Raw genomic sequence first — 229,242 nt, forward strand, 5'->3', positions numbered from 1 at the left:
TGCTCCAGATACTATGACAAAATTTCCATATTGCTTAAACATCTTGGATGAATGCCGACAGAAAAAAAAACGAGTTCGTCTTGGTTTTCTATCTGAGATCTCAACTTAATCAAATTTCAATTAGTAGTAGAATTGTTCTTTCTAAATCCGGTCAATACTAGCCAAAGCTTCGATTATATTATATTCTATATAAATTAATAACATATATTATAAAAACAATATTAAGATAAATAAGTATAGTATTAACGAAAAGATAAGAAGACACTTCGTATAAGATGATAACCTTGATGTTTTCCCACTCTCCGATAAGAGCTTCTCGGGCACTACAACGAACAGTTACACTTAAGAAGAACATTATTGCGATGTTGCGATGGTCTTACACGACACAGATCGTCTTTAGTGCACGGGACAGTTGTGAACAACACTGCATACAGTAATAACCCTACACATTCACATCTCAGACACTCGTTTATTTTGTTACGATTTGTAAATTTTGTTGTGAATCGTATTTTTGACACGATTTTATATTTATTATTGAATCAGCGAGTGTTTTGGGAAAATGCTTCATTTTTCTAGATATTTAAAACAAATGGTTGCGTTTTTTACCTTTAGCATTAATAGCAAACGATAGTGATATTGATAGAAATTCTTTTTAAAAGCGAAAAAACCAACTTATATGTTTTTGTTTGGTAAGAAAAGAAAGAATATTTCATTAGGTATTTTAATATTAAAATAATTCCAGCATGTGTGTCACAAACGTGACTTGGCACACAATTGAGTTTATTACGCTAATTGAGGAAAACAAAGGTTATTGTGCGGTCACTTATTTATTATTTTGTATAGACACTGCTGCATAACCATTTGATAAGGATTGAACTTGAACTTATAAACTAATAATAGTCTCTTGAATGCCATATTTATATATATATTTTAAAAAACAGAAACATTTTTAGAATGACACATTCAAGCTACTTCAAACTAAAAATATTTTTAGTCTCCAAGACAAAAAACCCTCACCACTCATTTCGATAATTTGTATAAAATATGCCTTGAAATATTAAATAGATTCATAGACCATTTTAAATATCGTGTAATTCTGCAAATAGTATTTATTATTATGTTTTCTAATGATTAATAATTATTTAAATATTTATAATGATCTCAATACATTTATTTTATTTATTCAAATCTATAATAAAAATCCACCACCATTACTTATAATATTTCTTAGAGTTAAACAAAATTCTTACACTTATTCTTATATTATATAAACCTAACGCGTGTTGCAATTGCATTCGATTTAAAACTAAAGAAATCTTATTATTTCCGATTGTTTGATTAAATAAACTAATTCAGTGTGAATAAAATTTACTAGCAGAGTTATTTTTATCTAGGATAAAATACGAGCTGTATAGTTTACTCAACTTAATCCAGCAATCGTTTATTGTTCGGATTATGCATATTTGACAGCGAACAGTCTAGAGCTGGATCGCTAGTCAGTTATTCGCCTTTTGTTTTATTTTATTGTACCATTATTCTGTGCCGGCTATAAAGGCTAGCTAGACAGTTTGTCTGCTTGTTCCCGGTTTCCTCGGCCTTGTTTATCTGGCTGGGGTAGTTAGCGCGGAGTGGCGGCTCGCACCCCGCGGCAGTGCTTCCGCAGGCCGCCTAGCGATGGCACGCGCGTTTTGCTCCGTAGTCGATCTTTCACGCGTTCGCGAACTACATAGGTGAACTTACGACTACTCTCATATTTTCACGAAGTCGATTTTTTCTATGTCTAAAAATGACTCTTTTTATACATTTATATTGTGTGGTATGGATAATGTTATTGACAGTCTACTGCAGTACGACAGGTGAGTGGAGAATGCAATTAGCATTTTTATTGAGTTGATGGCAACTTGTGAAAAAGTTTTTATTGATTGGAAAATTTGTATCATTAGCTTATTTCATTGTTTAATTTATTATTTGTTTTGGATACTTTAAAATGAAATGAGTATAAAATTTATTTTTCTTTTATCGAATTATTGTAATTTTTAGTAGGATATATAAAGGACCTGTTTTTATAGTATTAACATTTATCAATGGATTTTTTTTAAATAAGTTCTTGAGAGTAATCAATAGATATATAATATAAAAAGAAAATAAACGCCCAAATATCAACAGAAACATCAGAAATATTGTTTTCAGTTATTTTATTCTGTGTTTAGTTAACTCGATTATTTTTATAATACTGTTAAATTTACTCTCAATCATATTGGTCTAAATAATAACCAAAAGATGACGATTCCACTCTGAATCGGAAAAATCCTCAAAAGTAAGATTTATTCAGAGGGTTCGAGATAAGAAGCTCTTGTATTTCTTAAACATAATTCAGTTAACAAGGGAAAGAATCACAAACAAAACGGACGGGGGTCGATCTGTGAGTCATCCGCGGATATCCGCTGGCTTCTCGGTAGAGACAGTTATGGATGTATTCCATTACTGCAATAAATAAAATAAAGCTTAGTAATACCATGTTGCGCGTTGTTATGACGTAAGCCAGAAATGTGTATTGTTGATTTATATGTTAATATATTTTTTGAGTGTAATATAAAATAAGGTAAATGATACAATTTATGTTTCCTTCTTCTAATCTGAAATTAAATACACTCAAGTTTAAGTATATAATTTTTGTAATTGATTAAATCTTCTTTTATTTAAATACATTTCTAAGTCTACAAGTTGCATTCTTATTTTTATTTCATATCAATAATGAGACGTTCACTTTAAATGGTAGGTTGAAATAATCGTTAATCGATAGCATCACATTGGTCTTGCGATTTCTTCGTAGAATACGTCTATCAAAAGAAATAGATCACTAACCATTAACCGAGCCATTTAGACGTTTACTAATCTTCTATCTTTTATCTAATCAAATCTTTATCTTCTATCTTCTTCGGGCTAAAAGATAATATTCTAGTAAAGCATATTATATACATATGTTTTGCGATTATAATTGATTTAAAACTAGAAGTCGCGTCAATGTTTCATACCTATTCAGACGCAAAAAAAACCACCAAAGGCAACAAAAATCTTTCGATATATTTATTTTCTAAAAGTAGAAAGAACAACAGTTCTGTACAAACAAGTGATATACTTCTTCTGGATTTAATTAAACTGATAAATCAATTTAGTTCCGAGTCATTTAAGAGAAAATTAATCACTCTCTGAGCTTATACTTATAGCCATAAAAAGATAGATTTGCTTAAATTAGTTTAATATCTTTATAGATTACGGGTGAAGCAAAATTATTTTCACATGCAGAAATGGTTAGAATTCATCTTAGTTGTAAAAACACACTTTGGTTTGGCCGGTATGTGTGATATAATTACATTAATTAAGGCTCATACGTATTTATCGATTTGGATTGGCGAAGCATGGTGGCGTGAGCTCCAAACCTTTTGCTTGAAAGGAGAGGAGACCTTTGCCAAGCAATGAAACTGTGACAAACTGTTAAGCATATTAACAGAGAATTCTTTAATTGTATAAAATAAATTGCTTTATATAGTTTTTCAAATTATAAAACTATCTTGTAATTTATAATTTCCCTGTACTTAAACTATCCTGCAGTATACTTTATCAATAAACGATACTCAATCAACGAGACCTTTGACTTGGCTTTCGCGTGGAGTATTCATTGATAAAGCAACATGAGTTCCCAATTTTTTATATTTATCAAAGTTAAAAAAATACTGTTTTTCGAATTAACTTTTAAAAGCGATACAACTATTAAGTTTACTCCGGACTCTTACGTCAATAACTGTATAAATGCGCATTAAAATTTTCCTAGAATTCAGCGCCAAGTTTTTCGCACCACACTTGCAATTGTTCGTTTAATTTACGCGATCAAATAGCATGAGCACGAATTATTAGCTACTTCCTTAACAGTGACATACAATATACATAAACTCCAACATTTGTAACTTATAACTATGCCAATATAAACAGAACGCTACTGATTTCGTGGACCGTAGTACGAGTATTGATGCGTTTGTGTTGACGCTAGAATCTCGTCCTACAAACCCTTGACACGGGCACAAACACGTACTCGCGCAGAGCCGGCGTGAGAAGATGCATGAAACGTGAAAACGACGGCATTCGTGTTTCCGCGTGTTAAAGGCACGAGTATGGAGCCAGTATTACGTCATTATTAATGAAACTGATTTGATCGACGATCATTATAACCAAAATAGTTAAAATTTAATTATTTTGACCTTATACATCTTTTGAGGTTTACTTTTTGTACAAGTACAGAACCGGTTTTCATTTTTTGATAAAATATCTTTATAATTTTTATATAAAATTAATTAGTAACTTTTTAATTAAACAAAAAGTATTATTTACATAAAAATACATACAAAAAAAACATAACTAAATCAAATCTAAACTTACAATAATTTTGTAAGTTAACAGGTATTTTAACGTTTAAATTAATTTACGTACAAAATCCACGTAACTTTATTAATTAAGATGTCATTAAATAAATATTTACTTTCATAGGCTTCGATTAAAATTAATTAACCATTCAGACTATTATAAAATCATACGGAGCTTCGAATGATCTGATAGGTAAATATTTTTTTTGCATATTGTTAGATTAAATTCGCCACATGAAAGAAATTTATAGCATTAAACACGATTAAAAGATTCTTGCCTAATCCTAAAATCCAATAATATTGTTACATATCTAAGATTTAAATTTTATTCATATAATATGGATATACTGTATAAAGAGGTCATTTTTACTTATATTAATTATTGAACCTGTGATATATTAGATATCTTGTATCCAGAAGTCACGAAGATGTTAAAATTAATGTACTTACATCGTGTCTAGTGTACACCATAGTTTACACCAGCAACTTATAACTGGCATATGGATAAAAACGTAAACTTAACGTAAAAATTGTTGTTGAAAGATTTAATACTATATTTTTTTTTATTAAACAGTTACATTTTGGTCAATAGTTTAGGTGATTAATTGAATTAATTGTTAGTGTCTACGCAATGCGTCACTGACAATTTATATGCATCAATATGCACAAATATTCTTTCGCCATTGAACATATTAAACCAGATAGAACGGATAACAGTTGAAAATACCTATTTAATATGTCCAGTGACACATATAATCTCCTGATTCACTTATGTATGTAATTTAAAGTGTAAAACTTTAACGACACAGAGAATACAATAGTATCCATAGTTTAACGCGAATGAATCGTGTCTGTTTCGTTGCTATACAAATCCGTGTGAATAAGCACTTCATCATCGCTACTTTATGAAAGCAAAATACTCTCAAAGAGACCATAACTCGCGCTCTCGTGCCAGATATCTATTTATTGAATGATTCATTATTTAAATGTACAACTTAAATAGGTCGTTTATTACATTAGCTATTCATAAAATTTCATTGTAAATTCGATTTGATTTGATATACTTTTCAATTTGATAAACTTATATTCATATTTCACTTTAAAAACTTTGAAATAAATATGCCTAATTTGGATTGCAAATTTACATTGTAAGGAATAGTTTAAATCTTACAGTGCCCATCTAGTGGTCCATTAGCGAATCCACATTTCTATTTGAAATAAAAAAATAAAAGCCATAGATTTACTAGAGAATTTAATAGGTATACTTGTTGATGTTTTTCGAATTATATTTCTCCTAAAAAAGCAACGATCATTTCTAAGAAATATAAAGTAAGCAATATTATTATAAGCATTCGATAACATTGGTTGATTAAATTATATAGTTGTTCTTCGATCTAACCGTGACTCCTTGGAATAAAAAAAAATTATAGCTTAAGTTCAATGAGTTAAATATTTAAAAAATCTATATAGATTTTTTGTTCCATTTTACAACTACGTCTCATTATAATGTATTTGTAAATGGCGTTAATTGTTTGTTGTAAATGGCGTTAATCTCTAAGTATAAAAGTTGCCTCCCGCCGTCTGTACGCTTAGATCTTTTAAACTACGAAACGGATTTTAATGCGATTTTAATCAATAAACAGAATGATTCAAAAGTAAGGTTTTAGGTTTTTTAGGTATAAAAGATACCTGTTAATACTTATTCTGTACTTTAGTGTGCAATAGCTCTTCATTAAACTATTCCATTAGTTCTGAAATATTAGGAATATAGCAATTGTTTCCAACCGTTTTTTTAGTTAAAAGTTTGCTAGGTGCTAATAAAACAAAAATATCTACTAAATATATTTTAACTTCATCGAGCCGATAAACAAACAGAATTCGAATTTTTGTGTTTAATTTTTTGCAGAAATTGTAATTTCATCTATTTCTATGAAGTTTTAAAAGAAGTTGTAACTTTCAAACAAGTAAAAAATTGTAATCAAAATGTTAAACTTCGTAATATATATTATTTCCTACATTGTAATAAGCCAATTTAATATGAGTATTAATTTTTTTTTGAGACTAATCCCAAATGTACGTTTCACGCTTACGTTCAGCATATTCATAGACGAGCTACAGAGTGTAAAATTTGGAATTCGGCACAGCTTTTGGCCTATAACCGACCGGAAAAGTGAGAAAATTTGAAGTCGCTCATCTTAATGGAGTCTTTGCATCGCTCGACCGAGGAGTTCGCCTAATCGACCCGTTTAAGGTGCCAGTTCAACAAGACGAATAAATGTATACTTTATACATACTAACATTTCAGAGATAAGACAAGAAAGCAAGGAATCGTTATGTGTCACTATACCTTTGGTTAAACTTTACGTTGCTCCTAAAAAAATATATTCAGTGGTTTCTGATTTAAAATTTCTATTTTCAATTCAACGTTCAATCGAATAGAAGCTACAATAATATCTAACTTCTATGGAGTTATTGTAAGAGGAATACTAACTGATTATGAATTTCAGTTCAGAAGTATGCAATATTACTCGTCAAAGTTGGTTCAATCGTACGCAAGTATTGAATACTTCGTTAATGTACAATGTTACTCTAATTACTGTTTGGGGTGCCACTGGCAATTATAAGATACAGTAAAGGTACAATTGTAAGATACAGTAGAGGTATTCTGTAACAAGAAACTTGATACTCACCGCAGAAAACGAGCGTGAAATGTCAGAATATGATATGTTACATTTACTACAATAATTATAAAATGAATAAGATACACGTATCAAAATGGCGTATCAGCGTAAGTCGGTTGCCGACATTTTACGAGTGAGATTCGAAATGATCTTTTACAGAATCGCATATCAGGTTTACCTAAAATGCGATGGTAAATAAAATAAAAAGTTTATTTCTTAACCTTCCATCTATACTATGGATATATTCAGCTGGAGAACCCATTTACAATTATCCTAATTCCCTTGCCACATACAAAATATATATCCCTTACTACAAATTAACTTGTCGATAAAATAACAATAAAAAAATAAAAACGCTAATGTCATTACACATAATATAACTAAAGAGTTATTTAATTCTGATCAGGTCTTACTGCGATTTATTCTACCCACACTACTAACTCCTATTTAACGAACATTGAGTCATGTCATCTTCTTTTTAGGCAGTTTTTTTATATTAAAAGAAAACACAATTGTTTTTCATCCAATTCTACTCGGATGGGTTGAATCATGTGCTTATTATACTATTACGCGTCGAATGAAATTAGTTTGCAGTCGATATCGTCTTTTGTTCTCAAGATATGCGAGGCAAAAGAAACATGAACATACATACATAATTAAGTATAGGAGCACAGTGAGACTAGCAAAGACAAGTGACTTTTATGTGGCATTATAATGAATAGCGTGTATCACCTTTATTATTATACGAATGAAAAAAAAAAAACTCTTATCTTGAATACATACCTATTTATTAAGACACTTTAATAGGATTGAATTATTATTATATTTATTTAATGTGATTTTAAAGTAGAAATGAGAAAAAGCTAATATATGGACAGATCTGTGCAATCTTACAAGAAGAGATCATATGCGCTTAAATGGTAAAAAGAACACATACTATATATTGTTAGACATTCATTAAATTAAAGAGAACTTATACGAGAACGCGATTCAAATATCACAATACAAATGATTAAATATAATCTCTAATTAATGTCTGATAAGTGTTCAAGTAACAATCTTATCTGACAGATGTCAAGGTATAGAGTTCGAATAATGGTTCGGGATAAAATAGACATTGTTTTTTTTTTTAAATCTCAGTAGTAGCTCGAAGTTCGTATATCCAGTGTTAAAATTTAGTTTATGGGCAGTACGAAAGGCAGTTGCTTTTGCGTAATATCTTTCTGGTCGTATCAGTATATGAGAGTGAATAGATATTATACTGAGTTTATGCACACACCCCGAGTGTGTGTGTTATTGATAAAGACTCCCCTTTCATTAAGAAGATATTAAATACTATACACTGATCAAAAATAAAAAGCAACACTTAAGAAAATAGCTATCTTTATACAGGAATTAGGCAATTTTCCTTAATACAATACAAATAAACCGCCTATTATATATATATAATTTTTTTACTTTCGTTAAACATACACATATAAAAATATATTATAATTCAAAATTTTATAAGATACTATAATAATAAAATCTTTAACGTTATAAGTTATATGAAATAAGTAATAGAGGCAATTCACTTGCCGTGGTGAAGACTGACGACGGCTGTTCACTTAGGAATATTATTTTCCAAATGTGTGGTCAAAGAAAATGCAAATGTTTCAAACCCGCAATTCACATATGAACTAAACCGCAAATAACCAAGATACGTCATAATATTTGCTTATTCACAAAACAATGAACGTAAGAGCGGTCCAATGCTACGTAGGAACCAAGTGTGGACAGTTGACGCAAATATTTGCCATACTTAACTCCTTTGATCTGTAGCGCTATTATGTAAGTACAAACTGAAAACTTAACATGAAGCACTATTGCGTTATGTCAAAAAGTACTATGCGACTATAACTATTAAAACATTTAAAAAATACACGTATCAAAAAAGTGTATCATTGTGAGTTCGTTGTCAACATTTCATGAACGAATGCTTACGAATTTTACAGAATAGCACTACTTTAATTATAACCAATAGATATTAACCATATATGTACAATTGTAACAAAGATAACCAAGAAACTTTTCTGTTTTGTTATGTTCAAACCAATACTGCAAATAGGCGAATATTTGGGATAATATTTTAGAAGCCGCTAGATATAAGGTCACAGAACTCGAGTTTCTTTAGACGAGGTAATTTAAACCAGGGGTCGGTTTGTCATCCATTATGGGAGTGAGTGTATAGAGAGTACACCTGTGTTTGCGCTTAGATTTGTGCATATTAATACGTCCTTCGTAGGTGGTTGTTCACCCGTGAGATGAGCAGCCGTGACAGAAATCGGTCAGTACGACATGATTATTATATTTAAAATAAAAATGAAATATAATCAAATATTTATACCACATATCATCTGGAATTTATTTTCCTTTATGTTGTCTTTGTTACATATGTAAATTATATTTTGCATTTATCTTGATTTCCCGTAAATTGTTTATTACTTTTTGAATACTTAATATATAATAATAATATAAAAGTATCTTAAACAGAATAAATGTTTAAATCATCTCCAAAAGATAAACAATACGGACTTTCCTGAAACGATTAACATTTCGCTGAAAGTTGTGAAAAGTTTCGTTATAATAGTTTTGGTAGCGTTTTAATTATTTTTCGTCTTAAGGTCTCGGTGCTGAGTTTTAACAAGGTTTTGGATGAAGTCTCTGCTAATGCTATTATGAGATCTATGAATTAGAGTTTCATTTAAAACGAGTAGATTTTATTGTAAATATATATATATATATATATATATCGGAGCGTGGTTACTTTAGTTGTTGATTTGGATAATTAATGAATCGAGTAGTTGGCAATAATGTTTGATGGCTGATTTACTTTTAAGAGCGGGTCACCCCGAATGGAGTTGTAAGTGCCATGGCAACGCGAGTCGTTATGTTTTGACAAGCTTCTCGAATGCGATGGTTGCTTGCAAACCCATTTGCTCTTAATCGAGATGAATTATTGTAATCCTTTGATATTATTGTGGTGTACGATTATTGAATCAATGAATACAGTGATTAGACGATATTAAATACCTTTTATTTTATGAATATCTCCATTGCACGCCCACATAGTCTTACAAATGTCGGATCAATGCCCGAACCCAACTGTTCGGCATCCTGCTTCTCCGACATATATTAATTCGTATTATTGTGTAGTTTAAGAAATTTAAAGACCGCACTATACAGAAAGTAGATCCTATAAAAGAAAGAGAATACAATTATGATCTCAATTAGAAATACAAATCTTTACGTCTAAAATTTATATGTTATTCAAGTAAACTTTACAATTAAGCAATTTCGAACCGTCAACATTTTAACTCTACCGAAACGGCAAAAAACTCGCATTGTTGGTCTTTTAACAAATCAGATTTACAATGAGATTAGTATCAACAATTACTGTTACTCGGTCAGTCCTTCGATATGGCTTGATGGGTATCATCAAAACATGCAGATTTCCTCGAATTCTTTCACCGTCGAATACGAGATGAAAACACGAGATAATAAACATAAATGAAGCCCATAAAAAATCGATTATACTGCCCGGGGTTGATCTCGCATCTTTAGTTGGGATTCGCGTGCCCTAATCACGAGTGATTTCGGTGCTAGATTTTTATATATTCAAAAAAACTAAATGGGATTTGACTTCACTTATATCTTATATCTTGCACTTTGATGAATGAATTTTAAGTATAAAATAGTAGGGTTACTTCTTGACACTAATTTAAGAACCTGTTGACTAACAGCAATAAATCTAGCAAAGTAAATAACAACCCATAATTTTCCTATTATTAAACAAAGGCCGCCTTTGTTAAGGTGATGGATTTTGGAGCTTAATCTGACCCGTCGCTTCATCACGTGTCAGCAATGAATAATTAATGTATAACTTTAAAATTTGGGTAAAATAATTCATTAAATATATAAAATACTACACGTGGATAGCGTTAAAGTACTTGTCGGTACTTGAAAGGTAATCTATCCTAAGGTGGAACCAAGTTCTAAGTATTCGTAGATAAATCAACAGCGTTAATTTTACTCTTCTTGAAATCCTATTAATTACGAGGAAATTCTTTAGAAGAATTCAAGAGATATAAAGAGAAATTATATTGTACTAAGTAACTACTTAATAAATATGCTCATAATCTAATAAATATTCGTATTATTGAAAGATCTTTAAGACTAGTTTTAATATCAATAATTGATTTGACATCTGAACTTCAGACTATTCATCGGCTTTATATTATAATTTAATTTGACCTCTAAACATTACCACAAAAGACAACAAATCAGTTTCATAGTTATACTTAATAAACATATTTTTATCCGTCTTTACTATAGGAATTTTATTAGACGCCTAAAATAGTTAACAATTCTAAGAAAATATATACAATTATTTCGTTATAATTAACATCGGTGAAATATATGTGAATAATACGATTTAAAAAAATGTATGGTTATATATATAACTTAGTAATTACATATATGTACATGCAAATGTATTCATTTCAAAACATGATTATACATATAATCAATTAAGAATATACGCTTTTACAACAAATGTCAGTGTGAACATTGTCATTAAATCTAATTATTATTATTATAAATATAACGGTTATTTTCAAACAGATTATGCATTAACATTAAAAATTTACAACACGTAATAAATCATTCACAAGCAATAAAACAAAAAGTAAGAGCATCTATGCCATAACATCTGAGATGTGTTTAAATATAAAATGTAAAGTTGTACTGCATCTAGGGATCATAGCGAGTGTCAATTATTCATCTGTGCCGATAATGGAACAACCCTGTCATCAGAAGTGTGGCTGTCAACGCTATACGTAATGGTACCTATATGTGTGCTCCTCAACAAAAACCAATCCTAGCTAATGTGCCAATGAGATCGAAAGGCCAATTACGGATTAATTTAAAACCGGCGTAATGGTCGTCAATTAACTTGTCCGCTTATAGTTTGCGTTGTAATAAAGTATTAATTACCAGAACAATTTTGTAAATTAATGTATTGTAATTTGTTACTCTCGTTTCAATATTTGTGCCTAGGTGCCTACAAACTTATGGGAGTTTATGTATTATTAATTTAATAATTCGTTTCAAGAATGAAATATTAATAACGGAATATCGAACACATAATTGGTAGTTAATATCTAGTATGCTTCTATGTCATTATATATAATGATGATAAAGAAATAGGTATGGCCAAAATGTGGAATATAAATTAAAAGATTTTAAGTGTTAATTTAGGATAAATCGATAGAAATTCCAAAACAGTTGTGTACAACTACCTTTATTAATACTACTAGCTGTACCTGCGGCTTTAATATTAGTATAGATTTTACATGAATAAATCTTAAACGTAAGTAAGCTTACTCGGGTCCACTAAATCATCGGAGTAGTAATAGTTATTGTACTATATTTATACGAATACTTTATATTGCTGTATTTCTTTTTTAAAGCACCACATAACATCTAAATTCTTAGATTCTATATTTGGCATCCGACGCACTGATATATGTTTCGTCGGATGTGAACATATGCCTTTTTAAATACAGTAAATCTACTAAAATTAGTACGATGTATAAGTAATACATAACGGCATTGCGGTTTGAAATCCATGCAGTTAATATTTACTTTTAAATATATTTCGATATTATTTTATATTCCATTAGGAAAAGTAAAAACTGTCACATATGTATAATAAATACGAAATACCACGAACAAATAAGGCTAACTCTATTCAATTTTTTTTTTATTCAACTCGAAATTTTTATATCATGTTATTAAAGACATAATCGTTTACTTTTGAAAAAAAATCGAAAAACCTTAATAAATAAATAAAATCTTTATAAAAGAAACCATATTAAAATGGACTCCTATACTCGCTCTTCTCTTGAATCATCTCTATAAAGGAATTGGTATCGTTATATTTTCTTAACAAATAACTCTTATTTTATACAAACTCTTTCAGTGGGGTCAGGTGAGGTCGCTATTAAACGATCCGTATATACTTACAACTATAAAACATTGATCAATAAATATTTTAATAGATTAAACTTAAAAACAACTTAATATATAATAAGTAATACAACATTTAAGTACTATCTTATTCCCGTCCTTTGCCCGGTGGATTGTCGTCATATTCTTAAAAATTGTTACCAATATATCATCACTATAGCGAACAGACAAATGGATCGAAGGATATAAAGATAACATGTTCAACCAATTTTACAATCTTAATGTAATATTCCTTGTGTTATTTCTTAACCATATATTCGAAACGTTCTATGTTCTGTAATACAAACATATAAAAACATTAAATCGTTAACACTCGTTGCAATTATACGACATAACGTATACAACGCTCGTATTCCCCTGAGTCGCTAGACTGACGTTTTAATATCTTCACTATCCATCATATCCATAAATTTAATGGTGTCGATAACAAAGTTACTTAACGACTGATTTTTAATTCTATTTTTATGATACTTCATACAATACTGCCATATAGGAGACTAGTTAATCTGATACATCGGTTAATCTAGAATTTATTAATGTTTAATACTTTTGACTGGCGTTTAAAGCGTCAATTGAATTAAAAAATATATATTAATAAAATTAGCTAAGCATCAGTCTGTGGTAAAAATACCTCGATAACTATCTATCTTTTATACATGTATAAATAAGATTTCGAGTAATAAATGGTAAATGATGCTTGAAAATATCGTGGAGTTAATATTCATTGATTCAATACATGCTATATACTAAATAAAATTATATTTAATTAAAACATCATTATGAATTGAAGGAAAAAAAAACTACTTACCAATTGTTCTTGATAGAATCTAAATACCTTTAGTATATCATAATATTATAACATGACGACGATTCGATTAGTGGCTTCGAGGAAAATATACTTGAACTTTAATTTGAAAAAAGTATTTAATTTGAACAATGCATAGCGTGATTTCTTTTAATGACATTAATAAATGAATTTATTAAAGTATATGTAAGATAACCGCATGCACTATTATAAAAAAGAAAAATAACAAGTATGAATTTCCTGTACTGCGGTCGGTAGCCGTAATTAAACAGTGAAAACTTTTAACGACGCAGTAAACTTTTACGTGTGTTATTGTACTCGAATAACAGTTGATACCGCTAAGTGGATGATATTTTAATATGATAATGATCCATTTATTCTTTGAAGAAGTAGACGTTTATCAAAGTGGAGTTATTATATCGTTTCGAAACTTCGTTTTCATAATTATTATCTTATTACAAAAAGTTTAAATACACTTTATGTAACTTTAATTTTATATTTCTATTCAAATTAAATAATTTTAGCAATCAATGACGTTTATTTACTGTTTCAAACTCCTTTATTTAATATAGAAGCAATACACTCACTTATTGATAGTCTAATTAAACACTACCACCGGTTCGGAAAATGAGACAACCTGACTGAGAAGAACCGGCGAAAGAAATTCAGCGGGTCTTTTTTTTGTCAAACTATTTAAATACATATATTGAATATGAATAGAAATAACCAGGAAGCTATCGTTTCATTCCCAAATTTGTCTTTGTTCCTTGTACCAATGCTATAAGAATCACATTTTCTCATAAAATCATTAATATTTTTCCGTACATACAAAACATTACAGAATATATATTGAGAAGCAACAGTTAATATCTTGATATCTTTAAATGTATACCGTATCATTAAGATACTGTATATGACACAACTAAGTCACATTAAGTAGCTTTTAGCAAATTTCTTTTGAGTTTATCGCTTTTTATCTATGAACAAAGGTAGACTTTCCATCACATTCCAATTAAGGATGATAGTTACATTTTTGGTGTAAGTGAATTGATGGAAAGGAAATATTTATTTATAAGAAACTATTATGAAACTATGTTTAATAAAACAAAAAAAAACATCAAAATCGCTTAGCAATCCTCGATATGCACTAAAAAATATAAGACCGATTTGATAAACTCGTTATTTTCGAGTCGGCAAATCGGGTATGCTTTTTTTTATCGTTTTTTAATTATAAGAGAAAATCTATGAACGATAAATTAAATGTAACATCAGAGAACTCACAAGTACGGTTTTAATTTGAATTTATGAATTCAAATCGTACACAAGCAACAAGTACGCTCTTTAATATTATTTATTATACCGCAAAAAAACTTTGAATTTAAATATATTTTTATGCGAAAAAATAGGTTTTTATTTTTAATTCTTTTACAGGTCAGGGATTGCCCAACGGACTGAATGTAGTGTCCGTTGCTCCTATAGAGGTTCCTAATGGTAAGTGATCTTCGCGATACTTTTTGGCTCTCGTAATTTATTTAGCTTAAGAATATTAAAAACAAAAACATGTCACATTATAGAACGTCGCAATATTCCTAGGTTGACTAGTAAAAGTACTATATGATTGTTTTCAATCAATTTCATGACGGATAAAGATTATATCAATATCAGTATCGTTCGTCTATTGACTATTGTTATAAGTGGCAGACCCCAAGATATCATCCTAATAGTATGCAACCCTGCCTAGGAAAAGGTGGCTTTCAAAGCCACAGTCACGTCAGATATGCGGAATTTAGAAAATGAAGGAATAGAAGAGCACTTGTGTTTACGCACATACTTGTGCACTAAATAATATGACCGCGCAAATGGCTAGTCTCCCTTGAGAATTACTACTTAGGCTGAAATCGGTATGGAGGACATTATCGTAGTTTTAATAAAAAATTTGCACAATATGACCAAATAAATATTTAAGCAACAGAAAATCCAATTCCTAACTCCCTAACGTGTATTGTGGATACTTATTACCAAACCTTTGACCTTAGTACATTCGTTATTGAACAAATGTTTTTTCCCACATTAATTATTTCAATGAGTACTTATTGCGATAATACAGCTGGTCGCCGCCTCAGCCAATTTATTATTTAACTAGCAAATGCCCACGACCTACTTCCTTTTTAATCTTTTTACGAAGAACTATAAACGTATTTGTGCTCCCTTTTGAGATAAACTGCACGTTTGTGAAAAAAGCGCTTAAAATCCTTTCGGCAGTTTTGCGTGACGTCGTTAAAATTGCACTAGAAATGTTCTAAAAATAATTGTTCTCGCCTTCGTAAGCAGAAGTAGAAAAGCAAAAAAAAAAAAATTACGTATAAAGACACAAAAAATGCTTTTCCTTTCTTTACAAGTTGTTTAAGATTTGTTACGTCAGATTTTTAAAATGTATTTAAAAATTTAATATTACATTGAGTCATGTTAATAACGCTAATTAAAAATTCTTCTTTTTAAGGAAAATAGGCACTGCGTTTATATTTATATATTTTTTTATGTTTATATTTTTATATTTATATATTAAATACATTAATGTAACATTAAATAATATCGTGAATAAATGTGAAATTAGTAAATAATTTAAATATAAAATTATTCTGTAGTGCAGCTTCGCGCGGTTTCATCCCCATTAAACGGTACTGCATCGCCCCGTGGATGCATTATGTTATTTTTATTTAGTCTATAACAATTTCCAGTGAATGGTTTGTACTTGATAGGATATCAACTCAATACTAGTAAATCCTTATATTAACAAACTTTTCTTAAAAACAAACAAATATTCGTTTATAGAGTTTTGATAATATATTATCTGTATAAAAGAGATTTAAACAACTCAGTTCTTGGTTCAGGTCGTGCTTTCCACGAAATTTATTAAGCAAAAATCAAAATCCAAGCTTCTTATAGGATTTAATTGAATGAAAGCTAACGCACGTTCGAAATCACATATTTAGTAGAATGAAGTCAGGATAACATACACACTTAAAAATGCTATATCCTGTATGGAAATTAACGATACTGAAGTCCACACTTTTATCATCGATATATTCATATTATATCGTGTAATAAACGTAACATACGGATGGTTTAATGTTAAAAAATATCTGCGGAGTTTTATTCCAGAAAGAAATATCATGCCAGGAAGAATGGATTGTTTTTGGTGGTGGTGTTATCATTACAATGATTTTCGCTGTTTCTATTAAAATGATCTGTGTTATGAATAAACATAATATTGTTTTAAAAATAATGTTACGCTACTTTTATTAACCTTACATCGTCTTAAATATACCGAATGAGTCTAGAGTTCCAATATAAAACATTTATTCATATTATATTATATTCGTTGTAAAAAGTTCAAGCAAATCGCCCCGGCTTCGCAAGGGGGCAATGCTAATACTCAATAATTATATTATGTACTACAGAATGTCTTATAACATTCACAGATTTTTTGTTATTAGACAATACAAACAGCTATGTGTCTCTGCATTTGAAATCTGTTTTTTTGGCCAATTTTTCTGGCCAATGTCAAATATCTTTCGCCAAAACCTCCAGACAACAAATATGCATGATGTATTTTATTATATAGTAGAGCAACATTTCCGAAATAATTAGTAAGGTCCTGCCTATTTTTGCCTTATTAACATAAAAATGAAAATAATATTTAGTCAAGTGGATTTGAATCGTCATTTTAAAGAAATATAGTAAACGTATCACCGGTATCGCCGGTTTCGAACGTAGATTCAACCGAGAAGAACAGGCAATAAATTGTAACCTTTACCCTGTTTGATGAAGTTGAAAAAGTTTTCTTTAATTCGATATCATGTCATGGTGGGTCAAGATTTTCAGCTGTAATTAATATTAAAATTAAGTGCGTACGTTTGGTCGTACCAAACTCATACAATATTTGTCTTCGACAACCTTCGGTAAGATTAGAGAGATAAACAGAAACAACCGTTTACGGTGCGCCAACCTTGTGTAGTTTGTTATAATTTACGGGATCGATTGCGAGGTATATTCCGAAATTCCTAACAAGCCGAATACGTGTAATCAATTTAATCAACTATGTACCGATAATCATATGGTACTACAGCTGCGAATGGGTTACTCGTATATGTTGAAGCTAAATCAATACCAGATTATGTAGTCAAATAAACGAAGGGAAGTGAAGCAAAGGCTATGCTTAGTGAGTAGTTCTGACCATTAATAAATAGTAACATGAAAAGCAAGCGGCCTAATATGTCAATTCATATACATACTAATAAATAAGGATACGTTTTTCATGTAATTCCTAGCCGAAAAAAACTATAAGCCCAATATATACAAATTATATCAGAGGATTCAGCGTATTTCGGAGAATGTTTTAGAAGTACTATTGTATAAATAGCTGCGCTCTGTATTATTATTCGCTATAATATTGACGTGACAAGAGTCAAAAGTCAATTTTATGTTTTTTTATTCTTTAATTATTATAATTGTGGAATTGTGAAACTGTATATATTAAAGATAGGCAAGAAAAAAACATACCAAACTGACCAATTACATTATATATGTTCTAGCATTTCGTTACAATTTTTTGTGTATGTGTCTATCTGACTAAAAAATTTCGAGAAGAATCTAACATAACTTTTTTTTTTGTTGAGATGCACACATAGAAATGTTAACAAATATTTTAAGGTTATTTTATAATAATTATTATATAATAATATACCTCAATAGACTTACACACTAACGGGAGTCATTACATTCAAGTGTCTATTAGTACAAGTACGACATGTAACATAATAGACGCACGGACTTAGAGTGACTGCGATGAACTATAGTGCACTGTACTGCACTCATACACATACACTCTAAAGTATAATATTTTATAATTTAAATTAAAACAAAACATCGAACACTTTTTCTAGTAACTCGAGACTTTCTTCTTGTTGAGTTTAGCTTAAGAGATACACCTCGAATTCTACGTGGTTGCTCTTAACTTAAATAAGGGTTACTATCCCTTTACATAGCTAACATTATACTTTAGTTTAATATTGAATGTCACGAAAAAATCTAAATGTTGGACCTCTTTATACCATCATTTTTTAGATATTCAAAGCACGTACCAATGTTTTACCTATAGGCCCTCTCTAATGGTGCTCTCTTATCAGCTGCAAAAGTGTCTACCGAAAAGCGTGGGATAATAGTTCAATAAATACTAAAAGATATCAACTTGGAATATGAATATGTGGAATATGTGCAACGGAAATAGCGGAATATATTTCTATTGTTATGGATTAGAAATTCAGTGAACAGTAAGTAAGTAAGTAAAAAGTATATTGTAGCATTTCTGTGCAAAGGCTTCTTCTCTTGAGGAGAATATTTAATACAGAAGAATATATTGTTCTATTGGGAATTGGTGTATAGATGGATTACTTTTTATATATTGAGAATCTTACTAGTACTTAATGTTTTTGGTCTTAATTTTTCTGTTCTGACGGTGTAAGGAAATAGTACTTAGCACTTTTTTATGATTGCTAAAACAAATAAAAAATAATATTTTACTGTATATGCATCAAAATAGCGTGTCACCGTAATTCGGTTTTCAACATATCACAAGTGAGCGCGAAACGAGCGCTAACATGCTATGCTATTATAACATAGCTTATATGTACGTATATAGTTATAGAAATATTAATTTTAGACTTGGTTTCAACTTTTGAAATGACTATTTGAAAATACTTGCCAGTGCTTGCTAGAATAAAGTTTTTTTTAAAAAAAAGCGTTTCGAAAATAATCTATCCGAAATTCTCTAATAACAGTTTTGGCATATGAAATAATTTAAAAAACAATGCAACGTCACAATTCTTTCACTTGTAAAACATGTTCTAGAACAAATAAAACTTAAAAGTCTACATTATTGTCACTGCTGATAATTATTTTCTCTGTCGAACTGTTCTATCATTATTTTTTCTCTCTTCAGTCTTCTTCTTTCATTTGTTTTTACATTTTTACCCTGTGTTCTGACTCTGAAGCATTTTTTATTTATCCAACAATATTGTTTTCTTAATGTTTCATTTGTATACAGTGTATTGTCAGTATTTGATTGCTATGTTTAAAGCTTTTAATTTTTTACTTTACTTTAAGTAGCGATCCTAACCCGTGGTTTATCACATATTATAGCTTCATACCGCTACTACCATTATTGCTTTAGCCTGCAATTTATCCGAGTAATTTTTAAGAATGGCCTCCAGACCTATTTATAAATTATTCTATGAAAGGTATATTTTTTATTTGTCTTTATTTTTTATCACTGCAAAATCATGAAGAATACAATATGTTTGATTTGTTGTGTTGAAAATTATTTGTAAAATAGAATTATAGAAGATATTTGCGATAATGTAATCACAAACAAAAATCTTACACCGAATAAGAACATAATGAGCAATGCCTGAGTGATTTTTTGCCTGACTTTTTGGATATATAACTTTTTTATTTATTTAAAATGAAAACGGAGATAAGCAAAGGGCCACCTGATACTTAAAGATAACCTTTTTATATTAATAAAATACTTAAATCTAATAAAAATATGAAAAATTGCAGAGAAACAAAATTAATATTTTTACTTAAAAATATCAAAACCTACTCAGGCTTTTTTCTCTGTATTTTGTCTGTTTATAGAATAGTAAAAAAAATAATACGTGAACTAAAGCGGCTGATATATAATTTTTTCTTACCACAATATCAATATTTATATAAGACTAGACGACCTTGTCAGTGTTATTGATCAAACTAAGGTGCGTTAGAAAGTAGGACAATTTGGTTGAAATAAGAAGCTACTTTCTAAAGGAATTGCGTTGAGATTATTATTTCAGTTGATCTACTTGAAATTTAATAAAATCAAGTGTTACAAAATGGAATAAAACTTCGTTCTTTATATGAAATAAAACGAAAAGTTGAATAAAATAAAAATGTTCTAATCTCGTTATAAGACGTTTTCATATTGATATTATTACCTAATACGCCAAAATACAGATAAATAAACGTAATGCGTATTCATTTTGTAATTTTCACTCTTCGTGTTTTATTATGACTATTTACATCATTTTTGATCCAGTATATTTTTTTAAAGGATCGTGCTGAATTTATTTTCTTTATTTTATGTTAAGGTTCGCTTATGAATCATTGTTTGAAGTTGCATATGTAAAACTTTGATATTATAACTTTTTTATTATTATTTTTTTTAAATCCGTCCCAACAAAATCAACAGTTACAAACACAATTTAAAAAACGATCTTGAAAAACGAAATAAAATAAAACAAACTACAGAACATCCCAAGCCGAGAACATCTTTGTGTTCGTCCGTTAAACCGACAGCAGTCGTTTCAAGCATTCACAGGAACTAAAGAACAGAATAATGAGAACTAACGGCACGTAAACGATTCATTGCAAATATATTCGTACTTTTTACATAAGCACGGAAAATTTTATACCTTTACTGCTTTCTGGAATCCATAATCAAATAAGTTACGATTCGTTAAGCACGTAGATGAAAAACTACAGATATATACTCATCCCAAATTATATAAATGTATAGTACAGTAATACAGGATATTAAAGCATATAAAACTTACAGACTCATTTAAACTCCTATACAAATGAGAGGAATTAAATTATTCAAAGTGATTCTATAAAATTAATTAAGGACATTTTTCCGCATCTTAGCCATTAATTTATATTACTGATTGATAATTTTCTGTGATACTTTGTTATAATATAAAACTCAGCTCTTAAAGAAATGTCGGAGCAATATGCATGTATATCACATAATATATAAATTAAGATTATATATAATATTAAACTTCCTCAGTAGATTAATAGATTTTACATGTTACAACATACGATATTAACAGCCTGTAAATTACCCACTACTGGGCTAAGGCCTCGTCTCCTTTTTAGGAGAAGGTTTAAAGCACCACCACGCAGCTCCAATGCGGGTTGGTGGAAACACATGTCGCAGAATTTCGTTGAAATTAGACACAATCAGATTTTGTCAAGATTCAGTGGTGCTTGCCTGGGTATGAACCCGTAATCATCGGTTAAGATGCACGCGTTCTAACCACTGGGCCATCTCGGTTTACATTTTAGACAAAAATATTTTTCGAAATAATTCCTATCCTAATATGTAATTTAAATTTTGAATACAACCTTCTTCTATTTATATAATAAAAGGGCCTTTGGAAATAGAGATTTGGTTACGGATAATATACCATTTACCCATAAATAAGAAAAAAATACTCGAGACTTATTTATATAAAAGAAAAACAACCGTATTTATGTTTCGAAAACCTATATCAAAATTTTATTTATAATATTAAATATTAAAAAGTAATCCCGAAGTATGTTTTTTTGTGTTTGTTCTATTCTAGAACTAAGTTTCACGAACGTTAATTACCTGAATCAGTAAATTCAATCGTATCGGTTTCGAAGCTTCACATAGTTTTCAGTTATGTTATGCTGTTGCAATTTTAAAATATTTTATGCCTAGTTTCTGTGGTAAAGACTACAATTATAAATTTGTCTACGTTTTTAATACTCGCTCGATGACGTAATGTGCCTGAAATCTGTACATTTCCCTTTTTTATAATAGTTGTTTACCGCAAATTCAATAAAATAAATTTAATTATACGAAATTCTGATTTATTTTTTACAACTTAACTTATACTATTTATTATGTTTCCTAACGTTTTACTAGAATAAAAGTGTTGCGGTCGTTGCCACTATCTGAGTACTTAGTATGCTGTGATCGAAATAAAAACCTATATGTATATAATCTGTCTAAGTTTAACCAAAATAAAATATGCTTATAGAATTAAAAATTGAGACACTAACAAAAAATTAAAAAATAATAATATTTAAATGATTAAATGGTATGAATTAATTTTATCTATATTCATAAAAAAGTATTTATAAAAGCTTAAGATATGATTAGGCTTATGTTCTTCATCCCAACTTCAAAGAAGTGAAATACAGCGTATTCTAGGAGGTATATTTAGTGCTGCCAAAAACCGATATGATGTTGTGTTTCAGTATAATAAATCAAAAGTGCCAGCTTAATTATAGGAAATAACGTAAAAATGTTTCGCTTTGAAATGAAACGAAACTTATATATATGAGCAAATTATAAATATTATATTTACAATCAGACTTGATTTGAAAACAAAACACGACTATGAAAAACGCAAGCACATAATATGCTTGTTTAATTAAGATGAAGTACATCATTATTTAAAGTACTTAGTAAAGATATTTTTAAAGAAATATTCGCAGCTGACCAAAAAAGCTGTAGCTAGATTGGCCAAATGCAAATGTAAAGTTTTTCCAATCGTGTTCTATCAGTGTTGACGTCACTCGATAAAATGAACAATATTCCAATTTTGTTGTAGGTACTCTATTATATCTATATATGTTATCTTTGGAGTATGCTTACTACGACGAAATATAAGGATTTAGCGTACAATTTAACCTTTTTCTATACGTAGAAAAGAATGATATAACAACGAAACGCTATTTGTCCTAGCGCGCTGGGCATAAATCACGCGCCCCTCGGTAGCGACAGACACGGCGGCACCCATCGTCATGTTCCTAAACCTGTGAACACGACTAGAGCGGACGCGACTCCAATTCTAAATCGAAGTCTCCTTTCCCTTTTTTATTGAAATCATTCGTCATACTCCTGAAATTGTTCTATTTATATTGTTTTTATTCTTGCTTAAGACCTGTTTTGATTCACAAAAAATAAAGTAAAATCTCCGTCTTCCATATTGCCGGTTTTAATGGTTAGTGTAAGTCTTGAGGATACCTAAGATACCATGCGTCCTATGATTCATAATGATTCAATGTTTTAAGGAAAAAAAAATACAATGCAGTATTGTGTAAAATTGACCGTAAAATAATACAAAAAAAAATAAGCAAAAATATAAGAGTGCCTTTCAACTTCTATTTCTAACTTGAGTTTGAAGCCCTCAATTTTTTCCCCGTTCGAAAACTCCTCTTGACTCGAACGCCACTAAGCTATCATTTGTTTCTACATTTTTTTTATCGTATTCATTAATTTCACGTTCAAATCTTTGCTGAAAATAATGTGTTTTAAATTTTAATTACATATATTATCGTTCAATTTAAATGAAAATTACGATTACGAATAAATACATTTCATGGAAATATAAACCGTTGGAAGCAAAATGTAGCGATAGATTTTATTTTTCTTTATATCTAGTTAAATTTATATCCATAATCATTTGCTATAAAATTTCCAAAGTGGCGCTACATTCGCGCCCCTTCGATTAGCATAAATAACAGCTGATACTGAAAAGCTGTAGCTATTTTATTCTGCAAGCTATTTTACGAGTATGCATGTTATATTGATCTTTAGACTCCTTATACACAATATTATAATAAATAATTCATTTCAGAATCTATGTACCCGAGATTCGCTGAGCCAATCCCCAACGTCACAGTAACAGTTGGCAGGGATGCTTTACTGGCCTGCGTCGTCGATAACTTAAGAGGATTTAAGGTATTTTAATATTTAAAATATGATTAAAGTTTGTTCTTGTGTTATTGTTGATAGCTATTGTTTTTAAATCAGTTTATTTTCGTTGATGGATAGTGATTAATAAACTTAGCTCTAGAACCACGAACAACAATTTCAATATATCTATTTAGAGCTTCAAATGAATGTGAAAGCAATTAATATACGAGCTTTCTGTAGTAAGATAACGTATCGCATCAATACCTTTATTTGAAAATTTCCTATCATAGTAACATATCAAATATGTTAAAAGAAAAACGATACATACAAACATGATTACACGGATCCCGGAAACAAGCTCGGGGTTGGTCATTAAAAAAATACTGGGGTTTTCGTCGGGACAAATTGGTAGTGCTTACACTCCCAAGAAGTTAGGCCTGAATTATTTTCGGTCGTGAAGGATTAGCTGTCCCGACGGATTATGAGATTAGGGGAATAGATAGTGCACCTGTGCTTGCACACATACTTGTGAACTGTATGTCCAGTCCAGGCTAATCTCTGGTAGATTAGCTTGGACTGAACATCATCATCGTCATTGTATAAAAGTTGCTGCCTTTGCACGTTTGTTCAAAGGGATAAGCGTTCATTTAATTTTACATATTTCTATATCTAACGTTTGGTAAATGGTTGAATGATGGAATCGTCGCACGATACTTCGCCCGTTGTATTTTAAGAATCTACGAATCCCATGTTCATTAGACTTCACGAGATCAATTCATTTGATATTAAATTATTTTATACTTAATATTTGTATTTGGTTTATACACATTATAATTTGTGGTCTTAAACATTGCCTCTATACTCTCCAAATAAGCGTGTTGATGTGTAATGACGATGCAAAATTGCTTGTAAAATCCTACTTGAATATAATATATTTTGATTTTGTGTTATATTTGGATGTGAGGGTAACTTAATCAGCGTCTTTCTTGTCGCTATACCACGACTTCATACCGTACTGCGGCTGCATAAATATTATGTACCAGCTTCACACAGATGCAATAAGGGTCTACGTACAACTTTAAGATTGAAGAACAAAAAAAAAAATTTTTTTTTTTCGGCTACGGAAGTTAAAATTCGTAGCTTTTATCTACTATAATATGAATGTATATACATTTACACTTTCGTGTTTAAAAGGTAGGTTTAAAAGATCTAAGCGAACAGACGACGGGAAGCGATTATGTTTTTTACTATGTAGAGATTATCTAAAATATTTTTATAAGTTATTTTTTTTTAAATTATTGTTTTTTTATTCCTATTTACTTATTTTTGAATTATTCTATACCTACCTTAGGAAAAAGCTAATAATTTTAAAATATTTTATTGTTATTAGGTGGCATGGGTTCGAATGGATACTCAAACAATTCTGAGCATCCATCACAATATAATAACCCAGAATCCACGCATAAGTCTGTCGTACAACGACCATCGCTCGTGGTATCTACACATCAAGAATGTACAAGAAGTAGATCGCGGCTGGTACATGTGTCAAGTCAACACCGATCCAATGCGCTCAAGGAAAGGCTACCTACAAGTCGTCGGTATGTAGACTATTGTGTTTTTATACGAAAACATGGCTGTTATTTATTAATTTTAATATTTTCATAAATTTATACATATATAGCTATTTTCATTGAGGACTTATAAATATTTTCATAAATCAAATAAATTGTAGTTTATACACATATTAAACCTTATAAAGTAATACGACAAGTATTTTTTTATAAATAATATCAAACATTAATATATTTAAATATATTTTGATGCAGATTTAATTTATTACCAAATACTGAATATTTTTTCAATAAAAAAGCAAAAACCGAGACTTTTTCTATTCCAATTAAGTAAGATTCATTTTAATGTCAAAAGAACAATGAACCTCGTAAGAAATGAAACCTAGACTCGGTCTTTCTTACAAACTTGAATATAATCGCTGAAATTGCCGTCGCAGTATATATTATGTACTCGTATTACTTAAAAAGTGATTACCAAAAATGTTTCTGACGCTCAATTTTATTTTCTTAACGATACATCGTAAGTATGTGTGCTGAGTAATTAAGAAAGAACCGAATACTATGAGTATAACGCAATAAATAAACATAACTATCACGTAACAAGTAATTCAATATGAAAGTTATATTATGAAATATTAGTGGTAGCGACCCAGAAATATGGGCGAGTAATTACTTATCGACGTCTACAGTGCCGCCATCGATCATCGACAATATGACATCCACGGACATGGTTGTGAGGGAAGGTACGGACGTAACCTTGGTGTGTCAAGCTTCGGGCTACCCCGAACCATATGTTATGTGGAGGCGAGAGGACGGACAGGATTTTAACTATAATGGTGATTCTGGTAAGGCCCTTACCTTGTATTAGTATATATTTTTGATCATATCTATTACTAGAAACCTGCCTTTGCACGGATGCAATTTATTAAAAAAAAACATAAGCAGTTTTTATTAGTTTATATCTGAATCTAATATCAATTGTATTGAGTTGTAAATATATTAAGAAATATAAATTAAAATATGTCTACGGCTTATAGATCAAATATTGGGTAATTTTAACTGCCCAGGTCAAACGTTTATTATTATTCGATCCGTTTCGTTTATTAGTTTTTACTAAAGTGTAATAAATAAAAATATATGAAAACAGCTTTTTTGGACAAAATACCGTTACAGTTCAGTCATTATGTACAAATTATATACAAACCTGTTTCGTATATCGCTCGTTCTATTCATCAAAATGTAAAATGCAGCAAAAATATCAATTCACTAAGAATTTTCAAAAATTAAAATAATACCAGTAAAAATCGAAATCTTTCAAATAAAACAATCTCAAAAAGATAAATAGTATGTGAATGATAAGTTGAAAAGTTTCATAATATAATTTATATTATATTTTAGTGGGTGTAGTTGATGGCGAAACTTTAACCATAACAAAGGTGTCACGTCTCCACATGGGCGCCTACCTGTGTATAGCGTCCAACGGCGTACCTCCATCGATTAGCAAACGCATCATGCTTATGGTTCAATGTGAGTATTATAGATAAGCCGTTCTGATCCACCAAAGTCCGGGCAACTATAATCTTGATGGATATCATCATCATAAATAGATTTGTTAATTATTATATTAAATATAATAGTTATAAAAACAAAACATTTCCGCTATTTTTAAATATTGTTTTATACACAAACGATAGTATATTTGAAAGTTATTTGTAACAATTTATTCAGTAGATATATATATTTTAAAATAACTGTCAGACTGGCATATTAAGGGCCTGATGGTAATTGGTCAACCCCACCCATATACATTATCACTGTAATAAATTTTTTCATCGCCCATGATCAACCAACCTTGGGCACTAAGATTTATGTCTAAGTTTGTGTCTGTCGTTACACTGGCTGACTAGCCCTCCAAACCTTACTTTAACACTACTAAATATTACTGTAGGGCTTTTCAGAGTTTTCAATTGATTTACTAGAATAATATAATTTTATCTGAAGACATATATGTATATTACTCGAAAATATTTGATGTGCTAATATAAATTATTTGGTTCCCCCCTACGACAGTTCCTCCGATGCTTTCAATTCCAAATCAGTTGGAAGGGGCATACATTGGCCAGGATGTGACGTTAGAATGTCACACTGAGGCGTTTCCCTCCTCAATCAACTATTGGACCACAGACCGCGGAGATATGATCATTTCCGGTGAGATTTGTTTGCATACCGTATGATATTGTTGCTTTACAGAATAATATTACCTAGATTATATGTACCTAATATCACTCATATAATAATAACCAACGATAATGATTTGGAATCATGAAAAATGAAAACTCTCAAATACTAAAATAGTGCGGTGATATGATTTCTTAATATTAAAAAAAAAACAGTTGTCTATTAAAAGTATTTTACTAAAAACTAACCGGTAACATGTATTTCAACTTCAGTAATACTTATGAAGTCACTTTATTCTAACGTATTACGATATATTATCAACACATCTACAGTTATATAAGTACATTTAAATCTAAACTTCAGTAGTTCTAATCGGTGAAAGTTGGAACACAATAGAACTGCCACAGCAATACATTCATCATGTCAGCTTAAATAACATGTGTCTCTGTCAAATATAATACCACACAATTCATCATTGATTTATGAGCTGATAATGAAAATAGTTTATGTCGAAGCGGAGGAAGTATATTATGGCACGATCGGTACGAGCTTTGGCAAAGAAAGCATATAAAATGGAAATTCAGTCAGATTTTACTCTTTCGAGAGAAATACGCGTAATAAAGAACTGTAATATCTTCTTGCTTAGCTTAAATTTGTTATTACTAAATCCGATACATATTTATTATATTATATTGTTCGTAATAATATTTTAATAAGAAGGTAATTTTTTTTCTCTAAGTAAGGTAAGTCTCTTTTCTGTGATTATTTCGAAATGACACTAAAGCAGTTTTCACAAAGAGTGATTGCTATCTGACCTTTGTAACCCATTAAGAGTAAACTAGTAAAGTTGGGTTGGATTAATCAACTCCCTAAGGTGCTAGCGATTGCGATCTTTGTTTTGTTGTTTCGCGTAATTGAGACGAAAGTCTTAACAAGATACCTTACGATAGGGAAACTAAAGACAGCCACGGTCAGTCTTCAATGAATAATGCACAAAAAAAAAATTAGCAATGTTGTTGAGAATTTTAACAAAAAACTACTATTTTTAAAAGAAAACGTTCTCAATTTGAATTTTTTTATTTATAAAGTGTTCGATTAATTAAACGTTTAATCCACTCATACATTTGTTACCCAAACTTTCCGAATTTATATAAGGCTATAGTTTTGGGCGCATGTCTGCCGGCAAACTTTTCACTTTACACCGGCGACGGTATTCTGCGTTTGCAAGGGAAATTAACTTCTCTAAACTCGGCTTGTTTTTTTAAACATACCTGGTGTACACTTTAATTCCCTCGTATAACTACCTACCTACACGTTAAATGTGTACTTAATAAATATTTCTCAATCATTATTTGATATATTGCAATTAATTAAATTCTCAGTATATAAATTACATAAAGTTCATGTTATTCTCGGCACAGTCAAAGACAATAGTCTTAACAATGTCAGACGGCGTGAATTTCAAGCCAACCAGCCTGGCGCCATTTCGGTTTAAATGTTCCCCAGTATAATAAATCTAAGGACAGTAAATTTTGAATGCACCTTTTAAGACCACAGACGACCCCTTTACGAGATTCGTACCCCAGCTCCTATTACATGATCACACGCCATTTATTCCTTAACAATCCATTTATCTCATAACTATTAAACACGCTCACTGCACTAGTATCTAGGAGTAAGTACACAGGTTTTATATTTAAGTAGAAATGGAAATTGTAGGTGGCAAATACGAGGCGTTTCCCGTGGATAGCGGCTACAACAAGTTTATGATGCTCAAGATTCGCAATATTACCAAAGAAGATTTCGGCAGTTATAAATGTATTGCGAAGAACTCGTTGGGCGAAACGGACGGCATCATCAAACTCGATGGTACTCAACCCTCCTTTTTAACTCGAAATTCATTTTAAATTGACTGCGTACTTAACTTTATGTTTATTTTTAGAAATACCAGCACCCCCGTCTGCTTTCACAACTACGCAAAAATCTATACTGGATAATCAAACGATCAGAAAAAAAGGTTGGTTTTCCAACGTCAATTATAAAGCAAAATGTAAAACGAAATACGACTAACTTTGTTTTTTACAGGTCAACCTCAAATTGTACAAACGAATGACGCAGTCAGTTCTACATTCCAAGGTGTAGCTTTCGGTGAACAAATAAGAGATTTTGGTAACGTACTATTCATTTCCAGTTAAAAAAAACTATTATATATCAGTTTACGTGTTCAATTTTTCTTTTTTAAATTTATGACATTATTTTTAAAATTGGCTAAATTTTAAAATTATTTCATTAATTTATTTTTTAAATACGTTCTTGATATTTCCGAAGTGGAATGGAAACAAGGGGTTAAAAATCGATAGGAATAAACCGCAGGTTTGGTCACCGCAGCGACTCACCAGAATACTTCATTTTAAGGCTTCTTTGATCAAATGTTTTCTTTGAGCGATTATAATGTACTCAAAATTGACTTAATCATATAATTTTAATAAAGGTACAACAAATATAACGCCAAAAAATAAAAATAAAATAAAGTTTAATGGTGGCTTCGTGTGATTGTTACGATTTTCGTAAAAATCTTTTTAATTTTAAATTAATAGTCCTAAACCGAAAGTGCTAATATTTTCATCTCAGACTCAACCCCTATATCTCATTACGATGACTAATTAGCGCATGAAGCGGATTTAAAATTTACGGCGAGTTTGCATTAATGCTCTGTAATCAAAAATTCACAATCCTCAATTTCTAGAAACATCCAAATATTTTTATCTGTTTCAGATTTCTACGAAGAGGAAAATATAGCAACAGAACCGAAATTAGGGAAATTATTATATGCGTTACTGCTTTATCATCTTATAAATGTTACGTTACAATTACGTTCTTGATAACATTATAGCGAATGTAAATAATATATCATAAGATGTAATACTTTTATGGATTTCTCGAACAGTGAATTTCATTTCTTGCTGAACTGACAATAAATAATTATTCCAGATCAACATTCCATACTGTAATACTTTACGCATTTTTGCAAAGAAATATTAATTTTATAATGAGATAGTAGACTTATATCACACAAGATTTTGTTTGTAGGAACAATTTGATACGCTTGTTTAAATAATTACGTTACTTAAAAGTGAATGTTGATCGTATAGAAATGATAATATAAACATCAATATTAGTCAGTGCAACTTCTTATTTAATACAAAATATTTGCATAATTATGACTATTACTTAAAGCTAAAGTACAGCTAATTTTTAATTTGTGATAAAAAATCAAATTATATAAATACTAATTTTATGTTACCAAAGAAAACTGTAAATAGCATAAAAATTAGTAATAATAATTTATTATTTCGCCTGCTAAGTAATTGAAAATTTTATTTACGATTATATTCTTGTAACAGCTGCTTTTCTTGAATGTTATACAAACAATTGAACCTAGGATTTTAATATATTTTGTACGTTTTATAATACAAGCGTAGATGTATGTTTAATATCTATCTATTATATAATATAACAATACTTGTATTTTATAATATATTCATTTGTTTTGAAAATAAGTTTTCTACACATAGCGTTATTAACGTGTAAAAGTGCAATTTTTATATTTTGAAGTAGCAATACAAATATAAATTTAAATATTTGTGAATTTCTTTACCTAATATGGTACAATAAACATTTTTATGAGTTCAATAAAAACTAATTCATGATGGCATTCTATGTAGAAGACTTAAGAATTAAGCAAAAAGACGAAAGCACAAATTCAAGATATAAGACTCTGAGTATTTCATCTACAAAATTTTTGTTTACTTATCTCGTGCTCAGATGTGTTCTCAAAGGTGTGTGACTTATGTAAATTCATAAACAACACGCAGTATTGCGACATTTACGGCACTGTTTGTGCGTTCCTTACAACTTTACTAGGCTAATAAAACATTCATTATTATAGAATACTGTTCATACATTAACATGAAACAATCTTTTAAAAAAAACAATCACATATTATTTTGCAGCTTAAAATATTTTCCTGGGCTAACTAAACCACCTGACAAAATCGCAGCGTAATAATTATAATATCCTCACCGACCCCCATATTTTATTACGCGTTCTCTAGGGATTCGCGACCCACAGTTTAAGAAGCCCCGGTATAAAACGGATCTTGTCCTTATTATGCAATGACAAATTGCATGATTTATGTAATATAATGTATTTACATTGGTTTATTTAACGTATAAATTCTTTAAAACGAATAAACCAGTAAGCTATTTAAAAATGATATTTTTCTTTTCTACCTACAAAACAAATGCTTCACAAAGAAAAACTTATTATATTTCCATAGTAATACATCGCTTACTAGTAGTTCCAATTCGAACTAAAAATGTCCGGTCCGTCAAGAGTAAATATTACAACGAAACTATGTACTGTTTTTGTATATATAAATGAATAATTAAGTAATGATATATTACTTTAACCAGTGAGCGCCGTTATTCTTTCAACTGCTCATGTTTTTAATTAAATATATATTTTAGTGTATAATTTATGTATAAGCAATTGTATCACGAAACATTAAATAGTTGCGTAAATTTAAGTTTATATAAAATCATCCTAATTATTATTCATCAAATTTTAAATAATTATATGTAAATGTTAGCTTAGAGATTACCGACCTTATAGATAATAAAAATGTTTTGTAATTGCTGCAAAATGGAACTGCCAAATACATGTGTATAAAATAAAGCCATGCTTAATATAAAGTTGTTTTACTTTATAATATAGTTTTCATTATTATTGAATTACTTTTGTAAGAAATATAAAGAAAATCTTTGTGAAAATCAAAGGATATTTTTTGCTTATGCTTTGACCAAGAACTTAATAAGATAAAGTATATACATTTGAACAATCTCCTTCGTGTTTACACTCTAATCCAGTTTATTCTGCGAAGTATTACACGCGGCATTGTTACCAACGAAAGGAATAAGTCAAGATTGAACGAATAAAGTATATTTTATTTCATTTGAAAATAATGTTTTTTTATCAGAACATAGTAGTATATATGTGAGACTTAGTCGACTAATAACTTATTTAATATTCTTCAGTTCTTTGACACATTCAAGGCAAGGTCAACTTTCCCACATCACGAACTTCACATCATTACGTTTTCCGGCCTGAAAAGATTACTGATCCAATGACCCGATTGTTTGCGCATGTACTAAGACGGACCAAGGCTAGGTTTTATCTATAATAAGGCAAAAATATCCAAGGGATAACAAAATTAAGTCTTTAACAGCATCTAATGGGTGAAGCTAGTACTGTTTTAATCGCTTACACGTCGTGATTCTATCAATGTCGTTCCTTTTTTTACCGACTCAAAACATATTACATACTACATATTAGTGAATAGTTTATACAACAAAAAAATACTTTTTAAGACGAATTTTGTCTTCGTATTTATCAATAATTAGTGTTACAAAGTTGTGTCTTGGTATCTTTTTTTTACGTTTCTCGTTATTTAAATTACTATCGATTAGTCTCGCGCCTGACTTCTCAGGGGTATACGGAATAAGTTTCACGCTTTGTGACCTCTCCGCCTATTCTCAAACAGACTATTGATGTATGTATCATATGACCCATATGTTTTCCAAATGACATAATATCTTATCGTGTGGCATATGTATATTTTATCTTGTAAAATATATTTTTTGAGAGAGTCCTTTGATATACATATGTATATTTTTAAATAGTTTAAAATTGCAATACTGCTGCTAAAAGATAAAACCATTTCATTTTAGCAAAACATTTTAAATTACTAGCTGGCTTCAGTTTGGATTTTAATAACATATAAACTGGAGTGTATTATAATTTGATGGTTCTTGTCACGTACTAGCCGTGTTTGTTATTTATGTATTCTAAATAAAATATTTATAAGCTTGCATATGATATTATAAATATATCTAAACAATTATATAAAAAAAACAATGATTTGGTGTTTTTTATAAAGTTATTTTATATTTTACGGTGCTACCGAACCATTATTTTTTATTTATAAGACCTTGGCTCACTCACACGCAAACCGCAACAAAACAATACTAAGTAGTGCTGTTTAGGGGTAGAATAAGTAAAAAGAATAAGTAACACTACCCAGACGCTCTCATAAAGTCCTACAATCAAGACATTATATTCGGGTTTTGTGTATGTGTGGGTGTGTCAATAAAGACGTTAATACAAGTAACTTTATTAAATATATTACATAGTATATATTGATTGATTTATCAATATTCTGTTAATTTTTTTTTTCTAATTAAGGTAAAATTTTCAGCCGTAGATTACTGTATATGATTTTCATAATGACTATTTGGCATACCCATAAAATAGGAAAGGGTAGTTTACGTATTTTATTTCAAATACTAAAAAAACACTATTAATCAGATTAAAAACAAATAAAAAACAAAACGCGTATTTTCATGAAAACTCACAACTTATCACATTTTTCCGAATACAATAAAGTAACTTTCGTAACCATAGCTTCAGCGCTAAATCAATTTACTAAAAGTCAAGAATGAAAGCAGCTTAAAGCGCTCTTTTCACGTGTACAAGCAAAATCATGAAAAAGAAAATGTAAATTATACTGTATTTATATAAAAAAAGCTTATTTTAGAGTGTTAGTATCGGATAAATGGGTTGTCTTTTTTTTTAACCTTATACGAGGATAATAAAAAAGGAAACCAATAACAATGACTATGGACAAAATAAAACAATGTGATCACGCATTGGTTTCTGTATGTAATCTGCTTAAAAATTGCAGGAAATTCTGAATTGGTAATAAAAACGAAAATTTCACGAACAAAAAGCTTATAATAGCATAGCTCAAAAATTGAAAATGTTTTTGGTAATAAATAAATTCTCAGAATTTACCTTTAATACATTTTTTTTTTTTAAATATATAAAGCCGTGATTTGGAACGCTGAAATCTATTTTTCATGACGGTATATGATGATGATACCTACTGATCTTAAGCCAACTTGCGAAATCAACGTCCTTTTAACGAAATCATAGTAACACATTTTATATATGTTTGTTTAATAAACCTTTCATTTTTTTTAACAAAACGTTTATAATTTACAAATAACATTATTTTTAGTACAATTGAATTCCTTACTTTAAGCATCGATCTACATGCATCATTGGCAAAAAAATATTACATAGGCTGCTTGCTTATAGGTTTAATAAGTAAATATATCTAGAAAATATAGGAGATTTATGTATTTACATACATTAATTTAAATTCAAACCACCGCCCTAGACATTAATACTGTAAGAAATAATAACCATACCATACATCGCTAATGCCACCAACCTTGGGAACTAAGATTACGTTTTTTTTTGTGTTGTGTACACGTCTAAATCCTGCAGCCTTTAGACTGAATAACAACAATACAGATTATTACTGGCTGGCGGTAGAATATATCGTGAGTAATATTAAGACTTGTGCAAAGCCAGTAAAAATTACAAATATTATTAAAATATGAATCATTATTATAATTAACATGTATTACTGTAGTTTTATTACCCACACATTTACAATATATAATCTTACATATTTTCACTCGTGAATTTATATATAAAACATATTACATATTGTAATTAAATCTATATTTTCATGCATCTTGATATGTAGCTTATGTTGAATCATACCTATCACTTACATATTATAGACATTTGATTACAGATTAGGTAAATTAAGTCATATTCAGTATAATATATGTTTGAAATAGGGCTGCATGACCACCTTAATCGGTCTAGCTAAATGAAGACGATCGTAATATTACCAATAAATTTTCAAGATGTTTTCTTTAACATTCATTAATTTTTAAAATATGGTACGGTCACTGAATCTATACGGTCAACAAGAAAAATATCAATTTCTGCCTTTTAAATATTTATGCTATTCTATACTGTTTTTAATGAGGATCAAGTCTCTCGAGGCGAAGAGGTTGGTGTACTAAAAATACTTGTAAACGAAAAAACAACATTTACCATATACCTATTTTAGTTATTTCATAAATATTCTACGTAGGAAGCGCTCAAATTGTCAAAGTATTGTTTTCTAAAAAAAATTACTACGGTTTTTTCATCAAAAATTGAAGTGGGTGTTATTGTACTCGAACTGATTCATTCCTCGACTAATTACTATATATACAGGCGTATTAAATAGAAATGTTTACATAACTGGCTTTAATTAATTAACATAATTACTAAGAAACTATGTTATAAAAATTAATTTGTATTATAAATATAATCTATTTACTATCTAAATTTTATGTAAAATATTAAGGAGAGAATATGGCCCCGTGCTAGAGAAGCGAAATTTAACCGTCGATTCCCGGTTCAAGCACGTAAACACATCAGACTTAACAATCATGTGCTTAATTTTATGGTATTACGAAGGATAGCACCGTGAGGAAAGCTGCATGTGAATTGTCACCCGAGTATTCATAACCAATCATTGTAGCAGCGTGATGGAATACGCTCCAAGCCCTCTACTTTTGATTTCTCATACAATTATATTACATTTATGTCACTACCAAACTTAAAACGTAACAACAACGTTACATAAAAGAATATTATATACTAAGCCCCGTTAATATCCGTCTTCTAGGCAAAAGTTCTTATTAAAGATAAAGGCTTGGAGCTTACTCCACGACATTGTCTTTCTATTGATTGGCGGAATAGAAATTATATCAAAAATCAGTATGACAGGCTGAAATAAATTATTTATCCTTAATATCATAATACCCTATCAGCAAAAAGAAAAAGAAAATCTTCTTTAAATTTATGGGTATAAAAATAAAGTATGCTTTAATAACTCCTTACGTCTTCAGTATTAGCACAAAGGAATGTATACGGATACAAAATTTGCATTGTCAATTTTTTAAATGAAACTTCTTTAACATTTAAATTGACTGGCTCCACCTCGGAGCAATTTAGCTCGTTGCTCTTCTCGAAATGGTCCCTGCGGCCTGTAATAGGTTTCTTAAAAGGAAATCGAGTTAAACAGGCGTGATTGACTTAATTGTACTAAGGTTTATTTCCCAAGATTAAAAGAATTTCATTCGGGGTTGGAATAACTGGATTTCTGCTTACATAAAAACCTAAAGTAATTCCAATTTAATTCAACCAATATTTCCGATTACATTTCGTATTTTTCTCTAATCGATTTCTTAAATCTTTGTAAGTGAAAATTTGGGTGGTTATTTTTTTATTTAATGGCAAACATTGCTAAATTGAATCCCGTAATTGCTGTAATCTGCTTGCCCACACAAGCCTAGAAATGTTGGCAGCCCTAGCACTCGTAATTATGTGGAAGCACCTTTGATGCGTGAAACTCTCTTGAGATTGAACGATTTGCATCGATAAATCTCCCCCTTTGTTTATCTTACTTAATATAACTGAACTTTATTTATTAAGAAAATTTGTAATAAATTTGAAACATTAATTATTTATCCCGCTTAAAGAATTTTTTTAACTCTGCTTTAGTATACATAATTATTTTATATTGTATCCATTCTATCAGCTAATATGATGATGACATGATCCTGACAACTTTCAGCCACGTTTCAGCCATATTTCAGTGATTCTCAAGGAACTAAACAACTCCGCGGAACATATTATAATTATCAACCTTCACGCTCCTAATCCTGGCCTTACTTGATCGTAGCGTCCCTGGGTCCAGGCCAACCGGCTTTACGTGTTTTAAGAAGCATTGGAATGTACATTCTTTCATCTTTCAGACTTCGGGATACTAATTAAAATATAGCGACGGAAAAACTCAATATTTTACTGACCCGACCCGGGATAAAAACCCAGGACCTCTGAATCTGCAACATCATAAGCTAACCACTACACCTAGGATTCGTTCAGCTAATTCACAAACACATACATACCCTTAGGTATAATTAATAACGAATAAATTTATACATTGAACAATTTCGAAATAAAGTTATAATGAAAGCCAACATATGGCCCGATATTGCACCTTTTGTAAGGATCAGTTCTCCCAAGTACCGTGAGCTTGAACACGAACAAGAACCGCTATTTCCATTAATATGTAACGAAGACCAATCTCAGTGCAGTGGCCTTTATTGTCTCGACTAAATCGATACCACACTAAGCTATTTATCACTACAATTTTAAACCCATTTTACCCGTTTTCATTACTATTCGATTTCGATACACAACACTAGTATTATTTCATTACTTACGTTTATATAATGACAATGAATCTACAAGAATTTTATGATTTTATAATTAAATGAAAATTATGATCGTGAATAAAAAAAATATATTCTAGTTAAATATAAATGTTTTCATCATTAACCCACGAAACACTTATAACGAGCGTTCTTCGATAAACCAGATGATAAAACTCTTTCGTTACGCGACACAGCTTCCAGCATAACTGAAGAGGGTTACTGTTTCACCATGTTGATTTTAACGAGTATTATATAATAGGCGATTGCATGACAAATTTGAATGTTGGTAGATCTAAATAACAATAGAATTAAAATAATTATTTTATAAAATTAGACATTGTATTCTTAATAAAATATGACCTTTCCATTATACAATAACAAACTATGTACGTATTTATCACTTTACTTTCATTAACTTTATAATATATCCTCATTAATTTATATTAATAATTTATTTAAATATTACAGTTTATAAAAAAAAAATCATTAATGTCGTTTGAAATTAACGTGATAAATTTACATATTTTTACTAGAATTTACTTCCTTATTATTATTAATATTTTAGAAAATAGCTATTAAATTGGATAAATGGCTGAAATAATGAGACTGCTATAAAGCGTTCGCTTTTTATTCTCCGCATTCAAACACTGGCACTTCGAAATCGCTTAATTGCACCAACACGAAGCCAGCAAGAAATCATTGCCAAGTCTAAATCCTATTATGTTGATGGAACTTAAATACATAAAAAAATGAGATTTTTTTAAAAACGTTTTCGTCTTTACAAATCCCTGACCACTTAGGTTAAATGGCCCGTGAAAAGAAAACAATAAAAAATAGAATACCAATTCAACAATAATAAATCAACTGAGGCAATATTCCGTTTTAACAATATACATAAAAAAATAAATATATATATTAAATATTTTAGAATAAATACAATTTATTATTGTAATTATAAAATATGGCATGATATGACTGACCGAGAAAACTAATAATTAAGGAAATTAAACGCAATAAAATTGAACACAAATAAATGCAATGATCGGTAGTAATCATATACAGGAATATTCATAAAATAAAGCTTCACTTCAATATTTAATCAACAGTATATTTTTTACTGTTTCAGTAATTATTATGTTTTTTTTTTCTTATTGGTGTATGATTTCAATTCGTAAAATATAATATTATAAAATAATTAAACGAAAGCAACTAAAGCTTTTATGATTTCGGGGAATAAAAAATCAATGTATACATGTGCAAAACCAGGAGAAACAAATACTATTAACAATAGCATATCCAAGTTGTTTATTTCTACAAAATTAAATTGTTAAAAAAACGACGAAGCAAGACCGCATGCAAGGTGATATAAGAGGATGGATACGGAGGGTGCGCCTAGGGCGGTCTGAAGTCAAAATGCATAGCCACGCAAACCGGAACGCGATGAGCCTACAACGCTATCGATATTTTTTCTACTTGTCGGGAATTTTTATTATCAATGAGCCTTAGTAAAAAAAAAAAACAAATTGAAATTAAAACAACCTCAAAGTAAAAATTATGTCTCGCCTAAAGTTCAATACACAAAACACAAAAATATTACAATTAAAGAAAAATATTGAATTAAGAAAAAAAGGTTTGAGATTTGAAAAATGTTCGGCCCTATCGGCCGGTGACCGACGTCCGACATTATTGTAAGCAATCGTTTATTTTCGGTTAGCATATTTTTTTGCTTATTTTGTTTACTGTTCTTTCTAAAAAGACAAATATTTTGTTGAATTAGATTGCGTAAATGAACGGATAGTCATTGGTGATAAGAATGCAATGAATGTGTGGCCCTAATAAAAAAAACATTGTCTCTCAACGTATGAGTATGGAGACAGACTGAAAATGTGGAAGATTATCGTAAAAACGTATACATTAAAACAATAATTTATTAAGATCACCTTCAGATAGGCTTTGGTGAAAAAAGGTTGATAAAGGGTTAGGTATACATACAACTATAAACTATACTTATATCTACACGTAAATAATACTTTATAATTATATATTCACGAATAAAAATATTTATTAATTATGTAACAACTATTACGATAGAAACGCATATCGTAAGTACGTTTCATATAATAATGTTGACAGATTCCTAAATTTGAAACAATACCACCAGATTTTATCAAAATTACGAAACCGTCGTATAAGACATTTATAGAAACATATCTCTATACAACATATCAAGTCAAAAGTTTGTGAAAAAGATATTTAAATATCATTTTCTATGTTTTTCATAGATATGAGTCAAATTCAGATTCAAAATTTTCAAGGCAAGGATTTATTAAAAGATTTTTATTCATGCAGACACTTGGTAGTAATGTTTACTCAGGATTTTAAAGTAAATAGCATATTTTTTAAATCCTCTCCATGGATCAAATAAATACTTGACATTTTAGGACGTGGTTCGTCTAAATACAGCTTCGGTGGCCAGTAGATAAATGGTTTTAAAAAGAAAGTCAGTTACGCGGTCTTAATTGGCTTAATTGCACACTGCTAACTCGCAACAAAATGTTCAAATAAAATATTTTCAGTGTATTATTTCGGACTTCATATTTTCAAATATCAATTCAGTTTTTTTCCTTTATTCAATGCTCCATTTCACTTCTGTGCAACGGAAAATAGATTCCAAAGGCTTTATTTAACGGCTGGCACTTCGCAAATTGAATCGTTTAATCGCACCAGCCCTGAGTAAGTGTGAAATCATTGGCAGCCCTAACCCGTAATTATGTTGGAACACCTTTGACGGGTACTTCTAACTTTCATGAGGTTAAATATTATTCGATTAATTTCTTTTTTATTTAATTACGGCTCTCTAAGCGCTTTAGATGAAAAACGAATACTAAAACGTATTTTTGGTTAATTAATAGTAGTAGGCTTTTTACATATATAATTTTTTTATACAGCTGTCTATCAAGATTTATCTTTATTTACAGTTCTTATATTATATTCCTGAGCCGAGATGGTCTAGTGGTTAGAACGCGTGCATCTTAACCGATGATTTCGGGTTCAAACCCAGGCAGGCACCACTGAATTTTCATGTGCTTAATTTGTGTTTATAATTCATCTCGTGCTCGGCGGTGAAGGAAAACATCGTGAGGAAACCTGCATGTGTCTAATTTCAACGAAAGTTTTTAATCAGCTGCTGCTCTTCTAGGTACCGTAGAGGCTAGAACAGTTAACCAAAGACTCTATTATCTTGATAAAGAAGGAGGTGATGGCCATATTTCGAATCTGAGCGGTTTCCTTTCTTAGAAAGTGGGTGTACCTAAGCAGTCTTCCAAGAGTTTCGGATTTTTTTCGACTTTAACACAGACGAGAAAACATCGTGTTGCCGCAATTTATTTGACTTGTAAAAACCTTTCTCTAAAAGCTATTATTCATATTTCAAAATAGCTTTATTTTCTTACCACAAAATATATTTGGATATTGTGGTCCGACATGAATGATTTATTCATACATGAATGGGCCGAGAAAATTGAAATTTTCATTAACCGGTGAACGTTGAAAAGGCTAATGTATAGCGTACGAGGTAGTGCCATTCGCGACTATAGGATTGAAAACTGCTGCAACTTCCATTGCTGGTGCGCACTCTATTACGCTATGCAAAGAATATCATTTTTGTTATAATACAGTGTCATCCTTAATAGTACTGCAATGCTCGTAAATCAATCACTTATTTTATTTAACAGTATCCTACTTATACGTCGTCTAGAAAAGGCGTTGTAGTCACTTGTTTCTAAAGCTTAATTCTGTTTGAAAAATTATATTAATTTAAATGTAATTTTTTAATGTACTACAACTTTATATTAGGCCAGGCATAAATTACAACCGTTTTGGTTTACATATATTAAAAATCATGGAACTGAATGCGTTTTAGTACCTGGTCATTGAAGAATTCAAGTATTAAAATTTTGAACATTTTATTTGTATTAGAAGTAATTGAATAAAAATCAAATCAAATATTTACATGTGTGCAGTGTATAACATTATTGGTAAGACGCTTCCTATAAACTTAATTTATAACTTTCTATTAATCATTATAATCATAGTATAAATAAGAAATAACTTTTTTCCACTTGGTACAACAACTGTTGTACTTATAAAATAAGATCGACATTAATTAATTTGCCTGACATACATGATTGAGTTTCTTATAATATTCATATAACAAAGACCTACCAAACGTTTCATCAATTAAAAGCCGTTCAAAAGATTTGTTCATGTTTCACGTTGGTAGGGATAAAAATGCGAATCAATATAATATCAAAAAAGGCAACATATATTTAGGCTATTTTAAAAGGCTAATCTACCAAAACAATAATCTGAGTATTTATAAAGAAGAAATGAAAAAAAAAAAAATTATAACAAAAGCCAGAGAAACTTGAACAGTTGATTTTCATAATTTTTATTTTTAGAACGAGACTAAACATCAACCTGTACGATCTGAGTAAATAAAATAGAAAACCTTTTTTAATAAATTCAAAGCACTGTCAAGTGAGCATCGCAGTGCCAACATGGTAGCAAACTCAAAACGGTTTCGTATTAATATTGTCTAACACGAGAATATGGTATAGAAATACTAGCCAGCTATACAAAGTACAATTTGCAAATAATATATATATATATATATATATATATATATATATATATATATATATATATATATATTTTCATGAATATAATAAATACGGATAATGACCGCTTCGTTGAAAAATCAGCTTCGCATTAATTTTTCAGCTGCGTTCTAGTAATTAATTTTATTTGAATGAATAATTTTTGGCTGCGCTATTTAAACAATAACATGAAAACATTTTTCATAATAATAACTCACTATAAATTTCGTATTAAATAATTTGATGTAATTCGAAGAAAATGTATACTGCAATAGAATATATAACGTTATACGTTATTTATTGATGCATTCATAAAATCCCATATTATATTATAGGCTAAGGTATGCGACTTTACTGGCAAACAATTTAATCACATCTATATCTTGTTTAGTGCGGATTTAATTGGAATAAACAGAAGCTATTTCTAAAACATTTAATTAACTAAGTGGAATATATAAGTGGTTGCTCACCCCAGTCGGTCATCGTAATGTCGCTTTAAATTCAGAATAAGTTAATGTAATAAAATATATCCACTAAGCCTTTGTAATGCCTCGGATATAACGTAGCTTACTGACGCTTATAACGGCTGCAAAATGCCTCCCATATGCTTACAATCACTGTTTCCCTTCTCGTATATTCAACACGATTTCTGACATTCATTACGAACGAAAACGGAAAGCGTGATATGAGAAAAATATTAATCATATTAAATTTTGCAAGCTGACTGTGACAGTTTTGTTTCACTCGCATTTCTTAAGAGAGACGAAATGGCCCCGTGGTGAGATTACGTGAATCTGAACCGAAAATTATAGGTTCAAACCACGTTAAATTTAGCACTAAAAGAAAATATTCATGATATGATGAAAATCTGCGACAAGTGTATTCACTGACCAACATTAAAGTAACGTTGTGAACTCCAAACTTTCTCTTCAAAAACCTAGCGTTAGGACATTTACTGACTCATACATTGATTCGTCTGTTTTTAACGTTAAATTTCCAAAAATAATAATTTTATCTGTTTTATATTTAAATTTAAAGTTTAAATAGATGGATGTTTGTTACTCAATCACGCCAGAACGGCTGAACGAATTAGTCACTAATAACACAAATGTTACTTTTTACCCACCATTTCTTCCGTCCCCCTCCCCATTGCAAGAAAAACCGCTGACAGAAACAAGTGATGTATAAAATACAATCTAAAAAAACGATTTGTTGAAATCATTTTTACAAGTTCTAACCCTTACTAGTAGTCTGAATTGAACAATATTACGTAAAATATCAATATTAATGAGTTGTGAGAAGCAAGAAGCTGTGTGCACTCGCCGTGGGTTTGCCGCCCTCGCGTTGATAGCTAATGAACCGTGAACGATGCAGCTACTGGATATATGAGTATAGTTTAACGTAAAATTCTCCTCACAATACTGCATGGAAGTATTTACATATATATTATGCGAACAACGCTTTGGAGATATTTTGCGCATTATCTTTAAGCTATATTATCTTTACATTATGTACGTGTCTAATTTATGAGGTTCATAACATTAAATATCAAGAGATCAAATCGATAGCTTAATTAGATCTCAAAGATCGTTAACCAGAATTGATCGATTAACACTTAAGAACCTTCAGTACAAAGTTTGTCCGCCTAGTTAGAAGCGTTAAGTAAAACTCCGAAGAAAAGTCTCTAGACCACGGGAAGTCATCGATCAAATAGTTCATCTACTTAAAATAACAAGACCATATTGTGCACGATTTTTCTGTTATAGACGTTGACTGTAAACACGTATATAAGTTAATTTACTATAAACACTTTATCAAAAAAAAAAAGGTTTGGTAACAAGTGATACACATATTTAAATTTGATCTGAATCAATTTACAATAAGATAATTAATTGATTTATATATAAAAGGGTCAATACAATTTAAATTTTCAAAACCTTATTCACCAACCCGTATTGGATCAGCCTAATGGAATAACCCCCAAACCATAGAGAACACCAGCATTTACGTGCTGTTGATTTTGCTTTAATTAAGCATACCTATAAAACTTCAAGTGCTTATGAAACTATTACAACGATAAACTTTAAAGCAAAACTTATTAATTACCTACTTTTAGATCAGCAACATAAACAAAATGTAACTAGTATTGTAAACATTCCCATTGAACCCGTAGTTAGCTTGGTAGCCCAGCTTGAAGGCTGACGTTTTGACTCCATGTCCATTGTGTATAGGACGAGGGTCTGTGATTTATAGCTGGACATCGACAACAAACAAACGGACGCGGTCTGTATGCCCAAAGATACCCATGTTTAGCGCAGATTACGTGTTATTAATGATGGGCAAATTTGATTCGAATTACAAGATATTCAAGTAGAACATGATATCACAATAATAGGCTTAAAATATTTATATTTTAAACAAATACATTTAAAAATGTGTATATGTATATACATACATATATACTTCCATCTTATTGCCCATTTGCACGGTTTTCTCAACAAAAGAGATAAAAAAAATTAGTTTGTATCTTATTACGTTATTCTATTCAATTCCATAAGCTAACGTTATTATTTTTAACTTTACTTTGAATATTATTTAAATTTGCGTTTGTTGCAAAATATTTAAAGAAATATGCCTGAAAGAATAAACTGAAGAAGAAAACAAAATCAACTACTTTATTTGAAACACAAACGCCGTAAGTTCTATATGTCGGTCTACCAAATCCAGGCTGTTTTGTGACGGGTAGAGGAAAACCAGGCATGAGTGTGGTGAAACGAAATAAGCCGACGTGTTTGGCAATATATTAGTGTGATTGTATTTATTATACGAACAAATCGGAATGCTATTTGTATAAAATATTTTTCTACCAACATAATTACTTGGTGGTTCCGCCGCCAAACAACAGTACTCAGTATTGTTATGTTCCGGTTTGAAGGGTGAGTGAGCCAGTGTAACTCCAGGCACAAGGGACATAACATCTTAGTTCCCGAGGCTGGTGGCGCATTAGCGATGTAAGAAATGGTTAATATTTCCTACAGCGCCATTGTCTATGGGCGATAGTGAACACTTACCATCAGGTTGCCCATATGCTCGTCCGCAAACTTATGCCATAAAATATATATATCTAAAAGTCAGCATATATTCCATGATATACCCTCAGAAGCCATCTTATCAGAACTTTACTGTTAAATACAGCTTCTATCCCTAAATTTAAACAAATTATTTTTGAACAACTGCGACTTTTACACAATACAATTATTTAAAAATTTCATTCAAAGCCTACTTAACAAAAATAATTTGGTATATTTTAATTAATAATTGATGAAATAGAATAGAATTAATAGTTTATAATACGCTTATAGAATTTTGCTTTAAGAATAATGTTATATAATGATGCTAACTTAAAACTTTATTTTATAGAAATATATTTTTGTAATAAACTGAATGCAAGAATAATTACTCACCCTCGGGTTTCGAAAAGTAAATATTTTATTTTCTAGATAGTGTCCAGCATTTCCGTGACACTTTCTCAGTTCTGATGGATGTACATGTTTATTTGTTTTTATAAAAATAATCTATTTTTAAAAGATTTATTATTAGCACCTAAAATTGCTTAAAAATAAAATTGTCTATTGTTCAAATCAATTCATAATAATCATTTACATCTTTTTTTTAAACAAGTGAAGTCATGTTAAATTTTCCAAATAAAAATCAATTAACATTTAGAACACCTCATTGTAAGGTCAATGTAAAACCAACAGCATTAAAAGTGTGCGAAATTTCAAATTAATCGTTTACGGTGAAACTGGTTTAAATCAATTTAAACTTTTGCGTTTGTTGTAAAATATGACGTTCAATACTCATAGGTGTATTTAAACAAAAGTTTTAGTAAGAAGTAACAAAAACAGTCTGTAATTAATGTACAAAAAATCCCCAAAACCAATTCATAAAGCAATTCCTATAAACATAATAATATTGGAACCTATTTCGTAGAAATATGATATTTATAAAAATATTAATATATTCGAATGGGCGTATTTTTAAAAATAAAACAGTCACGTTTCGTTTCAGTGATTTTTTTCGTTTTACGCTTCTCCGGATCAGACGTCTCCTTAATTTTCTGCTACAATTAATGTTTTACAAAAAGTTTTACAAGATACTTCTTCTAACTCAATTTTTACTTCAAAGACTTAATGTTGTTTCGTGTTCTCTTTTAAGTGAAATATTGCTAAGATAACCGCTTGGGATATTCACCACTAGAAAGGCGATATTGTGCGAGTAGTATGTAGTTTCATCTCGGTGTTAATTAATTGCATTAGATAGCCTTACCTATTATTTGAGATAGGGCGAATATATAAAGAGAACATAATGAAGATATATTTTTTGAATATAGGCAGAAATATATACAAATAATTTCAACTATAACTCTACATAAATGAGCTTAAATATATATAAACTATGAATTAGTTATAATGTTTATAAAGCTATTGTAAATTGTTTTAAAATATCAACAGCAGATACAGAGTTCACAATATAACACAAACAACTCAAATTTATATATTAATAAAAATGAATGAAAGAAAGCTTTACCTCGATATGATTATAGTAAAGTAGAGCTTTTAAAATATAGGACAATATTGTGAGTGAAAAATATGAAAATTTTGATTGATCAACTTTGAATGATACAAACATTTTCCCTTAGATGAGGTCTCATCATAACTCCATAATATTCTCTAGACAACGAGGAGACCTTCCAAATGAGTCCATTATTTCATTCAGTGAAATGGAGTGGCAGTGAAATAGGGCAAAGGGCGAATAAACGGGCTACTGGAAATGAAGACGCCGTTTGTTCATAACCAGCCCGTTAATTCTATTATTACAAGTCGGAGGAGCGACGCGAACCGGTAACAGATGTGCCACTTGACTCGTGAATCTAACGCCTTGAAAAACTCACGAATTTTAGAGACGTAATTTCAATGATTAAAATATATATTATATATGTTAAAAAATACATAAGAATACAATGTTAATGTTTATACTATAATTCATGGCCTTTTCAAGAATTTGTGATATTTTTTATAAATATAATATGCAGGGAAAATATAAAATATTTTTAAAAAAATGCTACATAAACAAAATCATTTACATCAAGCGACAAAAACTTGATTCAATTTGTGTGTACATTTTATAACAAAACCCAATTATACTGTAAAATTTTATTCTTTAAGTAGGTACTAAATTAAAAATGCTGTGGGTTTCCCGTGCAAATCCTTTCATTTCGCATGCCAGACATGCAATGCAGGCAAGTAAACGCAGTCAGAATTTGTTATGGGCCATATTAATAGTGGCGTCTATGAGACATAGTAACTGACTGTCATGTAAGCATGGACGTTACTAAGACTTAAGACTGTATGAAGCAAGCGTTCCATTATCGAACATTATTCGGCCAAGCCTCATTTGTGTCATCTTTAATATATTAGGTTAAATGATATTTATTATCATTTATTTACATATCATACAATATTAGTGGACATATTATATTGTATTAGTGGAATTGTGTATCTATTAAGTTTCTTACCCGCACTTGTCGGTACAATCCGAACCTGTGGTAGATTTACATTAAATTCTATACTATGACATGAATTTGAATCGTAAATGACAATTCGAAAGTGTTTTTATAAGTCTACTCGAATAAAGAATATTATTTTGATTTCATATATTTATTTGGGAAGCCAACGTGATACACAAAGTATATAATTCTATATATACATTAAGTCTTAGCAATTTCCTTAATTTATTTTTAAAATTCAATTCAGGGTTGCCAAATATATCAATATCAGCTTGTTTAAAAATGAATTATAGATTTTTATAGCCTTGTATCATGGAGCAGATTTGCCTAAATTAGTTTTAGTATTCCTACATTGAACTTATTTATACTTATTTTGGGCTTTTGCATTTTTGGCCAACATGATTTTACTTAATAATGCAGAACAATTTATATGTCCGCTTAAAACTTTATGTAATACACAAATGTCCATCATGTCTCCGATTGGATAGTGAAATTGTCTTAAAAAAGTGTAACTGATCTTTGTAACTTTTAGTGCAATTTAAATTATTACGCTAACATATACATATAACAAAAAATGCGAATACATTTATATTTACAATGAAAATAGAAGCAGCGATAATTATGACACATTATACTATGAAATATTTTTTTCGAAGATTTATAGACCTGCCACAACTTTGCTACAATATTAACACCAGTTTTTGTTATGAGGCTAGTGAAATGAAAAATTCGAAGTTGCCTACGACAGAAGTGAGTAATGGTGGCCGCATGATACCATCTACGTTAATTGTTTACGTAGTGGCTTAAGAATTAACTCTAATAGTATATAATAATTGTATTTATGATAAATTAAGAATTTTATTACTTCAATTTAGACCACTAATGCTAGTAATTTTAGTTCGTTAAACACCACGTTATCTTACTCTGCGATTAGAGGTCGTTCGAAGCTATTTACGCCGTGTTAGGAACCTTCTCTGACTTACATCTGATAATAACTAAGAAAATAAATGTTTATTATAAACAATATTTGATCAAATAACTAGATATTTTCAAATTATATTTGTAATGTATGTCAAGCTTGCATAGTAGATATAAAGTAGATAATCGTATTGTTATTGATCAACGTGACTCGTACTGTTATTGATACTTATAATGCAGTGTACGCGATGAACTCTACACTCTATGATATCATTTATGATAATTTGTTCTTGTTGTTTTCAATTATTGGCTTAAATACATATGTACGTCTCATATAAACTACATACGTATTTATAATTTGATCCTTCATAATCATGTAACCCTATAAATTTATTTCTTCCAATATTTTAATTTTATAAAAATAAAAATAAAATTAAAAATCCAGCCAAATGTGAGTCGGACTCGCGCATTACCTATAAAAACGGCAAAATCAGTTTTGTTATATAGGAGCCCCACTTAAATATTTGTTTTATTCGGTTTTATAGGCTGGTGACAGTCGGGCGGACGGACATATGGACAGCGAAGTCTTAGTCATAGGGTCCTGATGTACCAAAGGGTAAAATTTAGACTTCATTTTTGGGGTTACGTACCCCTTTGGGTACGGAGCCCAAAAAATTGAGCCGTAAGTATATCATACTTTGATTTGCTTTCTTCGAACATTCTTTAAAATATGTAATTATTCTGAATAAAATATCGAAAATCTTCTATCTCGAATATAATTGAGAAACTTTTATCAAACATAAAGCATGTAAGTAAGTAAATATTTAATTATAAATATTTACTTACTTACTAATACTGCAAAAAAATAAAATTAAAAGTTTATTAATATCCTACGGCTGGACTAAAAGCTGTCCTTTTTGATTAGAAGTTTGGAATATTCCACTACGCTGCCCCAATGTGAAATGGTGGACACGGAAGTGATTAGAACAAATTATTGTTCTGTATAAAGAGCGGTCTTAACGCTAATAATAGCCATAGGAATTTTCATTATGTTTATTATTAGTCATCAGTAGAATTTTGGATTATTTATTATTCAGTAGGAATTATAAAACGAGTAAGGGAATAGTACTTAAGCAACAGACCGCGCTTATATCGTTCAATCATAACTTACATACGAATCTATTACGTGTACATCATTATAACGGAATTAATCATATAAATGTGTCTTGCACAGAAACTGTGTTCTTTTTTAAGTTTTAGTTTGGAACAGATTTAATTTTAATTGTAAGCAAAGTTTAAACCAAGTGATATTCACGTCGTTTGATGCAACATAAATCCTAAGAGATGAGGGTTCTTTAGTACAATATCTGGATGAGCCAATTAATTTCGATCTTGGGGTCTGCCCTTAATCTGATGGTCACTCACGCCCAAAACTTGTAATTGAATTTCGGCTTAGAATATTGAGGAATTGGCTCTATCTAATATTACTCCGTTATTAAATAGGTTTTAATCAAATTTACTTAAAAAAAACACAATTTGAAATGTAATTTGAGAACGCTATGAAAAAATTTTTATTTACTCTTAACATTTGTAGATTTTATTTCATAACGTCCTCTCACATATAATATTTGGGTAATAAATTAGTAAGCTTCATAAATGCCATTTGATAATATCTTTGACATATTTATAATTGAAACCGATTTAGGATGACGGATATTATATAAACGAATATATTTTCAACATTTGATTCTATTATAAATTTAAATGAATACAAACGTTATTTCAAACTCCAATATTAAATTTCAACTGTTTGATTTATTTGATAGAGAAATGCTCATAGTGGTACATTCGACTTACCACTGCTACAAAATACTACAGCAAAACGAAAAATAATTATAGATAAGTAATGTAAGCGAAGGTGATCTTTCTAAAATAATACACGAAAATGTCCTTTATTCAAATAAACTCAACAACCGGTATAAAATGTAGATTCTACTCATATAAAGTATTAAAAGATTTTTCCACAATTAAGATAACATAGCTATGTTAATAAAATTCAATTTTTATTTGCTTTTCCTGAAAATCAACAAGTAATACACTCGTATTGCAGTAAAAACCAAATATAAATTGAATGAAAATCAAATAATTCAACTCTGTATGAAGATACACTTGATTTCTCACTATTTATCATCACTGATTTAAAATTCGGAACAACAAGACAAAGCCTTACATCTATACTACTACAAGATTACACTTATATGTATGATCATCACATGGATTAATTAATGTTAAGCAATTTCTATATTTTATACGGTTGATAGTTTTGTGAGGACATTGCAGTTACAAGAAAATTATCATCGTATTAACGATATTACGAATTCAATACATACATATATTGCTTCTATTCGTGTTACATTCAATGTACGAAACTGATTCAAAGACGTCAAATGAGATGAGACTACATATAATCTGCGAACCGATCACGTCGATCGTTTATGTGAAATCGATTCGAACGTTTTATTTGACATTCCGGCGAATTTAATAGCCAAGGAGATGACTGGACGAAGCAATAAACGGAATAACTATTTCTACACATTAGCCGATCAACATTATTGCTTAATGCCATAACGTGAAATACGTTAAAGCACTATCTGAAATAACATTTAAAGAGAAGTACTGAAAACAGTAGATACAGAACTTTTAAGTAATTGAGTTAATAAACGTAAGTAAACGTTTGTTTTGTATAAAACTCTGTCACATATTAAAAATATTTTTTATTTTTTTAAACCAAAAAAAAAGGTAAATTTAAATTTAGCTTCCAACATTAAGGTAAACGATTACTTATATTCATTTTATAGATATCGAGAAAGCAATCAAGACTGATTGCGGTTTCGGCGATCCTTAGACGTTGGCAATGTTCACGCTATATATTGGCAAAGTGATGCCAACCGTGTAACGTAAGCTGTTATGTCCTTTATACCAGTAATTACACTGGCCCACTCACGTCGCCTAAAACGCAACACCACACAAATCATGGTAGTGTCGTAATAGTGTTATACCACACGTGATCTTGTTATACACCGTAACCTGCCCCTCGTTCGCCATTTCATATTTCATCATAAATAAAATTCTCTCGCTGTTAGAACAAAAAATGTTTTTTGGAAAAATACTAATTTCTAAAAAGATATAGAACAATCACTCACTAAATAAAATATCATTGAATTATTTTAATGTTAGCTCATTTGAAATGTAATAATATTTGTTTAACGTTTAGGTAAACATATCCAGTACGTATATATAACACATCAATCTGTTTTATTTTACGAGCAGCTATTTAAAATGATACAATAATCTGATAAAGCAATTAAAGTAATCACGTAAAATGGCTACACACAAATAATTATTTAAATATGAATGTAAATAGCAAGCTAATTGATTCATCGCGCCGTACGTATTTATGAGTTTTAAAATAACGATGCAATGATAACTGTGGAATGTTGCTCTAATAGCAGTCATATTATAATTATCATCAATTATTTACAATCTGCGTGTAATTGTTGGTTTAATAAAATAATATATGTTGTAACAATGTGTGTAGTATTTTAGCAGCTTTTCCTTATACGAATCGTTATATTATGTAGACCAGGGCTGTCCAAACAACGGCCCGCGGGCCGCATGCGGCCCGCGTCTTGTATTCTTGCGGCCCGCGGAATATTGTAATCAGCCAATAGTTTTGGACATAAATAGTTTGGATAATAGAATTATTTGTCAAAACAAATAATCAATATTTAGTATTATTTATTTATTCATTCTTGTAACATTCATTAACTATTTCGGGGAATTCCCGGAAAGTATTTTGTTTCTGTAGAGTGAGTATTTGTTGGTGTCCGTATTAGTTAGGCTTTCGCTTTCACTAAGTTCGTATCAAAAATAAAGTTGACATTATGTCTACGAAGAAGCGAAAATTAACTGATGAACATCGTGTATTTAATGAGAAGTGGGAACTTGATTATTTTATTTGCAACAATAGTAATAAAATTCAGTGTATGATTTGTATGCAAGTTTTGTCTGTGTGTAAAGAATATAATGTTAAGCGTCATTATACTACTTTGCACGAAGAAAAATATAAAATACACGTCGGTGAAGCAAGAAAAATTGTTGTGACTGAGCATAAGAAAAAACTAACGCAACAGACAAGTTTTTTTTTTAAAAGTCAATACAGACAATTACAGTTTGACTGCTTCTTATGAAGTTTGTTTACAATTAGCCAAAGCTAAAAAACCCTTCAGCGATGGAGTTTTTATAAAACAATGCGCAGTTGCCATGGCTCATCGCTTCATGCAGCCGAAATTAGCAGAAAAATTTGAATCTGTAGCATTATCTCACCAAACAGTTGCGCGACGAATAGATGATATGGGCGAATATGTTTCGAATAAAATATGTGATTACATTGTAAAATGTGAATATTATTCATTATGTTTGGATGAAAGTACCGACCAAACAGATATCGGTCAATTAATAATTTTTATTCGCTGTATTTCAAAAGATTTTTTGATCACGGAGGAAATGTTAAACTTAGTGCCACTATATGTCTCAACTAAAGGCAGCGATATCTTTCAAGCAGTTAACAAAACTGTTATGGAATACGGTGGGTTTCAAAAATGTTCTTGTATTGTGACCGATGGAGCAAAAGCTATGATAAGAAACGTTACAGGACTTCTAAAACAAAATGGCATTGATTGCCCATTAATCCATTGCATCATACACCAAGAAGCTTTATGCGGAAAATCTTTGCGCCAAATGAATGCCATGAAAATAGTTGTTAAAATAACTAATCTTATTAGAGGCGGAAACAAAGCTTTGAGTCATCGTAAATTTCGTAATTTTTTAACTGAAATTGACGCAAGCTATGGGGATCTGCTATTGCACTCAGAAATCCGATGGTTGAGTGCTGGTCAGTGCTTGCAGCGCTTTTTCGCTTTACGGAAAGACATTCCCATATTTCTTAAAAATGAAATAAAATCTGATACAAGTGATATGGAAACTAAAATGCAAGATCCTGAATTTCTTGCTGATCTAGTATATTTAACTGATATGACACAACATTTGAATTAATTAAATTTGAAATTACAAGGCAAACAACACAATATAGCCAACTTGAATGGGTATGTGAATGGGTTCAAAAGTAAACTGAGATTGTTCAAAACGTCACTGGAAAAAAATGATTTTTCTTTTTTTCCGAGCTGCCAAGAATATTACACCGAAATGGGAAATTTTGAAGGATGCAACTTTTCTGACCACCTGAAGTACATCGATGAGGTAATTTTAGAATTTGAGCAGCGTTTCGCTGATTTCAAAGAATTAGAGCGCGATTTGGCTCTATTTATGCGTCCATTAACAATTCAAATCGAATGCGTAAAGACTGAATACCAGTTGGAATTATGTGACGTACAGTCAGATCCATTTTACAAGGGGAGAACAGAAACTGGAATGGATTTTTTTAAGATCCTTGGCGATCGTTTCCCCGTATTAACAAATTTTGGCTTGAAAATGGGATCGATGATGGGCAGCACTTATTTATGTGAAAGTGCATATTCTACAATGAACTTTATAAAATCTAAGTATAGATCTTCACTGTCAGATAAGTCGCTTCTTCATGCAATGCGCCTGGCAACAACGAATGTTGATGTTGATATTGATATGATTGTTAAAGATAAATTAGCTAAGAATCAATAAACGTATAAAGAAATTATTACCCTGTATTTTATTAGCTGAAATTTTTTTTTTCTGCGGCCCTCTAGCTTTTGTAGTAAATTTAAATGGCCCGCAAAGGTATGTAGTTTGGACAGCCCTGATGTAGACATTAGTGTTGTTTGTTTTTATATGCATGTCTTATATACATCGGTGAAAAAATTATCGGTCCAGATACTTTTCAGGCGAAATGTTACAAAAGTACAGACATAATAAAATATATAATGATATTTTGGATTTGTATCACATCAAAATGTTTTTTCTCGAAGTCAAGTAGATACTTTAAGATTTAAATTTCAATATAATTAATTTCCCAATGTTTATAAAAAATAAACTACGGTGAAACTTACACATGGTAATTTTGTTTAGGACGTTAGTGGTACATATTTGAAGACGTTGAAAAGAAAGCATTATTAGTAAAGATATGGAAATGAAATGAAATACAAAAAGTAATTTTATATTTTAATCATATGAGCCAGCATACAAGCCATTCTATTTTGGTTAAAGAAACCTTAATTCTACTAGGGTACATTTAGGGTGAGGCCCTTTGTAACGAGCATATTGTATTAATAATGAATACTGTATCGCTTGTTAATTATTGATACCGATATGGAGCAGTGGCTATAACACGTCAATCTTAATTGATTACAGCGGGTTCCAATCCGTTAACGGACCACTACGTTTTGCTCAATTTGTGTAACTGTCGTCATGAGATAATTTACATAATAATATATATGTTATGATATTCTGACTGAGACTAACTTCTGTTTAGCCTCTGCCCAACAATGGCACTATTTAATTTTATAATTTTGGCGATATTGATATATTTTTGTATCGTTACCATATGTAATCGAGAATTCATTTAAAAAATAACAAAACTAACATAGACCACAAGACTTTGGCAAATTTTAAGCAAGTGTATGACATATACACTAAGATATATATTTGTAGTTGTAATTATAGCTCAGAACTGAGTGCTTGCTCCTAGTGTGGTCTGCGGTTTGTAGAGAACGTTAGAAGAGGTGAATATACATCTCAGAGAAGACATTTTAATTTAAGCGAACATACACTAACAGCAACGTGTTTAAATTAACCGAATATATCATTATTTGTAAGTTTCGTATTAAATAAAACCTATAAGGCATAGATATGATTCAACATGAACAGTACTAAACATATTACATTACTGAACCTTTTATTTTTGATAAAATTCAATCTATATTTACAATCTATATTTCAATCTAGATTAATTTATTCCTTTTCTTATTGTAAGAACTTTTGAATTGTCATGTTACAGGATTTCATTAAATTTAAAGCTACCACCTGTTATATAATGCACTCGTAATATTTTATTATATCTTAAATACATTTAACTGTCGCCGTCTTAGTTATCTTTCGTCATTATTGTACTGTTTTTTATTTAGTACGTTTTATGAAGCACGAAATAAATAATAATCTAATACATCATGATGTAAGGTGCCAGAATAACAAAACATAAAACGTATATAGCCCCAACAAAACGGTATTGTTGATTAAGATTTGTATGATGACTAGACATAACCGGCCGTTTCCTTTAGCTTCTTTATCGCGCAAAGTGTCGTCTACCGTCACTGTAATGGGATTGTTTTCTGAGTAAAGCGAAGGGCTACTATATTTCAATCCAATAAGGCGGATAGTTTGATAAATAATTCAGAAAGTTGTAACATGTAAGTGGCACTCCCGCATAACGGCCGTCCCGAGAGCAGAAAATCAGCTCAAGGCACTCGACGGGGGAGAATCATGGAAAAAATTCATATGTCATGACTTTAATTTCTTTATTGCTCTGTATGTTTTGATATTTAGGTGTTGCTGGCTTATTCGAAGATATATTTATAGATGTGGATGATATGTTGGATGTTGTTTAGCTCATTTTGAAATGTGTGGGAATTGGACACTTATAATATATGTATTATTTAAAGGAAAAGATTTTTATAAAGTCTACATTGGGCTAGTTCGCTGGTAAATAATTCCGAAACACATCAATTTTGTATGCCGTTTAAACGTTCGCCATGCCAAATGGTATACATTTGAGCATTTATATTATAACACAAGTCGTAAAACAATATACAAACAAAAAATACACATTTCAGTATGGAACCCCGTCCTAGGTATTTTCTGTCTATCTAACCGAGATTGTTATAAATAATTATTTTATATCAGTACCCAGTTTCTGAAGTTATCATAGAAACTTAAAATAATCTAAAAAAAAAAGGGTTTTTTGTTTAGCCTTGTCCAAACTCGATATAAAATGTCAAAAAGATACTTCACATGCCGTGCATTAGTTTGTAATATTCAAAAATATTTTTTATTTGGTTTTTGATTGAGTTGAAACTGGGTACTCTAATTGTTAATCCCATCAAAAACATAAATGTAAAAATGAGAGCCAAGTTAAATATTATGATATATACCTTGGTTGTTGACTTCAACGACAAAAGAAGTGAGATCTAAATTTTTGCCAAGTTAAATAGCCCTTCTGAAATTTATTTATAACTACATAAAATAGCATTTCTTCTTATAACTTGGGATAATATATTGTTGCCTAAGGTCTGACTTGGCTAGTTCTCATATAAGAATGATATTATAGCCTTCGTAAGTTCTAAGCCTTTACAAATGAATTATAAACACAAATTAAGCACGCAAATATTCAATGGTACTTGTCTATATATGAACTCGCAATATCTGGTTAAGATTCCTGTTTTCTAGTGACTGGACCATCGCAGCTCTTAATGTACGTATATACTAACTAAGCAATACTGAGCTGTCCTCCATTCTTCTTAGATGTTCTGAGTTATAATCTGTTATTTTAAACACAAACTACAAGTAGTGTTTATAAACATATAAGAACTAGCCAAGTCAGACCTTAGGCAACAATATATTATCCCAAGTTATAAGAAGAAATGCTATTTTATGTAGTTATAAATAAATTTCAGAAGGGCTATTTAACTTGGCAAAAATTTAGATCTCACTTCTTTTGTCGTTGAAGTCAACAACCAAGGTATATATCATAATATTTAACTTGGCTCTCATTTTTACATTTATGTTTTTGATGGGATATCACTACTTTTTGTATATAAATTATTAATAGGTACTTATTAATAACAAAATTAATACCAAATGGTTTTTGTTAAGCTATTCTATTTTCCTACGTTTACGGGGTATAATTGTTTTTTTTTGATACGTTCTTATTTTTCTTGTAGGTACCTCTGAAATGTTCGAGTGAATTGTCCATTCAGTGTCCGGATTTTTTTTTACGCGTTTTCTGTTTATACTTAATTTGGCCAAGTAGGGGTGGTATAACGTGCGCAGACGGTTGTACTCTACAATAGAGCTCTCTTGTGTCTTGATTTGAATTGGACCTAAATTGATAAGATGTACTCCATCTAAGGTTTTAACTCTAGAGAGGCCAACGTAAGCCTGCTCTTTACTTAATATAGAGGAGCCTATGTCGAAAAGAGCACCGTCAAGGCGAAGGCCTTGTAATTTGTGTATAATAGTAGAATATGCTAAGCAAATAGAGAATTATTTCCTTTGAACATATATGTACATTACTTAATATCTGTAACTTGGTTTTGACTTCTAGTTCGCAAATTAAATTATGTTTAAATTGAATTGTTATTTTACGTGCGCTATTGCTGTTATCGACGTCCCCAATGTACCTTCTCTATTTTTCCATTGGACCCATTCATCAGTCCTTTGCTGACATCAGCATGCTTGCTCGATACTGTTATTCCAAGCAATAAGGATCCCCGTTTGTAGCGCTAGAGTACAAACTTAAATCATTCCAGTTACGATATACATACTCTACTACAATCTCACGAAACCTATTTTATTGTTGTATACTAGTATACTCAAACAAAAAATATGCAGTCGAATAGACTAGGCAGTTTCCATCGGAAGGTATTGAAATAATTCTTATGAGCGCGGTTGCCACTCGCTCAGACACGTCCGCGGTAAGGTTTAATCGCAACGCTCCTAACCCGCTGCTCCGGCGTCGCGTCGCGCGCCGTGTACCGAAATGCCTATTATTATTATTTTTTTAAGTATAATTATTTGGCACCATTGATGTGCGCTAAATGCTAGTTAATAACGTAATAAATACGAAAGTCGGCTATACTCATAAGTACTAAAACGGAAATATTTGGATTTAAAAAACTTAAGGGTAGTATTCAACTTGTTATATATTCACGTGAAGACCTTAAAATCCACATGAAGACCGGCTGTCATAAGTTTTGATTGCTGGTTCTTACATAATTTTTTTATTATTACAGTTATTACAGGAACTAATAAGTATATAAGTCTTCCTATAGACCCAATAAAATGAAAAATTATAATAAAATGATAAAAAATTGCCAGTTTCAGATTTTTTCCTTTATATTGGCCTAATTATCTACCTGCATGCCAAATTTGAACTTTCTAGGTCACCTGGAAGTAGGATATAGTTTTGATCTATAGGTCAGTCAGTGATAAAAATGACGATTTTTAGACGTTAATATCTAAATAACCATTTGAGATGCGTTTATGAAATTTGGAAAACATATGTATCTCGCGAGTCTCAATATATGAGCCAAATTTGACACATCTATGTCAAATAGTTTTTGAGTTATGAGGAGGTCAAAAGTGGCTCCAAATGGTTCGTGTAATATTACACACGGTGCTACTAGCCAGTTCTGTTACTAGAACTTGGCTGACACGCTACCGCGTGTCTAGATAGCTGCTTAAAATCTTCTTGCATATTATTAATATCAGAAATGAATAAATAGAGGTGTTGTAACGCATGCCCGGTAAAGCTGGTATTTTATAAATTTTATATCTAACGAATAATTATTACAAGCACACCCTAACTATAGAGTAGCCGCTTTCAATTATGGCTTTGATGGCTATCATATGTGTAATTATCTATATACATCTTATTATCATATTATCTACGTCCTGAATTAGTATTCAGATATGTAGAAAGTAATTTTTACTTTTAAATAAAAAATGTGAATAAAGTGTAATTTACGTACCCTTAAAAAGGAATCCCCTCCTGAGATTATGCTGAGATTCTATCAATCTAATAAATTATTAACGGGAGGCGACACGTCCCACGTCACGCATAGCCATTATACTTCGACGGGATCTCCGGAATAGATAACCTCGTTATTAATGCAATACGTTTTTGGATCGCGTTAAAACCATCGTTAAGCTATATTAGTTATATTTTTACTTTATATTTTAATCATACAAAGTTCATTAAAGTAAAAACAAAATAAAATTGAAAAAATAAACTACAAATATATATTTTTTTTCGTTAAATAAACAAATCGCCACTTCCTTGTTGTTCTTTGGTAAAATTATTTTGATTGAGTTTATTTTTAATTTGCTCGAATGTTTTTATTACTCGATTGTAATACTGCCCGAAAAGATTTTAGTATTTTTATAGCGATGATAAATTGTTTATGTAATATCATGTTAATAAAACTATTTTTTTATACGTAAATACTCGTAAGCGGCAATATATTAAGTCTATATAATTATGAATATGTAAGTATAAGATATAAATTGATCCACCCATCAATTTCATTAATCTCTTTTACGCCGCAGTATAAACTCAGTGCACTTATTACGAAATTAGTTCTTCATTCCAATGTTATTCAACTTAGTTGGGATTATCCCATGTGCCGATACGTAATTTAGTGGAAAAGGTTGCGACCCCGCTAGTTTGTATTACCCCGACAGTGATATAGGGTATTAAGTTCCCTTCCCAGCCTCCCTTAACGCGTAAACAAGACAGAACCTTTCTACGTATCGCCCTTACAGGGTTAATAATTTAAGAGCTAAGCGAGATATGCTTTCACTCTATGTTCCTTGAGCAATAAATTTTCTTACTAATTGTTGCTATGTTATGTAAACAATGACAGTATTTCAATATTTTTAAATAATAGTGTATTATATACATACTGACAACAATAGGACATGAGTCCTATTGGATCGTTGCGGATATAATTTAAAATAGAATAAGCCTCAGTAAATATATTTTTTTCATTCACCTATTTACGAAAGCACATAAAAATACAATTCATTTAATTAAATATAGAAAGAGTTAGGAGATAATACCACTACGGTCTAAATAAAGTAGACACTTCATACAATATGGTTAACGAAGCGTAAGCCGATTTGCAAATTCGATAAGTTAGGTGAAATCGCGTGGACACATCCCAAATAAGCCGGGTTTGATCCTATTAACGCACGGCTAACGGGGGATCCTGTAACAGTGCTGGGTGATCCTTGTATAGATCCAGAGAAGGATTTAACTCGTTTTCGTACTTGTCTCCTTTTTGCTAAATTAATAACATCGTCGACATAAATGTGGACGATCGTTGAAGTTCGTTTCTAAGCTGTTCTAACTGACAATTCACTGATGTTCTGCAAACGTTCGTGTGTAAATAATGTGTACTGAAGTAGAAGGTGACTTACAATGGACTATTTATAAATTTAATATTCGCTTGCTATCAAATATTGAATTTAATCTCAAATATTATATAGATATCACGATATTTAGAGTAGAAGGAAAGGTGTACATAGCGTATTATATTATTTAGAAAAATGTTTACATTTTTTCTTTCGCTATTTTCAAATCCAAATCCAACATATTTTATTTAGTAAACTTTACAATAAAGCATTTTTGTATTTTCAATATTTTAAATCTTCCTCCGTTTCGGAATCAAGCGAAAGAAACGGCAAGGAACTCGCATTATTGCTTTTTTAAAATAAACCAGATTTACAATGATTTAAAATTCATAATATTCCACAAATACTGCTTTTAATCAGTCTTGCATCGGAAATCTAGCTTTAATCCAAAAAGTATGACTTTAATGAGTAATAAGATTCATTGATTAGTTGTGTACTATATATATATATATATTTATGAAATGGTAAATTAATTAGTTATAATTATGCGTTGCCAAGAAACGTTCTCTATTTCTAGTATTAATAGTATGTACATATATCAGCGTTTATGAAATACTTAAATAATGCAAAGAATATATATATTCTTTACCACGGTTCACATGGCATATTTAAGGTTGGGTCTCTCTAGTTAGCATAATACATACTCGTGTCAGAGGGACCCACTCTTCCATAACATCGTGTGTTACATAAGAAACTAAAGAATAAAGAAACTTTTATTTAATCTAAAAAAAAAAGATAACTAAGATTAATAATTATTATGTGTATGTGTGTGTGTGTGTGTGTGTATGAATGATTGATGTATATGTGGCGTGTGTTGCTTTATACATACAAAATATCGTTTATCGTCTATGAAAGAGTAGTTCGATCTCGTCATAGGTTTTTGTTATTACCCATTCAAACGTCATTTTTTTAACCTTATAATATTGTACGGGGTAAATGTTAAGTATTTTATTAAAAAAAATATACTGGTATTGTTACACTGACAATTATAATTCATAAACAAAACTCATAACATATACATAATATATATGTATATTTCTAAATATCTAAATATAAAAAAAAAATCAAGTATATGAAATTCTCACTTGTCACATCAATAGGCCCAATTCAAAGCGGATGGAATTGCGAAATGCAGATAATTATATAGTAAAACCTTCTCCAAAACGCACTGCATCTACTGGTATAAGTTACATAAATACAAATTAGATTATTGTTGTTAAATCCAGCCGATAATTTAATGAGCGGGCTTTTGTTAGTGAAGAGATCTATATAGTGGTTTGACACAAAAGCAATATTCCAATAAACAGAAACCATCGAAAGAAGATTAAACGTCACAAAACGAAACCAACAAACTGCATTTAAAGTACTTCTTGGGAAATTGTTGATATGTTAAGCTTCTTTTTATAATATTTAGCAATGTGAAAAATGTATGAACCAAAAAAATAACTGTCATTGAATTTTAACCACGCGATTTTTTTTAATTGACGTATTTCTTTAATGTTTAAAATATAAAAGTTTCATGTAACAAGGTGAGCGCGCTTATATTATCCTGACATACAAATTATAATTATTAATAAAACTTAAAATCAATCAATTTTAATTCAACGAAGTATTGTTAAACTTTCCGTGTTTACGGCATTTCGATTATAAATTAAAACTTAATAATGAAATATTTGTCATGTAAACAGTGTAATAAAAGTACGGTTGGTGTTCCCTAGACATCGTTTGTTGGATAATATGGATAAATATTTTTTGAGTTTCCCGAAGGAGCTTTCATTTATTCAGATATAAAATATTATTTACGTTATATACAACTCTCTATATCTCTCTCAACTCTCTGTCTTGTATATAGAAAGAGCTCAATCATAATGACGCGCCCCTCCACTTTAAATTATCGTCAGTCTTCATTAGTATTGAGTGACGCGCAGCACAAGATATCTTACTATGCATGAGACCATTAACATAAGAGTAAAGACAGCATAAAAAAATTGAAATTAGATTATAATCTTACCTTTGATTTAAGTTTTACGCGTAGTTCAATATGGTGGGGCGCGCCTTTATATATATATACATATATATATATATATATATATATATATATATATATATATATATATATATATATATATATAATATATACCCGGATAGAAGCTATGACGAGTAAAAATATAGCAAATCGAAAGTTGTTTTTTTTTCATCTTTGCGTTGCTATATCTTTAAATTTTTTTTTTGACAAATGTTCGGTAAACCTCGCTCACCAAATTTAAATATTACTATGCCAGTAAAGTTTATATATTTAAGGCAAAATCAACTCATTCGTAATGATAAAACTTCATATCAGCATAATACACTTATATTTCCGTTTGTAATATAACAATACATTAATACAGAAACTTTATCAATATTCTCGTAGCGATGTTGTTTGTTTTTCCCACCAATTGATTTAAGAATAATAGTTTAATCACTGAATTGTATTATGTTCCCTGAGTATTATATTATATAATATTTATGTAACAAATATGAAGAAAAACTTTAAATCGATATTTCCTAGTAGTATGAACCTAAAGTATTATATTTGTACTTATCTCTCTTTGTGTTAATTTAATTGACTTACAGGTGAACGATGAGGTATCCATTATAATAAAAATTCTGTACCTATTATAATCATAAATTGGTTTCTATATTCTTCGCTTTCAGTTGGCAGCATGGCGAAGATTATTTTGCCAATATCACGTCAGAATTTCTATTTAAGATCTACAAAGTAAAATGTTACAATGACTATCACTTGTATTGTTATACCCACATAATACAAATGATGGCCAAAATAATGAGAACATTAAATATTAAATACCAGAATTCTCAGATGATTCATTTCTAATTATAATTATAAAAGCCCCGTTATCTAAAATATCATAATATCTATAAAGTCCTTGAAGAGGAATCTGTTCTCTAAAAATATAATGTCCTATTAGAAATGTAATAAAGGGGCTAATTATATAGGAGCTTGTGGCGGCAGCTCATTCCTTATGCATTCAGCGCGCCTTAATGCCTTCATTACCAGTTTAAAGTATTAAGCAAACTTCGGAGCTGGGAGATGTCTCACTGAGATTTGTTTAAGTTGTCGAGAGTTCCCTAAAATAGCAAACCGGAATTATTTTGGCAAAACAATTATGTCACAGATGAAAGAAAATGTGCTAATTGTAAAAGATTTTTATACTTTTATTTATTATGAGATAAGATATGTCTGCCCTTAATGTGCCATAACTCGGCCAACGGCCTTTCCTCTACGGGAAAAGGTTTAGAGCTTGTTTTACCACGCAACTCAAAGTCTCTCTCAAATCTCAGTTTGATACAAATGTGGTAGAATTACATCCATTACATGTTTTATTTCTGTAATTAATTCATATCTTGTATGGTATTAATATTAATGACACAAATTACGCAAATGAAAACTCAGTATTGCTTGCCCGGTTTTTAACCAGAAATGTTCAAATAAACTTAGGTCACGAATGCCTCTATTTCGATAGTAATATTGGAATGTAAATTTTTGATATAATTTCATATTTGATTTTGCTTTATTTCAAATCGTTTGTTAATTCGCCTTCTATGTTTTTAATAATCAAGAACGAAAAAATATACATTGTGTACTGTCCTGAAACGAAATAAGAATATAATCATTAGATACGCTTGACGTACTGTTAAAATTATTTAAAGTTTTGAACAAAAACAAAATTTAATTATTCTGAAGTAAAAATGTTATAAACATTTAATGTAATTAAGACTTAATCGAGTAAAATCTGCCGGGTCTAGTTTCCAAAGTTGATTTTCGTTAACGATTAAAAAAATTCTTAAAATGAAATATCTAATTTAGCGAATTTTAAGGACACGCCAAATTAAACAGAATTTTGAACAAAAATTACAAGACAAAGTTTGTAACTTTTCGCCAAGAAGTGATGTTTCTACAATAGCGATAACGCGGTTTCTGTCAAAGTTGTTACACAAATTGGAAATTTGAGGAGAATTGTATATATTTATACAGATTACATGAAGGTAAGTGTAATTTGATATTATATTAAGAGCGAATACCAAAGCATGTCTTGCCCTTATCCGAATTTTACTTAAGAAGAATTCTGTTTTGTTATACAAATCAGGATAATCTTACAGTTAATTTATTTGGTAAATTTAATGATGCCTTTCAACGTACGAGGTACATTGAGGTGACTTAGTGAGGGGAAGGTTTTTCTTGCCCTTCGAAAGGCAATTGCGAAGTGTTAATAGCTCGGTATTAGGGCCATGCTTATGAGTTTCATTAGTAGTGAAGCCACGAGCGATTCATATAAGAACGTGCCTTTATTAAAAGCGACGTGGCTGTTTTGAAAATTACCTGATAAGCGAGGTATGAACCGCTTCATGTTAATGCTGAAAAATATTCGTTGTGATTTTATACTAATATTTTAACTTTTTAAATATACTTATTAGACATTTTTATACTAGTATACCTTTTTTCCCTCTCTTAGTGTTAATCATGAATTAAGCTCATATCCAAAAACTCAAATTGTTACAACATTTCTGATTAAGGATAGATTAAGATATGATTAACTATTTAACTGTTGAGTTATCAGAAACTTTATAACTTTCTTATAATTAGTGGTTGCTCATTGATCGACATTCGACCGACATTCATTGCTAACAACAAAGAGGCTCAGCTAGACGATACTTTATCATTACTACAATAAACTTACATATCTTTCGTAGCATGAAACTAAACTTTGGTTTACGAATGTTTCTTATTAAGTATGTATGTATTCATGTCTGTGTATGTGTGTGTTTGTGATTGTGTCGAACGCACCATGCGTTTGTGAATTGTCTTTTGATATGTAACATCTTGCTTCTGAAAGGCGTTTCTGAAATCTATGAGTGATTTCGTGAAAAGGGACGGAAGTGTGTAATAGGAAGCCGGGAAAGCGCGCGCTCTTTGATTTGACCAATGAACGCGGAACGGATTTAGTGTTGGCCGTAAGAAGAGTTTGTTATTGTTACTTATTCATAATTACTGTAATTCCCTCCTTTTTTATTAATTTAAAGTAATTCTAATGCACATTAAAAAAACCCTATTTCTTTTCACGAAAATAACACATGCGTAATCTTATAGATTACGCATGGGTTATTTTCGTGAAATAAATAAATAAATCTTGATAAGAGGTACATCGTTTTTGCTTTAGAATCTATTTAGCATTCAAACAATATATCTGATTAGAAAACATATTTTATTTTATAAATTTAAATAGCTAAACGAAACTCATTTGTTTGTCTCACGAAAATGCTGCATTAATTTGTAATTTTAGCAAAATCTAAGAAATACCTTCTTCCAATATTATGAGTTCGTAAGTCAATAGATTATCCAATGGAATTGCCATTTAAACTCATACTAAATGCGAGAACAAAGTATAATACTTAGGACGTAATGCGTAAAAAGTGACTACGAAGTAACTTGGTTTTCGGTGCGCTTTCTTGTAATTTATGTATGACGTCGCAAATGCCAATTTATTGTTGAGTAATGGTACCGTTTGGAGATCTGCAAATGGGTTAGCCGAATAAGAAGAGAAATGGCTTGAAACGTGCGCTGCTAAATGTATTTATAATTTATTCATCATCTAATACAAGTTTAAATTGTTATTACAACAATTGTATTTGGAACCATGTATTTGAATCTTAGAAATACAGTAACTATACACTATATATTGATAATAACATTTTATAGAGTTTTTTGTAGTAAAATATAAATAAATAACATTACGAGAGGAAATCAAATGTAAGGAAACATAAGACTATCAACTACGGCGTATACAATTACACATTAAAATGACTAACTTGATAATATTTTAAAAGCAATATTACACGTGCTTTAATTTATTGACAAACGTTGAAATATATGCAAGTATACGGAATATAATTAACACTCCCATGATATTGCATATATCTGATTGACCCGGTGAGACCAATAATTTAGCCTTTGGAATATAACCCTCGCCTTGTCTAGTCTAATAGAGCCAACGAGGAATCTAATGGGCATCTTGCCTGAATCCTGTATATGTATATTCTGTACACGTTGCAGTTATATAATAATTAAATATAATATCCGTATTTTAGTGAGACTGTATTTAAACAATTTTAATATTTACCAGGCACACGTAAGATGATATAAATAGCACTACTAAAATCAATAGTGGCAATACATGGTTACGATTGAGACCTTCCGCGTTGTAATTTGTCATTTCTATGATAATTTGTTTCATTTCATTTATCATGAGTTAAGTTTTATAAATGCTAAGTTTTTGCGCATACGTTTAATAGCATACATTGATTGATATTAAGAAAGAATATATTCGAAATGTTTTAATTGAGATATCATGTTCGATTTTGTATTTATTTTTGTTAGTTCACTATAATGTTTCGCGCAATGCGATTGTTTTTTGTTTTATAATTTGAACCATGTGCAAAATAACAACAATATTTAGAAACGAGAAATGTTTATACGGTCTCTAGAATAGTCACATATTTACATTCGAAAAAACTATGATTAATAAAGATATAAAATATTCAAATTAATTTCTGCCTCGTGGCAAGACCATATTTCATTAAATATGGTCTTGCCACGAGGCAGGCTATATCGGTTTTTTAGTAATTATTTAATTGATAGATGCGTTTTAGAAAAAGCAGTAACAGTTAAGCGTAGTTTATCTTTTTATCAAGTTTATTGAACCAATATCTACAATGATAATTTAATTGAAAAAAATCAGAAACCAAAAATAAATACACTCCGTTTAGAAGAGCAGCTTTTAAATAACAACATTGAAACTCACCGCTGAAAACGGTCGTGTCTTGTCAGAAAGCGAATTGAATAAAAACGGCACTAAAACTATAAATGCATCAAAATAATGTATCACTGAGATGATTTCATACAGAATAGCACTGCAGTCACCGTTTTGCAATCAAACGATAATGTCCACCGGAGTGCCCAAATTTCACTCAGTGAAATTATAATAATTTTACTGCAACTAGTCCATATTTGATAATAGGCTTGCGACATACCAATTAGATATGCACTTATGAGAAGTGGCTATGCTAAGACAATTATCTTAATACAACGAATAAATAGATCAGATTCTCATCTCTCAACTCTAAAGTAAGTTTTTTTTTTTATTAAGAAATATTGTCACGAGAATAAAGCTTGAGGTCAAGTATTCTTCAGATTGGGATGTTACCGAAAATACTCAAATTATTTCTCGGGACAAAAAATGTAATCTCGAATATTATTTGCGTTTCCTTATTACAAACTGTTAAGTGTATATTTATCTTGTAGATAGCAAAAGTCAGAAGTAATTTATTCAGTAAAATGAAGTTTCAAATTTTAATAGACCGTGCTAGCACATTGCGAGATTCGTTCCTTTGAACTGCGCGTCGCCTCGGTCGATTGCGAATTGCTTTTCGACAATTTCACCTCACCTTTATCGAGTGATTTAAAGATTGGCTAAATTAGTCAAATGTTGCGACTGAAAATTTAAGGATACTCAGCTTAAAAAATCCAGTAATCATTATATAATATTCGAAACGTAGAGACGTCATGACTTTTATAAAAAAGTTGTTATAAATAGTAAAAATATGACATTTGACCATTTTGTTTGGACTATATGAGTTCATTTCTTTCGATATCACATATGTTATAACTTTTTTGCTTTTCCTCTTACTACTTAAGAATTAACCTAAACCTGTAATTTAAGGTTTAGGTTAGGTTAGTCCTCTTTTGAATCTTAATGATACAGCCCTAGATTCAGCGTCAACGATGGTTACGATATGGACGATTGTATTAAAAGTGGCAACCCTCGATTTTAGTTCGTTCTTAGAAAAGATTTTAATTTGATAAATGAAACATTTCTTAGAATAGCTTAAGCTTTTTCAATGTTCTCCATAACTACATATTTGTTTATTAATTCCGCGAAATAAAATTGTGTATATTTGCTTAAAATAATAAGAAAAAAAAAATTCAGGTAAGTACAATTTTTAATTTAAAACTTTGGTTTTTTTAAGAAAAAGGTATACAATACAACGGTATTGTAGCAATGAATCCGTAAATTATATTTCCATTTTTACGGAACATCTTTTTAAAAGCAGTGACAGTCGTAAAAATATTGAAGAACAATAAAACAGATTATAAATTTTCTTAATATTTGTATTCATAAATTTCATGTACTTTTTTTTAATCTGACACGAAGGTAAATTAACATCTAATCCTAATTCTAATCCTATTTTAATCCTGAAAAATAATATTTAAATCAGCACGTAAACAAATATGCGAAACGTGTTTGATAATGTGTGAACGTTATATGTCAATTTCAAAATATATCGGCATAAAAACTTAAATTTTACTCATATGGAGCCAGGTCGGCTATCTAGTAATATATTTGTTTGTTACTTAAATAATGATATACTTATATCAAATTAAGAATAATATTATTCGGAAAAAATAATAAAAAAAAAATTGATCTTGAGTGAAATTATATGAATTATATTGTTTTAGAAAAGGAAATATCAAATAAGTAACGAAAAGGGTTTAAGAGGCTGTAACCAAAATTTTCTATTTGGAAATGGGATTACTTCAATAACAATGATCGTACTTCTGCTGACTGTATTACAAAGGTAGAACAATGAACCTCTTTTAATCTAAGTTTCTTTTCTTACCCGGGGAAAACGAAAGACCAGTCACACCCACGCAGTGAAAACAAGGCGGTCCTTAATTAATTAGAGAGCATTTATATATTGTGACGAGTGATGTGCGCTTATAAAGGTATCGTCTTACATCAGAGAGCAAATAATAAATCATATTAAAATAAAAATGGAATGAATTAATAATGAATAAAGTTTTAAATAATCTATAAATACTCAGTAAGCTTTATATTTTTTAACTTAACCCAAATTTATGTGGAAGTCCGTAATTTTTTAAGTTAGAAACATGAAACTTTATTTTTTGGATAGTGATTAAAAATGAGTAGATACGCAAATAAGCGTTTCTGCATATTCTATCTGCATATATATAAGGTTGTATGGGAATCTGTAATTTTTTAAGTTAGAAACATAAAACTTTATTTTTGGGATACTGATTGAAAATGAGTAGATACATATTTAAGCATTTCTGGATATTCTATCCTAAGGTGTGAACCACAGCAATGTATATATATATATATATTTAACTTGCACACAAACAAATCCGCGGGCGACAGCTATTCCTATATAAATTGAATAAACAAAACTGAAACAAATATATGTACATAATTTTGTTTATAATGGCAGCTGTTATATTAAAAAGAACTATATATAATACTTACATTTAGACATCGTCCATTTTGATTATGTGTCATATATTAAAAAAAATCTGCGTAACGCGTTAGTTTGTTTTCCTGTATAAATTTTAAGTATAATAATTTAATAGATTTTCACTACTGCCTACGATTGTAATGTTTTCAGTGTTAATGGACATATGTATATACATATACTATTACTTAATTTAAATGCCGGAATAGATTTTTATGTTTGAGGTATGATAACAATTCCTTAAACATCCTATGTACTTTTTATAAATTAACCCATTCATTTCAAGATTTCATGTTTTAGTTAAAAACATATTCTTTCAGTAAGTCCTTACAAAAAAACATTTATTAGTGTAGATATACTTATAATTAATTGGCGTATACAAATTAGTTATTTTTAATTAAACGATTTACTATTTAAGTAATTTAAGATTTAATTCAACACAATTAAGTTGTTAATAATTTACGAAGAAATTAACCGTATTTTAAAATTAATAAGGATTTTTAATACTTCACGGATTAGTATTTGCCTACGGTTTTTAATTACAGTTTGAGTTTCAGTTGTTATCCTAAGAAATACATTCATTAGTTTACTATCAAATTTCAAGAATATGTGTGTGTGCTATGTATAATGATACGTTTTCCAAAAATTAGCTTTAGCCGTCAACTAGGTTTATTTTAATTATTATGAAGTGCCCAAAATACATTGGAATTTTCAACAAAAGCAATATTCACACACGATTGATAATGTATTTTTTCTTTATTTATATGCAAAAAAGCTTTAAACGAAAAGCTTAAAATGTGGGTCATAAAGCGAAGGTCAAATTATAAAGATGACAACATAAAACTCATATTTGGTTAGACCTTAAATTGAAATAAACCCGCAAATATTTGTTCCTTTGAGAGCCCTTGCAAAAATTGGTTGAGTTTCCTAATATGTATTTTCTCTTCTGGAGGAAAATTCTATGTTGAAATATATGTGTTATCTTAAAATTATTATTATTATTTTAAGATAACACGACTAAAAAATAAGTATTATTAAAATATATTCAATAGGAATAAACCTGTTCTTAAGATCTTAGACAGAAAAAACAGCTTAATATATCCATACAGTAACAAAGATATCAAATAAGACGATTATTTCCAACTTAAAAGTTCGATAACCTTCTTGTTATTTGTGCTTAAAATTCATCTCGTGCTCAGTGCTGAAGGAAAACATCGTAAGAAAGCCATGCACATGTGTTTGATGAAATTTTGCCAAATGCACCAACCTGCATTGGAACAGCGTCCTGCTTTTTCCAAAAACTTTTTCGGAAAAGAAGACTTTAGACAAACATAAGAATATTTACAGGTTCTTGTTTGACTTTTGAAAATTATCTTTGTTATACAAACTACAAATATATACTCTCGCTAGTCAATCCTAAAATAATATATACATAGGTACTTAGGACAATATATACTTGATCCACTTTCTCTATATTGTTGTTTATCTTAAGACACAACAGTAAGCCGATATTATTTTACACAAATCTTAAATTACTCAACTTTTGACATACCTTTTATCGAGAAATTGTTTATTTTCTCCTCGAGTTATTTTGAAAGTACTTTGCTTCTTTGTGTTGTCGCTATGTATGTTAATATTTATGTGTTAATATTTTATTATTTAAATCACATAATTATAATTGAACTCAAGAATAAAATAACGAATTAATAACATGACGATATGAAGATTTGGACAACTCTATTTATTAATAGGTACGACTTCTAATAGTATTCATGGCAAGTCAAACGTTTTTCAAAAGCTATGAAGAATAATTTTAAATATAATATTGCGTTATGAATATTAATAATATTAATACAGTTTTGGATAAAGTATACACAATAATATGACAAATCATGTCGAATTCATCATATTACTACTTTTGCTTTTAAATTAAATTAAGTCATTTTATTATTATTACTATCAGTTGTTTTCTATAAAATATTTTATAAAAGATACATTAAATGCGTATTGTGTATTTTTTTACTTTTTGCTCGCTTACAGTACATCAATTGTTACTTCGAAATGCGATCGATCACGCTGGACAAAGTTCGCTTTTCGCTACAAAGGTACTATTCTTGATTAATCTTTTTTTTGTGTTTGGGTATTGTTAAATTTAAACTAATATATAATAATTAATTACACAAATGTACGGAGTTACATATTTAAAGGAATAACATGACTATAATATTACTATTTTGTACTTAACAATACAACACAATTCCAAACAAAAGCATTTATCGGTTAACACTCTCAAAAAACTCTTGAGCCTCTTAAACGATGTAAGAGCGTCTCTTTTCTTGGCAAGAATATACCTTTTACCTACAACAATGTTTGTAATATTAATCATATCCTTTAGATTCTTGTGTATAAAATATAAATATATTTATACAATTGTGACAAGCGTGAATTTCATGTTCTTGTCATTGGTAAAAACAATTATAACTTAATCGGAGAATTAAAGTTTGTTTTATAAGAAAATAAGATATATAGAGATAAAATGTCATCGCATTTACCACCCAGAGTAAGTACACTTAGTTTGTAGTATGAGGATGCTTTCTCGCTTGTCATTGACCGATGCGGCTGCACCGTGATCGTTATAGGAATGGACATTCCATCAATGCCTCTGCGCTCTAACGAGCTCAGCTTCTAGACGGTTAATTTTATTTTGGAAAAACTGCAGTAATTCGATACTGTGATGTGACTGAAAGACTGAAAGTTGGTTTCTAATCAAAACTTTTCCACGTAAAATAAAACGAGTAAACATTTTCCCTCGTTCTGCGGGACTTTTATTTTATTCTGGAGAATATAAAACAGAACGTAATGATTAGTGTGATTAAAATAAGCAATAAAAACTGTTTTTTATTAGCTAATTTATGTCTCTCTGTGACAACTAATGTATCTTTGATTAACACTTTCATATGCATAGATGGAATAACAATATAATCGATATACTTACCAAGGTAATTAAATATTACAGATTTATATTACATCTCATTGAGTTATAAATTTTCTATATCGACAATTAGTTATATACTTATTTAAATAAAAAATACAAGATATAAATTCTCTATGTTTTTTTAAGTGAATTATGCGTTTCCTTAGACTAATAACATTTCTTGGGGTCGATGGTTTCACTCCCAAAATATGCAATCATCTAAAAAATATCACAAATATCACATGTACACACACAACAACAAATCACGAAAAAAGAGTACATACTGTATAACATAATCAAATATTTATTGCATAGCGACAGACATTGTTTTAATTTCTTTAAATTTACAGCTTAATGAATCTTTTGTGCCCAGCCTAGGCACAAAAGATTCATTCAAGATTCATTAATTCATAAATTTGTAATATTAACTATCTTCTGCAGAAGAATAAATAATGACGGCTGCAAGTAAAAAACCATACATCTAAATTGGTCAACATTTATTTGTTTTACCGCGAAGGCTGGTGTCAATTCACCATTCTATATGAAGGCCCCATTAAACCTAAGAATCAATAGTGATATCAAGAAATTCGGTTGTTTCCAAAACATCTAATGCGCTCCCATTAAAAGTTATTATCTGTTTTACACATCTTACGTTCGTATTAGTGAAATAAATACGTTTTGTTTTTTACCGTTTAACAGTCGTACATTAAAACTATATCAATATACTTTTTCAAAGAGAACATTGTTCACCTGATCATATATTGAGATAATTCGTTTTATTTTAAAATCTAAAATAGCATAATCAGCAAGCAGTACTCGATCGTGCTTATTACCTAAAAGATATGGTAAGTCGTTTATATGAATGATTAAGACAGATGGCCTAAGAATAGATCCTTTAAATTTCCCATACTAACTGGTGCCTTGGGAGATCTCTTTCCATTTACATCAACCCTCTGAATCCAATTAGGATAGAAACGAAATAGATAGATAGGTCAGATACGAAATCAGAAGATTGAGTGCAGTGCTTAATACGCCGTAGTGCCATGGCATCCTGACCAGCGTTTCATAGAGTTAAAAATATATAGTAATATAATAGTTATTTAAAAATGTTTTTAATGAGTTCAACACCAGCATTAGTTGTCCAGCAAACTTTTGTAAAGCACACAAGCACCACATTGTTTATTGTGTAGTAACTTGTATGTGTCAAAATGTAATATGAAGTATTTGATTTAGCATTGAATTTTTAATCATCTTGCTTTGTAAGTTTGGCAGTACAAAGATGGGTCTATATTTTATTGAGTCTGAAGTAGTAACCGATTTAAAAATCAGGAATACATTAGCACATTCCATAATGTGAGAAAACACGCTACTAAGAATACAAATATTTATATAGTAACAAAATAAGGTGCAATCACATCAATTATTGAATCGATCACTTTGACGCAGATCCACCAAAAATCGGCCGTTTTATTAATATCTAATGATATGAATCAAGTTATATATAATAACCTTAACACTTACAGATATGCGAGTATGTAAAAACTACGATCGGATTAGAAATAAGTTTACATCTCACTTCGACGTGACCCTGAATTGGAATGTATTTGGTATTCCGTAACAATATGTCAAATCGTGTGCAGTGAAAACTGTGAAGCGAGACCATAGTACTCTTGTTGCCTATTTAAAAAAAAAACACTGCCAATTGCACATTTCTAAATAACAAAGGATTTAAAAAATCAATGACGTTATATTTTATGCAAAATGTGTAATGAATAAATTATTTTATTAAGTACTAAATTCAAAACAAACATTACCTTCTTTAACATTATTTCACAGTTACGATTCAGCGACAGTAGGAGAGGACATGAGTGATTTAGTAACTAATCGAAATTGGAATGTGAGTAAAGAAATTTTCAAATACGGTACCAATATTCCGATCCGAAATATATAATTGACTAATTGACAACAGATAGTTTAAAATCGGAAATGTTATTTTTGACTCTTCTAGGTATGTTTCGCAATTAATAATTTTCCACGTCATTTTAATTTTATCTGATGCATAAAACACACTACTTTGAATAATTTACTCCTTTAATATACGAAACCGTTATTACAAAACTACCAGTTAATACTTACATAACCTTTATGTGGGAATTGTCAAAATTGAGATCAAGAGAAGTTATATGATGCAAGCCTAATTTCGCATAGCCTGCAGCAAATCGTTCTCTGTGAGTCATATCCATACATAATTTTACAGAATGTGTTTGTTATATTTAACTATTTACGGTTTACACTTAGATATTCGTGTCCAAATTGCTGAAAATATGCAATTAACTTATCGCATTGTTTAAACACTAATATTATTTTACTCATACCTTTAATACGGGTTAAAACAAAAGAAAAGTTTTCTCATCATTAAAGTCGTGTGTCTGGCTTAAACTGTGCTAATCTTAAATAATTCGTCTATTCCGCTTCGTTTATAAAAATAAACATAGATCTCCTTTAGCAAAAACTTTAAATATAACTGTATAAAAGATTCTCGTTTTGATTGGAATGTTAATTTAACAAACCTGAAGAAAACATAATTATTAGAACATGAAGTAACAAGTTGCTTAAGAGTGATCAACGGAAATATGGCTGCTAAATTTAAAACTAAACTAAAAAGTTTAAGGAAAGTAACCGCGTATACGTGCCCCAAGGCTGGACCTCCTCCGACCGTTAAGAAGAATAAATGCGCATACTATGTTTTGACTTTGTTAATATGTTTACCCTAATTCAGAATACCGTTCATATAATCGTAATATTAATATATTTACCATGCTTAAGCAGCAGTCATTTTTTTATACAGTAGGAACAGAATACGAGGAGAAAAGTAAAAATAACAGTACCATCAAAACATACAAATAAACATAAATGAAATCCAATATATATGTACTACATGCAAAATACAATTGTATTAGTAAAAACATATGATTGCATATATTGATAGGATTTTTTTATTGAAATTAGATAGGATTTTTAACGTATTAACGTAATATTGGTTAGTAGTAGCTTTCCGATCCGTGAACCAATATAATCTTTTGAATGAAGACTATTATTCTACTATATAGTCAGAAAAACGAACCTTTTCTAATAGATATCAAACGGTTATAAGTTTTACCAATCCTGCTACAATTAAACAATAATTTTATACTACAAGTATTAAATTTTTAATCTACAAACCATTGAATATCTTAATTTTAAAAAGGAATACGTACACAAGCATTTACATAACCAAATGTCCTGTATATTGAACGAGCAAATTCTTGGCATAAAGGCTGCTGTTAGTGAGCCAAACGGTCGAATCTTGGCAATGATATGTTGTCAGTCGTTTGTTGGCCTATATTTTTAATTTTTAATACAGAATTTTATATGTAAACATTATATTACTTCTAATTAAGACTGATTAATATTAAAAATTAAATTAACTCTTTATGTAATCTCATCACAAACAAACTACTGATCCGATCGTAATGAAATTTGACAAATTATTAATCTGGAGTCTGCAGAAAATGGGGCATAGGTATATGAATTACGGAATTCACAGGTGAAATATTTTTTATGCGGACGTAATTGCGGGGAATAGTACTTTTACATTTATTCACATTTTATTTATGTTAATATTGCATGAATTTCTATAATAGACTGGCCGTATTGTAAAATGTAAAATAAATGTGGCCAAAACGAGATCGATTAAATTCAGCTTAAATTCAATTAAAATCTTAATATTTATTTGTATTTTGTTTGTTAAGTTTTTACCAAACATCTCATAAGAACTATTCAACTGTTTTAAGTTTCGTACCTATAAGCTTTGTTATCTCCTAAGTTAGGTATTTTATTTAAACTACTACATTAAGATACTCATTTAAAATTATATAGGTATAATATGATTAATTACAAACATAAAACAAATTATTACAGCTGTATCCGTATTCGTCTTCCAGTATAAAGTTTGATAATAAATTACACTGGTTTAAATTGTAAAAGTTAACAACCATGTGACTTTGCATATCTAAGCGCAGTCAATTCATTTCGTAGAATAATCACGGCATCGTTACAGTAGGCCATAGATTAAAACAGAGTGTTTAAAAATTTAAAGTGGATTTCCTGGCGACATACATCGCAAGACTTCCTGATAAACATCCCCGGGCGTCAAGACGCCGCGCACCTTCTTGTTTATGTTCCGAGCGACGCCGTGATGTATTGCACTGGGGTTAACAGTGCAAAGCAAATTCTTTAACAGAAATAAAGTGGCCAAGCGTAGCAACTAAACAAATACTTATTATCAATCTTACGCTGCTGGTTACCGCGATAAATAATGTGAAGTTTAGAATAATTCCACGATTTCTACAAGCTTTCATTTTATCAGATTTAAAGAATATAATTGTACAGAAACTATCACAGCTTGCTGTTAAGCTTGTAATAATTGAATATTAAATTAACGGATAAATAAATTAAGATAATATTACCCAAATCGAAAATAGGCTAAGGTTTAAAAATATTTCATCTTTTGTTTTGAACTGATGCAACAGAATATTTATGTTGACATTATTACATATATATTAAAAAATATATAATTTATACGTTTAGTAGAAATATTAAGTTGTGAAACGTTTTCTTCGTGTCTTTTAATCGTTCTGATGTTTTCAGTTCTATAGAAAATTAATATTACACACATATCCCACTTGGTAGTTGGAGTTTTTCTAGTCCGTCTGATAGGTACCACACCATCATCAAATATTCTACCGCCAAACAGCAATACTTAATGCCTATTATTTGTTCCAGTTCAATGGGTTTGTGAATCTGTGAATCAATGTAACTACAAGCAAACGTGACAAAACATCCTAATTCCCAAAATTGCGCGCATTGGCGGTGTAAGAAATTGTTAATATAGAAGGTATAAATAATAATCTAGGATTATTGTGACTTCTTTTAATAGAAACTTCCAAATATTTTATTAACGGAGAAGTATAGAGAAACTTATAGCGCCAAATTATGAATACATCCTCCTTGTGTGGAAATAGTATATTCACTGATTATCATAAAGGATATAATATTATAAGCGACCATTCATTATAAGATTTAAAATGAATGAGTTTATTGCCGCTTATTCTCGGTCAAATCTCCATTCCAAATCAGCGATAACTTTAAATTTAATTGAATCCTTTAAAATTATTATTCAAAAAGTGCTAGTTGCTGAAGCCTACTTGATTAAAGTATATTTTGGATTAATTTGAATCGACTAAATTTCCATTTTTTCAAAAAAAAATTATACAGAACGAAAAGGATACATAATACGGGTTCATTTTGCATTTATTTTATGTTCATAATTTACTTCAGAATTTATACTTTGCATCAGACCAAAACGAAAGTGGTGGAATTATCGTCTTTTCCGGTAAAGGGGAAGCACCCCTTTAAATATCACAGGAAAATAAAAATATTATTATCGTAACCATAGCAAAAACATTAAGTTGGATGCCTTCCAAAAAAGGGCGACCAACAGTAACTTCGTAGTTGATAATAAACAAACGATATTAAGGTAAACCGCAATCAATAATAAATATTTAAAATGATATACTTTTTAATAAGGTTATTTAAAATATGTTGTAATAATAAAAAGCAATGAAAATATTTAACATTCAAACATCGGTACCCTAGTCTTGGTACCCAGGATGAAATCTTACCAGCAAGGACGCTATTTTTTTTCTAAAGTATCCAACCAAATTGAAAATATAATAATTGTAACGCACTTGTTAGATTTATTTATAGTGTAAGTCACTATAAATAAATCAAAATACATTATGTTAGAATATTTTAAGAATTATTTCTTTATAATAAATATTTTAAGGTTATAAGACAATAAAAGATTATATGAAACACAAATATTTATTTCATCATTATAATAGCTGTAATAATCTTAATATTGTTATTGTTAATATTTACATTAATGCCAAATTTGTATCTCGATAATTGCAAAAAACAATTCATATAATATTATCAAAAATTTAACAGGCAATAATAATCATACTTTATCACAAAATTATATCATACCTTAAATGTAACACCTTGCTGGCCCATAAAAATGTGTTCTATACGGAACTTCCTTTACTTATATACAATACAAATCACATGATTCATAATAATGAACAGAAGTGTCAAAGTACCGTCTTATTTAATATCAATGTTATCAATACAATTCCAACATAATTTCAACTAATTATTATTATTACAGAATTGATTAAAACATACAAATTATAAAAAATATAAATGTTTTTTGTAGTCATGACATTATTCAATAATTGTTATTATATATATATAAATATTCATAAATAAAATGTGAATAATCTGTCACACTCGTAGTAAATCTATTTTCGTTCTCGTGTAGTTGCAACACTTATCTCCGTTATTAATATACCATTCAGACTAAACTTGTTTATTTTCTCCTAATTTTACGTAAACATGAAATATTTTAATGATATGTTTGTAAATTTACTTAGTGGTTACACGCAAAGGCACAATTTTATTAAATTAATACGTCGTAATTTCCTTAATTAAGCCCTAGGTAGCGTATGAAGTAATTTAAAAACTAAGAAATCTGCAAGAGCTTTAATTAAAGTTGATCAAAGAGTCTCGCAAACTTAGGGTGGCATTACTGTTGACTCGATTTGATTCTTAAAGATTTCAGCTATATAAAAAATTTATGACATTATTATTATACCTCACGATTTAATATGGTAAAAGTATAATATTTTTTCTTATATTATTTATGTTATATATAGAAGGTATTTTCTTATAAGCAATGTAGTCGACATAGATTTATAATGTTTATAAATCTATTTCGATAAATAAATAATAATCTATAAATAAATCATGGTAAATAATATATTTAAGAAAATTCTAGACAACATTGTTAGTAATTTAGAGTATTTCGTAATGATCACAAACCAACAAAATAACGACACATGTTAGTACGTTCAAACTACATCAATAAAATATTTATATTATAAATAACCTATTTTATCTAGCCACTATGCTTACACAAATTAAATGGTCCCTTAATATATTCAAGGAATCGAAACAGCGATAAATCAATTAACAAAATTAATTCAGTCAAACACTTATCTTAAACTGCAAAAAGATTTATTACGCTTTATTTTTATCTTATAGGTATTTTCATAATGTATTACCAAGTTTATTATCAGCGTTCGATCCGATACCAGCAGTAAGTAAATTTCATACTTAAAATAAGCTATATAAACGCAAAAGGTAACAAACAGTAAGCAATGTTATAAATCATAATCAATAACAAGAAAATTAATTTGTATTACTTTGGCTGGCGCTGTTGAATTAGGGATGCAAGAAAATAAAATAAGTTGTTTATAATGTATTTGTACGAGATGAAGGTACTGCTCGTTAATTTTTCTCGTCTTTGATGTATTCTATTACACTTGGTCCGTAAATTTTTAATGGCGATTGAACTGTTATCTATACAATATCCCAATTTGATTATAGACTAGACTGTGCCTGCATTTCGATTTTATGGTCTTCGGGTCCAAGAAAGCTATTCTTCGCTCTCATGGTAGCTGAAGGCACAAAGAGCTGAAAAATATTCGGCATCGTATAGCTGCAGAGAAACGTAGCCCTCGACTACGCTAAGGGTCACCAAAAGTTGCACAAAAGTCCTATAAAAATAACTAAAAACTCCACTCCAGTAAAATTTTCTAAATTAAACAATCCAAATATTACGCCAATTACCATTCATTCATATTCACAAAATAAGGTGATATCTGTGGAGTTGACTGAAGTGTCTGTCAATGCCAATGTCAAAGTCAATAAAAGTTTGTTATTGTTGTGATGGACTATCAAAAATACCGATATATCAATTTCCACAGTGACTTCTCCATCTATTTCCTACATTACACTGACGAAATATATTGTGCTTGGTTAACAAGAATAAAATACAATTGAATTGGTACCTATTTCCATTTGCAACACAAACCAGATTTACGGAGCAAAATAAAATATTTAATTTTTTATACAAAGTAAATGGTTTTATTTGTTTAAAAAATGGATATTGATTTCAAATGCTGTTGTGACATTCAATACTTTAATTATTTAAACAAAGTTACAAATACAGAACAAGAAATTTTATCTATATTAAAAACAGTATATGAAAAATGTAAGGCAGAAAGAGATAATAACTGTTTACTAATACCGTTACAAGATTACCATGAAAGAGTGTCAAATTATACAGAGTATCCTAAAACGTTTATATACACTATGTTAGAAGAAAAACAGTATCAAGAAGAAGCATTAGACATCTACGATCACATTTTATTCATGGAATGCATTAATTTCATGTATTCTCAAAAGAATCTACTAACATTCAACAGGCTGTATGAAGAGTGTGTTAAATTCCAAAGTATTCTATCAGAAAACTATAAATTAAAACATATATCTGATTTGACCATTTTTATAAAAAAGTTACATGAATGGGGCTATGTACATAGAAAACTAATAAATGGTTCAGTTATGTTAATGGAAAATCCAAAGATTAAATTCGCTAGATTCAATTACTTAAATAAAATTAGAGATTATAGGGCAAAAGGGAGACAAATTTATTATTTAGATGAGAGACAAATTCTTAAAGATGCTATTAAGAAGTATAAATACAATTCTGATGAAAACATTCAAGTACATGATGGGTTTCTTTATTTTCATATTCTTACAAGCAATGGTTATGAAAATGGATTATTTACTTGTCAAGATCCCGATATGACTTTTTCTGATGTCTTTAAGAAATGGATGATTGACATTGTACTGTACAGCATAAAGCCTATGAGTGTTATTGTAATGGAAAATAATGTCCTCCATGGCTTATTACCTAATAAATCTATCACAAGGTACCATTCTAAGAATCAAATGCTGCAATGGTTAAGAGAAAACAACATACCATGTAACATTAGTATGCCTAAACCTATACTATATGATTTAATAGAAAAATGTACTTTTAATAATATAAATTATGAAATTGATTGTGTGTTTAAATCTTGCGGTCATGATATTCTTCGTTTGCCAAATACCTTTACTTCTCTTACTCCAACTACATATTTTTGGAACTACTTGTGTAAGAACTTTAAAATACCTGAGAATAGTACAGCTGAAACTGTAAAACATTTACTACCACTCAAAATAAAAGATATTGATACAACGGTATGGCCATCTTTTATTGCTGAAGTAGTACAAATGGAGAATGATATATATGAAATTGATGCACTTGCAGAAAACTTACTAGAAGAATATGAATTAGATAGTAGGACTCTGTATGAGTGAAATAATATGAATCTCACAATCACAAATTACAAGACTTTAATTTTATATATGAAAATTATACTTTTTTGTTTGGCTCTGTAGATGGTAACTAAAAAAACTTAATAATACACAATAATTCCATATTCTACTATTTATGTAAGAGACTATTTCATTCAACATCATCAATAAAAAAATAAAAGGTTGGATTATGTCTGAATTTTATTTCATAGTTATTCTTTTTTTGTTTTCTTTATCTCTGATATACTTTAAAAGTTTTGAGATGTGTCGCGCCAGGCAGATCATTGGCCTCACTGTATGTTTGACCACAAATCAGTTACAATCGGATTGTGCGCGCTTACGCCGTTATGATTGAGAACCAATTCCATGAATATCTGCCGTAACCCACGGATTTAGAAGCTTAGTTTTGCGGCTGACGTTTGACATTATGTAGGATCGAACGGGCATCCCGTAGACGGTCATCGGTCGCATTGTATAGGACTGCAAACTTCCGCCCTCGATCTCATGGGATTAGACAGACGTCATTCTCTATCTGGGCATATTACATTCTCACATTTTAACACGTTGTTATAATGTGAGAATGAAAAGTAAGGTTTTCGTTACAAATGCAATTTACATTTTATACCTAACTTACATGATTGTAAGTCACAGCTTCCTATCGACCACAAGTTAAGTCATTCAATTTGAATGAAAGTCGGTAATCGAAGAGGCCGGTTCGGCCATTATTGTGACTAAATTGCCGGTTCGGCCATTATTGTGGCAATTGGTGGCTAACCTAATAAATACATACGCTTAACTTTATATGGAGAAATTGTAGATTTTTAATAAAATTTTATGAGACTAAATCTAATAATCCGAAACGACCGATTATATTATAATATTTTCAAGGGCCCTTAAGTATCCATATACCTAATCGAGTAGGCACACTAACTAATCGTCTCCGCTTTATACGACTAAAATTAAATATTACGCTATAGCGCTATACCTAATATTCTTGAAGGATATGACATCTTTATTACAAACAAAAAAAAATAATCAGAATAAATCAATCGGTTCCAATCCAGTTTATCTATGAAGTTTAAAAAAATCACATGCCGTAGATAAACAACAATTTTAATAGACAGAAAACGCTCAAAATAGATATATTTATCATGAAATCATTTCACAAATATCCTGAACCCATTTTTAAAGCAGAATAATAAACACTATCACTAATTATATAAATAAAAGATAAATGAATGATATGTATTTCCAGGGATCTATTTAACAATGAATAGTATAATAATTTTAAGTTGATAATTAATTAACGCCTTGATTAAAAAACATAACTATATTTTTAAAGTAAAACTTATTGTAACAGCCCGTAAAGGCTGGCATTGTCTTAGACTTCGTCTCCGTTTGAGGAGAAGATTAGGAGCAAATTCCACGACGCTGCTTCAATTCGAATTAACGGATACACATGTATGACTTTCCATCTGATACATGCACGCACCATGTATGCCTTCATCGCTGAGTTCGAAATAATATAAACACAAAATTAAACACTTGAAAATTCAATGGTGCTTGCCTGAGCTTAAATCGGTAATCTTAAGATTCAGTATTTTAGCCACTAGGTGACTAGACTATCTCGGCTCATATGCATCAATCATATCAATATACGAAATTCATGCTTATATTTTTCTGTGCTGTATATGAAGTTATATACATTACGCGCAGGTAAAGCCGTAAGCCGTAAGCTTGCGGCTTTAGTTAGTTATCAAATAATAAAGTACATATGCCAAAACAAGTTAAATAAATTTGATCACTCGTATTGTTTTGTAAAAAACTTTGTTTTCAAAAACGGTCAACTACGTTTGCACAAGTTACGATTTCTTACATGCACCTACAATAAACAAACATCGTCTGTTTTATTTCATGTTAACCTTCATAAAAATTCTCAACTCGTCGGAATATTTTTTATGCATGTCAAGCGATAATTGGATTCCGTGATGTCCGGTTTTTTTATTAGAGAAGGGATTGGTCTCATATTAAATATATCTAAATCTTCTGTCGCGTTTTTTTTTTTTTAATTATAGATTATGGTTGCAGCTTTTCGCACGATTTATTCCTCTAACGTATACCTACGTATCGTACTTAATTTAGTTCGCCATAAAAATAGCAAAAGTAAGACATTAGACAAAAACGATGTTTCCATTCATTTTTCTTGGAGAGCAAGTAAGTAAATCCCAGTGTTCAGAATCTCTTGGCCTCACTCGTTATATTGCAATTTCTAAATCTACAGATCTTGTAAGATTTACGTTTTGCCTTACCAACGTGCATCTAAAATAAAATTTAACGTAACACAGGTTACTTTAATAGTGAATGTTGTTTCTATTTTATTAGGATGATACTTTCAATGTTTTTGTTTAACTTTAGCTGTGAAACTTGAACCATAAAAAAAAATTACCATTGATTAAAATCAAGGCATAACGCAGCCCATAAAAAATATTAATGGACCACATCGTTACTTCACGTGCATTTAAAACGAAATATATTTTAACCAAAAACATAGTGTGCTTTTTTTTAGAGATAATAATGAAGATAGCTGTTTTTGCTGTACCTATTTCGTTTTTGGATATAATTAAAATAAAATTGATTTGATGTTTTACAATATGTTAATGTTTTGTCAATTCGTAGGTGTTTATAATATGGTCGGTCGTTGCAGTTGATGAGGTCGTAGCACAAAAAATTTGTACGTGTACCTAATAACAATGTTAAAAATAGAAAAAAAATTATTATAGTTGACCTTATTTTATGTCTTGTAATATTCAAATTTTCATTCTTCCAGTGATGGAATCAAATGGAACTCCCCTGTTACAAATACCAAACTTTGAAGGTAGGTTTATCTAAAATTTAAACGGAGTGCTCAAACAAGAGCAGATTAACCGCTTTTAGCATCGATTTGGTAAGTTTTCGTTACGAAGTCTCATTCGTAGATTCGTCTCTTTTTAGTGTATGTGATAATAAAGTGAATTGCTATTTTTTGTACACGCATAGCGAACAGAAAAAGGCTAGGTAAAAATGTTAAGGCTTTTGTTGTGAGTGTGTATGTTTTGGTTCCGTGTGTATTTACTCGTTGTTTCTGCCTTTCATCGTCATATTATTAGCGATATATCTATAACTGCACGTAAACTTTTTTCTTTCTTAATAAAATCTATAGCAAAGTGATGATTGTGATTGCATAATACAGTATTATCACAGATAATTCACACTTTATCATTTTAAAATTTACAAATTAGACCATTATTTTAAAATATACTTTATATACGAAGTTTTAAAAAATAAGTAGGCCTTACGGTTTATTGTACTACACTACCATGGTATTGGTAGAAGACATCTTGGATCGATAACTGTCTTATTATAAAAAACAAAATTGTACCCCTTATAATAAGGGGTACAATTTACATATCCCATTACATACCCCTTATTATACATATTAGAAATCACATCCAAAGCAACAAGACAAGAATGGACAAGAGCGACAAGCGCCCTAGGACGATTATTACATCATCGAATACCATATGATCCGCTTACAAAGGTCCACTGCTCCTCTGCAGCCTCTGGTCTGGTCTACAGGTCCTCTGCAGCGACCCCGGTAGGCATTCGGTAAAGTTTCAGCGCAAGTGCCCTCCGAAATGGTTCTTGAAGGATTGCATCAAAAAAAATAGAGATGGTTAGAAAAACTAATAAAATATAATCGTGAAGAAAGACAAAAATAAGAATTACCGCATAATGTTATGAAAGTTAATAATAGTAGATATTAGTTGAAAGAAGAAAATAAAAGAAATAGGAATAATATTGAAAAGTGGTTAATTTAGTTGTAATTTTTAAAAATGAACATTCTTTATTATATATCTACAAACAAAAAGATGAAGTGGATGGAAGAAATCTTGAAATTTGTATTTTCTTTATCTGATATTTTTTGTCATATTAAACTTTCTGGTAAAGACTTGTTCGCAACTATCTAACTAATCTTAGATTCTATAGGTTTGTTATTAGTCTGAGCTTGTTACAACATATATTTGTAAATTCTTTAGTCATACTAAAACCAAACTAAAAAACTAAACTTTAAAAATAATTTTTAAAGTTATTTTATTTACAATCTACAAATTCAATGTAATTTTTATTTTTGCCTATGCAGATTCAGAACATTTTAAAAAAACTATTGACCAAAGGCTTTCCAAACGGTCTGTTAGAACAGAGTCATCGAGTAAAAGCGAAGAAAATGTTGATGATAAAGTTATTGAAGTATTGAACGATAACATTAAACAAGCCAGAGAAAGTGAATTATCTGACGAAGTTGATAGCTCAGGTTGGTAAATGTCTTCTGAAAACCATAACAATGTTACTAAATACGTAAATTACAATATATTTAATTTATATTGCAGACTCTAGAGGTGACCGACGTTTAAGCACGAAAGGTTTTTTACCTGATGATTTTGAACGTGAAAGTAAGTAATTTATACCTTTTTTATACTGCATTCAGAAATACATCATACAGATAACGTAATATACTTAATTAATCGCAGGTAACCCAAAAATTCATGAAAGATACAGCAAGGAATCAGAAGAACGGTAGTTATTAAAAACAACTGTAGACCGTTTTGTTTTTTATTTATTATTTTATATACTAACACCCTGAAAATAAATACATTATAGTAGGTTTACGCGGTTCGGTTTAAGATGAGCACTATTTCCTACAGACAATATTTTTTTAAGACGAATGAAGGAATTGAATGAATGAATATTTTTTTTATAATCTTTTATGAAAATATTTGTGGTAAAACACCAGCAACCACACCATCTATCAAAAATGAGAAAAATATTGTTATTTTTTTTTTATTAGTACATCAAAATGCCTTCTCTTCTAACGTTGCTTCATAAAAACAATATCAACGTCAAGTAGCTGCAAATTATGCCAACAAGCCTAAATAACTAGATGAGCTCAAAGAATTTATATAAATATATTTTTATATAAATAAATGCTATTAAGAGGTGAGTGGTATTCATCTTCTGCCCACATTTCGTTTGTTCCGGATAATCTCTGGAACGGCTGGACAGACTTTGACGGGACTTTCACTGGCAGAAAGCTGATGCAATAAGGAGTAACTTAGGTTACAACTTTTTTGACACACGCGCACAAAGTCGCGGGCACATCTAATTAACATATATATGCACACGATTAAAAATGCAAGCAGCGAGTTCAAACTTTTGAAAATAGTTGAAGTGTGTGTCTTCGTTTTTTTAAGTATGAAACCGAATCGCGAGCAGCATTTGTTGCTATATATTAATTTATTGCTTTTATTAAATTATAAATTATTTCATGAAAGTTATAGTTATCACTTTCCATGTTTCACATTCTCCGATTGTCTCACGACTGCAACGTGTTTATAAGAAAGTAAAGAAACAGTTAGGAAAATGTTAATGCTAAACGGCATCCTGTTACCAAACATATCGTTTGTTCAGAAGTTATATGGGCAGCTGAAGATTTCCTCACGATATTTTATGTTATTAGATTATTAAAATTTTAATTGTATTATAAATATTATTGTATTATCTAGGCACCAAACACAGTTTTGTTGATGTTTCATTAATTACATAATGAATAAATGTGAAAAAATGTGTTACAAAAGAAAGCTTGTATCTCACTACAAGATATTTCTATCAACCACCCTAGGATGTGACTAATTTGGTCATATACACATATTTGGTAAGATACATAAATATTATCAATAAAATGTAAAAATACGTTTTTCTAACTATAAATGAGAAGGACGATAATGATTCAGAATACGAATTAATTTAGGCACCGATGCGCACCTTAAGCAGCGTCGCCGGCTCGAAACTTATAATTGAATCTCCAATCCTTAATTGAATAGTAACAGTCAAAGTCCAAATTAATACGGAATTCATCTATTCTTGAAAGATAATATAAAAGATTTTTAAGAAAGTATTTCAATCTTCAGTAACTTCATGATAAGCACCACACTTTTCATTGTTATAAAAATATGACCTCTATTTACATCTAAATATTTATAATCCACGACATATTTTTTCATATTTTATATTAGTTTCATTTTTATTTTACTAAGAAAGTTAGTACGTAATTTAATAAATAAATATAAGCAGTTAATTTAACGCACTTAGTCGTATTATTTGTGATTTTGAAAGTATGGATGAATTATAGCCGATATAATACACGTATCAGTATCTAGGCAGTGGAACTGTTCAATTTTACTGGTAAAATTTTCAAGCTTTAAAGTGCTTGATCTGTATATTTACAACAGGAAAGGAACTTATAGGAATATAAATGTATTCGTTTAAATTAATACATCCTGTATGCAATAAAACAAATATCAACCAAAAGAGGAATGGAAAATAAACTAAAATGCTATTAAAGTATTTTTAATAGCAAAATATATTTTTTCTCATTTTTGGAAATAGATAATTTATTTATTATAAAGAGTTTATTTTACCTCAATTATATTACGCTATTTCAAAACTAATTATATCTATATATTGAATAGTTTAGGAACCAAAATCGCCACGATATAATTTTTCCTCCTTAAATTCTAGCTTAGACAACTATTTGGAAGTTCTGCCACCCGCAATTCACTCTAAATTTTTTTAGTAAATAGAAGAAATTGTGAAAAAATAATGATGCGTTTTCCAAATTTAACATCTTGAACAATATTATAACCGCTATTATTCATAATCCAGCAATGTCGAGACAACCATGAATTGTGTACATGAATATTTAGCTTTGGGCAAATAATCATTGCAGTGGCTATGCTGCCCGTGACTTTAAAATCGTACCGCGCCAATTTCGTCTTCACCCGGCGCACCTTCCGTCCGTGACGCGTCACTTGTTCCCGTAGCCAGGCAATAACCTAGACGAGAATTACTTCATTTTTTCTTAGAATTGTAAAACAGGCGGATGGGCAATTGGCCTACCTGATGGTAAGTAGTCAACACTGCATATAGACATTGGTGCTGTATGAAATATTAACCAATGCGTAAATAACTTTGGGAACTAAGATGTTATGACCTCGTGCCTGTAGTTACACTGGCTCACTCGCCCTTCAAACCAAAACCCAACACTAATACTAAGTACCTATTGCTATTTCGCAGTAGAATATCTGATGTGTGGCTTATACCTAAACAGACGGTCTCTCCCTCTCTAGTAATTTACAATAGAATATTGTCTAATTATCTCTCATAATTTAGTAACTAAAATAATATTCATAATTATTATTACAAAGTTATTCGGTAAAGACGCTAGTTAGAACAGTATTCTGGCGACTCTGGACTCTGGAGTCTGCCGTACTGTCAATAAGACAATGAGGTTTAGGCTTACACAATTTTACTATTTTGCTACATTCCTAACAAATATTTATAACAAAAAATAATAAAAAAATCTGGAACAAAACTAGAGCTAACAAAAAAAGTCTCAGTAAAAAACAACATAAGTCGAAGTTGCAGCATTGGCTCCTAGAATAGCTTGCATGACACTTTCTAGACCTGACGACGAATATATAAAGGTAAAAATTTACATTATTTATCCTATCAAAATAATCCTTTTAATTAGGCACTTTATTTTTAAAAAAAAGGTATTTCCTTTATATTTGGGGTATGAACCCATAAGCTTAATTTTAGCTTATTTATTAAAAACGGTTTAATATTTATAATATATATATTTACGGACATAACTTCGTTACGACTAAGGTATCTAACAAAATTGTTAAGAGGTTGTTTTCTGAAAACTGCCAAAACTGCCAAAATAATTAATTAAATGATTTATATATAACAATTTTATTTAATAAGATACCTTAGTCGTAACGAAGTTATGTCCATAAGATTTAATAGCGAGAACTTCAAATAATACTTTATCATAACTTCGTTTGAAATTTAGTAGAGTATGGTAGTAATATTTGGTAATATGTTGTCACTTTAATTAAATATTAAAAGTTAAAGTTCAAAATCATAGACAAACTATAATCTTTGTTATCACAATATCCTCGAGTCCAATTCAAGATGATTTTGACATTTAATTATGAGAGTAATTTAAATGACATATTCACATTGTCAAAAGTTTATTTACGAGTGAAGAATACATAATTTTTGTAGAACTGATTAGTTAATGATTATTTAGTACATAAAAATTGAAAGAGAAACGAAGCGTTTATATTGCTATAATTCTGTGAGCGAAGATTTATACATAAGTGCACATATTTTCATCTGTGTTTCTATGGGTTTGAAATGACATCTGTTTGTTATGATATAAAAACTTTGAAAATATATTTTAATAAATTGATCTAAAAATATATTGGGTTAAAATGGAAGGTGGAGATTGGAAGAATAATATAATAAGTCAATTGCAGTCTCGTAATAAGCGAGAAACAATAGCCTTCCAAGATATTATAACTTTTCGTAAGTAACACAACCTATAGATAAGTATGTCTTTGTCTAAATTTATTGTCATTTTTATTGCTATAATATAATGCTAATATATTAAGATGAAATACTTACAACACTATCTTGACTAATTACCTTTATATATTATTAATGATAAGCAGGACTATTTTTGATAAATCTGTTTATTTTTTGTGTTATAGTAGCTATTTGTAACTAGTTTCATATTGTTGAACTAATAACATTCCGTAAAAAAAATATTATTTTATTTTCAGAAAGTCGACTCTTTGATAATGTTAGCACATTAAAAAATGAAAACTTGCAGCTCACTTTATTAAATGAAAGAATAAGATATTCTAACACAGAAAGTGTATTATCTAGTGGAGGTTTGTGTATTTTTTAATTTAACTCTTTAAAATTTTACTGACAAAATGGAATTAACATCTAGATTCCTGTGAAGATGTATATACAATCTATATAATATTTTATCACATACATAAGCAAAAGAAAGATTTAAATGAAATTTGGCTTAGTGGCTAATACCAAAAATCAATATATTATAGGAATTTTTATTGCAGGAAATAACTTTCAACGAGATAATCAAGAAAGTACATTCCCAAAAATATTTAAAACTGTAATTGTCAAATTACCATTAGAATAGTATACTAAGCATAGCAGATTGGATAGATATACATAGAACCCTTTAATAATGTATAATATATATTAGTTTAATTCTACTTAAACTATATTGGTTAAAATAGATCAATTACACATGTGTTTCAGGCGGAGTGACCAATGAAAGGATACAAGCTTTAGAGCAAAAGATTCTTTCCCAGCAAGAGGAACTCACCTCTATGCACAGGCGGCGAGGAGAAAGTGCGCAGCAAATCATTAACCTAAATGCACGAGCGCATGATCTAGAAAAGAATTTGCAAGCTAAAGATATAATGTAAGCTAATTTAATTTTTAAGTATTTGTTTTGTTTGTGTTTGAATATATACAAATTTGTCAAAGAAAAATAATAAAAACATAGACAAAACTACATTTATAATTAATAAATAAATGTGACTGGAAATAAAGTATTTTTAACCTTAAAATATTTTAAAACAGCTATCCTGAATTAATTCACTTATAGCAAATGTCATTTTAGATGATCTGAGAGTTCTTACCATATACTGTAGATTATAAAAAATATTGTGGAATAAAATAAATTCATTGATTGATGATGATACACAGAAACCTTGAACACTTTAAACTCTATTTTTGGGCAGTCAATTAAAAAAATAGGTTTTATTCAATTGTTTTTTTTTTATATATTGCATTAAATAATGATTATATTTTATCAAAGTAACCAATTTATATTCATTCAAATATTTCCAATTATAAGTAATAAATTTATATAAAAGTTGGTTGTGCAATATGTATTTTGTATAGTAATGTTGATGTTCAATATCATTACAAAAGATGAGTAGCTACATAAGAGAGAACCTATTTCTCAAAACTAAGTTGGCACTCATATTTGAACATATTCATGTTAATTTGACAAATTAATAATATTTTCATATATATATTTCAAAAGAAACTATTACTACTTAAAATTTAATCAGGAATATATTTTAGAATTTCAGAAAACACTGCATTAATAGCATCACTTAGAGCAGAGATTCAAATGTATGAAACAAATATGGCTGAATTACAAGGATTGAATCAAGTCTTAAGAGATGAACATCAAGCATTACAAATTGCTTTCGCAGCTATCGAAGACAAATTAAGGAAATCCCAGGTAAAAGTCATATTAATTATTCTTATAACCTTGTGAACTCTATTGAGGCATCATTACTTTGCAAGAGAAACATATTATGAATATTCAGCTTACATAATTAATGTTTATATTTGCTCAATAGGGTTGGTTATAAGAAGATTTTTTTAAAATACTTTGAAGGTTTTTACTGTATATAATTATATTATAAAACTGAACAATTTGTTCGCTTGAACATGCTAATCTCGGGATCTATCAATTTGATTTGAATTTTTTTTTGTTTTGAATATGATTTATAGAAAAAATTGGTAGTAATGTATAATATAGATGAGGAGCAATAAGTTTTAACATGGATGAACATGAAAAGAGAGTAATTTTTTTTAAATCATTTTTTAAATTTATTAAAACAAATTATCGTATTTAATTTGTATCATCATAATATCAGTAAGTGAAATAAAATTTATTAGTAATTACGTTATTAATTATTTAATTTTATATGAATAGAATTGTGATTCGGCGTTTAATAATACTAGTCTCCTTATAAATCTTTCCTTATTAACATGAATTAATAATGATTATCTATTTTAAATTCCAAGGAAGTAATAAAGCGCGAGGTTAGTTTTTATTTGCATCATGAATGAACGACCTCGTTGCTATGTGCGTGAGAAGATTAAAATAACATATTCTTTAACTCACTAAATGTGTATCTGTGTACGCGGAATGTAATATTTCTGGCTTTGTTATGGGTTTTCGTAGAAAATACAAACGAAAAACATTGTAACATAAAGCTCAGGCGAAATGAAAATGTTTTAAATATCATGTCTTTACGAGAAACATTTACACATCGTGTTGCACGCTTGTGTTCGTTCGGAGTACTTATACTGAAAGTACATACATATCGCTGGAAACAAACTATTCCACTGAATCTTCAAATTTTTATTGCATCATTCATTCGTGGCAACATGCCAACGCAATTCGCGGTTGTGTCCATCATGTTCAGCGTGATTCTTATTTCATAAATATTAATTATTTTGTATATTCAATAATTATCTTTATAAAATACTAGTATATTGAAATAAGTTGACTATAATACCTTAATGTAATTTTGCAATATATAATATATGTAGTAGAAATATAATATATTTAATTCAATTTATTACTATCATGCTTGTATCTCGCATGTGTACCGACTTAGTTATATAGAGTGGGTTTTGCCCATGCCCAAAATGACCATTAAAATACATACTGAAAGGAATATTAGAAAAGGGACAATATATTTCCTAAATACGTACCTAAATGCATTTAATCCTGCTCAACATTGTATGCTAACTAATGCTATATATATTAACATTTGTTAATATACATAGTAAGTAACTAAAGCCACATAAAATGGAATGAGTATATTTTGTATTTATTTTTGCGTAATTTGCATTTCTACGTTATTACGTTTTATTATTATTATAAGATGGATTAAATGGAGCAGCCTGTATACATATAGCCCTCATGTGATTATCGGTATATATAAAACGCCTATAACTTCTATGAAATTGCAAACACCTTCAGTCGAAAATTTAACACCGGTCAGTCTGGATACCATTTATCCAACCCGGTATAGTTTAGTGCAAACATATTTTTTAAAAAAGAAGTTCATTATCGCACGTTACACTCCAGACATTCAGCGAATGAGAGCTAAGCCAAAATAAGTGAAGGAATTTGACCGCTACGACACTCGCTATAGTGTGTGTGTTTTATTATGATATTTAATAAAATAATAATAATTATTATTATTAGTAACTTATAAAAATATTTTTTTTCTCTCCAGTTATTTTATTGTGTTCGGATTTAAACTGTGATATAATATATATCGAATGAACTTAATTCCAGCCGGGTGTACAAAACTATTTTTTTTTAAATTGATTTATTATATAATACCAAAATTGGATTATCGTACTTTTCTAATTACAGGATGAAAATCGTTCTCTTGTTGAAAGACTCATTAAATACAAAGCTAAAGATGCGGACAAAATGAACGAACGAAATGAACACTTCCTAAAGTAAGATTAATATTATTTATTTTATCTATGGAGTTTTTAAGAGTCGTAGAATACGCCTGTTTAATTTCATTCAATTATCATTTGCATGTATCTAAATTAAATTAAAAAAAAAGAATAATTCCAAAAAAAGATTTTCTCATGTGTTGATTGTAACTATAAAGTTGTATGGCTTTTTGTTAAACTTATATTTAATTCGGTTTGGGTAAAGGTGTTTGTACCATAGTTGTTAATAGAATATTTTCAACGCAATTTAAAATATGACAATAATTGTATAAACGCACTTAGGTTTTATAGATTTGAAATTGTGTTGTTAATTTTTTTTTATTACATTCCTTAAAATATTTTTCGTTACTAATGAATCATATTCTATACGAATTTTATTAAGATTTTTACATTGCCCTGAAGAGAAAATGTATTGTATATTACAAACAAATATAGAATGAGTATTTAAAATTTCGGTCATGTCGAATTCTATTTTGCTAAGCTTTTTATTACTTCACTGTAATGGTACTGTACTTTATAAATGGCACCGTTCAATAACAAAAATATTACTTGTTTTTTGTAACGTAGTTGAATGTATAGAATGGTCTATGCGTGTGTTAGCGCAGCCTTAGAAGCTTGCATAATTGTACATGATGTTTTTTTTTGCTTCCTTTTGTTTAATTTTTTTCAACAGGTCAAGCAACCCTACTGCGTTTTTCATCAACACGTTTGGTAGAGTTAGTTTCGGGTGAGTTTGAGATAATGTGAATGAGGTCTTGGTGGTATGAAGGCATTGTGGCGTTTATAAGGACATTTATTTCTTCATAACGACGGCCCATATATGTCTTAACTGCACTCTGAAACTGACTCATTTTTCAATTTCCCCCACTTATCATTGCGCTACAACGGACGATGCATTTACGATTTTTTTGTACTATCTTTTATCTACAGCTTTTTATTTCAAAATTTTTTGACTTGTTTTTTTTGTGTAATCGTTTCTTTTTATAATTGATTGATTTTTTTTACTTAAATTTTGAAAATATATATTCACCTAATTTACACAACAATTCCATTGTTTTCTAAATTGTTTCAAGATAATAATATGTAATTAGACAGTTTTATATCAGTTTTATATAGCTTATGGTGAAGTTTTAATCAGAATTGTAATACATATATTTAATTTGAATTTATATTATGTACAATGTACATACATTACAAAATTGTAATATAGTATTTATTATTCGGGACGCACATATTAATAATAAGATACATTTGAGAGAGATTGTATATCAGATTTTTCATAAATGGAAATTTAAAAGTGTTTGTTTAAATCTTTTAATAGATTTTTCATAAAATAATAAAATTATAAATTAATTTCATAAAGATGTTAATTTGCAAAAACTCTCAATTTACAATTGTTATTGTTTAAAAATATAGATTGCTTATTATTTGCGTACGCATCTCCCATCTGATTGGTTTGTATTTTTCAATAGTTGTTGTTGGCACTTGCGTGAAGTAACTGGCGTAATACCATCAAAGTAAAATAGGTGGGAGTCTTATGATTTTTTTTTATTATTTAACAGACATTACAAGCCGCAGTTAGCCAGATTTATATAAAGAAACAAACACTTTTAAACATTTAATCATTATTACTAAACTCAATATCATTAAAGTTTTGGGTTGATTAACATTAATTTTAAAGTTATCATTGTAAATATTTAAGATATGATTGTTAATGGACAGTTTGTATTTTGCATGGTATATTTTTAATATTGCATGGTATTATTGCACGTGCAACTCGCACATTTGTTCGGTGATATACAAATAAAGGTGAGATGTATTAAGGTTATGACCGTTTTGTAAGTAAATGGATGCCTGGATAAGCAAGGATATAAGCATCGGTTGCGGTTTAAAACGATCTGAAAAACGTGAAGGAATGGCCCTTTAATCCCTGTACAGAAGCTTAAGCACGGAAGAAAATTTAAAATAGGAAATATATATTTTAAGTGTATAGTGTATAGTTTTTGTTTTGTTTCCAGGAAAAAAAGTGACAAAGTTCGCAAAGAATTGGAAGAAGCGGCCAGAGAAGGCGGCAGTAGAAGTAGTGGTGGTTCTGGAGGTAGCACAGATGATAAAATTATGGATTCCCTGCCTTACTACGCGACGTCACTACCGACTAAGGTGGCATTGAGATTTGTAAGTTTATCGTTTTTCTGTTAAGGAAAAACTCAAAATCTTCTAGTTTTGTTACATAGTTTGCGTTCAAACGAAATGTTAAATAAATCGTTTTCAAATTGAAATTACGCTTTGTTTAAAAATATAAGACAATTCATTTACCGTTTTGTTTTGGGGTTTGTTAATCGTTACCCAAAACAAAAATCAATAAATGTGTTGCCACATAACAAAATATAATGGCAATCGGATTCTATCTTATCAAAGAAATGAAATGTTAATCGACGTTATTTTAATATGACATTCGAATTTTTACGTTTAGTATATGTTTTCATGGTAATATTAAAAAATTATGAATCTCAAACTATTTCTTACATTATTATTTTTTTTTTTACAATATGCGTATAAAGTTGCATAATGAAGTATTTGTAGTAGTAGGTAAAATTTTAACATTAAAGTATCTTTGAATACGCAAGGATGCTTATCTAAATTATAAATTTCATTTTAAATTTCAATCGTTTGTCCTTTTTGTACTGTAATACTTTGACACGCTAAGTGTATTATTTTACGAAGTTATTTTCGAAATTTAGCTAAACATATGCGTATGTTCACTTATCAAAGAAGAAAAGTCTAGGAATGGAAGAAAACCAAAAGTAAATAACTTTATAGTTAACATTAATTTAGACTTAACTATCAATCTTGTAACTTCACTCAACATACATACGTATACGCACTTTTTTATTATCTTTACATCTCTAAAACCTTCAAACCCAAACTTCACCGAAATAATACGATGAAGAAAAGAAAATACCTTGCGCATACAAATATAATATTCCGTATTGTTTTTTTAATGCTTTTACGTTGAGTTCATAATTTTTATCACATTGTTTTGTTCTCAATATGACCAGAAATTATTATTTTGACACTGTATTCTAGTTTTGTTACATATACAGATAAATAAAAAATGACGTAGTGGTAAACTCGTTAATTATAACCGAATATTGCGGATTCAAACCCGGGCGAGCACCACCAATTATTATATGCTTATAATTTGTTTTTCAAATTCATTGCGTGCTCGGCGTTAAAGGAAAACGTGATAATAAACTGCTTGTGCCGAATGAAAATCTGCCATGTCGGATGTATATCCAACACGCATTGGAACTGCGTGGTGGATAGAATATAAGCTACTCATGAGAGTATTATTTCAGCAATTTTTCAAATAACAAATAATAATTTATGGAAAATATATCAATTTATACGATGTAAATAGCGGGGTTCTTTAAATAACAATAGTTCATATTTGCTCGTAAAACTTTACAAATAAAAATAAACGATCGATTTCATAAGACGTGTTGAGAATAACTGTTTAATATATTAAATGTACTCTTGTTAAGTAAACATATTATAATGAATATTAGATAAGTCAATGATTGATCGTTAAACGATAAAGTACCGTTGCGAGTGAACGGATGATACTCTATCATCCCGAGTTAATAGTTAATCTTGGCGTAACGTATTAACTTAAACATCTGGAAATAGGTGAAAAGTATTTAATTTGTATCATAACTTGTTTATTTTATAGATCGCATTTTTATTAATTAACCAATTTATATAAATAGTGTAATTATCTATACATGGATAAAAAAAAAAACATTATTATTTTTATTTTTTTAATTGGTAACACTAAATTTTTTGATGAGTTATAGTGCACAAGACAAAAATAAATAGATTGAGCAAAATGAGCGGAAAAAGAATCTGAACTGTTTACATATATGTATATAGATTAAAATTAGCCGTAAATTTAAAGATAATTCTCATTTGAATATTTAAAATTAAATTGATATATAATTATACCTTAGCCATTAAGTCTATTAATTTTAAGACAATATTTTATAATCTACCGTGTCCATTAAATATCGGAATGTGGATTTTATGAGTAGAACCGACGGGAGATTTAGCAATTATACAAACAACAAATGGGATAAAACTTAATAATGTTTAATTATAATATTGTCCATTCGTAATGTATTTATAATTGTTTTGCCTAGGACGCGCATGACGGTGAAGTAAATGCCGTAAAATGGAGCCCGACAGACCGGCTTGTAGCGACCGGTGGAGCTGATAGGAAAGTCAAACTCTGGGACGTTTCCAAACGTGAGTGATACATATATTAATTAGTCGAATGCATTATACTCAGTGTAATCAATTTTTCTTACTGTTGACGTGGTAACAAGCGCATGTATTAGGTCTTCGATAGTAGAAATCAGAAAGCATAAGTTTCTCACCCAGTTGAAATTGGTGTAACTAAAAAAGACAAAATTCATATTATTGATCTCTATATATGCCATCACCTCGAAGGTGCCTCTTGAGTTCTACGCACACTCCTTCAGGATGCTTTACATAATTAACTTCTACGTTTGTTACTCAGATCAAATCACGTAGAAGTTTGGGGATACGTATATCTTAACTTTGTCATGGAAAAGATCCTGTTCTTCCATTGCGAATGAATATAAATAATGCTACTTTCGTCTTATATTAAAACGTATACATAATTTTTCATCAATTAGCAACCATGAATAAAATATATATTACAAAATTACTAATGATGACAAATAGACGACCCACTTTAAATAACTATACTTTAAATACCTATACTTATTTAAAGTGGGTCGTCTATTTGTTAGGTTAGGTTTTAGTATGTTACAAGAAAAAAATACAAATTTAGACTGTAACTATTCTACTTAAACTTTCTATTTGTATGTTTGTACATTTTATAATACACATAATTTGTTACAGCTGGCCTAATAGAAAACAAAGGGACGCTCGTGGGGTCCAACGCGGGCGTGATGTCAGTGGACTTCGACGCCACCGGCGTGTACATCGTGGGAGCTTCCAACGACTTCGCGAGCCGCGTGTGGACGGTCGGCGACCAGAGACTAAGGGTGAGTGACGATTGTTTCAAATGACACGATATCCATAACATAATCTGTCATCACTTGTTTTCAATAAAACTTGGAATAATTTACAATCACGCCTTTCACTCGTTTCGAATTAAAAATTTATATGGATGTTGTCCATACATATTTTATTGCTTATTTTTAGATGTATTTATTTGAATAAAGACTTCTTTCTCGAAAGATAAGTTCCTATAAAGGATAAAAGAATATAGAAACTGTTCTCATTTACATTATTGACTTTACAATTTGGTTCAAATTACAAATATATATGTATTTTGTTCGACTTCTTATATATATATAATAAAATAAAACTTGAGCCGAATAACACGGCTCTATGAAATATTTGCTCCCCTAATTAAATCAGAGTTTAATAATCTAAATAATTAAACAAAGTTTAATTTTAAGTTTTTACAATAATTAGGACATTGATATTATAAACCTGATTAAAAAATACAACTGAATTAATTTATTTGAATTAAGTTGAATTTTTTTTACTCAGACTTAATTTTTCTTATATCTTCATTACGTTTAAAATTTGGGATTTCCCTTTAAGATATCTGCTTCTTCTATACAATATAATTTGTAATGTAATATTCACTATCAAACATTACCCTGTTATTACGATCAACTGCGCAATGTGGTTTAGTATTACAACGCAAAATACTAAACGCAATAACATTCGAATACTATAAAAAATATTCAGTTACAATCATTCAAACCGCACATTACAGATTTATTATGAATTTATAAATCTTCGATTTGTGAAGATGTGAGACAAATATTAAATTTTTAAAAATAATATGGTACAAAAGTAATTTAATTCAAATTATATTATATTAAAAAATACAAATGTACCAATATTAACGTATCAAATTATTTTGTACATCAAATTAAATTATTTATTTTATTATTTTTTCATTTTGATGACGTTTAAAACGTCGAACTTTAAAAAATCTAAAGTGTGCACTCTTCGAGTGCAATAATAGTATCCGTCAGTTGGGATAATATTGTCGAGCACGGGAGGCGGGGTCACGACCACGATCCCTATTAGTGGATTGTTAGCGCGTCCGCGTCTGCTTCGTGATCTAACTCATCACTTCCGACGGCTCGCGCGAATACTCAACTCTCGTTTCTTTGTATATTATTGTTATTCGCACATTTATAGTGCAATGCGATTTATTACTCACGAATTATTACTGAACCGCTACGCGATCTTAATTTAGGTAGTTGAACGTTTGCATTTATGCCTTATTGATGATCAGTGCCTTTTATAAATTTTAACCGTGTATTGTCACTTTCAACTGTCATTGCATGTTAATCTAAAATATATTCAATGGGAAATCTATTTTTTGTGGTGATGAAAATACGTATTGCGAAAAGAGATGATTTTTTAAAGAGATTTGAAGACAAGGCATTTAACTTATTTTAGTAGTGGTCCACTTTCGCCTGTAAATACTAGCACTACAAGAAGTATAATCCACTCTATACAAAGCCATGCGCATAAATTTTATATTAATGTTTGACGCTTGAAAAACTAATGAGTATTACTCATGTACCGTATATACAGGTAGACTTTACACTCATATTACAATGAAACACAGTTACACATCTCGGGCGTCCCAATGCTGGGAAAAGACCTCATTGGTTAAGAAAAAACTTGGAAGCTTATTCTTCCTCATAGTTACACTACGGCTAACTTTTAGTAGAACTTCATCTTGGTTTCATCACGATATTTTCCTTTATAACCAAACCGATAAATAAATTACAACAACAAATAAGTCACGTTCTTTGTTAGGTTAATTTCCTACGTTTGTAAATTGCTAAGTTTTATTACATGTAATCTATTAACTTAAGTAGTACGACATTTATTATAATAGTAAGGATTTATACAGTTATGTATTTGAATTTATGTTTGTATTAAAACCATAAAATTAGTTACTGTGATTTATCGACTTATATACAGACGACTTACAGTTACAGAATTTTCGCTTTCGTTTCGTTTGAGATGTACCAATCTCACGTAGATTTCACATACTTTTTTCAATATTTTTTTTTTCATAGATATATTATATATATTCAATTGTATACCAAAAACTATATAAATATAACAAATGCTTTAAACAAAATACCATAACTAGCTTCGCAGCTTAAAGCAAGTGCCAATATCAATTTTCATATTAACTCCGGTTCCGGTCGAACTAACTCATCAAACAGTTGAGTAATTTATAAGTAAATACGGAAACAATTAAATTTACTGTAAGTAAATTACTATGAGCAGAGATGGCCCAGTGGCTGGAACGCGTGCATCTTAACTGATGATTGCGGGTTCAAACCCAGGCAAGCACACTTTCCATATGCTTAATTTATGTTTATAATAATGTCGTGCTCGGCGGTGAAGGGATTCATGTCGAGGAAACCTGCATGTGTCCAATTCTATTGACATTCTGTTACATGTGTATCCAACAACCCACATTAAAGCGACGAGGTGCATTTAGCTCCAAACCTTTTCCTCAAAAGGAAAGGCGGCCTTATCCCAGCCGTGGGTCATTTACAAACTGTTACTTTACTTTTATAATTTTAACTTACTACGATAACTTAAAATAATTTATGGTCGATGTTTTTTTTATTATCTTCTCACTTCGAAGTTATTGAAATCGATCCGGTTTTTGAAAACACTAATAAAAATTCACGTATCTTCCGGTTTTAAAGTTTCCAGAATTCGATTCTGTTTCTTAGAAGGATATATTTATATGCATATATTATTGTTTAAGAAGGTTTCATTGATCCCGTATTATTGAGTAAAAAATATTTTGACTCTGTATAAATCTGTATAAATCTTTGTTTGTAAATTGAATGGAAATTTAATACCAGAGACAAGCCAAATATCATATTGATCATTTTTTTTTATTTATAATAAACCCTTTAAAATACAACATTAGTAAATTTTCTACCTGATTATAGATAGATGAAGAACGTACAAAACAATGAATATATAAATATTAAGTGACGCTAGAAACCATTCGTCAATGTTGATAACAAATCAAGCAAATCACTTTTGCAATATGTTTGACTGATAGTCCTGTCAGGGACTCATAGGTCCTCAACCTACCTACCGGTTGTATACTCGTTTACAAATAAGGAACCCGCCGAGAGCGAGCTAATGACAAACCGATGAATCGCCACCCGCAGTGTGGACATCTCGAAATTGATCAATTAAAAAAAAAGCGACAAGAACTGGATGTCTAAACAAATTTGTGGATTCGACCACGGATGACTGGCAAATAATTACAGTAAGACTTGTATGAGGAAATTGAATGGCCATAATCTCAAATTACTTTCACGACACGGCTTTACTGGTTTGTTAATATTTATACGACAGGGCAAACAAGTGTAGTATCATCTTACTATAATGGAATTATTTTACATGTTTTACGATTAATAAAATGTAATAAATAAATTAAAAATAGTTATAACGGAAATACAGTATTCGATGTAGTTATAATCGCTAATAATGTAATAGATAACTCAATGTGGTATGCTTTCACATATTACATTCACGTCTGAAATATATGTTCGTGTAGTTAGTAACAATAAACAATGGCTTATTGGTACTAAATGTTTAATATATGCAGATTGGATATTTGACTGAGCAAGAAGGCTAGCTACCGTAACCGTTACTGTTACAGTAAAAAGAAGACGATCTTAAATTTTAATTTATTTAAAGATATGACGATTGGCATTCACAGATAAAAAAATACAAATTTGAAAAAAAAAATACATAAATTTTCTTACTTTGAAAACATAGTACATTATCAATTTGTTACAGAGAATGAATGATTATCTAAAATTTTATATTAAAACCTATATAATGTTTCTCTTGTTGTTGTTGTTGGGATGTAAGGGGGCGCAAACTACACCTTGGCGCTCCAAGCCAACCTCACCTGCCCGTGGTGCATCCTGCCGATCAGCAAACGAGGCTCTGGCGACCGACTGATGGCGGTATAACCATCAAAAAATAGGCGTAGCTAAATACCACAGGCCGGTAACGGGCAGCAGCGTCACCGGTGCGAGAAGTTGCGTTCTGCGATCGCCAACCCGCCTGCCCAGCGTGGCGATTATGGGCAATACCTCCAAATACCGAAAACACTTAAGCCACGGCCCCCAGTTCCCGGCGGTCCCGCTATTCCTCGTCATGGTGGCGACGGTGGTAACGGCGGGACGGGGGGTGCTAAGAATCACCGGGCTACGGGAGGCCACCACAACCGACTGACCCTGGCGACGTACAACGGACGCACGCTACGGCTTCACTCGCATCTAGCGCAACTCGAGGTGGAACTTGGGAAAATTAGGTGGCACATATTAGGGTTATGTGAAGTCCGTAGAGAGGGAGAGGACACCGTAACCCTCGAATCGGGCCACCTAATGTACTTCCGAGAGGTAGACCAACAATCCCAAGGAGGCGTTGGGTTTCTGGTTAATAAGTCCCTAGCTGACAACGTTGTGGAAATCTCCAGTGTGTCGAACAGGGTAGCGTACCTCATTGTAAAGCTCACCGAGAGGTACAGCCTCAAGGTGGTACAAGCGTACGCACCGACCTCGACACACTCGGACGATGAAGTGGAGGAAATGTTCGATGATATATCGAGAGCCCTCCACTCCACCACGAAAACCCACTACAACGTTGTCATGGGGGACTTCAACGCTAAAGTGGGAGTACAGAATTGTAGCGAATCGGTAGTAGGACCCCATGGATTTGGAAGCAGAAATCATAGGGGGCAAATGCTTGTCAACTTCCTCGAACGAGAGGGGCTCTTCTTGATGAACTCCTTCTTCAAGAAGCAGCCCCAAAGGAAGTGGACGTGGCAAAGCCCCGACACTATGACCAAAAATGAGATCGATTTCATCATGACGGACAAAAGGCACATATTCAGAGACGTCTCAGTGATCAACAGGTTCAATACCGGTAGTGATCACCGACTTGTCCGAGGCTCTCTGAATATCAATTTTAAGGCCGAGCGCGTCCGTCTGATGAAGTCTACACTCCGACCATCCCTGCTTCAAACCATTGCAGGATCTGAAACGTTCCAGTCAAACCTGGAGAACCGATTCGCTGCCGTGAAAACCACAACAGACGTAAACCAGAACCTCAAAAATGTAGTGAGAATTCTCAGGGAAGAAGGCACGAGATTTTGTAGCATGCAGCGTAAGGGCAGAAAGTCCAAACTTTCGGAAGAGACTTTAGGGCTAATGAAGAAACGACGTGAAAACCCACCTGTCACTTCGTCCGAGAAACGGCAACTAAACCAAGAGATCAGCAAGCGCGTACGACACGACCTCTGGTGCTCCAATACTCTTACGATTGAAAGAGCCATCGAGCAGAATCGGGGGTCTAAGGTGTTCTTACAATCTCTTGGAAGAAGCCACCTGACGAAGTTGACCACAGCAAGTGGAGAAGTCGTTTCTTCCAAGCCGGCAGTTCTTTCGGAAGTAGAAGACTTCTACGGCCGGTTATACGCATCGCATGCATCTCGACCTGATCCCGAAAATGAGGATCCTAGAGCTACATTAACACGCCATTTCACCGAAGACCTGCCAGAAGTCAGTATTGGCGAAATCGAGATTGCTCTTAAACAGCTTAAAAATGGAAAAGCCCCTGGAGAGGACGGCGTTACAACAGAGCTATTAAAAGCAGGAGGTAAACCCGTACTGAGGGAGCTCCAGAAGCTTTATAACTCTGTCCTCTTCGAAGGGAGAACTCCGGAGGCGTGGAGTAGGAGTGTGGTCATCCTGTTCTTCAAAAAGGGAGACAAGACCCTGCTGAAGAACTATCGACCCATATCCCTAATGAGCCACATCTATAAGCTGTTTTCAAGAGTGATCACGAACCGTCTTGCGCGAAGATTCGACGAATTCCAACCCCCGGAACAGGCCGGATTTCGGAGCGGATACGGCACCATAGACCACATTCACACAGTGCGGCAGATTATACAGAAGTCCCATGAGTATAATCGGCCCCTGTGTCTTGCATTCGTGGACTATGAGAAGGCCTTTGACTCGGTTGAAATCTGGGCTGTTCTGGAGTCCCTGCAGCGCTGCCAAGTTGATTGGCGATACATCCAAGTGATGAGATGTCTCTACAAGGCCGCCACCATGTCCGTCCAAGTACAGAGTCGGCAAACGAATCCTATACCATTGCATCGAGGAGTGAGACAAGGGGACGTTATTTCCCCCATATTGTTCACTAATGCAATGGAGGACATGTTCAAGACGCTGAACTGGAAAGGGCGTGGCATTAACATCAATGGCGAGTACATCTCTCACTTGAGATTCGCAGACGACATCGTCATCATGGCAGAAACGCTGCAGGACCTACAACAGATGCTGAATGAGCTGGCTGATTCTTCTATGCGCATCGGCCTACGGATGAACTTGGATAAAACCAAGGTCATGTTCAATGAACATGTTCTACCGGAACCGATTGCGATACACGGTACCTTCCTCGAAGTTGTTCAAAAATATGTCTACCTCGGGCAGACATTGCGATTAGGTAGAAACAACTTTGAGGATGAGTTGAATAGAAGAATTCAGCTAGGTTGGGCAGCATTTGGGAAGTTACGACGAATCTTCACATCGTCGATCCCACAGTGCCTTAAGACGAAAGTCTTCAACCAGTGCGTCCTACCCGTCATGACATACGGAGCCGAAACGTGGACACTCACGACAAAGCTGGTCCACCGGGTTAAAGTCGCTCAGCGTGCTATGGAAAGGGCTATGCTCGGAGTATCTCTGAGGGATCGCATCAGAAATGAGGTGATCCGTCAGAGAACCAAGGTCATCGACATAGCCCACCGGATTAGTAAACTGAAGTGGCAGTGGGCTGGCCATATTTGTCGTAGAACCGATAACCGTTGGGGAAAACGTGTTCTAGAGTGGAGACCGCGTCTCGGCAAACGTAGTGTAGGACGTCCTCAGGCACGGTGGAGTGACGATTTGCGCAAGACGGCTGGCAGGAGCTGGATGCGAGTTGCCGAAGATAGACCACAGTGGCGTGCATTTGGAGAGGCCTATGTCCAGCAGTGGACGAATGCGGGCTGATGTGTGTGTGTAATGTTTCTCTGGAGAAATTCTCTGTAGTTGGTTGGCGATGTTGACAATATCGTGCCTCGGAAAACACGTCCATCGAGTAGTGTGAACGAGGTAATCACAATGTTCGGCATAGATGGCCAGTGATGATTAATTTGTGGTTTTATAATAAAATACGTAATTAAGATAGAAAATGTACTCTTTAAACTTATGAATATTTTATTTCAAGAAGTATTTAATGAAAACGTCTTTTCTACCTAGTCTTTTTAAAACATAAATTAATACTGACTCGAGTATTTTATTTTATGGCAGATGGAAGTAATGAAAGATTTCAGTAAAGCGTACATAAACTTTACTGATGCAGTCCACGATTCTTTCTTAATGTATTCAAAGTTTTAAAGCGTATTCGCTACAAGAATGACTTTTGATTTACGGGTAAACCGGGTTTGTTTTCGCACTGGAGTCTGCGTGACTGCGATTGCTCCCAACGATTCCGATGCAAATAAGTACACAAATTGCGCCACGAATATCCGTTACCGGTATCGAGTAATCGCCATAATAATGAACGAAAATCGATTATATGTTGTGAATGCACTGAAATCGCCACACCGATTATATCGAATGATTTATGAACTGCTAAAAGATTTCGTGATAATCTTGCACGTATTAGATGCCAATTTTTGTCGTTTTAAAGCTACCGTCTTCTATCTGTATTCAATTTGTAGGAAAATTTCTTCGTAAATTGTACTACATACAGTGAACATTAATTCCTAAGCAAGTATCTCTTATCGTAACAAACTTGATTCAGTTAAAAAGTTAAACACATACAAATAAATCTTATAGTATTGGAAGCCTTATCTAAATATCCTCGTGTCTTCAAAGTACTAAAATCATAACAACTTAAACGCTTTCGTTTACTAGAGAAAGTATATGAAAGACTAAAAGTACATTTACTGCAACAATAGCGCCATTTAAATGCCAAACTAATAGAACTTCCATTTTCTATAAACATGCTTAGAATATAAAGTCCACATTGACAGCGAACATGATGATAAATGCTGCATATTTGATTATGCGGAGTCATGCAACTACAATAACATTGTTTTGATGAATACGATGATCCTATGAACAGATAGATCTTGTTTTGACTAGACATTTTAATTCTAATCTTACAATTAATTTATGTGAAGTACTTTTTTTTTTAAATAAATTATTATTTATAGACGAATTTTTTTTTTTTTTAATACAAAGTTTAATAAATTAATTATACCTTTATCTTCAATAATGGATGATATTAAAAGAGATGAAAAATATGTTATCATTACTAAAAAGATTATCATTTGGATGAATTATTTTTGGACTATAGTATTATACTTATTTATTACCTTAAGGGCTCGTAACATATTTTATGAACAAAGCCTGCAGTCATATTTCATTCCTGTGGCTATTCCGAACATAAGATACTATCGAATAATTCGTTCAATAGAATCATAGTAAGATACTGCGCGAGTCCCTCTTGATCAAGCAAAAGATCTTTTTAAACGTATATATTTTCAAGGATAGCTTTGAACAGTGTATAAGATAATTCTAATATTAGATTTAACATTATTATATTTCAATTATATTTTAGAATTATTTTCCGGCAATTATTCTAAATTAATATTATTATTATTATAGATCGAAAAGATTTTTATAAAATGTATTCTTATTTGAATAACATATATATATATAGATATATATCATATACCCTCAACGAAGAGAGGTGCCAGTCAACCAATTGTTGCCGTTTTAGCCACTTATTCTTTCAAGTCGCAGGCGGTCCTATTTTATGAATATTTCATGCTATTGTAAAATTCTATTCTTCGTGGACATTGTTGCATTGGACGATTTTATTTAGTCCTTAAAATGATTGGCTATTTATTTGCAATATGAGTTTATCGGAATATATTCAAAGAAATGCTTCGTATAATCTAAGGACCATCAATGTTTTAAAGGAATTTCGAGTTAAGTCATTTACTTGCGCTTGGCAATAATCTTAATCTCAGACCACAAGTTAGATTCTTAGCAACGTTTGCTAATGGTTGTTGTCAGTGCGGCACGTGTCTCAGAGTCGCGTGCCGTTGTCGCCTGCACACTCCGATCTAATCTAAGGCACGAATGCCGACGTGAGGTGTGCCCCTTCACACGTGATTGTTCCACGCAAACCTAACTATAAGATCTCATCTCTTAATGCGTGCCGTTTTCAGACACGTCTAGAACTGGTCAAATCGTTTGACCATTTTCGTACAATTCTCGCATTCTTTAAAAACATGTGGGTAGCGGTTTTTATTTTATTAGTCTGCTATTTATCTATGACAACATTTTTTCATCAGCCTATTTGGTAACTTGAAAGGAATTTTTGTTTTAGTTTTTTTGAAATGTTTTGACAATATAAATATTTAATAAAATTTTATGTATCCTCATATAAAATTATTATTTAAGAACAGTTGTCAAAATAAAATTACAGATGATAACTTTTTATGTAAGTCAATGTATAATTCACTATAATATAAATATATTAAAATACACAAAACAATGGCTTAGATAAATATATGTATAAACTATTAATATTATGAAATACAAATGCACTAAGCCATTGGTACAAAGCTATGTATGTTTGTGTCGGCGCGTCCTGTCTTTCGTGTATTTATACGTCTCTTGAGCCTTCCAAGTGCATAAACAATATCTCATAATATAGTGACTAACGTATTTCTATGGTATTTCATCTTCAAGCGGCCTCCGCCTCCGCTGTATAATTTGACTGCTTGTCGAAATCCGTAATAGCTAAATTATTTGAGTCATCATCTTGTTTTTATTTGTAATTATCATATATGTATTAGGTTTAATATATTTTTTATTTTATTTTAATCATTCGTTTCAGATATATTATGTTATATTCAGTAGGATATAATAATGATTTTGTCACATATTAATACTAGATAATCATAAATATATTCGTTAATAAAATAATGCTTCTCATCCCGTAAGAGTATAGGTGGTAAATAAAAACATAGAATTTGTTTAGAAAACTTTATTGCAGGTAATTGGCAATTTGGACGGATTAAATTAGTAGAAGTAAATCGTGTAATTTATTACTACAATTATCTGAATAAGGCACTACTAGCACACCATTATAACATACTTTCAATTTATTATATCGTAGAACATAGCACATTTTAGTTTTAAGCATCTATTTATTTAAATTAAGAATTTATTATTACATATATTTAATTCGCAATCAAACATAAATTACGTAAAAAGAAACTAAACTAAAGTCAATAAATTACGATGTCGGGATGGCCGTCAATCTAACGTTTCTTGACTTAGGTCGCGTGATCGGTTAACTACTTAAAAGGTACAAAAATTTTAATTTTACTCATTACTTATTATCATATCAGGCTTATGCTACTTTATAATATGGTACAATACGGCTTAAGACCTCTGCTAGAGGTTTTAGCGTAAAGTATATTTAGCGACATGGTCTTAATGATGACTCACGGCCATAGTCCCGCAACTGACGCCGGAGATGGGGACAAGCGAGCGTACCCAGTCACATCATACACTCTATAATCAGACGTTATATCACTAGCATTCGTCCACAATCGCGCACGCTCCTAGGGTCGTCCCCGTCTCCGTGTCGCGCAAACTCCGCTACGGTTGCCTGACATGGCATTAGAACGGGCTTACTTCGAAACTTATTACAATAACCGCTGTCGTTATCTTATACTCCTTGAAAAATCAACGCAATTCATAATATTAACGTTATCATTCGGAGCTTAGACACGACGGGGGAATTTATATTATGTAAATATACTACTATTGCGGACGTATATCACGTCAACATATCTACGGAAATCTACTCAAAAGTGCCTCTGGTGCGCACGAGAGAAACTAGCATCGTAGACTTTGCAGAGAGCTGAAGGAGCATTAGGACCAGGTAGAAGTTCCGCGGCTTTAGCTGCCGCACGTCTTCGTTGCCAACTGCAAGTCCACGCTGCAAGAACGACTAGTTGAGCTGCTATAAACGCAGCTGCTGCTAACATTGCTCCTGATGCGTTGACGCAAGTAACGTCTGTCTCTCTTACGAATACAGCATCTTCGGTAACATTCTTCATTTTCTGCTTGTCGAAACCAAACTTGTCAGTTATTTGAATGGTCTGGACTAGTAGCATGTCATCGGTAGGTGCCGCTGGGGTCGAACGTCTCTTCCTACGACCGTATGACATGACTGATCGAAGTTCATTCGGTCCTCCATCACATATAACTGGTTCACAAGTAGGCATACACGGTGTTACCAAAGCACGGAATTGGACAACTTCCGATGAAGGGAACTTAAAGGCATCGAAGTGGGAAAGCAGCGTCTGTAAGTTACAAAAGTATTGATATATTAGTAAATCTACATTCACAAAATGTTTGCCTTCATTTGCTCAAATTATTCTCTTTTTTTGAAAATTCAGTATTTAAAAATAAATAAGATAATTCATAAAAAAAATACCTTTCCGCTCGCTGCTGACTTGTATAAAGGTCCCATAATGAAATGATCAGTTGGGCAACCATCGCTGTCGATAAGTGTGATTTCACTTGAATCCACGCCGTCCATAGCAACAAGTTCTCGTACGAAGATTTCGAATGGTGACTTTTGATCCATGATTTCGAAACGTAGGGCCTGAAAAAGAAATATAATTATTGATTAAAATAATTAAAAAAACTTTTGTAAAAATAATATTATCGGAACGAATATTTACCAAGGGATCTCCAACTTCAGCTGAAGCAATAGTGTCATCGCCGCTCCTGTCAGTAATCCTCATAGCTACATTAGGTGAATCGACAATAACCTCCTCTGAAATTCCGGTCTTAATATCTCCGTGAATTCCAAGATCAACTTCGTTAGCTACTGTCTTATTAGTCAAATCGTATTGACATGTTACAGCCAAACCAAGATCAGATGATGTAACAATAGTGTCATGATGTTGAATTACAACGTCGTTGAGGTATCTATAAAAATTACATAAATATGGTAATTATTGTTTATAAAATGTAAAATAAAATATCATAGAAATAATTACCTGCCAAGTCCATTTTGTTTCACATTGCACTCAATATTATTGTATCCCATATGTAATTCGAATTCAAGACTTTGTTCAACGTCAACAACACACGAGTTAGGACTTCCTTTTGCGTATATTTTACCATCGAATAATTTTGAGGTCTGAATGCGAGCTACCATATCGCCAGCGCGACAATCAATAGATACATTGTAGCAGGAAGATAATTCATAAGTAGCTGCTTCTGGTACTTCCAAATAAGGATCCTAAAATTGTAAAATAGAATTATTTGTGCACATTCTATTGATTTAACATAAATACTTTGCAACTTTAATTATCACTTGTTTGGTTACGAAAGCTGCAGATCTGGGTTGAACCCAAGCAATTATTGAGCTTCTTTATCAAAAATTTTTCAATCACATTTTGAAATTAGGAAATCAGCAGTAGCCTAAACTGTTTCGAGTCGTGTCGAATTGTCGTCCCATCAGATTGTATAGAGAGAGATTGTGTTCTAAGTCAAGAAGGTCTTAATGATAACTTACCTGAATGTCAGCAAGCGTGGCTCTAGAATGGTGAGATAGTCGACACACATGGTCGCCCGTGTCTCCATGGTCATAAGAGTGGCAACGGAAAGGTGAGTTAAGACACAATTCGCGGCATTCCTCTATTGTTTGCACGTCTTGATATACTGAATCGACCGTTTTTAAAATGCGCCCGCTCATCTTTTTAAATTCACACAACTTTGTAGGTTCCTCTACGCAGTTATTTTCCAAGTAATCGATATCTATATGTATAAAAAAGATCATTAGCAATATATTTTTATTTTGTGTGTATAAATTTATTTTTTAACTTATAAGTAATTACCCTCATTCGGCTGGAAAGAATTTGTACCAGCCAAAGTGATACGATCCATGTTCGACAAAACGCATTCGCCCGTTTTATTGTTGTAGTTCGCCGATCTGTAACAATGTGCGTGCGTTTTAATAGTTGTTGGACTCTTTTTATACTGTGTGAACTTTCTCAAGATTTGCACCCGAGATTATTCTTCGCTGTAAATTTCATCGTTAATAGTGGATTATGCGATATATAGCTTATAAAGTAATAACAAAAATTTAAAAACATTTATATTTTATGTTTAGTATGTATTTACTTTAAAATTAAGTGCTATAAAATTTATTCTACACTTAGAATCTTTTAAAATCAAATCAAATCAAAATATACTTTATTCAAGTAGGCTTTTACAAGCACTTTTGAATCGTCATTTAACAAAATATACTAAGTGAAGTTCGAAAAGAACCACCGGTTCGAAAAGTTGATTCTACCGAGAAGAATCATTTAGTACTCTTACAATATAAGGTTTATAGTGAGTAAAATCGAGAATATCATAAATTTCATACATTGCAAAGTAAAAAGGAAAGCAAAGATATATATGGAGCTGTTTTATTACAAGTTCGGATCAGACGTTTGTTATGTAAGTTTGACCCTAAGCCCTTTATTGCTTTATAGTGACCACCCGCGTAAAGACAGGATTATCTCTGATCATCTTGGTCAGTATTTTCTCTAGATATACTATCGATTTTGATCGGATGACCCTTGCTCTTATAGACCATGGGAAAGCATTTTCAAAAAAAAAGTCCGATACGGATAAGGATATCAAGTTTAATTTATTTCAAACAAAAAAGGCTTGGTATATACATACATACCGACATCCGTTTTCTGTCATATATTATTTACAAAAAGATCAGAAAATCTTATTAATGACGTTTAAATTTTAGTTATTTAAATAATCGATCGTTACGAGAAAGTCACTAATTATATTAAATCAATTTGGGGTCTAACAAAATAAACATTTTAAACGATGTCATAATGTTGTTAAATTATATTCAATTTATTACGTACATTACTATAATCATTAGAATAAATGAAAATCAAGATTTAAAAAAAAAAATTGAATTCAATAAAATTCCAACTAGACTATGATCAATTGTGTCGTAAGTTATTTTATTCGAAAGAGATTCAACAACATAAATAAAGCGGTCCTGTGAATGATTTTAAATAATCTTTCTATCTGCACGGCAGGATGATAGTAACAGCAATAATAGTGAATTATAGCCACATTCGTAGTTAGAATATTACTATCTATTGTAAGGCGGCAACTTTGGTGGTCCTAGTTTAAGCGAAGAATAGACCATTTATAGACAATAATTCAATTACTAGATATTAACCTTACGAACTTAAAGATTGCCGATATCACTATCTACTTCATGAAAAATTATATATCAAGCGTACAAGTAAAACGAGATAATCGATGAAGGATTTGTTTTCTCTGAGTAATTATTCAAACAGATATAAATCTTTTGAGTTAATGATCAACATTTTAAAGCTTGTACAAAACATTGAGGTAGTTCGTAGTTTGAACAGCGAAACACGACGGTGACATTTAAGGACAGGTTTCTCCTTGAATTTATAGACTTTCAATGAGTCTCGAAGAGCAATGTGTGCCTTATCGGTTATTGTATCGTGAAAGTAGGAAGCGATAGGGCAGCCCGCTCCCACACCGCGCATCGCCACGTCCGCGGAATATTTGCCAAATGTCGTGACTGTTTGAGATCGCGATTTGCGCCGCCCGGGGTAACTCTGCGCCCGCTTCAATGAAGATACGATTTGTACCCAGCAGTATGCTATTCGAACTTTGTTTCTAACCACGCTGTCCATACTTTAAATCTCATACCTGCTATGAAGCCGGCATCAAATTTTCGGCATCACTGTAACTTGTAACTAGTATGCATTTTACACAATTTTTAATAATATCTATAATCTGAATGATATAGAAAAAAAATAATTATTATTTATAATTTTACACTTATGATATGAAATTGAAGCAATATTAGTGCTTACACTTGTGTATGTATTAATTTATTGTCTTCTCTTATCAATTGGTTTCTTGTATTTTTAACATGTTTTTATTGTATTATATATACTGACAGTAGATTAAATAACTCATTCATGGTTTTTAGTTTTCTTCAACGTATACGTCGAGCTTGGGTACAGAACTGTTGTTATACACATAAAACTTATATATCTAATAGAAATGATGTTATCTATATTGACTTAAATTCTCATCGAAGACGTTCTCGTAGTCTATAAAAGGGATAATTGGCATAGTTTCATCGACTACTTTATAGATATTTTTATAGTCATTAAAAACAAGCCGCTCAACCTCGCTGTTGGTTTTTTTTTTTCGATCTAAATCTATCACTTAATGTAATAGTTGTCAATCAGTGTGTTTTATGCGTTCCAAAATTTGCATTTTATTAGAATTAATGTAGATTAAACATTATATCGACCAGATTAGTTGATACAATAATATTTATGTGTGTTTTTAATCACTGACTAATTCTACTATCTATTTTATCTACATATAAGATACGAGAATAGAGTTTCCAAATTTTAGTTTAATTAATTAATATCCTATTTTGTACTACCTGGGACTCATTATACTTAGAAGTATAAAAACTAAAAGCACTTATCTTGATGTGCCTTTTCCATATAGGGCAAAGAACAAGCGCACATTAAAAACTCCTATTAAGCAATGAACATGGAAAAAGCTTGTGTTTTTTATTCTACTTTTTTACGAAACGATTTAAAAGATAATTTCTTTAGAGGGATTGTTTAATAATAAAAATGAAAATACATATAATAATCATTAGTATGTTGATAAATTCTCGTCTTACGGTAGCGTGCAAATACTGTGAAAAATACTTTCCTCGAACAACGTTTATGGATGTACGACGGATTTACATATCGACCTGCGATGAATTGCAATAAAAAGTAACAGTATTCAATACGAAGAATAACTACACGCTGTTTATGTTTAGTGTTTATGATCCTTGCCTGAATGAATTCTTCGAAGTATTTAACCTAACTTATTATTCATACATATATATATGTACTAAGCCATCATCATTAATTATATATTTGAATTAAATTTTACGTCCATTTTTGCTTTTTGATCTTATCATTGATACATTCAAACTGATTTTATACTTTTTAGATAAGACAAATTGTTGTCATAAACAATGATTTAAGTTAAAACACTAATCTATTTTTTGTTATACAAGTAAACTAATCAATAATAAGATACAACAAAGTTGTTGCCTTTATCTTATTTTATAATCTCCTGTTTAAGATAGCAAATCTGAAGCGGTTATCCGAGATATAACTGAGTTGAGTCGCCGGTTTAATACACTCGGGATCGAATCAGACTCACATTCAACAAAGCGTATAATATTAATTCCAACAATCTTGATATCTTTCGCTTCCTTATCGAAGAGATAACAAACAAATAACAGTATACGAATGAAGATGTTATGACCTTTCCTATACATTGCAACTGCATTCTCTACAATAAACGGACACTATTTCAATGAGGGCTTACCACTTCCTTCTATTGTGGCGAGGGAAATAAATTCTTCGTAACCAATTTGAAATTCCTATTCAATGTTTATTCAACTATAGCTGTTGGACAGTCACAAATACATTCTTTTTTACCTATCACATAACCACACCGTAACGCTTGGTAATGAACAAAATCAAAGACTAATTCATTAAGAGTATATTGGTTACTCATTTGTTTTTAATAACTCACCTGCACACGAAATCATTTTCGCCTAAGCAAAGGTCGAGACACATTTGTCTAGATTCAACGGTGTGTGTCCTCTTTCCAAATCCTTTAAGGTTGTAGCCGCGAACGCGATCAAAACACCACGCTCGTTCACACGGTTTCACTCCCAAACACGATTTCTGAGCGTAGATCGTGAATACCGGAAATTGGGATTTAGTCAGAGCACCTATAGAAACATAAATATACCATTAAAACTACATCTCATAGCACGATTGTAACATTAAATAAAGTAAAAATTGTAATAAAAATATTTTTTTACTAGAATGGAACGAGGCTCCAATAAAATAATAATAGTCGTCTTTAAATAGACTATACAGTAAGATTGAATAACCTACCGCTTACCGTACAAATTATTGAATAATCGTTGAATTTAATTTTATCATACTTAGATCCCGTTACATAGTTGCATTTTTAATATAGTTGCTAACCTGGCAATTGATCAGCGTCGGAGCTAAAAAGAACGCATAGTCCTGTCTCGTAGTTGACAGCGCGGCAAGTGTCGTTGGCCTGACATTGCTCGAGGCAATCGGTAAGCATTAGTGTCCCAGGGATGTCGTCGAGAATGTGTGAGGGCGCCGAGAAAACATATCTGCACATTAAAATCAGTTTTAATTTAATCAAACCAATAGACTTTAACAACATTAACTATTATTATGATCTTGAGCTACGATTATATTTCATGTGAAAACATTTAATCTACTTGTTTGATAAAAGAAATAATAATTAACAGAAGTTACTCCATCAAAATTAAGAAGTTTATCAAAAAATAATTACCCAGTCACGAGTTCAAATCCGATTTTTTCTGGATCACATTCTTCAAGAGAGTTGGCTGGTGCTGATGGTGCCGAAATACCACTTGGCGCTGACGGTGGTACACCCCCAGAAGCGGTCTCCGGTGCTGACGCTGGTTCTTCTTCTGGCTCTGCTGCAGGCTCTTCCACTGGATCTTCAGGTTGTTCTGGTTCTTCTTCCGGAGCAGATTTAGGAGGTGGTGGTGCTCCTGGATTTGTGTATTCTTCGGGTGCAGCCACTACAGCCGGTTCGGCTGAAGCTGATTCCACAGCGAGATTGTCTTGTGGAGGAGCATCTGCCGCTGATCTTAACGTCCCTTCGAATTTTTTTGCTGCCTCTACGGCACACACCACTACCAGCAAACTTAATATTAGCCGCATCGTGCACTGCGATGAAGACCGGGGTAACATCGATTAACTGCAACAAAAAATGATATCATTGTAGAGCAACTTTTAGTAATTAATTAAGTAATAGTACTTGTCTAATAACTGTATCTGTCTTGACACAGCTTTTCTTATTATAATTCACACGTTATATTCTCACGAATGAATGAAAACATTTATGATCCCTATCACAGGGCATTCACTGTTTAATAACCTTTAATTGCTACACGTAACAGTACTTAAATGAACCAATTTTAAAGGCTATTACGGAACCTAATTTACCTTTTCATTTGTAATTACATAACGTTTATAAAATACATAAACCATTTTTGTCCATCTTTTGTTTCTTACCGAGCGTTAAAATACCTATGACCTAAATTGTACTGCAACTGAAAAATATCAATTCGTAACGTAAGTGATATTAATTTACCTGTTCTAAGATCAATAACCCCATCAATTTGTATAAAGAAAAAAGACCGGCAATCAAATCCTATTAGATTCTAAATAGTTTTTTTTTTTTATTAATATTACCAACAATATACGAATAGATGGTACCCGGTATCTGCATTACGTTACGCTCACGTTTCCTATACAATGTTCGTAACGGTCCTTGTCTCGTCGCGTTGTCCACTACGTAGTCAACGGTATAAGTTATACCAATTTCATTCCGAAGATATACGATTGATACCGAAGAATAAATTGTATATTGTTAGTATTGAACGACATTCATCGAGTGTTTTATTATAATTTTTTACCACTTTTGTAATGGTAACGACCACTGCATTGTGTCTTAAATAGCTTATTGAAAAGAGTCTTCGGTGAAATCAAATATCGGAATAAGAATTTGAAAGGAGGTATAAAAATATTAAACTTTTTCTGAAATTATTATTTTCGACGGTACTTTGATATAATCGATATTCGAAATTAATTATTCTGCATACTTTACCCTCTAATCTATCTCATAATATTAACAACTATAAGAAAATAATAAATTATTTGATTATTAATTTATTGAATAATGTTAATACAATTAACACCCCAGTTCTTAGAAAATTTAATGGCTGCGATAAAATTAGTCGTCATGTTGAATAGCGTAAAATAACAGGAGTATAAGCATTACGTGCGCTATGGATGCCTATCAAGTCCTCGCCGCCTTAGGCTGTCTTTGACCCGCACGTAATCATACAATATATTTATTTATAAAGCGTATCTGATGTAATCTTTTAAGAATATGGCGCTAATTTGTAAATAAATTGTCTTGTTTCAATAAGTACTTAGGTCTAAGTAACACGTGTTACTTCGAACTAACTAATACCTAAAACTAAATAATATTTGACTTGCATATTACAATTACAATTGTTTTTGAGTTAATAATATTATCCGTAACGACTCGTGTACTACCTATTGCATATTGATGGTACTATGCTGGAAAAATGCACTAATTTGACAAAAACTAAGTGTCAATAATAACTGTACACCATTTTAATTAATTCATGCATGCACAGGAAACATACAAAATATGAACTAAAATTAATGTAATTATAAATCAATTAGCAGAAATTCAAATGCATATTGACAATGATCATATGTTTTTAATACTTATCTTTCTGATAAATATCAATTTATTATATTCATAAAATCTAATACTAATATAATAATCAAGATAATTGACGAATGATATACAAGTCAAATATAATTTACTACTGTGATTGCAAATTTGTGAAGATATTGTAATTTGTGTTCGTAACCTACTATCCTCAATCGATAATAGCTATAAGTGATCGCACACCGAGACCTGTATAGGCTTAAATTATGAGTCAGACACGATGACCTGTAGTTCGAGTTCAAGCGCGAGAATGTTCAAACAACAAGTGATTCATACATAAATTTTCATATTAAATGTCTCAAAGAAAAAATAAACATTTACATTTCCTTTATAGGAAGAACGTAATTATTTTATTAATTTTTCGTATGTAATTCAATTCGACAAATATATCCAAAGGTACTCAAAAGATACATCATAGCTATTAGAAAGAACCTTAAAGGGATTTACTTGTAGAGCTATTGTGTTCCCATGTCGGATATCACTTGCTGCAAATGTGCCCAACTAGCCTCGAGCTTTGATCAGATGGGGTCAGCGCATTCAATGAGCCGGATGCCTTCAACCTGCTATTTACGTTTCACCATACTTGTACTTGTTGGCACACTATGGATATCGCCTTTGATTTCTTGTACCTAGATCTCGATAGGCCTTATTGTAACTCGATACCCCCATTATATCTCCGGGATTTATCTAATGCCGAATTAACCTTGGAATAATGTGAAACAGAGGTTTGTTCAACAGAAGAATTATTATAAAAGCCTAGTCCATTATTCTTTTTTATTATATGTCTTTAATACATCAACACTAATGATTATGTTTAACTTTAGATATAAGTGGGAAATTATTAATGTTGTAAATAATAATCATAAGAAATCTCTAGTTTACAATCAACATTCCAATGGTAATATGCACAATGACCACAGTTAAAGCTTATTGCTAATACCTTTTAAGTATAACTTCAACTCCAGTGAATAGAATAAATTGACGCTTGCTGTCACAATGGATCTAAACGGCTTAATCCTCATGATAAACCATTAGGCGTGTCTAAATTCAACCATTAGCATCGACAGGAGTTACGAGTACGCTTCTCGTATTTACATTGAATGAAATTGTAATTTGTTGTGTTGGTCTCTAATGGGGCGCGGAGGTTTCCTTATGTGTTGACTTGACGGGATTGTGGACTCTAGCCCGTACAAGGTTACTATCAGGCGGCTCGCAGGCGTCAACGTCGCTCATTGTTTTAAGCCTATATTTGAACAACAAAGACGCTTTAAAGTAAGAAACATTCTGTTGAATTATATAATGAATGCGAATTGAATATGGACCATTGTAAATTTTACAACTAAGTTGCTAAGAAAACAGAACATCAAACTAAGGATACAGTCCATATCTTAACTAAAATACTGATATTTTTTATAATGTAATCCAATAAGAAATCGTTAAAAGGAAAATATATGATGAATAATTATGAACGTAAAGATTTCTTATTAGCTAATGAGAAAATCAATAAATTTAAACCTAATTGAACTGTTTGTATTATTCAAATAGAAGCAACCCTATTGCCAATTAAATATTCTGAAGACTGCAATTAAATTAATAGTATGTAATGTACTTTCCTAGATAATCCTTACAAGGGTCAGTAGGTTGATCTCGGGCTTGGTCGTCTCAGCTATTTGCATTAATGAGGAGATTGTGATTTCTCTTCATTCGATCGGATCATCCTTATTGCCCGCCATTGCCTACTTGAGTGACTTTTATTATTATAGCCTATGATTTATATAAAAATTACAGAAATAACCGTTAAACATTCGCCTAAACAGCACGTATTACGGTTTTATTAGAACGTTTTATTTATACAGATATAATGTGTAGGAAAATCTGAACTTAATCTTGAAAGTATATTAAGCTACCTTATTACCCTATTCAGTTTTCTTTGCTATTTATCGTGCTAGCTCAGTGAGAGTCTAGAGTCTAAGTCCTATAATTTACTAGCATTGTTCACAACAGCATGGACTTCAATCAGTAATCTAAACTAGGTTTTCGGTGCACGTAGCATCCGCTTTGAGACGCTTTCTTTCTTACCTATCAATTTTTCCAACTTTAAAGCTATGTATAATTTTCAGAGAACCAGTCTCTTATATGAAGTAATATGATTTATTTCTACTATTATATACATATATATATATATGTCGTAAAGTTTTTTTGTCATTAGTGGTTGTTGAATCTGTTGTGGTTGCCCAGTGCTCTATTCAATATGCACCAGGCGACAATGCAATTTGTTTCTATTTCTGTCGACATTATTCTTTGTGGTATCTTCTATAATTATGTTTATTCTTCTTTTTTATTTTTCATTTCTGTCCAGATTGCTTTAGTACGAATTACCATCGTTCATTTTTTTTTAACTTAATAACACTTATCAGAGCTCGTTGCGCAGCATTTTTGAAAAGTTATAGCTACAATAAACCCACTTGCTTTTGCAAAGACTAAAAAAATACTTCTACTGTATATTTTATAAAGCAGATCATTGATTAAAAAATACGTTATACGCTGAGTTGTTTTCCCTTGTAAATGATATACTTAACTGTATTTAATAAATGCAACATGAAGTTCCAATTGAATAACACTAAACTGTTGTAGCCTTTAGCTTCCACTTTATCGCATGAAATCCATAAGGCAGAGCCACAGGCGTCGGTGCCTTTGAATGAAATGGGCGATTCGAAACAACAGTAGAACAATTAATTTGATTGACATCGCACGCCGCAACGCCCGAGGGTATTTAAGAGCACTGAAATAGCTTTGTTTATGAATTAGCCTTAGCACTGTTCACTTTAAATGAAATAAAGCAATAAATGTTTATAATAGAAGTGACTTTTGTATGCCGTTGGGCACTAGACGAAGATTGTTGTTGTGTCGTGATTAGTCGGGATTGTAATTTGAAAATCACATTAATAAAATGTGTCATATTTACGTCATTTCATATATTTATGCTTATTTTGTTATTTTTATGTTTCACCTTTATACAGACAGTGGAAACTTGCTTTCAAAGTTACTGTTCCCAGAGTAAATCCATTCATAAAATCTATATTTTATGAATGGGTTTGGTCATCTTCGATAAACGTGTTTAGGATGACATTATTGTTAAAAAAGTCGAATCATACGCATGCTGTCGAATTCCTGTAATGCAAATGACGGTCCATCCTGTTGTCGGTCGCCTTTGCGGCTTCAGTCGTGCTATAACGGCATCATCAATCATCTGTAATTTGATTTCTATGCTCAATTATTGCGTTCGCGGAGGTCGAAACGCGCTCTCCACTTCCCACTACTCGTGCCCACTCAGATGATATATGACTACGTATGTTTACATAAGTTTATTGACCTACGAACAGTTTGTCCAAATATTGAGGACACCTGTGTAGATTAGACCTCGACTTTGATAGTCGAGTTTTCATTATCAATTTGTAACACTATATCGAACGCGTATTTGAAATGGTAATATTACTTCGCTTTATTAACATTTGTGTATACTCGATCGCGTTCAATATTGACCTCGATGTGTAATAAAGCGTTTATAAACAACCAGAAAACCGTAATTGATTCTCGATAGGATGGCTCGGCGGCTACTTTCTGTACCGACTGTGTCACGTGACAGCTGTCACGAATTCTATTGAAACACTGACCCACGTTCGGTATCGTCGTGCAGAACCATTATAAAAAGAACAAAAATTCCGGAACGATTAAGCTCCGTGACTTTTGCTTCGATTTTTTTTTTGTCTCAATTTAATTTTTAATATTTATGGAAATATTTTATAATAATTAAATATTATGTTAAATCATATGAAAATCATATTAAAAGTATATCAAATATATATAAGTACAAGATGCGATAGATTAAAAGTATAATTACTTCTAAAGTTGCTGTTTCGTAAAAGTCGCCGGGAACAATAAACCACCGTGACGGATGGTAGGCGCTAAACACAATAATCACAAGTGGCGCATGACGAGCGTGGCGCACGTGCACTCCGGTCACGAACGCCCCGGGTGACGATACAACGCCGTACGGCTCATGTGGTAGCAATCTTTATTACAACAATGTTTATATCGACTCGTCAAACTAGGTAATATCACTCGTTTATCTCCTCATCAATCATCACTGCGTGACAAACGCTGACAAGTGAACTACTTACACCTGTATTACTTAACCGCATGGAGGACAGCGCTAACGATGGCTTAACGACCTTACCCTCCTTGTTAAGCCCACGATCGATTGATCCATAAGGATAAAAAATATCTACATGCTAATAATAGCTTGTGATAATTACGTTTATTTATGACCGAGTTGAAGTTTACAGAAGAAACTTTCTAGAAAAGTAATGTAGCAAAAACGCCGCTTATATTTCATATAATTATATAAAAAACAAATATTATTGTTTTTATGCGCTTTCTACTTAAAATATTATAAAATTAAAATAATAAATCAAAAGTGACCAACACAACTTTCCGGATAGTATTTATTGTTTGCAAAATCAAACCATCGACACTTTCTTATGTTCTTTAGGCAGCTCGTCGAAGCCCACGCTCATAAAATATAGGATCTTGTCTAACTACTGATACTTATATCGATAGCAAATGAAATATGAACAATCGAAACTAGCTTCTACAAGAATTATAAGCTGCGATTGTAATGAACGAACGACATGTCACAAACAAGAGAATGGCAATTATTTAACGCTATAAAAGGAATTTCTAATGAAATGTTTTACGAATATTACTGAAGTACAAATTTAAACATATTGCAATTTTGACGTCTCTACGTTCCGGCATATAGAACTGTCGACCGCAAAGAATCCATTGGTTGCCATAATCATAGCAACTTGTACGTGATAGATTCGATTTACAGGTTCATTTCAATCTTTCGTAGTCACCGCGATACTACAAATTGGATTGCGGCTTTACAAGTATCCGCTGAATTAAAAATAATGTTTCGTCTTACTTCTCTAATTTGGTAATCTCTCAAATTGATATATATTTATACTGCAACACTCTAATGTTATACGAAACGTCTCTTACTTCTGTAATGTTCGAAAGAAAAACAACGATTAGGATAAAAGATCAGATGCGGTTATTAGCCGATTTCTATCTCCACTGATCGTAACACAACGTTTCTGATCGGTTAAGAGATTCAATCAACGTTAATTGAGAACGTTTCGGCGTTACAATCAATTTGATCACTGTTTGAATAACCGTTAAAGTATATCATACAACATACACAATAACATTTTTAAATATCTTAGGTAATAAATAATCAAGGATACGAACAAAGTTAGATTACATTTTCCTAATAGTAGACGATATATTACATTCTAAACTTGTGGAAAATTATCACCAAATAATAAAACTATGAAATTTTCTTCTCTCTTTAGAATAAACCGTATATCTAATTTTACAATACCGCCGGAATTTCTAGGAAACCCCAGATATAATATCACATTTTGCAAAACAAACTCCGGTATTGATACATATAACGTACACGCACGCACACAAACGAAGTTGCTGGTACAGTAATGATAACGTATATTAAACATAAAATAAATTTAACATAACTTCTCGGCTAGAATCTAAAAACGTACATATATAGTTTAATTAAATTACGGCAAAGTCAAATACAGATTCGAGTTACAGTTTCGGATAAGGTGTTCTAGTTGTATTCGTGTGACTACACGAAACCAAATTACATAAGATATGTATGTCGGCTGTTACTAATTGGTACGAGTGAATTTCCCTGAGTACGGTACGCATGCGACCGGTCTAGGCTAACGGACCTCTAAACTCATTATCGAACAAGTAATCATCCAAAGTACCCATGAACCTCACGCTCGACACCAAGTAATATTATTTATTTAATCTTGTGAATGCATCGCTCAAAAAGTAAAACGAGTCTTCTGAATTTAAACGATTCTAAATACTTTTTACTTAAATAACGTATAATATAGAATAGGAGGTCGTTGTCTGCGAATTGATGAAAAACGCTTTTATAGCTATCAATGAACATGTAAGTATAAAGCTTTCTTACTTTATTTTTGTATATTTTAAACTTTTCTCTACATTTCTAGAAAATAATATAATCGTTGCATTTTTTATCATGAAAATTACAACTTGGGAAGGGCGGGAATTTGCGGCCGCCGGCAAACACGGACCGTCCGCCTTCTAAGCACGCTGCCATTGTTCCTCCGGTTCTATGGTCTTCGTCCATGATATCCTACAGATTTATAATTAAAATTTAGTTTATACCCGACCTATATTGTCTTTTGAAATAGTAAAGTTTTTGTCATTTGAAATTTATTTTCTAACTAGCTGTGTTTTATGGATCGTTTGTTTCGTTATTATACGACATACCGCTTTAGAACATGCTTGGGCATAAATTTTACAAAGCAATAAACTATAATCACAAGTTCATTGTGTTGACAGTAGTCCGTTAGTTAAGAATTGTCTAGAGTCCGTTCTGCATGCACTGCGCCTTGGGTCATCTTGCTCACATTAAGCTAATATGTAATTGATTGGTTTCCTTGTGACGGGAGCGGCGGCGTGTGTACCCCTGCCCTATAGATGACGCATGCAAAAACACTAATGTTATAACGGTAACGCTGCTCTTCCGGCAGTATAAATGGATTCTCAAGAATACTTTTACAAATCAGACAGACATTTCAATCAATTAAACTGATTTTGGCCTAAATACATGTATCCGGCGCACTTAAGATACAAATTAGTTAATCGCAAAATGATTAATATCGATTCCATTTCCGCTCGTAATTATGTTTATTCAAGCGCTATACACCTTAACAGATTTAAAAGAAGTGTTCTTAATCTTGCTTATAAACGCCAAACACTGTAGTAAGATTTTTAGTGTACTCGAATTTATATGATAAATATATATAGAATAAAATTTAGGATTTTGTATGGAAAGAGCTGACACCATTTGCGCGATCTTCGGCTTGGATAACCGAAGATCGCGAGCTTAAATCCTAGCAAGCAACACTGAGTTTTATGTAAATTGTTATTTATCACGTAACAGCATAATTACATTTAGCAAGGGAGATAAAATGTAAACAACTACAATCTTATCTAAAGTATGAAACACTTGTCTTTTCTGTTAGTAGAACGACTCGAAGGCGTACTGCCTTTAAAACATTTGTAAACCAAGCCTTACGACATTTTATCTTTTCTATATAAATCTTACAATCTATGGGTGAGATATTAGGACATCCACCATACTGGTCTGTCTCGCACAACAACAAACAACAACTGTAAAACGTAATGTTATTCAAATCTACGCTATCTTATGTAGGCTACTGAGAATAATTGATGAATCAAATAAATATGTTATTTAGGTTGTTGTTGGTTTTATTTTCGGTGAATCACTTTTCTTATTCATAAAAAATAATACGATTCTCTTTAAATACATTTTTAATACCTTAATAAAATTAGATTAATAAGTATTAGTTGTAATATAAAGGTAATATATTAATTGGTGTCACAGCATCTCGCGCCTACCGTTATCGACAATCAAACAAATGTTACAAGCCTTATTTGAGCACATGATTTCGCGATTCATCATGATGCAGTGATATCGTGCGTTAAAAGTAGGTAACACTTTCCGGCGCCATTTCATTCAACCACAACTGATGTTATAACAACTTTGTATTTCATACTTCGATCCGAGTTAAATATTAGCGGAGTAAACAACAACTCGGTTAAGTAGGTAATAACACCATTTTTTTACAGCAAGCTTTAGCAACTTTGAGATCGTCTTATATTTTTACGTTGAAGGTATCACGATGGTTTACCGGAACAAACTCGCACGTAATTTAAGTGGAGCGATGTATTGCGGCCGCACGATGAGACGCGAAACGATGCCGGCGCGCGAATCCCGTTGGGACGAACGCCATTACCGCCCACTGCACCGCGCACGCGTTGAAAAACCGACCTCGACATAAAGATGTCGCGCTATGATAACATTGGATGGACAGTTGACAACGCCGCCTCCTCGCTGTCAGTGACTTCATTATCTCACTTTCGGATCGAATGCTTGCAACGAATGTACAATTATAAGAGAGCAGATCCCGCTTCGATGCCATATCCAACCTCTTTTATACTATCTTTGCATGCGAAGTAACGAGACGGGCGCAACTTATCAAAAGAAGGTCGTAAAATAGGAACGGGCACTTTAAACGCCGCTTCTTATACGAATCTAGAAAATGTAACGTTATGTGCATTTTTAATAGCGTATTACCGACCGTTAGTGCACTACGTCTTGTCATTTATGTCGAAAACGTATAAAATTCTAGCTAAGCTGTCGACACAAATTTTTCTCAAGCCTGTTAAGCAATTTACACACTCTAAGTGCCTTTAGCGTCTAGTTTGATAGCAATGTGGACGAGTGAAACATTATTAAAAAATAATAAACATTGGTTTTGTTCATTAACTGAATTCCATCATTTTCAGTTTAAAAGAACCCCGATAAATGAATGGAAGCAATAAAGTGAATAATAAAAATACTGTTCGAAAAATCAGTTAACAGTTTATTCTTTAACTGGGATAAGCGGCAAGCTGGTAGCGGCGAGGGAAACAAAAAAGAAAACTGAATGCGGCTAACTATAACGTGGCATTACAGTAAAAGTTTTTCACCTCATTATTGTACTTTTGCAATACCTTATCCTATAACACAAATAATATATTTAATGATATTAATTCTACTCTACTATCGAAAGGCATATTTTAAATTCAATAGTAAATAAGTTTCAATTATCGTTAAACTAAAATTAATTGTTCAACTAGTCGAGAGTTTTGCCGGCGTGTGGTCCGACGCTGTACGTATTTTACCTAATTGGTCTTGTAATAATTCAAAAGACTGTAATAACAACCGTTCTTCATAAATACTCGGTAGGTAATCAACAAAATAATTAACCTTGTAGAGCTATGCTTCCGTCAAGCTTACATCAATATAACATTACTTTAATTAATATAAACTACTAGAATTATAATTCCACGTAAATTAATTAAGTAAAAGTATGAATTTAGATATTCTGAATAATAAATCATGAAGCGTCATGTTCATTAATTTATGATGTCAATTAAGAGGCTTTAAGTCAGTAGTGTCCGGCCGCCTTTTGCTTGTACTGTGACTTACACAATGATTGCTTCCCGCATGCCCTACGCCTGAGGGTTGATAATGTTCAGACGTTTCCTGTATTACTGTATGCTCGTAGATGTAGTCTATTCTTAACGGTCACAGAATTAACATAAATTCTATTTAGATGAAAATCGTTGCTTGATCAGTACAGTGCAATCAGGAAACAATATGCTGAATGATTGAATGCATTGGCAATTTCCATACCTAAGCCATCTAGATCCTGTCTATGCACACCTGTTTGTATAACGAGAAATGTCTTATTGAGCTCTAGCCTGAAGCCAATTGCTATCTAATCCTATTGCCTACTTTCGTATATTCAAATAGGCTTCACAGTATCTACATAGTTAACGATATCTACTTAAATGACATAGTGTTTATTTAGATCGTAATATTCAATTTAATATATTTTATTTATTCTACAAGTATCTATTATATTACAATGTACTCGATAAGATATCTAAATTGTATTTACAGTTTATCTTTTACATGCACTAATATTTTGTTTATTTACTTTCTACTTGTGTAAATTAGCATGTACCACACAAGCAATAAACACCTATGATAACTAACACATTGATCATCCGTGATAAAATTATATGCGACTCCACAAATTGAAGTAAGAATATATATCATATACACACAAACCTTTATGAGTATAAAATTACGTAAAAATAGTTTTAAAAAAAATAATGTATTCCCTACAGGTGATAGCGATAGCATCTTTATAAATGACACTTGAATAGAATCGCCTTCTCACATTCAACGGATGTTTCTTGAAATTTTTATCCGCGGAATCGTATGCGCTCATATGGCAAAGAGTTACTTAATTAATGTTAATACGGCATTGATGTGTTCGATATTTTAAATAAAGTAGGTCGCATGTCATGGAACGGTAAAAAGTAACAGGATGACGTTTAAACCAGTTTCTGATTTTGGTAACCACAGACCGACAATATTTATTTTACTTTTTTTTTACTTTTAAGGAGTTCCGATTGATGTTTCTTTTTAAGTTTCCCACCCACCTGTTCGTTCTGCGAATTCGTTTATTTACGGCTCTTGTTTTATATTCGAAATAAGTTTATTGTTAAGCAATTTGTTACAGATCGACTTTTTTAATCTTTGCAATAAAAAATATCGGCAACTGTTGCCCAAAGTTGTTAAGTTTTCTTTTCTAATGCCTTAACGTCAAGTGTTTAACCAAAATTTTATAAACCAATAACTATTTATGTATATTTTATTACTACCAATATTTTATTTTAAATGAACCATATACCGATATATTTTGAGCAATTATATAACTTACGAAAATGTAAATGACCTATAAAATTTTAACCGCATACGTCTCTATAGTTTAATTTATATAATCGAAGCGTTAATAATAGTGCAGCTCCATGTACATTCTCTAACATATTTTTGGGAGTTGCGAGTCACTTCGTACGCACTACCAGAAAAACTAACTGTATCTATCTCTTATGTTTACACTTCGTTGACTTTAAGGTCATTATTCTTTTGAGTCATTTGAGATAATTTGACACTGTTATATTATTATTAGAGTACTTTACTGTAAGAGGCGATTTTATACATTATAACTGTAATACTAATCTTAACATAATATTTAATGACGGGGCAACGGAATAAGATCTAATATTACCTTTTTTAACGAGACTAATTTTAACTTTATTAAATAAATGATACAATGATATACTGACGTATCTATCAGAACTTTTAAGTGCTTCCTCGGCACATAATAAAACAGAATGACATGTAATTTCTTAAGTTTACAAATTCCGATCGGAATGTTATAACATAGGTTACTGACCTCAACTTTAGCAATCACTATCCGCTAACTGCTGCTGACAGTCCTGGTGAACAAAGAAAAAACATATTAATTATAATACTTATGTTATATAGAACAATTAAAAATAAAAATTTTGACGTTACTGAAATCCCACAATTGATGGTTATTAATAAAGAAGAAACACATAACCCGGTAATGCTTAGAGATGGATTGGATAGGATTTATACATGTTTTTAATATTCCAATTACGTTACGTGATTTAAGAATAGAAATATATTTGCATGTTGATGATTTTTATGGTGGATGAGCACGATCTCCGCACGGGTCTTGCATAAGTTGTTGAAATGTAACAGAAATGCACTCAGACGTGCGATCATCATTACGTGTAATAGTGTAATAATATTTAGGATCAGACACTAGAACGAACCATCTGGTTATAAAGAGAAAAGTTATACGAGTATTTTTCTATATGTATTAAAATTGTAAATTTATCATGAGATACGTTAAAAAATATCAAACTATTTATCGAAAAACTGTTAGTTGCACATCATTGTCGTAATGCATAAAATAGGTTAAAATTAAGAAAAATGATATATATAAAAATAATGGTATATTTTGTAGTGACATAACGGTGTAATCATATTCAACGAACCCGATCAAAGTTACGCGCTCCAGAACTGCTAGACATGTTGCATTCATGAATAATTAAGCAATTCTAATCAATTTAAGTAATTTAATTGTATTTAATTAACATACATATGTCATTTAATTGTTGGAATAGTGTAAATAATGTTTTTCTTGGCGGTAGAATCATCATTCCGAAATGGTGGTCAGTATAAATTCATTTTAATCTTTTTCAGTGATTATTCTTAAGTGCTTGAATAAATTATATCTTGATCTTTATTGCCATTTTTATACTGTAGAAAGATATATAAGATCCATGGTATAAGTCTTATGCTGTAAGTTACGTTATAACAAAAGCTCTTAAAAGGAATTTAGTATTCTCGGACTAAAAGATTCGTGTGAAAAGAATTGTCTGATTTACATTTAACTGTATCATTCCAACGGCTCTCTTCGTACGACACCTGAATTAAGAAGTTTTAGAAAGGCAAAATAATTTAGGAGATTACCTAATTTAGCGTTCCGTTACGACTGATTTGTCTTTTGTATTCAGAAGGATGTATTGCTATAATTTAAAATTGAAAAAAAAGGATGTTCCTTCTATTATGCTAATTATAACTCATATATCGCTATGTATAAAAGAGTAGGTTTGGACCGTAACCAGGCTGCAGGTGGAACACAGGTGGAAGAATTTCATCCGACACATTCAGGTTTTGTCACGATTGTTTCTTTCACCTCCAAGTATGAACTGAATTATAAATACAAAGTAAGCACATAATAGCTCAGTGGTGCTTGCGTGTTTGGTGATTCGGTCAAATACCACGTGCTCTTATCTATAAAGATACCTCGCTCCTCTTATTATAATAGATGCATAGAAATGCCTCCTTATTGTTAACAGGTAATAGAAATATACAAAGGTATAATTAAGGCATCTTCAAAAATATGTACTTATATTGCTTCCAATTAAAAGTGGAAAAAAGTTTACTTGTACATTATTAACAAAACGTATTTTAATTAAAAGTAACGCTTATCTACACAACTTAATTTTTGTAATCAGTTTCATTAATCAGACTACATGAAACGACTTCATTGCCATCGTATCACAATCCCACGGCTTGATTTATTGAATGGTTAATAAAGCCATGTACACATACTGAATCAATCTCAACATCAATCTACGTCGAAAATTAAACATTAAAGATAATTATTTTCTATATAATAATAATAAATAGTTTAACAAATTTTTAGGGATTCTTTATTTTATTTATACTGGTTATACAAACCAAATAAATATATAATTTAATGTATAATTATAAAATACAATTACAAATTTTCTTTTTTTTTTCCTACTTTACTTAAAATAAAAGGTTTATTCAACGTGATTTTATATACCGGATAGCGGCAGGTTTTCAATGTCCTGTGTGGTTGACACGTGATTGCGTCGCTTAGCTAGAAGGGCCAAGAATGATGCGTCCTGCGTTAGGATCTGCGCAAGCTCGACAAGTGTACCAGCACTTGTGAGCGCGGTCACGCCGCCCGCACCCCATCCGTCAATGTCACGACGATGCCGGGCAATATTCTCACGTGAGCAATACGAGGAAGTGTTTTTATCGCCATTACGTTAAGAAGCCATTACCGAAGACGCCTCTCATCGGCTCTTCCGATGTTAGCAGTGTTTTAGAGCAGTTTAATCTCGGGCTGTAAATTCGCATAAGATAACGGCAGCTGAACTAAAACATGCGTGCTTGGGCATGATTCGTAACTTTACATCGACGCTATCAGATCTATGTAATTTCACTCGTTCAACATATCCTTGAATATATATACGTATAGTGTATATATATTTACGTACTTAATTGAACAGATAATTTAAAGTTGGGACGTTATTTCGTTTCGTAATTCCGTAGGCCTAAGTACAAAGCGTACAGGTCGACGACTTATAAATATTGACTCATTTGGAGTAATGTGCCTAAATAAACAACGTTAAGCTTGTCGCTTGTCAAAAACCATTTTTTGTAAGCTAGCAATATTTATTTCAACTAAAGATATTATATTAATGTTACTTTAAGAATATTAATCCTCAGATGTCACGATGTAAATATAAAAGATTTATTTTTCTTGTAAAGTAACTAACCGATGTGTACGATAGTTGGAGTAGTTTCAAGAACACCTTTAAAGCAATGTCGCTCCCACACGGTTCCATTTTATCATTGTCTCGTCATCGATATTATACATCCATGTTACCCTCGTCGACTTGTTGAGAGTGACAATAACTTAGGAGCTTGTCCGTTGCCTTTACAACTTGCAAACTATGAAAATGATCATGCAAAGCACGTTCTAAACAATAGAGAAATAAACCATGGTCCATATCCCACCTATACCAACGAGGAAAGAAAGCTGAAGTATTGTGTCCTGTATTATCTTTTTTATGACATTTCAATTGAGACCGCAGCTTTGTCGTTTTAAATCTGCTTGAAACTAATCGTAATATGTAAAAGAATTTCTCTAAAACCTGTTAACAGAGAGTAATATAACTTAATTGACTTTTGTTAACCACATGTTTTGTAGAAAACAATCTTATTAGATAAAATATTTAAACAAAGGTCCTAAATAAAACTTTTAAGAATATTGTCTATCAACTTGTTCGTGTAACGAAATATAAAAAATACAAACGGTCTTTATGTCTAGAACTCAAGCCAGCGAGATTCAGGAATATACTCGTGATAATATATTAAACTCTTCAAAAAAACTCTTATAAAAATTTCTTAGAGCTTCACGTTATAATAAATTTGTAACCAATAAATTTCGGAAACTTAATTATAAAGACAATAAGATTAAAAAAATATAATATAAGAACGTTGGTACAGCTAGTTTTCTTTTTTTTTTTCGACTACGAATTTCCACGATTCTAATGTTTTTTACGTATTTCACTCCAATTACGTGAGTAAAAATAGAATTTGGCTAGCTGAAGCTAAATTAAAATTTCAATAAGAATAGTCACTGACCACAATTACGTCCAGAAACACAGTAACCACCTTAGTTTGAATACCGCTACAATACAAACTTGAACCCTCGCCACAACGGGAAATGCTTGTCGCCATCGACGACCACATAACCCGCTCTTCACCACAATTTCCGGTACAATTGTTTCATACGCTGGGACCGGCACAAACAAAATCAAAACGATTCAGTAACAGAAAACTATAAAGTAATAAGGCTATTTAAACAGACTTCAATTTCTCATAAGAAAGTAAATGTTTGAATACAGTATTCATACATTTAAATTACCATTACTGATTCTGCTGAAACGACGCGCCATTCTGTGTCATCGCCATTGGAAATATTTGCCGTGTCGGTTGCTAAGTGAAACTCTTTACAGAATCTTTTATTCTCTTTAACGCGAGCCGTTTCGGCTCTTGTTCGGGATCTTACTGTGACAGCCATTATAATTCTCTATGAATATGGAAGCATACAATGACGGCATTGTGGTCTATATAAATATTTATGAGTAGGTGCCCATTTTCTACACACGTGGGCAGGTGGATACGCACGATAATGTCGTTCTAATTGAATACTTTTTAGGTGAAAATTTGTTCAATACACAAATGTCTTGTTAGTTTTGAAATACAATGTATCAAATGTATTCGTTTTGTTTTTCTTTTTTTTTTGTACAACCTCCCTAATCGTTATTTGAGTATAGTTAAAAATAAAGTTGGATAACCTTTATAAGGGAATTCAGTTTAATGTTATATAACGATAAATACTAGTACGATAGTAATCCTACTTTCTCTTAACTAGTTTCTTAAGGCCACTACAAGAAAGTAAAACCCCGCTATGTTGGCTCGACGACTCGCCTCGTGTCCTGTTGACATACAAATTGCTATGATAAATTATTCTGGGATGCTGAACATCCACTCTTTTATTTGTAACAGTAATTTTAACGTCAGGCAAAGGAAAATTGTGAATGCATGTTAAATAATGATTTCATTAATCGTTATTAATAGCTATCAATAATATAAGCTAGCTGTAAAAGCTATTGAGAAGAAAGGTGTATCCAATACAACATTATATTTTAGATTCAACTACTACATTATTCATTATAATTCAATAACAGTTTAATGTCACGCGGATCAAAGAATAAGTTAGGGTTATCCAGAGTTTATGTCGAAGACTAAGACATACGTTTCTTCACTATATGTGGAACGCGGGAACGGTAAGCTTATAACGGCTAGGCTACTATTTACTATATCTTCTATTACATGTAACTACCTACTAAAAGTTTATCTTATAATATCAAATGGTAATAAAAACATGGTTGTGATGTTTGTAAGCGATATATACTCGATTTAAGATTTATTTTAATTTTACGCTGAGCATTCAACCACGAACTACAAAACTTCTCGGAAACGACATGTTTACTTGCAACATAAAATCAACTAACACGTATTTCCTTCAACTGGATACAAGTTTGACACACTTTTGGGACGTTTTGCTTGAGACGACGTCGACGACTTCACGTTTCCCATGTTAGGAGTTGTTTATTGAAGTCATGATGTGACCTTAACATTGTATTTTACGATTGTCTCGTCAGTGGTCCAAGCACTGACATTTCAATAGAGAAGGTGAGCAGAGGTCGTAGCGTGAGCCGGGGCACGATATTATGTTGGCCATCCATCTGGCTTGGCAATCTGAAGATTGTTTTGGGACACTATCACTATCCATTTTTCATATTTCGTCAACTGATTCTGAACTATCTTTAGATTGCAGATCAATTCATGGCCACTGCTACAAACCGCTTGGCAAATATCGAAATATTAAAATTAATAAAGATGAATATTTATTTTCATTTTTTATTTGATAAATTAAAATCTAAATAGCATAGAACCTTACTTTATGCGACATTCATCTTAAACATCTAAATTTATTTGCACCACCGAGAACACTATGGATAAACGATTAGCTATATTTAACTCAATGTAGTCGGTTGAATTTCTCGAATTGCTCGCGGAAGCCTATCGGCGTTGGTGTTGACTTAAATTTGCATCTAGTATTTTCTAGTCGTTACGTCGATTGTAGGTACTCACGATTTAACGCTGGTATTAATGCATTATTCAGAGGGGTTTTCATTAGGCTGTCGCTATCGGTGCGGAGAATCGCGCTCTCGTTAAAATGTACGGATGGCATGACGGCTGCTCGTATTGAGAACACTAAATGGTTACTATATTAGGTATACAGTACTAAATTCAAAAATCTGACCGGCTATTTGCATATGCGTTTCTATATTTTACTACCGTTCATTGTAATCTTCTTCCGCAATATATTTAAGTCGTACATAATCTAACGTGCTTTGTATTTTAATGTGCACGCTACTATGGTAAAGTAATAAACATGACTCGAAAGTCGAGAAGCTTTAAAATTTTATACTAACTAATTTCCGAACCTATAATTAGTAAACATATAAAATATTTTATAGATAAAGGCTTTATATACCGACCTGAAAGTAAACATTAACCCGTAATTTATTTATTAAATCCATATACATTTTTTAGTAAAACATTTATTAAGAGTGTCATTAACCAAGTGAAGCGATTCATTATAGAGCCTGTTGAAGTTAAACCAGTTCAAGAATACTTGTGTGGTACAGTCAGATGAGACGGAATGGACAGGTTTGCCAACACATGTGCTGCGACTGACCTCGCGGACGCAGTATACTTTCCACATTAATGAGTAACCATTTTCCATTTATAGTGTCCTGATTTACTGATATACAATTATTTAATACTAAAACCATTTGACATACATATATAAACATTCATCGTTTCATAAAAACGAACTTGAACTTTTTCATAAAAACAAACTAACTCTAAATTTGAACAAATTATTTTAGAGCTCAGTTAAAAATATTCGATTATTAAAACGAATCGATAAAATTGAATTTGGAATAGTAATCAAGTTTTATTACTAATCACGTGTCTTGCTTTAAAGTTAAATGCGAGACTGTAAATAGACGAAAGCGTGGGATTCAATTATTGGATGCATTTCCAATTAATGGTCTCGGTTCGTTTATTGATGTAACAGTTGCAGCCGTGGGCCAAACGTGTTATATACACGCATGTTACTATCATGATCCCAAATAACAACCACGATGATATACTAACCCACGCCCTAAATATCGATTCAATATCTTCAATTGAATATCTATGCATATTATAATCGTAAACATACGAATATGACATTTATGACCCGATTAATGACAGGCAAAGGCGATTATTTGGAATTAGATAATACTATTTAAGGGCACTTCGTTACAATGGATAGTAGACTAAATGAAATATAAATCATATATTTTATGAAAGACGTTCAGAACATTTTCATCTACGTCTAAAGATATTTTGTGACATATCTCGAAAACAATATGCATTTGCAAGTTTATTGATCCTAGACAGTGGTTTACTGCGCGACACTAATGTAAACAATGAGCAATACTGACCGGGTTAACCTTGAATGGCAAATGTGCGTGGAGTTTCGCCGAGGAAAAATATGTCATTGATGCAAGCAGCGTGCGTGCGCCGGATAACGGTCACAGCGAACCGAATAAGTGGTTTTACATCGTACGTGGAATGATAATGTTCAAGTCTCGTTGACACGCGATTCTCCAGTCATTTTACTATCTGACGCATTTCATGGTCCCACTTTCTAACCTTGCATATTTAAAACGCGAGTAAAAGTTCCTACTTACTATTCTCAGGTCAATGTCCTCTTATCATTTCTGTAGATACACAGTAGTAACATAAGTAAAATATATATGTCATTTTATTATGCTTCCAAAAATGTTATTACATAAGTGGATATGACGACGCCTATTATTTTTTATAGTGTAGGTATATATTCACAAAAAACTAAAACAGATTACATAATGATGCATTAAAACTAACGTAAAGCGAATCCACAATATCTATTATTTATCGCCTGTTAATGGTTACGGTTTTATCTTAAATAAATTTAAATACTTACGCCCTACACAATTGCTGCAATGAGCACAGCATGCAAATACTCGGGTCCATTAAACCCCGTTATAACGATATTTACCTATAGAACAGCCTCGCAAAATAAAGAAAGGTTTATAACAATCGAGAACGGAAAATCAGATTATGCCGCAGGCGCGCATCGGATTAGTACGATTGGGGTGATGAGCGTACTTTATAATTACAACGTTAAAAACACGCACCGGTATGAATTCTACCACCTTGCCCTTTTACAAGAGTAAAAAACTTGAACGTCAATATGAGGAAAGTTCTCTTAAACGAGTTCCTGCGATCCTGTCCTCGGGGCAAAAAGAAAGGATGACATTTAGAGATTGAACGTATATAATTTATACAGGAGATTTTTACATCGTGTGGATCTGAAGTTCCCTTTCGAGATATGTCAGCTGCTTTCTCCGTTTGTGTTACTGACTACAAGGAGAACGATATACGCACTCTTCCTTTCTACATCAACAGTGGATACGAGCTGTATGTAATTATTTATACGAACAACGCAAACAAATATTTTAACATTATCGTCGCGTCTTATTCTTTCATTCGTTGTGTATTAAACACGAAATAGGAACAGTTATTTATTAGTGAAGTTTATCATATCGCGAGGTAATACAAAATAAGATTAACAATTTTCTCACGTCCGCATGAAGATCGAGTTAGACGACGACAACCTCTGCAAAAAGTAAGAATGAAAATCTAATAGAGTTTGTGGCGAGCTGGTTATTTTTTCTACTTTTTGTTTTCTTTAACGAAGAAGAAAGCTACAACGCCTGCGAATGAAGGCGAAACAACCTTACATTACTATAATAACTCCGATCCGCCCTTTTGTCATTATTCTCGCACTTTTCAATGGTATCTAATGTAACTTGAACACAAGACAAAATGAATACAATATTCTTCAATTTGTTCTCGTAAAAACTTATCGCAGGTGAAATAATTTATTTTGTTTATGTAATACTGCAAATTAAATGTTTACAAATCCGTGTCAGCTCGTAAGTAATTATAAATAAGCAAACACAATGAATTGAATTTCGTGACGTGATGCTATTGTGGTAATTAACTATAAATGAATAAAAATAATTATAATTTGAATTATTAATGAGAACTTATTAACAATCGATAAAACAGATGTAGCGAGCGATAGCCATGCGTCATAAAGTGAAGGCGAATAGAAAAGACGCGGCGAACATTGAGAAGGGAAATTCAATGATTATTGTCTTGTGATTACACCTTCGATGGCCACCTTATTTTTATCGTCGACACGGAATTGGCTCTCAATGACTGTAATAGCTAATTCACGTTTCTACGATCATAGAGAAATATGTATATATTTTGAAATCGATGATACATGATCGTTGTTTTAAGTACGTTAAATTTAATGATCTAATGCTATAAATGTATAATACTAAAACCTACTGACCTTATCCACGTGGTAAGCTTAATTTAAGTAATGTAAACTTATATAAATATAACGATAAAACTGAAACATCTATAAATTTAATTTTGGATTCTAAAATAAAATAATTAAGTGAATTTATATTTAATATAAAATATTAACAAAAATAATGTTATACAACATTCCATCCATTCATAACCCTCGGAGGTTTGTGTTAGTGTTACGTAATTACAATATCCTTCCTAGAATTGCAAGAAACGATAGCCTATTCCTTATGTGGACGTGTTCCTGTTTGTATGTGAACCATGTTTAGTAATTACCTTTGCGGCCGCTGACTCCATTCGATCGATGAGGTGACTGAGTTAGACAAGTCGCCTGCCTGCCTGTCTACCGCTTTTATGTTAAATTATTATGCTGTGGCACACTTCATACCTTATTTTTTTATTTAAAATTAAATTAATTATAAAATAATAAAATCTATCATTACTTTCGTAAACTCATAAACATTGTCTAATGATTATTAATTGTTGCCTGGAAGGAATCTGATTATGGAAGCAGTCGCCGTTATCTTAATCCATTGATTTTAATGCTGCGCTAATAGTTTTTCAATCTACCCTTGCGATAGGACATTGGGTAAGTCCGTTTGGTTTAGTGGCAGTATCGCGCGTAAAATCGTAACTTCTTCCCACATAATTGGCGTGTGGGCGCGGCGCTGGCGTTATCCCGATCGCCGCCCACCGACGACGAGGCGACGCCCGATTAGATAAATAGGCCCTGCCTGCGACCCGTTGACACCTCCCAGCGCTATATCTTAGACATCTAGTTCACATCAATACTATGTTAGATCGAAACACAACATTGCATTTTATTTATAATACTGTAATCTAACTGTTAATTTAAATATTTACCTTCTTTAAAAGATTATTGATAAGATTGTTATCTTTATAAAATTTTCTATAAATCAGCATTTTTAATGTCCATTGAACAATAACAATGCTCAGCAGCATTTAATAGTCACGCCCGATTGCGAATATCCGTAGTAGATAAGCATCGGCAGAAGGAGTAAGCTTCTGGCCTTGATGACCTTTGAGGATTGGACGAAGCGACATTATTCGAATGCAACTCTCATTAGTGATAAGAGATACCATTAGGTAATGTCTGTTGAACCGAACGAGACAAAACCAAGATCACTTCATTAATTGATCATTATTGTTTCCTGAGATCATTTCCATTTATTAACGTGTAATAAACGTTTCACTATAACGTCGGGTCGTTTTATATTTGCTTCAACAAAAACAAATATATTAATCGAAATTAATGATAGACTTGTTCGTTCGTTCTGACAAGATAAATATATAATTATTTTATTGAACCGTTACGTTGATTTAATGCTTTCAATCTGCTCAATAATCATGTTGAGTTCAATTATTTAATTATTGTATTGATTATATATAAATAACGTCAAGTGGGAGACGTTTTTTGTAAAGTTTAAAGAATAAATATACACTTAATGTTTCGAAGAAACTAGCAATTTTGAACGTGTGAGGCCTCTAAAACCATTCTACAAATTATTCGATCTTACACTTTCTCGTTAGCACAGTAATAGCCTCGGGGGCGGCTCGTAGCCGTTGTAAGCATTCAATATTTGTTGAAAATGCTCAAGACTTCCTATATTCTTAGCCTGCAGGCACAAAACATTTAACTGGTTCAATAAGTTCATGTAATTCTAGTGATTATCAGCTAGTTCCATTTTACAACAGAAATGATACAATGTATGATGATAAGACTTACATTATTTTCCATGTTTATTCATCTAGAACTGAAATATTCAGTACGATATGTATTTATACTTATACAATATCAATATATATTCCCGTAAATCTGTTTTAGGAAAAAGTGTAAAAAAGAATTACAAATCGCAGTTAAATTATATTAAAAGGCATTCGTCATAAATTTTAAAATCCGACTAATACATACTAGATTATCAACAGTACTAACTTTACTTTACGACGGTAACTACATTAAGATGGTACGTTTAATCTAAAAATATCTATAACAACATTTGTTAAGACTTAAAAGGAATGATAAAATCGCACGGTATATGTTGAATTTACTGTAGAGATAAACTTAAGAGGCATTAGCGACGTCTGCAAGTAGCCTCTACAGCTATGCTGGTCGACGATAGTGCTATTTACATTGTCATATCAACAACAGCTACTCTTTATATTTATTGAGTAAAAAAACATACCGGTCATATAGATTACATATGTACATTACAATGAAATAGCGGGTACTCTGCAAATGACATTCCACCTTCATACCACACCAAATAGCCTCTCTGCTTATTTAGGTCACATGCTGACTGCCAAGTAATTGAAGTGTGAAGTGTAAAGTTGTTAGCTTCACCGCAAGTAATCTTACGGGTACATAAGAAGCTCTTGACTAATTCACGGATCGTGCGTTTCAGGCTGCGGTCACGCGCTGCCGCAACCAAATTCCGCTACTGAACGTGCAATAACCCTACGCCTACGATCTTTACCAAAATAATAGAATTAAAAAAAAATTAAAGTCAACGCCCATTTAATTTAGATAAGCTTTTTACTATTTCTTTTTTTTTTTTATTTACTTTCATACCGAAAAAACAGTTTCTTCTTTATGTAACTGTAACATTAATAATAACTTTAAATGCGAGAATGCATTAAGTATGTATACATTAAAATTAAAATAATGAAATTCCCCTTTTCTGTTATTTATTTTAAATAAGAAACGTCTCGAATCTTCTAATTACCTCAGCTTCAGGAATAGTTGTCATTGCTGTAACTAGAAAATCAATTACCTATTCAATGAACTGCAACGTCTAATTAACTTAATTACCCGGTTATTGACTATCTCACTCGTGCAGTACTTTTCATTTTCACCTTTATAAATTTACTTCCATAAAAGTAATCAATTTAATCATTAAACTACTACATTAATTAATGCACTATAAAAATATTTTGTTCCCATAAAACGATATAAATGATAAGAGTTTAATTATTTACATTATAGATATGAGGGTAATTAACATTAAGAAGTCGTGACACCGCGGCATATCAATAGATCGTTAGAGATCATCTGTTTTCACTTACGGTGCAGGTAGTTTTTCGCCGGGAATGCGATCGCGACCGCGATCAACGCCATCAATAGATTGCATTGTGCTCGTTGACGCCTGCACACAGGTTGCATAATGCGTCAGCCGTGGGAGCGAACTCACAACCGGGCCGTTATGCGACGCACGCCACCGATACCGTTCCATTACCGATTTTATTAGACGATTCTTGTGTATCGCTCGCAATCAATTTGAGAACATTCCGCCCGCTGCACTAGCAACCTATCATGCGCCATAAAGCGCTCTAAACCCTCGTTCCCCATTTAAGCTCACACGGCTTTCAGATTTACGACATAATACAGGCCTTTGCAAATATAATTCAGTTCAGTCTGCGTTATCTGGGGCAAAGATAACAATATGCCACTAATTTCATGGATTTTATCGCACGCCTTTTGTAAATGATACCGAGCAATTGTACGTGATTTTGCACTATTTGGTGCGGACTAGCAAGTATTTTAATCGTAATTTGTCTCGGTAACAGGTTACCATTCAATTTATGAACGTCCTTTGTTACACGCTATTTATTCCGATTGTTTTTTTACTTTCTTCGCCCTACATTTGAAGTTTATGAGGTATAGTCAAGATTTCTGTAATAGTTTCACATCTCATTTTATATTGGGTGTTTAGTTATTAATTAATTATAAAGGCCGTTTAATGTTATCATTTATAACGAAGTTGTAAATATTTTATTTGTTTGTGATAAATTATTATATTTATTCTTTGTGCCATTTCTCATATAGGCCATTTATTTTATATATATATAAAAGAAATCGCCTATAGTATAAAGTATGGATTTTACAGTACTATAAACAAAATAGTTTCTATGATTTTCATATTACATATATAAATGTATATTTGGTAAACGAGTAGGTAATAATAACAACCACAAATGTTTGGTCCCTCAAAAAATATCTCTAATGCACACCTCATTTATGGTGTATCCAAATTTAGCGATCGAATATATTATTGACTTTAAAGTTCGGAATAGTACTTTAGTGTGTCATTGATGAGTCACCAACACCCGCCGTTGCCTCAACTTCGCCAATTTATTTAGAAGTTTTATAACAGTCTCATCTTACTTTATATGGACATCAGTAAGTTTTTACGAATATAGTTTTTTTTTTCTTAAAAAACTAGGACATGTTACTGTTATATGTATATTCTCATGTAGGTCTTTTTGTTAAAGTTAGTTAGTTTAGAGATTTTCTCACAGTCAACATTTATGTTTTTTTAAATGGTTCGATCACGGCTACGAGGTCAACGAACTCGGACGCCGATTAGGACGCCAACGATCGGTCGACCCAATTCGATATTTTAAGATTTGTTATTGTTGTTTTTATAAAATTCACTTTTTATTTTAAAGCAATTTTAGATCAAATAAATTATTGGTGGAATGAAATTAAATGTTTTTACATTAAGAAAATAGAACATATAAAGATTGATTAAGAATGTACTTAAGAAGTCACTTTCTCGATTTTGAATTGATTTTGTTTAGTTCGTCGTTGCTGTTTATAGTACAACTGATATCAGTTTTACGTAGGTTGCTATTATGCGTGCCTTGTGCACCTGCCGAACGAAATACTACAAGTTGAAATTCCTAAGACTGGTTGAGTGCGTCGTAAGAAGGACAAACACTTAACCACTGTCTGAGTTTGCCGCTTTATAACTTACGTCGTCTAATTCTTTATTCATATATTTTGATTTTATTCTATAGCTTACTGTTTATTTACTAAATAAAATACAATATAAAAATACTCCAAAAGAAAATATTAAATAAAATGTATTTTACAACTAATATAATATAAAAATTTAGAAATAAACAGGTTTTGGACAACGCGTAAGTATCACATAACTGTTTAGAAAGCTAGTTTTTTAACAATTTCCGAATATAATCAATCTATAAATTGATTCTCCATCGGATGTAAAAAATGTAATTGTCAAAAGCTTTTCAGACACATCCAATAGCGTCGAGACGGGTCATTCAACTCGCCGCCGCGTAATTAAAATCCTTCATGGAAAGCGAGCCTGATGGAATCCGTCCTGGCCCTGCGCACGACCGCCTCGTACCGCCCTTTAAACGTTACTATATAAATAAGAGCATCGAGCTCCATTGTAGGTCCACGAGAAACAATGCTATTATCAATATCGCTTTTTTCAGATCGCGGTATTTTGTTAGTTACGCAAAGAACTACGACAATGACATTAAAATAAAACTTAGTATTTTTATCATGAAATCATTTTTAAAACTAGTTTTACAGTAAACTTCCATCTATAGTACGTTTTTCTTTGAATGTATTTTAACGTAACGTTTTGTCTTAAGTATTGAAAGAAACCGTCTAGAAAGCTGAAGTTCGACGTACCGCTTTTAAATATTATCACTGTAATATAAAACTTAATTACAGCGATCGATAATAAATAAGGACGTGGATTTTCCTTGTACTCGATAGTCCGAAGAGTAGCGTGTCACTAGCGCGCGCGAACTCACGAACGCATCACTGTTCTCACGTGACCCTCTTAATTATAATCTGCTACAACAATGGGGTCAATCGAATCCCATTAATAAACACACTGCCTTCGTAAGCATGATATTTCCTACTATAACATTTTTTTAATTTATAAAATAAATTCATACCTTCTTGTGATTCTACTAAGGTAAAGTGTCGCTAATGAAATAAATTGTCTGAGTACTCTTCACATTGTAATACCATAAAGCACCCTTGTAAGCCAAAACTAATAACAGCTATAAACGGATTTATTTCCACAGCATTCCATGTCTGTGTCTCAATTTACTACGGCCAGGGCGCCCTATCTGGAGGCTTGTACTAATGCTGACCTTCGGCCCCGATCGTGCATTCCAGGTCGTTTGTACCAACTATGACCAATCGTTTACTACTATCAATTGTGTATGCAATTGTGTAAAAGCATTTAAATACAGTTGCACCTAGATTTATACATACCACCAATAAAAGTGTATAAAATGAATGCGAGGAGATTGATATGTCAAGTGCCTGGGTGACTGCTAATAATATATTTCTCAGAAGTATGTAAATATGATATATTAGAAACAAAAATATAGATAGCGATAGAAATATTATTCAAAGTACGTATATTATATTTTTTACTTTATTAATAATACATGATCATAATTGCAACCCCGAGCATATCAGCCGAGCGAAAACATGTACATATATTTAATAATAGTACTAGTTTAAATATAATTATTCGCAATTTATGCGAACATTATAAAAGTAATATAAATATATTATTAAATATCATGAAAGTAAATGCGTTAATAACTCTCTATTAAATAAATCACTTTTCACCAGAACCAATGACTACAAATTATGCACCACGATGTGGTTTAAATTGAACCTATTTCCGTATAACTTATTTATAAAGAGATTTATTTAATGAAAATTACAGAATGTTACATTTCTATAATAATACATAAAACTAACCGTTCAACAGGTTTTTATATTATTTGTTGAAAAAAAACATGAAATTCACGTCACGTCAACAGTCAAAGCGGTCTTAGCGGCTGAAATGTGCAGCTTCTTATGATAAAGTGATATTCTAAAACCTTCTTAAACGAGCTTCTTCTTCTGATATAAGTTTTCTATGATTCTTGTGTAAAGTTTAATAGACTTTTTAGCAAGGCTTTACAAAAAAGTTATGTTTATTTATTAAAATAATTTTGTGGTACAAATTTCTAATTCTAATTTTAATTCTAAACTATATTTATGATCTATAATATTTAACTAATTACCAATTATCTGTACTAAATCTCTTGATTAATCTAAAAAATAATTTATTAGTAAAATTAATACCAAATAAAAACTGTCCCATGAAATAACAAATTGAAACTAAAAGGATCGATTTAAAAACTTAAAAAATAAAACAAAATAGCTGTTTCTGAGATACACAGAAATTACAATAAATATATATATACAAAAAAAATCAACTATATATATAAAATTAAATATCCTAGTATGTCATATTTTAATGTAAAACACGAAAATAAAAAAAAGTCTTCCGATTGTGATATGAGTTCTTACAAGAAACTAGTTATAAATAACTAGTACTTATTTCTATAAGAAACTTAAATAACGTTAGAAGAACTGAAGTTTTTTTAAATTTATTATTTTCCGTTTCCTTCCACATATGAATGTTTCTAATAAGAAGCTCAATAACGGAACATTCAAGGTTACTTCGCGTATAAAAATGCGATATTATTTTCTATTACGAATATAAGTATGTAGCCTGCCCCTATTGTCTTAAACAAATAAAACGAATCATTAAAAATATAACTATTGCATTGCATTGACTCTAAGCTGAAGGGAAATTTGTTTTCTATTTAATTAATAGAACATTTTTAACTATTTCTTATTATTTTTCTTCGACCGCGACATAGCTTTTTTTTACTTTATTGGAGAAGGACTCTGTAGCCGTGTCGGGCATAATAAATAATAAAAGAAAGTGTGGTTGCGGTTAAACCTGAGTACATTATAAAATAAGAATATATATTGATTAATAAATTAATCTTACATACGTTGACCACGCATAAAAATGAAAATAATTATTTTTGAAAATTGTATTTAACAAAATTAGTTACGTTACTTTGTTTTAAATATTTTTTCCTGGTTTATTATTTTTATTTATAACTAAATCCCTTACAGATAAACGCGCGACAACGCTGCACCTACGATTTTATGCTCGCAGTGCAACGCGTTGATGTCTTTTATTTAAGACGCATGCTTTTTCACGCTTATCATTGTTTCTTGCTGTTCAGTTAGATTCAATTAAAACTTTTAAGATAACCATATTTAAAATACTTTATACCTATTTTTGTCATGTATTTTTTATTTTTCCTTTAATTATTCTTTTAACATAATAATAATCATACGTACGTTATAATGAAAATAATATCACAAATATCAAAGATATGTTAATCTTATTTCATGTAAATAAATTAAATAACGCTTTATTTATGTTTGCAAAAAAGCTCATAAATTATTGTATGACATTGCCGCTGCGCTTTTATAATTTGAACATAAATTATATTCATGCTCGAAGGATTAAGAGCACGAATTCAAATACTTTGCTCTTTTTTAATTTGAGGGCCTTACGAATAAATGTTCTTTCTTTGTAATAAATCGTGCCCTTAAGGTGAAGAAACTTAAAGAATCGACAAAAACATCTTCCCGGAATGGAATCAAACGATGCGAGTCTAAATATAGCGATGTATAGCTTGTGCACTGGAGCCTGTCAATCTCACACACGATTGAAGACAAGCCGGGGACGCAAAAACATCGCAATACCCACCTTAACGGTACAACATACACTTGTTATGTTTTCTGATATCTTTATATGATTGTAGTTCCATCCCGTCTAAAGATCAGTTATTTTTCAATAAATTGAACCTCAAAAACTTCTCTATTCATTCATTAGCCTTGGGTTTACCTTTTTCAATTTGAAAAATTTAGATTAAATCGTACTTGATACTTACTGCTTTTAATCTTTTATTAATGTCAACATAAAGCCTATTTATTATAAGTTATTAGTACAATTTTAATATTTATCAATTATGATCCAACGCATGAATTACGAGTTTTCTAAATTTCTTTACTCTATAGTAAAGGAAAAAATGTACTGAAACCGTTATTAAACATAATCATGTATATACCTCTAACTCTTGCGATTCTGTACCAAAAACAAATTGTTTGATTAAATTATTTCAGAATTATCGACGGACAATAGAATAATTTTATCTTTATAAGAACAATTAACACAATTATCGACGCAAAGAAATGTTATAATTGTTTACATATCAATTATTTCTCGGAACATAAACAACATAACAAAAATCTTTCCAGTTTCTGGTTAATATACTGTTATATTAACAACTGTTAATCTATTTGTAACGGAAATTCATTTCATATTCCTTCTTATAAATATGTATATAAAGCAGGATAAGCTCTTAATTATCTTGTACCGTAGTAGGGAGACTAAGGTCCTTACCCAGCTACCGCAACCACCATAAAATATTTATAGACCTGTTATTGAACAGGACAGTCAGGATAACACAGGCCAAGGACTACTTCTAGCGGGAAAATAATACCGCGAAAAATCCCGTAATTGGCCAAAAGTATGTACTTCAGATTGTAGTTTAGTTGATATTTATGTAATATAACTTACCTTTTTTGAAAAGGTAGTCTGACAAAAGTTAATTTTTCAGAAGTCAGCTTCACGTGTTAGTTCAAACAATTTTAACACCCAGTTCATGAACTTTTCACTGGTCGTATATCACAGGCAGTGCGTTACAGTCCTCGTGATGCGCGCGCGCTTAGATGGTCGCGAGCCTAGTGTCGCGGCCACTCTCGTCGAGACACTGAACTTGCCGCACTGCGCCCCAACGGTTATAACATAACACGTCTGACGTAACCTTAACCTTGCAAGAAGAAGAGGAACGAGCCGCCGAAGGACGGAGAGAGAGAGCGATAACCCGAGAGAAAGGGAGAGATGGCCGCCGGACGTCGCGGCGGTCGTACCGAAACGCGCGACCACATCGTAGACGCTGGTGCCGTCGATATCTATCTGCCACTGAGTTGTCCCGTCCCAAACGACCTTCACACTATCCTTTATCAGTTTAATTTTTATCACTATAGCACCATCTATGAAACATTCATGAGAGTAATTATAAAAAAATATGGTATCCCTTATTTCAAAGCGTATGATTAAGTCAAATTGAGTGGCCCTCTAAATTACTTTTGAGTCAACTAGGTCGAAAATGTATTTCTGTAACACAAGATATTTAAAATCTCTAAGGATACTTTTTATTTACGCTTTGTCGGCTTACAAATAAATGACACCCTTGGTTACAAGCGTGAATTATAATGAAATTACAATTTGCTATGTGTGCCAAGTGTGTCGGCGTATTTGCCTAAAAGCATATTTTACTGCTGAGATTCAGTTAAGCAGATGACCTCTACTTTCTACGGGTCACTAAGATACGTTTACTTATTAAGCCTGATATTTTGTTGGCTTATTGCCTACCACTTTCCAATCAATTAAAAGAGCAATTATGCTCTTCTTAGCGTGCAAATCTGATGTTTATTTTGTTTTGACACTATTAGCATTTATCATGAATCGTATAAAATATTCACTAATTAAAATCAGATAGTTTTGCGTTGTTATCTCACTTTTTCTCACATGTTATTTCACTGGATATCTTTACTGTCGATTGATTACATCATAAAAGTATGTTCTCAAGATAACTCACTTCAGTGTAATTAGTAGCTTATTTCCCATCGTACTTTCCGCTTATTTGCTATTCTCGAATAAAACCAAGATAATAATACCTACGTCTGCGTTAAGTGTTATTTTAATTATTATGTCAGGTTTTATTATTTTCATAAACTATCACCAGCACAAATTGCAATGACTTTTTTTTATATTGGCAAGCAATCGGTTTGATTTTAGGCTATTATTATAAATTTCTATAGCGTTTGAAAAAAAAACTCTAAGTGACCAGTGCCCTTAGATTGATAAATCCGTTTTAAAAATTATGAGGAAATAAATAATTAATCTAGACACTAAAAAAATAATTTAATTTACTATAGATTCCTTTCGGAAACAGTAATTAATTGTAGTTAATTAAGTAATATTTACTTTTAGTTTTATTTGAATATGTAAAATTTATGAAACAAAGTAAAAACTAATATCGAGAACCAACTACGGATGCTTAGTTCTAATTACTATGGGGTTCTCTTAGCAAAAAATATATTTGTAAGTCACGGAATTATTATTTTGTAGTTTTTATGAAAGAATATTAACATTCGTCTCAAAATAATTTGTATATGTGTATCTCAAAGTTAAATATTTCGGATGGCTACGAATCGTTGCGATCTAACAAGCTTTATGAAAAATACGTATTTAGTTTTATCAATTAAGCGATACAAACGGCTTTGTAAATATCTTTGAAGCTTGAATATTGGGGCCTTATTACTATTTATTAATGCTGCGTTTCAATTTCCATGATTTATAGTTTAGCACCTATAAGTGTAGATAAATATTTATAGAGGTGTAAGTATATAAAATATTTCACACAAACTAATATTATGAGGTAAAAACAAATTATTTCTTAATATGACTGGATCTAGTAACTCTCATAAGTACAATCCATATTTTATAGTTAAAAAAAGAATAAAACAGTAGAAGCTAGTCTGTTTCAAATAAAATATTTATGATAGGACGAAGACTTACGTCGCGATGTCTATATTAATAACAGGCTGATATGAATTTGTATCATATTTCAATACAAAATAATCTATTAGGACACTACTGTATACATTACCTTCTGATTACGAAGTAAGCTATTGTTTTAGATATTGCAAGCTTCGCAATAGAATATAAAATTAAAGGATTGAATAAACCAAAGCTTAATCGGAAATATTATCATTTTATTTAATTTTATACAAGATTATTAAATGTCGTACATGAACAAATTAATTGATAATACTAGCCTCTAAAAATAGTGTTCTTTTATCATTTTAGAAATGTGTTTTTTTTTAATTTATGATACAGATTTTTTAGGTCCTCTTACAAAATAAAAATCTATTGTGACTAAAGAATCTTACAAACTAAACGCACAACATTTAACCAGTGTGTTTTTATTATGTTTCGCGTCATTCTTTATTGCTTTACTATTAACTAAAATTTGAATTGTTGGCAAGAAGCCGCCGTGCATGCTTTTATGACATAGTATCTGTTTCACTGATATATTGTATCGTGGCCACGACGACTCTACCATTTATTCTGAAATACCCCTATCACTTCTAAATACCGCAGCTTTTATTACACGCCGTACTGGATTTATATCGACAAAATGTGTCATACAAACCATACACTAATAATAATAAACGTATATTTATAAAAATAATATTATTTTTCTTTGCCAAGTGTTTTAAAACTCGTCACTTAGTTGTAATTAATTCAGGTCTTCGAGTATCAGATGCACACGGCGACTGATTTTAACTGATAGTATATATTATGTAAAAACAGATAATAATCTAAGCCTCGAGTCGAGATATAGCAAGAAAAGACCAATAAAAAGTCGGAAGCGGCGGCGAAGCCAGTGAAATTCAACCTCTGCGTATAAAATTTCTGAAAACCTTTGATGCTACTTACTGTGTCTACTATACACACAAAGAGCTTATATCCACTTCGTATCATGTCGCTTTAATTTGTCAATTATAATTAAGAAACTAATTAGGAATGTATGAATTATTAATTACATACAATATTTATACCTTGATATATTATTTTATTATATGTAATAAAGACGAAACTTGTGTGCTTTGTAATTTAAATAATTCAAACTTCCCTTTTGTTTTACTGTGTAGGCTTTCTGTAATTTTACATTACATATAAATCGTATACTTTTCTTTTATTACCATCTGCAGTCACCATTTCCTTCATGAAGGCTTTATTCACACGCTTTGAGCTCCATTTAAATCAACGCATAATCATAGATTTTTTATGCCTACGTGAACCAGGAAATATTATTCTTGACTAGAATAAACAAAAAAAAAAAACAAGATGAGATCGCGCGTACATTGATCAATATTAACAGTAATTTATATATTTAAATCCAACCAATTCGGAATGAGCTGAGAAATCAAGTTTGAAAATTAATAGTGTGATTATAATGGTTATTGCCAGCAATTTTTTTAACACTTCCAGCTTCTCTAATCTGTATGTTGCATGAATTCTTGAACTCATCAATCTCTCTTGACCCCAGCACGTCGTAATTACTTGTTTGTTCGCGATTAATTGATATACGGTGTCCAAATATGCTTAATATATGCTATTAATATTATAGGGAATTTTTTGCGAAGATTTATTTGTATATGTACGTCTTATGTGTCTTTTTATTATTTCCGTTGATAAAAATGCTGTTTGCTATTAGAAAAATAAAATTGCAGACTCCATTATAATTTTATTCATCGTCAATACAACCAACGTTTAGCCGGTTAAAATTAATGTAACGATTTCATCAGACACTTAATTTCTTTTTTAACCCTTGAACAACCATTACAGCAGCTTGCGTGTTATTATTCTGTAAAAACGATAATTGCCAAGTGATTTAAATTGCATTTTTCGACAGCGCATACTTAAACATGTTCAAACTTGAAATGTATAACTATGGCCGTTTCAAACCGCAATAAGTACAATACAGTAATTGATTTTATTTCATTTTACATGTAAGAGTTCGACGCTTGACATGTTGTTGTGCTCGAAAGCAATTATGTTAGAAATAATGTGTTTTCAACCATGATAGGCAGAGTGCTTACGCGCGTTCATTACACCTAATTGCATCGTAATTATCGGCTATTGAAGGCGGTATGCAGTGGCGGCGCCCGCCATGTCGTGTGCATAAGCCTTTATTGTCTTTCGCATATCAGATACAAGACGGTTACTATAAATGTAATTGTCGTAAAGAAAATTAAACCTCTTTCTGTAACGTCATTTGTTATTGGACTACAGACTTTAATCATTTATATAAGTAGTTAAACAAAAATAATGAGCATAATTTCACATGTGACAATTTGACAATACAAAATATGATATAATATTCTATGTATATTTTTTATTGTATATATTAATACCATTAAAAAATATTCTAATCATTAAACCTCTTCAACAACTTGTATGTACAAAAAATACTGATACATAATGATATAATTTAAAGCTATTATTACACAATTATAACAGTAAACAACACCAGCGAAAAGGAAACGAGATATAAAATTTCAATAAATTTTAAAGAGCAAGCTTGTGTCCAACTTTTTTATGTACATATATTAACAACATTATATTATCATTTAAAATAGTCCCGTTACTATATTTTACAGTAAAATTGGATAAAAGCAGCTCTATTCTTTTAAATTTATATAAATTACACATAATTAAAATAAACTTTCTTAGAGATTAGATCGTTTTTAATTATGACTCATAAATCCAATCCTACCCTACCTATCCTATCCTACCCTACCCCTCAATAGGGGAAGGAGGGATTGCCGTTGTTGCTTGCTTATTGACATTATTGATTCAATATTTAGTATACTTTAGCATTAGTAGCCCGTAAATGTCCCACTGCTGGGATAAAGGCCTCCTCTCCCTTTGAGGAGAAGGTTTGGAGCATATTCCACCACGCTGCTCCAATGTGGGTTGGCGGAATACACATGTGGCAGAATTTCGTTGAAATTAGACACATGCAGGTTTCCTCACGATGTTTTCCTTCACCGCCGAGCACGAGATGAATTATAAACAATGAAATTTCAGTGGTGCCTGCCTGGGTTTGAACCCGAAATCATCGTTTAAGATGCACGCGTTCTAACCACTGGGCCATCTCGGCTCTAGTATTTAGTATACTAACCTATAGTATTAACAATACCGCATTGTGAGCTCGTAAAGGAATTTAAAAGCTTATGAGCCTAGCAGAAAGTTTCTGGAATACACATGCGCCGGAAAATCATCCGCAAGTATTCTCACGATCACTTCCTGTACATATACTTACGACTGTACGTACAAATTAATCACATAAAACCTAGTGGTACTTTAACGGATTTGAAATTGCTACATTCGGTTAAGATGACGTATTCTATTCACAGAGAACATCAATTAAATATATAAGTTCATCCAGTATGTTTTTATGAAAAAGTTTTAATTATGTTCTTATTAGGAAGTAAATCAATTCGAACACAGCCATATTATTTAGTTTACGCTACATAATTATACGCTACGTTTTTTTAATCATTTCGTAACACTTAAACATTAGACTTGCTTAATGTTTATTAGCTCATCAACACCCGAACTAGATCGAATCGCTGGAAACGTTTGTTTTTTTTTGGTTTTAATTAATTAACTTTAATTAAAGTCTTATAAAGGTCATAAATCCTATCGTTACAGAATACCGAAACATTATTAAAAATATCATTTAACAGTTAATATTCCCGTATTAATACAACGAAAATAATTGGATATTTATCTCGTAAAAAATTCAAAATCATCCAATGGAGCATACTTTGTTGTATTATATGCGCTAATAATAAGATACCTTATACTATAAACGAAAAAAGTCAAGAGGCAAATAAGCAATCAGCTTTCCTATTATCTACGCTCGTAGAGACTCGTGACAAAAATGATCGTTATGAACAAGTACATTTTAATATATATCTTAAATAATATCCGTGCTTGTCATTAGGTAAATTGCTTGTTATAGTCTGTCATGTAAATGCTCTGGTATTGCCTTGTCTGAAGCTCGTGTGACTCGTGTCGGACTGTATTAGAACTTACATGCGGTCTTTTTGTACATGTTAAGCACAAGTATGTCTAAAGTATTATATTTATCCGATACGTATTATTAATATGTACTAATAAATGTACATGTAAAATAGATAAATTTAAAATAGATTTTATTTAGTCCTAAAGCTTAAAAAGATATTTTATTCAATTTGACTTAAACTATCCGGTAGGTGTTGTTAAGGGGCAAAAAATCGATGCAATGAAAAAGCAAAAAATTCCAATAGTGACTAAAATTAAATCTTTATTATATTTTAAATCCGTGAATTTTATTAGTTACGTCTTCTATATAGACGGAATAAAAATGCGACAACCTCTTATAAAAGTTTTTTGCAAAAACGATCAAGTTAAACTTTATTAAAAAAACTTCACAATAAACGATTGTACATGTGTATGTGTATATTATCTCTAATAATTTAAACTACAGCGAAGTATAGGAGTTTTAGTTCACTATAACCGAAGCAATTTTCCTCGTCAAATAGTTCATATTGTGAAGCTTTAAAGATATTTGTTAAAAATCTAAAACAGAAGCTGTAGCATCTCTGTTGATATGTAATTAGAGTTAGCTGCCTCTAACAAGCTATTACAACTGCATAAAATCACATTTTGCTGAAGAGTCCTCAAGACTAATGGTTCTTTAAATATGCTTATTTGCTTCATCGCTGGATACGATATGGAATATAATATAATGATGCAAATTAAATTTAATATTTCGAAAATTGTTCTTTTATTTAACTGTATAAATCGTGTTGCCCGATATTATAAATTTATCTGTAATCATATCCTAATTTATATTCTAAATTCAAAATAAAATACAAAAAAACAAGCAATGTATTAATAGTTCTATAATTTTCTCCTTTATGCTGATAAGCTAAATAACATAAAATGTCTACATCATCAAAGCGAATAATGAATCTCTCGTCTTATTTTTATAACGAACCGATAAAATCTTAAAAGGATACATACTATATCGATATATCGTTGTTAGGCGGACTACGATATATCGTAGTCGATATATCGTTGACTTTTTGAATATCTTATTTATCTTTTTAATAAAAATAATACTTATCGTAAATCAATGTTATATAATTTGAGATATAGATATGGATACGGATATATGAATAGCGGTTTCAAATACGATTACGAACACGAAATTATTTCGGATAATCCGATTGTTTCAAATAGTTTTAGTAACGAATATTAGATTGTTTATAATAGTGAAGTAAAGAGAAAATTACAAGGTAGCAGATTGATTTTATTTATAACATAATAAAATTATAATAAAGATATTTTTTTGTCGGAATCGGTTACGGTTTCGGATAGATTTTTAATTTGGATATTCGATAGTTTCGGTTAAGGAGCTCCACAACAATCCTGATATATTACCTGATATATTATATTTTTGGTCATTCTTTACTAACAAAGCATTTTTATCAAATATATCACTAAAATAATATCCATAAAATAAACACTGTCGACTTATACAATTATCCTAATATGAATATAATTATATGTAGAAGTATAATGTAGTTACAATATACTTCTACATATTATTTCAATTATGTTTAGTTTTTATCTTATTTCAATTTACAGTAGGTACAACTCTTTTTAGTAAGTTTTCTTTTTACTTGCCCGAGAGAGCGCGAAATCGAAAAAAGAAAAGTAGGATAACATAACGAACACTATTTTACAACTTCAGTCGCCCAGACGTGCCTTTATTTAAAAAAAAAATATGCTTCGTTTATATGCAAATATATTTTGTGCGCATAATTCTCGTTTTAAAGCCAATTTTCACGGTCTTTCTTTGACATCCTTATTAAATGCAGACTTACAAACGTAAATAAAAACCGTCACTATCTATGTTCTTGTTACATGGCATGGATTGACATCTACGAGTATTACCGATATCTTGCTTTAATATTTTAGTACGATTATTAACATAAGACGATTCAAACGATATATCTGTTGTAGCAATTCGAACATAGTTTTTTGTGCATGTAAAGCACAATCAGTACCTTTCAAATTATATTAGTAATGTTCTTTCCCCTAAATATATAACAATTTCTCGATTATAGATGAATAGTTGTCTTCAGACGTTTATAAATAAAAGTTTGGATTTCACAAAGAAATCTCGCTTACCATGTGAATTATAAAAGAAACCTAACACAAAATCCTGTTGAAAGTTTTCTTAGTCATCGTGGACAGGGGAGTACATATCAATTTTACTTTTTCCTCATCTGTCATGACGACATTCGCATCACGATCGGGGCCGCGCGTGCTAACTGGACTGAACGCATGAACGAGACTTTTCTCGCGGTCTATTCTCTGATAAAATATATAACAATGATAAGTATGCATCACATAAAACGAGATTATATGATCGTAAAAAAGAAAGTTGAATTATTAAGATTTTTTTTTTATTAAAATCATAATAACCTCTCGCCCGTTGTTATGTCGTGTAAATGTTATGCTCGTAAGGTCGTCTCAATGTCATGAAATAAAGATGAAGGTAATTAGTGTCATCTCAGGATTGATAGGGTTTATTATTTGCCCTATTTGAATAGGGCTTATAATAAACTAAAGGAAGACAAGGATTACTTTTACGAGCGACTGCAATTTGCAGTTAAGGCTTTTTATTGACATTGCCGCTTAATTTGCAACTTTAACTAAGATGAAAATTAAACGGCGGATGTTAACTATTGCCAGGTAACCACCAGAAATGACTAGTTGCTTCTTTTATACAAAGTCCACCTTTTACTTTATTATTTATCATAGTTAAAATTCTGATAATTTGTATGCTAGGACAGGCAATGATTTTCTTGCACAAGTTCATGAATTAAAATGAAATAGCGAATAGTTTTGAAAACACTGAAATGCAGATTTTCTCAACCGTTCTGATAGATTAAGGCGCTTTCTGGCAAATACATAGCGGTATAGTGTCTATCGTTGGAATGTGTGTACCTATTAAACAAAAGGCGTGTTTAAAATGTGGCCCAGTACGTATTTCTGCCTCGTTATCGGCATCTGCGCATACGGCACGTGCGACGCCGTTTTAAATACAAATAAAAGATACTATTTGGACCTACAAAAGGGTTTGGAACGGTAAACGGTTGTAATTGACACGAACACCATGCATGTATTCGGAATCAGTTTAACATGATGCATAACAAATGCGTGATGTTTTTGTATAAACATAGTCTAATTACTTCACGAATGCACGATTCAGACTTATTTCATTTTAAAAGTTTTCCAAGTTTTGCTATATTTGTTGCAGAATGTTTATATAATAAATAATTCAAGTCTTTACTGCAAAACTTGGAAATAATAATAATTCAAGCGATACAATATTTATACAATTATCTAACAAATTATATTTAGCTATACCTAAATTACTACAATAAATTCTTGTCTTTATAATAGATTCACGCAATATTATATTTTCAAGATAATCGAGTGAACGTCCGAAAAGCGGAAATCGAATTTCGTCGACACGCATTATTTTATGAGTAATCTGATTTTATTTGTTTATAGTATTGTTTACACTTCACAATTTATTGTATTTATATACACACGCCCGTACACACACACGTACGCACACACATACGCATACAAAACCACGCGCATTTTGGGGTAACTAAGTTTCGTATTTGGTAAACGTTTTCGCGTCAATGCACCATTTGCCGAGAATAGACGAAAGTTTATCCGATTAGTCTTTCTATTTAAAAATTAAAATATTTGTATGTTTTCGGATTATTACGAAGGCAATTTGGTTGTGAAACAGTTCTAAGCAGTTTTTAATTGAACATTTATGGTGAAAATATATCGTACAAACTATAATTTTTTTAAATTATTTCGAACAACCGTTTTAATTTTTTGCGTTAAATCACCTCAACTAATTATTAAGATGTGTCACAACACAATATATTACGTCGACGAAATCGTAGTTGACAATTGTAATGTTCATAAAGTTAAAATATTTACAAGGAAGTGCTTATAGCATATGTAATTTATTGTCTTATTTGCGTCGGAAATAATGTTATATTAAAACAATTTGTTATAAGTATCGAAACATATACAATGTGTAATCATGTATTGCGATGGTATAATAGACCACGGCATGCCTGGCTTAGTCTACATCTTTATGATTACTGCTCACATCCTTAAGATATGTCGTAAATAAATTCATATCTAGTTAAGGTATCGTGTTTAATACCGACGGAGCATTAAATAATCTATATTATCAACGGAAAAAGTAACGCTTAAATAATAATAGTATATGTCGTTAGTAAATATGTTTACATATACGTTCAGCATTGACATTTTAATAATTAATATAATATATATAAATGGTATTAAATTTAACATATTATATATTGTATATAAAAATATATATATTGAGTTTTCTGATAACAAATTGTATCATAAGAAACTATTTAAGTCAGCCCTATTATTGGCGATGCGTTATCAGTTGAGAACGCTTAGCGCTTTTAAGTTGTTATAATTCGAATTAATTCGATTTGCTAATATTTGCCTATGAGACTGATTTTCATAATACTGAAAACGAAGTAATCTGAAAGTGACTTCCATCTTTATATTTGTACTAAAGAATTTAAATACGGTATATGTCTGCAATATTATGCATTTGTTTTAAAATAAATACCTAATTTTCGAATGAATTTATAAATCTATACTCATATTATAACTCTTTCTGTCTGTCTGTCAATCTGTCTGTTACGTTTTCACGGTTAAACCATTTAATATCAAATTTTGAAATTGAAGTCCAACAACTTCCACACTAGGCTTCCACACAGCACATACGCAGATTCCTAATCTTACTAATATTATAAATGCAAAATTAGGGATGGATGCTTGTTACTAAATCATGCCAGAATGGCTGTACAGATTTGAATGAAGTTTAGTACAAAGATAAATTATAGTCTAAATTATAGTTATACGCTTTTTATAAATATATATATATATATATATATATATATATATATATATATATATATATATATATATCTGTCTTGTAATAAATAAGTCACAATTACGGATTTTATGTCAAATGTAAGTTCAAAGTTATAGTCCAACAGATTAACACTACATTATTGCTGCTTCTTAAAAATTTAAATATGTTTTGTATAATTAAAATAGTAATAACTAAACTTTAAAAGGACACGATGACACAGAACAGATTTAAGAGGAATTTTGTTTGGCGAAGCCGTGGGCTCATCTAGTTCCTTATAAAAACGTAGATAATAAATGAGGCCAATATTTAAGTTTCTTATATTCCGAAGGCCAACCATGTGTTATTTTGTATTAAAAACTCGAAATCGCTGGTGCCAAGTAAAAAGTTATTTCATTTCATTTTTTTTATTATTTGTTATAAAAAAAATTAAATTAAATTGACCCAACTATCAATAAGTATGACTTTATTTAACTTATTTTCTACATTTTCACAAATACTTATCTTAAAGCTTATAGATGTTCTCCGTTTTTCCAACGATATTGCCCTCCAATTGATTTGTAATTATCTAAACTTTCATGCCTATTTATAAGAAACGTAAATAAATCGTTTGCCGAAACGCTCGCCAGCTTCCTCACCATCTAATTAACTTTGGACAACGAAGTACTTTTTATACGGACAATGCCCCGTTACCATCTAAGTACATACATACATATATCCTTTTATTCACTAAATCGTTAATTTATACTACCGACTCATCTAGCGTTTTTACCCGCTAAATCAATATTTAAATTTAAAAGTATTCATGTACTTGTAGAAATAATTTGTTTACTCAATTTAATAATAGTATTTACTATAATTACGATATAGTTGTACAACGAACCTACGGGAACATTTATTGCTTTTGAAGCAAATGTTAAATTAAAAACCTATGGAATATGTTGTCGTTAATTCTGACTGATACAAATTGATTTCATTCTAGCGAAGTAAAATATTTGCCGGAATGCTGGCAAACATATACTTAAATCAAATATCAATTAACGTAACAATAAATACACGAAGTACGGCGTTAATGTAATAAGATAACATAATATAACATATAAATACTAAAATTATTATATTCTCAGTAGCCATGACATTGAAAACAGGTTAATAATCATAATCTTTGAATATTTTTTATGTACTCTATCTTGTAGTTTAAGACCGACGGAACTTTCTCAACGTGTTAGTTTAATCCTCAATTCATATAAATTTACGTTTAGAAATACGAACGCGCCTCTTATACGGTATCTTCACCATTTATGTCATGTATTTTACTTTCCAGGTACGTAAATGACATCTCAGAATCATTTGTTTGCTCCTCGAGAATTGTCCGGTCGTGTGGCTTTTTGAAATCGTAAGTAATAAAATTACCCTGTGACATACATAGGAGATAATAGTTGAGAAAGTATGTACTTACGTAAATTAAAAGTTTTTGATGTTTTGTAGGATATATCTGAATTGTAAAATGACAATTCAAAAGTGTTTCCTTAATAAATTATATTTCGATTATGTTTGTTAATCGATTCGTTAATAAGCGTGAGTTTATAGAATACTGATTGTGACTCGCGGTTTAACTTGCGTTATGTATGTATTATACGACTTTGCCTGTTTCATATTATGAATAACTGTCTCGAGTTTGCCAAAAGGGTCGACATTTATGGTTATTGCATAGCTTTTAAGGATCGTAGCGTGAAGTTATAAATTTTATAACATTACTCACAAGCGAACTATCTAACAATATAATTTTCAAATATTGCTAATAGTTCCTGTGATTAATAAAGTGGTTACCGTACGATGTTTTCTGTTTTATTATATTAATATAGGTGGATATTATAGATTATTATTAAAGCCTCATAATGATTACATAATGTTACGAAGAAATTATTTACTACGATATACTCAACCACATGAAATTGTACTATATATGTTAACATAACATTATTCGTTTAATATTGTATCAGTTACATTGTACTAAGGGCTTATATTTACAATATTGTTGTTGCAATTCTCACGGTCACTAATTTCATTTGTTTTGAGTGTCATTTCCCGTAAATGCACGTTTTCATTGTAGTTACACTCACCGTTATCGTTCGAGTACTAACACACTGCTCTAGACAAATTCACTCCACTTTCCATTTTTCACAAGACATTTTCTTGGACTCAGACGTCTTAAGAGCAGGTGATTCGTGGAACAAAATGTAGAGCGGCAAGATAGCCGCGTCCGTAGCCTACTTTAGATACAAAATGTGTCAATGCATCGCTGTTTACGCGTATCCCAGACATTTGCTTTGAGATAATCCGTGATTTAGTCAATGAATTGCTTTTTCGAAGCACACTAAATAAATAAAAATGTAGTACCGTAGCTGTAACCACGAGAACATAGAAACTTAAGGTTTTATTAATAATAAAAATACCTTGCATATTACTATTCATAGAACTTGTTCACAATTATCTAAAAATGATTATTATAATTGAGTGCATCTCTTGGTAGCGGAGATATGCGTCATCCCCATTGGATGATATCCTGTTAAGGTGGCATCGACAGTTAGACAGGTGCTTATTGGATCTCTTCACTCGAGCGATCGTACCGCGTTGTAAACTCTTATTGTTCATTTTGCTTTTCGCACAGTTTTAATACTGATAAAGTACCATACAATCATCGTCTAGAATCATCCGATCTTAACTCGCACGCTTACAATGGGTCTACGGATGACACTAATCTAAATGCATTCGAGGTTGACACCAAAATAAAAGAAAGCGTGACGTATCGCAGGACAGATGCCAGCTCAGTTAAGTTAGAGTTAGTGCATGCACTTGACACGATCGCATCGAAATAGCCTACTGTGTTTATTCAATAATTATCTATAAATATGTAAGTGGTATACCACTTCCCCATCCTGCCCACTAGCTGTGTAGATAAATATTCCCATGACAAAATGCGTCTCTAAGAACCCTACTACATAAACATGTCATAATTCTTAAGCAAATTACTGCATAAAACCTCTCAAGCCCACAAGACAGATAATTTTACATAGTAAAACAAAATAAAAAGCAATTCACCCCACATTCTATATCAAACTCAGTTCCCATCGATACTGGTTATTATAAATAAACTATTACAATATTTATGTTTGGATTTAAATACACAGATAGTCCATGAAACTTGAGAGACTAGGAGAGCAAAAGAAATCCCTGTACAACAAAAAGAAAGAACGACATCTTGACCATTATTTACCTTTTAAATTAAACGTGGACAAGGAGCTAGAGTTGTTCCCACCGCAAAGACAAGTATGATCACATGAAGTCTAAGTTAAAGTATAAAAACATATTACGCGGGAATTCATACGAATAGAAATGCGACTAGTTTGAAGTCTTACTCACCTACATGTTTAAATACATTTTAATCCATCAGGTCGGTATGTCAGTATAGAATTCTACTGCATCTGATATATTTTGATACAGGAACGTTAAACTGAAGTACTAAAATTTGTAACCGCCTATGACAACTACGAGTAATAACTATTTTTTATCGTTTTTTTTTTTTATAATACTATCATTCAATAATATAAATAGTTTCATATAAATACGATCTTCTTCTTGTTATATTTTTATCGACCTTATATCATCTACTTTATTCAAGAACAAGTTTTCAATATTTTTTTTAGAGAAAGGACTATTTCAATTAGTGCTTACTACAGCAGAAAAGTTGCGCTATATGAATATCTATTATCTAAGCTTATAACGGCGTATTTTAAAAATGTTCTTTTCTTGATGACTTTCGATGTAAATTCTCTCTCTCTGTCCCTGTTTCTCGGTCCAATAATCAAAACAACGTTTTAAGAAATTAATTAAAATATAAGAAATCATTATGTTTTTGTTATCAAAATGTCCGTTATTTCTCTTAAAATATCGTACAAGATCGAAAAGTAATGAATATACCAATAATCTATGAACATTACGATGTGTACTAAAATAGAAATAATAGTTGGTCGTAAGTATGTCCACATTATCATCTTTTATATTTAGCTCTGTTCGACACAGTATAAAATGAAAAGAAAAAAAAATAGCAAATTTTTATAAAGTATTTTTCAATTTTGTTATCACTATTATTCGTAGAAGATTCATTACGTGAATAAAGGTAGAATGTAGTGGATAAAAATATATCATGCCTCAATATTACCCATAAGTAATTTATACGTACGACCTATACTCGACCGCTCGACTAAGGCTCGGCTATAAATTTCATTCACTTTGTAATGCGTTATTAATAGAGACGGCTTCTTAGTCAGCAATTGCCAATTATTATAGTGTTTTAGCGTTCTTTGCTAGGTAGTTATAGAAATCAATTTATAAGGAGAGCACCATGCAAAAAACCGCTAACCGAACGTTGTAGCAGAACGTCGACTCATTCATTATTACCAATACATGCGCTTTCATTATTTAATGAAATGTTACTTCGGCATAGTAAAATAGCATTAAGAACGTGAACTAATTTAGTATTTGGAAGCACTATCACTTGTAATTACAATTCAATAGAAGTGAATGAAGATAGATGTTTTAAATGAAAATATGATTGCATAGACATTGAACAGTGCGACGGCGACGGGCGACACGTAGGGGGCGGTAGCGCGGAGGACGGCCATCGTGGCTGTGCGGCGACCACCTCTGACGAATGTCAATGGCACGCGGACACCGTTATTCGATCTCGCGTCCGCCAAATTAATTTGCCAATGATTCTTTACAACGTTTGATTCCAGCATTGAGCGACTTAATGAGAAGCTTGTTGTTCGGGCGCCAGCGTCCGTTAAAGTTTATAATTATCTGGTAATGCTTCTGTATTCCAACAAAATAAGATTGTCATTGAACTGCACAAAAAACCTAATACAACTTGTTCTATGTCTATAAGAATGTAGTTATGAAAAAACTGAACGCAAATCGTTATTAAAAGCTATTGTTATTGAAACGTGGAGGCGAAGCAGCCGCTAATTAGAGCACTTAACAAACGATTATATAGCGCTCTGCTAACTTTTATTCGTAGCAGTTCATTAATCTACACTGTAAAAGGCCACACGCTGATACGCTGATACGCGTTAAACAAAATTTGCATGGCTCACTGGGGTGTAAAGAAAAAAATATTTGCCATTCAATACACATCATTCAATTTATGATATAAAAATAGAGCCTTACAATCCGGTCCACACTTTCTTTCACATATCAATTTTTTTTATTCCTTTGCGTATCGCTTCACAATATAATATTATAATTTCTAATACAAAATATTTGCTCTGTTATTGTTTCGAAAGAAATCAATCTTCATCAAAGAGAGAGAAAGTTGTTGAACCGTAAAATAAAAATTTTTAATTACCACTTGTTGGATGGTATTACATTGTTGTAGGCAAAAACATTATATATGGCCTAGTTATTGCTAACACAAAATCTGATACTCTTATTTTATTTTCTGCATATCAAATTCTCGCATATAAAAAAAAAAACAAATGTACAATAGATTATAATTAATTGCTTATAAACCTAATCGATTTCCTACAAGCGTTTTTATACCACATCGTGATATTTATATTTAAAATTGGAATGAAATTACGTTATGCACATCTGTAACGACTTAATATATATTTTAACATTTCATCTGCTTGCATTTAAATGTTGCGGTCACCGAATACCAGTCGAAGCGCCATCCGATATATCAATTACATTAACTTTCATCCCAACATCCATCATAAGACATCCACCTCGGTCGAGGTCAATATCTTTTCGTAAACTCGATCGCACATCAGAACTTAGTCGTTGAATTTTAATCGAACAGGTTACGTTAATAATTTCGCATCTTTATCGTAGACTCACTTGGATTGTTATTCTTAAGAGCCATATTTTCATTGGAATAACTTTGAGATGTTTTAATGTTCCTTTTTATGTAGACAGTTCGGTGCGAGACATTAAAACAATGCGAGGGGTTATAAACTCGTATTGTGCAATAAAATGTGCATTGACCAAGGATCCAATTATAGCTAAATAATATTAATTTATAAATCAAGATAGAGAGATAAGACGCAAACCCGTTGGTCTAGATTGTGCGTGAGTCAACGCGTGGTAGCATTGGGGTCTGTCACAGCTGCTTTGCATGTTAATGACATTATACCATGCTAGTTCATGGGGCGGGTACGAGACTGCGAATTCGTGCACATTAAGTGTTACTTAATTGGCTTTTAAATTTTAAACAATGTAACATGTAATACAGCCTTAACGAGTTTACTTTGACGCCCGTTTTTTATTTAGTCTACTTCTTTTTGCACCCCCGATATGGTTTTAATTAGATTTCTTTTAAATGCCAATTAAACTGCTTCACAAAGTCCTTTTTCATTTTAAATGAAAGACTATCATTATTTTTATGGTATTTGATTAGTACTGTTTAAATAAACAAATATCTCAAATGAAAAAATAATGATTTTTGAATAACATAAAAAAAAACTCTTACAAAAATTGTTATTATTAATAAATTTATTGAATCCATAAAACATTTTTAACGATTGACATACATTTTGCTAAAAAAACCCGTTAATATGCGTATAATAAATATTAGCATAAGTTTACGGCGTTTGCGATTTATATTCAAATCAAATCAAATCAAAATATACTTTATTCAAGTAGGCTTTTACAAGCACTTTTGAATCGTCATTTAACAAACTATTTATAAGTAAAGCTACTTTACTTTACTGCTATTATACTAGCTCAACGCAGTTTCAACGCGTAAGTCTGTATAAGGAAAACAAATTTCAAATTGGACTGATAAATACTGATAAAGACAGGCGCGTCCAAATAAACAACAAATAAACTTATCAGCTTTATATAAAATCCAGGGGTGATCCAGGTGGTAAAATTATATTTATTCAGTGTAGAGAGCCGAGATGGCCCAGTGGTTAGAACGCGTGCATCTTAACCGATGATTTCGGGCTCAAACCCAGGTAGGCATCACTGAATTTTCATGTGCTCAATTTGTGTTTATAATTCATCTCATGCTCGGCGGCGAAGGAAAACATCGTGAGGAAACCTGCATGTGTCTAATTTCAACGAAATTCTGCAACACGTGTATTCCACCAACCCGCATTAGAGTAGCGTGGTAGGATATGCTCCAAAAACTTCTCCTTAAAGGGAGTGGAGGCCTTAGCCCAGCAGTGGGAAATTTACAGGCTGCTGTAATGTATGTATGTAGAGTAGGTAGTCGCAAACATATACACAATATACTCGTATAATATATTGAGCAATTAATATTGCGACATCGATAATCTAACCATTGTCTCTAAGTTTGAATACCCTATAAAGACTTAAGCTGTGTACCGAGAGGCTATATTAACTTAAAGCTAAAATACTTATGCTAAATTTCCTGTTCAGCGGTATCTATTACGAGAATCAAAATGTTAATAACAACAACGACTCATGTTACGGGTACAAAAAGTGGTCAATTAAACGTGGGAGTAACAAATCTATGATTCTTATAATGGATATGTCAAAGATGAATGATAATATTCTCATAGATAAATTATTAGTCAATATTTTGCTCCGGTTATTAAATGTTCATGTGTTATTTAGATATATAAGCCGTTAAATTAGTAGATTACATATCTAACAGTGTTTTAAATTTATATTAGAAAAGTCCTTTTACTAAAGTGTTTGATAGGCATAACGCTCGGCAGGGGTCCGTTTGATCGGGGGCAGCAACTAAGCAGGCTAACGACACACGGCCGGCCTTGCGAGACGTCCTTGCCGCCCGACCCCAGAATTTGCCTTCTCTTTCTCTCATAAACAAAATCCGATCACTATCCCGCTCAATCAAACAGTCTACACTACCGCCCCACGCTGATCCGCTCGGTGATAAATCGCTCGCACCGACAGCCCTTACATTCCCTACTCCGCATATTCATAGCTAGACCAGTTTATTTACGCTCGCATCGTACACGTTTATACGCTATGTTGAATGAATCTACCCTGTATATATAAAAAGTTTATTAATAACTTTTATACCAGTTTATTTCTGTACGAATAGATTGCATTTTATTTATTTTATTGACGCTACATAATGTTGGTTGAATGTTATGTGATAGTGTCACATAATATTGATCTATAAGATTTATTACAATGTTATGTGTTCTTTGAATTTAGTAAATTATTACTATTTAACACAGCGAGATAGTAGGCGCCGATCGAGACCCTGTAGTAGTCTAATGAGAATAGACCTTATAAAGCACATTGCGTGTTAGAAAATACATACTTGTACTAACCTAACTATGTCATTGATATTCGAATCGCAGAGCGAATTTCTGTTCAATTTAATTTTACGACTCTCTACATTTCCCGTTAAACTATTGTAAAATATAAATTTCTTATTACGAATCAGTACTATAATAAAATAGTAACTTAGGTCATATTAACTAAGATAGAAAAAATAATGTAAATTCCAGTAAATGTTCCGGTGCTGGGCCTAAGGCCTGCCTTTTTGAGGATAAGGCTTGAAACTCATTTCTCTACTGGTGAATACTCAGTAGAGTTTCATACGACACATGCAGGTTGCCTCACGCTGTTTTCTTTCACCGCTGATATCAATGTCAAACACAAATTATTTATCAACTGAAAAGTCAGTAATACTTATCCGATTTTTTAGCCGCAATTCACGTTCTCTAACCATCTCGGTGCTTCGATATACGAGTATATTCGTATATATGTATTACACTTACTTACTGATTTCGTTTTGAATTTCCTTTGCTATGTTCGTCGTTTCAATTGACCAAGTCGCTTAGAGACAGGAATGTATCTACTGTACATGTCACGAAGAAATATATGATGATTAGCTTCAGCTATCTTTTGTTCAGTTTATTTTACAGCATCAATTGTATTGCCTTATTAGGTTGTCCTTTCCAGAACATCGTACATTAACTTCATGAGTTCTTATACCTAGATTAATATTTTTGACCTATCTTTTTTATGCGTCAACGTTTTTTTATGCATTAATGGTACATACGTGTATAATCTTATGACATTTATCATCTAATTTTAGACTCGCGGCCAGCCTAGTCTTTCGATAAGCTGATTATCGTGATATGATAATCATGATTGAATCTTTATGATTCCAATAACAAAGATATTACTATTATGTAATTTATCTACGTTTTAATTAATCAAGAATTGTATTTTAAGTATTTTCTTTTTATCTAAAACAGTAATAATAGCTTATTAATTTGATTACAATTTTTTTGTGTGTAAATTAAACAATATATTCTTACACCTACTTGACTAGTAAGTAAGTATTGATGGTGCTGAAAATTTAATGTATTATAAAATTAATGAGATGATCGCCTCTAGGCTGTTTCAAATAACGAAAATGTGTTTATTATTATTGTACATGAATTATACTATTTTTGTGAAATAGAAATTAAAAAATATATATATCCCGCTGAGTTTCTTTCGCCGGTTCTTCTCAGGTCCGAGGAGTTAATTTCCGAACCGGTGGTAGATTTTTGACTTTGAAAAAAAAATATATATATATTGCAGATTTACGATATTACATTATAAAATATGTTCTAAATTATTTATTCGGATTAAATCTATATATTTCTTTCTTCATATTATTTTTAAATTCATGTCAGACATAAACATACATGTCTTTAATTATTAAAATAAACTGCGTTGTAATCGTTTACATTTTATAACATTTAAGTTATTTATAGAATGTATCTATTTTAGCCGCCTATGCAGATTTTAATCGGGCATACACGGCTGTTTAAAGACTACGAGAATAATTAAAGTATTACAACAGTTGTATTAATCCGAAGAGACTGGTCCGTAATAAAATACTGGTATGCAAGGTAATGTAGCTGATAGAAAAATCAACATTATTTTTTACGTGTGTTCGTGTCCCTCCCGAGGGCTTTGTGGGTTAGTTGGTGAGTCTGCGGTGGTGGCAGTTTAATGCGTCTATTTACGGAGCATTGCATGCCTCAGAGTTGATTATTGGCGCCTCACTAGATATTGAAACGCCGATGTGGGCTAATCAATGCGAGACTTTTAACGAACTCTTTTTAACCCTTCTTTCGCTCGTAGATAAAATCTTAAAAAACATTACGAAAACAATTACGGGCAAATTTACGCAAGTAAAGCTACACAGTTTACTATAATTACGATAGAGAAGGTAATCGAAATATCTCAGGTTTTTATAGTGCTTAATTTTTTTTTCCTTACACACCTAATAAGCTCACTCCGACATTTATTATTATTAAATATTTATTTATTTTATTTAATATTAAAGTGTACATCATATATATATATAATTAAGAAATCATATACATTTATACATTAATCCATAAATATTAAAGTCAAAGAGATATAAATACATAGTATAAGTTTTATGCTATCCATCATAAAATGAATCATAATTAATTGAATCATAAAAAAGCGGCTTAAAAATATAGCCAAGACACTTACTTATATCGGAACTGGAAGGTGTAACATCCGATTGTCAATCAATCACGTTGACGGAGTGTGCTCATCAACATGCGTCCCCCGTCCGATGCATGCGATAGCACAGCCTTCGCACTTCGTTCAATAGCCCATTTAAAATTATTATTCGTGTCCAATGAAAACATGACTAGAAAAATCCACCTTGTAAAATTTTATACGATTTCAATTATACACATGTATTTTATAATGTAAAAAGATCTTACATTTTATTGTTTAAGGCATTATACTTAATCGATCCTCATATTTTTTTAATATTTCATTATCTATATGTCATCGGTTTGAAATTTAATATCAATTTTTAACATGGTGCTATTTAATAGCCTTAATACATCACTCTATTTTATAAATAGCAATGTTAATTCGTGTTCAATAAAAATTCATCATCGCGCCGCTCGTAAACTTGATCCCTGCGCCTACAAGGCGCCGCTTAATTTACAACTTCGCCAAAACTTTGACACACATTGGCTACTCTTTTAATTAAAAATAAGGTTAAGCATGGTTTGATTAACCGTTACTTTTTATTCAACTAGTAAAATAATCAGCAAAAGTAGAATCATGTTTATAAATCGAATACAGTTATAATAACAGCATTTATCCTTAATCAAAATAAATTTTGATCAATTTATTTGGCAACATAAAGGGTTTATCGATTTCAACATTACTCTGATAATATCGTAAATGTAAATTATTTAATATGTTCAAATAATTAAAACTCTCATAAAGGTTTTATTATCCGGCTCAAAGACGAAGAAATCGTTTTTAAAATAAGTAACTGAACGTACTAATTGGGTAATGAGTACATTGATTAAGTACTGCAGCCACGCAGTCCTCGAGCCTGCGCATATCAAGGTGGCTCGTTTGAGCTGGAATTTATTCAATTTATCTACTTGTTTCTTTTTTTAATCTTCCCCCGTTAAACGACTCTGTGTATATTATTATCTGTAGCCTACCTAGGTAACAGTATACATTGTAGTCTATTTTGACGCCTGTCAGTTACTAAAGTGTTACACTAAAGGCTATATCATTACTCAATATAGAGTAGGTAACATTTGTTGTCGACCAGGTCGTTCGAAAATAACATACATTCAACTACCACTGAATTGGATAATTACGAAGTTACACACCGCTAGACATATAGCAATTTGATACTCAACTTTTTGCACTAATCTTTATGTGTCCACAAATAATCCATAATCTTAATGACAATAAATTGTATATAATTGAGTTAACTGTTTAAAATTACAATGTATTGAATAAGTACACTTTTATGTGTTGCGGGACAAGTTTTTTTTTATCGACCAACGGCAAAAAAATGAATTGATTCGCAGTAAACAGGTATTAAGTATATGATAAATTCTATCTATCTCAATTTACGACTCAACTTCTTACGCAGTAGTAAATTAATTATGATTGTTTTGCATAGATTCAACGATTAATGTCCATAATTGAACATTTCTTTTGGGATATTATTCGAATTCTGATCAAAAATTTTTACAGTGTAATGTAACTGCAACTAAATAAATTGCGTTCGAATATTAAAGATTAAGAAAAAAAATATGCATTTAACTTATGGTTGAGTTCACGATTCATTACAGTCCGTACTGCATACTTGACAGCATTCCGTTTTCCTCATAATTATTAAAAGGTTCTTGCTAACAAGGCAATTTTAACCGATTTCGTATTATTACGAGTCGCCTCCAAAATGTCTTTATTTCAAAACTGATTGCAATCCCAACTTATTACAGAGCGGTATCCTAATTATTTATTTCTCGTGCGTGATCATCTTCCGACCCATTGAAGCATTATAATTAAATGTCAAAAGGTTTTTTATTCTACATTATACCTACGTCTTCAAATAATAAGTTATGAATATAATATAAAACGTGCTTAAGTGCGTGACGAGAAACGGAAAGACTGGCCCAGCAAACGTTTTAATCGCCCTAAAAATAATGCGTTTATTTTTTATGCGTATTTGAATTGTACACGACAACAAATAGATTTAAAATGTGAGCAACTAAATAGGCTGATTTAGATGAATTGGTTGTCAGTCTAAATCATAAATTGCCATGAGCAGTGAAAATAATTACAAACCAAATCAGTTTAAGATAAATAATTGCTTCGAACGTAATAAAACAAGTCAAACATCGAATTTATCTCATCTGCTAAACGAATAGAAATTCACGTCAATCACTGACCCGATAATCTTATCTATTTTCTTCTGGTTCGCTTTGTGAAGTTTGTTTATCTCTATCAATAGAAATTCATATATAATAATTTTACCAACTAACTTTATATTTGTTATGATTTATTATTTCATGACTTTCTTTAAAATAAATGAATCATGTTGACTTGACTAAACTACAGCGGCCAATCTCAAGGAGAAATTATATTACCAAAGATGCACTCTCAGTTCCCTTGCTCCGATCGTCAACTGGGACTAATTCGACGTCACCGGAAAAGACTATACAAACGAGGCCCACGATAAATTAAAATAATATGTAAATCGTCATGTATTTTCATATGATCACTGGTACAGAAATGAAAAAATCGAATACAAAAATTCAATTACCTTGCTCTCATTGACACATTCTTATCACCTTCATATCAATTTTCAACTCTTTATTATACGTATAATAAATTGAGTATATACATTAAAATTTAATAGTGTAAATCTACCTTAATATTATTATCATAGTTTCATTCCTCCCGGCTGGCACACGTATTTATTACCATACCGTGCAGGCATATGCAACACCAGCAGGCCTTGCCTGTCATTAACAGAGCTAACCAATAATCGATCCTATATAAATCATGGTAATAGTAGATTATTGAAGGTACATCAGAGAAAACACTGGGAAATGCTCATGCGGTCTCTATTACACAGGGCACATATGTAATCGCGACGCTTATTGATAGCCTCGTAAATGGTAATTATACTGACCACGTATGTAGGGGGCCTATATTTTTTTCTCCGATCGAATTGGAATGTTGATGAAAAAATTTTATGTTATGGTAGTTTTGAAGTGATGATAAAAAAGATGATTCTGAGTCGCTACTGCATATTTTATAGGTTAATTATACATAAATATATAGGTCTTAGTAATAATGTTGCATTTTTTATAAGTTGAAATATTTTTTAGTTTAAGTGAAATTGTATTATGACGAGTTCATTTGTATGCACTATTTATCGCTTAATACATGTAATAATTTCAATAATTTGCACAACATATCGATCCTATATAATACATAAAAACACCGTTATGACCTGAAAGATCAATATGTCAGGAATCGCATTTCTCTCATTGAAACAAACTGTTTGCTTTCGTGCACTTCCATAGATATCTCGTTTTACACTTGAACTTTTGACATTTCTCCATACTCGGTAGTCTTTTCTGATATGTGGAAAATTTCCTGCATTCGTTATCAAGAATACCTTTTGTACAGAAACACTAAAATATAAGGTTCCATACAGTTCCTCGAGCTCCGATTATAATGAACTATAAAGCGTCGGGTACGGCAAAAAATCTGCGATAAAAATTTCGCGAGGTCGTTTCTTTCCTAGGCTGTAACATACAATTTCAGTCCAAGATGAGCCGTTATAACTAGCTAATTTTTGTTGAACCTCAATTCCTAGCTGCTTTTGAATAAATCCACTTAGACGTGTGATTACATCTATTTGTGCTCTTATTAGTTACCGCAATGTCTAGTCATAGCCCCATACACATATATATGGACAGGTTTTTGCCTTCAAATCAAGCTAGTTACTGTAAATTGGACTATGCGTGGTTTCATAAGATGCATATCTTAAAAAAATGTGCCGTGCCGTTAGCCTTAAAATAATAGACTTGTGATAAGTAGGAAACTATGATAACCTATCGCCCTGCAGCGGGCGTAACGTCCAAGAGTTCGGTGGAGATGCGGCAGGCATCAGGCACTATCGTGTCTAATCAAGTTCGCACGCGGCGCGGTGGCTAAATCATTCGATTATTTATTGATTTCCGATGTCGCGGTCGTGATCGAGCGCTTGGATTCGACGTTCAGCATGACAGCGCAGCTATTGTCGGCGCGGAGCCAGCCCGCGCTGCGACTCGCGCTCATTCTCCACGATTAAACGCTTGTAATTCCAACAATATCATCTCGCCTGTCCAATTCAATCTGCACTAGGCTACTTCCCTCTCGTCTCGTGTCACTCGATATTCTTATTCGAGCACGATTTTTTTTTGTTCTAATAAATTTTTAGCAACGTTCTAGGTGACATACTTTTGCTATGAGATTTAAGATACAAAATGTTACAGATATAATAACAATTATTATTTTAAAGTGGTTAATAAATAGTAACATAGACCATGTCATTATGCATAATCATGAGACATAATCATTATAACATCCTGCCATATTTTCAGCTGGAATAATGTGTTCACGTGATAAACATGTTACGTGAAACTATTTACTAACAAATGCAAAATTGTATTTCAATTGAAAATAAAATTAAATAATAATCTTATCGGACGCGTATTATTATAAAATCGACACAAGTTTTTTTATTCCATACAATTATGTGATGTTAACGAGCAGTCCGCTATCATTATTAAACCCTATTGTTGTGACGCTCCGTAAAAGCCTGATACGTCTGAGCCTCTTCTAATGCTGCCAATAAAGCTGTAAAAGGTGTATTTACCGTCCCATTAACTCTCATAATAGACACCGCGCAAGGGTTAATGCTTGCAAAATTGAACTCTATGAACAATGCTGTTAACAAAAGTAGGTAGCACATGCGGCATTGCGATGACGCTGTTCTCACTGCTGGAAGATGGTTGCACATTTGCATCAGAAATTGGGTACGCACGCTTCAGTATCATCTCACAGCGATTTCTCACGCTACCAGTTTCGTCGCATTTACTTCCACTCCATAAAACTCCGGTTATCTCCTGCCAACTAATCAATTTTCTGTTAAACTGTCTCGTTCGCTCGTCCAATTTTTTTTAATTAGAAGTTTTCTTTTTTGGAGTTCTATGATTTTTTTTTTCCTGCTATTCCGACATCTGAGCAAACTTCAGTATCGAAAAAACTATTGACAAATACTTCCGGTATTTTCTATTACAATATAATGAAACGTTTAGAAGTAACTGTATTTTAAAACCCTATAAATCTCTCTTGTTGGCACATAATAATAACCGCACCGAAAAAAAAAAAAAAGTGATGTAAGATCATAATTACATACAAATTGGAATCTTTGGATCATAAACGGGCTTATACTGACTGATCATTTTTCACTATTAATATACGTATCGTATAGAATTCATTCGGCGATGGATATTAATTTTACGTTGATAACGGGAATTTAGTGCAATAACAGATGGCCGGAGGTGGAGAGACGTGGTCCGACGCTGGCCGATGTTGTAACGCTGCAACTTAATGTATTGCCGTGTGCCGTCTAAACTACAAGTTAAATTGAACGAATATATTAGTTTAAAGCTTTTTATCTCATCTATACAAATTCACACTAAATATAATTGTAAGTCCTTCCTAGCAATTGAGTATTTGTAATAGATAATCAAATAAAAACCCGACTGATAGACTAAACCTCGTTTTAAAAGTAATTACATTATAATGTTAGTATTATAGAAGTAAGATAACGCAAACCAACTTATTTATAATTGAAATAGTCGTAATCAAAAAGAAAAATTGTTAATAGTTTCAAAATTTATTTATCTTTTCTAAACAGTAATTACTAACAAATAGATATATCGTACGTAAAAAGACAATAGCTCGATGAATATTTCATGAGCAGCACATATATAATGACTGCTCACAATGCACTTGTAGCATCAATTAGAAGCTATTCAAGAGCTATTTCTCTCAATGGACTGTGGCATGTCCCATGACCTTTTAAAGTATTGGATAAACTTCGATTTATAGCATTTCTTTTGTACTTTGAGAGGTCAAATTGTTCTAGAAAGTATCCTGGGAAAAGTCGCTATTTTATTTAGATTAAAAAAAAAGAACAGTAAAATTAGACGGCATTTTTGTATAATAATGGATATATATTTTATTAGAAAGAGGCTATTAACATGTTTTTTTTTATGATATCGAGAATTTAATGAAACTATTAAAATGTATAAATTAAAAACAACTTTACATAACAAATAATGCAGATGCGAATGTTGTTTTCAAGAGATTATTGCATATTAATTATTAAATTAACATGCAATATTATTAAATTATAATAGTATCTAAATTTACAAATATTTGGATCAAAATTAAATTATTTGTATTATTTCCCGATTACCATTAATTTAATTTTTTCATTTAATTCATGTTCTCGTGAATAATTTTAAAAATATTTCTGAATAACTTGTTATACTGTTATAAAAAATAGGAATGCAATTTATATAAACGTGTAACAAAATCGTTAAATACCTATCGCATATTGCTTTAAACGTCAGTTATATAAGCATTTCTATGAAGTTCTCTTTCTGTCCGTGCTCACCGACGCCGAACCCACGTTAGCTTTACTGGCCATTTAAACGCTACGTAAGCGTGACCGACTCACCATTTGCTTCCAATAAAGCACAGGTCGTGTGTCTTGGCGTCTTGCCGATGAAGCTTCACAGAACCATGGATAAAGTACGCAACACATTGACAATAATCAGAGTTCAACTTGCAGACTTCGAAGCGCCAGAGACAAGTTTTTCGTTGAGGTTAATTCGGTGCCTAAATTGATTTAGTTTAATGTTCCAAGGCAAAATTGGTTAGCATTAATGCATATAATACAAATAGTGCCGCAGATTTAAATCTAGAAATAGTTTTTTTTTTTCTGACAATTGTTACAGCCTCGTGCGTAAAAACTAGGCCGGTATAAAATTAAAATTTCACGTTTTTCAAAAGCAACTTAACTTAATTCTTAACAACGGTAACAATAGTAAGTCGTTTTATGTGGTTTTATACATCATTTAAAAATAAATACTCTAAGCTAGACAGATGTACTCGTACTTGCATTCACTTTGGATGTTAGTTTTTGTATAACATTCTGTGTCCACAACCGCAGTACAGTTTAACGCCTGACCACAGTGCGTTCACTTCTTCAGCAGTAAATATTGAGCTAGCACGTAATAGATATAAAATTTTACTGACAATTTTTACATAACTTATAAAATTTAATTTCTATGTTAGACACACTAGACATATAAATTGCTATTTTAAAAGCTAAAAACGCGTTTATTCATGGAAAAGTTATAAAAAATTCTCTTTGATCTTTACCGTGGTTGCGTTTAAAATGTTCAAGAAGTAAATTTGCGTAGCGGAAACGGCGGTAAGCCAATACAACAACTATGTAAAACCGGCTGCATTTAAAGAAAGTTGCGTATCCATTTAAAGTAGCGTCCACGTAAAAAAATATAATTAATATTAATTGTTATTTTATATCATACTTATTCTAGTATTAATAATAGCAGTTAATAAATATTCTATTTTTGATCACCAAAACAAAATTACTGTTATGAGTTATGCGTATTATAATTAGTAAAATGATTGACTAAACCATTTTTTATACATGATCGGACTATTAATCTTAAATAATAATAATTACTCAAGTATAATACATTAACTCCATAAGTCATAGTCAAATTAAACGGCTGGGTAAAATTATGTATAAATTGACGTAGCTCAAAGCAGCCGGACTAGCGGTACGGCTCGCGATGGCATCGCGCTCGTGCGCCACCGCTCACGGCGCCCGCCGGCGCTCGCGTCGCCGTGACTTATGGCCTCCGCGCGAACTTCGATCGTCCGATTGAATAATAATATCCGATTCCCGCACACCGAATTTATGTTAGGAAGTGAGCAGTGTCCCGTATCGACAAACACATCGCCCGCTCAATTTCTAACTAGCCGCCTGCCCTTAGGTGCCGATGCTCGCGATACCAGATAAATAAATTTTCCAGTTTCTATAGTTGCTTGTCGGCACTCCTTCCCCGAAGCCGCCCCAAGTCTCGTCGCGTCTAACTGTAGCTCGACCTTTCATTTCACTGTTGTTATAATATTTTAGGTATATCAATGTATTTTACGATGTACATTTGTCGGTGAATTCGAACGAGGAATTCCAATTTCCGCGCATTTGTCGGACAAACACGGAAATGAAGTTAATTAAACTGAGGTACTAAATCTACTAATAAAAAAATACTAAATTTTTTAGTACCCATACAATACACAGCCTAAGCTAACATAATTAAACTCTGCTGAAGAATTCCTTACAAATCCTATGTGACAACACTAAGATTTTTTTTTTTTCAAAATACATCTTAAATAGAGTATGAAACTTTATTACTTTTTTAAAGTTACTTTGTTAAAGTTAGAAATACGAAATTCGATATTTAGGCTTCTGCTTATGAGTAAAAGACAGTTGTTACAGCGCTTTGGATAATTCTTCCCTTAAAGAGGTAAAATTGGGGACATAATTTTGTAACTAATAAGTTAAGTATAGTTTAAATTTGGTAATTTTCTGAAACATGTTTTCGATGGGATATCCCATCGGCTATATGGTGTGTAAATAAATTTATATTTATATCGTCGTATGTAGATTAATTCATATACAAGTGCCATTCGTCAAATGGTATTATACAGGTTAACGCATTGGAAGAGAAATGTATAAGCCCGCATTTCTTATTACAATTGGTTCGTGAAAATTGCTTGCGACCCCGATCATTAATATAAGCAATGACCGTTGCTCTCAATTCGGTAACGAAATTAGTAACTGAAGTGCTTAGATCATTTTCTTGCCACTTACTAAATTACTCTTAAGTTCAACGCTCCAAAAGATTTGTATTAAATTATGGGTTCACACGTCTAATGTTTTCACTTCGGCTTGTAATCGTGACCACGGTACCTAATTACCTCCTGGATCAGTGCATGCTGGAATTTGGTTTATTCGTACCGTTATATTCGCTCTTTGTAATAAGCCGCGTGAGAAATACCATAAAAATTGCCCTATCGATATCAATTTACTAAGAGACCAATCTAACCTAAGACAACTCTATTCGATTAATAATTGCAGTTTTTTTTTTTATTTAATTTATGCTTTTTTTTACTCAATATTTTGTTAATATTAGTAACTTATAAATCTACAAATATCATTATTACATTTTAGTTTCAAGATTTTTTTCTAATATTGAATGAGTGTAATATACATCCATTCAAATGATTGCATAGTGATATATAATGAGACGATACTATTTCTATGATCCACGTGTTTAATAATCTCCGTGCCAACAAAAACTTAAGTGCAACACGGCTCACGACTGCTCGACTTGATATAAACCGGTATAATTCGTCCAAAAAACTCGATTCTCATGAGTAATTTGTTGAAGATTACAGACAAGAGACCAATTATATTAGTCATGTTGGCGGCATTGCCCGCAAAGTGCAATATCGATTCGAATGCCGCAAAAGCACATAAGCTGTGCCCAAATTTTCATCTACTTGCGGTACATGGATTTGTTTTTTATACACAATGAGTACAACACTTTAAAATATCAAATTATTTCCACAATACATCATCATTATGCCGTAACGGTTGTATCAATTAATGTGATTAAATCGAGTAGGTTTCTCGGTCGATCACGTACTACCGCCGCGGTGTGTATTGTATCTTCAACCGACAAGCAAACTACTAGAATTTACTAATGAATAAAAAAACTTCGGACTTTCTACTTTTCTATTGATTTTTGTTTTTATTAAAATACCAGACCTCTTTCTCTTGTAATATCTTAGTGTTAAATTATTGGAATGTAAATCGGGACAATCCGAAAGAATAGCACTTTGTTTAAAATAGAAGACACACATGTTAGAAGGACCGCAAAATGAAAGCTTTCCATTTTGTTTAATGAACCGATTAGTTAGATCTATGCTTGCAATAAATTTACCGCGTATATCACATTCAGTGCCTTTAAACGCTTGCATTTCTTCTGATGTTAATTAACATTAATAAAGGCAGGGAAGCGGAAAGAGACAAAGTACTCTTAGTCCTGCCTCTCGTACTTTGCTATTTTAATCTTTTCGTCCATGTCACCCATACAATGAATAGGAATAGTATTCGTTTAGTAGTAATGTTGTCTTAAATCTTTTAAAGTTAAAACATATGAATATTTTGACCGATATTTATTATCGGTTCTGACATGTTAAATGCTTCCTGTTCACACCTTTAAATATTCATTAAAATTAAAAAAAAAAATAGTATTTAGATTATATTTGATTGCTGCAAATAAATCTATTAAAATTTATATTTATAATTGGTTCAGTATCATTATAAATAACCTCTTTTTAAATTAACTTGAACGTGGATACGGCGTACATTTAATGTCGTGCTCTATAATCTCAATCTTCGCAAATACCTTTCAATCTAAGGCAGAAGTAAATATTCCATTGGAATCCGTAGTCGCTTGATGTCCATTTAGTCAGCGCGGTCATTGTATGTGGTTGATATCGAGATGCGTTTCATCGTATCTCGCAAACATTAGCATTATCAAAAGGACCGCTAGCGTCATGCTCATATCGATGAGGACACGCGACGGTCGCGGAAGTGAATGAAGGCAAAGGCCCCGACAGACTACGGCGATAATTCAACTGTGCATAGCTGAAATACAATCGTGTGGATAACGTGCGCCCGCGCCGGTGGCTGTGGCGTTTGCCCTTCTACGTAACTTATGAACTTTGTGCTCCGACACGTTTTTACTGTAAACTATATCACAAAATGATAATATTTCAACGGAGTATACAAATATAACTTTAAAGCAGTATATAATACTTTCATTTCTATTATTGTATTTATATAAATAAAAATGCAATAAGGTACACACATCTGCTAATGCACGTCCAAAGATATAAATTGCAAGAGAGGCGCATCCGATAAAAATACAAAGAAATGCAACATGGTTGATAAATTTACTATTATAATGACAACAAAACATGATTGTATAAGATACGCAAAGAATTATGAAGAGATTGTGTCCATACACGTTAAAATATAATATGCGAAGGAATACTTTGCCAGTAAAATTGAATTTATCATATGCGAGATGGAAGCACAAAAGTAAAAGAGATGAAGCACATAAATATTTAGTTTGTATTTGAATTACAGCCTAGGAGGTACTCTTCACTTATTTTTCACTGTCTGTCACTCCTTTGTGCGTTTAGTTGTAATACAATTCCACACGATACGTTTGCTTAGTTATCGGGATTTATGCACATACTTATGAGATATAGAGGAACGATCGTATCCTCAGTATATAAGTATTATTTATTAAAATTAATAGATCTCTTGTCGTCTTTCCTGTCTCATGACAATTTAATACAAGAAAATAAAGTATTCTTCATATGACCTCACATACTTTTAGCTAGTATTAGTCATTACGCAGATTATTTCGTCGTAATAGTGTACGTCTGGTAGACATAGCGGGGGATCGAAGCGGCACACAGGCCGTTACCGTCAACGACCATTAAGCCAATGGTCTTAATTATCAACAGTTACCACCGCTCTGATACTGACCACCGGCCGTGCATGACTAACCACTCGCTTCGGACTAATCCAATACCCAAAGACATAATTATTAAAAATAACCTTAACTATTTGCATAAATATAATAAAAAAAAAAAATTATGTTATGACTGTAGGTACTTTATATGCTATATATTTATTAACATTATAGAATATTATATTGATAGTAGACATAGAAATTTCTACTATTAAAATAAAGTTAATATTATTTTTTTAAATTACTGATGTTTTTCCAACATAACTCGGACAACTCCACGCCACATTGACCTGAAGTATTTTTATTTTAAAGCTAACATAGTACAAGCACTATTTATTGAAGCGAAATAACCGTTTCGGCACGATTTGCGATTTCAGAATTTACGACTTCCATAAATATTTGAAAATTATCGAGGCGTCAATGTTATAATTTAGGGTCATGCTCGAGAAACCGATACCTTTTACATTAACAATTTACTTCAAATAAATTATGAAGAGCTGACGTTATTATAATAAGAATATTTTCTTATCAAACGACTTTATTAAAAATTAATTATTATATCTTCTCATCACCTTCCTTTAATTTTATTCGTGTCGCTAGCTTATGATGCCATTAATTATAAAACGAATATATACGAACATAATCGATTAATTAATTGAAGTTTATAACATCCAAAGAAAACGGTAATACATTAATTTATTTCTGTTGTTATTATGAATTTATAGGATATGTGATTATATATATATCTATTTTTTGTAATATATTACATTAAATATAATGTTGATGATTTATGCTAATTTTTCTATTTAATTACTTCTACGTCGTCATTTATTAAATATATATATTATTATTATAACTAAATTAATGACATTAAATATAAAAATATGTTTCGAAAATTTAAAATTTAATTTAAATTTCCTTATAATTTAAGTAAAGGAGAAGTCATTTGAATTAAAATAATTCAATCGTTTTTAAATATCGCTTAACATGAAGATATGGTTTTATAACCAATTAACTTTATGCAAAATTTCAAAGTATTCTATCTTGCGTGGAAAAGTGATGTTTGCTATTTTATAATTGTCAGCAGAGCTATATCCTGTTCACTTCCTTGACACCATTGACCGGTTTAAATGCAGTTAGATATAAAGTATGATAGAAGCTGGGAAACTGATAGTAGGTACTTATCTATTCTAAATGTAAATATTGATGCGCATATCGAAACAACTTTTATCTATTCGAATTATATCATAATCAGAACACAATAAATCATGAGTTGAATACGAACTATAAACTTATGCACGGAGACCGAATCTCAAATAGTAACGAGATAAATTATTATTATAAAGCCGTCCCCAGAAGTCAAAGGAACGCGCTCATGTTAATTATTTGCAATCGCAAGCGTGTTAGGCTAAGTGCAAGCGGCAAGCGAGGGATCGGATGATCTCTCACATGATAGCGCGGCGCCGGATGCCGCGATAGCGTCGCCTTGCCCGCCCGTCCTCTAATTACGGACACCAGCCTATGAAATATTCCGCGGATGTACCGCACACGCATTGTCTCCCACTCACACTTCCGTATCACTGCTACATAATAAGAATCTGGTGTGGCCTTAAACTCCGCGGTGCAATAACGCAATTCTGAAACACTTATCTCCAACGGTACTAACGGTACAAAAATAATTTAGTAAATTTTACAACAATTATGGTACGATGTAAAATTTAAAATAGTCTAATACAATTCTAATCAATTAAAATTAAACTCTTCTTTCAAAATATAAGAAATATTAATGTTTTATAAAAAAAAAAACGATGTTTAATTACAACATATTATGACAAATATTATTGTCGTATGAGTTTTCCAAACTTTATCAACACATAGCTGAAAACGCATAAATCTGAATTTTTCACTTTCTTTTGGCTAAGCCTCGAAAAGTATAAATTATAATTTGAAAAAAAAAGTACAATCATATTGTTGTATTTTCCTTTTAAATGCATATCGCATTTGAAAGTAATTAATATTTTTTTAATATTTTGAAAATAATACATTTGCATTACACCCAGAATTTTCAATATCAACTGTCCATCAGTAGCGAATAGATTGTTTATACGAAGTTTATGCAGTATATTAATGAAGGAATGATTGGATGCACGAGTGTAGGAGTGCTCTTAAGTTGTCGGCCACCCGGGCTCGCAGATTATGCCCAGTAAACCTTTCATGTTCTTGTCCATAACCAAATAGACTTCAGTCAGCATACATTACGTGATTTCGCATCAAAATTAATCCGTATCGCATGTAAAATAGTATTAAAAATTAAAAAAAAAATCGAGTTTCACATAATAAGACACTGATTTATAACTAATATAACAAGGACAAATGGGTATTCCAATGATTTCACCATATTATAAAAACCTCACATAATATACAGTTACAATAGCCAAACGCGGGCGCGGTCATTCATTTTGCGCGACAAAAACCTATGATGAATTACCGACATGATCCTTGACTGTGACGTCTATTAGTATTCGAGTAATAGATGGCTGATTTATATCTATAAACAAACTTTTCTTATCGGTCAATTCTTAGTTTAACTGTCAATATATTTGTTACGATAAATCATCAACGTATAATTAATTCGTAGATAGACAGGATATATAATTTTACCTGTTGCCTTCTATGATGTCAACGTCGCCATTTTATTTTGATCTTTTAGAACACTAAGTATAGACTTTCATATTGAAATTAAGCATTAGACGTAATTGGATAATAGTCACCATAATACTAAAATTGTTCTTAAGCACCCACATGTTTCGCTCTTGTCTCTTGACAAATAATGTTTCTACAGGTTTCCACGAATCGTGACTGTTTATTGAGAGTAACTCTTTACTTCTAATCTAGATGTATTTGTTAAACTGGTTAACGTACTCGTAATATTTATATAAATTATAAAAAGGTTTAAGATAGCTACGATACATGAAATCACTATTAATTTTATCTAGAACAATAATATGTCAAGATCTGATAAATTGCTGCATATTAATTTTTTAAATAAATCTAAGCGTATCTTGTTAATCCGTTGCTATTCACATTTTCAAACAATTATGTATCATTTTAAGGCATGTCTTCCCACGATAGTATCGTTAAAATTATGCTCCCTTCTTGAGTTAACTCAGGCTTATGCTTAAACTAACAACAGGTATCAAAAGGCGATCATTATTCATTTTTCGTTCCCTCTCCCAGGCACAAATACAATGAATATGCTAAAACAAAATGTTAAGTGTAATATTTGACGAAAAGTGCTAATGTGAACAACTTCACTAAAAGAGGTATTCTTTTTATGATTTCTTCAAAGGAATCTTCTGGATACATGTCAAATGGTATGTAAGCGATCGTAAGTAAATATTCGCGATGTGAATGACTTAGTCGAGGCGACGAGACGAGGTATAGGTGTGAAATTTGGCGTATGTTTACCCTGCCGTGCCGTTCCTGGTTCCGCGCCGTTAATTTGATGTACGGAGGCAGATGCCCTCGCGCCGATAGCGAGGTGCGCGTGTGCCTTCCGCGCTTTACTAAGAATTTGAAACGCTTACCTAACAGGAAAGAAACTTATAGCGTTCTCGATACTAATTGTCTACGTAAAAACAATATCTGAACATAACGTGCTAAAATAACATTTATCATATTGTAAGCTTTATGATACCCTTTTTTCTTTAGAGTATAATTAAACATAATTTCTGTTCTTGTTTTTTAAAGTATGTTTTAATAACATTCAGCTGGGAACAGAATAATTATTTAATAATAGTATTTACAGAGATCACGATAACAAAACACAGAATAGAACTATTGAGAGACGTAATGTTCTTAGAGAATTTATTTAAAAATAAAATCTAGTAATTTGTTATTGACAAACATGATTGATGAAAAAAAAATTAAGTACCTATATTATTTAGCTGTAATACGTTCCAATAATATAAACTAATCTGGTCGTATAAACTGGATGACATAATTAATATAATATTTAAGATATTAACATGTCATAATAGAAGTTATAAATAAAGCAAAGGTAGTAATCGTTTTAACTTAGACCACAAGCTCGGCGAGATCGAGTGCGATTTTGGGTTAATTTACATGTGAGTCCGGTGAAAACATGCAATATAACGCTTTTATGTTAAAAATCTCTGCCCGCATTAAACATCCGACGTATCATTCATCAAGTTACAGTTCTGGACCTCATTCACCTTAAAAGGATGTAAAAATTGATATCATACGTTTTACATCTCACTAAACTTTACTTTTCATTACACATCTTGACAAATTTATATTATTCTTAAAAATTAACGCAATGTAAAATTTATATATAACGTAATATAATATTTAGGCTTTGTAACTCAGATTTTAATAATTAAAAAGAATTAATGAGTATTAAAAATTAATATTTGTTAGGTTATTAACTTCTTAACGGTGCACTTGTTATAAAAAATAAATGAAAAACTCATTTAATAATAACTTTATGCAATACATTACAATATTTTAAATTTCTTAGAAACGTTTATTGCAGTAACGATGTTTTTATTAATCTCTTTGATGTTCTAATGTTAACTTTAAAGTTAACATTTTTATTTTGTATTTTTTATTTTGTATTAAAATAATTGCTCTAAATAATTAAATGTAAGTAACAGTCATCGGTATTGAGTACGAAGGCAATAACCAGAACTTGTACAGAATTTCGGAATCATTCACCCCACTTGAAGTCCGTTGGTTGTTCAGTACTTGCATTGTCTCCCACGGCATATAAACCGAACGATCCTTTGTTTGTTACACTTTACCCACACTGTAACCTAAACCACTAGTAGAATACTTCGCGCCCACTTCTAAACGTAATATTCACGCCATTCACGCTTTTCAGATTGCGCCCGAGAGCCATACTGATTTAACGATATTTGCTCTACAATAACAAGGCAGCCATTGCCGAGCCGATGAAACCTCTCAATCTAAGCCGCTCTTAAGATCTCGTAATTCTGCAACACGGTAAATACATTGCGAGTCTCGTTGTTTGAACAAACAAAGAGTACATTAAGTTCGTATCGTTTCCCTATTCTAAGGCTCGACGCTAAATATACAAAGGGATCCACTTTCACTCTAATACACGATTTAAAAATTGATTTGAATCCCACTCAAAACTTTCTTATGATGAAAACGTATAATTTAGTGAATGGCCCATTAAAAAAAAGACGGCACAAACCTTAACCAAACAATCGAAGCTTATCGTTTTTTTAGGTCTGCATTGACCATTGATCTTTACCGATTACTAGGTAATTGTGATTATGATAATGCATACAATTTACTTTTACTAGTACCTCCATTTAAAATAGAAAGCATTTTTACGTATTGTTTATTGTTATAGGCCGGCTTCAATTTATAAAATGAAGCTGTTGCTTGTGGAAATTATGTTAGCACCGTTTTTATGGTTGACCATCGCTGAACCAAGCTACGTTTCCTGCTTGTTATGACCATTTTACAACTTTATGGATATGTTCATTGAAAGCGCGAACATATAACCTTAAAACCATTTTACATACCACAATAAAAGCAAATTACATTCGCCACGGACCCTGGAATCTCGTCCATCATAATGTCTCTATTCTATTTTGTGTATCTAAATATAAACATTTAATCCAGTTCTACCATTGCAAATACAGTTTACAATAAACAAACACTATTTCAATCTGTTGCTTGATAAATTCCATAGCTCTAAATCGTTTACACTTATTTAAGTACAATGCCTAAATGAAAATTAATATCCTCATAAATTATAATGAAGCTATTATTTAGAAACATAATTTGTTACATTAGAGCTTAATCGTTAGGCGATAGCAAGTTGCTCTATCAATTACTTAGCACTACACGGTCCCGCCCGGTATCACCATTATAAGCGCATTAGAGATGGTGTCGGCACGCCATAGAAGCATTACTGCCATATCTGTAACACGGTCACATCATTTTTTGACCGTCAAATTTAGTTGTAACGCGTACTTCTATATTTATCCGAGCAACTTTACATGAACGTGCGAAAATTACTTATTACGATACGGTCTCGGCTGTCAACCATACATATATAGGCGCATGTATCGCCTCGTTATTGTAATTGAATGAACAGTTTTCAATTTAAATACGTGTAATCGGAAATGCTTAATGGCTTTTGTTAGTGATGTGGCATTTATTCGAACGAAATCTTCTCTCACGCATAACATTTCGTTCGCGTGAATCGAGCGAGTAATAAGATTACAAATTCTTATCACCGAAGTATTAATTTAAATTAAAAATACAATATATAATTCAGATATTTATGTTTAGTCTCAAACTTAATGTTATTAAAAACCAATAAAATAATGTTTTAAGATTGCTTTATATTTGTAAGCAAGAAATGTTTTTTCCAAGAACTTTATTAACCGCAGTTATAGTGTCACATATATAAATTATAACCGCAATACTTTTTGTTTTTCATGTCGTCCCTGATCAGGTTCTGAAATCACTTTGCACTTATTAACGCCTTTAACCGGAATCACATAAAAAGCTTAAATTAAATATTAATCGAATATTTTATTTTTTATTACAACTTCGATCTGCTTATTTAGATTACATTTAAAATTGTCAGTTCACGTATGACCTACTGAAATACTTTAATTTTAAAATTAAAGCAGATGATTTTATCTTAAGAACTTATTTCGATTTTTATGTTACCTCATTTCCGTTTAAACTTTCGCCGTCGACTATTTTACGATAATTATTATTTTATTTAAAAATATAATTTGATAATTTTAAATAAATAAAATTAATTCTAACAAATACCCTACCTACCTACTGATCGAAAAATAAAAGCACCTTGTTATATAAACATAATTGAAATGTAACGGAAACTGTATTTGTATAAAGTCATTAGTCGCAATAATATTGGATAGAGCGTTATAAAGATTAATACTTTTATAAGCAATTGCGATACCTGATTTGAAATAGGCATAAACTTCATTATATTGCTGTAAGTTATATTTAAGTTGTATAGATAAATCATACGGAAATAGTGTATTGTATTGTAAACTAGAAACATAGATTTGGTATTGCCTTTTAAAATATCATTGTTTATGCTTTCTTTATTTATTAATATAATAGTATAATAGTTAGAAGTAAGGCAAAACAATTTAAAATTAAGTTTATGTTTCGTGGTAATGAAACACATAATGTGGGAACAAATGATCTACGAATATTGCATTATAAAACGTTGGGCTAACCTATTAACATGTATTAAAAATGATGAATTGTCTAAAGCGACTCAATCACGCGATTAAACAGCGGATGTGTGAGAATGTCCGCAATAAGTGAGATAGTTTAGTTTGTTTTTAGATCCTCTTCCCATGTCTTCTTGCTTCATTGTGTTCGGTCGTCATTAGCTTCGACATGCAGACATTTACGATGCAGAAAGTGTTTTTGATCATTAATTTTCTTGTTCAGATACCATTCAATGTAAAAACTGTAATAATTCACACATCCACCTCCTCTATTAAATATTTGTCGTAAGATCTATAAGAAGGAGGTCAATCTGATTCTCAAAGTTGAAGTATTGTTTTAAAATATGATTATTATAATTTTATGTACATCTATTTTCGTTATTGATAGGCCAATAACAATAATTAAGGATAAATTGCCGTCTAGATAAAGTAAAAGTAATTGACGTGGCTATAGGACAAGTAAATTTAAAGCGACGTCGAATGACCCCAGGGTCTGGAAAGGCAGCTTTTGTAACTTTCTCTGGATACATGTGAATTGAAAGAAAAAGAGAAATTAACAAATCAATATGTTATTTCTATATGTTATATATAAATGAGATAAAGTATAAATATTCACAAATAAATGGAAAACATTTTACATTATAAATGCTAAAATTATGCAAAGACAAGACAAAAATAACTGTAGGTAGAACTATAGGTAGGCTCTTTGATTAATATCGTATGAAGATTTATAGAAGTACTTGAATAGATACATTGTACCAGAGGATGTGACATCTGCCTTTCTTGAAACACCATTGACCTCTTGTAACAAAGCTCGACAAGCGAGCCATGTTCTGTCACAAGGCACATATCGCATGCCGTATCCCAACGACTTTACTGCTCAAAGTGTACGTAAAACGTCTACGAGATACGATTCCTAGCTGAGATTAAAAAGATAAAATAAATAATTGTTAAAAAATTAGCTTTATATGAGGTAATTAATTAAACATTTTAATGATATGTGTGACTTATTGAATATAGATTTTAGGTTAACATAATGATATTGATATCCTCCATTCCTCGTGCCTTAGAAGATACCGACAGAAATATTTTACTAATTAAAAACTTTCATCGAATAAATAATCTCTTAAGTAGGTTTGATTATTAATAAATTTATGATCTTGTATATTTTTGCACTTCTATCTATTATTATTACTTTGATTTGATTTAATATTCTGTAAATTTTTTTTTAAATATTTAAATTGTTTAATCTATCACAATTTCTAATTTAATATATATTTTAATTCAATGTTCAACACATCTTCACTATTTTTTTTATCTTTTGTGTAACGAAATGCATGTTTGGAAGATGATTCGGAGGTGTTTATACAATGGGCTTCTACAAAATCCACCAAATATATTTTGCCACGTTGCAACGATCGACGGGAAAATATTTGGAGGTATGAGGTACAATGTTTTGCTTCACCACCGAGCGCTGATGACTTATAAACACAAATTAAGCACATGAAGTCAGTACTTGCCCAGATTCGAACCCATTTGCCGAAATAAGCTTATAATAAATAGAAAACTAAAAAAAAAATAACGATTTGGTTATAACTCATATACACGAATAACAACAAAATTTTTTTACATAAAATATTATCGTAGCACCTAAAAAAATCATGTCTATCTCTGCTAATATTATACATATTAAAATCTGTTTAATTGGTCAATATTGAGGCAAGTGGCCAATTTAGTAAACAGTTAAGCGGTTTTTATGTTATACCAAATTAAAACCTAATTATATTTATTCTGATTTCTCTACAGCTATAAGAATTTTTCTCTGAACATAAGATTGAAAGTTTAACAGTTAGCAATACCTTTTTATACAACGTATAAAGTTCCTTCGTATGTAGCAGGTTTCTTTCAAAAATTTATTAAAAAAAAGATAACTACTTATTCTGATACAAATATAACCAGCATATTATTGTTGTATACACTGTTACTTTTATTAAAAAATACAAAGTGGAAAAAATTAATTAACTCTTCATTATGTAAATTTTATTACGTACGTAAGAAGTATTAAACATTACCTTAAATGGTGAGATCATATTAAATCTATTATATTTATTTTTTAGTAACCGAGACAGTTTTTTTTCTATTTATAGATCACGTGTATATTTAATATTAAGCAGGGAACTGTATTCGGTTCAGCAGCATATCGAATAAAAAGTCTCATGCATCTAAAAGTGCAGCGCCCCCACCGCAAGCAATGATTAAATCACCGCGTCATTCCCGTGTAGCGGACACATATGATTTAATGGTCGTCTAACGTTGTTTACGCTTTACGATAAGCGGCATGAGGGAATATACAGAACAGAATTAAAATACGTGACCGGTAGTCTAATTAAGATACTAATCATCTTTGTAAAAAAAACGTATTATGTGTACGACAATTTTAATGAGAAATCATTGTAATTGTTAGGAAATTAAGCCGTTTTAAAACGGTGCTAGCTTTTAGCGAGAAACTTGTTATCGAATTCTTAAAAGCAATTCCTTTTATAGTCAAAAAGCAATTTCGACCTCATTTAAAATTATAAAATGAAATGGAAATTTTAACATTTATAAAATAAAACAACTAAAATTGATCAAAGCGATAACAATTTAAAATGCGTCCACATGATTTTTTTATCTAAAAAAGCGGTATATTTAAGTATTAAAGAACATTTCAATGTGAATAATATTCAGATTTTAATTGATTATTGTATTCTTAAAATGTAGGTCAAATTTAATCTTGTAGAGTCTCTACAAAATTGTGTAGATGTTTTGCGGATGCTTTTAATTGTGCATCTAAAGTAATAAGTTGTGTATTTCTGCTCTACGCACCACAGCTGGAATCGTTAATGAGCCAACGCAATTCAAATCAACTGATTTATAAGGAATGAGTTATTTCTCTAGAAGCACGTACATTATTTATATATTCTAACAGCCACTCAAGTATTCAAATTCATAGGCCAGAGATAAGTGTAGCGAATGTCTGATATTCACCTGAGGGGGAAGCATTTGAACACTTGAAGCAATTTGTCTATATTAAAATTTTATTGCATGAGTTTTATTGGTTTAAATTACCACTCGCTATTACCCACCAACGTTTGTGCAAAGACCACTCCGTTTTAGTAGCACCATAAAGTTTTACTGACTGCTCCCGAGGTTCCGGGTTAGAATTTCGACTCCGGCCGATATTATGTGATGATTTATATGACCATAGAGATAGGTTATGTGCGTGGAAATGTGCTACCAACCTTGGGAACTAAATTTTTTTATCCCTTGTACCTGCAGCAATACACTGGCTAACTTCCACAACTTAACAAATATAGCTGTTTTAAGTACCTACTCGGTTGTACCTTCCCAGGCGGGCTTGCACAAAGCTCTAACCCTGAGTGACTGACCTGTGTTCGGTTTTTAAATCTAGTGTTACACTTCCGAGCCATAACCATAACCTCCCTCCGGTCGTATCGGATTGCCTGCCTATTGGACTTTGATACTGAAGGAATAGTGAGTACACTTGTGTTTGTTCACACATTGTCGCACTTTAATAATTAGATTTCTTTGAGGCGGCCGCCGTTGCTTAAGTCGGTCAAGAGAGCGACATAATTAATCATCGTATCGTTTACATAAGGCGTTGGTTTACTAAATGTATCGTTTGTGTAAATTAAATGTAAGTCATACAAATTTGGAATTAAATCAATTAGAAATCCGACGTAAACTTACTTTATTCGTACCACCTATCTTAAACCGTTTTACTTTAATATTTTGACGCAGCCGTGTTATTTGATCGTGGGATCATCTTGAGACCTAAAGCACCCACGCTTAATTTTACATTTAAATAAATGTGTATGACAGAGTGAAGTGATAAGTAAATAAATTATAATTTATTTATAATAAAATTATGCAATATTATTACGTAGCTACTACTTTTTTTACCGTTGTTTAAACTTTATTTATACCAAAACAGTAAAAATGTTTTTATCGTCCGGTCATATTATCATTTCTCACCTACCCGATGGTTTATTGACAGCTTAACCAGTGTCATAAATAAGCCCGTATCAAGCGTGTTCTACTTTTTCAATGAAGCGACTTTGTAATCGAGATTTTTTGCAAACTAATTATATTGTATTAAATTTTTTCTATTCATGATTTTATATGAAACAAGACCGCAATGTCATTGGCACAGAAATGTATTAATTAAATTAGGAAAGATATTGAATCAGTTTAATAAATTTTATGCAATATTTGTAAGACAGTCTAGTGCAGAGCAATGTTCGCAGTTCTACGCGTAAGTGGCCTTTGTTTATGTTACTGTATACGCAAATGGAATGAGGCTTGTCGACAAAGCTGCGTGATAACGGGGCGTTTTGTAGGTAATTAAGAGCGAAATGCGGATTCATGGGTTTTACTTTACGAAATGTGCTTACGGCTTAGTGGGTCTTTGTTCGAGTGTATCGCAACATCTTTGGTTATTTGTTGATATTTGATACTTGTAGCTGTATTTCCGCTTATTTGATTTAGCTTCGATTGGTTTCATTTCATTTTATAGTAAGTTTCCTTCAATTTTGTAGTTTTTTACTGTCGATATTATGTTAATTTGTGATGAATTTCCGGTCAAAGTCCTTTTGTGTATAAATTAGGTTTTTGGATTAGAATCTAAAAAAATGCTAATCCGACGTAGTTAAAGAGAAAATTGTCATTACATGCACTTATGAAGCATACGCTGCCAAAACTATAGGGAATACAAAAAACACTCCCAAATGTCTATAAAAGTAAACAGCAGCAAACTTATATCAATTATAGATAATTCGAAAAAAAAATGCCAACGTAATGTAATTTTCACAAAGTATTAATTCCTATCAAAATAAATAACATTCTAATTTTAAACGTCTTATTAAGATAAATATTAACTTTTACACTTTGCAACTCAAAGCTCAAATAGTGTAGAAGAGTGACGAGACATTTGCGTGAAAAATAACGTGGATCGCGTTGTTCAACGCATTAGCACAGCACAGCGAATAGATCGGTTGTCGAATATATCACATTGTTTAATAAATATCTCGGGATTCCTAGTTTAACAAGCGCGAACGCGCTAATCTCAGATACTAAAGGTCTTATTTGAAAAAATATTTAAGATTTTGACGACTAATTGATTAAGGAAGATGCAAGGCTATATAAAAGTGAGGCTCCAAACATAAGAAGCGGACAAGTCAGCTCGTTAAATCTGACCAACTGCAGAGATTTACATATCATAATTAGGTATGAAACAGTCATGGATAACACAAAATTACCTGGGTACAGTTAGTATAACATCAAATGAAAATATATGATACTTGACCTTTATTAAACAACATAAATCCACAAACAATAATTACGGCACCGTCGTTACATTACAGAACATTATGACCTCATATTATGGGCTATTATATATTACGTGATATATTATCGCATCGTCACTTTAACGGTATATTGAATAATTAATCGATAGTTTATATGCAAATGAGCTTGCGTCGATCCTTTCGTGAGACGTCAATATAGCACAGAAGGTTAGTTGCGGATCACGAAGCCGTAAAGAGACGATAATCGTTCGTTGTAGAGTCGGTTACTTCGTGTAAATTGTTATCGGGTGTCTGGCAGTAGCTGGCGCCCTGCGGTACTCACTGTCGAACTTTTGTTATACTTTTTTTCAATTTAACGAAGAACATATTTTACATATATTTAAATTGGTTATATACTCATACATGTTTTGCTCATTATAGAAATATTTATAATTACGCAGAAATGTACCAACCCACAAGCACTAATAAAACATATTCCTATCTTCTTCAAACTTACCTACATAGAACCACTTGTCTTTAATCTCGGATAACAATAAAGAATTATTATTGTCGGCTCACTAGATACTTTTCAAGTCCTATTATCATATATTTCATAAAAAAAATATCGCCTAAGACATCAGGAAACATTCACACAGAAATGAATAAAGTCGAACTGATAACATTCTTCTTTTTGTAAGTCTAATTTATGAAAGATTAAAAAAATGTATATAATGATTGAATTTTACTGATCATATCTATTTATATTTTACTAAATTTTTCTTATTTATATTTCAAAACTGTGAAAAACTTTAAATTGATGTTTTTTCAATGTCACGAGCTAATTAGCATCGTTGCGATAGAAGAGCGATGCGTGTGGAAATTAATTAACTTACCACTTACAAATAAACAGAAAAACAAACACCAAACGTGTTTCAGTGTCTTTAAATAAATCACTTATTATACATTCATATATTGATATGGAATGAGTATGATCTTAGTAAACCGTGAGTTTAAATCCAAGCCAGACCAATGATATTATATGTATGTACTGGTTAAATGTGCCTGATTTAGGTTAGGTTTGGTTAATTATTCATCTGTTGCTCAATTGTGAAGAAAAACAACGGGAAGATTTTTGCATGTTTGGTATGAACTCCGCCACATAGTATCTACATTTAAGCAACGTGGTGATGTTATCTCCAAACATTTTGCTTAAGAGAAGAGGAGGCTAGACCTTAAACTCGCAATGGGATATTTTTTATTTTACTTTTACATAAACCGATGAATAAACTAACTATTAAACACACTTAGACAAACAAATGCTAACAGTTCTTCTATTCACAGCATACTTTGACCGGTCACAGCGGAAAAGTGATGGCAGCAAAATTCCTCGGCGAACCCACTAAAGTAATCACAGGCAGTCATGACCGTACTCTCAAAATTTGGGACCTTAGAAGTAGAATGTGTAAGTTGTAATGTTAATCATCTTATAATTAATCTGTCAATCATATGCAATCTCAATTAAACCGTTTAACTACATAGATAGTACACATCGTTTAATCTTAATCAAGTATATTGATAAAAAAATGCATATACTATAAAGAAAAGTTACAATATTTAAATACTCATTACTTCAATAATGAACATAAATTTTGTTTTAAATTAACACTAAAAGGCACCTTACAGGTCATTACGACAATTTACTTAATCGCAGGTAACGAATAACTATGCCTAAGTAATTTCCTACATCAGATAGTTAACTAATTAATTACTGGAGTAGTTTGTCTAACTTAGTATCTAATCGTAATTTAAATCTTCCTTAATCATTCGGTGACCATTTTAACGAGCGACTAGACACGGCCTCACTTTACTATCCAGTAAATTATCCTAATTTCGCTAAGGATAGTAATTAAGGCACCAACACGCTATTTTCTCACGTTATTTCTTTCCGCTACTTTGTAGAGCATAGAACCGATAACGTGTTTGTAATAAGCAACATTGCATTTCTTGCGATTTCTCAATGTTTTTTTGTTTTCAGGTACAGAAACAAAGTTCGCAGGATCATCTTGTAACGATCTAGTGACGTCAGACGGTGCCGGTTCTACAATCATCTCGGGACACTTCGATAAACGAATACGCTTCTGGGACATACGCACGGAAATGTCGGCCAATCACATCATGCTCCAGGGCAAGGTCACATCACTCGATCTCAGCAGAGGTACGCATATCGTAATCACTGCTATCGATCGCTGCAAGTTAATCAAACACTCGCCGTCGGCACGATTATTGACGGGAACGAATTTACTTCATATCAAAATGGTTACAAACAATCTCTTAAAAAATACTCGTTAATATCTATAGTACCAAACTAATATTCAGAGATAATTGAATGCACAGTATATTAGTATCGGTATTCGTGTCAGCGCAACTACGTGACGGGTATGCGATGCCCATTTCCGTTACGCGTGTCTCGATCAATCCCTTTTTTGTCAGTAACGGTTCGTCCGGCTCACGAAACAGTGAGATTGATACCTTCAATCAATCGAAGTGCCGGGACATCACTGGCTGGGCAAGTGATTAAATCACGTCGATATCATCGTCAACCACCTCGTTGACGAACGCCGCATCAATAGGGAGACTATTCACAGTTAGATGTCACGCACGTCCCAGATCAACAGAAATTGACCGCATACTACATCCACGTAAACCAAAATTATCACCGAGTCATTTAATTTTATGAATATCGCTCGACAAATTATTTTAATATATAGAACTTGGAATATTACACTAAAAAAACATATCCATAATCCTCTTTATGATATAGAACCTAATAAACTACTTCATATCTACTTTTTCGATCTTATTGCACAAGATAAATCATTTGAATAGGATGACTTCGTTCGCATAATTTTGCAATCACTCTTGCATCTCAATGATGAATTATTTTTTGGTGTCCGTTACGCTGATTATCATTTTTTTATATTATAAAATTGACGGGCGTAATGAACTGGGTGGGTGACAAGATGTGTCCAAAATATACCATACGGTAGGTTTGAATAACGGTCCCAGGTTTAATTATTGTTTGCAATGTCTGTGTTTAAACTTCGTTAAAGTTGTTTAATTTAAACCGCTATGTTTTAATTTTATATAATTTTACACACTTTATTTAGTCATAATAACAGAGGTCTTCATACGATCATAAAATTTCATACGACCATAAAAGTCATAGTAAAATAACATATATGTTTTGCAAAGATAATCCTCGTTGGAGAGTATTCAGTTTTTATAGAAGATGTAGTATCTATGAACTTTATTTATTGTTATTTTGTAAATTGCCCATATTTTTATACTCATAAATACTACATGTTTAAATGCTTGTCTATACTAATATTAAAAATACGAAAGAAATTCTATATGAAAACTAACTAACCACTGAAACGAATTTGATGAAATTTGGTATGAAGCAAACTTGATCCCCAAGGATACATAGGTATCCTTGGCAGTTTATAGAACCCAGGTTAATTTTTGCAACGAAGTTCTTTTATGCGCACTACAAGTGAACGGGCAGAAAACGTCACATAAGAAAAGATCCTGATTCAGGCGACATTTCCGTATCTTTCCTTGCCTCTTTCAATTTCTATCGTAAACGATTTTATATGATATTATTTAAACTTATTGTCATAGTTTTATTTTCACGCGGAATTTTTAATATCAATTTTGCCAATTGCTACTTCATTATTTTCATACGTTGTTAATTTATTTTATAGTTTATGTTATTTGATACATAATATATGCTCTAGCGTAAGCAACTTCGTTTCAACCAGTTGTCTTACGATACCCCTTGTTTATTAATTTATACCTAAAGCCTACGACAGAACCCCTGAAACGCGGGTCTGAATCTGCGGATGAAAACTATTATTATTTATGTAAAAATATAATCTGTCAACGTTACGATTATCGTGTAAAATGTCTCCTTGCTACGTACGTTTCTTTTATAACTTGCTTGTAAAGAAATTTAACTAGTTTTAATTGAGATGACCCTAGGGTTTCCACATGAAACATTAAAATTGCACCAGAGTACACTCAAATAACAGTTTGGCCGCGGTATCTCAAAAGTCATAAAATAAATTGCCTACCGGCTTACTCTGACTGACAGCTTTTTATCAAGTCTTAGTACGTAATTTAAATTACGGTAACTGACTTTTATTTTTAAGTTGTTTAACTGTTTTTATGATGATATTTCTTATACATTTAATGTTTTATTATAAACCATTATGACTTATAATTGGCTATCGACTAACACCGATACGGAAACATTGGTGTTTTATTTTTGAATATATTTAATTAATCGTATCCTCATTGAATTGAAAAAATCCAACAGAATATAAAAGCATTACGAATTAAAACATTTCATTGTATATTTAACTCTAAAGATTTCATTCCTTCTTGTACTATTGAAACATCCAATAAAAGCAATACTTACAGGTGCTATGAGCAATGAAATAAGTATTAACTATTAAAGTTTACTAAAGATTTCATAATTTATTTTCAGATAGCAATTACTTATTGGCGTGTGTTCGAGATGATACGATACAGCTTATAGATTTGCGGATGAACACAATAGTACGATCTTTCAGGTAAGATTTATATAACATAATAATTAATGTTTTATCTACGACCATATTCTGTTATCTACTACGGCTAAAGCCAATTTTATATACTCGTAAAATGTAGTCGTGCAAGACACTCCTCGACAGATCAAAGGTGAAATCGTTGGCTATTTAAATTAGTTAAATGTCACTTTTCTTTTCTTAGTCATTTTATTTTATTGATCATTTTAGGTGTCAACAGTTCATTCACATAAGGATTTTTTTAAATCTATTTTACAGTTATAACTTTTTATAGAATTTTATAATAACCATTTATTTTTGACTAATATATCGTAATTTAAGTATCTATTACTAACGGAAACGTATGTATAATATTTTATCTCTGAAATTGTGACAAGGATTAAAGGAAATTAATTTGTTCACTGTGTGTGATTCGTGGATGTTTGTTCTTGAACTTTGTCTATGTCTAATATATCATTATTATTTTTTGACATTGGGCCAATATTGTTCGTAGTCACGAGTCCTTTAAGGTGGGTTGCGACTGGTCGAGAGCTGCTTTCGGACCTGTTGGACGACTACTGGCTGTGGGTGCAGCAGATGGAGCTGCATATGTTTGGAACACACATTCAGGAAGACTGGAAGCGGTGCTGAAGGATCATACGTAAGTACATTGCCAACGACAAAACATGTATGTAGCTTATTTAAACCAATTGGAACCTTAGGTAATTTATTCTACCTACTATATCAATCATAAATTAGTTCCGAAGAAAGAATACAATATAGAACTGGATATTATTTGAATCTTATCTTCAATTACTTGTAACGTCTTTGTAGAGTGTTTTACCGTAAGTATATATATTGGTACACATTGGTCTCAAGACTTGCTTCACTAATGTTTTACTTGATGTGCATTTTAACATAACGTAAATAGCATTTAGAACATATGATAATTATCTATTTACAGTTGCAACAGACAGTACTGGTGCTGTTATGTATACACTAGCCGTGAACCTATTAGTTGACATGAATATATTTCCTTAAGCAAACGTCTGAGCCCGTAATGTTTACATTTTTATATTATTGAACTTAGAAGTGTCGCTGTACAAATCTGATGAAAACTACACTTTATTTTTAACTTATAAGCCATTTTAAATTTCACCTTCGTTTGTCTTCTTCAATCAATTTTAATCAGCCATCGAGATCTTTATCTCCAAGCTTGCATTCCAAATTGTAAACAATAGTAGACAGTGGTCGTTGCATTACTTTCTTTAACGATCTATGTGAAGTAATAAACGAAAACATGATATCAATTACAATAAGGAATTACATAAAAAAATTGTGAATTATATCGCATTACTCTGTGTTGCATTTGTTTTTTTTTCTAGTGTGAAATTTGTACTGAGTAATTACTTGTCATTCGAAATACTGCAAACGATCGTAAGAGATTATTGCATTTGAGTTGATGATAAACTAACAATTTGTCATTTATACATTTTTTTCCTTGTGTTTCAGTAAAAGTCGATTTTCTTTCCGATCAACATTGTGACATTATTCGATTTTCTGGAATTACCCACATAATGCCTTATAGTCTAAAACATTATTAATTGAATAAATCAAAGAGATTGCATCGCATAGAAATCGTAATTCTACCGAGGATACTGAAGAGAGTCGATAGTCATTCTTTTTATCAATGAAAACAAATAAAGAATACCAACGTAGGCCTTTTTTATTACATATTTACATTCGCGTTCTCTATGAATCCAAAACATTCTACTTCATAAAATACAAAGACAAAAAAAAATGTTCATTAAGCTAAACCATAAACTAAGATTTTATCAAGTTTTTTTATTAATTTCTTCTCTTATATATTTTATCTTAATTCAATAATTTCTTCTCTCATACATTAATCCTTTAAGCAAGGGACGGCTTTAATTCTTAATAAACTTCTCAGCTATGAACACGAATGATAATCCAACTACTTATAGAGAACGGATGTCAGGTACTAGTTTCTTTATCTCGAGTCTTAGAAACGAAATGCGAACTTAGCGAGCTTAACTTTTTTCTGCGACTTATTAATCTAAGACTAATGTCGAAGAAATTAAGCTCATTCATAACTATCTAATCGCACGTCAGTTTGTCTAATGAAAAAATAATTTATAAGTCCGTGTAGACATTTCTAATTTTAAAATTTAAGACGGACCTGTTTTCGTGCGGAGTAATAGCCTGTGACTTTGCGAGAAAAATGGAAAACTGCAATTTTTTTTAAATAAAATAAAACAATATTTCTTCGACGAAGCCGTAAATGTAACAATGTTTAATTGTGACGCGAGCAAAAAAGGCAATTTGTTCTTATATTCAAAGCTGAGTCTCCAACCTAGGCTTGCCCTTTTGACATGTAATAATGTTTCAGCGAGCACATTTCTGACCTTGAATTTAAAACTAGAATTGTCTTGCTCGTGACATCGTTTAGTTGTAACATTTCGCATGGACAATTGAAATCGTGAGGTCACCATTGGCCCGGGCTGTCTCACCACTGCAAATTTCTCTTTCCCACAAAACATACCACCGGTGGCCGTGTTCGATTGGTGTTAAACATTATACACACCTGATTTATGCGCTAAGGAATATAATTACCACCCATTGAATTGATGATTTTCCTCGTGTCATATATTTATGTTTCTGCCAGCTGGGGTATAAACTAACACGTTTTAGCAATTTGTCATGACACGGGTATACATTTTTAGATATATAGTAGAAATGTTATCGTATTAACGTTTCTAGGATACGTGTGACATACGGACTTTAGTTTGTTCATCATGAGATAATAATTTATTTTGGAATTGTAACGGCTTTTTATATTTCCATATCGTAGCCGTTATTATATCTTTGGCCGTGCCTAAATCTGAATGGTAATTTTTACTTTCTAGTTATGCATCCCTTTTGAAATAGTTATTTTATTTGTAACTTTTTATGAGTTAAGACAAAGTGACACTTTTATAAATTTTTCAAAATAAAACTTTCACCGTGACATTTTTACATATAAGGAACAATTTCTGCGTGAATATTTCGCTTAGTAATCTAGTGCTCGTATGTTTTCTCAAGCGGTAAAGTTGCGCGTTCATCGCTCAAGTCTGATCCAATGTTAAACAAACATTTCTACAATTTTCCTAATAATATAACTCTTTGTACCGTTCTGTCATAAATTTTAATATTATCTCTCTTGATGGAAATCAATTTGAATGGAACAATTTCGAATTAGAGTAAGATGAACAATAAAGATTGCCCGCCTTTTGGCTCGGCTATTGTTCCGCGTTTCATAAGCGCATAACCGAGAGCATAAAATGGTTTTACGTCCTAGGTCCAAGTTCAAGATACAGTCTAATATTTATCTAGATACATTCATTAGTATTTTTGTCGTATGATTAACAGCAATTCGTGGCGTTCTACTGGGTGGTGGTCCACGTTATCGTCAATACAATTTTAAACAAATTGTTTGAAATATTGTATAACGTCGCGAAGTTTTATATTAATTAATCTGATCTATGCATACAATAACAACATTTCTTAAAACTCAAGAATTATTTTGTGATCTATGAATCGCAGCTTTGTAAATAATTAAAAAAAATATATTATAAAAAATAAATTCATCCAAAAGATAATATAAATATTTAACATATAAAAGGTATTCTAAATATCGATTGTGATAGTTCAATGTGCTATTTCAGATACGAAGGAGAAATTCACACAAAATTAAACGGAACCCAGAACAATGAAATGTATGTACTCACGAAGTCGTTACTATCAGTGCTGAAGGTGTGCACGCCTCCCCTGCTGATGATCTAAATAGAGCTTCGCAATTTCATACATTTAATCAACAAAGTGTAAAATTGTCTTACTTCAAATCTCGAGCTATTTAATTAAATTGCAACGTTCAAAATAAGCCTAGTCAAGTGCGGAAAAGGTCATGAGTTCACAACAGAGTGGGCTTTGAATTTCAGTTTGTTTGATCGAAGCTAGAGTGATGGCGTCCGACATTTCCGGATATGTACAATAGAGCAGCGACGTCAGTATGATGGTCGTGCTCGAGCATTTAAATGTTATCTTTGTAATACTCGCTCAGTCCTGTCCGCACGCAGCATGTGGCCGCAAAATCAACGGGAACACATGCGACACGCACTTAGTGTTGTCTTTACGAACATTATGATATATTGCGGTGCCCCGACGTCTTATCGCCGATTTGTATCACAGGAGATAGCGGGCTGCCTCCTGGGGAAATTATTAAGCATAATAGCTACAAGACATCGATAAAGAGAGATGTACAGTCCGGCCTCAGATGTGGGACAGGAATTTAGCGCTACTTTAAAGGTTAAACACGCCATTATAGAGTTTTATTAATACCCATTATTATTACGCTCCTAAATATTGTTATTTATTATCATAATTATATTTTAAGTGGCGTATTTAACGTTATTTTGTCAATATTATTAAAATGTGAAAGTTTATATCGGGTACATAAGTAAAAGATTGAAGTTAATTTAACGAATTAATCACTCTTTATTACTTTATTTTATACTCGATCTTAACCCAGAATCTAATCAACTGCCACTATAAATCTGTGCTCACTCGTACAATCGACAGCATTACGTTTGTCGTTGATTGAGTACATTAAAGTCAAAATTTTAAAACGCTATAATCTCGGTGTAAATCGCGGCGCAATTAACATCTCGTAGTGATGTAGTTTCTTTCTACTAGATGTTAGAGATAACTACGATCTCGCGTGCCACGAACTCGAATCGTATTATTATTTCCTTGGTAATTTAATTTCATTTAGTTGGTAATGAAATATAATTATAAACTTTTAATATCTAATTAACTCATAAAATACTATTAAGTAGATTGATAAAAAATTTACTATATCTTTTAGGATTAATAAAAAAGTGATTGAGCTGTAATTATGAGCTGAAAAAATGTTAAGATCAAATCAAATAGTAAAGAAATATAGTACACACCATTTTGCCCATATTTAAGCATAATAAAAATAACATTATTAATATTATAAATGTGAAAGTTTGCGTGTTTTGATGTTTGGCACTCAATTGCGCTCTAACGACTGTTTGTTAAATTTGGCAAATAAATTAAATGCATTGTTAAATATAACTAATGTTCTTTTCAAAGGAATAATTGTAAAATTTATATTTAATTATTGTATAAATTTAGTTGATCAAAAGCCGAGATGGCCCAGTGGTTAGAACGCGTACATCTTAACCGATGATTGCGGGTTCAAACCCAGGCAAGCACCACTGAATTTTCATGTGCTTAATTTGTGTTTATAATTCATCTCGTGCTCGGCGGTGAAGGAAAACATCGTGAGGAAACCTGCATGTGTCTAATTTCAACGAAATTCTGCCACATCTGTATTCCACCAACCCGCATTGGAGCAGCGTGGTGGAAATTGCTCCAAACCTTCTCCTTAAAGGGAGAGGAGGCCTTAGCCCAGCAGTGGCAAATGTACGGCTGTTAATGTAAAAAGCCCACCCGAACGATTTTGAAGAGTAAATACCGTTACCCCAAAGAAATATAATATTTAGGGGTTTTGTCATAAGCGCTTACTAGATATCATATTAATAAATCATATGCAAACATAAACAAATCATTTTCTCAAAGGGAGTAGAGGCGTTAGCCTTAGTGAAACATTTACGCCTGTAAATATTACACTAATAAAAAAAAAAATTATGGCCTACTTGCCGTAAGTTTTTATACTCTGCTGTAAAGTTGACGTCCAACGAATGTCATAAAAAAATGCTTCACGCGCACAAGGTCAGAGATACTGGATTAAATTGAAGACCTTCTTCAAAGCAGGAGAGAGACGGCTTTTGCGTAAATAGTATGACGAGGGTTAGAGATCATGAGATCCTATGTAAAAGTCCCTAGTTTGTACTATATAACTTGAAAGGAATTCTCTATCATAGTCGGGAGTTAAGAAGGAAGTGCCTCCGTAAGCACTATTGGCCCAGCGATTGATCTGCCTCAGGTAATGTCGGATTGCCGTCTCATCGAACTTTGACAATGAGGGAATATATAGTACATATGAATTTGCGTACATCTCCTGCGCAGTTGTCAATTTTACGTTTAAAAGGCTAATTTGTCAAATACGATCAACAAAACACCATCATTGTTATAAGTGTGTACAAATGTTACTTATCATCTATAATTACATTTTCTTGTTGTTAAAATAAACTCTAAACAAACAGAATTTTACCGTAATTCTTTAATCGGTTGCAACTAGAGCAGAATACATTTTATAGATGTCCTTTACGACATCGCCCACATTCAATTAGCCAAGTTCATATCTCAGCTCTTAGACATCTTGTAGGTAACGACCTAAATTTATTACGCTGTATAAATATATTAATAACTTATATTAATTAAAAATGTATTTAATTTTTAAAACAAATATCAACCTTTGCTTGTTTTTAGAAATATTTATAATGCCTTACAAAACTTATTCCTATAAAGTATCTCTCACCAACAACAAGTGTGAGAACTTGGGTTTGTAATTTCAATATATCCATGTTTTATAGATACTTAGAAGAAAAGTTATAGTTTAAAAATAAATATAAAATGATTTTACTCTGAATTGATGTGAATCCTCACCTGCTTTTACTTACGTGTGAAACTTATCGATTTAAATTATCCCACATATATTTCTAAGTACTACTTTGTAACTATTAACCCGCTGTTAAGCAGTTCCCGCAGTAAATTCGAACACTTCGTTTCGAAGTAATGTCTCGTGCGTGCTTACATAACTTCGTAAGTCGTGATCTATGTGAAATTCCTACATCGTATTAAATTTCTTATAAATATCTAAACGATTATGTAAAATGAAATATATAAAAAATATCGTATTTTGACGTTTAAATTTAGCATTTCATAGCCTACAATATAATTAAATATATATAGAGATAATATTAATTTGCTAGTATTCCTGCAGTTTAAATAAACCTGCTGAATCCATTATGAATTAAATAAACCTTTGTCACATGAAGTCTACCTGACTGAATTTCGGATACGACCAGTCTCAAAGACTAGTAAATAGCACAAGATATATTATAAAACACAACTGTCTGCAAAAACTCAACGCAGTAAAACGTAAAACAGCAGGAGTACTTTCATAGTCCGGCGCAGTGTAGAACCTACTAGTTTACATGGTTTTTGAAGACACTATCAGGAAAATAATACTATCAGCTTCCTATTTTCGGGCTGCTTTTATATTACTACACGTCGGCTCTAACGTTCACAAACATACACATGTACACACATACACAAAGACAAACTTCCCGAAAACGAAGTTTAAGACATCAACGCGTTGATAAGGGGTGAAATATACAAATAATCGTCTAAACGTCTAGAAATAAAACCTATCACAATAACTTCCAACTTTAACGATACAGAATTTTATTGTGAAGAAAAATTGAGTAAAAATATTGACGCAAAATAATAATTATATTTTTTTAAATACATAACTTTGTGCTTAAGTCTTATCGCCGATAAATTCAGTCAAATGTGACAAAAATACGGTTATCATCCCAAAATATAACAATCACCCTGATCGGTACTGGCCACAGCTAGTTAATGTACATAAGTCAGTGTAAACGCGATGCAAGCTTTTTGTGGAGGCAAGGCTATCGACCGCCGCGAATAGATTCTTGAAATTGCTTTATTGGGTAACCTGTTTCCGAACATAGTAGGCGTGTAATGCGGTTATGAATCAAGACGTGACTCGGATAAAATACAAATTCTATCCATATTTACGAACACCATGCTAGCTACATAAAATTGATTGGATACCTAAAAATGTTTCCATATATCATAAATTAAACTAATCTCAGTACGTCCTCCACCGTATGTTCATATTATTTTTTTTAATATTCATTGGTCATATGATTTATATTTTATCTGCAGTTAATGATTTTCTTCATATGACTGGACGGTTTGAAACTACTACGGTTACGTCTGTAACATTCGTCATTATACAGATTGAATAAAAATATTTAATTAATTATACTACTTCAATATAGAGACGAGAAATTTATGAATTGTTGTTTCCATGGTCATCTCGTTAGCTCCTTAAAATAGATAAAATATTATAACCCTTTCTGCTGCGTATGCATTTCAAGCAACAATTGTATGGTCCTTCGCTATGTATTTACGTCGCTTCCTACTCCCATATTCGATATTCCAACTCGTTAAATGCGACCAGGGGCGGTATGTGTAAACGAACCAAGCAAATCTCACTCTAATTCTTGTTTATGAAGCCTTAACCCGCATAATGAGATATAAAATCGTGAAGTTGCTTCCGACAATCAAGTCAGAACCGAACCATCTCTATAACGATTTATTAGTTCTAGTACACTATCTAAAGCTTAACCTCTTTATTATAATAATAAGTATTATACGCAACTTGACCGCATTTTGCTGTTAAATGAAAACATGTCGTGTTTTTTCTTGGTTAGTTTTTGTCGGTCTCATTAGAGTCTGCGCATAAATAAAAGTCAATATAAGTGTCTTCTAAGTACTAGTAACAGAATTTACTGCGCCAACATAATATTTGTAATATACGGCCTTATAACGTGAGATACCGTTCATAGTCACCTTTCGTATTCTGAGAAGTGTAACGGTCCAGCCGAGGCCGGCATAAAATGCACCAGTTTTGCTACAGAACGCAGTTCATTCTGGTATCACTTTTGACCCTTTGACCTAAGATGTTGTCGAAACTGGCATTTTATGTTTGATGTATTTGATTACTTTATAACTCATAAAGCTTTTAATGTCCGCAGTTTACAAACAACGCGAACATTATCCATAAAAGATTTCCTTTTATGTGTTGATACAAAATAAATTTTACACAATTCTGTAACGAAAGTCACGGACGTGATAAAACCCATTCGTTTTCAGTCGTGATGCAGAGTTAGGAAGATATTTCGCTCCGAACCATTACTTAGCGCTAAGTCGACACTGGAAATGTCAAAGCTCATATATTTGACGATTTCACGAACTCTCGCGTAGCAAATGCTAAGTGCCATTTATCCATATCAGTATTGAGGATGCCATTCCTAGCATTTGACCTAGACTTCTTTGAACTCACATTTCCGTTTTCGTAACGAAGTCATATTTATTTGCCTTTTTATATAAAGTATACCTATTTATTGAAAAACGATTAGATTCTAGATTATTCTAAAATCACTTAAAATAACCATTATGTCTATAAAAGTTTATTTATTTAAAATTATAACACTTAATATATTCAAGGTACTTTTTTATGATAGAAATAAATTAAATTTATTTATAATATTTCTAGAAAAACCGTTATTAATGGCTTAAGTCAAATCCTGTATAGAACTGTTCGTGCTCAAAACATGAACACCGGAAATGACGACTATTATAAATCATCATATAACTTTTTATTAAAATCGATTTATTGTATTAATAATTAAGTATTTATTGTTGTCGTTTATAGAAAGCCTATAAATAAAACATTCCATGAACATTATTACATCACAGATATATCTGTAAAGTCTTATGATGATTTGTGATATTACGCTTTGTTATTATATGACAAATAATGAGTCGAAGAGTTGGGACCAAAGACAAGGCGTTACCATAGATAATACACATAAAAAACATGGCATATAAAAATATCAATTAGAGAGGCCTATCTCCAGCAGTGGACAAGTATGGGTAGCTGATGATGATGATAATAAAAATATCTATCCAAAAATGTTGACTTAATATTTTGCATATATTTATTTGTTCTACAGGTCAGCAGTGACAGCGGTGTCGTGGCATCCACAATCTGGTCTACTGGCTTCAGTAGATCGAGGAAAGCGGGCCGTTATTTGGGGAGACTTGTGACACGCCTGGGACCAAGTCCCGCTCCAGACAATGGAAACGGTAATAATTTAGATTTTACTTGCAGAATTTATATTATAATAAAATATAACGAATTCGACAGTTATAAGTAAGTCAAATCGATTTCCTAGACTTATACCTTGATTTCCTGATTTCGTTATATACAACTGAAGCTAATTTCAATCTTGCAAAACAAATCTATTTATATGAATAGGCTGCTCTGCGCTGTTTCATCCTGCTTCTGATACTGCTCCATTCCCAGTAATCGTAGAGATTATATTTACCTATAATCTATAACTTCTCGAAATTCTGCCACATGTGTATTCCGCCAACCCGCATTGGAGCAGCGTGGTGGAATATGCTCCAAACCTTCTCCTCAAAGGGAGAGGAGGCCTTTAGCCCAGTAGTGGAAAATTTACAGGCTGCTTATGTTATGTTATGTTAACTTCTCCAAAGTATTTTTCTCTTCTAAAATATGAATTATTCTGTGTTTTCAAAAATTTAATCTACCAAACATTTATCATGTTATTGTTCCATAGAAAAGCAGTGAATATTAAACATATTCACAAATATATTTTAAATCAATATTCTAATTTTATTATATCCCATATATTGGGAATATGGCCATAGTTCAATTTCATATATATATATTTCCGAAAATAAAATTAGGAATGTCATCTACCCAATAAATAAACGATAAATTAGCGTGATATACTCCTAATATAGCATTACATTATTATATACGCATATTGTCTATAAATAAAGAAAATATTAAAGTTAAAAAATATAATTTCTGATTCAATAGTAAATAAATAAATCATCTTGTTTATTTTAACTTAGACTGAAATATAATTTTAGAGCAATAACTAGACATATTATTATTAAATTTACAAAGCTGCTTTTATCAAGAACGCCAAAGAGGCGTGTTAGGAAAATTAGCTTTGATGACCTGTGGTAGTTATTCCTTAAGTAAATGAAAGTCGTTCAACAGTAACAAGATTAAATTAAATTATTTGTATAATTAATGTTTTGATTTAAGTCCTTAACTTTGAAGTCCAAACTATATTTTATTAATTTTCTGAATTGTATGCTACATAATTACATTCACTATTTTAATACACGATACTAATTTATACTTTAGTATTTTATTAAGATATCTTCGTTCTACACTTAGGGGTGATTTTTATCAAACTTAAATGTTATCTTTCTGGATGTATTACGTCATCAAAATCGCTTCACAGCCTGCGCTATCGCAGACAGGCAAGTTAACAAAGATCATAAAGAAGAAATCTCTCTTCTTTTTATAAATCGACAAAAACAATTACTAACTTTATTTGTAGGCAATTTGTCATTCATATCGGATGTCCTTTTAAAGAAAGTAGTCGTAACTATAAAGAGTGCATTATATCACGACGCGTAGCGCAAGACTTAGAGGTCGCAGTTCAAGTTGTTATGGCGTCTAGACATGTTCTTATTTATTAGGGTCCTTTATAAACACAGTGAATGTGTTTTACACATTCATACAAGTGCTAACGGAATTTGTCAGTAATGAGTGGATACATTCAATTTACAATGTAGAACAACTACTTGAATATACCATCGGCCAAATTACAGACGATTGTAAATACAAAAAGAATCTACAATCCTAGATTCGATAATGATAGCAATTAGCGATGAAAGATAATTTCACTAATGCTCAGATTAAAACTATATTCTTTTATTTTATGAAGAACATGCTTTATTATTGTAATTAAAAATAATAACACGACTGCGCGAAATGAATAGAATAGTTAATAAACACCGAATGCCAGTGACTGACAGGCTTCTACTGCGTGGTTATTTGATGGTAATAGCTCGGCTGACCTAATCACCCAAGCAGCCACCAATAATTCGACCATTAGTTATATGAAACTTTATTGTTAAAAATAAGTTTGGAATACCGTCCGACAGTACAATGCCGCCGACAAGTGAAAGCGTGACTTTCGACTTTCATTGGGTTTTTGTATGAGTGTATGTATGGGTTCACGCTGGCCGGTCCATATTGTCTCGCGACATGAATTCTTTGAGTGGCTTTGACTAATGGACTGTACATATTTACTTTTGCTTATTTTTATTATTTAAGAGCATAGGTTATGGAGTGCTTACAATTTTTGGTTATAAATTGCGCCTTTATGCAAAATGGTATCTTAAAATATTAAAGGTTTTTTTTTTATACATTACTAGCTTTCTCTATTTTATAATACTTTTAAATAATTCGTTTAATATTGTAAATGCGAAAATAGGTCTGTTGTGTTCTTACCATAATATGACCACCTTTTCATGTATTGATAAAATTTGGAGTAAAAATAGTAGACGGAGTTGCGACAAACAGCTAGTAAAAAATAAAAAAACATATAAACAGTATCAAACCAAGCTATTGCCTGCACTTTTATCTAAAAAAATATTTAGCAATATTTCTAAAACTTATGTCCGAATTACAAAGATTAAGCTTTATTTTTTGCTGAACGTTTAAACTATTTTTATAGACACAACTCTTATCCCCTTTTATGAATAAATCGTTTGTTACTCGTACATTAAATAATAATGGATATAATTATGTTGTCGTGGACAACCATCCATTCATCCATTTTCACTTTTCTTTAGACATTTTGGAGATTACAAAACTCTCATCAAAAAGTATTTATCTAGCTGTTATTGCTTTTAGCAACTTTCGGTTGAAAAATATCCCGAACAATTCCTTCTCAGGCTTTTTTTGTCATTAGAGCCTTTCTTAAAGTTGACTCAACATACAACTATACCACATAGTATACAACCTATTAGAAAGTGAAAATTTAATCTCAATAGTTTACGTGATTAAAATAAATAATAATAATATATATATATATATATATATATATATATATATATATATATATATATATATATATATATATATATAAAACAAACACTCGTAATATCGCCATGCTCGCTGCTCCAATCAGATTTATATCAACACTGCAGAATCTCATTCGACCTATAAAGGCTATGCGGCAAAAAATTAAGTACAAAATAAGGACATGAAAACCCAATGATGCTTGGTCTGGTTTAAATCTCCAATCTTCGATTGTGATCGACGTGATCTTGAATGAATACTTATACTCGTAACATTTGAATTATACTTCGTATTTTCACTATCTCTCATTTCGATCAATATGTCGCAGCCAGCTGGTTAAATTAGCCTTTCAATGCAACACCTAGCCATTTTACTTATCGGTGCCGTACAACAATTGGCCGGAATGACATCAGCCGTTTCACCTCTCTTTAATAGAAAAAGGTAATTTGATGTAAACTCTCCTTAGAAACCATAGGTGTCAGGTGAAGCAAAACTCGCCTGCTGTAACAAAACATTGGATAGCGTGCATCCCTTAGCGCCGAAGGCGATCGAATTTCCAAATTGTTGTGTACCAAACTATGTTTTCAGAAGCGACCGCGCTCTACGAATGGACTATAAATTGTCTACTGTCATTTAGGCCGTTGGTTAAACAGCGCTTTTTAGTAAAGTGGCTGGGCGTTTCATTAAATAGCTAATTTAACCAGTAGGTTGCAACATATATATTACTTTTCGTAACTACGTCTTCACCCTTTGCGTCATTTATTTTTATTCTAAATGAAATACACGCACTACATAGCTTAAACAAGAAAAAAGCGGTTATCAGTTGACAATGCAGGCAGGATTCGGGTATTTTTTTAGATATAAAGTATGTAAGGATGCGAAATTAAATAAAAAACGTTTTTCGATTTTTTGGCTATTTCTTCTACATTTTACAGGTTATTCAATATCTCATTTTTTAAATGCTCCGAATACTAGTGTATCTTTCAAACGTTTCGTTCGATTTCGAAGCATAATGCGGCATTCGATAAGTTTTTCTTAAACCGATATTCTACTAGCTTAGCTATTACAAAGCAGTAAATAAACACTGAACGTTAAAAAAAATCGTTTCTCTTTTCATTTTTCGAAAAACATTATTTTTCTACCGATTGGTCGAGCTGTTCGGAAGATGCCAAAGTTTAATCATATCTAAACCTCGCTGAACCCAACAGAACTACTTGTCGTGTATCTTAATCTTTTGGTTATTCTTGTGATGTCATAAGACAAAAAAAATATTTACCAACACACACACGGTCGGAAGTCAATCTGTAACAAATGGAATGGCTTCCTAGGATCTCAAAATAATGAGATCCGATGAGAACAAATTTTTCGAAAATCAAGTTGAAAACAATAACTTTTTGTTTTTAAATAATTTTTAAAAAAGGAACAAGTTAAAAACGTGTTTAAATTATTGCCAGTAACATATATCAACTGTGAAATTAGCAAACCTCAACAAACATATCTTCATTCAAGTGCATGGATTAAATTGATACTAGATTAGTCGTCAAAAGCCATTAAAAAAAGGATAATTTAATGATCGTCCAATATCTCGATACGTCAATCTTGTATGGCATCGTTTGAATATCGAATGACAAAAAAAACTGCAGGTACTGAACTCTTTTAACAAGCTCGCTACTCTCCTGCTAACTTTCGCTTGATTGAATTACTGACGTACAATGTCCGACAATATTTTTTTTTAAAGTACATATAAAATTTAATAGCTAAGATTTTGTAGACACGTGATCGGTATTGTATTTTTATTATTGTCGTACTGACCTACTTTCGTTTCCTTTCGTGTTTTTGTCGGCATTTTGCAAGTTTCGTTTCATCGCTACAAATTTATTAATAAGGTGCAAATTTGATTTGAATAGCGAATTTAATGTAATACTACTTTTTTCCAAATAAATCATGTTCGTTTATTGAACTTCGATTCTATGTTCCTTTGTTATTTTATTTGGAGCCGTTAATAACAACTAAGACTACGAGAATGATAAAGCACTTTATAGTCAATTATTTTCTATTAAATTAGATTTTTAAATGCCTTGAATTTTTCAATTAGACGAACAATATTATATTTTTTAAAGTTGTTTGTTGACGATCGAGGAATTTACATGAATTTGACGTTTTTGACGTAATAGTTATAATACAATATTCCATATTAGTAGTTGTCATTAAATGATAGGCGCCCCAAATAAACTCTTTAATCGAACAAACAAGATAATACCCAATTAAATTAAGCTACCGTAAACAAAACGATATTATGTTGTCAAAAACAGCCTCCAGCACCTCTCAGTCCTCTCACTGGGTACCGTTGCTTTGCGACGTGCGACCAGCGTTTCGGCGTAATGACCCCCGCAATCGCGACACGAAAAGATATTTATCTGTTCCGAGCTGATAAGAAAACCACATTCTACTACCAACGTCACCAATCCATCAGTTCGATTAACAAATAACACGTCATTAGTTAGGGCTAACTGGACTTCAAGTGAGGCCTAATGAATACGTTGAATTGCAGATAATGAAATTGCAACTCTTTGACATATGAGCAATGACTAGAGTACATTCTTTGATGTTGATTCTCTTTGAAAGCCATGTCTTAAATTGCCTTATAAATTTAAGTAATCCTCATCGGATCAAAATTTATTCAAATTCGCCGTGAATACTTTCTTGCATTAACCGCTATTGAGGTCAAAAAATAAGTATAGCCATATTTCATATGCGTAAGTAAATAATATTTAAAAGAAAAGGCCAAGGCCACGACAAGTCGATAGTAATACCATGATTTGTAACCATAATCTCGATTTTATTGGTGACTATTTTAAAACATAAAATCCTTTTTTTTTTCATTTTATATAACACAGTTTGCAATTTTTTATAAATAAAACGGAATTTGCGTACTACAAAGTAAAAATATTTACATTTTCTAGAGAAAAAAATATTCAAGTTCGGCTCGTGTTTATTAGTTCTTTCTAATTTAAGTTGACAGTTGCTCTATAACATGAGTACAATTTTTGAACTGTATATTTTAATATTATACAGTTGGACTCAACAAAAAATCAAGTGGCATGTCACATGAACTTCAACGTTTACTAATGAGATTAAATTACCACAAATGATATGCAGAAAAAAAAAACATTTGATACACAAAATTCCACTTATGGTACCACGGTTGTACTTAAATATTGTACCAGGATGGATTGTCAAGACCTCAGTAACTGGTTTGATGTTTGTTGGTGACTAATTAAAATTATTTAAGCCGCTATTTATTATAAATGTCTATCAGTCCGTCGCGCGTAATAGAGAAAGACATTGTCAGATATCGACACTCGAGGCGACATTGATATCGCCTCCTAATAGACGTCCAATTTAATGATACCGTTCTGGAATAATTATATTTTTTGTTTGCTCACAAGGCCGGTAGTCCGCACGCAACGGAGAGCTGACCGGGGGCGGGGTAATAACTGTTATTAGCAAATCGCTGTGAGAAATCGGCAACAATGAGCACGGAACACACTCATTGCCTACGTCCCATTCATTTAACTTTTCGTGATATTATCTCCCGTTTTCAAAATTTAGACTGCTATTTTTTCTCTTATTACCACTTAAATACCTAAACGGAACGATTTCGCCCTCGAGCGAAATCAGTGTATTATCATCATCAAATTATCTTCACGCATTTTGTGACCGGTGTCATGTTTCTATGTAATGCTACTTTCGTTATTTTATAGGTTCTTTTTTTTTATAGTATAGTTAGGTAGACGGGCAAGTGGGCCACCTGATGAAAAGCGGTCACCACAGACATATATTAGCGCTGTAGTATATCAAACATTCCCTGCATTGCCAATGCGACACCAACCATGGTAGCTAAGATGTTATGCGCCTTTTGCCTGTAGTTACACTCGCACTCACCCTTCGAACCGGAACACGACAATCATAAATATTGCTGTTTGGAGGTAGAATATGTGGCTGCTATCTACCCAGACGGGCTCGCACGAAGCCAAGCGATAAAATATACAATAGAAAATAGAAGAAAACATATATTGTGTATTTGATTTAAAAATTCTAAAGCAATTATTTTGTTATCGTTTTTGCATCATCACTTACAAACTTTCTGATTAAATCAAAGATACACAAGGAGTAAATGTCTAAGGGCATAAGGTCTGCGTTCGGAAATTTCTAAGATAAGAATAAATAAATAAAATTAAGACATTTAAAGTAAAGGGAATAAGGGCTATGCTTTGAAAATTATATGTGTACAATAGATGCGTATATTTTAATTATTACTAACGATTTCCGTATATAGACCATTGATATCAAGAGCCATAGTAAATGTCGGCAGCCCACTAACGAACGATATAAATCCAGAGCTCAGAATCGATTTGAAATAGTGCGGTGATATATAAATATATTAGATCAGTTAATAACGGTTACCATTTATCAAACATATCAATTTCTGTATGATTTGTTTATTTGCATCATGTATTTAGCACAATATAAATAAACTGCCTTTTCCTTTTACATATCTGTGCTAATAATTGAGGAGGCCAGGGCCGGACTGTGAGTTTGGGGCTGGGCTAATACTACTTAGGGGCCCACCTAAGACATATCTGAACGTAGACTTGAATTAAATGAATTGAATGGGTTTGATTAATTGCAGGATTCGCACGGCTGCAAACTATACGATATGTTTAATTTAATAAAGTTAGGAGATTCTTTCGCATTATCGTCTATTTTTGACTTTGACTTGACTCAGCTAGGGGCCCCTTGATCCACGGGCCCTGGGCTGAAGCCCAAAAAGCCATAATGGTAGTTCCGGCCCTGGAGGAGGCGTTTTTTTTGTTATGTCTGAATGGAAAATCTACTATCAATATTAGGTAGAAGTTTTAGTACATAATATTTGTAATCTATAGTAATATTATAAATGCGAAAGTAACGATGTCTGTTACCTCGTCTCGCTTAAGCCGCTGAACCGATTTAGATGAATTTTGGAATAGAGCCATTTGCGGGAAAGGACATAATCTTTTTTTTTAATTCACCCCTTTTCATTTTGCGCGGATATAGCTGATTCAACCATTATTATTATATAAGAAGCTGTCCTTCGTACCAAACGTGAATTTCATGTTGTTGTAATAGTTTTTGTAACCTTATGGTTACAAAAACTATATGGTTCTTATGAAGACAATATCGTAGTCAAAAGGGTTGACACAACTTATATCGTAAAAAAAGGATATATATTATAAGACTTAGATTATGGCCAAACTTAATATCTCAAACTTTGATGTGATTGAAGCACATCACTACTATTTGTACAAATATTATAAGGATATATAGTTGTTTTATAATTTGCTTATAATTAATATCTACATAAAATAAATTAATAATTATAAATATATATGGTCGCGTCTATCGGAGACAGCCCAGTAAGTAAAACACTTACTAGAGTACGCACTTAACCATCTACTTTAGAGAAGTGGAAGTCTTTGACCAGCAATGACACACTTGCGGACTTAAGCTTCCATTGCCGGTGGTCTATATTTCTTGCAGTACCAGTGCCTATAGACATAGTATGTCTATAGGATTATACAAGAAAATGTGTCAATCGGTCGTAAGTAGTAGTAACTACTTACGACCGATTGACACATTTTCTTGTTTTTCCAGCCTTTAAGACCGAGGATATTTCCCCTAACTACAGTAGTGTACATAATAAGGTTAAAAAGAACTCAAAAAATTGCCATTATAATATGCCCAGACAGCTTTGAACTGCATAGAAATAATCCAATTATAATTTTATGTCTGAACCAAAAATGAAAGTGGAAAAAATCTTTTTATGTTTTGACCGTGTTATAGGTGTTAAACGTCCCATCGTCCGGATCGCATGCGTTTAGTTCTACACGCAAGTATAAAATAAAACGCGTAGAAATAACAGACCAGATTCATCGCATAGTTTAAGAGTATCCTATTTTATTATATTTTTTTAATTTTTTATTATCTTTTTTTAATTTTTTATTATCTTAATGTATATATAATTCTCAGGTCTTATGTTACTAAACTCCTATACGGCTGAACCGATTTGGATGATATTTTTTGCCTGTATTTGAGTGGGTTTGTGAGGATCTTAGATTTAATCCGGTTTGTGTCATTGTGTTATGGTTCTAGGTGTGATTTTTTTTAGTCTTATTTGACCTGTACAAAGTCGGGTAGTTATTTTGCGTATAAAATAGTATGAGTAATTTTTATATTTGTGATTAAGGTAATAATAGCATTGAATATTAATTACAGATCAGCAGTCCGAATCTCGAAGAGTCTGAAGGCGATGGTGCTGAGGTGTTTGATTTTTTACGGGGTATCACCACAGACATCCTACACAGATTCGCTTAAACCATCACATGGCTCGACATGAAAACAAACTAGATTCAATCGACTTTTTTAAACATAATACCTGGATGTTTATACAGCTAATATTCAAGCGATATCGATCAAGGTAATTGGAAAAAATATTACTCGTAGTAATACGAATATATATTTGATGATACGAACTGATTGATGTGTAACAAAGGAAGAGGTGCTACGTTTATTATAATTCGTTTCTTTTTTATAATACTCTTGTAATGTTGCCAGTTGCGTTGTGTATATTGATATGAATATTTTTATTAATTAGATTATATCAAAATATTAAATTTCACATCATTCCTTTTGATGTGCTTGTGAAATATTTATATTGGATGATGATTTATGTATTTATTACTGCTAGTTTTTATAACGTTATTAAAATAACGTTTTCGGTTAATTCAAAATATTATTAAGAAACGTGAGAAGCATAAACCGCAACTATAGTAGCAAGAACGACTGGTTAGATCCAATTTAGACGATCGTGATATGAGCATTACAATGCGGCATCTTCAAATTTAGAGTACAATGAGCTATAAATTAATAGGCGCCGTATGTTGCCGTCGACGTGACATGATATTTGTTTCACTAGGGGTGGATCACGAGCCACCTGTATCGAGCGCTCATTACCACACAATGATAGGAGACTTGTAGTCGCTACTAGTTAGTTGCTGGTTGCCAATCGCTGGTCGCGCAATTCAGAATCCCTTTCAAAATTCGTGTTTAGTTATTCAGTAACATAATTAATAAATTGTGTTACTTTTAATTTGATAAGCAATATTCATAACTTCTGTAACAAAAGTGAATTTTAATACAAATCATAAATTTCTTACTCAATATAGACTATCGATGAAATTTTTTAAAACATACTCGAAGAAGAATCGACATAGCACAGTTAAATTGTATTAATTAATTTATTTGAAAGTATTCCAAAGGCTATATTATATTACCTACACTTGTGTTACTAGTGTAATTTCAAAATGCAATAAATGTTATATATATGCGTATATGTATAAAAATTCTCAATTTATTTTATATATTCTCATCAAGTTTTATGGCTGAAGCATCCGGGTATTCACATTGTGCGAAACGTTAAGCGATATGTCTGAAGGAGATAATTGAGTTCAGTGACATTAAATAGTCATTCTAATAGAAAACAGTCGATAGTTGTGAGTAAATGAGCATCAGAAGTAAGCGTCGGCGCCCGCACCGCGGCGGAGCGCGTCGCGAGCGGCGGCGCGGGCCCACGCCGCGGGCGACACATCCATAATCCCGTGACGCATGTTTTGACAGTCGTGCTCGCCTACTTTTTGCTGATGTTTTTACGAGATTTTTTTACTCGAAGGTCCAACGACCCCACGTTATTTTTATAACACTATTTTCACATGTAATTACGCGTATAACAGGCAGCTTAATTACCCGAAACTGCTACGACGGAGGTTGGAATTCGATCAAAAAACTTAATCCGTTGCCGCTCATATTACGCTTCGTTAACCTTCTTCTTGGTTAACGTCTAGTTTGCATGGGACAGAAAAATGGCGCCTCGTCTCTCTACATAAGAATTATTCTTGCCAAAAAAACATGTCATATATTTAAAGATATTAAATTGCCAGCGTTCGTTATTAAAATGTATATTTACCTAACGGTGACCACAATCATGTTTAAAATATCGTTAGCTATGACGAAAACTAGTCACATACGGTTTTTTTCTATATTTTAATGAAATCATTTTTGACACGTATTTATTCGTTTAAATTTAGATACTTAGTTACATTTGGCAACGTTAAGAGTAAATGATAATGTCGACTATTCAAACATATATTTATTTAACGTCTTCCTTTTACAAATATTTTGTATGCGAGATAAAGATAAAACTGACACTGAACACAACAATGTATAACAAATTTAAATTGATTGATACTCATAAGATAGCTCATCGAATACATTTAGTATAAACAGTCCTTAAAATATTATATTCAAAATCTTTTTTTACATACTTTTCTCTTTTGTAGATGGCTAAAATATTAACAGATCGTTTGCGTTATATTACACAGGAACGCACATTTTAAATTATTATATTTGAAACGGTATAAATTTCGCATAAAGTTGTCGAGGGCAAGGTTCGTACTACAGTAACGGTATATCGACGCGTGAGTAAAAATAGATTTAGCAGGTTAGCTTTTATCTCGTATTTTATTAATAATTCAGCGCTTTATGCTGAAAACAAGTGCCTTTTATTGGAGTTATCCGTATAACGTACTTATATTTTTATCGAAGAAGTTTTTAAGCTGCGTTTCTATTCACGTTATAAATAATATAAAGGCCTTTTTGCGAGAAACTTTTTAATATCAACAATATTTTAGTATGTCTGCGCTAGTTTTATGATAATTATAGTTTATTATTAACAAAGACTGTCGTCGATATAATAATCACATCACAGATTATAAATATAATTTAATTTTTATAATAGTTTTACGGAACTTCCTCGATGGTTTTTTGCTGGTGTAATTTCCTTTTAAATTAATTAATTAATTAGTTCCAATTCCTTTAAAAGATAAAAATAATTCCAAAATTTTATAGAGATACAATTCATTATATTATCTATATAACTAGTCGTTAAATATTAGTTAATTTATATAAATTCGAGTACATATTTATTTTTAAATTTAAAAAACATAAGGCAACAATGTAGTACATTCATGTTCCTGTTGTTAATATATTATATTTAATTTATCATACATATATTTTTTTATGAAGAAAAATTCAAAATGATATCGTTTGATTTATAAATAAACTTTATTTATTAATAAAATAAAATTTGTTTTTGTTAGCTACGATGTAATTTTCTTTCTATTGAATATTTTCTATGGTTGTATCCGCTTAGTTTACGTTTGATTATCATTTAACAATGTATTTGAAAAAAAAGTGTATAATTTTGATTTAAATGTTTTTGTTTTTTTGCATTACTCAAATACTATATTAAGACGTTTTGGTATCAAAAACATATGGCTGTTTAATTTTGAATTTACATTGTTTTGTTTAACAAATAAACAACTTTTGATTATAAGTTATTTCGGATTTTATGGCTTTTTTGTTAAATTTATCTATAATTACAGTTCATAATACAAAGTTGTATAAGTAAAAGTAATCTTATGTTGTTTTAAGAATTAATTATTATATGTTCACAAACTTTTTTAAATGTGTATTGCTAATGAATGGCTTTAATTTTAAATTTTATAAAAATACACCGAATATAAATTATATTATGTATATAAAAGTGCATAATAATGAAGTTCTATGAATGTCTAGTATTTAAGAATATTCGGGCAAATGTTGGAACGTGCATACTATACTATACGTGCATAGATACTACTTTAATATTTTTATATTCAAAATTAAACGTAAAAGTTCTTATTAGTACAAAATTGCAATACTCCAACGATCTATACGGACAAAATCCTATGCAATATGCAGTTACTCACATTTATTTTGATATATTTGCCATCCCGATATAACTTCTGTAAATGTCGGAGTAGGATAGACTGTTAAAAGTTTTGTTTTTTATTATTTAGGTGTAGGACTCAGCTGCTATAATCGTTGGAATATTGTTATTACACGGATCGTTTTGCTGAGGTGATAATGTCATAAGTTATTATAATAAATAGCTGACTTTCCTTTCATATTATATAAAACATCACAATTTGCTGCGACAAATTGAAATTGTCTCTTTAAGTTTATTAAAAATAATATTTTATGCGTCGCATCTTTTGCGACGCAATTTAAAATACGAAAAATAAATATTGAAACATATACGTGTTGTGTTATTTGTAGAAAGTTGTTTTTTACATTTACATCTTCACGTATTGCACAGCAATTATAGATTCACACGTTGATTACCGCCGAGTACAGTTAAGACTCATCGGAAAGAAAATAATGACCGTCACGCGTGATTTATTTAAATGCTATTTACCTATTGACATAGTAGCCATGCCTCCCAAGACCTGTTACACGAGCATGCGTATAATTTCAATTCAATTGCCACCTTTTGTCCAGCAGAAGAAAACTAATCTCTCGTCAATATTGCAAAAGATTTCTTATCTGAAAATGTACAATTTTGTTTATTTAAATTCGTCGTGGAATTGTAAATACATAAAGCAATTTCACCCTTACATATAACAGATCAGGGTCTCAATCCATAATGCCTTAAACAAAGCGGTGGTCATCGAAAAAAACGCGTTTTCATAAGTATGTATCTCAAATAAGGTTCGTTGTATAATAAAAATGGCAATGAAATAAATTACAGAAAAAGGTGAGGGACGTCTCCAAAGAAAGAAATATCTATAAGCGCTCGAAAACTATGGAAAGGTTAATAACCTTAAACGATAGTTTTCTACTATTCGTAGTTTCAATAGTCCATCACTACTACTAAATCTTAGGTTTATACCCCTATATGGCTCTTTCTGGATCTCGGATGTTTTTATTCCAAATAATTCGGAATTAAATGATACCAATCTTTTCGAGGGATTTCGAAGGTATGACAAAAATGAAAAAATAGAATAGATTATTGGGTTTGAAACGAAAAGTTCTAAGTCTTAATTTTTATTTACTAAACAAAGATAATTTTTTTTAAGAATACTTTTAGTTTTGGTAAAATAATTTACTTTTGACTTTCGATTTTTAGACGAATCTGATCATAAACAATCAGTACGTATCTACATAATAATAACGTCAAATGTTTGTCCGAACTCTTTTTTCTTTCTAAAATTTAAACAGAAATTAAAAATACTTTAAACTTTATTTTCCTAAAGTTTACCTTCTTTAGAGTGATTATTTTATGAATATTCGGTAATTTTGTCATACAAAATAATCATAACAGCTGATTTATATACTATATTGGAGTATTTTTCTGTCCCTGGATATGTTTCATTTAATCCCTGGAATGTCCCGGTATCGTATGCAGCCAATATCTTTATCCCGGGATTAGAAAAAGAGACGGGATCGAATCTCTAAAATCTTTAGCTAGCTTAAATTCATACTCCACTCCACACCCACACTTTAAATCCACATAGTTGCTAAATGTAATAGACCAGCTTGACATATATTTGCTTTTGTGGATTAATTAGTAACAATTGTTGTACTAACATATATTTATTTTTATGCTATGCTCAAGAAATGCACTATTCCAGACCAACATTTACGAGTACCATTAATACGCATCGACATTAAAATGTCTTTAGGTTTACCTTTACGTTTCGTTATGCGGCAGATTAATGCTAGGTCTTTGAGAAATATGCAGTCGTATAACTAGTAACCGAATCTTTATTATACTTAATAAGTAAGAATAAAGCAAATTATTTTTAACTACAAGTTTCACTTGCATTCTTTCGAGATATTTCTCTGAAATCGAGTGTCGCTTCATGCATATTAAACTACGAAAGGAAGTTGAAATCACGTCTTCACAACAACACGCGGAGATGTAGCGCTCATCATGCAAATCCAAGAAGACAGTTAAGGGTAAGCGCTAGCGGACGCGGGTCGACGGTCGCGCGGCTGTCACCGCCGCCGTCTGCGCGTGCGCGCCTTAATGGCTGTGCGCTTATAACTCTAGTCTCCACCCAATTAGTCAAACCAGACGAGATTATGGTACTAAAACCACATCGGACATAAATGGCCACCTTGTAAGTTCTGTTTGCAATACTCGCAAATAGAAAATTTTACCGAAGTATTACAGCACTATATGTTAAAGCTCCACGTAAGCCTAAATATCTAAGTAAATCTCTCTTTATTTTTTGATAATCCATTACTTCTTTTATATTAGATATATTTTACCAAACAATTCATTGTTCTTAATACAAATTGCGAGGTGCGATCTGCATCGTCATGATTCTTCACTGTTGATTCATCTGAGTTATATTCATTAATTTATTTCAAGAAGATAGCATCTTGACGGATGTGGGTACATTATTACAGGTGGTATGTTTTATGTTTTCCTCTAATGGACAAACCGATATCTGATTTCTCTGGGGCTAACCGTACGTCCGTACGAGCGTCTATCAATAGGCCGAAACCGATATGCAAAATAAAAATAACAGTATTGGCACGTCGTTGTAAGTTTTTTGCGGTGACAAAAAAGTGCTCGCCAACTTATTACATCGAGCAAATTGGACATGGTATTGTAATTATAGCGTGCAATATTTAAGTAGTAATTATGGGGGTCGAGGCGTGGTTAATTGACAGGTGTAGAAGTGACGCGTGGCGATGACCCAGTAAAAGCTCGGCAAACACTCGGCCATCGGCAGGCGGACGTCGAGAGGACTCTTGACCGCGACACGGTCAATATAAGTATAAACGGGAACCGCACTGAGCAGACCACAACCTACATCAACTACAATGCAAGTCCGGCGCAAATGGAAAAATACCTGCATAAGTGAACGGAAACAATAACAATTCTACGTGAGGAGTTGGTGGCAGATGTAAATCCGTTATATACCAGTCGATCTGAACTGGTGAGCCAGATATATTTATTAGAAAGTCACGTTGCAGTGATCATCTTAGTCATCTATTAAATTTGATTCCCTTTTTTGCTCATATTTACTACGTGGCAAATAGGTCTAACGCATTACCGTCCCATTAGACACTTCGTTTTACATTTCAAAAGAAAGACTTAGTATCCATAAAACATATACGTACCTACTTAAACTTCATTTCTCTTTCTTTATATTATTACGCCCTTTGATAAATGATTAATTAACATATTTTACGAATTAATATAAATTTAATGCCTAACGAAATGAGTACATGTTTTATTTAAATAAACTTAGATTAGTACAATATTTATTACTGCAATATTATGTTCTTACAACGTCTGTCGCCATATATAGATCTTGTATTTGCTTTCTTTGATATACTGCGGGCGACGCAAATTAATAAAAGCTTTCCAGACAATTACCAAGGACCTCACATAATTAGAGAGCAGGTTCCCTAGGGACCCATTAAGCCACCGTGGGCAGGGCCGCTGGCAATGTTTTATAATATAAAGTGAGCAAGGATGTGAATGCATTGCTCTAGAATGTGAAGACTGCCTGGAGCATATGACTCGAACGGCAATTAGTACTCGGTTTTTAACGAAGTTATTAACTGTATTTTTAATAACTATTACTCGAGGCGGCTCGTCTAATTAGAATCTTGAACAATGATTTCTTCAAAATAACGGTTTGTTATTTGTAAGTGCCCTTAAAATTAATCGTAATATAAAGAATAAAAAAAATATATAAATACAATTTAATTTTAATTACCTATATAATGCGAGAAAAATGTTTATTTGTGTGTTATAAAAATGAATGGCACTATTAATTTTCGTAATTCTGTAAATAACGCAATAATTTCATAAAATTGATTATAATAACTTTTAGTTGGTGTATGAAACATAATTACGGTTACATTGTATGTATCTTCATTCTAATGAGAGTAAGTCCGAGTACATTCAAGATACCCAATACAACCATTTTTATATCCACTTTAGTATATTATTTTAAATAAAATTTTATAATATAATTACTGAGCATATTCCAATCAAGAACAAATTGTTCTTCGGTCGTTTAATAAAACTTCCTTTGAATTAACATCATAAAATGAATCATTCTGTTTTAATTAACAGATAAATAGAGATAAGTAATCATGCAAATTTAGAATGAAGTTCGCTTGAATTGAAGATAGAATCTGCTTAAATAAAAGAGTAGGAATAAAGAATCTGCCATTCCTTGGTATAAAAGCCCTTCTACAAGAATATGTTATTTTAATTGCTATTTAAAGATAACACTTCGGTACCCATTAAAATAATATATACATATGTATATATTTATAAAGTCAACAAAGTACCTATTCATTAAAGTTTAATTAATTGGAAAACACATCCCACAAAAGTTAAAATTAGTTTGCGATCTTATCGTAGAAATTAATAACTAGATAAAATAAAATAAAGAACAAATTATTTTTAAACATAATTTAATTAATAGTCAAGACATATTAATTATCTGGCTTACCTTTGATTGATACGATATTGTGTATTAAATATATTTAATGAAAAATAGGCATTATGTGGTAATTATAATAAAGATTTATTATAATAGTTATGAATTCCTTTACATAAAGTAATGAAATATATACCCGGGCCGTGAACAGGCTTGACTGATGTTCAACTTATCAAGACAAAACCGCAACTGATTTGAAGTAAATCGACGGATCGTGACCGAGCCGTTTAATCATAAGCATCTAAGCTAATTAGAGTAGGTCGCGAACCTCTGGGACGAGTAATGAAAATTACAACTGAACCTAGTTGCGAAGGAAAATTACACTTCGCTTGGAATTTCACGATGGTTTGAGGATAGACTTCCAAATGCCACTAGAATCAATTATGGGCTTAAGTCTACAACATGTTTTTCCATATTAAGTATTTTCCTATGGTAACCGTAAAAGGTAGATTATTTATTATCTACGAAAAAAGAATATATCTACAGCTTGATGTGAATTATATTATGTACCTCATTTCTTAAAGGAATAAAAGTAAGTAATTTACCTATTTGTAATCAGCCATGAATCTAAGAGGTCAAACCGAACTGCCCATTTTGGCTGCTACCGTAAAGGGCCAGATTTGGTTGTCTTGAAATTCATAGATGTAGTAAGTGCCTTTGGGATATCCATTAGTTCAGATGTGTCTAATTGTTTGCCTTGACAGTTAATATAATAAAATATAACTAAGCACCAATGAGGCATAAGAAAACTAAATAGCATACCTTTTTTACATTTTTGATGCGCTTTGAATCAATAATGAAAAAGCTATAAGATGGCAGACCACTTTCAGTAATAAAAAAAATTGATTTGAAAATCATAATTAAACAAGTGTATAATTGACCGTCTCGTTAGCCCACACAAAACACTTGTGCATTTTTACTCAAAAAAACCACAGCATAAATAAAAAAAACTGTTTAAAATATTTTTTTCTTATTTTAATAACTTTTGTATATATATACATATATCAAAACTATATGAAAATTTCTCATAAAATGTAATTATTTATACATACTAGCATCAAATCAATCATACGCGGCATAAAATCTTAATCGGTCCTGTAAACCTAGTGTAAACTTTCCGCTAAAAGCAAGGTAAATGATTAGAAAAAAAAGTTATAAGCAAATACAGACATATTGCATATCTTTTTAAAAATACTAATAGTACGAAGTTTTCAACTATGGAAGTTATATAATTAAATAAGCAATATAACAACAGTATTTAATTTAATTTAATTTCTTTGTCAAATATGCAAGTAAATGCTATTTATTTCTTGTGTCAAATACTAATGTTTCACCACTTTAAAAAAAAGTGGTAATCATTTTAATCGTTTCGGAAAAACGAAATATGTTGAATCGTTCCATCAGCCGTTATTAGCTGAGCAATACGTAAGTCTATTATTATAGTTACTGGTGCAGAGCTATTGCAGGAATCATACAACTCAATCGCAGACAGGACATCGATCAATTTGATGGCGATGTAATAAGGCGCGAGTAGATGATCAAGG

At 31.4% G+C, this 229,242-nt stretch overlaps 4 protein-coding genes across 7 annotated transcripts; 3 read left to right on the forward strand and 1 right to left on the reverse strand.

The window, feature by feature from the left end:
- Positions 1-1,592: 1,592 nt before the first annotated feature.
- On the forward strand, positions 1,593-33,024 carry LOC125067225 (lachesin-like). Of its 3 annotated transcripts, none has more exons than XM_047675690.1 (11): positions 1,593-1,856; positions 15,405-15,464; positions 24,467-24,570; positions 25,916-26,123; positions 26,786-26,941; positions 27,495-27,623; positions 28,167-28,304; positions 29,979-30,143; positions 30,217-30,291; positions 30,360-30,443; positions 31,050-33,024. In XM_047675690.1, exons 1-11 carry the CDS (start codon positions 1,787-1,789, stop codon positions 31,154-31,156), a joined length of 1,296 nt encoding a protein of 431 aa, XP_047531646.1. In that variant the 5' UTR covers positions 1,593-1,786; the 3' UTR covers positions 31,157-33,024. The 3 variants fall into 3 exon arrangements, with proteins under 3 accessions (XP_047531646.1, XP_047531648.1, XP_047531647.1); XM_047675691.1 differs by having other exon boundaries at positions 1,595-1,856; positions 29,994-30,143; XM_047675692.1 differs by lacking the exon at positions 15,405-15,464.
- Positions 33,025-54,934: 21,910 nt separating this feature from the next.
- LOC125067429 (EPM2A-interacting protein 1-like) lies at positions 54,935-55,421 on the forward strand. Its single transcript, XM_047676034.1, has one exon. It carries the CDS (start codon positions 54,935-54,937, stop codon positions 55,403-55,405), a length of 471 nt encoding a protein of 156 aa, XP_047531990.1. The 3' UTR covers positions 55,406-55,421.
- Positions 55,422-91,758: 36,337 nt separating this feature from the next.
- Positions 91,759-222,365, forward strand: LOC125067198 (autophagy-related protein 16-1). 2 transcript variants are annotated; one of them, XM_047675644.1, is made up of 15 exons: positions 91,759-92,090; positions 92,348-92,458; positions 92,856-93,021; positions 93,693-93,855; positions 95,797-95,885; positions 96,562-96,615; positions 97,907-98,063; positions 100,088-100,193; positions 100,836-100,981; positions 197,199-197,319; positions 197,893-198,072; positions 200,407-200,491; positions 200,979-201,125; positions 210,283-210,415; positions 219,561-222,365. In XM_047675644.1, exons 1-14 carry the CDS (start codon positions 91,997-91,999, stop codon positions 210,374-210,376), a joined length of 1,713 nt encoding a protein of 570 aa, XP_047531600.1. In that variant the 5' UTR covers positions 91,759-91,996; the 3' UTR covers positions 210,377-210,415; positions 219,561-222,365. The 2 variants fall into 2 exon arrangements, with proteins under 2 accessions (XP_047531600.1, XP_047531601.1); XM_047675645.1 differs by lacking the exon at positions 96,562-96,615.
- Positions 111,236-150,196, reverse strand: LOC125067197. The gene is made up of 11 exons (XM_047675643.1): positions 150,008-150,196; positions 131,632-131,674; positions 118,622-119,056; positions 118,276-118,436; positions 117,812-118,013; positions 114,028-114,122; positions 113,706-113,947; positions 113,185-113,429; positions 112,864-113,113; positions 112,614-112,784; positions 111,236-112,479 (listed from the first exon to the last, which is right to left on the reverse strand). Exons 3-11 carry the CDS (start codon positions 119,047-119,049, stop codon positions 111,979-111,981), a joined length of 2,295 nt encoding a protein of 764 aa, XP_047531599.1. The 5' UTR covers positions 119,050-119,056; positions 131,632-131,674; positions 150,008-150,196; the 3' UTR covers positions 111,236-111,978.
- Positions 222,366-229,242: the final 6,877 nt, after the last annotated feature.

This window comes from Vanessa atalanta, chromosome 11 (assembly GCF_905147765.1).
Source record: "Vanessa atalanta chromosome 11, ilVanAtal1.2, whole genome shotgun sequence".
Lineage (NCBI taxonomy): Eukaryota > Metazoa > Arthropoda > Insecta > Lepidoptera > Nymphalidae > Vanessa > Vanessa atalanta.

Excerpts from the sequence above, each read along its gene's own strand:
- LOC125067225 (XM_047675690.1), top strand. The coding sequence starts at position 1,787 with ATGACTCTTTTTATACATTTATATTGTGTGGTATGGATAATGTTATTG. Across the intron at positions 15,465-24,466 it reads TCCTATAGAGGTTCCTAATG|AATCTATGTACCCGAGATTC; the intron begins GTAAGTGATCTT and ends AATTCATTTCAG. Across the intron at positions 24,571-25,915 it reads ATAACTTAAGAGGATTTAAG|GTGGCATGGGTTCGAATGGA; the intron begins GTATTTTAATAT and ends TATTGTTATTAG.
- LOC125067429 (XM_047676034.1), top strand. The coding sequence starts at position 54,935 with ATGGGAAATTTTGAAGGATGCAACTTTTCTGACCACCTGAAGTACATC.
- LOC125067198 (XM_047675644.1), top strand. The coding sequence starts at position 91,997 with ATGGAAGGTGGAGATTGGAAGAATAATATAATAAGTCAATTGCAGTCT. Across the intron at positions 197,320-197,892 it reads GGACCTTAGAAGTAGAATGT|GTACAGAAACAAAGTTCGCA; the intron begins GTAAGTTGTAAT and ends TTTTGTTTTCAG. Across the intron at positions 201,126-210,282 it reads GCGGTGCTGAAGGATCATAC|GTCAGCAGTGACAGCGGTGT; the intron begins GTAAGTACATTG and ends TTTGTTCTACAG.
- LOC125067197 (XM_047675643.1), bottom strand. The coding sequence starts at position 119,049 with ATGTTACCCCGGTCTTCATCGCAGTGCACGATGCGGCTAATATTAAGT. Across the intron at positions 118,437-118,621 it reads GGATTTGAACTCGTGACTGG|ATATGTTTTCTCGGCGCCCT; the intron begins GTAATTATTTTT and ends TTTAATGTGCAG. Across the intron at positions 113,948-114,027 it reads TTCTTTCCAGCCGAATGAGG|ATATCGATTACTTGGAAAAT; the intron begins GTAATTACTTAT and ends TTATACATATAG.